Source organism: Cygnus atratus, chromosome 25 (genome assembly GCF_013377495.2).
Source record: "Cygnus atratus isolate AKBS03 ecotype Queensland, Australia chromosome 25, CAtr_DNAZoo_HiC_assembly, whole genome shotgun sequence".
In the NCBI taxonomy this organism is placed as follows: domain Eukaryota; kingdom Metazoa; phylum Chordata; class Aves; order Anseriformes; family Anatidae; genus Cygnus; species Cygnus atratus.
The window spans coordinates 847,513-1,113,391 of record NC_066386.1 but is presented as its reverse complement, the minus strand read 5'-3'; the positions used below and the strand labels follow the sequence as shown (position 1 = coordinate 1,113,391).

Sequence of the window (265,879 nt, the reverse complement as noted above, 5' to 3'; positions counted from 1 at the left end):
CCTGTTCTGGAGCTGAGGCTCCGCCCCCATACGCCGCAGGCTCCGCCCACCACCTCATTGGGGCCTGAAGCTCCTCCCACGTGTGCCGCAGGCTCCGCCCACCACCTCTTTCGGCCCGTAGTCTCCTCCCCCAGCCACTATAGGCTCCACCCACCTCCCCGTTGGCACCCATAGGCTCCGCCCCAGGTGCCACAGGCTCCACCGGCCACCGTATTGGGGTCAGAAGCCCCACCCCCAGGTTTGCCAGGCCCCACCCACTGCCTTATTGGGGCCTGAGGCTCCACCCCCATGTGCCACAGGCCCCACCCACCACCTTATTGGGGGCTGAAGCTCCACCCCCAGACACCACAGGCTCCACCCCCAAGGCCAGATGCTCCTCCCACCCCTCCTCCTGTCCCCGCCCCCTCCCCACAGGCCATGCCCTGTCCCACAAGCTCTGCCCCCTCCCACAAGCTCCACCCCCTCCCCACAGGCCATGCCCACCCCTCCCACAGCCCCGCCCCCTCCCACAAGCCCCGCCCCCTCCCACAAGCCCCGCCCCCTCCCACAAGCCCCGCCCCTCCCACAAGCCCCGCCCCCTCCCCACAGGCCATGCCCCCTCCCACAAAGCCCCTCCCCACAAGCCCCGCCCCCTCCCACACGCCCCACCCCCCCCTCCCACAAGCCCCTCCCACCCCCTCTCTCCCCCCGCCCCCCCTCCCCAGGAGATGTTCGACATCGTGCTGGACGAGAACCAGCTGGAGGAGGCGTGCGAGCACCTGGCCGAGTACCTGGAGGCCTACTGGAAGGCCACGCACCCCCCCAGCAGCAACCCCCCCAACCCGCTGCTCAGCCGCACCATGGCCACGGCGGCGCTGGCCGCCAGCCCCGCGCCCGTCTCCAACCTGCAGGTACAGGTGCTCACCTCCCTGCGCAGGAACCTGGCCTTCTGGGGGCGGGGGGCCGCCGAGCCCACCCCCCCCGCGCCCCTGGAGGAGCACGCGCTGTGAGACGGCAGCGGGGAGTGTGTCCCCCCACCCCCCCCGCCAAGTCCTGCGCTGGGGACCCCCCCCCACCCTCAATGTCATGGCCACGCCGGGGGAGCAGGGACACCCCCGGGTTCAGGGCTGCCACGGGGGACCCCACAGTTGTGGGTCGCCCCCCCCCCCCCCCCATCCAGGGATGCCCTCCCTGCTCTGGGGTTGCTGCCCCCCACCCCCCCCCCCAGGTTTGACCCCCTCCCCACCCTAGGTTTGGGGCCAGCCGCCTGCGTTCTGCTCCCCCCATGGCCAAGGTCACCCTTGGGACCTGCTCTCTGCCACCCTCCAGGATCGGGTCTCTGTGGGGATCTGTGCCCCCCCCCCCCAGGGATCTGCCCCCTACGAGGCTCCCTGGGAATGTGGGGTCCCTCCGCGCCCCCCCCCCCCCCCAGGGGCTGCAGACCCCACTCCCGCACCGCTCCGGAGCTCTCCGGGTGGCAGCGAGGGCTTACGGGGGCACCCTGGTGCTGGGGTGCAGAGCCCCCTCCCACCACGGGCCGAGCCCTGGGACGCCCCTCAGCCCCCCCAGGGCTGGTGGGGAGCGGCCGTGCTCAGTCCGGGGGGGGGGGTCCACAACACCTCCGGGACAGGAGGCAGAGGAGGGACGTCTGTCCTGTGTTGTCTGTCGCCGTTTCCCCCACCAAGCAGGACGCTGCTGGGTGCCAGCCCCCACCCCACTGCACCTCCTGCTCTGCTATTTACCCCCCCGTGTCCCCCCCCAGCCCTGTCCTGGTGCCCCCCCACCCCCCAGTACCGGATTGCACAGAGACCTGCGGTGTCACATCCAGGGTGCCTGGCACGGGCAGGCCAGGCTGGGCAGGAGCTGCATGCGCCCCCCCCCCCCCCGCACCCCCCAGCCCCACGGCGCGCGGCTAACCTGCCCCCCCCAACTAACACTCCCCCCCCCCCCCCATCTGTCCCCGCACGGTGTGGTCGCTTCTCCTCCTAACCAGGGCCCGTACCTCGTGCACGGGGAGCCGCCGGGCCGGGGGGAGCGCGGCAGCCCCCCCGGGGGGCCCGTCCCGCCGCCCACCCGCGCGGCGCCCCGCGGCCTGGCCCGCCAGGACACCTTCGACTCGGAGACCCCGGGCAGCCGGGATTCGGCCTGCACCGAGCCCGGAGACTCCTGCATGGACGTCGAGACCGACCCCGGCGAGGAGGAGGAGGAGGAGGACGACGAAGAGCCGCGGGGGGGCCCCCCCCACCCAGGCTCCGGCCACGGCCACCGGCACCCCGTCGCGTTACGGGGCCGGGCGTTACGGGGCCGAGCCAAGGGCCAGGACCGCTACGGCCCCGAGCCCCCGGAGCCCCTCGGCCTGGACCAGAGCGACGTGGAGGGCTGGGGCCACGACGTTTACATCCGCTAGGATGAGGGGGGGGCCAGGCCGGGCATAGGGGCCCCCCCCCCCCCCCCAGCAGCGCCGGCTTTGGGGCGAGGAGAGCCCCGCTGGTTGCCTTTGGGGGCTGCGTGCCCCAAGCCCCCTGCCCTGGGGGCTCCCCCTGCCCTGGGGGCATCCCCCTGCCCTGCTCCTCGGCGCGTGTGGGGGGGGCGTCTCCCTCCCCCTGCAGCCCCCCCCCCAGCATCTCACGGTGCCTCGGGGCGCTCCCTGCCCTACAGGGAGAGAAAGTGACCAAAGGGGACCCTGGGGGGGGGGGGGCTCAGCCCGCAGTCGGCACGTCCCCATCCCCTGTGGCACGGGGTATGGGGGGGCCATGTCCCCCCCCCTCAAACTCCCCCCCCCCAGCCCTTGCCCGCTGGCTGCCCGCACCCCCCGCGGGTGCTCCCGCTGCTCCATGGTGCTGTTTGCCACCCCGCTGCAGGGTGGTGGTGGGGGGGGGGCCCTGCCAGCTGCCCCCCCCCCAGCCGGTGCCTGCCCCAGCAGCGGGAGGGGTGCATGCGTGTGCGGGGTTTTGGGGTGTTTCGGGTGGGGGGGGGGTCCCCAACACCCCAGGCAGTTGCCCCCCCCCCCCGGGTGCTGCCTGCCTGTGGCGGGGGGGGGGGGGGGACGGGACGTGGAGCGTTTGCATGTGTTTGCAGTGGAGGGGCTCAGAATGGGGCTGGGGGGGGGCAAATCTGAGCCAGTTTGGGGGGGGTCTAACCCGTGCTAACAGCTGCCCCAGCCCTGGCCTGCCGCAGCCCTGGCAGCACCCAGCAGGTCCCTCTGCCCTGGGGGGGGGGAGGGGGGGGTCCTACACCGCCCCCCCCCCCCCTTCCCCCGGGACCACGGGGTGTGCCCCCCTCCTCCCCACAACCCCCCCCTCTGTGCCACCCCCCCCCCACCGTGCCTGTCTGCTCTCGCCCCGTCCAGCCGTGTCCGTCCGTCCGTCTGTGAGCCTGTCCGTCCGTCCGTCCCCCCCTGCCTGCAGGGCTGCCTCCCACCCCCACCCCCCCCCCAGCACCCCGGGGTGCTGCCTCCTCCCGTGCCCGCACTGGGGTGCCCCCCGTCCCCCTGCCTCCGGGGGGGGGGGGGGGGGCCAAATCCAGCCCTCACCATGGGGCTGGGCTCACCCCATTTTTGGGGCAGCCCCCCCCCACCCTCCCCACCTCGGGGCGATGCTGGGGGGGGGGGGGGGGGGGCCGGGGTCGCTGCCTTACCCAGACCACCAGCCTTGCCACCGGGAGGGGTCGGGGGGGGGGGCTCCGGGGCGCCCAGCTCTGCCGCTGCCAAGCCGCCTCCACCCGTCGCGTGCCTCAGTTTCCCCCCCCCCTTTTTTTTTTTTCACGGGGGGGGGGGGGACTCGGTGTCACTGCCTGCCAAGTGCTTTGAGACCCGCTTGCCCCCACGGGGGCCGGGCAGCTGGCCCCCCCCCCTCCCCCCCCCCAGCCCTCCGGCGGGCAGAGGGCCGTCCCGTATTTATGTCGCCCCACAAACTTATTTAAAGCCCCGACGAAGTGTATTTTATTTATTTATTCTCCTTCGTGTGTCGGGGGGGGGGGACGGGGGACGGGGGGGGACGACGACGACACCCTCGGCCCGCTCGCTTGGTTCTTTGTAATAAACATTTCGGTGACATCTCCCCGCGGCCGCGCCTGCTGGGGGGGGGGGGGGGGGGCGTGGGGCTGGGGGGGGGGCAAAGCTGGGACCGAGCACGGCTCAGCCCCGCGGTGACCCCAACCTCTGCCATGGGGGGGGGGGGGCGGGGGGGGCTCGGGGGTGGCCGGGACCTGCCCGGCTCCCTGGGAGGGGGGGGGACGGAGGCACGGAGCAGCGCCCCGTGTCCGCGGGGGGGGGGGCTGTACAGGCTATTTACAGGGAATAAATCCGGCGCTGCCGGCTCAGGGCTGCCGGCACCTCCACTCGCTCTTCTCCGGCCAGTACTCGAACGCCTTCCTGCGGGGGGGGGGACACGGGGATGTCAGGGGCATGGGGGGGGGGCATTGGGAGCACGGGGGGACATCGGGGTGCATGGGGACATCGGGGGCATGGGGGACATCGGGGGCGTGGGGGGAAATTGGGGGCACGGGGGGGGGTCATCGGGGTCACATCGGGGGTATGGGGGGACATCAGCGTGGGTGGGGACATCAGGGCGCGTGGGGACATTGGGGCACGGGGGGGACATTGGGGGTAAGGGGGGGACATCAGGGGGGCAGGGGGGACATCAGGGGCACGGGGTGGACATCGGGGCGCAGGGGGGACATTGGGGCATGGGGGGGAAATCGGGGCGCGTGGGGACATCGGGGTCACACCGCTCCCTACCCCAAGCCCACACAGGGCTTGCAGCCAGAGTGCCCACCCCCCCCCCAATCTCAGGACCCCCGCCCGCGCCCCCCCGTCCCCGTACTCACTCTCGCTGGGGCGTGGAGGCCCGGCACACCAGCCCGGCCTGGCAGGGGCACACCTGGTTGATGCTGAAGGCCAGGCCCCCGGGGGGGACGTGGCAGCCCTGCCCCGGTGCCAGCCGCTGCTGGCACACCCGCTCGCCGTGCCGCCGCGCGCAGCAGCCGCCCGGCCCGCAGTCCTCGTCCCGACGGCACCGGGCTCCTGGGGGGGGGGGGGGAAAGAGGGGGCAGAGAGCGGGGTTAGGGGAGGGGAGACCCCAGCCCCACTTTGGGGTAGGAGGCTGCAATGGGGCTGAGCGTTGGGGTGGGTGCAGGAGGGTGGCACCGACCCCGCCAGCACCGCGTCCCCGCCAGCGCCACGTCCCCCAGCTCCCAGGGTTGGGGCTGGGGGGGCTGCCCCTTGTCCCCCCCCCCCCCATCCCAGTCCCCTGCTCACCCTCCTGCCCGTCGGGCACGGGCTGCTGGCACTTCCCGAACATGCAGAGCAGGCCGTGGGCGCAGTGGGCGTCGTGGCGGCAGTACTGCCCCGCGGGGCGCGCGGGCAGGCACAGCCCGAAGTGCTCGTCGCAGAAGTGCCCGCGGGCGCAGGGGCTGTCAGGGCCGCACGCTGTCACCTGCACGGGGGACAGAGCAAAGGGTCGGGGGGGGGGGCCCGTCCCCATCGCCACGATGGGCCAGGAGGAGCTCGTTAGGGCGGCACAAAAATTGTGCTCGTGTTTTAGGCAGGGAAGGGGCACGGCTGCGGCTGGGTGAGGGCGCGTGGGAGCTGGGACCCCACAGGGGGTGTTTTGGGGGGCAAAGGGGTGCGTGGGCAGGATTGGGGGCTGCAGGGCTTTTAGGGCAGGACCGGGGTCCCTCTGCTTTTAGGACTGGACCGGGATCCCTGGGGCTTTTAGGGCATGACCGAGGTTCCTGGGGCTTTTAGGTGCCGCTGGCGCACAGGGACACATCCCCAGAGGATGCCCGCTGCAGCAGCCGTTTTCCCTCGGGAAAACAAAACCCCGCGGCTTGGGGCAGCAGCACGGGGTGAAGGGGGGGGGGGGGCGGAAGCAGGAGATCCCCACCCCACTCCCGGAGCCCGTAAAAGTCCTGCTCCAGGTGAGGCTCGAACTCACAACCTCGGCATTGCTCCGTGTACTGCCCTATAAGTACCGCGCGCTGACCGATTGCGCCACTGGAGCGCCCGCTGCGGACCGCGCCCCCTCCCGGCTCCCAGCCCTGCGGCCCCCCCCCGACCTCCCCCTGCACCCCCCGCACCCCCCCCCGGCTGCAAACCCTGCGCCCACCCCTGCCGCAAACCCTGCTCCCACCCTGGCTGGGAACTGTGCCCCCCCCCCCCCGCCCCGCTTCCTCTCCGGCTGGACGCAGAGCCTTCATCCACCCCTGCTGCGAAGCCTTCACCCACCCCAGCTCCCAGCCCTGCTGCAGCTGCCTGTCCTCCTGTCCCCCTGTCCCCCCCCCCCCCGCCCTCCCCAGCACCCCCCGGCTGGGGACACCGCTCACCTCCTCCAGGTTGTCCCCAGGCCCCGCTCTCCTGCCCAGCGCGGCCTCGTCCGGGGGGTGCCGGGGCAGGGAGTACATCCAGGCCCAGAGGTGGCCGGAGGCGGCGGGCAGGAGCGTGGCACTGAGGCAGAGGAGGGCCAGGGCCGGCTGCATGCTGCTGGCAGCGGGGCTGGGAAGCTCGGCGCTGGGGTGCTCGGCGCTGGGGTGCCCGGTATTTGTAGCCCGTGGCCTATCTGGGCCCCCGCTGCTAAAACTGTTTGCCCACCTAATGGGGAAGGAGGAGGCAATCAGGGGTTAAGGGATTAACATAATTGCCAGCCTTCCCCTCGCTGGGGGCAACAGCCCCAAAGCAAACGGCCCCCTCGGAGCAGTCTGGCCCCGGCGCCTGCTCGGCTCCAGCCCCGTGCTCTGGGCCCATGGGGGCTGCGCTGCCCCGGAGCCCCCCACGCACTCAGCATCCAGGGGTGACGAGCTTTGCACCTTCCCTAACGGCGCCGCAAACGAGGTGTTTGCTGCCTGCCCCTTATCTCCCCACCGTGCTGAGCAAACCCGCAAATGGCCTCCCCGGAGCGGGTCCCCAGACAGTGCCACCGCCGCGTCCCCAGGCGTGGGGGGGTCTGAGCTGGGGCTCCCCCAGTGCTCCCCCCCCCAGACCCCTCCAATACACTTCGCAGTGGGGAGAGCCCCCCGGGGCTTGTTCCTGGTGGCTGTCCCAACTGGGAGCAGGGGGGGGTTGTCACTGGGGGCCAGAGGGGAGTGGGGTGCACCGGGGGCCTCCCCTCCTACGGTTTCCTCCTCGGGGCCTCCATCCCCAAGCTCCTGCTGCCCCAGGTGACTCCCCCTGCCCCTGTGCCTCAGTTTCCCCACCTGTACAAGAGACCCTGATGGGTGCTGCAGCGACGCGGGGCAGCTCTGGGAGGGGATCCCCCGGAGCAGTGGCTGCAAACCCACAGCAGCTGCTGGCACCGGGGCGACCCCATAAACCTCGCTTTGCCTTGTGCCAGTGCTGCGGGCCAGAACCCCCCCCCGCAGCCGCCCCCACACGCGTTTGCGCAGCGGCTTAGGGAGCAAATATTAAATATTGACCCGGCCTCCCCGGGGACAATCCCGGCCGCTTCCCCATCCGCCTCCCGCTGGGTGCTCGCCCCGGCGCCGTCTCCGCTTAATCCCTGCACCGCGAAGGCTCCGCACGGCCGCTCGGCAGCCCCCAGCCCTGGTGGCTTTGGGGGCGGGGGGGCAGAGGGGAGGCTCGGGGCTCCCCCAGCCCCAGCAGCCCCCAGCAGCTCGCACAGTTCGGCTTTGCCACGACTCGGGGGTTTGGCTCCTTCCCACTCCTGCCTCTGCTGGCTCTGTGTGGCCCCAAAAGCCGCGACCCCAGGTGAGAGTGGGGCATGGACCCCCCCCCCCGCCCCCCCACACCCCTGTGCGGGGGTCCTGCTTGTGTGTGCAGGTGAGACAGTGCGTGTGCAGGTGTGTACACGCGTGTGCACGTGTGTAAATGTGTGCAGTGTGTGCAGCGTGCGCAGTTACACAGAGGTTGCATGGTGCAGGCTGCAGGCACCAGAGCCGCTCCGCAGCTGCCTCCCAGCAGAGGGGGTATAGCTCAGTGGTAGAGCATTTGACTGCAGATCAAGAGGTCCCCGGTTCAAATCCGGGTGCCCCCTTCTTTTGGGGGCATCCCCCCTTTTTGCACCCCCTTTATTTGCTCCGCAGCAGCAGCAGCAGCAGCGAGGGGACGTGGCGCGGTGTTGCCGCCCGCTTCCTGCTGCCTCTGCGGCGCCGTGTCCCCGTTATGGGACACTTCTCTCTCTCGCTGAACGAGGGATCCAGCCCTCTGGGTGCTGAGCACCTTCCCCACCCCATGGGCGCCCAGGTGTGTCCCCCCCTGGGGCCAGGCATCGCCCCCGCTTCCCCTTCCAGGCAGCCGAGCAGCCGCAGGACCCCGCAGCTCCGCTGCATCCCCGGGGCCGGGCGCAGGGCTGGGGGTCGGGGTCACCCCAAGGCCCTCAGCACGGGGAGAGCACCCAGCACCTGCCCCAGCACCCCAGGGTGCTCCTGTCCCACTTTCCCCCCTCTTCTGGGGCTGAGCCAACCACAGGGCACCCAGCGCTGAGCCCCCAGCTGCTGCCCAAGTCATGGCGCAGTCACCACATCCCGCACAGGACCAGCACCTCGGGTGGCTCCGGGGTCCGCAGGGCCGGTGACACCCCTGACCCCGCTCCCCCAGCCCAGTTCCTCCTGGGGAACCCCCAACTCCCCCAGGAATCATTTTTCCTGCAAAGGGGGGAAAACGGGGGCTTGGGAAGCAAACCCAGCCCGGCGCTCCGAGGGCGTGCTCCTGGTACCTTGCACCGTGACCAACGGGGTCAGGTCCCAGCCGGGGGGGAGCAGGGGGCAAGGGCTGGGGGTGGGGGGGAACCTGGGCCCCCCAAAACAGTGGCTGCGATCGCTGTGCTTGTTGTCCTCTTGCTGCTTGTCACTAGATGGCAGCTGGCCACGTGCCGGGCTGTGCGTGCCCCGTGCGCTGCTTTTGGGGGGCTGTGGGACCCCCCTGGGGCTGGGAGAGGCTGGGGAGGGGGCGAGAAGATGAGCAGGGGGGCGCTCAGCCCCAGCACCCCAGCACCAAGCCACTGCCCCTGGGCTGCCTGCAGTGGGGACAGGGTGGTGGCACTCGTGGGCTCGGTGCCACCCGTGCCGCCCTGCAGGGCTGGTGTCCGCCTGCCCCCCCAGGCCCTGGAGAAATGTTTCCCTGCAGAGAAATGCCCCGAGGATGAGCACGGGCACCGAGACGGGCGGCACCTGCTTGGCTGATTTTTTAATTGCGGCAGGGGGAGGCCGTACCCGGTGCCATCCGTCACCCACGTCCGTCTCTGCCACGATGGTGGGGCTGGGGGTCTCTGCTCCGAGACCACCCCAGGATGGTCCTTAAGGGGCAGCCGGTGTCGTGGGGCTGCGGGAGCGGGGCCGCGGAGTGCAGGGAGGACGAGGAAGCCGGGTGCTGGAGGAGGCCACGAGGGGCCTCGAAGTGCTGCGCGTGCAGGAGGCAGCGCTCCCACCCGTGGGCACGCGTGGGTGCAGGTGCCCGCCTGTGTGTGTGTGTGTGTGTGTGCACAGTTTGGGGTGCACGCATGGTTTGGGGTGCGCACACAACTTGGAGTGCTGGTTTGGGGTGCACGAACAGTTTGGGGTGCGCGCATGGTTTGGGGTGCACAGTTTGGGGTGTACACACAGGTTGGGGTGCGTGCTTTGGGGTGTGCGCATGGTTTGGGGTGTGTGCGCGGTTTGGGGTGCACACACACAGTTTGGGGTGCTTGCTCGGGGTGCAGGCTCTGTGCGCCCCGTGTGTGTTTGGGGGGGGGGGGGGCAGCGCCTCTCCCCTCCTGCCCGCGCTGCTCCCCCCGACGGCTGCGGGAGCCCCGGGCCGGGGAGAGGCTCCGGAGCCCCCCGCGGCACCCCCGGCCCTGCCCCGGGGCACCCCCGGCTCCATCCCCCGGGGCCGGGCGCTGCCTCCGGCCCCCTGCCCACCCCCGGCCCCACCCCCGGCTCCACCCCCGGCCCCTGCCCGGGCTCCGGTTCCCGGCTCCGGCTCCGGCGGCGGCGGCGGCTCGGGGGGGTGGCGGCCCATGGCGGGGCGCTGAGCCCCCAGCACAGCCGGGGCCGCGATGCGCTGGGGGGGCCTCATCCTGCTCTGCTTGCTGCCGGGCCCGCGGGGCGCAGGTAGGGGCCGGGAACGTGCCCGGCCGGGGGGAGGACGAGCTCCGGGGGGGGGGGACGGGGACGGGACCGGAGGCGGTGCGGGGCTGAGCTCCGTGCCCGCGGTCCCGCGTGGCCGTGGGCAGCGGGGGGCGCCGCCTCCCGGTGCCGCAGCCCCCTGCCTGCCGCGGGGGTCCACGCGTGTCCGTGTCCCCCCCCCCCCCCGCCCCGTGCCCGTGATGCCCCCACACCGGCGGCACGGCGGAGGCGTGGGGCTCCCCCCCCCGTGGGGAAGGGGCTGGCGAGCGCGTCCCCGACCCCCGGAGCCCCCCTCCCCGCCGGGTCCGCCCCGCGCCCCCCTGCCTCAGTTTCCCCTCCCGAAGGGGCTGGGGACGGGCCCTGCGCGATGGCTCGGGGGAGGGGGGCACCGAGAGCTCGTTTAGGCAGCAGTGAGCCCCTGGCAGCCCCGAGCCCCCCCTCAGGGCAGCAGCTCCTGGCCCCACGGGAGGTTTTGGTCCCCCACGGGTGGTTTTGCTCTCCCACGCGTCCCGGCTCTGTCCCTGCCGTGGGTCCCCGCGCCGTGGGTGAGCGCGTGCCGGCGGCACTGCCCACGCCGTGCGGAGCTGCCAGGAAACCTCGTGAGCCTCCAGAGCTGGTCCCAAGCAGCTTCCTCATCTCCCCCCTGCCGCGTTCTGGCCTTGGCAGCCTCCCCGGGGCAGGGATGCAGCAGGCAGGGCCTTGGGGAAGGGGCTGCTGGGGTGGGCGCCTGGAGCCCCCAGGGCAGGGGGGAGCTGGGGACCCGTGGCCGGGGACGTCGCCGGCGTCGCCCATTCCTGCAGCCCCTCTGTCCCCAAGGCTTGGTGCCCCCTCCTCAAGCACTGGTGTGTGCAGGGTGGGAGCTGGGCAGGGGGCAGCTCTGTTGGTGTTTTGCCTCTTTTTGCCCCCCCCGTCCTTGTCCTCCCCTGCCCGTGGCCCCCTGTCCCTGTGCCCCGTAGCCACCCCTGACCCGAGGTGCCCTTCCCTGCGTCCCCATCACCGTGCTGCTCACTGGGGCCACCGGGCTCGTGCCACCAGGCAGAAGCTGCCCTGCTGGGGGACAGGGCTGGCACCAGCCTGACCCCACGCTGACCCCGCCTTGTGCCCCCCTCCTCTCCCAGGACGGCCCCCCGGGAGCCCCGCGGCGGGCGAAGGGCGGCTCGGAGCTGGGGAGCCCTCGGCGGGGCCGGAGGGGACCCACATCAGCCAGGACCTGGTGGGGCGCAGCCTGGCCATCGACACGCTGCCGGCCAACGAGACGCGGATCGTGGTGAGTCGGGGACCTGACACTGCCCCCTGCACCCCCGGAGGCAGGATCTGGCCCTGCCACTGCCCCGAGCTATTTCCAGGCTGGGCAGGGAGCTGGCGGAGATGCTGGCCCTGATTTAACGCGTGGGGCTGGATCCTGGCAGCATGGGGGGGGGGTAATTACAGCCTGCTGGGGAGGCGGCCGTGCCTGGGGGCTGCTCTGAGCCCTGCCAGGTCCCCGGGAGCACCCAAGGGCCAGCCCTGGGCTGAGCAGCTTGGGGACGCTCCACTCACTGCGGTGCCACGTTGCAGCGGGGATGCTGCTGGGGGCAAGGGGCTGTGCAGGGCCGGGGGGGCTCTTGCACTTTTTTACGGCTGCTGGTGGAATTATCTGGCAGCAGTGTCACCGCTGGGGGGGTGGCACCCAGCTCTCACCCCTCGGCTGTGCCTAACTCGTGCCCCGCAGTCAGCTCCCCGCTGTTTGTGTGGGGGGGATGCGGGGGTCCCCAGGCTGTGATGGGCTCGGAGCGGGACGCTCTCCGTGGGATGAGGACCCTGCTCTGGTGACTTGTGACTTGTTCTGGGGTTTCTGCTGGCAGCCGACTGTGGATTCAGTGGGATTAGTTCACGGAGGAGGTGGTGCAGGAGAGAAACGGTGGTAAAACAGAACTGAGCTGCTGGTAAAGGGACCCCCGGGGAGCTCTGCGGGGGCCCTGAAAACCCCAGGGGGACTGGGGAGAGAGGGAGAGCAGCGGAGGAGGTGGAAGGTGAGCGAGGAATTGTTCTGAGGGGCTGCGAGGATGAGAGAAGCGATGGGAGAGGGGGGCACGGGGCGAGGGGGGCGCAGGGAGCGCGGCTGCAGGGCTGGGGGGCCCTGGGCTGGCTCCGCTCCGCTCCAGCTCCCGCCTGGCCTCGCTCATTGACCAGGGCTGGGGATGGAGAGGGGCCAGAAGCCAGGAACATCCCCGATGTGGAAGTGTTTTTAAATCCCAGCCTGAGCAGCCCAACCACAGCACGGCACCGAAGGGCGCCGGGAAGCCGCAGGGAGGGCGCGGCCGCGCTTGTGGGTCCCGGTGAGGGGAAGGCAGCGATTTCCCAGGGCTTGGCGGTGTCGGGGGGCGAGCAACACCCACCCCAAGAGCAGGGCCATGTTCCAGGCCAGGGACACTGCTCCGCTGCCAGTCCCTGCCTCTCTCCATGCCCCAGCTACTGGAGCCCTTTTGGCGAGCCTCTCGCCCCCAAAATGCTTCGGGTTTGGGGCGCAGGAGCCGTGCGCTCCCGCGGCGCTGCACTGCCCCTTGTTTGTGTGTCCGAACCTCTCCCAGTCCTGTAAGCAAAGCGAGGTGACAGGCTAGGACATCCCAGTGAGTCAGCGATGAGCTCAGGAGCTCGGCAGCCAGCTCCTCCGCGCTCCCATCCTGGCTCCTTCCCCCCCGGTTTATTGGGAACACATTGGGCAGGCGCGGGGGCTGCGGGTGGCGAGGCTCGGTGCGGGGGCACGGGGGTTTTGTGGCTGGACACCCAGCACCGCTCTGTCCTCATGTCCTGGGGCCCCCGGAGTCTTTGCATGGGGCCGTGTGCTGGGATGAGCCGGTACCGGCACAGCTCCTCCGTGCCTCAGTTTCCCATCGGTGCCAAAGGGGCTCCCCGAGCTGCGTCCGTCCCTCCGGGAGAGAAACTGGGTCTGAAATGTCCGACTGCTGTAAGGGACGAGCTGGGGAAGCTTCCCCTGGAACCAGGACCTACGGGAGGGAGAGGAGGGCAGCAGCTCTCCCTGACTTCTGCTGAAGCAGAGAAATTGCACGTTATGGGGCTTCTCTGATAGCACTTCTACTTTATTCCTTATAACCCCCAGAGACCCTGCGGCGGTGCGCTGGGAAATAACAAGGCTGTTTAGGGCCGGGCCTTTTCCTTCTTTTTTTCCCCCTCCAACCCATTAATTCCCGGGCTGACGTCTCCTTCCCTGCCTGCAGTGCCTGGCTTTGTGTCCGAGAAGCTGGGAGCGGGCTGGGGGGGTGCTGGGGGCGAGGGCTGGGGTCGGAAGGGGCTGAGCAGCATGAGGGCAGCACGCGGGGACGAGCGGCGAGCACGGCGGTGTGCCAGCATCTGGCACGGAGCAAAGTTTTCCCAAGGAAAATGAGGATGCTTCCCACCCCCCCCCCCGCACGACCCCACCACCCTGACAAGTGGCGGCTCCCGGCTGTGTCCCCAGGGGGCTGCAGCCCCCCGGAGCTGTGGGGCGACAGGAGGAGCCCAGGGTCCCTCTGGCTGGGCTTGGTGAAGGTGCTCGCCGTCCCTCAGCTGCGTGCACCGAGGTCGATTGTTTCCTCCAGGCCTTAACGTCTTCATCTCTTTGCTTTGCGCCCGGTGGTCGCTTCAGCTGTAACTTCCCGCCAGGTATTTTCTTCTCGGGACGGCCGCATCTGCTCTGCTGAAGGCTCCCGTGAGCCACGGCCCCTCTCCTGCCAGCCAGCGCCTGCTCTCTGCCATGAGCCGGGCTCGTGGCTCCTCTCCGCTCCTTCCCCAGGCGCTCCGCACCCCGGGCCGGCTTCCCGCGGGGAATCGCTGCGCTGCTGTCACCGCTGGGCTGCACCGGGCTCAGGGCTCCGAGCTGTGCCCGTGGGTTTTGTGTCCCCGGGGAGCAGCCGTGCTGACGCCGTCCCCTGTCCCCGCCCCCCCCCCCCGCTGCAGGAGGACAACCACAGCTACTACGTGTCCCGCACCTACGGCCCGGGGGATGCGCGCCTGCGGGGGCTGTGGGTGGACATGGCAGCGGCCAACAGGAGCCACGTGAAGATCCACGGGATCCTCTCCAACACGCACAGGCAGGCCTCGGTGAGCCCCGCGGGACCTGGCGCAGCCTGGGCTGTCCCCGGGTCCCTTCTCCCAGCAGGGATTTCCCTGGGGGGGGGCAGCTCGCCGGGGACGGCAGCAGCTCCTCCACGTCTCCTGGTGGAGACCAAGGCGTGGTAAGCGTTTGGTTTTCCCCAGAGCCAGCCCTGGGGGGCAGAAGGGGACGAGCCGTGGGTGCTGGGTACCTGCTCCCATCTCACTCCCATCCCTCCATGCACTGGCCCTGGGAGCTTGCTCCAAGGCAGGGCAGAGCCGATGCCGATGGGCACGGACCCATCCCAGTGCCCGCACCCTGCGCAGGCATTTTCCACCACCTGACTGCTGTTCTCACCCCCCTTTTCCTCCGCAGCGAATCGTCCTCTCCTTTGACTTCCCCTTCTACGGCCACCTCCTGCGGCAGGTGACGATCGCCACGGGAGGTGAGTTGGGGGCGGCTGGCGCGGCGTCCCCATGGGACGGGGGCTGGACACGGCCCTGGTTCGAGCTACGACCTCGTGGCCCGCTTCACCCTCTTCTGCTCGCTCAGGGTTTATCTTCATGGGGGACGTCATCCACCGCATGCTCACGGCCACGCAGTACGTGGCGCCCCTCATGGCCAACTTCAACCCCAGCTACTCCCGCAACTCCACCGTCCAGTACCTGGACAACGGTGAGCGCTGGTCCCGCCGCCTCCTCGTGAAACTGGGCAAAACTCAGCTCTCGGCCCCCAGTAACGGGGCTGGGGCTGGGTGGGGAAGGGGGATGGAGCAGCGGGGGCTGTTTGGTACCTGGGGACGCCCGGTGGGTTTGGGTAGGGGCGGCTGGGGTGTTCAGCAGGGGCTGTGCTCAGGGCGAGGTGCTGGGGATGGGGATGAGGTGTCGGGGAGCTTCGCAGGGACATGATGGTAAATGGGGCTGCAGGGACATGGGGTGAGGAGAGGCAAGAGGGTGACCTGCTCTGGTCTGCCCCCAGGGACGGTGTTTGTGGTGCAGTGGGACAAGGTGTACCTGCAGGGCAAGGAGGACATGGGCAGCTTCACCTTCCAGGCCGCCCTGCACAGCACCGGGAGGATCGTCTTCGGGTACAAGGAGGTGAGAGGCGGGGAGGGCACGGCGGGGCACGGTGGGACCCGGGGGTCCGGCTGGGCCGGGGGGGGGAGCTGCAGGGCCCCGTGGGGATCCCGCGGGTCTGGGAACCATCGGTGCACCGAGCCTGGGCGTTCCCAGAGCCACCGAGGTGCCGGGGGCTCTGCGGAGCAGCCCCAGCCCGGAGCAGGGCCAGGCTCCATCGCGCCCTCTCCCTGGCCGCAGATCCCGGTGCCCGTCCTGCAGATCAGTGCCACGCAGCACCCCGTGAAAGCCGGCCTCTCTGACGCCTTCATGATCCTCAACCCATCTCCCGAGGTGCCCGGTGAGTCGCTGCGGGGGGGGGGACAGGGGCAGGCGGCTGTTGGGGCCACTCTTGGGGTGCCGGGGGTCCCCGACACCGTGGCTGCGAGGGGACAGGCATTCAGGGAGCGGGGACACCCTCAGCCTCGGGGACCTGCACAGACAAGGAAAGCAGCAGTGCTCGCAGGCATGGTGGGGACGTGAGGAGGTGCGTGGGGCTGCTTGGGGACCCTCGTGTCCACGTCCCCTGTGCGTCTCCCATGGGACGCAGCTCTCTGGGGTCTTTCCCTGCTCATGGCCCCAGCCCACGGACCCTGCGCGCTCCAGGGACGTGCTGCAGGCAGAAGGGCTTCTGGCTTCTTGAGCAGCGTTCAGAATCGCTGCCAGCAGCCGAGCATCGCTTCCTGGTTTCCAGCTGATGAGGGGCAGAGCGGGTGCAAACGAGAATGGAGATGGATGAGTGGGGTGGGGTGCGGGGAGCCACTGGGGGCAGGATCGGAGGAGCCACACTGCTGTGGCTCTGGGGTGTCCTCAGCCTCAGATCACAGTGCTGCAGGCGGGGTTGGGACCTACACCACCACCAGCAGGACACGGGGACCACGTGTGTGGCCACACGCTTGTTCCACGCATGACGTGAGCTCCAGGCACAGGGTGAGCAGGATGCAAAGGCAGCTTCAGCCTCTCAGCTCCCGACCACGCTCCTCCTGCCTCCCCGAGCTGCACCGGTGCGGCTGCTTCTGCTTGTTTTTTATGGTGCCTGCCATCTGGCCCTCGTTTGTTACCCGTTCGCTACTTTGTGAAAAAGCCTCAGCCCAGAGGGTTGGTGCCCCCTCCCCACCAGGCTGCCCCCCCTGCTCCTGCTCCCTGTGCCCGGGGTCTCGCGGACCCCTGCCCGCTCCTCCCGCCTGCAGGGAAATTCAGGGGCTGGATGAGAAAACCTCGCGAGGTGAAGAAAGGAGGCTTGAAGGCAATGGGATGGGGGGAAGAGCACCTTGTCCTGCTCGCCTGCTGGTCCCCAGGAGCAGAGCCGAGGAGCCATGGCTGTGCTGGAGGGGCGCTTCTGCTCAGCCCCCCTGCGGCACGGAGCCAGGGCACCATCGCGGTGTCACAACGGGCATTAGCAGCAGATGCGTGGGGGAACCCTGAGCCCAGGAGAGACCCCTCTGGCTCCCAGGAGAGCAGGGAAAGAGAAGGAAGGGGGCGAGGTGTGAGGGAGAGGGGGAAAGTGGAGGCTGCAGAGCACCGAGGAGCTCCGGGGGAGGCTGGCGGGCCCGTGAGTCACCGCCAAGCAATGTGCTGTGCAGCTCCCTGCTTGTTCGGGGCGATGCAGGGCTGGACCACGTCCACCTCGGCATCTTCTGGTCAGGGAGAGGGGGCCAAGAGCTCCGAGCTCCTCCTTGGGAAGAGGAGATCCGTGCCCTAACCCCAACACCTCCTGCCCCTGCAGCCTGGCAGCCACCGCTGTCCTCTCCTGCATCCCATTTGATTTCAGCTGGGAGCCGGCAGAGCCCCCAGTGCCGGGATTCCTGCGTGGGGCAGCGCCGTGGGGCCGTGCCCAGCCTCACGCGCAGCCGCTGCCTTTCAGAGTCCCGCCGCCGGACCATCTACGAGTACCACCGCGTGGAGCTGGACACCAGCAGGATCACCAGCATGTCGGCCGTGGAGTTCACCCCGCTGCCCAGTAAGTCGGGGGGGCCTTCAGTTCCTTGTTTTCCCATCTCAAGGGCAGCCCGTCCTGCTGGAACCATCCCGGAATCTCCATCCCTTGGTGGGTACGGGGCCCATCCTGCGCTGGTCCTGAGCATGTGCCTGCAGTTGTGCTGTTTGCAGGAGCCAGCAGGGCCGGGGGCTGAGCTGCAAACGCACTTCTTGCAAAAAGAAAGAGCAAAAGAGCAAAAGTAGTGCAGGGAGCACGGGTGGCTCCTTCCACCTGCCCGGCTGCTGAAGTTCCTGCTCTTTGCCCCGCACGCTGCAGGCAGTTCTGCTGAATGCTGCTTCCCCTCAGGCCTGGCCACGAGACAGTTTCCACACCCCCACGGTCAATACTCTGGTGAAATTTGTTGAGCATCCCGCTAACCAGATCCATTTTTAGTGTTCAAAGCCAAGGATCCACGCTCACGAGGGAAAGTCGTCATGCGGTCTGTAAATACAGAGCAGGGAGTAAATCCGTCACGAGGATACCGAGGCTGTGCATTCAGACAGCCTCCCCAGGGTATTTTATGGCAACTTTAACAGCAGGCAGGGCTCCTGCAGAGCAGATCATAAATAAGCATTCTGCAATTTTATTTTTGTTTCCTTAAGGCTTGCTATTTTGTTCCCCCTGGCAGCCAGGGCAGATGAGAGCAACGGCTTCAGAGGAGCCACGGGGTTAGCAGACCTGGTCTCAAGGTTTTCTTCGGGGAGGGGGGGGATGTTAATTTTTTGCCTTATTGAGGTCAGAAGGGAGGCAGGGGCAGGCGTCCCCGTGGGAAAGGGGCACTGCTGCCTTTTGGGACGGGAGCTGCTGGTGTTCTGCCTCCATCACTGGCTCTCCCAAAACAAAGTGCCCTGGGCAGGTGCCGGTGCCTTGCTGGTTCATCTCTCCTCTCTCCTTTGCAGCTTGTCTCCAGCATCAGAGCTGTGAAATGTGCGTGACCTCGGAGCTGACCTTCAACTGCAGCTGGTGCCACGTTCTGCAGAGGTAGCGTGGACGAGTCCCTTCCCACCTCTCCTCTCGCTAACGCTTGTGTAGCTGGGAGAGCAAGTGTCACTCCAGGGCTGACCTCCTGCGATGCCTCTATTGCTGCTGCTGGCTTTTTTTTCTTTTTTTTTTTTTTAAGTGGTTTTCCTTTTTTTCATTAGAGCGCTGCTCTCACTGTCTCACAGCCAGTGATAAAGTGGCGGTCTGATCTCAGGTTGCAAGCAGTTAGGAGGAGACACTTCCTGGGGCTGGCGTTCCTGGTCCCAGCGCTTTGATGCAGAAGCTGAACAAGTTGGGGCGAGAAGTAAGGCCGAGGCTTTTGTCAGGGATATTTTTGATGTGGGAAACCAGCCCTGGCTCGGGCTGGGGCGTGCAAGGAGAGCAGGGGATCACGGACATCGAGGACGGGGACGCTGGTTGTACTGGGAACGCTGGCTGTGCTGGGGATGCCGGCGTGCTGCAGTCCCAGCGCTGCAGCCGGCCCGCGCCCTGCTCTCCTTCAGCTCCAGCAGGAGAGCGTTTAATGAGGTTTTGCAGACCCGGTTATGTAGAGCTGGCGGCAGGGGAGGGGACCCAGTAACACACATCCTCGGCTCGCCCCGCACCGCCCCCTCCTCTCCGCAGCCTCCCCGGGCTGCGCTCGCTGGCGATTCCTGCGAGGCACCGGGCAGGCACAGGGCAGAGGGGACAGGGACAGTCCGCAGGCATCGCAGAGGTTACTCCATCAGTCAGCACAGGCTGGTGCATCCCCGGAGCCAGGGGATGATCGTTTTTCAGTGACAGTTGCCCCACTGGTAGAGGATGTTGTGTCCTCGCCGCTGAAGGATGCATGAAAGCAGAGGTGGCTCTGGTCACGAGCCCAGGCCCGGGATGCAGCGGCTTGGTCTGGGTCTGGTTTGGGCTGAAACCCCAGCATTCGAGCACTTTATCACTCTGCTTGTTTCAAACTGACAGCATTCACAAGCCTGATCTTCTCAAATCCAAGCTGCTGTCGCTTGCGTTTGCTCTCATCACCTACAGCGCGGTGACGCCTCGGTGCTTTGCCCCAAATCCACGCGTGCTGCAGCTGTAACCACACGTAGGCAGCTCGGTCCCCAAGAGCTTAGGTTACAAATGGAAAGCTCAGATGGCAAGGGCTTACATGTGCTGGAAATTGCAAGCTAGAGCAAGTCTACTCCTATCGTGTTGGCTTTCAACCGGGCTGGTTTTGCAGAGCCAACGCAATCTTTCCAGGGAAGCTGGGAGGGTGGCTTCTAGGGTTTGGACTCACACCCCGAGTCCAGCTCAGTGTTTTAACCCCCCAACATCCTTGCAGCTCTCTTCTGGGCAGTACAGTTTGCATTTTGCTTATGCTGAGCCCCCAGTTGTCACAGGAACTCTGCCACAAAAGCACTCAGCGACTCAGCAGGACCTGAAGTTCTTTGTGGCTTCTCCTCTTTTCTTGGTTGGTAGTTGGGAAAATTGCTGCTTGTATGAGCTGAGTCTGTGTTTCGTGTTTTGGTAGTCCCCAGAGGCTTTCCAAAGGTCAGTGTACTGCTTCAGTTCCTCTGTTTCTGTAGCTGGTGTTTTCCCAGTGTCAGTTATAATTTCTTTAATGTGCTTTTCCTGTGCAGATGTTGTTGAGAAAAAAATAAAATAAAATCATGGAGATCTTGACCTTGCCCTGGCACAGAGTTTAGGGAATGGAAACTCAAACTCAGTCTATATATTTTTCCTATTCCTCTGCTTCTCTGTTTTCCTTGGAGAAGAAGCGCTGACCATTTTCCACCTCTGTAAAGAGGAACATTTGGGTCCTTCCAGCACAGCTGTATTGGAAACCCCGTGCCTTTGGAGACCAGCGCGTGTGTCATCTTTCCACTCCTCTGCTGTTTGTCTGTACCTGCAGGCAGTGCCCGTCGGGGTAGCGTTTGGGGTTCCTGGGCAGCTCAGGGGCCGTCAGCACCCTGCATGTTGCTGCCTGCGGGGTCCCTGCCCCGCGTTAACCCCGCTTCTCGCCGCAGGTGTTCCAGCGGGTTCGACCGATACCGCGAGGAGTGGCTGTCCTACGGCTGCGGCCAGCAGGTAAGGCAGGGACCGGCTGCTGCCAGGCGCTGGGAGTGGTGCTGAGCTACAGGCAGCACCGCGGCCACATCGCAGCTCCAGCAATGGGCTCTCAGCTCCACTTGCCCCGTGCTGTTCTGGAACAGATGGGGTATCCCATTAGAGACGTAGATGTTCCTGTTACAGCAGGGTATTAGTAGGGACATCTCCTCCCTACCCATTGGGGTATCGGTAGGGACATCTCCTCCCTGCTCCTCTGGGGCAGCTAAAAGATGGCTCAGCCACACCAGCACCAGTCCTCGCCTTGCTGGTCGGTGCTGGGTGCTCAGAGACCCACCCCCCCCCACCAAGGATAACGCCTGGTGCAGTCAGAGTGCTCCGGGATGGTTTTTCTTCACCTTCTGCAGTGGGACTCTTGCTCACTCTGAAGCATGAAGAAATTAGTCCTTGGGATTTTTTTAATTTTTTTTTCTGTCCTTGTTAGCACAACTGCCTCCACGTTGGATGAACTCGTTTCTTTGTCTCAGCGAGATCAGCTCGAACAAAACATCTGTTTCTGCTTTGGTGCTTTGTTGTTTTGGTTTGCCTTTTTTTCCCCTGCTGAAAACTCATCTTTGTTCCCTGTTTACCGAGAGGGTTGAGCGAGGGAAAGGGAGGTCAGCAGCCCGACACCCATGTTCTGGGATGTGAGGAGGTCAGACCGTGGGACCTTGTCATTGTCATCCCTTAACTCAGTGGTCCCCAAACTCTTCCTCCTGTTCTCCAGCCCCTTCCCCTCCAGTTCTGGCACCCCGTACCACATCCCCTTGCCCCATGCCAGTATCTGAAGCCCAACCAGCCCTCGGGCCGGGAAGCCCAGACCTTACTGCTGGCACCCTGGTGCTCGTGCTGGAGGATTTCTAGGCCACCAGCCGCTCCGTTTCCTTTTCAGTCCGATGAGAAGAGCTGCGAGGATTTGGCAGAGGATGACCACTACTCGGCCCCCCCCAGCAGCTCGCTCTCGCCGCTGGAGGAGAACGTCGCTGCCTCCACCTCCTCGCTCTTCATTGACGGCCTCACTACGGAAGGTAGGGGGCAATGGGGCCAACCCCTGCGGCACGGACACCCCATCCCCAGGGACCTCCGTCCCAGACCTCGTAAAGCCAGGCCATGTCCACCCAAGTCCCCTAAGGAGGCGTCCGTCTGAGCAGGGGGGCAGAGGTGGGTGCTGGTGGCAGTGGGAGAGGGAAGGAGCAGCCCAGGAGGTGAGACCCTGATGGGAAAAAGGACGGGGCATCCCCCGGTGCAGCGTTACAGGTGCATCGCTGCCTTTTTGTGCTTCGTTGGGGTCTGAGGAGGCGACAGACCAAAGCATAAGGCCCTGGTGGTCGGGCTCCCAGCACCATAACGGAGGTTAATGCTGCATACGGGGGCTCACGTTTTTGATGTGGTCGGTTCTTGCTCAGGGCTGGCAGAGCTGTCAGCCTGGCAGTAACACAGCAGACGTGTGTGAGTGCCCTCTGCTCACGAGCGGTGCTCGTCCCAGCATAGGAAGGCTCCAAATAAAGCCCCGTCCTCCCCTCCGGGACACCCCTGTTCTGAAGCTTGATAATCCTATTAACACAGGGCTCGCTCCTCGGGTCCTAGCGGCAGGTATCGCTTCAATTTCGTTGCTTAATAGTCCCTAACGCAAACTGCTAATTAGAATAAATAGAAAGGAACATTAGTAATTGTCCTTCAGCGATGGGAAGGAGCTGGCAGGGGGAACGGAGCGCCTGGCTGACGGAGTTGACTTTGAAAGGAGCAATTAAAGGAAGGGGGAGTGCGACACCACCACGGAGATTATTTCCCAACTCATCGCCAATTCTTGGAAAAAGAACAAGAGGCTTTCTGTGACGTAGTCAAGCATGAAGTTAATTTGTAATCTTGGAAGGAAACAAACAGCCAGCTGCACCAGGCAGCGAACTTTATCTGGAGCAGCGCGGCGAAGGCAGAAGCCAAGTGGGAGGCGTGGGTCCACCCCTCGAGGCCAGCCCAGGCGTGGGTCCTCCCTCGAGGCCAGCCCAGCCGTGTCCCTGCGTGCTGGGGATGCTCGTGGTGGTGCCTTGTGGCTGCTCGTGGCGGAGCCAAGCGTGAGCCTGGTGGCAATGGTTCTGACTCAGGGCTTCGGCTGGACTCTCGAGGGCACAGTGGTGGGGAGCATCAAGACCCAAAGCCTTGTACAAACACATCCTGGTGCTTCCAGAGTGAGATTTAAATTAAAAAAAAAAAAATAAAAAATAAAAATTGGATTTTGGGCCCCCCATGGAAGGCATCCACAGAGCAACGTCCCTGTGATTTATTGGGGCTGTACTGGCAGCACAGCACAGCGAATGCTGTCGTCTGAACATGAAGTCATCCCTGACTATTCTGCCTTGCACACCAAGCATATTTAGGCTACCAAAGACTGTTAAAGACATATAAAGACTGTTTTCCTCAGATGTTTGTGCTCCAGGTGCCACCTTTGTGAAGGAAGATAAACCACAAGGCACGTGCTTACACTTTTGTGTTTTTTTCTCTGGGTTCCTTTCCCTTCCATCATACTCCGAGGCTGAAAACTAAGTAAATGTGTAATTGCTGTGTAAACGCTGTGCCAAGAGGTGTGTGCTGGCAAGCATCCCTGTTACAGAGGGATAAAAGAGGGTGGGAAGCATGGAGAATATTTCAGAAGGCTCTTAACTTCTTTGCTGTTGCTTTCTTTCAGATGACACAAAGCTCAATCAGTATGCAGGGAGCGAAGGTAAGGCCCTGATTTCCTCTTCAGCTGCTCCCACTCTGTTCCAGGTGGGAACAGGTTACACTGACAGCAAATGCAGAGGAGAGTTATGATCAGCCAGCCGGGTGGACAGGCGAAAGTGAGCTTGGAAAGATGTAATCAAGATAAGAATCCCATTGTCCTTACCTTAATACTGTTTCAGGTTGTGAAATGTGAAGGTTGGGGCCTATCTGTTTTGCCCTGATGCTCTTTGTCTGCTTCTCCCACTTCCTCAGTCCTGCCAGGTGAACCACGATGATGAGTTTGCTCTTTCCATGCAACTCCCTTTTTCTGCATTTTTTACATGAACAGAGTCCTTTTTCTTTTGCATTTCTCCAGTTGTGCCAAAGAGTGCTGTAAAACTCAAATACAGAATGTGTCCTTCAAATACAAAACGTGGATTCTTTTTGCAGGTGTGGGAAGCAGCCTCCCGTCCAAGAACGCAGGCGCCCCGGTTCACACCGGTACGATCGTGGGGATCGTCCTGGCCGTGTTGCTCATCGCAGCCATTATCCTCGCTGGGATTTACATCAACAGCCACCCCACCTCGAACGCTGCACTGTTCTTCATTGAGGTGAGCAGAGACCCCTTCCCCGGCCGGTTTTCTCTTTCTCTGCCATCAGCACCAATCCTGCCCTTCCAGAGGCGGGCAGGAGGAGAGGCGAGGAGAGAGGAACTTGGATAGATCTCCCATCCAAGTTTCTTTCTGTGGCCCTGCAGTCCCAGCCAATCTCCCAACTTCCAGCTGATGATGCTTTAAACTTAGGCTCCCTCCCTCCCACACTGTTTTATTTTGCACTCTTTCATACCCTCCCTTTCACACATTGCCTTTTCTCCCCATACAACGTTAGACATTTCCACCTGCCTCCCTCCATAAGCAGTTGTACATGGGGGCCTTGGTTGGAGCCGTGACTTAACGGAGATCGCTGCCTCTTGAATTGCCCAGCTGGATTTTGTTGACTAAAATTGTCAGACTTTGCTGATAGATGTCATGCCATCAGCTACCGTGTGAGCGGTGGCGTGAAGGCTCTAAATGGAAGAATTTAATTCTCGGAAGGATGGGGGGTCCCACAGTCTCCATCTGCTGCTAAAAGCCAGGCGAGCGCTTGGTGCAGGCTCCTGAGGCAGGCAGCAGTGGGCTGAATCCTGGCACAGGAGCTGCTGCAGAGGGAGGGAGCAGCACGTGGCCCTCAGCCTCTCATTGCTCGCTAGCTCTGTCCTCAAGCCCTTCTCTTCCCTCTGGCTGTCCCCTCAGAAGGGCCAGGCTCTGGAGGCTCAGTCTCCATGCCCTTTACCAGCTCAGTACCTGAGCACCTGGCAGTGTTTGGTGCATTTTTCCTCGCAGCACCCGGCTGAGACTGGGCAGTGCTGCTGTCCCCGTGCTGCTGGTGGAGGGGAAGCACGGAGGGAATGTGTTTGTGGTCACACAGCCAGCTCTTGGCATCCCCAGTCCCCTTGTTCTGGGGCTGAAGTGAGCTTTTCCTTCAAGTTTCCCCTTCCACCCACTTCCCATCTCAGCCCTACCAGTGGGTCAACTCAGCGTGACCGCTGCATCATAATGCACTCTTAAAAGCATAAAGCGATTTTTCTTTTGTTAATAAAAAGCTGAGCTTCCACAAAGCCAGCATTATTCCGGGCTGAGCTGCCCCTTTGCAGCAGGCCCGATGCAAATGGCCGCCTCGCAGCTCCTGACTGCTCCTTGTTTCTGCCCGCAGCGGCGGCCGCACCGCTGGCCGGCCATGAAGTTCCGCAACCACAGCAGCCATGCGACGTACGCCGAGGTGGAGGCAGCTGGCCACGAGAAGGAGGGCTTCGTGGAGGCAGAGCAGTGCTGAGCGCTGCTTCCCCCGTGCCTCTGACCGCCCCGTCCCACGCCTTGGGGTCCTCTGTTACTGCAAAGTCTTTCCCCTCCTGGAAAAGAAAGAGCAAAGTAGAGGAAAGCGGCCGAGTGGAGCATGAAAGGAAGGAGCCGGGGTGATGTAAGGATGGGACCTGCTGAGATTCCTCACAGGACAGCAGAACCCGAAGTGGTGGCAGTGGCGGGACGCTGGGCTCTGCCTGAAGCCCGGCTCCGAAGCCCTTCACGTGTCAGTAGAAAAGACTGTGGCCCAATTTTTAGCTTGGCTCTGGTTTTTGTGTCCTGGTTGGGTTTTCCCCGCCTATGTGGGGCTGACCTCTCTGCTCCTCCACCAGGACTCTTGATGTGGGCCACATCTCGGCAGAGCCCCCAGTTTTTCCCCGGGGCCGTGTGCTGCCCCCCGGGTCTGCTGGGACGCGGCGAGGTGAGGCTGGGACGGCAACGGTGGTGGCTGCAGGGCTGTAAAGCTGGCTCGCCAGGGCTCACCTCTGTCCCATCCCCTCTCCCCCAGCTCCGTCCCTTTCTCCTTTGCCTTCTTTTTTTTTGGGGGGTCAGGCAGCGATTAATTTCGTCTTCAGGGCTGAGAAGCCTCCTGGCTTCATCTTCATCCCGCAGTCGGTCTGCACCTCCATGGCTTCCATTCCCTGCCCTCCTCTCCCGTCCCAGTAACAGCTGCTTCCCCCTGCTCCAGCAGAATGGGAAACCCGATGTATTTTAAAAGCAAAAACCCCACTGAGGATTCACCTTCAGGATGTTCATGAGCCAGTGGCTCTGATGCACTTTCTCGCATCCGTTTCCTCAATTACTAACTAAAAACTTTACCCTAAAGGACTCAGAGAGTGAAAAAAATATCTTAGATTTCTTCAAGACATATCTTCATAGCACAGCTGCTAATCCAGCAGGAGTGGGGTAGGTTTTAAAGGCAGAGGATGGGGACAGAGCCCGAGCAAAAGCTGTGTGCTCCCATGGGCTACATCCTGAGGTAAACCCTCCTTCATGGGAGCGTCCCATAAATAAAACACAAAGGCCTTACATGCCTTGATACATAGAAAATCTGGAAAATGCCTTGTTAGCATCATAGTATTCAGAGCCTTGAGTCAGTGGATTTTTTATTTTTATTTCTTATTGTGTCTGTGATAGGCCCTGGTCTGCATTGGTACCGATACTGTGATTCCAGAATCTGACCCTACCTAAGGGCTTCAACACCAGACCTCTCAGGGTTGTTCTGCTCCTTCTGTGCAATCAAATCCCAGACTAATCTGCAGAAATGCTTATCCCACTTCCACAGCCACCAGCCATAGCAGGATTCGTCCCTAAACTGAGGAAAGGTGGTATGAAAAAGACAGAGTCCAAAGTCCAGTGTCAGGTAAAGTTTTATTTCCCCCACCAAAAAAAAAAAGGTGTTGGTTTTATGGACTTTTTTTTTTCCCCTCCCCTCTCGGTCCTCAGTTATTTATTCTGATATCATCTTTGGTGCATATTTTATCCACTGGCTGGTTCAGCTGTCACTGGTGGTGATTACTGCCAAAGGCATGGTCTGTCTAATTAATGTCTTCCTTCTCATCTGCTGAATTTATATAGCCATTAAAGATAAATATGGATGCTTTGTGGCATTTAGACCCCAGATTATACTTTCTCATGTGTAGCCACTAGGGAGACTTTTGCTGCATCTTATTATGGCATAAAGGCACCAAAATGCTCTAACAGGGTAAGTCAGACCGAGCCGTGCCAAGCTGTTATGACCCAGACAGTCTCTCCTTAGATGTATTTTGAAGATAAACCTTATTCCCAAATAAAGCTTTCAGCTGGAAAGTTGGTTTTTTCCCTGTTTCCCTGAAGAACTCAAAGGAATGCTGTCATCTAGTTTTTTGCCCCGGATCTGATCTTTGAAACAGTTATAAGCTGGCAAGGACTTTTCTCTGGATTTTAATCTTTTCAAAAAATGGCCTTGATTTTTTTCTTGATATGCATACACAATAACAGCAAGATTTTTAGGTACTCCTCTTCCTCTACAGCCCCTAGAAATGCTAGGTAACATCCAGCAAGTCTGAAATGCTGCAAATTGAAAAGAAAACAGACTTTAAATAGAGTGCAATTGAGCTGCATAAATCACTGCTGCGTTACTACAGCCAGAATCTTAAAAGAATTCAAAAGAGGATCAGATCCTCAGGTGGAGAAAAACAACATCCAAGTGCCCTAGCACAGAAACGGCTGAGATGCATAAAGTATACCACAGGACAGATGCCAAATTTGGAGTGCCTGGTCAGAAAGGCTTTTTTTTTTTCCTTTTTTTTTTTTTTTTGCCTTTACACAAAGAAACAAAACAAAGCAGGATCCTCTGTATTCTACAGTTGTTCAGTAGACGTTTGTTCTAGCTTCTGAGGAGCATGGTTTGGGGTATTGTCAGGTATGGCGTTAGCAGCTCCCATTGATCCCCAGATGAGGTTAGTGCCCACAGTCATGCCCCAAGCTGAAGGTCTGGATCCCCCAGTCCAGGCTGTGTAACCGGGGAGTGCTCAGCTCCCACTGCCTGCCCTGGAGAAGCAAGGCACTTGTGTCTCAAGGAGGAGGGAAAATAATCATCTCTCCTACCTCTCGTGAGGTCAGCTGGGAACAACCTCTTCTGCATTTTCTGTGCTCATGTCCTTGTAGTTGAAGAGGCGGTCTATTAAATTCCAGAAAACCCAATTGCAGTGTTGCTGAGGCCTAGAAGAAAGAGAAGCAAATGTCCTTACCATCACCAAGAGCTGCTCTCATGTCAAAGGAAACAGGAGAGCGGCACCAAGCCAAGGACATCCAGATCACCACTCCTCACCTACCTGCGCAGCTCCGACTTCAGGATGCGGGTTAATCTTGCTAGTCTCAAGTGCCGAAGCAGGAACGTGATGGTGACAACTACGACATAAAAAGGTTTTGGTTTTGCTTTTACTCACAGGGCTCCTCCAGCTGTATCCCAAGGCGTTCCTCTGGATTCTAAGGCTCCCAGTACTGGAGCTTCAGAGCGGACTGTAACGTACACGTGTATACAGACCTGTCTGTTTTATAGCTCTGTCATGGGCTGGGGCTGTCAGCCATGCTCAGTCCCTCGCTCAGCTGGTTCCAAGGGGTGCCAGACACAACCACCTGCTACCCCCCTCGCTTATCTTCCCAAGCACGGTGCCCTCACAGCCTGTGCAAGGCAACTGCTGTCATCGGGCAGAAAGCGACGTCGCGGGGGGGGCCTCGGCTGCTCAGCAGCTGGGAAAACACAACAGGGGCTTCGGCACAAACCAAGGTCTTGCTTCTGCTCCCACTAGAGCTGGTGCCAGACCCCCATGTTTTTGGCATCAGTGGGAGCAGGACCCAGATCAAAAAATACTCTCCTACTAACTAAAGGCCTACTTTCCACATACTTGAATTTACAGCACAGTTGGACTGTTTGGGGGGACTAAAGGCACTTTAACTGTCTTTTAATGCAATGTATTTACTATGGATAATCTGCATGGAATAGAGTCTTATTATTAAAAATAAATCTTCCTTTTTGGACTGCTTTGTTTTCGAAATAAAACGTGCAAAGGATAATTGGTCATGTTCTGCAAACTTCTAAGCACAGTGGGAATTATTTTCACCTTGTATGCTTTTAACAGCCACTGTAAGAGTGCAAAGATCTTTTTAAAAGACATCCTCTGCTGGCTTAGTAATAACACATCTTATCAGGAGGTCTTCCCAGGACAGATCTAGGATAAAAACTAATGTAATTGAGGCTTGAAGCAAGACCATAATTTTCTTCTAATTTTATCTGTTTGGCTTATTTAGAATTTTAGCAGGCTTGTCAGTTTGAACAATGAAATTTGTTTTTTCCATTTGACTTTCTGACAGCAGCTAAGTCTTTGGCTCTCTGCCCGAGTCCCAAATTATTCCGTGTGCGCACATTCCTGTAAAGTTGTTTGAGGCTGTTGGGCATCACCTCCAGCTGTAGACTCCCTTCACTATGGTACAGTAGAGGTATGAACAGGTCAGCATGACGAAGTACCTGAGAGAAGGTTATGAGTTGTAGGAAAAGGCCCCTCTTGCACTTAGCTATAAATATCAAAAGATTAATTCCAGTGGGGGCTTTGGTAGCACCACTTCCAGCTGTATTGCACCTTGATAAGGGCAGAGCTGGAGCAGGGGCCCACTGGCGACCCTTCCCATACACGTTCCTTGTGAAATGCTGCATCGTGTAGGAACATCCAGGCAGCACAGAAGCGGCAGCGCCTTGATCCTGCTTCCCATCGCCTACCGGAGGTGAGCACAAGCCCCGTTATAGACGTGCAGCCAGATTCAGACTACATGAGTCTCGGCAGTCGTGGCAGCCGCTGGTATCTCAGTGCCTGGTCTCTAATTCGGGCACAGGGTGGCTGTGCTTTGCCTGTGGCTATTTCCATTGTAAACTCCCCAGCCTGGGGCTGTTAGACAGCATATACCTGCACTGCTTCTCACCTCAATAGTACCTGAGGAGCTAAATGCACAATTTCCTAAGCAACTTTGTCCTTCAGATGTGAATGTCACCCCTTTTTGCACCCCCTTCCAATGGCTATGACTATGTCACAATATTGGTAAAGAAGTTATATATTTGCTGCTTCTCTGCTTTCCTTTCACCTTCCCAAGCCCCTCACATCCTGATCATCCCCTCCCATCCTGTTCATCCCCTCGTCTCCCGGAGCCTTTCCCAGGTTTGTGAGAAATGATGCTACCACAATACAGCTCCAGGTCAATTTAAACGTGATAACAGAATTCTACTGTCCCAGTTCTACTTATTTTTCTGAGCAGACAAGTAGGAGATACATAATTAGAATGTATATGATATATATATATATGTAAAGCAAATACTTCATAGTATCTAAATAAGCAGAAATGCAAAAAAGTCAGCTCTCGTGAACAAATAGTTTTCATAATAAGCATCATCCCTGAATCAGGGAAAAAATAGACTTTGTGCAAATAAACAAGGGGCTGTATCCTGGAAATGCAACTGCAACCTCAGGTCCACCAGCACGCTGAACCGTAATTAATAGCTCTGAAAGCAAGCAGGGAGCAGACTGCTACAAAAGGGCCTGTGGGTGGTGGAAGAAAACCTCAAATAGATGCACTGCTCCAAATCTGCATTTTACAAGTGCTGCGGAATTAAGCTTTAGTTACAACTGGGAACAGGGAATTAGGGCTCCCAAAGTCCTTGCCTGGTTGTATGTTAATTGTCTTTATGCCTTGGGTTTCCTCATCTAGAAAGGAGGGGTGGGAGTAATTTCCTTTCTAACACACAAACTGTAAATCTACTAATATTTGTAAAATACTTACAGCTGCTCAGGGGAAAGGCGTTTTCAAGGGGAAAAAATATATACTTGCTTAGGTGACAGCGAGCATCATACCCGTGTCCATCTCAGAAGCTGGTTGGGTTGTCTCTTACCTCTCACTCTGAAGAATGTAGAGATCTTCCCAAATCAGCCTTCAAGCCGACAAGCGGGCGCTGGGGCACTCAGCCTGGCTGGAACACTGAAGGTCGCACGCCCAGGGCTGGGCTGGGGGCAGCAGGATGTGCCCCAGCCCTGGAAGAGGTTTGTGGGGAGCTGCGAGTCTGGTGATCGTGCTGGGCTTTTCATTACCTTTGGGAGACGATTTTATTAGTCTGCACAGAAGACATTTCCCTCTACTGGCTGCAAGAGACAGGTTTTGTTGTGGCTTCAGCGAAGGGGAATGCCTTCCCCCCCTCGCCATGGCACACCGCTGTTTTCCTTAGCAGAGGCTCACCCTTAGCTGACGGGCTGACTCCGAGGAGGCAGAAAACACCTGCATGTTCCCATCCAGCTACCAACAGAGGATCCCGGCAATAACCTTCAGCTTTTCCCACAATTTCCTCATCACAAAGGAGTAAAGAAGAACCTGGGAGCCCAATTTATAGACTGTAAAACATCCAAAGGATGGGCTTTATTTTTTTTTTCTTTTCCTTTTTACACCTCAGATCCTGATTGTTTAACAAGTAGGTCAGAGCAGGCAGCAGACTGTCCTTTTCCTCAGAAAAACTGACCTACATTTTGTTGACGCCCCCCCCCCAATTTGAAGTAAAAGTCACAAAAATGGACAGGTGGTTTTGTTACCTTTATAAAAAACCTGACAATCTTCGCATGTGCTGGCAGAAGGCAAGTTGAGCCCTTTTCCTCTGCACAAAATACATAACTAGTAACATGCCAGGGTTGCTTTGATAAAGAAAAAAGATAGCCTTTTAAATTTGTTTTCTTTTTTTAAGTACTGAAAGTAGCAGGTTTGCTATTCTCTTAAGAATAATGGTGGGCTCCGTGCTCCATGGCAAGCCACGTGCTAGTACCTGCTGGCTGCCTGGCGCCCGCTGCTGAGGGTTGGTTCAGCCTCTCCACTTCTCTGTACAAGGGTTTTTAACACCACCAGCACACAGACCTGTAGAACAATAAGCAAACCCACAGGGAGACTCTCTTACCTCCTTCACCCTTTCCCCTGCTGCTCCCTGACGCAGGCGGGGGTAACTCAGTGCGCCTGAGTGTCCACAAAGAAATGGAGATGTATTGCAGCTCCTGCTGCTGGCAAAGCAAGCCCGGGATGCCTGCAGGTTCCTGGGGGCAGCAGCGGAGCAGCTCAGGGCTGAGCATGGGTCTGCAGGAGCCCCCTGTGCCCCAAGCTGCCTGGCACTGGCACCAGGGACGGCTCACCACGAGGCAATATGGAGTAAGGAAAGCTTAGAGCAATCATCGGGTCAATATGTTTAGCATTTATGCTACCCCTTGTTATTGCACTTTCTTATTTCAGTGCCTCTGCTGCAGGCCAGATTTTTATTCCTCAACAGCCAGGAGAGCCTCCTTGGTTCCGTGGAGCTGCTTTGCAACTCTGAAGAGCATTTGCATCTGATTTTGCATGAACTTGAGTCTGAGGTGAATCGGGAAGCTTTTATCAAACAGATATGAGACCGACAGGATGAGTGGAGGAGGTGTTAAGAAATAATTTCTCTTCCCCTTATTAGGTGTTCCTAACCCAAAAATCTTTTAGGAATTCAGCTTTTCCTAAACCTCTACAAATTAGAAACAAAATGTTAAGCACAAAGATTAACATATTTGCATTTGTAGATTTGGTGTTTAATAAAGTAAATAATAAAATAAGTAAACAAAGTAAATCACAAAAGGGGCTGACTTCTTGTAAACCTACATGCTCATTTCCCCCTCTGCCACAAAAAATACTCCAACAGTGATTATTATATTTCTGTTACATGTTTCACCCAGAAAGATACCAGATTTCTGCCTCAATAATGTTTATAAGGTATCACCCTTCTGCTCAGTGAAACGCATCGGACTCTGACGTGGAGCACAGCAGCACTAATTGCGCACAGAGAGAGGAGACGATAATTTAACATGGCAGCAACAGCAAATCTTAAGTGAAGAGCAGGCCTAGGTGTGCAAAATGTAATTTTCCAGACGGAAGTATAAGGAGGAAACTTTGGGATTCACCATCTGATTCTGGGTTAGCAAAAAAATCTCTGCTTGTTAAGAGTCAATAAATAGGGTCTCAGTTTTGCATTTCCAGGGAAAGGACGAGAGCAAACCAGCCTCCCAGCACCGTGCTACAACGATGAAGTGGAGTGAGCTGTCTGAGACGCCCTCCAGACCCCAGGCCATCACTTTGTAAGGATAAAAGCAAAGACTGCTCCTGGCTGATCGCATCCCCAGTTTCTTACAGAGCTACACGAACAGCTGCTACCACAGAGACGTGATTGGAAAGCTCAGTTATTTATCACGGTCAGATCTCCGTGCTTTGATATAAGGCAAACCCAAATACCCAAGGAAGATCAATTGCTGATTCATAAATCATCAGTGAATTTTTCCCTATGGAAACAAGGTTTTTCTTGGTGTTTCTTCAAAGGAATAATAGGGCCTACCAATATGCTCAGCCTGAGCAAACTGATAAGATCATAAAGCAGAGCGGTATTGGCTGCAATAACTTCCTATCTGTTATGAAGCTTCCCATGGCTCAAACGGATAATTATCTCCATGTTGTGCTGACAGGTTCCCATCTGTTTAGGGCTGAACATTGCATCTTAAAAAGAAACAGAAAGGAATAGCACCAGTTACACTCTGACAGGTTTGCTCAGCTCTTCAGAAAACCCGAGGAACTTGATTTGAGATGCTAATGAATTCTTAGTAATCCACTTCTTTTTTTTTTTTTTGTGCTGGTATCTATTTCCCTGCAAATCTGGAAGATGGAGGAATGCCGAAGACAGGAATAATATAAGGAATATTTCTAGGGAAGGAGCAGACTGGAAAACACAGAGACCAGATCCTCAGCTAGGATTTGGGAACTGCCAAGGGACTACTCTGACGTGAGGGGGACCCTAAATGTCTGGATATGCAGGGCACAGACCCGTACCACCCGTGTGTCCTCTGTTGTCTCAGTTCTACATCTCCTCCTTCAGCTCTGGACTCAGCCTCAGCACTGCCACGTAACTTCCAAGCAGCCTTGAGGCAGTCCCTCAGCTCCCTGCTCCAGCTTGGAGAGGCGAGGAGAAAATGGCAAGTCCTGGCATTAAATCAGTTTCTGCTCCCCTTCCTCACACACCCCAGACTAAGACACTTAGGATCCAGAGAGGAACAGGGACACTGTGAAGCTCTGTGCGGTAGTGAAGACCCTGACGTGATTTTCTGCAGCCCTGAGTTCAGTAGGATGCCACTTTGTTTTGATGTTGAAGTGAGTACATGGATGACACAGCACCACAGAACTGCAGCAAGGATCAGAGCAGCCAGGCCAGGTATTACTCTTAATCACTTAGTACATGGAATGTATTAAGTAATTACTTTGTAATTTCTTACCCTGTTTGCCTATTTTTTGTTGGATTTTCAATTATCTTTTTTTTTTTTTTTCCTTTTAATTCCTCCAGCTGCACCTCATCCATATTGGTGTGTTCTGCAAGCAAAATAACATGAAAATTGGACTTTGCATTATCAAAATTCTGATCATCTTCCGAGCAGATCAAACAATGCCAGGGGTCTGGGACAGGACTCTGGATGTATACATTCCTGCCCCTCTTAGACCTGTGCCATTCATCAGCCTTTCAGCAGCCCTTAAAAAGAACTGCAAACCAAAGAGGACATGGTGATTTTATCAGGAGAATTCATTAAAAGGGATGATACAAAACAGAGCCTTAATTTGCTCCATGTCCTTGCACAACGCATAGTAGAGCTCGCGCTGGATGAGTCAACAACCCCCCCACTAATTGTACACTTTTTTCATTTCATAACGAGCCTTAAACTGCTCTCCTCGACTATAAATGAAATACTGCATCGAAGCTCCTTAATAACATTTCAGAATTTCACTGAAACCTCACATTTGGCAAATGAGGAAAAATTAGATTTAAACAGAGTAAATACTGATGAAATTTTACTGCCTAAGACTGCATATGAAGTGACTTGAAGCTTGGAAGCGCTTTGTCTTCTGTGGCTTATTATTATTATTATTTCCATTTTGTAATGTTTACAGTGCAGTAGATGCTGTTCTTATTAGTGCTGGTCCTAGTGGTGCATTTTTTCCACTACTCTCTTTTGAGTCCCACCACATTTGGCATTTTCTTTTAAAGCCCCAGCTCAATTCAAGAAACCACCAAAAAATGCCATCTTTCTGTCCATTGCTCAATAGCTTTCTAGTTATTTAGTCAGAATCTAGCCCTTGTGGAAGTAGGGAAAATCGGAAGACATGAAGAAAGTATATTCTAAACTAAAAGGCAAGAAGAACACCTTAAATAAGTAATATATAAAGCCAGTTTTGGGAGGCTGAACATAGTGGCTTGGCATTACTGTAACGCGCTTCCTGCCCTCAGCGTCTAAAATGTAAGAAGGCTCGCTTGAACGGGATGGGGGAAGCGAGACAATCCTTCCCATACTCAAAACCCTGGCACCACTGGGGCTGGACAGGGCCCCAGGGGCCTCCCCTTCCCCACCCTGAAGCACAAAATTCTTCCTCGCTTTTCTGTTAAGGTATCCCTAACTAACCGGTCTTATTTCCTATTTGCACCTAGTTATCCATTTAAATATAGCTGATGATCTTATCACAGGGTTCTGCCATGTTTTTTCTTGAAAATCATGCATGTGTAATGAGTGAAAGCCGTGGTGTTTTAATAGCAGTAAAGATTTAGATCCTGCTACACGAGCATTGCTGCGGAATTTAATGCAGTGCTGGAACACAGCTTCGGAGCATTCACATCTACCTCGTAGCTTCCTATGAGTTTTAGATGCCTGACATGCCTGCGCTCCTCGGAAAATCTCACTAGCAGCTGTCTGCCGTCTAAACCCTACATGTTTGAAAAGCTGACTCCATCGAAGTCCTGCTCTTGTCATTTAAATATGCTGCCACCGTTGCTATCATTGGCAGTAGCAGAGCACTCAAGACACAACCGGTATTTTTACCAGACTTACATAACTCTGCTCACACATACAGCGTAGGCAGGGCAAAGATAAATTGGGTACACAAGACAAGGCCACTCATGCATAGAATAAGCAGTTAGCACCCGAGCAGAACCATTACCATAGTGTATAAAACTCAATTGTACTTTTTTGCTTATTAGCTTTCATCCTGTCATCTCAGAACAGTTTACAAACATTGGCTAGGATTACAGAACCTCAAATAAAAAACACAACCGTGAGTCACTCATCCAATTTGAAACAAACATGAGATAATACTTTTACCACACAACACAATTTAATTGCCAAAGTCGGTGTCACTGTTACTATCATTAATTATGCCAATCATTAAGTAGTCGGACATATTTATGTAGGTTAGATCCACCAGTGCATGTTTAAGACGGGAATCTGGATGTACCCCCAACTAAGAAACCCTTAATTCACTGTCAGGCTCCCTAAAATTATTCCAGGGGAAGCATACTCCATATATGCTCCACTTTCCCCAGGCAAAGGTACTTGGTCACTAGGTACCAGTGTTTCCAGCAAATGAACAAGTAGAAAAACGTGAAAGTCTTTACTCAGGCATCCCTAAAATGCATCTCTCTCTAGGGGAACACAGCAAGGCAAAACAGGAACTCATTCAGGAGGAAGACGAGAATGATACTTTACTATGTGTGACAGTAATGCTGAAGGAGCTCATGGATGCAGAATGCAACCGCTATGGAACCACATTATTTTTGCACACTTGTCTAATTCACCTTTTCAAGGTGAATTTTGGAATTATGGTTACATCACCATGGCATTCCCACTCTCACTGTCATTAATTTAAGCAGCAGTTACCAGAGGATGTTGTATTATTATATTTGGGTTTGACTCTTATTTGGTTTCTATTTCAGTTTTGCTAAGGCAATTTTTTCCTTCAATAAACTTACAGAGGAAAAAAAAAAATCTGTGAAGAAAAGCCTACTGGGGAAAAGTCCTTTAAGGCAGCTGCAGCCCTCTGCTGCCATCGTATGGGAAGTGCCTTAGGAGCAGCAAGAAAACCTCTCCCCAGGGGTTCTGTTACTATCCCCCAAAGAAGTAGTTACTTAGAGCTATTTCAGAAGCAACACTGAAAAGAAATAATAGTTCTAAAATCGGTTTTGTAGTGAATATGAACTGTTCACTGCTTCAAGAGACAATGGTAGCTCGCTGTGTTTTTCCCTGATCATCCAGCACCGAGAACGATGCTGTGCCCTCTCTTACAGTGCAGAGTAACAGCATTCAGTGGCCGCACAGCAATTTGTAACCGCCTGTTGCAGCACAGCTTCCACTAGCAGTGTTTGCAGCTGGTATTATGCCATATTTTTGTTTTATAGCACTACAGCTTTGCTCCAAGACACAAGTTATGGCACTGTGCCTTGGTGCTGTGACATCCCTCCTCTGCAGCATTGTTAGTTTGCATGCAGGCTTCATGTCCTGTGTAAGGACAAGCTTCTCCCACAGCCTGCCTCCTTTGCTTGGGGTCATGTTTTTCCCCAGGAGACAGAGGATGGGGCTCGGTGGGCCTGGCCTCTGGTGGGAACAACTTTGCATGGCATCGGGGCTGTGCGGTAACACAAGTGACGGGAAGCTGGGGGTCAGCATCTTCTCACAGGTAACTAGTGATAGGAGTAGAGAGAATGGCCTCAGGTTGCGGCAGGGGAGGTTCAGGTTGGAAATTAGGAGACATTTATTCTCAGATTGAGTAGTCATGCATTAGGACGGGTTGCCCAGGGAGGTGGTGGAGTCACGGTCCCTGGGGGTGTTCAAGGAAAGGTTGGATGAGGTGCTTGGGGACATGGTTAGTGGTGACATTGGTGGTAGGGGACAGTTGGACCAGATGGTCTAGAAGGCCTTTTCCAACCTTAATGATTCTATGATTCTATGACAGCAACATGCACACAACACCCACAGCCGTGTGGGCGCCCTAACATTCACCACCTGCCCATGCCATGACCACAGGCCTCACACCCCACAACAGTTGGTTATTCATGAGGGGGCGTGGTAATATAACAGTCTCATTGAATATTCAAAAGGGGGTGGGGACAAGTAGGTGGGAAAGGCGAGCCCCGAGCCTGCGGCTTCCTGCTGAAAGGGGCAGCAGGGAAAAAGGCGGGAAAATAATTATCGCAAGCCAATTAGCGCAATAATTTGTGCTAATAATTCCCACACCACACAGACAGGAAGGGAGGAATTATTATTAATACTTTTGAAATACGGCTGAAATGAAGTGACGCAGTAATTTGTTCCCTCCAAAACATCTGTTGCTGCTTTTACTGCAGCAGCCATCGCCCCTGATAATCACCGCCCCATTGATAACCACCGCCCCGAAACTGATCATCTTTGCGCTGGGTTTACAAACAGTTCGGCTCCTGACCAAAACACACAGCCATAGGTGTGCCCCTGTGTGTGTGTGCATCTTGCTGCGTGCATAACCCTGCCCAGTCCCACCTTTGAACTCAAGTAAAGGAGGTGGTGATGTTTGACTGAAATAAAATCAGTTATGTTTTAAATAATAAATAAATAAAAAAAAATAATTTCAGTGTTTCCTTTTCCCTCCAGGACACGCACGGTGTTCATCGCAGGCGGCAGGGCCTGCTCACCCGCCGCTGCCTCCGTTCCTTTGCCCGCTCCCCTCAGGCAGCCTGGCGGCGGCCTAACCCCGGAGTGCGTGTGGGGAAGGCATTTCCGTGAGGTAAAACGGAGCTCATAAAGTCCTGTGGGTAGGTACAGACTGCGTGGCCTTCTCTATTAACTGGACATGGGTGCAGAGGTGCAGGTCCCTGTTTTCAGGCAGCTAACCCGCATTTTGGAGGGCTGCATGTGAGAGCGGATCCAGAGAACAGAGAGGAATGCGGCCTAGCGGGGTGCACGGGGCTTGTCATTTGGCCTAAGGATCCCTCACAGCCCCACTAAATCTGACACAAAAGCACAGGTAAAAGGCCAAATATAAACCGTTCCATCCAGCGCTGCCGCCCGAGCAGCACGTGCAGCCCAGTCTTTGCCAAAAGAATCAGACGTTGGCATTTCCCCTCTGAGGAATTCCCAAAGGGATGAGCCCAAACCAGCAATCCCTCACAACACAGAAATCCCCGTCACCATCAGCAGCAGGATTGGGGTTCCCTGAACTATGCTTTCTCATCACAGTTATACACAGATTTAGATGTTTATGGGTCTGGTTTGAACTACCAACCCAATGTTAGAACCTTCAGCACAAATATAAATACGCTTCCTGTAAATTGTCGGTGTAGGCCATGGGGTAACAAGTATTTACAAATATAAATACGCTTCCTGTAAATTGTTGGTGTAGGCACGGGGTAGCAAGTATTTATGTACTCCGTGGCTGTGCTGGGTGCCCTGAGGTTTGTCATTCCTCACTTGAACTTGTACGTTTTTGTGTGTGTTGACAAGGAAAAAGGGAAAATTCCTGTTAATATTTGAAGAGATTCGTTTATGCAATTTGTGATGAGGAAAGGAAACAGAAATGCTCCAAACCAATCTCCAAAGTAAACAACCTTTTGTAATAAATGTTTGCCAAATGGTAACACATACTCAGAAAAATACTGATCAGGACAAAAGTGCATCAATTAGCAGGAATTTAGCGACTGCTTAAGGATAAGAAACATTGTATAGAAGACTGAAAGTTGATGCTTTCTGGCTTGTAAACAAATCAGTTTATAGCAACAAATAAGATGACCCTTCCTGGCTAGTGTTATGGGTTCAGCTAGTTAAATATTTAACGTTTACCTTTCAATTTCCAGTCTTGATTAAGCAGTTCTCTAAACAAGTGGTGTCCCAGAAGCAGATGGAGGTGCACAGTCCCTTGCACTGTTCTGGCGGAACTCCCTAAGAAATAAAAAACACATTAAGTCAGAGAGGAAGCAAATGGGAGCTTTCAGTAAGGTCTCTAAGCTTTGGCCTATGAAACTTCCTGCTTGTACTCATTTTTATTTACATTAACTTTATCTAGCCCTGCTCTAAGTTACAATAATGGTAGTCAATCCAACTTCAGTCAAGTTGAATAGAAACAGACTGGAATTGGCTGATTACTTCTGAAAACTTCCCTTGTGTTGAAGTATTCCCTCCCCCCCGGCCCTATGCAGACCCAAGGCAAGCTTTTCAGAAAACACTTAAAGATGCCATAAATTATTGAAGTATAGTCCTCTTAAAGACAGTAAGGGAAACAGAGGAAGAAAAGAAAGTAACATAGGATTACAACTTTATTTCTAAAGTAAGAATCAGAAATAGGTAGCAGATTTAGCCTATCTTGAACAAAATTTAGTGGCGCCCTGTTTCTAAACAGGACTGGAGCTACTTTGCATATTTTACACAAGACCTGGAATTTAAGTTGTTTTGAATCCACAGTTGTGTGTATAAAACTTCCACTGATTTTCAGACCATGCTTTCTTTTCTTTTAAAAGATAAACATTTTTTCATATAACTGTGTGTTTATCTATGGGTGATTTCTGGAAAGTTCTTAAAGGATTCTTGACGGTTACATCAATTTTCTGTCTCTTGCTTAAGTAGTGTAAGAGCCAAATGAAACACTCATTCTAGGAGCAGTCACATTTGCTCATGAGCATTGGGAAAGTTTAAAGTATAAGCTTCCTTAGCTAGCTAGAATAATAACATACCTAAACTAAAAATGCTTCCGCCAAAGTACAACTTCCTAACATCTCAATGTAAGGAATGCACTCTAAACAGTGCACAAGCACCAGTCAGCCAAACCAGTTTGTAACACGGGTAAGGAAGTGCCCCATATTCTTCCAGTTGTCGGTATAAACAGTGCTTCCATTGTGGATGTGGCAATTTTGCTCAGTGGCATATTAGAGAGGCCTGGCTTGCGTGCTTTAGCAATAAATATGAAGGATGTTTGGAACTTGTTTTCTGTAATTTTTGTAAATTTTTAATATTTGAAACAATGAGGTCTATTCTCTGAGTGTATTTCCCGCTGATAGTAACAGAGATGTTGCAGTGCAGCTTGGACAGATTCCAGTTGTGTTACTACCAGTGCTGCCAGCTCTTGTAATTATACTGCAGCACTCATTCTCTTTGGCATTTTCCCTGAAGCCTCATCTTCTGGAATCAAAAAATAGTGTGAAAAATCTCAGTTAATTTTTTTTAAGATGTAGTGAGTCTCGTTGTTTGACAACATGAAGTGTACCTACTCTAGAGACTAGAAACCAGAAGGTAAATCATAAAAACATATTTATTGTTCTTTTAAAACTCTTTACTTTTCAGACCTTCATTTTGGGAAAACTTGTGTCACTGAATTTTTTGAGATGGCGACGTTATATCATTTGTATATCACACCCGTAGTTGTTATATGAAATTAAGCCATGCTAGATGCTGTAGGAAGAAGTTTCTCTCCCTGTTTTCTCTCCAGAATGAATTGATGAGACTAACAGAACAATGACATCCACTGCAAGGACCAGCTACACCCTGATTCCTAACCAGAAATACAGACGCAGTAACCGTCACTCCAGACAGCACTGCGAAGTCATGGATACAGATCCCCAATCTCTGTCAACACTTGGATATTTTAAAACATTGCCATTAGAGATATTTCAAATGCTATTGAATTATCTCTCAGGTGAGAATATAATAAGTCCATTAGAAATCTTTCAAATGCTATTGAATTATTTCTCAGGTGAGAATCTAATAAGAAAGGTATTACTTCAAATATCTGAAAATTACCACAAAAGTTTTCCATTTAGAAAAATACATTATTATTTAAAACGTTTTACCTTTTAGATAGTAGTCATTTTATGTGACTTATTCTCTGAATTTTAATGTATGAAGAACCACATGACCAAAAATAATTTATAATTGCAGACTATCTGAAGTTCTTTTTGCCTATTATGTGAAAAGTATTCCTTAGATCTATACATTTATAATAATCACTGTCTGCTGGCAAAGGAGATAAACAGTAATACTTTATTATTGTTATTATTTCTTGACCTATTTTTGAAGTAAGATAAAATTATTGACTACTGATCAGCATTTTTCTTGCAGTAAAAATTTACATGCATACTGAATTTTGCTTTTGCAGTGAAGGATATCAGCATGCTGTGCATGGTGTCAAAAACCATCAGCAACCGCCTTATTACTTACATCTCAACCCCATCAGGAAACCGAAGGCTGTTATTGCAAGACTTTCATAACATTGAGCTACCTGGCAAGAGAGACGGATCCTATATATTAGAGCACTACAGATCTCTAGGTGATCCTTTAATGCAAATGGTAACAATTACAGGAGAACCAAACTTGGTTAAAAGGTTTCTTCTGTTATATGCATTGATTGGTAAAATGCTGAGGGTATGGCCCAAAACATTTGTGCAACTCCCTCTAAGATTAAAGTTCCTCCCCATGTCAAACGGCCTACTCAAATACCATTAAATCGGAGGGGAGTGGTATTGCTTGAAATGATTCCAAAACCATTTAGTTTTGGAGAAAATAATGTATGTTCTGCCTCATCCATGTTTATTTTTTATTTTTTCATAGTAAATGGAAAGCAGGGTTTGAGCAGAGGAACTGGATCAGTTCTCAGTAGTAGGTTTTTCCAAATTTAGTTTATTTGGACACCACAACTGGAAACTGCAGCAGAAACCAAGACTCCCAGGCCCCACACTAGCTAAGGAATTTGGCTGTTCAGACTGCCTTCATGTATCACTCTGGACTAGCTTGCATTCCTCAGTCTGGGAAATGTAGCTGCAGTACTTAAACGCAGTCTAGCTCTAAAATGACCAACAAGCATTTCCATCAGAAAGCCTGATAGCCTACTGGAGATGTATTGCAGATCACATTCCGCTTCTTAGAAAAGAAGCATGCTCATCGTGAAAATGTTATCACAGTTGTCACTGATCAGCATTCCCCTTGGCAGCCGTGTATCAGAGTTCAAAGGCTGAAATGAGCATGAAGAACACATTCTCCTCTCACTTATGTGGAAATGCCTGCACTTTGGCTGTCATGGTATAACTCCTTCTGGATGGAAAGATTCAATTGTTCTCTTTTTCAGACCTCTTTTGGCATAACATAATAGAAACCCAGATCACAATAACATAGGGTTGGTGGTAATGAAGAACGCTGTACATCTTCATATTAGAAACTCTTTGCTTTCTAACTTTTTTTTTTTTACTAATTTTTAAAAGACTGATTCTAACTCATTCAGCCCATCACTCAGAAAAGGAACATTCTTATGCATCTAGAAGGCTGAATTTTTTTTCACCCACCAACAATAAGCATTAATCAATCAGAAACAAATTAAATTAAATCTTAATTTGATCCATATCAATTAACTGTTATCTAGCTGATTAAAAAACGTTGAGTTTATTTGACAGGGAAATAAAATGGTGCCATGGTTAGATGCAGAATTATAGGTAGAGGTATGGTTTGAACTTAAGACATTAAATAAAGGTATACACAAAGTAGAGGAATACTGTTGCAGTCATTTAGACTATAAAGACATCTTATTATAAGCAATCCATGTAGGTTTTGGGGTATCTTAAAATAATTTTAGCGTTTGTTTTGTTTTTAAAATTAAACCTGATACTTTGAAACTGTTTAAAAAAAAATCTAAATTGATTTTGGCATTGTAGTAACCACATATGAAATGACAACTTGTTATTTAAATATAGGTGTGAACCCATCACTGTAGTCTAGGCCTAGTAATAAAAAACATGACATATTTAAAATATATAGATCATTGGCAATATCTATCTCATCAGTGGAAGGCTCAAGAAAATGTTTTTCTTAAGAGATCAGTTACAAAATCAATATTTACTTTACAGCAGGAAAGACTGGACTCAATGGGAAAAATTCATTCCTGTTCAGAGAGCCTGCACAGAGTCTATGTAATACATAAATCTCACTTAAACTTAGAGGAGTCTGGCTGCACTCTAGTGCATGGTAAAATCTTCCATTACTTGTAATGGGGTCAAAATTTCAGTCATTGTTTAAAATGGACTTGAGTTATAACTGATTGTGGCACTGACCTTCAGCACAGAGGGGATTTTGCTGTGCAAAACCAGGGGTAAGTACATTTTGCTCAACCCTTTTAACTCAGCATATTTTTTCCCCAAACTGATGGCTGTATTCCTATTTGCAACTGCATTGTCTTAACAGTTTCAACTGTTCTTCAGGGAGTTCTCTCCAAAGTCTAACCTAGTCAACAGAAAATTGACTTTACTGAGCTTTGGACCATGTCCTAGGCTGATAAATAAATTATGTCTGTCATGGAAGAATGTTAACACACTTCTAAGGAAAGAGTCAATTTAGAACCACGGTAAATGTATAAAGTACTTTTTGACATTGGAGAAGTTATGTATTTCTGGAGAGACTGACAGTTCAGGAAGAAAAGTAGCAGATTTTCTATGGATTTGTTTGATTAATTAACAAGCTCGCTCTATATATTATCCTGGTAGAAGTTTTTGAAGAGCAAGCTGTTAACCCATTTTCATAATAGTTTAGAAAAAAAATGCTTCTTAACAAACAGCTGTTCCACACTATAATGAACTCCAGACTTTGACATCCTAAACACATACCATTTCAGCCCTGTATAGGAAAATAATTTTACCTCTTAGCTATGTTTTACATTAACAGAGTTTAGAATATTTGCTTTTTAGAGCATGTGGTTATCTTGAAAAAATTTTGGAAGCTCAGCTTTCCATGATGTAAAGGAAAAGCGGGGTTCCCTGGGGGACTGTTAAAAAAGGTGCAACAAGCAACGTTTATTTCCAATATTTTTAACAGCTGTAATTCTAAAAGCAATATAGTTATTTTAATAGGGATTAGTTGTGACTAATAGAGACTCTAAGACAACATAACAAACAAGCTATGCTGTAGGAAGCTTACATACTTTCTGACAGCATTCCTTTTGTAAAAGGTACCCCTGCTACAAAGCATACATCTCTTCTACAAAGCACAGCTCACTGTTATGTGCCGCTCTTTTTGCCTTAGCATCTTTTTCTCACTGGTGAGAAATGCATCACATGCACGTGATGTGAATGCTTAAGGTAATTCAGAAGTGCACGTGCCGTGTATGCGTACTCATATTTGTGTGTGTGTTCATTTTGTTCACAGGATTGTTGCTTAAAAGATGCACACTTCTATTACCTACAAAAGATAGGCTAAAGTATATACACAAGATACTCTCAGAAGTAAGTTCACATTCCTTTCACTAGTGCTTTGAACTGTCACATTTCTATAAGGTAATTTTTAGTGAATTGTCTTTTACAATCCCTTTGCTGGAGTTTATTACCACAGTATAATGAATTCATTGATTTGAAATCAGTCTCTTCTTACTACTAATAAAAAAAAGCCTAAACCAGCATATTGAACATGAGGCTGTTCTTCTGGGATTTTTTTCTGAGAAGCAATGCTGATTTAAGCAGTTCTTACATCCCCTTCTGCCACCCCAGAACAGATCTCTCCCTCTTCCCCCTTGTCTCAGTTGAGCTAAACAAGTTATTTGTGGTAACTACATGGTGAGTTACATCAGGGAACTGATGGAGGATGAAAATCTGGAATGGAGAGGAGAGTTGGGGGTGATTTGTTACATCAGTCTTAGCCCCAAACCTGCTTTCCCCAAATGCATCAGCTGGGCTAATAAAATATATCACTTCTCCCCCAAAATATTTTCCGCCTCATATTCCAAGGTCAGATGTTAACTTCTCTTCAGTTTGTGGATAACTAGAAATATTGTGGTGGAAGAGCACAGCTCTACATAGAAATTTAAATCTCCCGCAAATAGCATTGCTCTTCTTAGATACCTTTTGGCCACCCAGTCGACCCTGGTTTTGAAATTAAAGCTAAACTATCACATACGTACTGAACGTGTTGCCTTATACAATAAGAAAAGGGACTCCTTCTGAATGCCCATAATCAGTATTAATGTACACAAGGAGTACTGAGTATCTTCAGTCTCAGGAATTTCCTTATGGGCAGTTACAGTAAGTTACTAATGTTCTGTGCTTATAGGTTTCCTGCTTTAAACTTAATGGCTGTCCAAGTCCTTTGCATTGTTTAGGATTACAGTGCTACGGGGTATTTTTACAGGTATAGTATCTCTCTGGAGAGAAGGCAAGTATCACAAATATAAAAGAAAATTAAAGTAGTTTTATAAATTAATCTGTGGTTTTGCAATATATTCAGAAGTTTAAGACTGTTTTAAGGTTTGGGGAGGGGGGAAGAGGTATTTATTCACTCAGTTCTCTGAATTTCCTTTGTGGTTGTTAAAGTTGCTGATTTGACTCTGGAGAATTCCTTGGTCTGGATTTCACTACCAAGCAGTCTGGATTTTGATTAGTGATTTATTATCTAAGAAGACATTGGAGAAGGGGAGCATTTTGTTACACAGCTTCGAATTCACAAACCAAGAGGAGAGATCACTTAGTTTAGAAGCAAAGGATAAGACAATTACTTGTGCCAGGACATTTGTCTTTGTAGCAAACACTATTGTGTACTTTTCCACATAAGGTTCAAAAAATAAGATCTTGGGCCTGAATGTGGAACACTGTTAGAGGCTTTTGATTCTTAAGTACGTCCTCTGGTACAACGTACAGCATTCCTGTAGCAGATAATGGTTTCCCTACACTCATCGGGGAGATGCTGTGCTGGCAGCCACACTTTAGGTATGCCATCTTCCCTTTCTGTTCTTCTGATAAATTGTAGGACAGATTTAATTTATCTAATATGAAAAATTGCATTGTGATCTAAATCTATGGCTCAATCCATCTATTTCGCCCCCTTTCTTTTGTAATCCTCAGATCCTAACAGCAGGCTGGGATGAACTGGAGTGTCACCGGGTTTTTAACTTCCTCTGTGAACTGAGCAATTTACCCCGTAAAGTACAGACAGTTGTCAGCAGCAAACCAGGTAATCATCAAAGCAGACAAAGGTCCTACAAAATCAAACTGCACTGTCATGGAGAAGGCAGAAAATGGATCTTGATTACTGCAAACAAGATGCATCTAGATTTGAGAACGTTGTAGCTCAGCTGAGCCTTTTGGTACTGCTCCTTTCCTGACTCATACGTATGTTGTTAGCTCCAGTATTATGCAGAAAGTGGCCATTTTAAATACTTTGCTTTCATATAGATAAATACATTTTTTTTCCACCAAAAGCAAAGCTAAGTGCTTTTGTCTTTGACACATATCCTATAGTGAAGAAAGTTTTCTTGAGATCGTGTGTTTTGTTTTAAATGTTATTATTCCATTATCAAACCAGTGCATAAGTTATATATGGAGAGAACAGCAACATGGACTGGAATGTCTCCTACTGCACAACACTGCTAGTGAATCAATGGGAAGGCAAAAAAAATATAAATGCAGTAAAAAGTTAGGTTCAATATTTCTGAAATACAACACTGAAGTGGCACGTGCCTCTCAATAAATTCTTAAGTTAGCTAGCACAGAACCAGGCATTTCTGTGGAACACTTTATACATGGCTGTTCACACACTTCCTCCTATTGCCGCTTACTGATGCCATCAAAGAGAAAAGATCAGAGTAACCGAAAAAACACAGCTGAGAGCCCTTGAATGCATACATGAGATGCTACAGAAAGGTACCAGAGGATGCATTGACAGAATCTATGGCCTGAATTACTGCAATGTATTCAAAAGAGCCAAACTCAGGAAGTAACAGCTGAGAATTTAATGAACCCCTCAGATGTTCCTGGGCAGCCTTAAGAAATCCCTTCTCTCTCTTCCTATAAAATGATTATCTGTATTATGCAAGGCTTAATGGAGCTATATCTACATTCTTTTACCCCAGGAAGTGCCCGGAAGCTGGAGCTGCGGATAAGGTTATTCTGTCGTAGTGTTTTGTTGAACCACTGGATTCATCGAAGTGATTCTGCATTTTGGTTGACTCGTATTTTAAAGCCGTGGCCAATGGTTAATCAAGCTCGCCTGTTGTATATCATCTTTGGGCCAGTGTCCTCCCTTGACGGTGAGTAGTTTCAGGGATTAATTTTCAAAGTTTGTTCCCTGGGAATGAGATTTCCCTGTAGGATACAGCATTTCTGAAAAACGGACTTTATGCAAATAAACTGTAATTGTATTGCCTAGAAAAAAAATCCTCCTGCTTAACCAGACCTGACCAATGTGTGTGTGCATATATATATATATAAAATACATATCCTTTCTGTGTGCACATACATATATATACACTCATATACCAAAAAATAAATAAATAAAGTTACAATTCAAGTGAAGAAATGGCACCGCTCTTCCTCTATTCTCCCGCACTTAGGGTAAAGTTAGCTTGAATGCACCTCAAAGAAGCATCTGCTTCTCTGAAGAAAAGCCCCTTTCTCACTTAACTGTTAAACCAGGGTTCCTTTAAAACACTCTGTGATTCATGCTGCAACTACTACTGTCCCTATTAAATAGCAGATGGAAAAAAATCTCACTGTCACAGAGACTGAGTTATGTTACCTGAATTCCCCTCCCCTGACTCTGCTTTAAGGCCCAGTTTAGCACCTTTCCTTGCTTAAAAATATTACTTTGTCACTTAATAGCAGTTGTGATTAATATTGCTCAGGACATGTGGTTTGGCAGAAAATGATAGAAGGACCAACAGATGAGACCAGTCTGAAAGGTCTAGCAGATGCAATTAAACTGCTGTATGATACGGAAGCTAGAGAATGGACAGCAGACGATGTTATCAGTCTTGTGGATGAGCTGTCAGGTGTGTCTTTGCCTTTATCACTAATCCATAGGATTATATGCTCATGTCCTCCAAATCTGGCAATAATTGTGTTTCAGACACACGGGTGCCTTGGGAAACTGACTGCAATATTCCTTACAGTAGCTGAAGTGTAACTGGAAAAGTCATTACACTTGGAAGTCAGGCAGTAACTGAGGAAGAAAGAAACCCAGCACTGGTTATAAATTCAGGCTTTCCCCATTGTGAAGTATTTTAAGAATCTATGAAGAACCTTAAAATTCAAATCTTGTGTAACCATTATTAAGGAAACATTGCCCAGGCTGGATAAGCCAAACAATATTTGCTCTAACCAAAATTCTACAGAACAATGTTCACGTTTACACTGAAAGTTTGTTTTGGGTGAGATCATATCATAGAAGCTATTGTGAAGGGCTCTAACTGTAGTGCTGGTAAGAATTGCTTGTGTAACTTCATCGCTCTGTATTTCAGAGTGTCTCCTCACAAGTTCTGGTTAGCTACCAAAGCCAACAATTTATAAATTCACGTCTTCCAGAATGGTTTTTAATGGCACTCCTTCCTTTTCAAAAAATAATAATTAAAAAGAAAAAAAATCACTAAAATTGTCTTTATTTTATTGCAAAGTTGTTCCCCGGGAGTGGCTCATGGAGAACAATGCTCGGCTTCTTATTCTGAGTGGGAACAACATCTGCTTCACTTTCATGGCCAGCAAAGCTGTGAATGGAAGAGCTTTTGAGTTAGCCAGACTTGTGGTCTTCCTGGCTTTGGTGAGTTCTACTGAGCGGGGCCTTTTGTCTCTCTACACCCCGATTTGCTTTCTTAGACTTGAAAACTGCGTCCCTATCTGCTCCTACAAACCATGACTAGTCCAACAAGAGTCTTCGTTCTCTTTTGCCCTCTGGGCCCTGTCCAACACATCTCTGCAAGGTAGCAAGCCTACTCCTGAGGAGAAGTACCACTAGCAAAAGGCTGAGAAGTTCCTTTGTTAGCGTGCCAACAATAAAAACAACCTGCATGTCCCCATAACAAGCCTTAATTTTCCAGGGCATGCCTGCAACAAATTCAGTCATTCATTAGAATCAATAGTTAATTCTGAGATTAAATCTTGCCTTTTAAATTGTAATACTCATCACAAAGAGTGTGTTCTAATATTTCCTGTGTACGTCAGGTCTGTGAGAAGGATCTGTACTGCATGGACTGGGCAGTAAAAATGATGCAGAAGGTCTGCAAAGTTTTCAGCACTCCAGGGGAGAGAAACAACTTCCTGCAGAGCGTGGAGAACGCCTTTGCTCATATGATCATGGACATGCTACAGGCAGTACTGTCCGGTAAGCCTGCTGGACTTTGATCAGGAGCTAGCACTGACCAAGACATCAATCAACACAGCTGATGTGGCATAACAGCCTGCCCTCCATCCCTACCTGTCCAGGCAGAAGGATACTGGAGTGCTTGAAGTTTTTGACAACATATAGCAATCGATCAATTACTGTAATCAGGAAAGGTGTTTGTTTTATCTGGGCTTGTCACCTGAAGTACAGTTTGCATCTTTTCAAGGGATGTTAAAAGCATCCCCTGGTGCAGTTTCAGGGCAGGCACTATTTGTAGAAATGAACGTGCAAGCAGCCAGTGTGAACACTCGCCCACAAATGCTAGAACAGGTAGATACACTTGGGGTGGGGATGAGTTGCAGAGACTCGGACTAAGAGACTCCTACGGCCACAGATGGTGAAACCAACAGTCCTTTAAAAATACGTCCCACCAGAGCACTGGGCCTGAGCCCGTTTGGGCTGCTCTAAACACAGGCTTTGAGCAGCTGCCAGCCAGCCTGTTCAACTCAACAAGCTGCAGTTGCTCCCTGTCCACAGCTTGTCAGCCCTGATAAGAACTTGAGACCGATTACGCTGGCAATCTGTACAGCTCAGTTAGGACAGATTTTTGTCTTAATGCACAATTGTTCTTGTCCATCTTTGGACAAACTGATGAAGGAATTTTGGAGAGAGTCTCCTGTGTTATTCCACAGCTGGCCTACCATCAGGTGCAGTAGCTGATGCCTCGTAAATCTAAGCAGAAGTTGCTGATTCAGCCTCTGTTGAAAACACTGAATAAGATTTAGCTTCAAAGAAGCCATTTAGTTTCACTGACCATTCTTAACTGTTTTTTTCTGTGCTTGTAGGGGATCGTGATGAAGAGGACATCAGCTTTTTGAATTTGTTTCACCTTGTAAATGCACAAGCTAACTTCCATAAGGAAATCCTGTACCTGACCATGAGAAGCAACAGCAACACTATTTGATGCTCTGAATTGTACAGACTCTTGCTCTACTCCCGCTGGATGTCTTTTCCCTTTATTTATTTTTATTTTATTTTTTTACATTTGCATAGTGGTGCCTGGTTATTTCTCTAATTTCTACCCCAGTAAGAGCTGGAGTGACGGCAGGAGAAGCTAGTGGCATACATGTCATAACAGCTGAATGAGCTCATGGAACGTACTGGGGGACCTCTATGTGTTCAAAGCAGAGTTTTGCACGTCAGGCTCCTCTGAGGCTGTGTTCAGACGCGCTGAGGAAGCGGGCTGGGGGCCTTCGGTTTGGGAACATAAACTGCATTCTTTTCCCACTGTGTATGTTTGCATATGCAATAAAAGTAACATGGTTTTCATATTTGATGCACATACACATAATAAAGAATGTTATCTTAGGTCAGAACCAAAAACATTTTGATCTTTTAATTTTGTTTTCTCTTGGGAATCCAAGGAGAAAAAAAAAAGACAGCCGTAATTAGAGAAGCACAGCTACATTTTTTCCAGTTTGCCTGGGTCTCTCTCTCACTAACTTTTACAGTCTGTGACAGAAGTGCTCTATAGATTGTATGTTCAATTTTGGCAGAAAGAGTTGATTCGTGAAAGCAATTTAACTGTTTTGATTAAGTAGTTTGATTTTTCTTTTCCTTCAAACTCCAGGTGCCTTTTAACCAATAAAGCAGAAGAAACTTCAAATCCCTCTCCCCACCTGCTGTAGTAACTGAACTGTTGAAGTGTATTTGCCTTTCATAGGACTTTGCTAAGTTGAAGACAAGTTAAATAAATACACATAGGCTAAGGTCACCATTTCAGTAACGTATATAAATGTTTGCTACTTACAAAAACCTTTGATTTTCTGCTACATTGCCTTCAAAACAAAAATACGTAATACGTAATAAAAGCCACTTACTTTACTGTGCATTGTTTGCAATATGGCTATTTTCTTCATATTATCAAATACTCTTCTTCTCCACCTGAATGACTTTCCAGATGTTTTAGCGTTCCTTTAGGACTAAACTCTAGCTGTGGATACCTATGTTGAGCTTTTGAAAGCCAGTCTTCAACTGCTGGAAGCAGCTGAAGTGATACCAATTTATCTCAGCTGCCCTCACTTGATTTCATCAGTAATGAGCTGACAACAACCCTGTGATGATTTGCTGGGAAGTTTGCATGTTAAAAATTCCTGCGACATTTTTTGAATATACAATTACAGACAGGATTTGTCTACATTCAGGACTGGATACGGGAAGTAAATCTGCTGAGGATCTTTGTGGTGTGCCGGTAGATGGCAGAGGTGAAACCTTTCCCTGGGAGCAGGCGTGCCTGCTAGCAGTTGCTCCTAACATCCCTTTTTTCTAGCTGTTGGAAGGATATATGGGCGAGCATGCTGCAGTACCACAATTGTGCTGTAGCTACTTACAATTAGTGAAGTGAGCAAAATGCAAGATTCTTTCTCTGAAACCCTCTCAGTGAACTGAATGCCCCCAAACCGATCACTAATGATCTCAAAATACGAGGGAAAACAGACTTGCGGTGCACAGAGCGGCAGGGAAACGTAGCCAAGAAGCAGCTGAGGCGGAATGCTCCAGCCCAGCTCGTTACCATCCCTCCCCTTGCAAGCAGCACTCGCTACCAATAAATAACCTCAGCAGATGAAATTCAAAATAATGGAGCAGAGCCTTCATCCACCACATCTCCTCGGCCCATTGTGTTTCTCGCGTGTGATGCTGCTCTGCCGTGCAGTGACACAAAGAGCCACAGGACGGGTGGAGGTTCCCTGCCAGCGTGTGTCTCTGCTCCCAGGACCGAGTACAGCGGTGATAAATTTCAGCCCATCACAAGGAGTGCCATTATGCGAGCACAGCGATATGGGAAAAGTAAGTTCTTTGATTCACTGGCAGCAGTAGACAAAGATGAAATGTCAGCTCTGCCAGCACTAGCTCGCTCTTGCAGCAGATCCTTCAGGAATGTGAGTTTTATGTAGCTGCCAGATGTGAATTATTGATGGCTTTATTAGTTATTATTAGTCACTGCTCTTTTTCTTACATACACAATAGCTCAGCAAGTGTTTGGCGTTAGTATCGGATTTCTGTAGTGTTCATACAAGCGCCAACACTTCCACCAGACAAGGACTTTCCTTCCCGAAGGATCAAAGCTCGGACCCACCGGAACGGTACTTCCCGAACCAGATTTGTCTGAACTGGAAGACAACACCTGCAGCCATCCCCGCAGCCACGCTTTGCAGTATCACCACCTGGTCACCTCCCGCAATTAAACACCGCTGGGCTAACGGCATCCAGGTGGGGAGCCCCAGGCCACACAGCTGGAGTGGTGACAGTGACACTGGAGAACCTGGTGCTTCTTCCTCCGCCACTGATTTTTAACTGCGGTCATGGGGAGCCAACAACACCCTGCTGGGATGAGAAGCAAAATTCCCCCTGTGCCGGTACTGCCCTGGTCAGACCAGGACCGATCCCGACCGCAGCTGGAGCTGCGGAGGACTGGAGGACTGTACCCGCACTTCTCCGGCTGTCCTGTGTCTGCCATGGCCGTCCGTCTGTCCGCAGGCACCTCTCCAGCCCTGCTCAGCCCTCACACCTTGCAGAGCAGCTGCTGGTCCCAGCACCGAGCTGGTTGATGTGGGGCGATTGTTATGCATAGCTGGCTGGTTCGTAAGGCCCTCCGAGGCGAGCGGAGCGCTCAGAGGAAGAGAAAATTATTGTTCCTGGTTTCACACTCAGCTGAGTTTCCATTCCACGCATTCCTCCTTACTCACTCCTCTCTTAATCACTGCAGATGTTGACATCAGATACCAACTCACGAAGCGGAGCTTATCGAGAACATGACTTATGTTTGAAGAAATTCCTCCCAGAATATTTCAGGCTTCTGGTTTTCGACTATATTTGGTGTGGAGCGAGGAGAAGCTGCTCTAGCATTGCAGGGTGGCTGGGGCTGAGGCCGCGGCGCTGAGACCGCCCTGGGAGCCACAGGCAAAGTCACCAACCTCGCGTTTCTCTGGGAGTTTTTCTAACAGGAAACCAGCCGCGTATGCAGCTGGCAGCACTGACCGCATCCAGCATTCCCGACTCCACAACCCCTCTCCTTTCTTTAGCTCATTCACCCAAAAGTCTCACCTACCAGCTCCAGCGCGCCCGTGGGTGCCTGCGCTGCCCCTGCACCCGCACTGGGCCCTGTCCTCTCCCACCCACCCGTGCTGGTGCCGTGGGTGAGGGGTGAGGCACGAGCAGCTTTCCCCATTGGAGGTGTTTCAGGTGTTTATTGCTTACAAGGAAAAGGTGTTCTGGGAGAGGCCAGGTGTGTGAAAACCTTGTCTTCTAGGAGGCTGACACACGCAGCGGGGCTCGGTGCGGGGCTTCATAAAAGGACAGGAAAAAATCCTGTGGGTGCCCCAATACCTTCCCAGACCTCTCAAAGCTGGGGAAAATGAAGCTCTGAAACGGTCTTTCCATCCCACAGAAATTTCCATCGGATTAAAAACGTTCCTTTTGTGCGTTGAGATGAACGGAGACCTTGGGGGGATGAGGGGCACCCGAGGGAGGCTGAGCCCCGGCGCGGCCGCTTGGGCACCCTCTGGGCTGGGTCAGGGACCCTGACACCTCTGCTGTGGCTGCCCTCGTGCCGGGGCATGCAGAGATCTCGGTGTGGTTTTGCCACCTCCATGTCCTTCCCACGGCCTGCAGGACGCCCGGCACCTCCCCGAGGAACAGGGTTTGCCCTCGGGGGCAGCGGGAGGTGCATTTCAGTATGGCCAACACCACAGGCGCACTAATCTCCTCCTGCATCATTCCTCCTTTTTATTTCATCTCCTTGATCGTTTTCCACAAAAAAAAACCCAAGTGCTTTCCAAAACAGAACCCAGATCCTGGACCTTGGAAGCACTCATCCCAAGGGGCCAACCCACGTTGGGGGGGGTCAGGACCCTTCGCCTCCCTCCCAGGAGCATCCCTCGGTGGGGCAGTGGATGTGCGGCGTCCCCCCGCCACCCCATCTCCCCTCCTTCACCCCCTCAGCCCCCCCAGCAGTGCCGACCCCGTGCTGCTCCCTCCTCCAGCGTGGGAAGCCGCTCGCTTGCGAGGGCTGACACTTTTCCAGAAGGATCCGAGCGAGCGGGGCCGGGTGGCGGCTGTGGGAGAGAAAGGAGATGCTTGTGTGAGCTGCGCCCTGGGATGGGGGGGCAGGCATGGGGATGGGGGGGGGGGGGGGCGACAGCACGAGCACGCACAGGGAGCAGCAGCCTCCCCCCCCCCCCCCCAAAAAACCCACGAGCACAGGGAGCCCCCGCCAGCTGCTTATGGGGGGCACCAAGACCCCCCCCCAGCTCCTCTACAATGATGCAACCCAGATCGCTCCTTGCATCTCCCCAGCTCTGTTCTGTTTCTCCCCCTCGTGGGGACAAAAGCCGCAGGCCCACGTTGCAGGAGGGGAAGGAGCGCGGCGTTTCCGCGCGGGAAGGGGCCGAGGAGCCCCCGCAGGGAGCAAGCAGCGGCCGCGCAATGGCCGGCGCGTTGTGGCCTGCCTCGAAACCCAACGCCGGTGCCCTCCTGCCGGCACCCAGCAGGAAAAGGCTGCACTGGGGCCGTCAGCCCGGCTGCTGCAGCCAGGCAGGGGGAGCAGGAGCCAACGGCAATAATAAACAAATTACAACCCTCCTCCCCTCTCCCCCCAGCCACGTCCCTCCCCAGGAATCAAAGCCTGGCCGGACGAGTCGCAGACGTCTCACCTGCGCCGCGTGCTGCTCGCCAGGCTGATGCTGAGCTGCCTCTCCCCCAGCATCGCTCTAGAGCATGTAAATGATGTAGGAGAGGATCACCAGGCCGACGATGGCAAAGAACATCAGGATGAAAATATCCAGCATGGTGAGCGAGCAGCTGGCGGGGCGGGGGCTGCCGGGGCTTCCTGCTGGGCGCAGCAGCACGGGGATGCTCGGCACAGCCGCGGCTGTTGCTCGCCGTCCCCGGCCCCGCTCGGGATGGAGATGACGCCGAGCTGACTGAGCCGCTCGCCAGAAGCCAGGCGGATGATAAAGGGATGAACGCGCGCGGTCAGATGGGGCTTCAGCCTTGTACGGGTGGAGGAGCGCTCACGCAGCGCGCATCGGGTTCCCTGGAGGCACCAGCTGCCTGCAGCGGGATTGTTTTGCCCCTGCTTGTTTCTGCCCAAACTGCTGCTTCATTTCTGGGGGTGCCAATGGGAATGTGTCCGAAAGGGCCCAGACTTCGGGGGACAGAGCAACAATGAGCCTCCTTCTCCCAAAGCTGATGTCGATCGCCTGGGACCGCTCTGAGTGCTCACCTTTTGGAGCCCAGCTCCCCCGGGCCAGGAGGCTGTAGCATCCTTGTAGCATCCTTTGCTCTGTGTCTGAACACCTGCGTCGGTGCTGTTTTAAGCGATGTGGCTGCCAGTGAGCAGCAACAGCCATGGAGCCTTATTTTTATTTTTTCATCTCGTGCTGTGGATGCGAATAGCAGCCTTCACTCACCTTCAAGGTTTTTTTTCCTCCCATGACTAAACACTGGGGCTGTTGAAAACCCCACCTTGGGAGGCTGCAGCAGCCGAGCTGAGCCATCACCAGCTGCTCCTGTGTATGGAGCCTGGCGGAGCCGGGGGGGACCCAGCACCACGTCCCCAGCCAGGCTCAGCCCTTCCACTCCAGCGGGGGCTTTCCCCTCCGTGGGGAAGGGGCTGGGGACGGCCTGCAGACCGCGTCCTGCAGCTTCCCCAGGAGGGCAGGAGAAGCCGGGACGCGGTGCCAGCACCGTGCTGCCCACAGGGGAGCCGTGTGCCCCCAGGTTGGGTCTCTGGGCTGAACCCAAGGAGATCCTAAACCCACGTTGTAATGGGGCACTTGGCCTCTGATGGCAAGACCCCAAAATGGGCTGGCCAGTGGGGAGGCATTGCTGTACCTCTGCCCCCTGAGGGTTTCTCCACACTCCCCTGACAGCAATAGCAAGGGAATGTTGCCTTTGTGGGTCCCCGTTGTGGCCCTGGGTGCTCTCCGGGTGGCATCTGACTGTCCCTATGCTCAGGGAGCCCCCCCCAAACATCAAGCACACGCCTGGCCTCAAGAAGCTGCGCCCAGTGACAGCGGCGTTCCCACCCCAGCCAGGCAGAGACAAGGACCCCGGCACCCACAGCCTTCCCCTGCCCCAAGGCCCCCCCGTGTCCCAGGGGAGCAAGAGAACGGATGGAAAACGGACAGAAAAGCAACCACAATTAAACTCCAGCACAATCGGCAGGTAAAAATTATACTTTTATTTTTGAGTAAACCAGGAAGGAGAATCAATTGGTATGTTTCATTTGACAGTTTGGTTAAAAAGGCCAAATAATGTTTTATTCATGGATGCTCAACCCGAGGGGAAGGAGTACACAAGGACAAACCCCAATCAAGCAACGGATCTGGAAGAAAACACGTTCTAAGCTCAGCACCGAGATGCAACCGGGGAAGCAAAGATGGATGAGGTCTATTTTACACATGATGAGAAGCAATTTAGCTTTTAATTTTTTTTAATCATTTTATTTATTTATTTATTTTAAATACAGGTTTAGGTGCTTTTCAGCTATGAAAAAGGCAAAAAAGTGCATAAGTTGAGAGAAAAGGCAGAAATCAAGCAGTAAGAGGTTTGTTTCCCATGGCTGGGGAGAAGGGGCAGGGCAGGGGCAGGGAGACTTAGGACAATGGTTTCCAGGTAGCATTAAAAAAAGGTCTGTATACCAAAACGTAATCACCTGTGTTATTTGGTCCATTAAAAAACGGTTTATTCACATTGACACATCCCCCCATTCCCAGACAAGAACGTGATTAAGAACAGGGTGAGCAGGGAGAGACGCGGGCTCCTCCGCCCCCGCCATCCCCTCTCCCCTACCCTCGGGCTCGCTCGTTTTAGCACCGACCGGGATTCCCATCCCGTGAAGCCCACCCCGGCTGCCTCTGGGGTCCCCAAAGGGATGGATGGCAGTGCCAGGAACCCCGGCCACGCTTCTCCTCCCGTTGCAGCCAGCTGGGAAACGAGCCAGGAGCAAGACGTTCGCCTCTCCCCGCTCACACCCTGCTGTGGGTCTCTGGCCCCGCTGTGCCCCAAACCCCGTCTCCGGTCACCCCAACCCTGCAACCCTGTGTGCTTTGAGAAAGGGGACTGCAAGCAGGAGGCACGGGGTCCTCTCCCACTCCGTGAGGCCATCCCCAGGGACGTGGCCCCAGATGGAGCCAAGGAATGTCTGAACTCAGCCATTTTGGTCCCTCGAGTCCCTCGGGGCAGGAGCTCCTCGCTCCTCCCTCCCTGCGCACAGGCTTCCAGTTATACCCGTCCCTGCTCAGCCCCAGGACCTCCGCAGCCCAAAGGAGAAGGGGACAAGGATGTGCTTTGAAATTTTGGTCCGTGATGCGATCCCAAGTCAGTGGTGGCCCCAAAAGCCACCACCGCTGGGGACCAGTGAGAGGTGGGGACGGCGTGGGGGTCTGGGGTGCCAAACCCATCTCTGCCTCTGCCACTCAGGGCTGGGCCGCCGGGGGGGACAGTCCCCAGGATGCTCCCCAGCACGGTGGCAGAGGGGGAAAATCTTTCACGCTCGGCCCAGAAGAGGCACAGGGGATGGGGGCTGATCCTGCTGCCTCCCCAGACCATCTGCCCAGCGTGTGGAGGGCTCAGGAGGGTCCCAAAAGCTCCGCAGCAGCAAAAGAAAAGCAGGAAGGGTCCGGGTGGATCTGCTGACAGAGGAAGAGGCTGCCCCCGGCACGCAGGACCACATAGGGAGCCACAGGGGGGACACGAGGCCCAGGTGGCGCGGTGCTGCCAGCACGGCCCAGCCCCGTGCCAGCCCCCGGAGCCCTGCGGTTCCCCGGCCCCTGCAGCAGCTTGGCCCCTGCTCGGCCCCGTGGGGCCCGGAGGAAGGGGGGAGCTGGGACAAGGCAGCCAGGCCCCGAGGCAGGAGCAGCGCCCAGGGCTGGCCAGAGCAGCCGCTCTGAATCCCAAGAAAGACAGAGCTCATTTACGACTTTAACCACAAACGTTCTTCTGGTTTGCAACGTTGTGAGGACTGAAGAGAGAGAAGGCTGGATGGAAACACCAAACCGGAGCTGGGAGAAGCAACGGGGTGAGCCAGAGCAAGAGCAGCACAGGGTGGAGGCTGCCAGCTCATCCCCCCCCCCCCGTCAGCCCTCAGAACGAGCATCCCTCCCTGCCCTTCTCCCTGCCTGGCCCGTCCTGGTGCAAGGTGGGGGGATTTGGTCCCAGCAGAGGGTCTGCTCCTCCCTCTGCACCAGCTCCCAGCGACTTGGCTGCTTCCCCCAGCCAGTAACTGCCCGAGCACCTGGGAGGGGGGCCCCGGCTGGCATGGGTGCCCCAGCCCCTCCGGAAGGCTAGAGAGGGGGGAGACTGAGGGAGAAGGAAAGCGATGGCCGTTTGGTCTCCTGAGCCCCCAACATCCCTTGCAGACAGTCCCTCAGTCCCGACAGAGCGAGAACAAAGCTAAATTGGCAAGAGAAACCAGAGGCGGCTGCAGAAACACAAAGAAACCGAGATGTCAGCCCGCGGCTCCGGCAGGCAGCGGCAGAGCACGCTGGAGAAGGGGTGCTGGGTGGGAGGGAGGGAGACGCACACACACACACTGGGGCTGGCGCGGGCCGGGGGCTCGGCGGGGGGGCCGCGTGCCCCGTCCCCTCCCGCGGCTCAGATGGCCTCCACGTAGTTGGCGGGGAGCATGCCCGTGTCGCCCGTGCGCTCCACCGTGCCGTACATCCACCCGTCATCGATCTGCTGCACGTTGATGATGGTGTCGCCGTCCTGGAAGGAGACCTCGTCTTCGTCGGCTGCGTTGTAGTCGTAGACAGCGCGGAAACGCTTCTGTGGGAGAGAGAGGTCAGTGGGCACGGGGCTGGCTCCTGGAGGGTCCCAGGGCACGGAGTCCCACCGAGCCCCCGCGGGAGCTATGCCGGACCCAGGAGGTCCTCACTGGGCACCACCAAAGGATGCTGGTGCCAGGAAGAGCCACGGCAAGCAGGAGCCCGGCACCCAGCACGGCACCTACGGGCACCTTCCAAACTGCTCCTCCCCAGCACAGCCTGCGGGCACAGGGAGCAGCTTCCCAGCAGCAAGCCCTGACCCTCAGGGGATGGAAGGCGGTGGCGGGGTGGGCGCTGTGGAGCCTGGGCTGTACTCACCCCGCCTCCAGAAGGAGCGTTGCGCTGTGTAGAGGCTGGTGCCGCGGGCTCCTTGTAGCCGTAGGACTGAGACGACATCTGCTGCTGCTGCTGGTAGACTGGGAAGGAAGGACTGGGGCTGTCAGCCAGAGCTGCGGCTGGGCGCTGGGGTTCAGGGGGCACACAAAGCCCCCTGCAAGGGAGTACAAGGCTCTAGCAGCCGACAGGGCTGGAGCAGAGCAGAGCTGCCAGCCTTTCCTGGAGCCCTGCGCCCTACCTGGGTTGCTGGGCTGGACGTGATGAGACGGCTGCTGCTGCTGCTCTGCGGGTCTCCGGTAATTGGTGCTTTCCTGGGAGTTCCTGCGCTCCATCTCGGCACCCTCGCTGGGGCTGGGGCCCATCCTGCTCCTCTCAAACTCTTCATGGTACTTTATCTGCAGGGGCAGAAGAGAAAGAAGAGGTCAGAGCGCAGCCTGGGCAGCTCTGCAGTGCTGCCCCTGTGCTGGCCTCGGTCCCCCAGGGACGGCAGCAGTTCCTGCAGCCCTTTGGTGCCAGGAGTGTCCTTCAGCTGCTCCCAGCTCACTGCTGTTTGCCTCTGAGGGCAGCATGGCTGCACGAGCACCATGACTGGGTCAGCCTGAGCGCAGCGCTCCTCCTCGCCCCGACCGCAGCAGCAGGCAGAGAATCGCCCAGAGGGGGACGTGCACCAAGGTCTGCGGGGAGGAGCAGGCGGTCTGAGACACCAGGAGAGTCCTCCTCTCTGCCCAGAGAAAGGAGGTTTCAGGATCCCATGGGTGGGATACATCGAGTTTTCAGGCGTGGGTGAGATTCAGGACCAGGCTCCCAAGCCCCCACACCGCAGGAGCGTGGAGCTTTAGGAATTCCGCTCTGCACGCACCGAGTCAGTTGTGCAAATCCGCAACCCACAGCCAGGTGCAGCCTGTGGCGTGGAGGTACCACTCCTAATACCTGCTCCCAGATGTCTCTACCTGAAATACCCCAGGCTTTCCCACTGCAGGCTTTCCCACACCTTTGGGACAGCACCTTCCAGCATCAGAGGCACGGGCTCAGCCTTTGCACAGCCCCATTTCCAGGAGGGTTTCCTGATGTGCAGAGGGTGGTGGGGGGCACCTTGCTGCAGAGACGTTCACGCCGCTGCTGCCCCGCCGCGCAGCCCCTCCGCTGCCCGTGTGAGCCCAGCTGCTCGCTCACCCTTCGGATTAAAACCCTGCCCGCGGAGCCAGGCTTTGTGCAGGGAGTGGGGCTGTTCCCACGCCTGCGCTAAGTGGGTCACTGCCACCCCAGGCTGGCAGCCAGCGGCCCCTGGGGAAGCAGCTCAGAACCGCTCCATGGCCGGGAGGGGGAGAATGGGGCTGAGCAGCCCCTCGGGGTTGCCCGCAGCAGCCGTAACCCCTCGTCCTGCTGGTATTGAACACCCCAAACCCTCCCCAGCGTCCCTCGGAAAGGAGAACACCACAGCCCCACTCCACAGAGGGTGGAAGGGCTGCACGGCCCTGGCTCAGAGCCCACCGAGAAGCGGCCCCCAGGGGAAATCTGCCGGCCAGGTCCTTTTCCCCAGGGGACCCTTCCCAGGCCTGCGCTGTTGTGGGGTTCGAGCGCAGATTACACCCTGCAGCTCCCCAGGGAGCGAGCAGCGCTTGCCAGAGAACTGCACAATGAGATCAAAAGGCGAGGGAATAAACAACCCCCTCCCGGCCCGCCGGGCATTTCTGTGTTTGTGCACGCGTGGAGCTCCTTCGAGCAGCGCTCCCTCGTGGGGCGCAGGCACAAAACCTTCCCCCTGCACACTGCTGCAAGCCCAGACCCTGCTCCCCTGGGGGCAGCCAGCAGCTCCCACCACGGCCTTGTCCCCGAGACAGAGACACTTGGTAAGGATGGAGGAGCTCCCGAGGCTGCACCCCAGAGCCGAGGCACATTGTGTCCGGGGGGCTGCGAGGAAGGAGGAGGTGGGCTGGGTGTCGGGACAGGAGGGGCTGGGGGGAGCTCGGTGCCTGCCCCACTCCCAGGCTCTGTCCCACAGGGTCCTGCTCTGGGCACCGCAGACCCCAAAGGGGGCAGGGAGCTCCCAGCAGCCGTCCGAGGGGAAACCCAAACCCGAGAGTTTTCTCATGCTCAGCTGCATCTCTGGGGGCAGGCTTCACGGTGAGCGAGGAACCAGCCCCCAGCCCTGCCGGCTGCTAGGCCGGGTTTTGCAACAGCTCCCGGCCGTATGATAAGGAACAAACACGACTTTCACTGTCAGCGAAAGGTGAATTAACCCTCTGCATGCTGCTGAAGGCATGTTATCGAGCTCCCGTGCCACAATGCCCGCAGTACAGGGCTGAGCTTGGGAAGGGGAGAAGCTCCCAGCCTGACGCAGCGGCTACGCGAGCGCATCCTCCTCTCCCCATGGCAGCATCCACCCATCCACGCACATCTTATCACCTGCCACGGAACCAGCACCTGGACGTGGATGGAGGGTGCGGGATGCAGCACAACCTGCCACCCACCTCGGACACAGGTCTCCTCCTTTTGGAAGGGAGCCGGCTTCCTCGCAGGCCCAGGAGGAAGGGCACAGCGATACCGGGCACGGAGATCAGAGGCTACTCACGTTGCTGATCTGATCCTGAGTCTTTTTGATTCTCTGCAGCTCCGGGGTGTCAGCCACCACGCTGAAGCCTTTTCCCTTGTTCTTCTCAAACTCCTCCTTGTAGCGAATCTGGGTGGAATTGAGAAAAAAAACAGATTTAGCCATGGGGGAAACCCAGCGCGCACAGCAGCTGTGTTCGACAAGACAAGACCTCACCGTGACCCACGCTCTTCGTGACAAGCAGCAGCTTTCAAACTGGGCCTCTGGCTTGCTCTGGAGACCCCCTCACGTATCCAGTAATAGCAAAATGGGGCATTGCCAAGAGCTGATACACACAAACAGCTTCCTATGCATCTACTGCTCTGGTTTCTCTTTCAGCAGGGGCTGGAGTAACTTGGATTTACACTGAATTTCCCGTGGCCTAGCAGAGCACAAGTCACACAGCACAGATCACCTCATCCATGGCAATCCGCCTGCTTGAGAGTCCCAAGGATTTTGTGAGCTACGCCCATACGAGAGCAGCTCTGTGTCGGGGATGTTTAGCGTCCTCTGGAAAGGAATACACCCAGCAAGGCTAAAACCAAGGCAGGGTGTGGGGACAGAGGCCAGCAGAACACAAGCATCCTCGTTTCTGTCTGCCAGACATTGACGTCAGCATCTCTCCCATCACACCCAGGAGCCGAAAAGTCCCGTTTTTACTTGCTCCCACCCCCACTTTTTTTTTTTTTTCTTTAATTTAAATAGTTCTACACAGCTTTAAGACCCAGGCTTCCAGCTGTCCTGCGGGAGGGAGCCAACACAGCGCCCAGCCCAGACCCGCAGCCTCGGCCCCGGGTGTTGCTGCGCCCTCGCCCCCCTGCTCCGGAAGCAGAAGCACCTTCTGCGGATGCCAAAACCCAACCGCTGACTCGATTGCTCTGAAAGGGAAGGAAACGCCGAGCAGCTGCTTGGCCCGCTCCAACGAGCAGCTTTGCTGACTTTCACCCCCTTAGCAGCCGGGGTTCAGCTCGCCCTGCGCACTGCAGGCAGCCGCGGATTGTCACTAAAACAGAAAGGTCACCTCCGCCTCTGGGGCAGGAGGAATGAACCTCTCGCCACCCATACAACGGGGGCAGAGCAGCCTGGCTGTGTGGGTGCAATGCGGGGCTGTGGTGGGGGAGCAGAGCGGTCGCCTCCCCGATGGAGAGGGCTGCGAGGGACCAGACCCGCTGCTCCCCAGGCAAGAGCCGGGAGGTGCTCGTCCCAGTAGGGCCAGACACCGGCGCGTGTGGCCGGCTTCCTGCAAGCCTTCCCGTCCCGCAGCGGGATGGCCGCCCGCCAGACAGACGGACGGACAGACAGACGGGAAGCCAGGCTGGCCCCATGAAGGAGTGTGTAGGAGCAGAGCTGCGCCTGCAGATCGGCCCCACGGACATGAGATAAGGCTGGGAGGCAGCGCACGGGCAGTGCTGTGGGGGAGGCAGGATAACGCTGATTTCTCCCCAAAACGCTGCCATGGAGGCGCGGCTCCAAGCCTCGCTGGGTCACGTCCCACCGGGCCTGGGAGCACCTTGGAGGAGAAGCTGCCAAGCGTTTTGTCACCGTCTGCAGAAGCCAAGGCACCACAAGGCACCTCTGCTGCCCTCCGGGCTGTCCCGGGGCCCCGGCCGGCTCCAGAGGGGACGTGCAGGGGTCAGACCCCACAGCTTCCACCCCCGTGGGGGGCACGGAGCGGGCCCGCACCCGGGGAGGGTGCAGAACCAGGCAGGAGGCGAGGGGTTGCTGAGGGAAGACGAGACGTCGCTGTCTGCGTTTGGCAGAAGGGCTGGCACAGGGGAGCGGAGAGCTGCGTCCTTCCCACACCCGCTGGCGCTGGAAGGAGGCAGAGGTGGCTCAGGGGCCACGCGGAGGCACAGCAACAGCTTTGTCCTGACTTCAGTGTTTTAACAAGCCTGGCGTAGATAAGGCTTGGTACAGTCCCCTTGGCCAGCACGCGTTGCTGTACGCTTGCTTGCACCCAGGGCTAGCAAACACCTCGCAAGAGGCAGCCCTGGGACACGCGGCTCTCCCTCGTCCTGCCCCAGCCCCTGCTCCGCAGACGGCAGCACCCGATGGCCTCATGCAGGGGGATCGCAGCCCAGGAAGGTGGCTGCAGCTCCGTGCCGGAGCGGTGCCGAGATCCCAGCTGTGCCTGGAGGCGGGTGGGAAGCAGAGGCTCACCACAGCCCCGCAGCTCCGAGGGCTTTCCTGCGGCACGAGGGGAGATCAGGCACCGGCTCTGCAACGGGCAGGAGGAACAGGGGAGAGCTCGCTGCTGGCTGCATGTGTTACCGTGCTGCAAAGACCAGAGGGTGTGAGCAGAGCACCAAACACGTCCTTATCCCACAAGCCAGGAGAAATCAAAGCTTTGGAAGCTCGTCAGAGCCTCTACCCACGCTTCAGAGCCATGGCACGGATGGTATGATCCACGAGTCAGGTTAGATTTCCAGCTCTGAAGTGACATTAGAAGGCAAAGGTTTAATGAACCAGGCTGCAGTGTCTACCCGGGGAGGATATTAATGAAACCAAGATGCCAAAGCACATCAGAGAGGAACACAAGAGACTGATTTCAAGGCAGAAGCCTCTGCTGGCTTGAAGCAGTAAGAAACACAGAAAAACTTTACTGGCTGGGGTGAGGAACCCATCTCGAACATGATGAGGTGGGAAGAAGCAGCCTCACGGCGTTGAGCACCAGGCACAGGGAACCAGAAGTTAATGGAGCTGCTACCAAGCCCACGGGATGCCCAGAGAGGGGGCAGGAGGGGTGAAGTCGCCCTGCCCACTGCTCAGGAAGCGCCAGCCCCAGGGAGCGGGCAGGGGGCCGCATTTGTCCTTTATCCGCTCAGCTTTTCATCCAGGCTCTTTTCCTTTAGATCTCCGCAGCCTGGCTGTGGGATGCTGTCCCTGCCATCGTGCTGGAGATGCCGCTCAGAACAGGATCTGTCCCCCAGCCTTCAGCTCAGCCCCCCCAGGAGGGGTCAGTGGGTGCCAGCGCCGGCTGCAAACGCACAAGCGATGAGCCTTCAGAAAGCCAGGCAAGAGAAAGAAGCTCCAGGCGATAAGCTAATCACAAGGCTAAGCAGTTCCTTTGATAGCTTCCATGTATTTACCCTCCTAGATCTCACCCCCTGCATCCTCCCTGTTTTTCTCCCCCTCTGTAGCATTCGGGATATGGCAACCTGGCCCTAAAAACTGAAGTAGGGGATGCCTGACTGCAGGGGGGAGCCCGATGCTGGTCCCTGGGGCCGGTTAACCCAAGACGTGTGCTGGGAACTGGCGCTGGCAGCGGGCTGGGCTCTGTGCCACGAGGTCTGAGCACAGCCCGAGCACTGGGGACAGCACCGGGAGCAGGAGAGGAAGAGCAGGGGTCAGGAGCCCGGCGGTCCGAGAGGAGCCGCGGCCCTTCCTGGCTCTGCTGCAGCACGGCCAGGTCCTGCGGGGCCGCAGCCACGGCCGGAAAGGAGGGAGGAAGTGCTCAGAAACGGCGATTTTCTGCTGCTCCCTGCCCTTATATGGGCAGCGGCGCTGCCTGCGCCGGGCCAGAGCCAGGCACCCGCTGCAGGGCACAGGGACAAGGGGTGCTGGGGGGAAGGGGCAGAGGAACCCCCTCCACAGCCAGGTGCCTGCAAGGGGTGCAAGTCCTCACCTCGCTCCTGTCCACAAGGAGCACGGCCACGTGCCTGGCATCCTGCTCCCCTCAATCCCTCGAAACCTCGAGCCCAGGTGACTCTGGGTGATGGAGGGAGATAAATGCAGGGAGCCATCACCTCTGCCTGCTCCTGCCATCGCTGGCAGCGAGCACTGGGTGTACATCGCTCTGGCTCAGAGCTGCCTTTCATCTAGGCACTGTATTCAAGAGCCAAGTGACATAGACAGGGCCAGGACCGTGAGACTTCCAGACCCATACCCACGCCTGGCCCCATAACAAAATAGGATCCACGCTAACCTCCCCAGAGGAATTATTCCCTTCATGATAGGAGATCGACAACTCGCACATCCCTGCAGGAGCTGGAGGAAGTCCTCTGCACATTGCAGCCCCTCATGGGTCCCAGCTCAAGCAAATTAAACCAGTGCCCACGTCCATGTCGCTGCCAGCAGCTCGCCGAGGTGACAGCCGTGCTGCTGCAGGAAGGAAGCGCTGGGGACAGGACAGGACAGGAGAGCTACCTGCCTCCCACACCCCCAGAGCCTCCACCCTCGGGCAGGAAAGGCTGCCTCCGGAGATACCAATTTTAAGAGTTTCAGAGGAGCCACAGAACGGGAACCCTGCAATTTTCTTGCCACACGTGGGCTGCAAGAGGAGGCTGCAGGCGTAAAAGCTGTCACTTTGGGGACTTATTTAGCTGCATGAGGTATTATTATCCAGTGTCTGCCAGTGACCGGAACAGAAGACGCCCTCTCGGCACACAAACAGAGGGCATCAGGACATGCACGAAGCCGCTCCAGCTCCACAAAGCTGTCCTGACACCACCCTGTTCATGCAGTGGCTCCGGTGCACAGACGGCTCCTCCAGCCACACTGAGGTGGGACAGGAGCATTTTCGGTGGATCTACCTCCTCAGGGATACCCAAAGAACAGCAGCTCTGCAGGAGCCCTGCTCCAGAGGGAAGGGCAAAGCTGCTGGGGAGCAGGGAACAATGCTCCCGCAGTCAGAACCCCTGTGGAGGACACAGCCCCACCAATTTTCCTTAGAGCCTTTCCTTTCCTTAGGAGCCTAAAGCAGCTCCCAGCCACGGCACCTCTGCAGGGATGTGATGAGGGAAGCCTCACCCCGAGGTCCACAAGCTGAGTTTGGCTGGCAAATGCTGGCATGAAGGCAAGGTGTGGCTGTTCATATAACCCTGACCTTGCTCCACGAGGGATTTTACCACTAGACCTGCGTGCAGAGCCCTGCCTGCCCCAGCAGCGTTAGCCAGGATGCACTTTGGAGGTGGCATTTGAACCTTGGAGGTGGCATTTGAACTGGCAACCCGCAGCACAAAGCCTCCCTGCTAGACTGCCATCACTGCAGAGCCAGCAAGTTCTTCGCAAGCCTCTCCCCGTGTCAGCTAACAGCTCCAGTTTGCAGGGCTGAGCCCTGCTGCCTGCTCCGGAGGGGCTGGAGGTGACCTTTGCTGGTCCTGGAGGGTTTGCTCAGCTCCTGCAGTTACCACGAAGAGGCTGTCAATGAAACAGAGCGGCTGCATTTTAGCTAGAGTGCTTCAAGAAACACTAACATTTACCTCTTGGAAAATAGGAGACTCCCTTTGTAGGCAGAACAAAGGCAGAGAGGAATTAAGATCTTATCTGAAGTGATTCAGGATCTATCCTCCCTGGAGGGCTGCGGCAGTTTCCATCTGATTTGGCTGCACCATCTCCCACTGTCACCTCCATCCCCATCCCCGTCCCCTCCTCCTGGGCTGCCTGTGCCCACAGCACCCCGGCAGCCTCCTCTCCCTCCCGCTCACATGAGTTGTATTTTCAGCACAACCCGGTGTGAGACCAGCACCGAAAAGGTGCAGTGCTGGTGTCCGAGGGGCTGCAAGACCCTGCCTGCATCCCAGCCCCTCTTCTGTTCACATGCAGCCAGGTGCAGAAGGCTCCTGCGCCCCTGCTCCTGCCCGTGTTTTTGCCAGGCAGGTCAAGGGGAGCAGGGACAGCAGCTGGCACCTCCTGCAGCTGTGTTTCAGCCCCTTGGTCCTGCCCTGACACCAGCCCTGTGGCACTGTCCCCAGGGAGCCCGTGCAGAGGGCTGTCCCCGTCACAGCGCCCTTACCCAGCCCCAGGGGTGCCAAGAGCCGTGCTCAGAGCTCTGCTGCACCTCCCACAAGGAACAGCAGTTGCCAAGCATTTGGGAACTTTAAGATGGTATAAAATGTCTGTTCCAGCTCCCTCCTTTAAAAGGGGCCACGCACACATGCACTGAAAGCTGCCGTGCTGTTCGTCTGCCTTTTGGTGCTGCGTAGGAACGGGATGCTGCTCCGCCACGGCTCTCCCCCTGCTCAGCTGCTTGTGGCACTGTCCCTGTAACCCCCTCTGCTCCCAGGCAGCTGCTCCAGTCGGGCACAGATGTCTGGGTCTCTGCACAGCTCCCCAGACACTTGGTTAACAGGGAAATGGGGTGAGTAAGACCCCGCAACAACCTCACGGAGAGGAGAGAAACCTAGTTTTTCTTCCAGCATGGCACACACCGCAAGGAGCTGAAAGTCCCAGCAAGCTACAGAAAAGCCCCGGCAGTGCAGAGCACGTTCCCTCCCTCCCTAGGGTCTCCTTTAATAAGCAAGAACTAATGAAGAGCCTGAGTTCATTGTAAAAACAGCACTGGATACTCCAGAGCATTTGGTACAGTGTTATCTTGATTGTTACCATGGAAAAGCAGCCGTGTCCCCTTAGCAGCTCTGTGAAGCACAACGCAAGCCCCGGGTTGAGCTCTAGCTCCCTGCTCGAGCCAAGCTGCGTTTGTGCAAGCCAGGAGCTGTTGGGCAACCCGCTCCGAGGAACAGACCTTGCCAAAGCAGAGGTTTCAAAACTCAGTGCTGGCTGTGTGGGCACCACCAGCTCTGTCTGCTAACAGGTGAGGTCCCAATTTCCCCCTCCTCCAGCAGGAAGCACGCCTGAGCAGTCTGCTTTTCAGCTCCTGGCACTCCCAGGCTAATGGGGAAGAAAGGAAGGTCACTGTGTCCTTCAGAGCACAGCTGGGAGAGGAACGCGCTGATCCCAGAAGATGTCTGCTCACCCTGAGCCCACCAGCAGGACAAATCCTGTGCCGTCCACCCTCTGTCCAGACCTTCTGTGGATCAACACTGTTGGAATACTGAGCTGAGCCAACACGCCTTGCTGACAGCTCTCTGGGCAGTCTTTTTGCCCCTTCCCATTGAAGGAAAAATAATTAAATAGATTCCCAGAACAGTTGCCACATCCTGTGTTCTCCTCAGAGACTGTGACTCAAGCCAAAATTGCCCCTGGATGCGTTTTCTTCCACTGCAGCGTACTCCGAGCACACATCTGCAGCTGTACAACAAAGCTCACAACCACAGCTCAGGACCATGTCTTGGATGCTTTCGTCTGAGCCGTGCCCCACGAATGCCAATTCTTGGTGCAGTGAAGTCTCACAGAGAGGCAATCTACCAAGGCTGCCTGTCCTGTGCTAATCTTGCCCTTCCAAGGGACAAAGCTTCTTCGCAGTAGTGTCACTCACAGTTCCCTCTCATATTCTCAGTGCCCTGGAGTAGGAAGGAAAGCAGATTGCTCCTGCGCCCACCCAAGAGCCGAACAGTTCCCCCTGCACCACCAGAAGTTATCAGGGCGAGCACCCAGCCCAGAGCCGTGCGTCAGGGCTGGGGACTTTTGCTGACCCAGGGACACCTCGAGGGTACAGAACAGGACGCGCCTGGACAACACCCTTCTCAAACAAGCTCCTCTTCCCTCTGGAGAAAGAGATCTTGGTCTGTGCCAGTCGTTATCCCTTCTATCTGTTTATTTCTGCTTGCCAGAGCTTCCCAGCCCTACAACACCTGGGTTTACCTGAAATACTCGCCTACAGAGTCTGTCCAGATGAGGCCATTTGCCATTTCACCTGATTGTGTTGCTGGGTGCCAGCAGGGAAAAAAAGACAAAACAGTGCAAGACATGGATGTGACTGGGAGAGGCAGACCGTGGGCTGGACCCTTCCCACCACCAGGGACAAACAGAACAGCAAAAGCTCAGATGTGTGAAACACGAGAAGAGGAGCCCAGCCCCAAGCTCGCTGCACGAGGGCGTTGGGGAAGCACCAGCACGCAGAAGGCAGCAGCGCGATGGGGCGAAGCGCGCCCGCCCGGGGCGAGGAGGGGGCCGCACACTCACCTGGCTCTGCAGCTCGCTCTGCTGCTTCAGACGCAGGTTCTCAGGAGTGTCTGCCACCATGGTGAAGGACTGCTTCGGGTAGTGTCTGGGGACGGAAAGCAGATCGTTAACCTATGGTGCTCCTGCAGGCCACCTCCATCCCACTGACCCCACGAGAGCTCCAACACAGGGCCACGGCCATGGGACAGTGGCGATGGCCACTGGGTGTGCTCACCTGCACCTCCAGAGCAGGCACATTTCTCACATTAACTGCAGCTAAAGTCCATCAGCAGTTTTATCAGGAAAAGGGGAAGGGGAGGATTTCCTCCCCCTCAGGGGGCAATGGCTTTCCAGGGCTGTACCTGTCTGGTTTCTGGACAGACCTTAGCACATCTTCATCGAGACCTTCAATTTTTCATTAAATAGTCCTCAGGGTAATATCAGGCCAAGTAAATGCTACGAATGCCCTGGTTTTACAAGACTTTGCTTCTGCTTCACCGTTTCTGTTGGGAAGGGTCAGAGGGAGGAAGGTGACTCCACTTGCTGATTTTACCAAAGTCTCAGCCACTAAGACCTCACATCACGGCCTGCTGACTGCAGAGCATCACAGCCCCAGCATAAACGATGTCAGCACAACCGTGCCTGTCCTGGGGGCACAGGCTGTGCTTCTTATCTACTCCAGTTCTGCGTGTTTGGTGAACGCTCAGGGCATGCCTGAAATGGGAGCATGAGGCAGGAGACCTCCGCCGCGGCCTGGCTACGAGCCCAGCAGCTATTATTCTGAAGTGCCATGGAGCAGTTTCTGAAAAGCACACACAGCCCTTGCTGTGGACATAAATTAGCAGTTGGAAGAACTCAAGCACTGGCAGAAAGTAAATATCTGATCCCAACGCTGGAGGTTGCTACGAGGCCCCTCCAGGCAGACTGGGAACCTTCACGTGGCCACCTCCAGACCCCCAGGAGGTGTGGAAAAAGCAGGAGGCAAAGCAGTGCTGTAAGAGGGGGTGCTTGGCAGGTGAAATCCCTCGCTGGGCTTGGCCAGAGCCTGGCAGCAGCTATCACTGGACTCTCATACCTCTGAGAGGTAGCAGTCTGACAGCAGGATGCTTTGGCACTCGGGTCCCGGTATGGGTCAGGCATGCTCAGCACTGCGGGATGCCCTCACCATCCTGCCCCATCCACAGCCCACGAGCAGCACAGAGGAAGCTCTGCACCAGAGGAGCACTTGCAGGATGCTCAGTGCTGGCTGCCCCCGTGTCAAGCTCCATGCTCCAAGCCCCCTGGGAAGTGCCCACGGAGGAAACCTGACACTGAACGGATGGAAACCGCTCTCACGGGATGGAAAGGAAACTGAAGACGTCCCATGACAGCACTTAGGGTTTGTAACTCAAGTAGCAGAGAGCAAGAAGGGAAAAACGGCCTTCACAAAGGGCTGGAGGTTTCCCTTTTGCACAATTTAAAGCAGGACTCCCAGCACGGTGGCACAAAAAGGATTTTAGGAAGCTAGTTCCTAGCACAGTGCCGTGGCTGGGAGGCACAGGCCGTACTGGCCCTGGTTCGTGTTTACCACATAGCCACGCTCACTGCCTCCTGGCATGCGCTGCACAGCACTGCTTCAGCCTGGTTTCACTTTCAAACACAAGAACTGGGTTAGAACCTCCTGAAAAGGGCAACCGAGCCATCGCCCACCAGAGAGGCTCCTCAAGGTGACAGAGGCCTGTAGCTCCTCGCAGCGGGGCACGGTGCCCGGCTCCCCTTGGGGGTTTGAGGGCTTTTAGTGTGGCGCTGACCCCAATCTCAGGGCTGTAACCCAGCCTGGGCAGCCTCCAAGTCCCACACCTCCACCAACACAGCCCAACCGGTGGCTGAACCAAGCTCTCGAGGGTTACGCAAGCTCCAGGCCAGCCACGGCTCCTGCCCCTTCCCAGGCCATGAGACACTTTGTGGGTCTCAGGCCCCCAGGCTGCGCTCCAGGAGCTTGTGTGCTGCAGCGTTAGTAATCATCTATTTACAGAATCAGCATTAGCACCTCTGTCCGAGGCTAACCGAAATGCGACCAACTGAGGGTAAGTTAGCAGAAAGCCAGCTGCATGGGGAGGAATCTGTCCGAAAGCTGCTGGCCTCCAAGCAGGGCAGCAGCAGACACAGCCACAGACCTGCAAGAGCAGCACACACCTCATAAAGCAGCAATGCAGGAAGCTCGAGAATAAAAATAGACTCCTCCTGAGCCTCGCTGAAAAAATAAAGAACCCTCCATGTACACACAGAAACCAAGCAGATGCAGATGTGGTTTGCAGAAAGGGGAAAAGACAACTCAGCAAGCAGCAGCTCGCTGCCTGCTCCCCTCTCCCCAGCCCTGCAGCGTCCGGGATAGCAGGGGACAGACCTGGGCAGCCTCCAAAAAACACACCACCACAGCAGCCCGGCTGTCCTGCTGGCCTCGGTGAGATCGCAGCCTGCCCCCACTGAGCGCCGTGCAGCCGGACCTGTGCCAAGTGAGCCCAAAGCAACCCTACACAGCCCCCCGCAAATGTCTGGCGACAGGAGAGACCGAAAAGCACAAGAATCAGTTTTAGACAACAGATCACCGACTGCTTCGAGGATATACTTTAATCTCTGTTTAGATTAATCTGATTAGAGGGGATATAATACCGTGTGCTAGGGCTCCGTTCCCCACTACCGCTAGGAACTGTCATGGAAAGGTTTCACACCGGGGTATGGTGTCAGGGCATACACCTCTCCACGCTGCTTCCCGCAGCTTGCTGTGGGGATTTTGGCATTGAGACTCCAGTAACAATAAAATCTGATCCTCTATGAGGGCCCAGTGCTCACCAGGAGCAACGGACACCACAGAACTGGGTGTGTTTTTGCCATTTACTTAAGTGCTCACGTGGAAACAGAGCTCTTGCTGTTCTGGCCACCATTTCTGCTCTCCCAGCGGCTAAAGCAAGCAGCACAAACATCAGGGTGGGTGCTGCCCAGACCCACCCAAAGGCCGTGCTACAGCCACTGCTCGGAGCTGCACCCGTGGGCGACATTTTAGAAGCAACAAATCAGCCTCAGATGCGTTGGGACCAAATCCACGCCAGCTGCTGTCTGCTGCTAAGGGATGAGCAGCCTGTGGGGCTGACAAAGGAGGGGGGGTGTGCCTGTGTACATGACACCAGCCTGCGGTTAGCAAGCTCCTTCGCATAAAGGCTGCTGCAGTTGCACCAGTCACTGGGTGTAATGCTCGCAATACCTTGAATAGAGAGCATCAGGGGGAATGGGCCTTAGACAAGGGCACAGAGACACCAGAAATGTGTCTTTGTAACCCAGTGGTGCCTGCTGTGTGTGGTGGGGGAGGTTGTGCTCACCTTGCTGCTGTGGGAAGGAGGAGAGGTAACAAGCAGCAATCGTGCATGTCTGTGCAGTGCCCGGTGCCATCAGGCAGCTGCTAAGGGAGCCGGGGCTTAGTTACCAGCAGTGCCAACCCAGTAAGTGCACTGCCTGGGCTCACAGGGCACTGCAGGACAGGGAGAGACTCAGCTGTTGTTTCACCCAAGTTACTCACGTCCTGCAGCCCTCGCTTGGGTTTCTTGGAAGTCACCGCCTGACTCACACCAAGGTCAAAGAGAACAAAGCCACTTCTTAAGCACAAATGCAGTTAAACCATAACACCCTCCCTGTTTGCTAATTCTCCATTTGGCAAATGAGGTCTCAAAGGCTTCGGATCAGCCCCAGACCCACCGTGGGATAGAGCCACGGGCCATCAGCGCTGCCAGACAGCGGCACAGAGCCACACGGCTCCCATGAAGGGCAAACATGGTTCCAGTTGTATGCACCAGCGAGCCCGAGCTGCATTTACGGCTCAGCCACGGCCCGCGAGCTCCGTGCTGTCTGCTGGTGCTGTGAGCCTAAATCATCCCATTCCCATGGCAACCGCATCCGATGCTCTGGGCATGCCAATATCGCTCCGAAGGCGAGTCCAAGCAGCAGCCTCCAGGGCAGGAGGAGGGAAGCCCCAGTGGCTGCAAGGGCTGGGGACCAAGTGACACAAATCCATCCCCGTGGAGCTCAGAGAAACCAAAAAGCCACAGCTATAGGGCAAAAAAAAAAAAAAAAAATCTTCTGCAAGACAGCCAACAGTGCTGCTTCTTGCATTTCCAGAAGCGCTGTGCCCACAGCAGTCTGTGCCCTGCTGCAGAGCCTGGGGAGGGAAAGGAAGAGATAGGCACAGCCTGCACTGACTACGCCGGAATTAGGTTTCCGCCTCTGTCAGTGAGATTTTGAGGAACCCTCCCCAGGCTCAGGGCAGCCTTCCTCTGCGCCTTGAGCCCCTACAGACTGCTGTGGGGAGGCAGCAGCAACCTGTCCACGTGAGGCACAGGAAGAAACGCACAAGTTGAACCATTTCCCTTAATATTAGGCATCGGTTTTCTCCAGAGCATGGCTCATGAGATCCGCCTGGTAAAGGAAAGGCATTTGAGTCCTTTGGGAATTTAAGGCCAGGAGCTGCTGATTCAGGAGCGGTGACAGCCCCCCCGCCAAAGCCAGCGCTTCCCACTGCTCAGCCAGCACAAACACAGCCGCCCATATCCCCGCAACATGCCAGAGAGGGGAAAGCCATCTCATATGCATGAGAATCAGCCCCAGAAATAGTCAGCAGTAAATTAAATCTTAATGAGAAAGCACCAAGCGAGTTGCCTTGGGTTCGGGGAGAGCGCGGGAGGCAGCGGGCGCGTGGGAACCGGGCGCCTGCTCCCCTGGGATCCGCGGAACTGGTGCTGAGGATGGGACAGGACCGGTCCTGCCCTCCCCATGGGGGTGGTCTTGTGCAGTCTCACTTCTCCCCCTCCCCATCACCAGGCCCAAGGAAGGAGCAGAGCAGGGGGGTCCTTGCTGCCCTCCCCCAGCTGCCTCCAAAACATCCTGGGGAGGGAAACAGGAGGGGGCTCAGCACTCAGCCTGCCTCCAGAGGTGCGCGAAAGGCACCCGTGTGATCACCATGCACCATCCTCACAAGCAGGGACCAGTGCTGAAGGCACAAGATGGCTTTCAAAAAACAGGAACCAGGGGGAGTTTCAGCAGCCCCGACACCACCGGGCTCGACGCCACACAGAGGTTGCAAAGTCCTTGACGGAGGCGGCTTTCTGCCAGCCGCTGCAGGGTGCAGGGTGCAGGAGCTCGCCCAGCTGCTGCCAGCAGCTCCACGCCAGCACCACGTTCACGTCCTCCTCTAACACATGCACGCTCACCCCGACGCCCTTTGCTCCTCGGCTCTTCCCCAGAAGCTCATTTCCGAAGTTAATCCAACAGGTAGAAAAGCACGTGAGGAGCAAAAGTCACTTGAATTGACAATGCAGCCAAGGCGACTGAGCCCTGAAGGGCCAGCAGAAAAACCCTCCGGGCTCCAGGGCCTCTGAACATGATAACCACGATGACAAACAGGGGACTCTGCTCCAAACAATCCTTCTGACAAACTGAGGGGAACTAATTAGTCCCACGCACCCTTCAATGACATTTGGGCGAAGTCTGCTGCTCAGTAATAGCTGCCCAGACAAAACCAGTAACCTTTCCAGAACAAATCGGGGCCAGGAAGAAACCACCATGGGAGCTAACGCAGAGGTACCCCAGTTCTTTCCTCTGGCTGGCACAACCACAGCACTGGAGCTCTTTGCTCCCAGGCTGGCAGAAGCACAGGGCTGCCCTCCCTGCTGAAGGCTACAGGTGCAGGGCGGGGAAGAAGCATCCAAGCCCTCAGCAAGCCCTCCCAGCGAGGCTGCTCCAGCTCCGCTACGGCCGCCAGAGACGAGGCATTTCGTGTTGTGTTGTTAAATCAGGTCAATGGAGTCTTTGCCAGCCAGACCGAGCCTGTCTGGCTCCTGCATTAGGAGCTGCTTGGGTGCGTTAACTCCAAGGCACCTGGAAGCTCACCCCGCTGTTCACAGCAGCTGTAGGATTACCATGGGATAAGGGTCTGTCTGCTTAGCAGCCCTCCCCCAGCTGGCTTTGCCATCTCCCCCCTGCCACTACAGGGCCCTTGTGCAGCCAGAGGAGGCAAAGCTCCCCTGGTTCTTCCAAAGAACCCCCACAAAGAGCTGCACAAGCAAAGGCAGGGCTGAGACAGGAAGCTCCTGGTGCAGGGACACCGGGCGGCGGGTGCAGACTTTCCCACGCACTGACCAGCATCAGCCCTGTGCCAGCCCCAGCTTCCCGTGACCCCGAGGCAGACAACCCCGTCAGCGGTTCCACCGTCCTGCACCCAGCACAGCGATGGGTGTGCCAGCGACCTCAGCTCTGGACCAACACAAAATTCAGCCTGCTCACATCCCAGCGCCCAGGAGGCTGCCCCCAAGAGCTGCCCTCCCAGACTCTCCACTCTGCTCCCTCCCAAGCAGCAGTGCTCGAGCCTGGGGAGCTTTGCATGAGCTGGGAAGCAGAGTTAAACTTCTCCAATAAAGACACCAGCAGGACACGGCTGCAGGACCTCGTAAGCAGTGCTCTGGTCGTGCACGCTGCTTGACCGAGAGGCCCCCCTGGTCTGAGAGCTCTGGGACACAGATACGCCACCTTCAGCAAGCAGGAGATGGCTGAGTGTCTACAAGAGCCTCCCTAGCTCCAAGAGTTGCTTGTATTCAAGCACAGGCGCTAAGCAAGTGCCTTGGCAGATCTGCCTGGCGAGCAGCGGTGCTGCCCTGGGTGAGGACGTGCAGCCCCTTCCCCACCCACAGACCTGCCCCCCTGGGGGCGACAGCCGCCTTCGTGCAGCTGTATCGAGGTTTTGGGAAAGAAGAGTTAAACAAAGGAAGTAATAGACTCTGCCTTGCCAGAACGCTTTAAGTTCACATCCTGCCTTTCAAAGACTTGCTGATTCCTGGGGACAAGCTTAACAAAATAAACTTTTTCTTTTTTTTAAATAAAAGCAGCACCATGCCACTTTGCAGAAGGCTTGCAAACATCCCACCATAAAAGAGCAGGCAGCGCAGAGAGATTTCAGTTCCTCCCAGCACTTTCAGGGAGAGGCTGCCAAAATGGCTGGTCCAGCTCTCCACGTGTGCAGCTGCCGCCTCTCCCCAGCATCTGCTCGCAGCCTGACTGAGAGTCGGGTGTGTGAGCTCAGCACCACTCCACGGGACACTGCTGCTCCGATTCCCACCGTCCACCCCACGTACCGGTGCCAGGCTGGGGGAGGCAGAAGCCCCCAGCTCCCTTCGGCTGTCTGGGTGCTGAGCAGGGCACAGCATTGGGCGCAGCGCTCTGCTCAGCAGCTCCGCGCCTCTCCCCCTTCCCCAGGGGCTCTGCCAGCAGATAGCAGAGGGTGTTGTAGAGCAGAATGCTGCCGGGTGGAAAACAGCCTGCTTCGGGAACCTGCTTCAATCCACAATGGAAAGATTTCAAGTGAAAGCAGCACAAGGGGTGCCAAGCTGTGAAGCCAGCAGTCACTTCTGGAATTGGCTCTGCTCACCACGCTGCCCCCGTCCCATCCCTCAGCCCCCAAAACAGAGCAGTGCCTGTCCAACCCCCCCACTACAGACAGGGCTCAGAGGAGCTACAGAGCTGTTTATGGGAACAGGGCAGGCGTCACAACGGTGCTGTTTTTTTCCACAAGGCTTTTGGCCCCAGGCGTGGATAAATAAGTTCAGATAAATAAGTTCAGGAAAGTCAACAGCCATCCACAGCCACCCCCACCCCACGCAGCGAGGTCTGTGCCAGGCAGACCTTGCTGCAGCCTCAGCCAAAACCCCCCGAGGCTCTGTGGGTGCTGCCCCCTGCCCAGGGCAGGGCAAGGGGCTCTGCCCAAGCCCCCTGTGTGGGGTGAGCTGCGTTGCTGCTGTTGGGGGCATGGGGAAGCCGCCTGGGTTCTGCTGCCCTGCACGGGGAGACGGTGCCTGCTGCACGAGCAGGAGGACCCCGGCCCACAGATGCCCTGACTACATGGGATCATGTTCCTTGGAGAACAAGCTCACCTGCCATCTGCTTTGTCCTGAACAATAAGGCAGTGTCCTATTGACACAGCTCCTACCTGAACTGGAGCACATCTCCCCTCCTCCAGGCTCCAGGGACAGCCAGGGGATGAGGCAGGGAGCCCACGTTCACCAGGTGGGCAGGTGGAGAGAATGCCCTGGGCTATGGTGAGAAGCAATCTGGCAACGCAGGGTGAGCCGGGAGGGAGCAGTGAGCTGCAGAGAGGCACCGCGAGGTCTGCCCCGGCTCCCGCTTCTGCAGAGGCTCCACCTGCAAACACTTGGGGTTGCGCGCACAGGGGCATCACTGGTTTGACGCGAACACAGCAGGCACCAGCCATGGAGGAGGCAGCAGCAGAGCATGGGGTGGGGGGAGCTAGCAGAGCCCTGGAGAGGGATTTTGGGTTTCCATGAACTGACCAGGAAGCCTGGAGCAATAATGTCAGCTACCAGAGGTCCCTGCATCAATCCCAAGTACATGGAGAGCACCTGGAGTAAGCTGCCCTTCCTAAATACCCCGGAAAGCAGACATCGTGCACCAAAGCGGACAGACATTGCACCCCAAAGAGGATTCACTAATGTTTGCAGCATCCCAACCATTACGTGACAGCATCACACAGGGCGGCTTTCCCATATACCACACCCCCATCCTACAAAAGAGGGGCCTGGGGCCCTTCCCCAAACTCCCCAACGGTGACAGCAGTATCCTGCGCTCCCCAGCCTCTCCTTAGAGCCACATGCTGGGGGTCGTCCCCCAACCCCCCCCCCCCCCCTCAGCACCCACCACGTGCTGGGGGCCAGCTCCCATTTACGGCAGGACAAAGGGTGGTGTCTGCTCGGAGCTCCACGGCGCACAAAGTGTGTGCACCGAGACAGAAAGCCAGTTATTCTCATCCAGAAACTCGGCACAAATAAAGCATCGGGATAAACACCTGGACCGCGTCCCAGCAACACAGTTGTTCCTCTTTCCCTTCCTGCCCCCCCCAAACTCGGAGGATCACTTATTAGTGTAGTAGGCTGCTACCAGATGGAGCAGCGAGGAGTGCCAAGAACAGATCCCTGGCTCGTTGGGGAACTTGGAGCAGCTCTGCCCACCGCTCGCTAACTTTTTCCAAGCAAGAAGCGAGCCCCAGAGGTATCAGGGAGCTCGCTCCAAATGGAAAGGCGAGGATCAAGTTACCAGGGAGAAGTCTGCCGGGGAGGCTCCTCAGGTCGCCACCAGAAACGGGAGGTTTGTGGCTCGTGCCCAAGCGATGCTCCTCGCTAGGTGAGCCGGGGGCTGCTAGCAAGCTGGGGCTGGCAACAAGGCACATCAGCCCCATGGCCCCGATCCCCCGTTGGCCCCACAGCCCCAATCCCCCCAGACACACTTGGCACAAAGAGGACAGCCACCACCGGGTGTGGTTTATTGCAGGGAAAGGCATCTCCTTGAAGAGACACTGAAGTCACGCAAACACAGCAGATGGAGGGAACGGGGACCCTGCTGACACACCTACGTAAGATATTTTTGGCAGTCTCGCATAGCCTTTAGCCCCTTTGGGGGGGGGGGGGGGGCGTGGAAATCAGTTTTCCCTTTCCCCTGCCAACGAGGGGGCTGAGGGGAGCAGCACAGCACCTACCTGCAGGGCTCTGCCCCGGACAGTGAGCAGCAGGGTCCGGCCAGCAGCACATCAGAGGCAAGCAGGGTCTGGCCAGCAGCACACGGCCACGCGAGCCCCAACAGAGGATGCCGGAGCTGCACCAGGCTCCCGGGGGGCAGGGGAAGGCCACTCACTCCCTACCTGCCCAAAATTCACACACAGCACCGCAGGGCAGGGGCAGCCCCTCCAGCCAGCCCTGCTTCAGCAGCAGGAAGCCAGCACGGAGACGCATTCAGAGCGATTGCTTTTACTCCAGCAGGAATTTGTGTGAGCCCATAGCTCTAAGATGAAGTCCAGCCCTGTCTAGATGTCCTCTCGAGGGAGATGAGCAGAACAACCTCATAACCAGGACACAGCAGAGGAACCTCTCCTGCCTCCACAGGAGAGGAGCCTGGTGCCCGCAGCTGCCTGGGATGCTTCCACCCCAGCTCCCACACCCAGTGACATCTCTGAAGATGCCAAAGTCCCTAGACCAAACACACTGCTTTGAACTCTCAGGCAGGATTCTCAAGACACTAATTTGTGCTGGATGATGAGCGACTGCCGAGGCAAGGCATAGAGCTGCCAGCCCCCGGGGTTTTCCAGGAGAGGACCAGAGCAGCGCTGCCGCAGGCACCACCTCCAGTTAGGACTCGGCAGCCAAGAAACTGGCCCAACTCTGCCAGCTGCAGCACAGCTCCGTTATCCCTGTAGCAGAAAGTAAATCCTGTATATAATGTGTATTTGGGAGCAGCTGTTGCCTTGGACTCCCACGCAGTCTCACCTGTCCTTCGCAGCTCAGCTCTCCTCCACCCTCAGAGGCCTCACACTATCTGCATACAACCCTACCTTGAACCAGAAAGAGGTGGAAGCAGAGGAACTCACATAAAAAGATAAGCCCAGTCACAAATGCTGCTTCCAGTGAGCAGCCAGTCACCCCAGTACCCAGCTGAAGCCACAAGAGGAACGCTGAGGACCTGGTCACATCTACCACCGAGCTCCCCCTGGGCACGGGGAGCTGAGCACTTGGGGCAGCTACCAGCCACCTTCCTGAAAGGCAGCACACAGATTTATTGCTGGGGCAGCGTCACACGGGGAGGAAGCCCAGCCCTCTTCCTCCTGCTCTCTTGAAGAAAGGAACTTTGGAATTTGGCAGACGGCCACAGCTCAAACAGAGGAGACCCTGTGCTAGGGCATGTTCAGAAAAGCAGCCTCCTCCCTGCCAGCACAAACGTTGCTTTTCCCCCACTTCTGCTCAGGGACAGAAGATGTCGCCCCTCAGCCCCAACACCGTGGGACCCTCGGGGGCAGCTCTGGGCTCACCCACCTCGCCCAGCCCTTTCTTCCTTTATTCCTCCAGGATATTCCGGGGGCACCAGGGGTCCCAGCTGCAGGGGCAGAAGCTGGGAGGGAACAAGCCCTGTGCCTGCAGCTCCCTGAGCCCCACGATGGGCACTGACCCCGTGCACCCCCCAGCCCGGGGGGCGAGGGCCATGCCAGCAGCCCCCAGCTGCTCTCGGTTCCCCCCACAGCCAGGTACGGCCACGCCAAGCAGGAAGAACAGAACCAAACGCAGGTTTCTGTGCGCCATTTGAGCGCCCTGGGGTAGAGGCGAGCCATGCAGCTGCCTCTGGAGAGAGGCTGCTGAAGGGTTAAAGCAGCGAGCAGCATCAAAGGGAGCTCTAAGCAGAGGGGGGTGAGAAGCTGAGATGGGTCGGGGTTGCGCAGACTCCTTGGAATCTCAGGAATTTCCCATTATTATCCCACTTCCCTTGCAGCAGCGTGGAGGGAGAGCACTGAAGGGACCCCAGGGCCATGCCTGTGGCCAGGCTCAGAGCTGCCAGCACTGGCATCGGGGCGCAGGTGAGGACAACGAGGTTCAGGACAATGAGGAGAGCTCGGGGGGGATCAGCTCCTGCAGAGACCTTGCTGCAAACCAAGGCCCCAAGCTCTCGGATCCCAGACCGGCTGCTCCACCACCACAGCAGATGTGGGGACCCCACAGCCAAGGAACGAGTGCTGGGGAGCCCCAGCAGCTCAGTCCCCTCAGGCCGCATGCTCCCCCCACACCATGCCATTACTCCAGGGGTTTTTCTTTCACCTTTAAAGCAGGAGTTCTGAGCTAGTGCCAGGGGCCCCCACTACAAGATAACGAGGGCTATTTGCTGCTTTTCACACCATCTCCACCCTGCACTTGAGGTAAGGTCCAAGGACACAGCATTACCAGCAGACTTGGACACCGCACGCCTCACCCTGTCCAGCAGAAGTTTGCCCACCACAGACAAGTCTCAGCCATCATCGCCAGCACGCGGTGCCAGCAGTAACTGAGCTGAAGGGGAAGTTTTTTGCCAGAGCACCATTGACTGGTGAACTTATTGCTTCTTCTTTCCATTCTTAGACATTAAGATGATTAATACCCATCTTACAAGGATGTTGTCAGGATTACAGTTTTTAAAGTACTCTGTGAATGGAACCTGCTGTACAAGAGCTTAGTGTTACATTATCTAATTTTCCTTCTAAGGCCTGTTAGTATATAAGAAGCTGCTACAAAAATCTTACCGCAAAGCTGCTTTATACACATTAACACGCACAGCAAGCACACTTTTACTTACCTACGAACTGAGTAGGGACTAGCTTCCATGACCCAACCCCGGAACCCAGACAGCTATCACTGTTAGACTTCAACAAACGAGCAAGCTGGGTTACCATTTAAGGCTCCTAACTCCAGTGATCATCAACTGCAGAGGAACTGACTAAGGAGAACTTTAAAAATCCAGCACAAAGACAGCATTGATGTTTTTATGCAAAGCTTCCTGCCTAAACAAACCACGCACTGCACATCACATTTAAGACCTCCTAGAGTAAAAAACCCAGCTTCAGAACGGAGTGCTGGCTTGGAGTCACCCCTTATTGCTCAGAAAGTCTGTTTGTCAGAGCTCTCCCACTGTCATGCACAATCAAGGGTCTTCTCTTGAGAAGAAAAAACAATCGTGGGGGCAAGCAAGCGCCAAACAGAAGCAGGGAAGTAAGCTGAGGAGCGGTGCAGCCAGACACTTGTGCTGCACCTGCCCCACACGCTGCTCCGCAGGGCACGTGCCAGCAGGCGAGGGTGAAGACACTTGGCTGTCACCTCCCATCCTAGCAGGGCACAAGCTGCAGTGACACCCCCGTGTCCCATTTCTCTGTCCCCAGGCACCTGTATTCAACTGGGGGAACAAGCACCTTCTCGTTTCCCCTCCTCTCCACAGGGATGCAGGTTAAGAGCAGCTCCATCTAAATGCCTGCCTGTATTTGAATTTTATCCACCCTTTGTCTGCCCAGGCTGGAACTCAGAGCAGAGGCCATCGGCTGGCATTTATGGTGGCAAAGGCTGTTTAATGGGGCTTTAACCAGCCTGTGTCACCCCGTCAAACTGGCCTGCATCCCCCCTCCAGCTGGGGCTTCACATGCGCCCCCAAGGAAATGCTGCAGAACAGTGGGGAAAGACCCCTCCTGCTGAGCGAGGTTGGGGCTCCCTGTGCCCCACATTTCAGGACATGAGGACCAGCGTCTGAGAGGGAGAAGGGTCCAGCAACCCCCTCAGCACCACGCAGACCCAGCACCGGCACAGCCCCAACAGGCAGCAGATACTCACGCGTTGCAATACGGCTTCTTCTCGTAGCCCTTGTAGTTTTTCATGTTTAGGGTCATCTTGCAGGTCTCGCAGTGGAAACATGCTTTATGCCAGAACTGGAAACAGATGAGAGAAGCATTAGCACGAGTGACTTTGCTGTTCCGATGGGACGTGGCCCTGCTTTGCATAATTCTAACTCGGACTCCTTCAGCTGAGAGACAGTGCTGACATCCCCGACCTCAGCAAAACCCAGGGACGGACAATTCTCTTACCAGTTTAGGACAAAGCAAATCCCCCTCTGCCAATGTGCCTCATCTCAGCAGGGCAGCAACATTTATGGCTTAGCATTATAGCAGCATGCTGCCTTATCTCCAGATCGGGAATTCACTGGGCTAGGCCAAATACAAGAAGGGAGACTGTCAGCAGAGTTAACAGCTGTGGTTTGCAGGCTTCAAAGTTACCACTTTAGGTTTTTCTGCTGATGTTAGCCAAGAGATAGCCAGAAGAGCAGGTCAGGTGAGGCTGCACAGAGATGCTGAGCCAAGGAAATGAAGATAGCGAAGGAAAGGTTCTCATGAGAAGCAGACGGACCAACACAGGTGTCCCAGAGGTCCTCACCACCCTCCTGTGGGCTCAGTGGCTCACCCTAGCCCTCGCAGAGCCCTACAGCCCCACAAGATGCTGGGTGACCCCAAATACATGTCAGCCCCCCTCTCCCTGCTACTGTAGGGCACTCCTTGGTGCTGGTGGAACAGTGCCTGAATTCTTCCCCCGTCCCTGCTCCAGCAGCCTCAGGCTCACCCCACCTGAGGTCCGGACACAGTTTTCCAGCAGCACGGCTCTCCTTTGGGCCAGGAGGCACACTCAGACTCCAGGGTAAAGACAAACCCAGATCACAACATTATCAGCTGCAGTACCAAACGAGCTCTAAAGCAGCATTTTAAGTGTTCAGAGCTCATCTGACTCAAGGGCTTTCTGGGTTGGAAGGAGCCCAGTGAGACCTGCTCAGAGCTGCTTCCGTCAGCAAGCCCGGTGAGACACCCAGGGCTCTGAGTCAGGCTACGCTCAGTGTGCACTGAGCAGACACAGGGAGAACAGCTGGCAGCAGCTGCTGCTATTTCCACCTTCAGCTTTTTCCACCCTTAAGCTTCTAAAAAGTTGTTTCCACCGCTGGCACCGCCGGCTGGGCGCTCTGTGCAGAGCCCAGCTGAAGCCCTTGTGCCACCTACCCCAGGTACCACACCCCGAGCACAAACACCCCGCGCTCGCGGGCGATGACTCAGCCGAGCAGGACAATTTGCTGCCTCGTTTCAGTTGCTCAGAGCAACATATTTGTTCTTTTCCTCCAGTTACACGAGTTCCTCCAGAGCCTGCTGCTAGCAGCGGCTGAGCAAGAGCGGCTCTCGCTGCATCGGTCTATGCAAACTCCTTGTGCCTCACCGTGCTAATGCCCTAGCTCAGATCCAGCCCACAGGGATTTTTTTTCCTTCCTCTCTAGGCTTTCAGGCTGGACAGACAAATCAACAGCTGAGTCTTCACCATCCTGAGAGTTACAGCCTTTCAGCTGAGTTATTGCCACCCCAGAGGCAGTTCAGGGCCCTTCAAGGGCTGGGCAGGCAGCTGGGGTGCCTGGAGAGCCGCCCCTACCTCTGAGCCTTGCTGCCCCTGAATTGTTATCTCGCCCCTAACAGCATTACCACCAGGTCCAGGAACCTCCGCCAGCCCCGAAGAGGAGGGCTGAAGGGCTGCCGCAGCCAGCACAGGAAGAGCAGCCACAGAGGCTTCCCCTGCCGCCACCGCTCACCCTCCAGCAGCGCTGCAGAGAAGGGGGACAAGCTTCAGAGAGCTTTCTGCAGGAGCATCGACCCCTGTGCTTCCAATTCCAAGCTTAAAGTGCTCTGAGCACCTGGAGCAGGCCCTAGGTACAGCCACACAGCACACCGTGCCCACAGGCTGGGCTCCACTGGCAGCAACCCGCTGCGATCCAGGCCAGCCGCTCTCCGGACACACAGCGCTTTCAGCGCCGCCACTTGTGGCAGACAAGGGACAGGGCTCACAGCCAGGGCACGTCCTGCACCCATTTCACAGCTCGTGCTGCAGCTGCAAAGCATCCACCCAGCAGGCAAACCACGGCTGCACACCCGGGAGCAAGCTCAGGAGCCAGCACCACCTGAGAGGTGGAGGATTAAGATGACATCAGGAGAGACTAACAGGGCTGGGGACACTCATAATGAGGTCTAACACAGTAAGGGCAAATTCTGGCTTCTGCTTGTTTTAAAGTCACCCAGCATCAGCCTCACAAGGGCTTGGAGCTCGGCAGCCCCAGCCACTCCCAGCTCGGAAGTTGGCTGTGGCACAGCACCCTGGTGGTGGGGCGGGGGGGTAAGGACAGGCACTGCCCGGTGCCTTCGCCTCTCATGGGGTGTCAGCATCAGAAGGGGAGAGGCAGAGCTTCGCCCCACGCAGCGCTTCGGGCAGGCAGCCTCACTTCGGCCGCTGTGCTGCATTTCTAAAGCCCAGCACAGAAGCAACTTTTCCGCATTTGCTGTGACTCTCAGAGGAGAAGCTGGTAGCTGCCCTTCCTGATTTCACTACCAGGACGCTGGGGAGAAAACCAAACAACATCTGCCTGTCGCACGCCAGCAGAGACACGGAAAGCTTCCATGCAGCCTCACACACCTCTCCTCCCAGGAGCCCTTCGCAGCTGCTGCCTTTGGTCCAACTCCAGCCTTGTGCAAACAGCCCCAGAGCTGCCCTTTAGACTTTGCTCGGGGCAGAGCGAAGCAGGGGGACATCCACGCTGATAAAACTGCTTATCCTGTGCCCTTACGGGAGGTGGCCGGGCTCCTCCAGCCCTGCCTCAGCAGCCAGGGGCCCCAGGAAGGATTAACAGGGAGCTTGCTGGGGGAGCTGCTTTGTTAGGGGGTGCTGTATGTCACCAGGTGACTTGGAGCACAGACACCCAGCAAGGCCCCAGAAGCACAGGGTGACCGCTGCAGCTGACGGCTTGCTCCCAAAGAGCTAGAATACGTGGTGCGAGGACGCACATTACTCATGCCTTCATGGCAGCACACAATTGCCAGCTCAGAAGTAGCACAGAAGCCAGAGGCTGCCTGCACAGGAAGAAGCGACGCGCCAGCCCCCTTCCCTTCCAATTATCCCCAATTCAGAGCCCCCGGAGCGACGGGAGGCCAGCAGACAGCGGCACTTCGCTGCTCCGCACAAACGGGAGACTCCCCGGGACACTGGGCTGAGAGTTGAGCACAAAGCCATTCCCAGCTCAAGGAGGAAACATCATCTGTTAAAAATGCGAGCAATAGGGTCCGCCGGAGCTCAGGAATGTCGCTGCTGAGATCTTTGCATTCTTGGAGTTACTTTTTTTAGTCCCCGCACGGATGGTCCCAGAAGCCTGGGGCAGGAGGAGGAGGAGGAGAGCAGCTCCGCTCGCCGGGAGGGGTCGGCTCTGGGGGGTCCCGGGGGGGGGCACGGAGCCCCAGCAGCAGCCGGAGGACAGCGAGGGATCGAGGCACAACCACCTCGTCCTCCTCCTCCTCCTCCAGGCCTAAGGCCAGACCCCAACAGCACCCGAGAGGCTGCCCCGGGGTTTATTTCGGTTAAAGCACCCCACAGAGAACCGGGAGCACCGCGCTCCGCCGGGCAGCTCCCAAGGCGAGAACCCGGAGCTGGGAGGCAGCGGGCGGAACCGGAGACTTAAAAAAAAAAAATTAAAACAAAAAGATAAAATAAAATCAACAAAACCCGGGGTAACGCGAACCAGATGCGGCTCCCAGGGGCAGCGCTCGCCGCCGCTCCCCTTCCCGCCGGGACCGGGGCTGCGCCCCCGGCCCCCGGTCCCGGTCCCGGTCCCCCCCCCGGCCCCGCAGCACCCGCCGGTGCGGGCGGCGGCGGCACCGGGAGCCCCGGGGGCGTCCAGCGCGGAGCGTGGCTGGGCAGGTGCCCCCCCCCCGCACCCACCTTGTCGAGGCAGTTGACCTTCTCGGTGGGGTACACGATCTTCCCGCAGCGGGCGCAGTTGGGGTTCATGGCCGGGCTCCGCTGCCGCCCGCCGCTGCCGCCGCCGCCTCTGGGCCGCCGCCCGCGCCCCGCGCCGCTAAATAAGGGGGGGGGAACGGGGGAGGGGGCAGGGGAGGGGTTTCGCGGGGGGGGGGGCGGAGCCGTGGCGCGCGCCCACCCACGCGCGCCCCCCCTCTCTCCGCGCGCGCGCACGCACACACACGTGCCCTTGCACGCGCGCCCGCCCCCCACCCGTGAGCAAATCGCGGTGTGGGCGGGGGCGGGCACACGCGGCACCCCCCCCCCACACACACACCCCCCCCCCCCCCACCCGAGGGGGGCTCCCGCCCGCGCGCGCGTGCTCGGGGCGGCCCTCCCCGCGTGCACGCGCGCGGTGCACGGCCGCCCACGCGTGCACGCGCGGCCCCTTTGCACGGCCGCCCACGCGCGGCCCCTTACCCCTGCCCCGCAGCCCCCCCGGGACCCCAGCGGGGCCCCCCCGGTCCCGCCCCGCCCACGCGTGGGGCCGCGGCGCGCACTTAGAGCGCGCGGGGCGAGCGCAGCGGCAGCCGGGGGTATAGCTCAGTGGTAGAGCATTTGACTGCAGATCAAGAGGTCCCTGGTTCAAATCCGGGTGCCCCCTCGAAGACGGATTTTATTTTCATTTTTCCGCTCCCACGCGTGTTTTCCCCCTCGCTGTTTCGAGGCGCAGCGGGAACGCGCAGCCAGCAGGGCACAGACACGCGGCCCCGGCTCCCGTGGGTGCCTCCTGCGTGTGCAGGGCGGCCGCTTCGCAGCGCTGTGCTCAGGGTCAGGCCGGCAGCGCTGGATCCTGACCCCACAACGCAAAGGCCGCGGGCAGGACGCTGTCACTGCTCCTGTCGCTGCTCCCGCCCGGGGGCAGCTGCGCCCCAGGTCCCCCAGCGTTATCCCATCCCAGAGCCTGTCGCAAAAGAAGGAGCCTCACAAAGGCAGGAGTACTTAATAACGCACGCCCACGCCAAACGAGGCTGCGCTCGGCTCTCTTCCCCCTTCTTCGTTTCAGGATGCGGCTTCAAATTGGTTTCCTTCGTTTAAAAGCAGCTTATCTGATCCTCTCGCAGGGCGCCCACTCCTTCCCTTCCTGATACCTCACCCGGCACTTCCCACCCCCACCAGCCTGCCTCCCACCCTTTCCTGGGCCATTTTGCCTTAAAATAAGGCACGCTTTTCTGTGCACCCAGCTCTCTGGGATGTCCTCGTGGGTGGTTTTTGCTCTCTTGGCTCAGGAGATGCTGCTGGGTGACAGAGCCTGTTCGTCACCCAAGGGTTTCGGGCGGGCACGCTCCCCGTACGCCACAATTCAGCCTCGCCCCTACACGCGGCGAAGCTGCTGCTTCCCCGGGGCAGCCGAGGACACGGCTCTGCCGGGTGCTGTCCCACCTACGGCTTGCTCTATTTTTTTTCCGGAGCTGCATCTTGCGTCTGGCACACTCGGCCTGGCCCCACGCGTCAGCGTGCCCTGCGGTTTGGCCCGCGCTCCTCTCCTGATGGGTCTGGTGATGGGTGAGAGCCGATGGCCTTTCGGGACCCCACTCGCGGAAGATGTCCTGGAAAACAGAGCAGCGCAGGACGTTTGTGCTGTTACTCCAGGCAATGCTTTTGTACTTCTCTCATCAGCTACAAACCGGGCGTTTACCGTCAGCAGTTCAATTCACGGCTGTTAAACCCCGTACCTCTGCGCTTACTGCCGTTATTTCCCGTCATTTGCCTTCAAGCCATCAGGCTGCATCCCCAGCCCCGCGCAGCGTTTGGGGGCGATGGAACATCGCGAGCAGTGCCGCTTGCGCCTCCCTGAAAATAAACCTGGAAACCCCCTGAGTAAATCCACTGTACGTCGCCTGCAGGCAAAAGGCTCTTTCAGGCTGTGGGCGAACGACGCCGGGTTTTGTAAAGCTGCCAGGGCTGGAAAAGTCCTGCGGAGGTAAAATCCAGAAGAGGCCGATTCCAGAGAAGCCCCGGCCTGCCCCTGCCCCCCCCCCCCCCCCCCCCCCCCCCCCCCGCCACGGGTAAAGGGGTGCGGAGGGGGTTGGGTCTGGGCAGGGGGTATAGCTCAGTGGCAGAGCATTTGACTGCAGATCAAGAGGTCCCCGGTTCAAATCCGGGTGCCCCCTCTTTTACGTTTCCTTTCTTTATTTGTTTGTTTTCGGCCCCTCTCCTCCTATCGTTTAACCGCTCTCCCCTTTTCGGGAACAAAACCCCAAAACCGTGGATTTTCACCCCAAATTGAACCGTCAGGGCCCGGCCGGAAGCCTTTCCCGGTGTCCACGGCGCACCCCAGGGCAGGGGGGGCCCGCCCGCGGCACGCGTGGGGAGCCCGAAGGGGGCCGCGCCCCCCCTACCCCTCCTGCCCCCCCGCTCCCCCCCCCTCCCGCCCGGTGCTCCCGGTACCGGCGCTGCGCCCCCGCCCGCCGCCTGCAGGGGGCGCCACGTGCCACTCCCTGCACGTGATATCCCCTCGCCGCGTGACACCCCCGCCACGTGACACCGGCCGCGCCGGAGGGGAGGGGGGCGGTGCTGCCCCATATCCCGGCGTGCCCCGCGCGCCTCCCCCTCTTCCGGCGCCAAGATGTCGAAGCGAGGTGAGGCGGGCGCCGGGCCTGGGCCCCATCCGCCGCCATCCGGCCCCGGTCGCCGCCCCCGGGGCTGGTGCCGGGCCGGGGGGAGCCCGGAGCGCCTCGGAGCGCCTCTGAGCCCGGGGATCCGGCCGGGAGCTCGGGGCCCGGAGGCCGCAGCCGGTGCCTGAGCCCCGGCGGCCCCGCGCAGGCCGCGGCGGCCTCACGCCTGTTCTCTGCCCGCAGGACGCGGCGGTTCCTCCGGAGCCAAGTTCCGCATCTCCCTCGGCCTGCCCGTGGGCGCCGTCATCAACTGCGCGGACAACACGGGTGAGCCGGGCCCCGGGTCCGCCGCTGGGGCGGGGGGGCGGGAGGCGGGGAGCGGCTGCGTGGGCCCGGAACGCGGCTCTCCGCCCGGATCGGCGGGTCTGTGCCTTACTGAGCCCCTGTGGGAGGGCACGGCGATAGCACCGCTTTGGGGTGAAGCAGCAGCTGGTGCCGTGAGCTTCAGCGGGTTTTTTGATAGGATCCTGCAGGGGAGGCGTGTCGCGGTGCAGCCTGGTTAATGCTGAGCCTTTCTCTCCGCAGGCGCCAAGAACCTGTACATCATCTCCGTGAAGGGCATCAAGGGGCGCCTGAACAGGCTGCCGGCGGCCGGCGTGGGTGACATGGTCATGGCAACCGTCAAAAAGGGCAAGCCAGAGCTGAGAAAGAAAGGTGAGCGTGGAGAGGGGCGGCTGCGCCTGCGGGGCGCTTCTCAACCTCAGCTGCAGCACAGCTGCTCCTCTGAGAGGTGTCCCTGTGAGCAGGGGGCTGCAGGCCTTCCCCTCAAGGGCACCAAGAGTCCTGCCTTACACCACTGCAGGAGGCAGGCGCCTGCTGTCCGGAGCGCTCGCTCCACCCTTCTAAAAAGCACTTGTTGGGTCTGCGTCCAGTGGCTCAGTGAGTTGTCGTGGAAGGGCAGAGAAAAGCATCGCTTTTGGGTGAAGTGGCAGCTCGTGCTGTTCATTTCAATCAGTGGTGTGACAAGGTCTGGGAGATTGCTGCTGTTCTGGAGGGGAAGGAAGGGGTTCTTGCTGAGCTGTGTCTGTAAATTGACAGATTTAGAAATAAACAGTGACTTTTGTGGGTAGAAGTCTAGTTGTCAGCTTTAAGTGTACTCTTGTTTTCAAGATAGTTTCCCTTAGAGCCAAGGAAAGCACCACGTGCTATAGAATGTGAGACACGATGGCAGCTGACACTTCCTCCTCTTGTAACTGAGGTATGAATAAGACCCTTATATTTACACCCGTGTCTCTAGATGAACTTGAAGCTTCATTCCAGTATAGCCAATGAGTTGACAGAGTTCTCCGTTATTAAAGATGTGAAGTTCATATCAGATTTTTCAAATTCTGTAAATGTGCAACCGTTGCAGTTGATCAGAACTGGTAGGAGTGGAAAAAACGCTACCTCTTATAAGGGTGGTTAAAAAAAAATTGCTGTCAGGGTAAACTTTTGATTCACTCCGTGAGCATCAGTCCTGCTCTGCCAGCGTGATGCCAGGGGTGTTGGCTACGATCCCAGGAGTTGCTGAAGAAACTTAATACGTTGTGTGATGTGAGTGCTGAAAGGTTGAGAGTAGGGTGACTTACCTGTCAGCCCTGCTGAACGCGTAGCCTGTGTTGGAACTGCGGCCCCAACGCGCAATTCAGCTCCCTAGCAAAGTAGCGTAGATAAGAGATGCGTTGGGTTAAATGCTGCAGCAGAGTTGCTCCTCTGGGGTGTCTGCTGCTGAGCAGGATGCTCAGGATACTGAGTTGCTCGTTTCCCTTTGCAGTGCACCCAGCAGTGGTAATTCGGCAGCGGAAATCATACAGGAGAAAAGATGGAGTATTCCTGTACTTCGAGGACAACGCAGGAGTGATAGTAAACAATAAAGGGGAAATGAAAGGTACGGACGGGAGCCTTCCTGCACCGGGCAGAGGCGGAGCGGGATGGCGGGCAGTACCTGGTAGAGAGCTCGGCCAGCCTGGGCGGAAGGTTCCGGATTCTCCTCAGACTTGAGCGTGCAGCCAGGCTGACCTGCTGTTTGTGCAAGATGTCGCTGTGTACCGTCACACCTGCACGGCTCTCTAACGCGCTGTCTTGTTTTTCTCTTCGCCAGGTTCTGCAATCACAGGCCCTGTGGCTAAGGAGTGTGCAGATCTGTGGCCCAGGATAGCCTCCAATGCAGGAAGCATTGCATAAACGTGCTCATCTTTGCAGAGATGAAATAAAAGTACTTGTACCAAATAAAGAGTGTCTTCCTTGCCATTGTTAAGCTTGAACTACCGTCCTCTGCTAGGCGTGACGGTGTTAAATTATTTCAGGTCTGGGAAACGTTTTCCAGAACTTTGTATGCAGGCAGGTCCAACAGCGGGAGAGGGGGCCTGGTGGTTAAGATCCAGTGATCAGCCTCTTTGAGGCGAGTTCTTGCGTACTGGGACTCCTGCGTCTGGAGGGTGCTTGCCCTGGAATGACAGATCTTCCCAGCACTGGCTGAATTCATCCAACATGGATAAAAACAGGTCCTTTTGAAAACTTCCACGAAAACCGTTTGTACAGGGGCTCTCAAGCGTTAGAAATTTTCTTCCAGAATGGGCAATTTAACTGAAGTCTGATTCTGCGTGGGGGAAATTCTTGCCTGAGGTGCATCAGATTAAACTCGCAGAGTTTGTTCTGTACAGCCGGCTAAAAAATGCTTTCTCAGACCTTGCTGGAGACAGTGCAAGGATACATCGAGCCCACTGCTGTCAGCTGAGGGAGTGGCTGCAGTTTGTGCCTCAAAACCTCGACCAGTGGTGAAACAGGCAGGGGGTCACCGGCTGCTAACTGCGAGTACAGGGGGTGCCTGAACGTTCAAATCACCTGAGAGGGGTCATGATCAGCTGCAGGGTGTTGCCTACCCCAGATGCTGTAAAAGCTCCCTAAGCGATGTGAAATTGCTTGTGACCTTCTCTAGCTGAAGGAGAGCCATGAACGCATTTCTGGAGCTAAATGCTTTGCTTGAGAAACAGAAAAAAGGAGCCTGGATGTCTCCAAGCAGCTGCCTGCAGTTCTGTGGTGTTTGGGCCGACATCTTGTGGCCTAGAAGTCGTTTTTTAGACTTTCCTGCTGGATTCAGCACGAGCTGTGCACCAGCAGCGGCTGGGGAGGGGAAACTGGGAAAGGGACGTGGGTGGACCGAGGGCGACTGTCTCTTCTCCAGGCTGTTCTACGGAGCGGGTGAGCAGTTGTGGCTTCCTAGCAGACCCCAAACCCTGGAAGGTCCAGCAGCTGCTGGGGGAATTGCTGCAACACCCCTTGGGAGGTGACCACCTTCCAAAACATCAGTGGTGATGGAGCTGTTTGTGAGGCCATGGGGAGAGGAGCAGGCACCTGCTTATGAGTAAGAAACGAGCACTAGAATAAAAGTGTTCTCTCTCGATCTGTCTTTCAACAGCTCATGGTACGTCTTTGATTTATGAAGACTTTTTCCTAGGTAGGACACGGCACGGCTGGAAGTTGGAGGAAAGCGTCTGGGTGTTGGCGTTTCCCTTTCCTGCAGCCTCCGGCCCGTCGGCAGGGGAAGGCAGCGAGGCCGCGGGCAGCGCAGGAGCTGCTCCCTGCGAGGTTCGCGTGCTCCGCTGGCAGGGCAGGCCGTGAGCAAACAGAGGCACGGCCGAGCGTTCTGAGGTGGGTGTTTCCGAGCGTTCTGTTTTCCCACTCCATCACGGGGTGCTGTAAGAGAAAGCAAAGTGGGAAGCGGTTGTCGTGTCCCCCAGGAGCCCGTGAGCAGGCGTGGTGCGAGGCCTGGGGCCGGCGAGGCCGGGAGGAGGCCACGGAGAGGGAAGTCGTGGGGGAGCCCAAGGAGAGGGAAGTCCTGCGGGAGCCGTGCTGCAGGTGCTGTGAGCACAGGCTCTGGAATGCGGCAGAGCTGCCCCAGCAGCGGCCACAAGGAGCTCCCCGGGCAGGTGCTGCCCAGGTGGGGGTATAGCTCAGGGGCAGAGCATTTGACTGCAGATCAAGAGGTCCCCGGTTCAAATCCGGGTGCCCCCTCCCCTTTTCCGCTTTTTGTCCCCAAAAGGTCCATTTGGGGCTTCTCAGTTGACTGCTTTCCCCTGAACTCCCTGCAGGGAACGTCCTCTGGCAGATGCGGAGGTAGCCAGGCACCAACAAGATTGCTGAGAAGAGGAGTGGCACCACGGAGGTTGTGAGTAGAGAGAGGAGCATATCCTCGAGCGGTGCTTTTTGTGCTGGGAGTACCTTGCCAAGGTGTGCTGGAGTTGTTCGGAATGACCAGAAAAATCCCATCCAGGAGGGGGCTGGCCCAGGGGGGTATAGCTCAGTGGCAGAGCATTTGACTGCAGATCAAGAGGTCCCCGGTTCAACTCCGGGTGCCCCCTGGGGAGTGTCCCCTCCCTCAGAGTTTTTAAGGGGTCACGAGAACTGTAACAAGTAAAGGTTTGCAGTTTCATCTTCTCAGAATGTTGGAAAATGCCTCAATTTAGGAGACATTTCTGGAATCGTCTTTCCAGTATGGATTTTTCTGGTCTTTGGAGGGCCCCGTCTAACACGAGGTCTTCCTCCCTGGCCTTGGAGAGGCGCTCAGCTTCCTCTCCTCTTTCTTGTTTTTCACAGTATCAGAAGACTTAGAAATGGTGGGCAAATTGAAAAAACCATGAGGCAGTGCTTCTCTCCACTGAGTTACAGAGTAGTAAACCAAAACAGAGCAAAATTAGAAGAGGAAGCAGGTGTCACTGGAGAGGGATTGGGAAGGTTGCCTGGTAGGGAATGAAGAGAACCAGAGAGCGTGTCCTCCGAGGGAGTCTGGGGTCTCGGTATCTTGGCCCCTGTGATGTTTTAAGCTTGGAATAAAATTTTCCACAGCAGGATTTGCTGCACTAGGTTCCTACTGAGGGCAGGTAGAAAAACAGGGGAAGAACTTGTTTTAAACTGCTGTTTTATTTGTGTGTGCACTCCCTCAGAAGGAGGGGGTATAGCTCAGTGGCAGAGCATTTGACTGCAGATCAAGAGGTCCCTGGTTCAACTCCAGGTGCCCCCTTTTTTTTCAAGAAAAAAAAAACATATTTTCTTCACCTTTAAATTCCTTGTGCTTTGCCCAAAGGGCTGGTCTCTGAACTTGCATATTCAAGACACTCAGCATTCACCTAAAGATGTGTGGCCCAAATCCCTCTCCTTGGTGGTGACTAAGCAAAGGCTGGTAGCCGCTGAACCCTGGGAGCCGTCATTTTGATCAACGAGGAAACTGCGGTGGCTCTGGGCTGTGTAAGTAAGTACGCCGTGCGCTCGTCTGTGATTCTGACTGAACTCGCTTTATCAGGTATGTTAAGATGCAAAGGAGCCTGACGTAAAAAAGCATAACCAGTAGAGAGAGAAACTATACAGGGCTCTGTATTTGTGTTTTTTTCTGCTCCTTGTCCAGTTGCTGAGCCAAGGGGGTATAGCTCAGTGGCAGAGCATTTGACTGCAGATCAAGAGGTCCCTGGTTCAACTCCAGGTGCCCCCTTAAGATTGTGTTTGTTTCTTTTTTTTTAAAGGCAAAAATGAGATGAATAGAACACACTTTTAGAACCTGTGTGTTTCTGCATTGCCCAGAGGACTGGTCTCTGAACTTCCATATTTAAGACACTGAGCAACTACCAGAAAATATATGGCCAAAATCAATACCCTTGTCTGTGAGAAAGCGAAGGTGTACTCGTAGTCCCTGTGCCACGGAATCAGCTCCTTTTTTTCTGCTCCTCGTAAGGGTATTAACCCAAGGGGGTATAGCTCAGTGGCAGAGCATTTGACTGCAGATCAAGAGGTCCCTGGTTCAACTCCAGGTGCCCCCTCTTTACCTCCTTTTCCAACCTTTCTTCTTTAAATACAGAATAGGGGGAGACCTTCTTATGCTTCTCATTTTAGAAATCACTAGATTTTCTTTTGCCAGGAAGAAAACTGTGACTTTCTTCCCCTTGTTTTTTCTGAACAACGCATGTAAGAGCTAACAACGTGGTTCTGCAGACGTGGGATGCAATTCTAGTTTTTCCTGTCCGAGTAACTGTCATTAAGGATGGAGTAAACACTCGGGGAGTAAACGCTAACCACAATGTCGTTCTAGAAAATTGGACCTCGACTGAGGTGTTACGTGCAGGCAGCTGGGGCAGGTGCTGCAGGAGTCAGCCCGGGGCTGATCTCACAAGGCTGCAGCCGCAGCCAGGCGCTGACTCCCGCCCCCTGGGGGGCTCGAACCCCGCACCTCCGGCCCCGCGGGCAGCCGCGCTCCCCCTGCGCCACGCCCCAGCGGCCGGGGCCGCGCGTTTCGGGGCCGCGCGTGGCTCCGGGGCAGGGCGCCGGGCTGGGAGCCCGCAGGTGCCCGGTTCGAAGCCCCCCGCGGGCGGACCCAGCCCCAGGGCCTCCGGGGCTCGGTGACGGGAACGGGCTGCGGCTGCGGGCAGGCCCCGTACGCCCGGCTCGGCTCGCTGGGGCGCGCTCCTTTACCTGCGGCCCTTCGCGGTGCTGCTCTAAGAGATTTTGGGTTTCCTCCCGGGGGAACGGGAGCCGCGGAGGGGGGGCGCCGGGCCGGGCCGGGCCGGACCTTGCTCCGCCGCCTCCTTCCGCCATCTTGGCGGCTGCCCTCAGCGGCGCGGCGGAAGTGACGTCACGGAGCGGCGGCGCGGCCCGGTGACGAGCGGCGGCGGAGCGCCTGAATTTGTGTAAGTTTGGGATTTTCTGTGGTGACTCCCTGCAGAAATTACGTCCGTTGCCCTGTCCAGGCTGCTGTCAGGGTGATGAATCTGAACCCGCGGTCGGACGCTGGGCTCTGTGTATAACTGCTTTTAAAACCACCTTGTGCAGGCCTTGCTGCAGGGGGTATAGCTCAGTGGCAGAGCATTTGACTGCAGATCAAGAGGTCCCCGGTTCAAATCCGGGTGCCCCCTCCCCTTTTCCTCTTCTTGTCCCCAAAAGGTCCATTTGGGGCTTCTCAGTTGACTGCTTTCCCCTGAACTGTTTGTCTGCAGGGAACGTCCTCTGGCAGACGTGGTGGTAGCCTGGCATCAAGAAGAAGATTGACAGGAGAAGAGGACCGGCACCGTGGAGGTTGTGAGCAGAGAGATTTCCGTCAGTGTTTTTTTTGCCGGGAGTAATTTATTGGTGTGCTGGAGTTGTTCGGAATGACCAGAAAATTTCCAGCCATGGAGGAGGCTGACATGGGGGGTATAGCTCAGTGGCAGAGCATTTGACTGCAGATCAAGAGGTCCCTGGTTCAACTCCAGGTGCCCCCTCTTTTAAATGTCTTTTTCAGCCGGCCTTTTGCCCAGGAAAGCTCAGGGCTTCTGCTCTGAGTTGCTCTGCGCTGTTTTTGTGTAAGTTTGGGATTTTCTGTAGTGACTCCCTGCAGAAATTACATCCGTTGCCCTGTCCAGGCTGCTGTCAGGGTGATGAATCTGAACCCGCGGTCAGACACTGGGCGTGTGTAACTGCTTTTAAAACCACCTTGCGGAGGGCTTGCTGCAGGGGGTATAGCTCAGTGGCAGAGCATTTGACTGCAGATCAAGAGGTCCCCGGTTCAACTCCGGGTGCCCCCTTGCAATTGTGCTTTTTTCAGGAAAAAGTACGAGGCGTGTGCCTCACTTTTAGATCCTGCATGCTGCTGCATGGCCAAAGGGCTGCTCTCTGAACCGAACCCAAGACAGAGCGTTAACCTAAAAATGCACGGCCAAATTTGCGTGCATGTCAGTGACGAGGCAAAGGCACGATGCCAGTTCCTGGGCTGTAGGAGTCGTCGTTTTGATCAGGCAAGAGACTGCAGTGGTTCTACGCTTTGTCTCCTGTATTGATTCTCTGAATACACTTTGGCGTGTACATTTTAATGCAAAGGAGTCTGTCAAATAAAAAACCAATCCACCCAGTGGACATAAAATCTGAGCTGTCTGTATTTTTTTTTCCTGCACCTTTCTGGTTGCTGAGCCAAGGGGGTATAGCTCAGTGGCAGAGCATTTGACTGCAGATCAAGAGGTCCCTGGTTCAACTCCAGGTGCCCCCTCTGTGGTGTCTTTTTTTCAGCCTGCTTTTTGTCTAGGAAAGTTTGGGACTTCTGCTCTGAGTAGCTCTGTGCTGTCCATGGGCTTTTGTGTCTTTGTAACTGTCTGTATCTCTTTGCAGAAATTAACACCATTGCCATGTCCAGAAATGAAGTCCATTGCCTAGGGTTAGGGTTAGGGTCGTTAGGGGAAGGGTTAAGGATAGGGTTAGGGTTAGCTCCACAGGGGGGACTCCATTTGTTTTAAGGTTAGAGTTACGCTTAGGATTAGGCTCATTAGGGTTAGCATTAGGTTTGGGGTTAGGGTTAGGACTGGGGTTAGGGTTAGGGTCAGGGTTAGGGTTAGGGTCAGGGTCAGGGTTAGGGTTAGGGTTACAGTTAGGGTTAGGGTTAGGGTTTTGTTTAAGCTTAGCTTAGGGTTAAGTTTAAGTTTAAATTTTGGGTTAGGTGTAGTATCATTAGGGTTAGGGTTAGGGTTTAGGGTTAGGGTTAGCGTTAGGGTTAGGGTGAGGGTTAGGGTTAGGGTTACGTTTAGGTGTAGGGTCATTAGGGTTAGGGTTAGTGTTAGGGTTCTGGATAAGATTAGGTTTGGGGTTAAGTTTACGTTTCTGTTTGGGTGTAGGGTCATTGGGGTTGAGGTTAGGGTTACGGTTAGGGTTACGGTTAGGGTTAGGGTTAGGATGAGGTGTACAGTCATTAGGGTCAGGGTTGGGTGCAGGGTCATTAGGGTTAGGTTTATGTGTAGGGTCATGAGGATTATGGTTAGGTTTAGGGTTAGGGTTAGGGTCAGGGTTACGGTCAGGGTTAGGGTTACGGGTAGGGTTACGGTTAGGGTTAGGTTTAGGATTAGGTGTACAGTCATTAGGGTTAGGGTTAGGTGTAGGGCCATGAGGGTTAGGGTTATGTGTAGGGCCATGAGGGTTAGGGTTAGGGTTCGGGTTCGGGTTCGGGTTCGGGTTAGGGTTCGGGTTTTGTTTAGTGTTAGCTTAGGTTAAGGTTACGTTTAAGTTTAGGGTCTGGTGTAATATCATTAGGGTTGGGGTTGGAGGTAGGGTTAGGGTCAGGGTTAGGGTTAGGGTTACGGTTAGGGTTACGGTTAGGGTTAGGATGAGGTGTAGAGTCATTAGGGTAAGGGTAGGTGCTGGGTCATTAGGGTTAGGTTTATTGTAGGGTCACGAGGGTTAGGGCTAGGGTTACGGTTTCAGTTAGGGTTAGTGTTAGGGTTAGGCCTAGGGTTAGGGTTAGGCCTAGGGTTAGGGTTTGGGCTAGGGTTAGGGTTAGGGTTAGCTCCGCCATTATGGTTAGGTTTAGGGTTAGGATTAGGGTTAGTATTAGGGTTAGGGTTAGGTGTACCGTCATTAATGTTAGGGTTAGGGTTACTGTTATCTTACGGTTAGGGTTAAGTTTAGGTTTAGTGTTAGGGTTAGGGTTCAGGGTTAGAGTAGGGATTAGTGTCAGGGTCAGGTTTAGGGTTCGTGTTACAGTTATGGATACAGTTCAATTTGTTTGGAAAGAGAGAAGCGCAGAGTCCTGTTGCGTGTGAGGTTTCGTAAAGGCTGCCCAGGGCAGTTGAGGTGTACCCAAAGTCTCCCGTTGGGAGCACATTTTAACGGCAGAAGGAGGCCCTCTCCGTGTTGCCTGGGGTCCCGCTTAGGGCTCGGCTTGGTGGCTGTCCTCAGCGGCGCGGCGGAAGCGACGTCGTCAAACGGCGCCAGGCCCAGGCCTCAGCGAGGAGCGGTGGCGGAGGCTGCGCCGGTGGCGGGGCTGGGGGCGATGCGCGCCACGGGCACCCGCGGGCCTGGAGGGACCCCTGCCCAGGGCCCCGTTACCAGCAGCCGCCGCCCACCTGCCCCAGGAGCCACGGTCGGTTAGGGTCTGGCCGGCACCGGGGTCTGGTGCGGGGCTGGCGGGGCCCGGCCCGTAACGGGCAGCGGTGTGAGGTGGGCTGGGCACCGGGCTGCGTCCCCTGCATAAGCAGGCTGGGGTGGGAGACGCTTATAGCTCGTTATCCACACCTATAGCTCGTTATCCCCACTTATAATTCATTATCCCTTTGCTTCATTACATTAATTACACACCCCGGTGCTCCCTAGCTGCGGCTCGCTACTTCTGGCAAGGATTTTTTTTACCTGAAGCTGAAGCCTTTGATGTCTGTCTGATGCTAAAACGTTTGCTCTCATCCTCACAGGGCACGGCACGGCTGGAAGTTGGAGGAAAGCCTCTGGATGTTGGCGTTTCCCTTTCCTGCAGCCTCCGGCCCGTCGGCAGGGGAAGGCAGCGAGGCCGCGGGCAGCGCAGGAGCTGCTCCCTGCGAGGTTCGCGTGCTCCGCTGGCAGGGCAGGCCGTGAGCAAACAGAGGCACGGCCGAGCGTTCTGAGGTGGGTGTTTCCGAGCGTTCTGTTTTCCCACTCCAGCACGGGGTGCTGTAAGAGAAAGCAAAGTGGGAAGCGGTTGTCGTGTCCCCCAGGAGCCCGTGAGCAGGCGTGGTGCGAGGCCTGGGGCCGGCGAGGCCGGGAGGAGGCCACGGAGAGGGAAGTCGTGGGGGAGCCCAAGGAGAGGGAAGTCCTGCGGGAGCCGTGCTGCAGGTGCTGTGAGCACAGGCTCTGGAATGCGGCAGAGCTGCCCCAGCAGCGGCCACAAGGAGCTCCCCGGGCAGGTGCTGCCCAGGTGGGGGTATAGCTCAGGGGCAGAGCATTTGACTGCAGATCAAGAGGTCCCCGGTTCAAATCCGGGTGCCCCCTCCCCTTTTCCTCTTTTTGTCCCCAAAAGGTCCATTTGGGGCTTCTCAGTTGACTGCTTTCCCCTGAACTGTTTGTCTGCAGGGAACGTCCTCTGGCAGACGTGGTGGTAGCCTGGCATCAAGAAGAAGATTGACAGGAGAAGAGGACCGGCACCGTGGAGGTTGTGAGCAGAGAGATTTCCGTCAGTGTTTTTTTTGCCGGGAGTAATTTATTGGTGTGCTGGAGTTGTTCGGAATGACCAGAAAATTTCCAGCCATGGAGGAGGCTGACATGGGGGGTATAGCTCAGTGGCAGAGCATTTGACTGCAGATCAAGAGGTCCCTGGTTCAACTCCAGGTGCCCCCTCTTTTAAATGTCTTTTTCAGCCGGCCTTTTGCCCAGGAAAGCTCAGGGCTTCTGCTCTGAGTTGCTCTGCGCTGTTTTTGTGTAAGTTTGGGATTTTCTGTAGTGACTCCCTGCAGAAATTACATCCGTTGCCCTGTCCAGGCTGCTGTCAGGGTGATGAATCTGAACCCGCGGTCAGACACTGGGCGTGTGTAACTGCTTTTAAAACCACCTTGCGGAGGGCTTGCTGCAGGGGGTATAGCTCAGTGGCAGAGCATTTGACTGCAGATCAAGAGGTCCCCGGTTCAACTCCGGGTGCCCCCTTGCAATTGTGCTTTTTTCAGGAAAAAGTACGAGGCGTGTGCCTCACTTTTAGATCCTGCATGCTGCTGCATGGCCAAAGGGCTGCTCTCTGAACCGAACCCAAGACAGAGCGTTAACCTAAAAATGCACGGCCAAATTTGCGTGCATGTCAGTGACGAGGCAAAGGCACGATGCCAGTTCCTGGGCTGTAGGAGTCGTCGTTTTGATCAGGCAAGAGACTGCAGTGGTTCTACACTTTGTCTCCTGTATTGATTCTCTGAATACACTTTGGCGTGTACATTTTAATGCAAAGGAGTCTGTCAAATAAAAAACCAATCCACCCAGTGGACATAAAATCTGAGCTGTCTGTATTTTTTTTTCCTGCACCTTTCTGGTTGCTGAGCCAAGGGGGTATAGCTCAGTGGCAGAGCATTTGACTGCAGATCAAGAGGTCCCTGGTTCAACTCCAGGTGCCCCCTCTTTACCTCCTTTTCCAACCTTTCTTCTTTACAGACAGAATAGGGAGAGACCTTCTTATTATAAAACCCAGAGGTTTTAGAAGTCACTTCAAGTTCTTTTGCCAAACTGTCATGGTTTCCGCTGGGAGAGAACTAATTTTCTTGGTTAAGGCTTGTATGATGCTGTGTTTTGGATTTTTGGTTAAAATAGTGTTGATAATACACTGATGTTTTAGTTGCTGCAACGCAGAGCTTACACAGGACCAAGGACTTTTCTTCTCATGCCACCTTGCTGGGAGAAGGTTGGGAATGCGCAAGCCAGGAGGGAGACACAGACCAAGACTGCTGACCCACACTGGCCAAAGAAATACTCCGTGCCATATGATGCCGTGCAATAAAAGCTGGGGTAAAGAAGGAGGCGGCTGACAACATTTGGAGTTTCTTGGGCAGACAAATGCCTTCATGTATGATGAGCCGTGCTTTACTGGAAGTGGCTGAACGCCTGCCAGGTGATGGGAAATGGTGAATTCATTCCTTGTTTTGCTTTGTTTGTGGGCGCAGCTTGTGCTTTACCTAGTAAACTGCCTTTATTACGGCCCATGAGTTCTTGTATTTTTCCCTTTCGGGTTCTCTCCCCCATCCCACCTGGAGAGAGTGAGCTGGAAGCAGCCGTGTGGTACCCAGCCTCCTGCCGGCTTTACACCACAACACCAGGTCTGACGTTCCTATTTCTCCTGTGTTTTTGCTGAACAACGCACGTACACACAAGCACCAGAGGCGATGCAGATCTAGTTTTTCCTGCCTGAGTAGTAATTGAAATAAACAGCGAGCACCACGGCTTTATGGAAGCTGTGGTTAACGCAGCCAGGCGCTGACTCCCGCCCCCCGGGGGGCTCGAACCCGGCACCTCCGACCCCGCGGGCAGCCGCGCTCCCCCTGCGCCACGCCCCAGCGGCCGGGGCCGCGCGTTTCGGGGCCGCGCGTGGCTCCGGGGCAGGGCGCCGGGCTGGGAGCCCGGAGGTCCCCGGTTCGAAGCCCCCCGCGGGCGGACCCAGCCCCAGGGCCTCCGGGGCTCGGTGACGGGAACGGGCTGCGGCTGCGGGGAGGCCGGGCCCTGCTCCCCCGCCTCCTTCCACCATCTTGGCGGCTGCCCTCAGCGGCGCGGCGGAAGTGACGTCGACAAACGGCGTCACGGCCCGGTGACGAGCGGCGGCCGGGGCCCGGCGGGGAGGGGAGCGCGGAGCGAGCGGCGCCATGGGGGGGGGCGACCTGGTGAGGGGGGGGCGGGCTTGGGGGGGAGGCTTCGGGGACCGGCACCGGGCCTCGGGGTGTGGGCCTCGGGGTGTGGGCCCCGGGGTGTGGGCCCCGGGTCCTCGAGGGATCGGGACAGGGCCTCAGGGGGGCTGGGAAAGGGCCCTTGGTGTGCGGGCTCCGGGCCCGTGGGCTCCTGGAGGCGGCCCCGGGCCTCCGGGTACCGGCACCGGGCCTCGGGGGGTCGGGAGAGGGCCTCGGGGTGCGGGCTTAGGGCTCCGTCGCGCTAGGGAGGGTCCCGAGGCCGTTCCCCGGCCCCTTGCTGGGGCGCTGAGTAAGGGCCCTTCTGTGGTGTCGCTCCCTGCAGAACCTGAAGAAGAGCTGGCACCCGCAGACCCTGCGCAATGTGGAGAAGGTGTGGAAGGCCGAGCAGAAGCATGAGGCCGAGCGCAAGAAGATCGAGGAGCTGCAGCGGGAGCTGCAGGAGGAGCGGGCCCGCGAGGAGATGCAGCGCTACGCCGAGGACATGGGCACCGTCAGGTGAGGAGCGGCCGCTGGCACCAGTGCTGCCTGGTGAGGTGCTCCGTGCCCTGCTGGTGCCCCTGAGGGATGTATTTTCAGCACTGTTTTTAACGTGTACGATGCAGAAAGTTTTCTGCTCACCTTCGTGAGCCAGCGCTTTAAGTTTTACCTCTTAGTTTTACCTTTAGAAGGTAAAAGTTTTACCTTTAGGGTTCTGTAATAGAAAATAAGACGCTCTTGTTTGCAACAGGAAAAGAGAAGAGAAGTTGGAGTGGATGTACCAGGGTCCTGGGGGCATGGTCAACAGAGAGGAATACCTGATGGGTCGCCCCGTGGACAAATACGTCTTTGAGAAGACAGAAGACAAGGATGCGGGCTGTTCCAACGAGACAGGACTTCTCCCAGGCTCCATTTTTGCCAAGTCTGGTGCCAATTCTGTTCTAGACATGGCAAACAAAATCCGTGAGGATCCACTCTTCATGATAAGGTACCAAATGTGGGGGCGAAAGCAGCAGTAGATCAGGCAAAGCATTCATGATAGTAGCTTGATAAGAACTATCTTAGTTGTTTACATAAAGATTGCTGTTAAGTTCTTTCCTCAGAGTTTCTTCTGTTTGTTTGTGAGCTTTAGGTTGTAGGTGGCAGTCCTGGCTGCAGAGAGTTCATCAGCTGCTTACATGACTAACAGGTTTTTGGTTGTTTTCTAGACACAGCAACATGTCAAATAACGTGAGTCAGTTTGCTGCTTTTCAATAGTTGTGCTAACTTGAATTGAACAAAGATTGTCATTCTTCTTTGATTCATCTCTGCAAACTTAGGTCACCCACTTATGTGCGTGTAAATATATCTGGTCTGCTCTGAGAGTTGAGCCGTTTAACAGCGTTGTAGCCCAATGGATGTTAACAGAACAATTTTTGTTTACCCTATTAGCTGTGCTCTCATGGAGAAGAAAAGGACAGACTTCAGCTTAGTTGGACCTGTTTTGCTGATATACCAAACTTGCCTGTTTTTCTGCTTTATATGTTTTTAGAGGTTGCGCTTGGGGTCTCATGAAAATATGCTTTGAGTTGCTTGCAAATACTAGTTTAATTTTCTTTTACCCTGTTCTAGAAAGAGAGAGGAGGAGAAGAAGAGAGAAGTTTTGAATAATCCTGTAAAAATGAAGAAAATCAAAGAACTGGTAGGTGTTTCTCAGTACTCCTTCACAGACTCAAAGCACTGAACGCACTGAGGACAGGTTCATAGGTCAAGTTAATATTTAGGAGGAGGAGCTGAGTTCTGTTTACTGACTTTCATAGGAAAACAGAATAAATTCAGCTTTGTATAATCCCTGTATAATAGGACAAAGTTCCCTATCAGTCTGTCGGCAACAACTAATTTCTCATCCTTTTGGATACAGGGGTATTTTTCTCTTCCTGCTCCTAAGCTGTGCTTTTTCAGCTAGCGATTAATTGTTGACTTAGTACCACAGAGTGATAGCAGATGCAGGATTTTGCATGAATTGGTACCATGCTGACACTCCGTTGAGCTCTCTAGTTTTGAGAGAGGACCTTGCTAAAAGCTTTATCTTTTGTCCCAAGAGCTTCTCCACAGAGAACTCTGTTACTTTGCCCTTTCCTTGTGATGCTGACTGCACGGGTGTAGGGACAGTAATTATTGCTAATGAGATAGTGTTTTGCTTTATAGCTGCAAAACAGTTTGGATAAAAAAGAGAAAAAGAAGAAGAAAGAGAAGAAGAAGAAGCACAAGAAACATCGACATCGCAGTTCTAGCAGTGAAAGTGCCAGCAGTGATGAGGAGCGAAGCAAAGCTAGGTATGTTTCAAGGTTTTGTAATAAAAATATCGTGTCCTGTTTCAGTTGGCTGTTTTTCTTGCCTTTCTAGTCCTCTGCAAGTCTTACCTTTCTAATTCATGCTCTTAATTTGCCTGTTTCTGTATTGTTACTTCATTGGTTTTGTATCATTAAATTATTTTTATGACATCTTAATGTAAAAAGTATTATATTATTGAGTTTATCTGCATCAAAACTACTGCTCTGTTTTCTCATTAGGTCTCAGAAGAGGATGAACAGTTCTTCTTGGAAACCTGCTCCTACCAAAGTCCCAGGATACGGCTTACAGGTAAGTACCTGTGTTTCGCACAGCTTTCAGCAGCAAATTCATGGGTTAGGGAGGAGCAAGAATTTACGCAGCTTGATGCAAGAGGCTGCTCCACCAAGTAGAAGAGGATTATGATTTAAGAAAGTTGAATGTGGAGCCATCCAAGTCTTGAAACCAAAGCTGTTCAGATGCTGGTAGGACTTTTATTCTCTCTGAACTCAAGTTAGGATTTATTTACTTTCTCTTACCAGGGTCACACGTCTGTTTAAATACTGTGCTTAATTGTCATGACAATTTCTTGTATGATGCACCGTAAGTTAAACTGTCTTCTTAGGGACAGGCTTTAATAAGAACCTAGGAAGTGAGATAACACAAACATGAACACAAAAATGTTCACTGGCTCCTGCCCTTAGTCTAACCTGGGGTCTCCTCTGTAGCCTCCCAGCGCTGTGATGCTCTCACGGGACATCTCTCCTGAAGGTCACTTTTGTATTCCAGGTTAGAGACTCTGACCTGAGCCACAAGTCTCGGAGTTCCCCAGCTTCCGGCCAAGAGAGGGCCCCCCACAAGCACCGGGATCGCTCCAGGTCCAGGAGCCAGTCCCGCTCGCCACAGAGACGTGCGAGCAAGAAGAGCACAGAACAGTCTGGGTGCAGGGGATCGAGCTCTCCGCCTAGACACAGCAAACAGTGAGTGTGGCTGACACGGGTAACGTAAACCAAGGGCTGCTGGCGGGGGTGGTTCCTGAGAAACAAAAGCCCTGTTACTCAGTCTCCTTCTGCCACAGTGTTCAGTTCTGGGTGTAAAGGCAGGAGCCGCGCAGTTGTGCGTGAGTGCAGAAACACGAGTTAGCAGCTGGAGGGGGCCTGTTTTCACAATGTGCTGTTCATTTGCGACACCCTCCTTCTGGGTGCACACGTTAGGTATTGCTTATGACTGTACTTAATTTGGGCTACTAATTTCCTTTAGAAGGTACTTGCAATTGCTGAATTACCCCTACTAAACGCTGATAAAATCAGATACCAAGTACTCATTGCTTGCTAATGAAATAATTAAAACAGATTAAAAATATATGACTCAATACACTATTAGCTTCCATTAAAATTTGTTTACAAAGTGGCCAGGTAACGGTCCTTTACTTCCAGGAGGGATTTTAGTTTCAGAATGTGTACAAAAAATCCAGGTAACATTTAGAGGTGTAATAATGTATGTTCTGTTCATCTGTACTAAAAAGAGGTATTTTTGTGTTGCAAACACAGCAATCGAGAGGAGAAAGGAAGAGCTAGAAGCCCTTCCCCTAAAAAGAGCTATCGACGACAGCATGTTCCAGGGTACACAAGGTAAGCAAAATCTTGTCCCTGTGCTTTTGGGGGGAAGTTGCCCCAAAGACGGTGAAACAGTTGGGTGTAATCTGTGAATCGAATTTTACTCTGTCTAAAATAGATTGTATCAGATGTCGAGAAGGTCAAGACAGAGAGCGGTGAAGTGCTCAGCTCAGTGCTCTGGAGCTTGGTTGTTAGTTAACTCCTTGGACAGCTTCCCAAACTGATTCACGTGGCTGCTGGTTCGCCATGTGTCTCGCATCACTTCGCAAGGCAGTAATGTGAAGAAAGCCTTTGTCCTACGGACTGTTAATTAGAAGCATTCTGTTTTACTGTCATCAGGAAAACGTGACCTTGGCAGCATCACCTTACCTGTCAATTAAAAATGAGAAGGCTGAAAAGAGGAGAAAAACAGGCTTTCCTAGGGGCATGGTAGAGCAGAACATTTAGACTTGAACTTGCAAGCTTTGCTGATGGGGTACCAAAGGAAAAGCCATGTTAAACAGCTCTAATTTTGAGGGTCATAACTCATAAAGAACGGAAAGGAAGAGAGGGTTGTGGCCTAGCGTACTTTTTATTTATAGTGGTGTTTTCTACACATATAGAAAGATCTCTCCGGAGGAACTGGAGCGTAAACGCCAGGAAATGATGGAAAATGCCAAGTGGCGGGAAGAAGAGAGAGCAAACAACCTCAGGAAACACCGAAAAGAGGAGGAGCTGGAACGAGAGCTGGAGAAGCTGGACTCCCGAGATGGAAAGTTCTTGCAGTGAGTGTCTTTATTATCTGCTTTTTCATTCAGGGGAAATACAGGCCACATCTTCTCAGGAGTGAGTGGGTGGTGGAATCAGCCTTTGAGATGCTCAGATTATGGTGTAGATCTGTCTGTACTTTGTTGTGCAGTAGAACTAGTGACATCTAGTTTTTCCAAATTCTGTTCTTAATCCCAAAAATATCGTAAACTTTTGTGTTAGTCTCAGTACTCAGACCAGGAGACTGGCGGTTAGTTATTTTTCTCCATCCTGTAGAAATGCCTAGTGTTTCACAAGCAGATGTTAAAAAAAAATCTATTTTTAGGAGCTTGCAACAGCTTTAGTCCTGCAAATCCATTGGGAGTTTGTGTGCCAGGGGCTTGTGGGACTGAAACCTGTGTGCAACAACAACGTGGACCGTTTTAGTGGCACGCCACCCTTGGTTCAGGAACACGTTGCTTTTCCCTCGTTTGCTTCCCAGAAAGCAATCAACTCCCCTGTGACAGATGCTTTTATAACTAATAGTTATATCTGGAAGATGGAGGAGACCTGAAAACTACTGAAAAAATATGTTTCTGAGCACAGATAAATAAAGCATTGAATTTGTTACAAGCCAAAGTACAAGCTAGTCAGTTCTTTCAGAGCAGACTTTAATGTGAAACAATTTCCTGCTTTCTATTTTAGATTCATTTGGGTGGATGACTTGGGGATAACGAAGCCTGCTAGAAATGGTGTTATGTTTGGAAAGAGAGTCTAATTTTTTGATTCGTTATTTTTTCTGCAGTCGCTTAAAACTAGAGAGTGCGTCTACTTCCACTCTAGAAGACCGAGTAAAACGCAATATCCACTCCCTTCAGAGAACTCCTGCGGCCTTGGAAAAAAACTTTATGCAGAGATGAAACTTGTTCTTCCTCTGCTCCTGTGCAGGAGCTAAGCGGACACATATCCCCAGAGGTGAGACCTCCAGCACAGGTCCATTGCTCTCTCCAGGGACAGCTCCCGTCTCCCAAAGAGGTGCTGGATTTCTGTGCTGCGGCGCACCGGGCGCTCTGGACTTCTGGCCCTGCCACTCCCTTCGTGATGACCACGACCTCGCCAACAAGCCGTAGCTGGAGGAGCCGCGCGCCCTCGTGTTCCGTAGCCTAGTGCCAGATCTCTTCCTGTTCTCTCCACCTTGCGTGGTACCGTTCTGTAGGTCCTTAGTGCCAGGCTCTGCGGGGCGGTGGCTGCTCTGTGTCCGGCAGGGTGTGCAGGCTCCTTCGCTGAGCAAAGCCCCGCTTCTGTCAGCCCTCGCAGCCCGCAGCCCACCCAGTCCCCGCGCGAGCTCAATGCCCGGGGTAACGCTGCAGCACCGAGGGCAGCACGCCGCTCCGCTCCCTCCCGGCGCGGGTTAGGAGCCCGCTGCGGGCCCGGTGCGTGAAACAGCCCCGGCCGGGGGGGGGGAGCGCTCCCGGGGGGGAGCTCCGGAGGGGACGGCGAGGAGCGGAGCTGGGGCCGCGCAGGGGGCTCGGGGTGGGTGCGGGTGAGGTGTCGGTGCGCGGCAGCAAAGGACTGCGTGTGAAATAGAAACGTTCCTGCCGAGCCCTTCCTGCCGGAGCCGTTCCAGCCGTGCCCCTTCTCGTGCCGTTGGGGGGGGGGGGGCCGGGGCCGTACGGCGGCGCGGGGCAACACCGGGGGCGCCTTTTCGCAGCGCCCCGTGACGTCGGCAGCGGCCCATTCATAATTCCAGGCGCCTCGCCGCTCATTGGTCCGTCCCCGCGGGGGGAGCGTGGCCCGGGCGGGGACGTCACACCAGTTGGGCGAGACCACCTCGGGGCGGGAGGGGGGCGGCATTTGTCTACGCGTCCCCTCTCCTCCAGCCACTCCTCGCCGGGACGCCCGCCACAGCCCAGTCCCGCTCCGCTCCGGTCCGCTGCGGTCTCCTCCGCTCGGCCCGGGGCTAACCGGTGACCGGCTCCGCGCCGTCGCCCCTTAAGCACCCCCTTTATCCCCCCCCGGCTCCTCAGCTATGGCACCGCCCGGTCCCGCCCCCTCCCCTCCGCCATCTTGGCTCCCCCTCAGCGCGGCGCCGCACGGGCTCAGCCGGGCGCGGCGGAACGAACCACTGCGGGGGCAGCCGGAGGGGGGGGGGGGGGGGGACGGGACGGGGAGGCGGGGACGGAACCACCGCGACGGGGAGGCGGGGGGGGGAGCCGAGGGGCCAGGCCGGCGCCGGGGCTTGACAGGGGCGGGCGGTACCACTGCGGGCGGGGGGCGGGGGGGGGAGGTGCCGCGCCGGGCGGGACCATGCGGAGGCGCTGGTAGGGGGGGGGGCGCGGCCGGGGGCTCGGGGGCTCCGCCATGGCCTCGAACTGCGCGGGGGGCTCGGCGGCGGCGGCGGGGGGGGGCGGCGGCGGCGGCGGCTCGGCGCTGGGCTCGGCGCTGAGCGCCAGCAAGACCAAGACGAAGAAGAAGCACTTCGTGTGCCAGAAGGTGAAGCTGTTCCGGGCCTCCGAGCCGCTGCTCAGCGTCCTCATGTGGGGGGCCAACCACACGGTGAGCGCCCCCGGACACCCCCCCCCCCCCCCCCCGGTTCCCCCTCCCCGAGGGGCTCCCCCCGGCCCCTGGGCGCCCACCCCGTGAGGGGGGCTCGGTGGGGCCGGCCCCGGCCCCTGCCCGCCCCCGGGGGCTCCCTCAGCCCCCCCCGGTCCCTTCGGGCCCCCCCCGGCACCCTCCTGTCCCCCCGCATCCCCCTCCCCAGCGCCTCCCCTCCGTGCCCAGCCCGGTGCCGTCCCCTCCCGCAGGGTGCCGGTGTCCTGCCGGGTCCCCCAGCGCCCCCAGGGCGCTCCCCCAGCGCCCCCAGCTCCGCACCCCCTGGCCAGCCCCCAGCCTGCTCGCTCAGGGCAGCCCCCGTGGCCCTGCCGTGGGGAGGGGGCTCCGCTGTGTCGCCAGGATCCCGCCGCTGGCTGTACGGGAGCGTGACGTGTCTCAGCTCCATCCTAAAACGCTCGGGCGCCGTTTGTCCGGCCTCACGTCCCTCTGACTCCAGGCTTTCAGCTGCCAGAACCGAGGCCGTGTGCTCCCGGGGCTCGGCCTCAGTTTCCCCGGGAGCTGTTGGTACCGGTCCAGTGGCTCCCTTGGAAATGCCTGCGAAGGCTCCGCTCTCGGGCCCACCTCCGCCGCTCGTCCCTGAGACCATCCTTACGTTCTCCTCTGGAAACCTCTCCCCTCTCTGTGAGGGCAGGCACAAACCTCGCACGGGAAGGGCAGCTTGCCTCTGCGCAGTCTGGGATGCGGGCGATGGATGCTGCTCTGGGAGGTGGTTCAGGTGGCCAAAGGATTCAGAAACCTCATCCCTTGAGTGGACGCACCCTCAGGTTCAGACACCTATTTCCCTATTGCATTAACGGAGGTTTCCTAGAGGATGAAAGGGGTCAGGGCTTATTCTTTGCAGAAACAAGTAACGCTCTCAGAAAAACAGAATTTTATTTCTAGCTTGCGTGACAATGGAATGAAAGCTTCCAAGTGCGGTTCAGCACGGCATTGTCTTCCTCAAAGGATGTTCCAAGTGCTTGCTGCTCAGAGCCTTACCCGAGAAGCAGGGTAATGGAATTAATCAGGCTTTGATCAGTGATGCTATTAGGAGCCGTGAAGAAACAGGGAGATTGGTGAGATTCTCCCCGGTTTCGTTTGTGGGCTCCTAGGGACAGTTGTTGCTTGGTGGCAGCGAGCCGTCTCTTTTGTAGCTGCCTGGTACTGGGAGTCCTGGCATCTTTTTTAGGCTCGGGATCAGGGCGCTGTAACTTTTGGAGCACTTGGCCGTGAAATGCTTGGGCACGGGGAAGAAGGCAAGCTGATAGCTGTGTCTGGACGCTGAAGTAACGAGATATATCAGATGGTCGTTATGAAGAAACTGCTGCCAGAAATGAGGTCCGTACCCCGAGGGGCTGGGAAAGGGTTTAGCAAACTTCAGCTGTGACCTCCTCACCCTTGGACAGGCACCCGGCATTTCCCAACAGATTCTTCCTGGTTCGTGTTCCCCCAGCTCTCTGCCGCTGCTCTCGGCTTGCGTTGGGGTGAGCCTTGGGGTGCCTGGAAGGGCTGGGAGCTGGCGTGGCCGTGCCGCGGAGCCGGCTGCGCGCCAGAGCGTTTGTGTTTGCTCAACACGCGAGCAGCTGCACCTCCCGAGCGCGGAGCAGGATGAGATGTTGGTGTCCCGCTTATCCAGGGAGCGGAATTGCTGATGTTCTTCCAGCAGATGGGTCTGGGCGGCTCTTGAGTATTTTCAGGAGTGCCTTTGAACGTCGTTAGAAATCTTACGGGGGCTTGTTTGATGTTTGGCTTCTGCACCCCAGTTTTTCAAGGCGGGGTGGATCCCGGGGCTGTGGGACCTGCCTCGGGGTCCCTGCAGCAGAAAGCGCCGCTGTCGGCACGGCCGGGAAGATGCTGTCAGAAATGTTGCAGTTGGGACGAACTTTTTCATGGACGAATCAAACAAACAAGCAAGCGTTTTATGCAATCCACCGTCTCTGCTGAGTGAGGAAATTCTCTTGGGTCCATTAACCGAGTCTGGCAGCAGTTCGGCCCTGCCTTGTGTTTGAACAGGCTGACCAGCAGCTGGTGCGAGTACAGCGATGGGTCTGGAGAGCATCTGGAGCAGCGATGTTAGCGCCCGGAGAACAGGAGCTGGGTTCTGGAACACCAGCTCCGAGCAGTTCTGTTCAAATATTGAGCCGGGTCTTGGCCGTCCCGGTGGTCCCCAGCCAACACTTAGAGCAATTGGAGCCGGGGTGGGGCCGAGGCTGGTGTAAACAGGGCCAAACGTGGGTGGTGTCAGCCCGGCAGCCAAATTTCGAACCAGAAAACCACGGAGGGGAGAGGACTCTGCGCGGACTCTTGCAGATAAGAGGAGGGAGCGGAGTCCCGGAGGCTCGCCCTCGATTTCTGAATCTTCTGTAAGCTGCTAGCCAGCGGTGTAAAATCCAGCAGACGTGGAGATGGCTCCTTGGGAGCTCTGCTCGTGCCTGCTGTTGTCATGGCACTGGGAGAGGCGACGCAGCTCCTCGGCGCCGTGCTCCGCGCGCCTCCTCTGTGCCCTGGCTGGATGCGTGCACGTGGGAGCTCGCCGGCAGCGAGGGGAAAGCCGCGGTGGCTGGAAGGGAGAAGCCATCTCGCACCGAACGAACGGCAAGATGAACGCGGCAGCGTGGTGTGATGCTCCGGAAACCATAGAAACGGGTGTAAGGTGCTGATCGTGCAAGGCACTGCCATCCCGGCGAGCTCGGGGGCTGCTGGGGGGGTGACTTGTGTTTCTGCTCCTTGAACGAGCAGGCGAGTTCCTGCGGGGCGCGACGATGCTTCTCCAGGAGCCAGGTCGTCAACTGGGAGCCATCCCTGGAGCACTGGGGATGCTGGCAGGCATTAAAAATTCCCGTTTCTGTTGAAAAGGGGTAGGTCTCTGCTGCTGGCACTGCGGATCTCGCCCGAGGCAGCCTCCTGCGCTCCAGAGGCTCGGATTCCTGGCCGAGGCAGCGGCCGATCTCCTCGGCCCCGTAGGAGCGGTGCCAGGCAGCACAAAGCGCAGCTAGTTAGCATTCGAGTGCCATAGCAAAACTGGGATTTGCAGCACGCTTCTCCCTGCTCTGCAGCGTTGTTTCTGGTGTTGCCGTGCTCGTTCCAGCCAGGGCAGCATCTGCCACGTACCAAACGGTGAAGCCCTATAAATTGGGACTGGCACGGGGCAGGCGGCGGGCGCTCGTCCTCTGCAGCACTTGCTGCCTGCCGCGGCTCTAATTGACCTCTGGAGAGCGCGGCGTACGGCGGGGGCGATGGTAGCCGGCGTTAGTGATTTGGTGGTTGTGAGCCTTCGCATCCCGGGGCCTTCTGTTAAAACAGGGACGCCGGGAGCTTCTTCCCTTGGGGGAAACACAGAGGAAAGCAGGTGTTCCCGGGCAGCTCAGCGAGCAACGCGGGGCTCAGGTGCCGGCTGAGCTGCAGGCTGTGGGTACGTGGCTGAACCTTTGTGCTCCTCGGCCCCGTTTTCCCCCCGGGGGCACGGTGCTGCCTGCCCTGCCCGTGCTGCGGCCCCGTCAGGACGTGGGACTGCTTGCCAGCAGGCCTCCGAGTACTTCGCTCCCAAAGAGGAGGCTCCGCCGTCGCCGGGGGCTGCTTTCCTCTCTTAAGGCACGCCGGCGTCCCCAGGGCGCTGATAGAAATTATTGACTCCAAGAATCATTCTTCCACAGCGTTGCATGGGGGTTTGTTAGCCTGGATGCTGATTAATCATGCTCTAATTCATGGAAAACGGTGGGGTTTTTTTCCCCTCTAACCGTTGCCTGGTTGTTCTGTGCTGAGAAGCTGCAAAGTTTTGCTGCAGATGTGGGTTTGTCTCCGTGCTGGTTGAAGTGATTTTGGCTGCACGTCTCTTACCTGCTTCCTCGGGGTGCTGTGAGGTTTAACTGGCGTTCGGGAGGTACTTGGTGCTGCCGGGCTGACAGGCATCGAGAGGAACAAACTATTTGTATTTTCCTGCACAAATTCCTGTTGTAAAGAATCCTAGAGAGTAGACTCTCACACTCCATCATCTGGATCTTGTTAGTAAACAAATTGCATTTTCCCATCAATTTACTAATGGTAATTGCCACTTTGAGGCTCCAGTCAGGTTTTGAAACAAAATTATGCCTGGCCCGTTCGTTCTGACAGCTGTCCCTGAATGACACGGAATATTGATGCGTATTTTATTGAAAAAGGAATTGGCTTTGGTGGCAGAGACAAATGATCAGCCGCAGGTAAACCCAGGATCCTGCTGACTGCTGTTCCTCTGCTGCCGGGCAAAGGGGCAAGGAGGGAGAACTGAGGCTCAGGAGAGAAGGGGGGGGGTCTCCTCTTCCCTCCCTCGCCTGCTGCTTTGCCCCAGGCCGTGGTCCCCGCTCTGGTGGCACCTGGTCGCCCTTCCCCGCAGAAAGGCAGCGGCTGGGACTGGCTGTCCTGACACCGGGCCACCCGCTGCCTTGTTCCTCCGTGCTGGGACAACCTCCGGGCACGGGGCTGTCCTTTGGTCTCAGAGCATGGTGAAACCAGCCGAGAATTGTGAAGCGTCCCTCCTGCGGCACCCGTGCTGTTGCCTGCTGAGGAGGCCAGCCGGTTTGTCTGAAATGAGGCTTGGTTTTAAATCCCCTGGGACCCTGCGAGCCTGGTGCGTGCGTGAGTTTTCTGCAAGGCCGTCGGGCTTGTGCCCTGCGTGCTGTGACCAGGGGCAGGATCAGTTTTGTGGGAGCTGCTCCAAAGTGCAGGTGGCAGCGGCAAAATGCTCTTCTCGGTGGTGCTGTCAGCTCGGGGCTGGGTCCCCGTCAGGTCGTCTGTGCTTTCTGCCCAGCGGGGAAATGGAAAACTCCTGCGCTCCTGTTCCTGTGCCTCTCAAGACAATCTGAGCCTATGTTGAGGGACTGACGGGTGCTGTCTGCCGCTGCCCCTCTGCTCCCAGCAGCTGCCTCTTCCAGAGCCAAGAACCCAGCCCAAGATCCCTCTGCCCACCTTGTGGCCAGCGCCAGCCCCGGGGGAGACCTCCAGAGCTCCAGGTACAGACAGACTTGGTACGGATGGGATACACCTGGGGGAGACAGCGGGGTCGGGCCGTGGGAGTGCTGGGCACCTCACTGCTGGGCACCTTGCTGTGACCTTGCCTCCTGTAGCATAAATACCCGGAGACACACTCTGCTATATATAATCTGCTGCACGCCTCTCCCTGGGGAGAAGGCGAGAGAGCAAACATGTGCCAGGCGTTCGTCACGTTGCTCCCGGAGGCTGCTCAGATTCCACCGCGATAAGCACAGGAGAGGAGCCCTACGGAGCAGTGCTGGCCACTGCCGTTCTCTGCTTTGGTTTGGGCAAGAGCTGGTGTTTCGCTCAGTGCTGCTGCGGGGCCAGGCCCTGCCACCCTTGGGATTGCCCTGCGAGAAGGCAGGGTTGAGATCTCCCCAGTCCACGGCACGGTGTGGGGCTTTTCCTTCCTCTTCCCTTGGGATCCTGAGAAAAGCATCAAGCATTGGAGTTGTGGGAGCACGCAGGGCGCATCCCTCTTGCTAAAAAATAAATCGATCAATCCCAAAGCCATGCTTTAGCTCAGGCTGGTGTCAGGAACCAGGACCCCGCAGCCATCTGACGGCGGTGGAGGAGCTGCTGCGAGTGCTGGGACCACAGGCGGCCAGTTCAGCTCCTTGGCAGCTCCGCGAGGCGGCGATTCGCGGCACAAATCCCTTCCTTTCCCCTGTCCTGCAGAGCCAGAATCCCGAAGCATCCAGAAAGCTCTGCTGCACGCAGCTGGAAGCGGGGAGAGGCTTCCGTGGGGATATTTTTTTGGCTGTTGTATCCTGGAGGAGTGCGGACCGCTTTTAAGCGAGGCGAGGTAGCTTGGCGCACCGTTTCTGCCAGTCAGGAGACGTGCAACAGGTACAACGTTTGCTTTGAGGTTTCTGCTTTGGCAGAAACGAGGACACCCGGAGACGTCTTGACATCTCACTTTGCTAACGCTCGTGTCTGCATTTCTGGCAGGGAGGAGAAAATCTCGAAATTGCTGTTCCCTCTCAGCCGTCAGCACCCTTCCTCCACTCTGGAACAGGCTGCTAATGGCTTGTTTGTGCCTCAGCACCGCCGGGAAGAGGGCTGAGAACAGGCGTGTCTCAGTGCTGTCGGGCTTCCCCTCCGTTAGACAGCAATAATTAGCGGCTGGAGGCAGCGCCTCTTGCTCGGCTCGGAATTAGCTGTTTTCTCCTCCCCTTTCTGCCAGTGGGGACATCGCAGCATGGGGCTCGCCGAGGCGCTGCCTGCAGTGGCTGGGACCTGGACCCCGGGGTTTGGAAGCCTCCCCGGTCCTGTTGCCTCTCCTCTCCTCTCCTCTCCTGTCCTCTCCTCTCGCTGTAGCCCAAGGGGCCGCTCAGTGCAGGACGTGGCTGAAGCCGGGGGGTTTTGGCCTCCTGCTCCGCTGTGATCACAGCCGACGGAGGCGTGTGACATGATTTATTCATTCCCCAGCGCGGCATTCCCCATACGTCCCGAAGCACTTCATGGGAGTGCTTAATGCTCCTCGGTGCTGCTGTAAAGTAAATACTGGGCAGGGCTTTAGAGAGCACCGGCGTGGCTCTTGGCAGAGCGGTGGCCGCTTTCCTTTCCGCTTATCTGTTGTGTGGGATGGCAGCCTCTGAAAATAGGCGTCGTTTCTCTTCGCAGCGCGCGTGTGTCTTTCCAGTCTGACGTTTGTTCAATCTGGTCTGGTTTTTTCATCGGTAACGACGGGGAGAGGATGTGAAGAATGCCCGCCTCGTCAGGGCGTGCTCGTGCGCTGGACAGCTCGCGGCACAGCTCCGCAGCCGGCGCCTCCGTGCCCCTCGCGGAGCCGAACTGTGCCCCGGATCCCGCTGCAGGATGCTCTCCTCCTGCCTCCTTTCATCTCCAGCTCCTCGGTGGAGACGTGGCAGCATCTCTGGGCTGTTTGTGCGTCCTGGTGTGTGCAGGGAGCCCCAGCACCGGGCTCTGTGTCCCTAGGCTGGCGGCCTGGACCCCCAGTCCCCGGGTGGCAGGAAGATGCCGCGTGCTGTCCGGGCGTGCTGGGGGTCGCTCGGCCTGCTGGGCTTTGGGCGCTGGGAGCAGAACCCAGAGCTGGCAGCTGCCAGGGCTGCCTGCTGCCCTCCAGCACTGCCTGCTCTCGAGCGCTGGCACCTCCTTGTCAGGGCGCTGCCTGGGGCAGGGCAGCCCAGCACCGTCCTCAGTGGTGGCTGCGGGGTGCTGCAGCGTGAGCCCGCCCGTACAATCGTAGCTGAGCATTCATTCTGCTGCTCCCCTCCATCCCTGTGGCTGCCGCACATGCCTGAGGAGCAAAAACCATCGAGGGGAGTGACTCATCCCTCCGGAGAAGGTGGGATAAGAGCAACGAGAGGCAGCAAACAGAGAAACAGCACCCGCAGGGGAGCTGCGCGGCGCTGCGCCGGAGCTGCCCGCTCGTTGTTCCGGCTGGTCGCGCTGGAGGTTCTGGCCATCCGTGGTTTGTAACACCGAGAACTAGTCCAGAAGTGGGCTGATGCAAAGCTTCCTAAATAAAGGCGAAGGCGATTTATTTAAAACATGAAATCTGCTGTTTCTCGGTCTGTAGGTTTGTCTGGATTCTAAGCTGGATCCTGGGCGATCAGATGAAAGAGCCGAGGCTGGCTGGGGGAGCACTCGCCCCGTGATCGATTGAATGAGATGTTTCTGTGGCTTGTAACCAGTGTTCTCCAGGCTGCTTCAGCACAGCAAGCTGCTCTGAAAGCCTGATGGGTTATATCCCTTCAAAACCAGCTCCTGGGGTAGCTGGCGTCCCGTGAATCCGTGGATGGTAACTGCAGGGTGGTGGAATTTGGGTTTTGACTCTGCTTTTCCTTTCTCTTTTAGATCAATGAACTCAGCAATGTTCCCGTCCCTGTCATGTTAATGCCCGACGACTTCAAAGCCTACAGTAAGATTAAGGTGGACAATCATCTATTTAACAAGTAAGTGTGAGCTCCACAACTTATTTGTAACTAAAGCTCTTTGCTGTAGGGGCAGCTGGTGCGGTGGAGGCCTTTTGGTTTGTTCCCTGCTCTAATGCCAAGAGGATCTGGCCTGGCTGTGTCCTGCCAAGACCACGCAGCGGGACATGGGGACGTGGGAGGGGGGAATCTGCCACCGAGGTGCTGCCTTGTGGCTTCGTGTCTGCGCTTTGAGGACAGGGCAGGAGTTGCTCCCCATGACCCGCCAGGATCCCTGTCTCTTTGAGGCTGTTCACAGGTGACAGCTGTGATGCTGCGTTGTGCCCCTGGCCCCCTGGGGTTTGTATGGAGTCAGCCCCTTCTCCTTTTCCCAAGAGATCAGCTTTTGGAAACCGTTTTAAAACCATGGCTGTGACTGGTGCCGAGAGCCGTGTTCACCCTGGCTCTGTGTACAGGTCTGCAGTGCTTCCTGACTGATGTTTCCTTTTCACCAAATTTCACGTGGATCAGCTTTAGAGAGCGGGAGAGTGGTTCAAAAGTTTGTCTCCGGCACCAACAATCTGCAGTAGCTGCTCTTCCCCTCTTTACCTAGATTTTATTTTCCCAAGTGTTGGCCCAAAGGATTCTCGTGGAGAAGGAGCAGACAAAACCTCCCGCTGTGCCCAGGCGGGACCGTCCTCTGCTTACACGGGGCAGAGGAAGAGCCGTGGGAGGGAGCCCTGGTGATGTCCCCCAGCTCCGGGGAGCAGCACACGTTGCCCTCGGTGCTGTGCTGGGCAGCGAGGGATAGGGATAGTGCTGGGCTGGTCGGAGTGCTCTGGAGCGTGCCAGGCTGCAGCCGAGTCAACCTCTCCCCTGTGTTCTGAGCGAGGTTTGGCTCACGCCGACCTTTCTTTTGACGCACCGGTGATCTGATCCCGTCTGAAATCAGAGCCCCCCCGCCCCGTTCCTCCAGCTTTTCATCTTAAACAGCAGCAGCGTGTTGCAGGGGGCAGCTGTGTTACCGAACGGAGCAAAGCGACAAAGGAGGAGGAAAGAGAAATTATTCTGTCAGACCTGCGCTTGTGACAGGAGGGATTGTTCTGTAAGGCAGACGTCCTCATCCACAGAGCCTCTAAGTCAAGGATCCTGCAAGCATTCCTGTACCAGATGACTTCTGTAGGCATCCAAAAAAACAAGCTGCCCTGACAGGGGCAAACATCTGCAGAACGGGGCCCTCGTGGGCAGGAGGGGGCTTGGATATCCGGGGTGGGTGATGTAGTGGGAGGCGAATTGAGCCTGATTTCACCTGATCATTTCACAAGGCTATCTGTTCTGCTTTGCCCTAGGGAAAACTTGCCAAGTCGCTTTAAATTTAAGGAGTACTGCCCGCTGGTGTTCCGAAACCTCCGGGAAAGATTTGGGATTGATGATCAAGACTACCAGGTACCTTCTCTTCTCTCCCTGCCCTCCTGAATCCTTTCTCCTGGACAGAATAACAAAGCTGGGGGAGAAAACACAACACCAACGTTCTTTGTGGTCAGTTTTTATGGCCTTATAATCATGGTTTGAATGGTTTTACCACTGGCCCCCAGCAGTGGATGAGACCTTTCTGTGCCAAGCAGTGGGCAATCGCAGAACGAAAAGATGATCCCTGCTCCGGAGAGCTCACGGTGTGGGCATACAACAGGAGGCAGCAGCTTGCTGCAGACAGGCAGGAGCTGGGGGATAACAACGATCCAGATCTGCAGGGAACGTGAGCCTGTCATGTTTTGGTAGATTTGGGTGCTGCTTTAACTAAGTGTGTGCTGCTGAATTGGGTTTATCCAGATGGCTGCTGCTTGGGGACACGTCCGCCAAGGCCGGGGGCTCCGGCTTGGCTTGCCTTGGAGAGGAGACATTTCCTTGTTTTGGTACAGCTGGGCTTAAATCCAGTGAAAGATGTTGAAGCTCTTACAGCAGGGCCACCCTTTGGCACGCAGCTCGTGGTCTCACGCACGCGGGAGGCTGTGTAGCAGCCCGCTGGTTAGAGGCCACTTAAATGAGGGAAAAGCCAGCGGGGCAGAAGAGGGCGGCTTTGATAGCTGCGTGGCCTTTAGCCGGCCGAGTGCTGGGTAATTAAACCCGTTATCTTTGGCACTCCGCTGCCGTTGATAAAGGCGGGCATTGCGCCAGCACTGACTGGTCGAGGGCTTCAACCAAAATGCTCAGTGGGATCTGCCAGCGCAGAGCAGCAGATAGCAGGGGGTGAGGGCTGCAAGCTTCGTGCTCCTTCTCTCGTGCTCCTTTACTTCTCGTACGAGCCCGGCCGCGCTGCCTGCTGCCTGCGCTGTGGGAGAGAGGAGATGGGAGCAGGGTTACCCCTGCAAATCTCACCGAGCTGCTTCTTTCTGGTAGTAGGTGAGCCCATGTGCGTGTGCGCACCTTCCCCACGACTGTCAGAATTCCCCCCATGTCTAGGTTATTGCCTGATCAGCTCCTCTTCTGAGCTTAATGGAACGAAGAGATGGGTTCGCTTAGCCCAGCAGCGTGGCTTCTTGTGCTAGTGAGGAACGGGATGTCCCCAATCTGGTTTCTGGTCTCATGGCACGAGGAGCAGATGCGTAGCACCTGCATCTCTTCTTCTGCCCTGTTCCCAGACCCAGGGGAGAGCTCTCGGGTCCCTCTGTGAGAAGGGACAGCCTCCGAGGACACTGGCATCGGTGCCTGGGGCTTTTTGGTTCTTTTTCTGTGTCTCAGAGTTGCCTCTCTGCTGGCTGCTGGGGACCATCCTCCTCTGCTGCCTGCCCCGTCGTGCTGGAGCTGGGCGCACTGAGGGTGTTTGCTCAGCAGGACGCCTTTTTGGTGCAGAACTGATGGTTTGCTTCGTTTTTCTTCCGCAAGGGGCTGGCCATCCCCAGGAGGAGCAGTAAATGCTGGCTGCTGCCCGTGGCAGCCCTGCTCTGGGTGCCGGCCCGCCTGCCTCTAGGATTATTCATTCTCCTTTCCCCCTCGTCCCGCCAGGCCCGTTCTCTGGGCAGTGGTGGTGTTTCGCCAGGAGAAGCGGTGCCGTTGCCTCCCCGTGTGTTGGCAGGAGTCAACGCCAGGCTGTGGGGCTCTTGGGGAGGCCGCGGGGCCAGCAGCACCCTGCCCCTGGGGCTGGCTGGGCCAGGGCATTGCTTCGTGCTGCCTTCCTCCGTACCCTTTAATGAACTTCTTGCGTGCAATGAAGTGATCAGCTCCTAATTATTTTTTCTTCCGGTCCATCTGCTATGGTATATTTTAGACATTTTTTTATTTTGTGTTTTAAGAAATGGTCAAAACCGTAGGAAGTAATGTCCGTAGGAGCACCCCCAGTCCTCTTGGTTCCTATTGCCTGGCCTGTCCTTTACACCTCACTTGTTGCTCTGAAGGATTGCTTCTTCCATCTCAGGTAGAGCCGTTCAGCTGTTTAAAAGTGTCTAGTTAGAACAGAAAGCAGAAAACATTTATTGAGCTAAATTCAGGTGGGTAAAATGCAGTGGGAATTGAGCCAGGATGCTAAATATAACACTCCGGCTCTGGAGGAGGTGGAAATGACAGGAAGGGAATGAAGTAAACCTAAGGGCTGGGAGTTTGGTAATGTCCATATGTGGTCACAATTTCTGCTTCCCATCTCCTCTACCAGAAACGCTCTGTGGTTTTGAGGTGAGGGGTGATTAAACTGTGTAGCACAGACTCATTTGCAAATGTCAGCAAGAAGTGAGGGTTTTTTGTTTGCCTTTATTTTCCTGACAGCTTCTAAAGCCATTGGCAGGAGTAGAGTTTTTCCCCTGCTTCATTAAAGTTTTAAAAGCTTTAAATGCTTCATTCTGAAAGGAAACCTCTCGGCTCGCTTGCAGCGTGACATGGTAAATCCCTCGGTCGCAGCAGGCTCTGCTCGCCTGCGTGTCTGCGTCTGCAGAAGAGCAGGCTCCCTCTGCTGTCTGCTCCTCAGACAGCTAAAGGGAGGCGAGAACAGTGTAACTGGTAGCTAAAAAATACATCACGAACTGCACCGCCAGCCCTGAGATCCCAAAAGACATCACCTCGAGCTAAAGACCGTGATTGAGATGTCAGTGCTGCTGTGTCTCAGAGCACAGCTGTCCCCAGCTGCACCAGTGGCAAGGAAATACCAGTTTGAGCCTGTACTGGGGGTTGACAAAATGGCTTCTGAACACACACGGGTAACTGGGGTGGTGCAGCTGGAAGGCAGTTTTTGAGAAGTGGCAGAGGAGCCCGGCGACCTGCTCAGGTTAGCCTGGAAGGTGCGAAGTGCTCTAACAGAAGGATGAGGCTCGCAGAAAGTCCTCCCACCTGGGCAGAGGGATGGGGGTGGGATGAGAACAAAGAGTCGTGTTGTGGCTCGGGGAAGGAAGCAGACAGCTGCTCTGCAGTTTGCTTGGGAGTTTCCAATTGTGCTGCAAGTACCAAAAGAAGCTGCGATGTTTCATTGCTAAGGGTGGAGACAGGGATATAAAGACAGATGCTGCTGGTTGTTGGAAGAACAGCCAGGCTATTTATACTCACAATCCTTTCCATCCGATTGTAAGAATAACTGGCTTTTGGTTTCAGAAGGACCTGTGAAGAGTTCCTGAACAACGAGACTTTTGCCAGCTTAGGTGCTGCTTTTGGGTGGGAAGGAAGACAGGCCATGTTCATTCATTTTGTTCTGGTTTTACTTAAACCTTAGAAATATTCTGACAGTTCTTAGTTTTCCAGGAGGAAATCCTAAGAAGTTTTGATACTGCCTTCTTAAAAACCAATTTGTTAAAAAATAATAATAATAATCTTCAGAAGTGCATGCCAGGTGTTGGAGTAAAACACGTTAACAAACTGAAGGCCTAGGTGAAAGCTCTAAACTCCGCGTTCGGACTTCTAAATAAGTCAAGTGGGCTTTAACCTCAGCAGTGCTGAGCACTCGAAGATGCTTCCTTATTAACAGTCACAGCTGGTTTGCAAGCGTGCTCGGGAGCTTGGCTGGGACACTGCCATGGCTACGAAGGTGGAGCATCGAGTCCCCGGGCTGGCTGTTCTTCCAGAGCCGGGCTGCGGAGCTGGTCCTGGTCACCCGTGTCTCACCTGCTTTCTGAGACTGCTCTTCTTTCTTCTCCAGGGGGGTGGCAGCTCCTGCCTCTCCTCCTCATGTTTTTGTTCTGGTTCCCTCAGAACTCGGTGACGCGAAGCGCCCCGGTGAACAGCGACAGCCAGGGCCGCTGCGGGGCCCGGTTCCTCACCACCTACGACAGGAGGTTTGTCATTAAGGCGGTGTCAAGCGAGGACGTAGCAGAGATGCACAACATCTTAAAGAAGTACCATCAGGTATGGTGAGTCTGGAACCCTGGGAGGGGAGGTGGCAAACGGCTCGGGGAGCGGCTTGGGATTTGCTGGAGAACTGGAGCTCGGATGCGCAGTGAGCAACCTGGCAGAGCTTGCAAACAGCTTTTGCAGAAGAAAGCGGTGTTCCTTAGCACCTGAGAGCCAACTAGGGCATGGCCGCCTGCTGCTTCACAGCTCTGAGTCCTTCACAGCTCACCCTGTCCCTTACATCCGTGAATGACGGGCTCCTGTTACCTGAGGCCTGTAAACATGCTCCGAACTCAGTGCTTTGAATTAGCCTTTCTGAAGGGACTGGGGAGGAGACAGTTTCTTGCAGCAGGGAAGAGGAGGCAAGTGGCACAACTGGAAACATTCTACCCTGGCCCACATTATCTGCCGGTCCATCTGCTCCTTACTTTCAGATACATTTGCATAACCCCAAGAAGTGATATTAGCCATTGCCAACAACAGACCTGCCGTGCTGTGAGCAGGTTACCGAAATACACACAGAGCTTGTTACAGCAGGCTGGACATGCACGCAGCGAGATGCTCTGTCTCAGTTCAGGGCTGGAAGCATCTTACAATGCCCTAACTTGCCTTTTTTGAGGTGCTAGGAGCCGTTTGCAAGCCTCCTTTCCTTTCACATCAGTGTCAGGTGGCTGGAACCAGAGGCTTCCCTGTCCCCTTCTTGCTGAGCTCATGTCCTGTCAGGGATGGGCTCTGTCTGACAGTGCTGTCCTTCTCTGCCCTCCCCTTCCCCGCACCCCTCCAGTTCATAGTGGAGTGCCATGGGAACACCCTCCTGCCCCAATTCCTTGGCATGTACCGGCTCACCGTGGATGGAGTGGAAACCTACATGGTGGTTACCAGAAACGTGTTTAGTCACAGGCTGACTGTGCATCGGAAATACGACCTGAAGGTGAGCGTTTGGATGGCAGTCACGGAAAGGAGTGCTCCTTTTCTGGGAGGGCGAGAGCTGGTCTTTGTAACACCTGCTAGAGAAGGTCCAGGGCTTTGCTTTTTGTTCAGGTTTTGGGGTCTCTGGCTAGGGCTTCACTTAAGACTCAAATATCATTCAATTCCCCCATTCCAAGCAGCCTGTGCTACACCAGGGAGGTCTGCAAGTCCGTCTCAGGCATGAAAAGGGATTTGGTACTGGTTTTTAAATATTGTTGAGGGGGTGTGTTTTTTGTTCGGTTGGTGGTTTGGTTTTTTTGTGTGTTTTGTTGTTTTTTTTTAACCTGCACAAAGGACTTAAATGGTGTCAATAAATTCCTCAGGAATATAAACACAGTGCAACAATGACCTCTTTATTCTTTTGCTAGGGCTCAACAGTATCCAGGGAAGCGAGCGATAAGGAGAAGGTATGGACTGTCCCCGACCAGCCTTTCCTTCCTCCTGGTCTTTGGAAGCAGGTGGGATCCCACTGACTTCCCTCTTCCCAAGGGGCGCTGAGCAGGGGAGGTTAAATGGGCCCTGAGCGATACCCTGTTTGTGTCCCACCTTCCAGGCTGTACCCAGTAACTGCTTAGGCAGAGATGGTGCAGACCTGGTGCTGCCCTGCTCCGTTACGTTGACACTACCAGGGGTGGGAGGGGAGCTTGTTGTGAGACAACCCCCCAAGTACCAAAACCCACATAAGTGCAGTGGTGTCTGTATGGAAGGAGTTCTTCATAACACTCTCGAGTGTATCAAACTGAGCCAGGTCAGCAGTTAGCTTTTCCAGCAGCTGCTTTTATAAACCAGAGCAGCTCTTCTCAGATTCTTGGCATATCTCACCATGTTTGTAAAACTGGTTTCTGGTGCCGTTAAGGGGAACCTACAGCTAAGAATCCTGCCCCTGGAAACTTTGGCTCTGACACTGACATGAAAGGTCCTGGTACTACTTTTTTGTATGATTTGCACATGCACATGGGCTTTGCAGGCTGGAGACCATAGAGTAAGCCCGTTTCAGCTTGCCCCAAAATTAGTCACTGTCATAAGCAAAGGAAGTCCCTCTTATGCCAAAAGCTCTGGCATCAAGGCACAGCTGCATGGTGCCCAAGTATCCCTGGTTCACTGGCTGTTTAGTCTCTGGCTTTTTCTGCTTATGCAGTTTGTCTCAGACTATTCATATTAGATCTATATAAAGCCACCGCACACTCATATATCATTCTAAGAACAAAATAATTTAATTCCCAGTTGCACAAGGGGTTGTGTGTTCTATATCCTTGAGAACTCCCTGGGGCCTGTTGCAAACAAATTCCTCAAAACATGGTGGTTTTAATTTTTTCCTCAAGTCTTTAGGGAAAGAAGCATTTTTTTTTCATCCCCCCGTCAGAAAACAACAAAATGCATTTGTTTTCTATTCTGGGAGCTGGTTGGATCGTCTCTGGCTAGAGCCCAGCTGTCAAGCTTTCAGCCTGCAGCACATCTTCCTGGCAGTCTTTAAAGTTGAGTTGCTCTCTGTCTGCCTTCACCTCCCCTGAGGTACAGCTCAGCACGTGGATTCATTGACAAATGCTGTGCTCTGCCTCTTGCATTTTTCATATTTAGTGGACAGGATGAGGCCTTACAAATAGGCAAGAGATATTCTGGTGCCACCCTACGCTCGATCCCTGAGCAACATCAGCACATTGCTGAAGGATCAGTGTAGCTGCCTTCCTCCGAGGAGTGAGGGTGTGGAGAATTTGACACGGGCTTTTTGTTGCAGGCCAAGGATCTGCCAACGTTCAAGGACAACGACTTCTTGAATGAGGGTCAGAAGCTGCACGTTGGAGAGGAGAGTAAAAAGAACTTCCTTGAAAAGCTGAAGCGGGATGTGGAGGTAGAGTTTCCTGGGGACAGCTTTTACTCCGAGTGTGCCTCCCATACATGGGTCCTCGCTGTGGCCTCTGGCCCAAGTGGTCCAGCAGTGGCTGAGAGGCAGGTTGCTCCTGCACCAGTCAGACAAATGCAGTCAGGATTGTGCTGGTGGCAGAGGGCACATGAGTGCCTGTGTAGATTCCGTGGAGTCTAATAAGGGTTTAGCTTTCACTACCGCACTTTCTTAGGGAGATATTGGGAGGGTCGGACTGAGGATTTCTGATCCCACATGGATACTCTTTTTTTTCTTTTCCCCACTCATCTATTTCTCCCAGTTTTTAGCTCAGCTGAAGATTATGGACTACAGCCTGCTGGTCGGGATCCACGATGTTGACCGAGCAGAGCAGGAAGAGATGGAAGTGGAGGATCGGGCAGAGGATGAGGAGTGCGAGAACGATGGTCTTGGAGGCAACCCCATTTCCTCCTACGGCACACCCCCTGACAGTCCTGGCAATCTCCTCAACTACCCTCGCTTCTTTGGGCCTGGAGAGTTTGATCCTTCTGTGGATGTCTATGCCATGAAAAGTCACGAAAGTGAGTATCGTGGAATATTGCCCCGAAGCGGGTCTGGAGGGCAGAGGAGGTGTCCTCTGGTCTGGCTGAGCTAAATGGAGTGAAGGGCTGTCCGCAGAGAGACAGGGAGCCTGCCAAGTGTTGGAGTGTTGCAGATGGTGTGAGTTTGAAAGGTTGGAAGTGATGCTTGGAGAGCAATTAAGTGTTCAGAGAGTGTGGGGGTCTCTGGTGTGCCGTTTCCAGTCATTCTTTGCCCTTCTACAGCCTCCAGCTGCCTTGCTTTCTCTGCTGGTTGCATTGACACAGACCTGCCATGTATTTCTTAAGGAGGGGGGTGCAGCCGGGCTTTGCTCACAGCTCAGGGTGTGCTAGCAACTCTCTTGCCTCGCTAGGTGCCCCCAAGAAGGAAGTGTACTTCATGGCCATTATAGACATTCTTACGCCATACGATGCGAAGAAGAAAGCTGCACACGCTGCCAAAACGGTGAAACATGGGGTAAGCAGCCTGCCACCTGCAGGGAGGATGGGCTTTGGGGCTTCTGCTTTGCCTGCATGCCTGTGTGTGTGAGTGATGCCTTTTGACACTGATTTTCTACCAGTATGGAAATCCTCTGGTGATCCCGTGTCCAAGAACGAGTCCTTCACTGTCTCCTCAGACTGTCTTGGAAGGCTCTCCCTCTGGTTGGTGGATAGCAAGACCTGAGGTTCCCTGTTCCTTCCTGGAGCAGAACAAATAATTATCATGCGGTCACTGGTGTGCCTCACTGCATTCTCTGATCTGCTCCTGGTGGTCTTAATGATCCCTTTCTGCCAGCCCTTCACCTGGGTAATGCAATGCCTGGGAGATGACCTGGTCTGGGAGGTGCTCAAGTTCCCTGGTGTGGACCCAATGCCTCACAGAGCAGGGGTGGACTGGCTGCAGGGAGACGCAGTGCCCTGCCCCTTCCTGGGGCCAGTCCTGTTCCCTGGCATCAACTTTGAACTTCCCAAAGGGGCTCAAAAATCCCAGTTTAGTGGGACGTGGAGTTTTTCATGCTCTTCCTCTTCTAAACCATAAAAGAACAACTCCAGTGCTTTGACTCAGTGGGCTGCAGAAGATCCAGACGGAGCTAAAATCAGGTTCCTTGGGGATCTCTCTAGACCTGTTTTTTCCTAGAACTTGCAGGTTCTTTTGTGGGTCTTTCCCAGCAGAGCCAGGCCATGTTGACGTGATCACTCCTGCTGTCCTCCGTCCCCCACCATTTGCAGTGCGGCAGGGTTTGCCTCCCGAGGAGGGTGTTCTGACTTGTCTCCTCTCTGCCTTGCAGGCTGGGGCAGAGATCTCCACCGTGAACCCCGAGCAGTACTCTAAACGCTTCAACGAATTTATGTCCAATATCCTGACATAGTCATCTTCAGCCTTCAGCGAAAAATGAAGAGAAGAGGGGCTACTTCCAACCAGAGAACGCAGCCTGTGACACTAAAACAGACACTGTAGCAGCTTGTGGGGTGTGTGTGTGTGTGTGTGTTTGTGCGTGTGTGAGCAAGAGTGAGTGTGTAGCACTGTGTGACTTAAGAGAAAACTAATTCTAGGTGCACCCTCCAACAGTCCACTTGACCCAGGTGGAAAAGTGGGTTTTTGTTACAGAAGTGCCCAGACGTAGATTCGAGGGCTTTTTAAAACAAGAAAAGTGCATTGTTTCAGCACTGCTCTTTCTAATGACGTTTTCTCCTCTCTGATCAAGAGACTCCCGTAGGGATATGACATGTGGCACTGTATGAAAGGGTCGCTCTAGATCACATCCAGTGAGAGTGAAGCAGTGCCTGATTCCACAACTACTACTTTTTTTTTTTAATTATTATTATTATTGGACTGTCTTTAACAGAAAGATGTACGAGCCCTTTTATTTCCCTCTTGGTAGGAATTGGAAGGAAAATAGCTCACCATTTCGAGGACGGAAAATATTACTCTGATAAGGAGGAGTCGCTGAACTTTAGGTAAATTCAGACTGGGACACTTTATATTTTTTGGTTAATTTAAGTAACAAAACCTTTTTTTTTTTTTGTAACTGCACTTGATTTACAAGAAAGATGAGGGAAATGAACATCTACCAAAGATGATCGCTTAAAAAGGTGTAAGTCCTAGAACTTAAAATAACAATGTGAGAAGTAGTAGAGACATTGCACAACCTCAGATGATAATGTGCTCAGAGCCATCGTGCTTTAAATTGGCCAGCTATGAAGAGTTTGTGAAAGAAGAAGAAAAATGTGTTTTGTACCTGTAGGTTTGGGATAGTATTTGACTATCTGGAACATTTCCCTCTTGCACCTCAGTCAGGAATTGCCATGTCTCTTAGATATAGCTTCACATTGCAGTTCTGCCAGTGTTAATCTAGCTAATGTTCAGTCTTCCTTACTCACCCGATCTGCAACAGGTACTTGAATTTGTTTCCTGACAGAGGTTCTTTGCCTGGTTGGTTTATTTTTGAAATGGCAATGTGACTTGCACACGAAGGAATTGGACTCGCTACCCGTGGGGAGTGCTGGGAGCTGTGACTGGAGCAAGTTCCGCTGCTCAAGAGGACTCAGGACTTGAGCTGTAATCGTTTTTACTCTTTGCTCCATGCCCCTCTCTAGAGCGACAGTCAAGGAGTGGAAATATTCGAACACTTGCGCCAGATTCTCCCCCCCATCCTTTCCCCCCCCAGACTGGGACTGATCTGCGTGAATAACGTCCTGTTTTGTCTCCAGAACGCTTGTAATATTTTTCACAGCCAAGCTTGTCCGACTTGCTTTGGGTTTTGTTAGCTCTGCTGCACAACAGTTACAGATCTTTTGGTTCTTTTTTTAATCTTCTTTTTCTTTTTAAGCAGGATTTAGTGTTTTGAACCAAACTCTTGCAGTTGAAACATGTTGCTTATCTGCCTTGAAACTGTTTTCACATATGCCTTTGTTTCGGGAATAAGCTCTTTTGAATGTCTGTCCTGTGCTGTAACGCGTGCTACAGTTTGCTGTGTGGAACTTGGTCCTTTTGAGAGATAACTGGTGCTCATCACATCCTGGTAATTTCCCTAGACTAATGCTAGCTCTGGTCTGGATTCTGAATGTGAGCCTGGGTTTTTGTGTCCATACCCACGTTCGCGATGTGAATGCCGCAGGTCTCAGCTTTGAGGGGGACAAAAGGGGGCTAAAGTGTCAGCCCATGAGAGTGCACTGTAAATAGGGTGTTAAGGAAGTCAAACATGAATATTGGGAGTCATAATGGGATATAAATCTTTATTCAGTCATGGGTCATTCCCTTTGATGTGGGACAAATTTCTTCTGCCTCTGTAGTCCAGTCCCTGTTTGGGGTAACGTGGGGGGCTAACGCACCGTTGTCCGAGAGGCCGGTGAGTCTCGTGTCTTAAGGTGCCTAGCTGCAAAAGCCACAAAACAAGTGCAGGTATGAGAACACCTTAAAAAGGGAGGACTTAGAGGGTATTGTCAGCTTAGTTTTGTGGGCATTATATTGGTTGCTTTTCTCTTAAAAATAAGCACTTACATTTACTATCAATTGGAAATTAAATACCAATCACTTTTTATTCTTGACAGTTTTAAAAATCTGCATTGAATCTGCAACTTTGGCCTGGTAAGTTTGCTGTTCTCCTTTTGGGAAACTAGCTTGTACTTTTTAAACTGTTTATCCTTAAATCATGTATTAAAAAGGAAGAAGAAAGGGAGGGAGGAGAGAGGGGGAAATCAGTGAACTGCAGACATCCTACGATGAGACACTAAAAAACCAAGCAACCCAAAGACAGTAGAAGAATGGAGCTTGTGTAGCTAGGAGCAACAATTTCATTCACTCAAGTTCGTAAACAGGAATGAAATTAAGATGCAATTAATTCCTGCAGCAGTCTTTACAGAGCTCATGATCCCAAGGGCTTAAGAGCAGCTAACTGCTCTTCTTACTCCACTCTGAACAAACTCCTAGAATTTAATTGGATGTCTCTGGCTCAAGTGATACAAAAAAGCCCCATGAACTCTATTCACTTTAGCACTTCCCCAGTTCTGCCACTTCTGTCAAGTTGCCATACTGTGTGTATTAAAGTAATTAAATGCAATTTTCTCACTTAATGATGTATTACCCAGGTATGTAACTTTGTTTAACATAAGCATTTTGTATATTGTTTACATTTTGAGAGGTAGCATTATGTTAAAAATGCTAATTTTTGTTTCTAGACAGTATTTTTATTACCAGATTAAGAGGTGAAGCTGCAAATATTTGATTTGTTTTTAAAAGGGACTTTTTCTTTTCTTTTTTGTTGTTGTCGTTTTGTTTTTTAATCTTGTTTTAGGTCACTTTTTTAACTCAAGTATTTAAAAAGAAAACCCAGCCCTTTCAATTCTGGTTTTACAACTGCTTGTGCTAGTTTGTTGTCTGTTTCAGGTGTGAATTTAGTTCTAGTTTGCTGAATGTAGATATTTCTGTCTGTAGCATGTACCCTGCCGAACACTTTACACTGAAGTGCATTTGACTGAAAACCACCCTCGGCTGAAAGAGTTGCAGTAGGTAGGCAGATCGCTCTGATCCCAGGCGTAGTGCAGGATTTCTCAAGAAATTGCGGTGCAATTCTTTGGTCAGCTGGAGGTTCAAAAAGGAAGAAAACCTTAGTGGGCAGAGCGACTCCAGTGCCTGACGGCAGGGTGAGTTTGTGTCAGAAGTGAGCTGCTCGATCCATCGTCCTGCCTGTACTGGGGGTCTCTCTCTTTGCGAACATGGGCCAAAAATGTCAAAATTTAAGAACTACAAACTGCTTTGAATCCAGAGCTTGCCTCTTCCCCACTGAGATAGCTCCTAGGGCATAAAGAAGAGTGGGAGAGGAAGAAGGCAGAGTGCAGTCACAGTTTGAGTGCTGTTCTGCCCCTTTAGTGCAATAAAAACCACTCGAGAACACTGATGGGTCACCCTTTAATAGGAAGACCACGTTCTGGAGATAGCAGGCAGCACCCATCCTTTGTGTCAGTGCCAGGGAGAGGGCCTGGCATTTGCAATATGTAACGAGTGTCAGCGGAGTTCACTTCTCATCACAAGGAGCAGGGGAACCCTTCCCTCTTGGCTCATAGACAGTCTCTGATTGATCAGGTTTTAATTGTAATAGCCATGATCATGAAATTCCTCACAAGGAAAACTTCTGGGGCGGTAGGTGACTCCGATTTCCTGTGTAAATGAGGCTGTTCTCCCACATCTGAGCACCCTAGTTTTAAATTGCTTTATCGTAACCAGCAAGAACGCTACGCCACTTGAGACGTTATTTCCTCGTCTGGGAGAAAAGCCCTGCTTTCCCCTCCAGAGCACTGCCCCAGCTACTTCCAGTGGGAACTTTGATGGGGGTCTCTCCTTTTAGCCCAGTTAAAGGCACAAAGTGAGGCTGTATAGTAGTTACGGGCCATGTTTGGTGTAGGGGTTGTGTCTCACTCTAAACAGCTGCCTCCCAATCCTGTGACTACTATGCAGTCTTTCTAGACGCCTCCCTTCAAGCTGCACAAAGGTCAAAGTGTTCAACCCTGAAGTGGTACAAACCTTTCAGAAATCAGTGTGTGTACTAAAACTTGGTTTGCAACGCTGCGTAACCAAGCTGAGACAGATCATTGTAATACTAAGCTCCAAAAACAAAACGGCTATCTTCTCCCCAGCCGTGTCTTAATGCCCCATTTCAGGTTTGCCTGTCACCTTCCCCTACTTCTGCAGAGCCATTCTCCAGTATCCATATTAGCCACTACTGATTTTTCCTTGCTCTTTGAAATGAATTCTTGTGTAATAGTAATGGCAAAGTGTGGGGAACCAACTTCTGGTCATCCATCATTTTTAGTGGTTTCAGTTTTCACCACTCAGAACTTGTGCTGATCTTTGTTTAGCTGCACAATGCTAAATGCAGCTGGATGGAGTTGTGTCAAGCGAGTGTATTACACACAGGTTACAAGGGTGGGCAGGGCTAATCAGTGCAACTGAAAAAAATGTGAATAAATTAAGTTTAAAACTAAAAAAAAAAATGCATTCTAGGTTTTTTTCACTGCTGTTTTTTAAATAGGAATTTTAAGTCCTCTGTGCTTGTCTGTTTGCTAGGAGCAGTTTGAGACACTGTTACTGTTTTGAAATGCATGCATGTTACAAGATGAGTCTCCAACCAGAGAAAAATAAAATTAAAACTTTGTGTACATCTGTTCCTCATTGCTGTCCTGTTTAAGAGTGTTCTAATGATCAGCTGTTACTCCATGAGGTATGTGCTCGTTTTAAGTCCTGTATTAACCACAGCTGGAAAAGTGTGTTTATACATGCCTGTAAACCGGGGCTCCTAAGTAAAAACTAATTTTACCAAGTACTGGATATGAGAACAAATTAGAGCTAACAGGAAAAGCTCACACTGCCTTGAAGGAGATGCTGCTGACTCCCTAGGGTGCAGCTGAAGCTCAGCCACATGTAGGTGTACCTGGAAGGATCAGTATAGGTGGCTTAGAGAGAAAGATAAACTCTACTATGTGAAACCCAAGCTCCTTCAGATAGCTTTAGAGATTAGAACTTAATCTTACTGTTCAGATTCAAGAAAAGGAAAGTTCACTACAATAAAGAATTTTATTAAAAAAAAAAATCCAAGCAGACTGGGATGTGAAACGCGCACACAGTTGTGCTGGGCTAGTCCATGCGAGCTTTCAGGGTCCGGGTAGTGATCTTGTCTTTTTCACTAGAGAGGGAGAGAGAGAAAACGACCAGTAAATTCCTGTTAAATACTTCCTTAAAGATCATCGCTTCCTTAGCAAGATGCAATGTGCATATGTAGTTTGTTTGCTAGTGCAGGCGGGATCATCTAAACCTGAAGGTGGCTGTTAAAATTCGGAAAATCCCATCCTCCTGCCCCTTCTCCCCAAGGGAGCTCAGTAGGTGCAATAAGCAGTAATGCCTGGGATACTGCGTATTGTACGCAGTAGTAAGCAACACCACGAGCAAAATAAGCAGCTTCCTGACTGCATTTGGACTTCTGAAGCAAACCATGCGTTCAGCTTTGGCAAAGAGCAAGCTCTTGGCCAGTGTTACCCACATGTGAGGAATCGCACTACTAAATACCGATGGAAATGCAGCTAGGGAAGCCCTACGTAGTGAGAGTTGAACTCTAGAGTTAACTTCCCCTGGCTGCTGTAGCAACAGCCGTAAACTGCAGCAGAGAGCAGCCATGAGAAATCAAACAGCACTTAGAACGGACACAGCATTACTAAGAATGCTACTGAAAGGAAGTGAGATCCCTCACCTGACTTTAACATACAGCTTGTTAAATTCTACTGCTGTTCTGTAAGGGAAGAGAGCAGCACTTACATTATGTGTACTACTACGCCCATTCCAGATACGGCATCTCTGTCCACTGCATTCAACATGGCCTGCGAGATCGTTTCAAAGAGGTGATCGGGTTCCTGAAGAACAGAAGCTATTTTAGTTGGTGTAAAAACCAGGTGTTGAGTCATCAGATTTTGTTCAAACCTCAAGATATCATCCAAGACGCTGCAAGATTTTTCCTGCAGGCTGCTGTAAGCTACAGCCTCTTTCTTCTGAACTTCTCCAGGAAGTATCAAAGGACAGAGCTTTTCATCCAGCCTGTTTAGCTCAGGTTCTCCAGTTAACAGCAGGAGGCTGAATCCAAGAAGCAGAGCTGAACTTGGCCACCTCACTCACCATATCAGGCTCCCAGAGGGACTCGCACATGCCGTACATCTGCTCTGAGCAGGTGCCGCTGACCACGAAATCGTCAGTTATCATGGGGCAGCCGATCAGGTCTAGAGAGCAGATGAAAGGTTCGTGTGTTATGGGGTCCAGTCCAGCAATGACTGGTTCTGTGTAGTAAGGTCCAAACCTGTGAAGAAAAGCACAGCATAGTTTTTTTCTCAGTTTTTCTCCAGTTCAACCACCTGGAAGCAGCCACACATTAACATGTACGGATCCGTACAAGGAAAAAATTACACAGATCCTTTTGCTGGGGGATCTTTCAGGTCAATCTAGAAGCATCCTGCCATGGTTTTAGCATGGCAAAGTAAATGAACTTGTACTGTTACAGGAGCATTTTAACAAAACTCAGTGTTGTTTTGCAAGAAAATTGAAGATAACGTCGTCTCTAGACGGAAATCTCCTTTTCCCATATCAAAAAAAAGTCTTTACAAGGAGCCCTCCTCATCCTCCCGACTCTCTGGAATGGGATCGGTTCCAACAACCACAGCCTTTACTAACGCACAAAGTGACTTGGGTGTTTGACAGTTACCGTCTCTCATAGAGCAGATTGGAAACCATGCTCATAAAAGTCTGAGGCTTGATCTGCCTGCCTTCTTTCAGCTCGTAGAGATTCAGCCTGAACTTCAGTCTTTGGGCACTGCAAGAAGAGAGGAGAAACAACATTAAAGCCAGAGAAGGCTCCTTTCGCTTTCATCTTCACCCAGGCCTGAACTGTTCTGTTGTGTGCTGAGAGGTAGCAAATCTGATGCGTGCCTGCGATAGGCAAGTACTCCAGATGCAGCTCCTTTTATACATGAAATGATTCAGGTGTCTTAGCAGTGACGAGACCTTAAGTCACACGCACTTTTATTTTTAGAAAAGAATCTGCTCTTGTATTGCAAACATAAGTAGAAGCTTCATAAACCCAAGAAACAAAAGACTAGGGAAATCGCACAATCCGTACATGCTGTGAGATCAAAGATGAGCACAGCATTGACCTGAGTCAGAGCCTTCTGGCTTGTCTGCAGACAGCCCAAGAGAGCCCCAGTGAGCGGAGACCAAGAAAAGGAGCGCTGGTACCAGCTTTGCGCCCTCCCCAAACGAGCAAACCCGGTGACGCTCAGCCGTTAGTCCCCACGTAAAGGTGCCTCTTCCAGGCTCTGTGAACCCACGGGCCGGAGCAGCACTTACACCGTCTGCACGTCGGTGGCCAGCCCCGCCAGCCCGATGTACAGCCTCTCCCCCATGGGGAAAATCTTCTGGAAGTCCGTGGTCACCATCTGCGCCTGGATCCCGAACCGCCGGTCCGCGGCGATGGCCACGCAGCTCTTCCCCTTCATGGCCATTACGGCCCCGCCGTTGTATGACATGATCGACTGCGAGACGGGGCCGGATGAGGGGGGGCGGCGGGGCCACACCGGGACCCCCGGAACCCCCCCGGGACTCCCCCAGACCCTCCCCCGGGCCCCACCGGGACCCTCCCGGGATCCCTTGGAACCCTCCGGGACTCCCCGGGAACCCCCCGGGGTCCCCCCTGCCCTCCTCCCGGGAACCTCCGGGAACCTCCGGGACCCCCCGAGCCCTCCCGGGACCCCCCCGGCACCCCCGGGGCCCTCCCCCAGGCCCCACCGGGAGCCTTTAGGACCCCCCGGGACTCCCGTGGGACCCCCCGGAGTCCCCCCAGCCCTCCCCCCGGGACCCTCCGGCCCCCCCCAAGCCCTCCCGGTACCCCCCGGTACCCCCAGCCCGTCCCGGCGCTCACCATGGTGCCGGCCGCTCTTCCCCCGCCAGCCCCGGCCCTGCTGCTTCTGCCGCCTCCGCCGCCGCCGCTCCGGCTCCTTCGTCCCGCCTCCCTCCTCCTCCCATTGGCCGCCGCTCGCCGCTCGCCGCTCGCCATTGGCGGCTGGGCCCGCCGAGGGGCGGGGCTGGAGGGCGTGGGCAGGGGGAGAAAAGTGAAGAGTCACGGGGAGCGGGGCATGCCGGGACGGCGGCGGACCGAGGGGCGGGGGCGCAGCGAGCGCAGCTGGGCGCAGGGGGCAGAGGCGGGTGGGCACGGGGGACGTGCGGGGGCACTGCGCAGCTGGATGCGCGTGCAAGGAGCCGGCACAAGAGCTGGGTGTCTGAGCAGGGACGTTGCACAGCTGGGTGGTTGCACAGCGGGGCGTCCGTGCAGGGGCAGCGCCCAGCTGGCAGGCGCAGTCCTGGTGGTTCTGGAGCTGTCCCTGTGCTGCAGCCTCGTGCTTGTCCCCTGCACACACGCACGTTCCTGTCACAGCCATGATCAGCGGGGGGGGGACGGGTTGGGACCGGCCGAACTCAGCCCAGTGTGGCCCCGGCATCTCCTGTTTGGTGCTGGGAAAAGTTGCCCAAACTCGTCTGAACTGAACTAAAAACCCCAGGAAACCCGTCCTGCTTCACTGGGCACGGCCCTGTGCGGGTCAGGCTTCGTGCATCCTCCACCTGTCCTTGTCCTGCTGGGAGCCAGGGGCAAAAGCCCGGACGTGCCCTGTTTTGGAAAGGGCGGCACGACGAAGTCGCTCTGTAGAGCAGTGAGTCGTGGCCCATCCCGGGGAGGGGAAAGGGCCTGGCAAGTGGTTGCGAGGGTATTTTTTTATTCAGAAAGCAAATGAAAGGGGGATTTGCGCTCTGCAGAGTATTGGATTTCCTTCCCCATCCCCGCTCGCCAGCTCTCCCCTCTCCTGGAGGAGACAGGATTAAACGTTTAATTTAGGGGAGTGATGTTGTGCCAAAGGGAAGGAGATCCATGTGTTTGGAAACGCTCTCAAATGCACACCAGATCAGCCCACCTGGTTTCAATGAAAACCTCCGGCCCGTGCAGGGCCTGCTCACCCGCCCAGGGACCGAGCCCCGGAGGCTCAGCCTGTCCCATGGCTGTTGTATTTTTAAAGAGTTTTCCATTGTAAAATGTTTCTTGCGGGAATGAAGTCAGAGGCCACACTTTGTCTGGCAGGAACATGCCACACGCTGGGGAGAGAAGGAGCACCAAAGCCAGACGGAAATCAAAGGCAGATTTCAGCAGAGCCTCGTTCCTTTGCGGCCCCGGCGGGCTCAGGTGGTACCGGGGAGGTGATGCCCGCTGGGCACCTCTCTGTCCTTCGTGCTCTCAGACGTGGACGGCAGCAGAAATCCTCATCCCCAGCCCCAGCCCCGCCGGGCTCGGGCGTGGGAGCGTTGTTTGTGGCTCTGGGCTGGAAACACCGGGGATCCACCTGGCACTGCCTCGCGCCCTGCATCGAAACATTAACTGCGTTATTTCGGGTATGAAAATAAAATCAGGGCAGGCGGGGAACACAAATAGATTTTACAAGACTTTGTAGGAGAGGAGAACTTTAGCAATGCAGAGTTTGGACCCCCTTCAGCTTTTTTTGAAACAAAATACAGACTCTCGGTGGAAACGCTTCCAAGTCTCTGTTCGGGGCAGGGGGCAGGGGCTGAGCAGAAACGTTCGTGCTCAGGCTCTGACCCGGGGCAAGCTTCCCCCCAGAGCGAGCTGTGAGCCCTCGGTGGGCACAGGGCCGCCGCCTGCCCCTTTGCAGCCTCTCCCGGTCCATCTCGGCCCGGTCCGAGGACAAGGAGCCACCGGACACCGGCTGCCCCCCTCCCTCCTTCTGCAGGGGAGCCAGGAAAGCCCCCCCGCAGGCTTTGCAAAATGAACCCCCCTGCCCGGCGCTGGCCTCCTCTGCCTGTCGCCCCCGGCCGCTCCGTCGGGTTGGACTTGGGCGGGGAGGCAGGAAAAAATAAAAAATAATAAACCCAGCCAAGTAGGAAAATGGTGCGCCCCGTCCCTGGGTGGGCTCGAACCACCAACCTTTCGGTTAACAGCCGAACGCGCTAACCGATTGCGCCACAGAGACCGCGCTGGGGAAGGAGCCCTGCGGCCGCCGCCCTGAGCCCGAACGCCCCGGGAGCGCCGCGGGGCTGCGCCCGCCCCGGCAGCACCCACCGGGAGCACCCACCCCGGGAATAGACACTCCGGGAGCACCCACCCTGGGAGCATCCACTCCAGGAGCACCCAGCTCCGGGAACACCCACCCGGCAGCACCCACCCCGGGATGGGGACACGCGTGGGACATGGGGGCCGGCCGGAGCCTTCCCCCGCGCCCATTCCCTCTTTTTCCTCTAATTTATTTCCCGGGGTTTTTCTTTTCTTTTTTTTTTTTTTTTCCTTTCTTTCCCTGCCTTTTTTTCCCCCGCTTTCCTTTTTCCCCGTTTCTATTTTCCTCCTTTTCCTTTCCTTTCTTCCCTTCCCTCCTTTTCCATTTTCCCTCTCCTCCCCCTTTTATTCCCCCCTTCCCATTTTTCTCTTCTCTTCCCATCCTCTCCTCTCTGGCCCTGCCAGCCCCGCCGAGCCCCGACCGGCGGTCCCGGTCCCGGGAAGGTCCCACGGGTCCCGGGGCCGCCCGGCCGAGCAGTGCCGGGGGGGACACGGGGGAGTCCCGGGGCTCTCCCCGAGCGTGCCGCCGGGATGGGGGGCGCGGGGACCGCTCGGTGCTGCGGGGCTGGGCAGCGCCGCCCCGGCCCGGCTTTGGGGCCCATTCCGGCCCATTTGGGGCAATTTTCTTTTCACCCCGAGCACATCGGGGGGGTCGCACAGAGGGGGGGAGTCACAGCGAGGGGGGTGGCAGCAGGGGAGTCCTTCGTAGGCACGGAGGCACCGCTGCGCCCCGACCCCGCGGGGCGGCCGGGTCCCCTGGGGGTTGCAGGGGGGCCCTGTCCCGGTGCCCCGCCTCGGAGGGCGGCCCGGGGGGGGCCCCCGCTCTCGGCCCCTCGCTGCCCCCCCCCGCAACACCCCAAAGGAATGAGGTCACGTGAGGCGGGGCGGGGCCTGGCGGCGGCTGGAGGAGGGAAAAAAATAAAAAAAAAAAGAGGAAAAAAAATAAAAAAAAAAAAGGAGGAGGAAGGGAGGGAAAGAGGGAAAAAAAAAAAAAAAAGAGCGAGAGAAAAAAAAGGGCCCCGGCCGCAGCGCCGAGCCGAGCCGAGCCGCGCCGCGCCGAGCCCAGCCCGGGGGAGCGGAGGGGCGGCCGCGGTGCCGCCGCCGCCACCAGGTAGGGACGGGGCCCCGGGCCCCCCCCGCCGGGCCCCGCCGCCCCCCCCGCGCCGCCGCCCCCCCCCCCCGCGCCCTTTTCTCTCCGCGTTCAAGATGGCCGATGGCCGCCTCCCCCCGCTTTGTGCCGCCGCCGAACCGGGGGCCGATCACCCCCCCCCCGATGCACCCTCCCCCCCCCCCTCCGGGCACCGGCGGGGGGCGGCGGAGCCCTGACAGTCCCCGGCCCGCGGCGGAGCGGGGCCCCCCCGGGCGGGCTGTCAGCCGGCCCCGAGCACAAAGGGCTGCGGGGCACCGGGGACTCCCCGCGGCCGCCCCCTCCCCGGTCCCCAAACGGCCCCCCCCCGGGCCCCGAGCACCGGTGCCGGGGCTGCCCGGGGGACTGCAGCCTGGGGGCGGCGGGGAGCGCGTGTCCGTGCCCGCGCGTGCCCGTGCCCGGGGGTGTCCCGGCCGCGGTCCGGGGGCTGTGCCCGTGCGCGCCCCCGCGTGCCCGTGCCCCTCCCGCCCGGCTCGGCCGCGCTGTTCCGCCCCGCGGTGGCGGCGGGGGCTGCCCCGTGCCGGTGTCACCCCCCCCCGCGGCCGGGCCGGGACACCGGGAGGGGCGGGGGGCCCGTCGGGGGGCCGCGGGGGCGCGCTCCGGTGCTCGGGGCTCCGCTGCCGCCGTGCGAGCGAGGGCAGCGCCGGGAGGGCCGGGCGGCGCCTGGGGGAGCCCGCGGGCAGGGGGCGGCCGGGCGGCTCCAAGTTACCGGTGACTTTGAAACGCCCTTCCCCACGCGTGTCCGGCCCGCGGGGATTTTGGGGAGGGGGGCGCCGTGCCCGGCCACCGCCCACGGAGACAAAAGACCCCCGAGAGCCGGGACCGGGGGGGGACCGGGGGGGCGCGATCCTGGGGCAGGCGGCGGGACTCGCTCCGACAGCTCCCGACCGGGGCGGCACCGGGCAGGGGGCCGGGGGGGGCCGGGGCTTTGTTCGCCCCCGCGGCAGGAAATCGCGGTTGTTATCACCCGGGTTTATTAGAACCGGTTTGCGCCGGTGGCTCAGGCCCCCCCCCCCCCCCCTCCCGGGGAGACCCGGGCCGCCATTGGCGGCTGCAAGTACCAAAAGCATCGAAACCCACCCAAAACGCAGCCCTGGGCAGCTGCGCTCCCCCCGGCCCCCTGGCGTTCCCCTGGCTGGGGGGAGCAGGGCGCTGGCGGCGGCCCCCCCTCACCTGGGGCTGCAGGGGTCGAGGGCACCTGCCCGGGGGCAGCTGGGGGCAGGGCACTCGCGTGTCCCCTGGGGGTGGCACCCGGGTGTCCCCTGGGGGTGCCCAGCTCCGACCCCCGGGGCTGGGGCTGCCCAACGGCCCCGATGCCCCCAGCCCCTTCCCTGCCAGCACCCCCTGGGGCTCCGCTTGGCCCCGTGCTGGGGCAGCTGCAGTGTCCTTGTGGTCCCCGTCACTGCAGCGTCCCCGTCACTGCAGCGTCCCCATCCCTGTCCCCACGGTGTCCCCGTGCACCTGCCTCCGGGGACCCTGTGCAGAAACCCAGCCTGGAGTGCGAGGAGAGGGCGGCACGCGAGGCGGCTTCCCCGGGACACGCGCCTGACACGGTCCCGGCCTTGCACGCACAGCCCCGAGCACCCCCTGCACACGCAGCCCCCTCCGTGCCCCATTTTCTCCCTGGGCATGGGGTTTGCCCCTAAACCCCGTCCCCGCGCAGCAGCGGTTGTGGGGCTGGCGGGTTGTCCCGGCGGTTTTCGGGGTGTCGGGGTTGGGGTGCTTGCGAGGGGCCTGGCTCGCTGTCGGGCGGCACCGCTGCAAGCCCAGCCCTGCACGGGGGGGGGCACAGGTGTGTGTGCGTGTGCCTCCACCTGCGTGCACGTGGGGCTGCGCGTGGCCCCGCGGTGCGTGCGCTCGGCCCCGTGTGCGTACCCGGGGGGCTGCGCGCCGCGCTGCCGGCACACCCTCGCGCTGCCACCGCTCTGCCCACGCTCATTGACACAAACCCGGGGCTTGTTCTCCCCTCTCCCCGGCTCGGCTGGTTGTAATAACGTTCTGGCTCCTCTCCAAGTATTGGGGTTGCCGTAGAAACAGGAAAACTGCAGCGATTTCGGGGCCCGGCTCCGCCGTCTCCCATCGTAGGGTCCGGAGCAGGCAGGGGAGCGGGCAGGCAGCGACTCCCCGCGCCCCCCATGCTGGTGGGGGGACAATGCCTGCACCCCGCGGCCCCGTGTGCACACTCGGCCTTGCACACTTGGCTTTACACACCTGGCCTTGCACACTTGGCCTTGCACACCCAGCCCTGCCCAGGTGCCCGCGTGCACTCCTGGCCGCGGGCAAGTGGCCAGCCCCAGCCCCTGGAGTTTCTATAGAAACCACGAGGCGGTGGCTGGAAATGCCTTCTCCATCGAACGCAACAAAAATATACTCGTGCGTGCGAGTGTGTGCGTGTGCACGTGTGTGTCTATGTGTGCACAGCCCGGGGAGCTACAGTCAGGGCTGGCTGCCCCGGGGGATTTGTCCCCACTCGTTGGCGCGGTGGGGGCCCGCTCGGGGACCGGGAGATGGGAACTCACAGCCGAGGGAGCTGGGTGGGGGCTGCGTGGGGCTGTGCGTGGGTGCTGCTCCTGGACCCCAGGGCTGCGGGGTGCGGGACTGGGGCAGCCCCAGCGCCCCCGGGCTGGATTTGCCCCTCAGAGGCAGAAGCGGGTCCTGTTGGTCCTGGCCTGGCACCAAGCAGCTGTTTTGGGTATTTCCCTCCAGGGAGGATCCGCCGCGGCGCTGCTCCAAGATGCACAGGACCACCAGGATAAAGATCACCGAGCTCAACCCCCACCTGATGTGCGCCTTGTGCGGCGGCTACTTCATAGACGCCACCACCATCGTGGAGTGCCTGCACTCCTGTGAGTGTCCCAGCACCTGGCCCCGCCGCACCCATGGGTGCCCCGGCCTGGCCGTGCCCAAGCCGCAGCGGGGCTGTGACAGGGGGCAGCAGGGTCCTGCCCCGGGTCAGTGCGGGGCGTGGGGCTGGTGGAAGGGTTTCCCCCCCCCCCCATTTGCTCAGGTCACCTCTCTCCCTGCAGTCTGCAAAACCTGCATCGTCCGCTACCTGGAGACCAACAAGTACTGCCCCATGTGTGATGTCCAGGTGCACAAAACCAGGCCCCTCCTCAGCATCAGGTGAGCAGGGGGGCTCCGAGCCTGGCATGGAGGGGACGTGACCGGGGGTGTCCCCCCCCCGGAGGGGCTGGCCGGGTGCCTGCAGGGGTTGCCCCGCACCATCCCCGTGCATCGCAGACCGCAGCCGTCCAACCTGCAGCCCTGCTGTGACCTGCGGCCACCCATGTGTTGCAGCTCCCGGTGCTGTGCTCCGTGGGGATGGTGCCGTGGCCCTGGGGGGTGCCGGGGGGGGGCTGGCGGCGGCGCAGGTGAAGCCGTGCCCATGGCACAGGGGCTTCGCGCCAGCCCGCGCCTGGCTGGGGACGCAGACACGTCCCATCGGGGCGGAATTGGCTCTGCAGGTGGTTGGCATAGAAACCGTGAAAGGCTGCAATACATCACTGGGCGCTTTTTTTTTTCTCCCTCCTCCTCCTTTTTTTTTTAGCCTCTTCCATGTAAATCCGTTTCTGTAGTAACACTTTTTCCGCTTTATGGGTTTTTTTGTTTTGTTTTTTTTTCCTGGTTCACTATGAAATATTTACACTCCAGCTCCCACGGCTCCCTCGCTGAAGCCTCCCAGCCTGTGTGCAGAGGGGAACACGGCACAGCGGCCGCGGCAGCCCCGAGCCCGGCCATCTAGGGTCCCCTTTGTACTCCACTTGCCCCCTACCACGCTTGCTTGGGCGATTTGGGGCCGAAGGGCGAATCACAGCACTGATGGGTGCTGGGCGCGATGCTGCGCGTGCCTGGGGTGCTGCCCGCCTGTGCCCCCAGGTGCGGCCACGCCAGGCTGGATGGGGTTGACTCATGCAGCAGCAGCGGCCGGCTGGAAATTAAGCTGCCTATCAAGTGGCAGAGGTTGCTTTTTCATTAGCTTGCTGTAAATTACAAACCAAATTCTCTGGGTATGTATTATAAATAAAATCACAGCGGGGCCTCGTGAACCAGAGTGACATCACCAAGGAATTAGGGATGAAAGACGTGGTTAGGCTAAAAATAATATATGAATAGCTGCTATGGTCATTTGTTTTCCTTTAAAAATAAAGGCCTTATTATTAAAGTGGAAATAATTGCAGATATAATTTACTTTTCACCATTCCCACTGCTCTTGCTTTGTTTTTGAGATTTTTTTTTCAGCTTTTCAAGTCTGCCAAACGCCCTGCCTGCAGCGAGAGCCCAAGGCCTTGAGCAAAGCCCCGGCCCTGGGTCTGTGCTGAGGACGGGACCTGAGCTCCCCCTGCTCGAGTGCTTTTGGAGATCTTACCCGGAGGTGCTCAGATTTTAGTGAATAAACTTCACTTTGGTTTACACCAGCTCGCATTTGGCTCTGTCCTGCAATCTGTACGGCAGGGGGAATGCAAAGCCTTGGCCGTGAGCTGCATCTGAGCCCAACGATAAAACGAGATGCAAATTAAAACTTGCAGAAACATTCGCTGATCTTAGATTTTTTTTTTGCAAGCTCTTGGTGTGTTTTTGTAATAGTTTTGACTACTGAAACGGATCCTGGCCCCAAAATCATGCTGTCATCATCCTCGGCAATTACAAGGATTTTTGAGATGGTTTTCTTTCTTTTTCCAGGGTTAACCCTTTGTGGGGGTGCAGGGGGAGCTACGCTTGCCTAGCTCCAGGCCCACAGCTGCTCCTGCAAGGCAGGGTTGAGCCGTCGCTGTAGGACGGGCTCCGGACTTTGTTTGGGGGTTTTCATGGAGGGAGAGGGGAGAGATGTCCCAACCCAGCTGATTTTTCTCTCTTTTTTCCTTTTCTTTTTCCCCCCAGGTCAGACAAAACCCTCCAGGATATCGTGTACAAACTGGTCCCGGGGCTTTTCAAAGGTACAGGCATGGATGATTATAACTGAGAGAGAAAGAACGGGTTTAGGGTTGTTTTTAAATCCCTCCCACCCCTCGGGGAGCCTGGTCCCCCGGGCTGCACGCCGCCTGCGCGCACCGTTCCCCAGTGACAGTGACAGCAGGGGAAGGAGCGGTGGGTCCGGGGGTCTGCGCCCCCCCCGCTCCTCTCCCTCTGCCTCTCTCTGCCCCGTGGTGGGTTTTCCCCCACCTTCCTCCTCCCTTCTCTTGCAGACGAGATGAAGAGGCGGCGTGACTTCTACGCAGCCTACCCCATGGCCGAGGGTGAGTGGCAGCCCGGGGGGCGCCCCCGGCCCCGCTCAGCCCCCAGCCGCGGCTCAGCCTCCCCCTCCTCCTGCCCCCCAGTTCCCAATGGCTCCAACGAGGATCGCGGGGAAGTCTCCGAGCAGGACAAGGGGAACCTGGCGGACGACGAGATCGTCAGCCTGTCCATAGAGTTTTACGAAGGAACGAGGTACCGCTCCCAGCTGCTGCTGGGCTTCTGCCTGGGCTGGGGCTTGTCTTTGGGACAGGGGGGCAGCCAGCACCCCCTGCCCCACACCCTGTCCCACAGCACCCATGGGTGCTGCAGCCGTGGGCTCTCCACCCACTGGGCAGGCAGGGAGGGCACCCACAAGGTTCGTCCCAGGCAGCGGAGCCCGAGGCTGCGGCATCCCCGGCACCAGGGGCGGCCTCCAAGGATGTCGTGGTGATGGGAGCGGTGGTTCCGAGGGAGGGGGGAGCACGGTGGCCTGGGCAGTGACACTGATGTGGTTTTGGGGCGCTGCATAGGAAACGCAGCAGCGTGTGCGTGGGCATGGCCGGGGGGGCAAAGCCAAGAGCCTGGCTGCAGCTCCCAAGGTGTTTCCCCTTGTAGCCCCACCACGGACCGCTCTTCTGGGGGGTTGTGTTTTTTCCTCTCCTCTGCCTTTTTCTTTCTCCTGCAACTTTGTCCTGTGTTTGTTTTCGTGCCCCCCCAGGGAGGAGAAGAAAGGGACCATCGAGAACGGGGACCTGGAGAAGGAAAAGGTGAGTGCGTGGGGCCAAGGCATGGGGAGCTCCATGCGCGGCCACGTCGGGATGGTGGGGGGGCAGAGGGGCACCCCCAGGCCGTCTGCTGACAGGGCTGGGAGCTGCCCCCTGCCCACGGTGGGCTCTCAGCGACACCTCTCCCCCTGGTCCCCCCCTTGCTGCGTCCCCAGAAGAACGGGGTGCGATTCCTGCGCTGTCCCGCCGCGATGACGGTCATGCACCTGGCCAAGTTCCTCCGCAACAAGATGGATGTTCCCAGCAAGTACAAGGTGAGCGCGAGCCCCCCACGGGGTGTGCGGGTTTGGGGGGGGGGGGGGGGGCATCCCGTGTTGCATCTCCTGCTGGCAGCGTGCCCAGCTTCGCCTGTTCCCAAATACCACGGCTCTGCTTCAGGAAGCCCAGGGTTTGCATTGCTGGCAGGTGAGTGCTGGGGCAGGATCCGTCCCTTCTGGCCCATTTTCATGCAGCCTGAGGGGCCAGCGCTTTGCACATAAACTGGGAGTTTGCTCTGGCTGCTGGCAAGGACGGTGCTGGGAGCCCCAGGAGCCCCCAGTCAGCAAAACCCCAATGTCCCCTTAGTGGCTCTGATGCTGTCCTCTGTGCCAGGTGGAAGTCCTCTACGAAGATGAACCCCTGAGGGAATATTACACCCTGATGGACATCGCCTACATCTACCCCTGGAGGAGGGTAAGCGGAACCGCCTCCGTCCCTGCTGCAGGCTGCAGCTGCCAGGGCTTCTCTTGGAGAAGAGCTTGGAAAAGAGCTCCTTTAGGTGAAGGCAAACGGCATTGGAAAACTTAAAAAATGGAAAACCTAACAATTGGAAAACCTAATAACTGGAAAACCTAGCAACTGGAAAACTTCAAAATGGAAAACTTAAAAAATTGAGCATCTACAGAAATTAACTCCCCAGCTGCCTCCCTGCCTTAGGGAGCTGTTTGCTTCAGGGCTGGTTTTCTGGAGGCCAGCTCCCACCTGCAGTGGTGGGGCTGCTGGGGGGGGCCGTGGGTGCTTTCCTGCCCCTCTCCCCAGGGCAGTGCAGGAGGGCGTGGGGTGCTGTGGGTGCGGGATGCCATCCGTCTGCCCCTCTCCCTCCTGCAGAACGGGCCCCTGCCGCTGAAATACCGCGTCCAGCCCGCCTGCAAGCGGCTCAAGCTGTCCCAGCCGGCCACCTCCGAGTGCACCAACACCAGCGGCGCCTCCGAGTGCGAGTCGGTCAGCGACAAAGCCCACAGCCCCGCCACGCTGCCCGCCACCTCGTCCTCCCTGCCCAGCCCCGGCACGCCGTCCCACGGCTCGCCCAGCTCCAACGCCACCGCCGGCAGCGGCCCCGGCCCCGCGCTCAACGGCACCTCGAACTGCCACCCGCTGCCCCCGGCCGCCAGCCGGTGCCGCAAAACGACTGTCAATGGCAGCACGGCCTCCGCCTTGACCTAAAAAGCGAAAAAAAAAACAACAAAAAAAAAAACAGGGACTCCTGGCTGGGTTTTATATATCTATATATATTATATATATACATATATAAATATATATGTGTACATAGGGAGAAAAAAATTATACATACTTATTTTCTATTGATTGACCAGATTAATTTAAAATGCAAATAAGACACATAAATGTGGTTGAATATTTTAATTTTTTTTTTTTTTTAATTTTAACTTATGGAAGCTGCATGCCGGAGCTGGGAGCCACGCAGGCGCTGCCGCCTGCCCTGCTCATTCTCTCTAACGCTTTTCCCTCTCCTCCCCACCCCTCTCCCCTTGTGCCCGCTCAGAGAGAGACAGGGCGGTGAGCAGGGCCTGCCGGACGCACAGGTAAGGGCTAAGCACAGGTAAGGGCCAAGCACAGAAGCCAAAAACTTCCCCCGCTGCCTCAGCCCCGCTCTCGGGCACGGCGTGGGCTTTGCCGGTGCGATGCGGTGTGGCTCCGCTGGGCTCTGGCAGCGGAGGGGGAGCTGCTCCGCGTCCGCGTGCCCCCAGCCCCACTGTGTCCTTTTTTTTTGCTTTTCAGTGGGTTTTCTTTTTGCACCAGGCTCGATAACGTGGTGCCCACAGCCAGCTGGTACCGATGTCTGTTTGCTGGCACCAAGCATCCCTTGCTGGTGTTGCCCACCCTGCTTTGCCTTGCCATGCACGTTTCTGTTTCTTTTGTGCTTTCCCTGTGTGGTCTCTGGACGTGTTTTCAGGCTCTGATCTAGCAAAGCCTTACACAGACGCCTCCCTTTCTGCACAGTAAGTAGTTTCTTTTTTTATTCCTAGCTAAAAAAACTACACTTGTGCCCTGATGGTGAAGGGCCAGCCATACCGGGGAGGGGTAGGAGCACAAGCCCCAGTGAATATTGGATTTTTCCTTGCCAAGGGAGTTGCCACCTTCCTGGGTGCGCCTGTGGCCGGGCAGCTGCGTGGTGGGGGCAGCACCCAGCCAGGGGGACGCGGGGCCAGGAGCCACCCGCACCCACGGGACCCCCATGCCACTGGCCCCCTGGCAAACGTCCACAGCTTCGCCACATTTCAGAGCTTTTTCCCCCTCTGTCCTTCCCACCCTTTCCTCCTGTCCCCACATTGGATTTTAAAATAAAAAATAAAAAATTACTACAGTGCCTTTAGCCAGGAGGCTTCGGTGAGGGGAAGCGTGGGAAGGCGCTGCTGTTTCGGGCAGGAGCAGCACCGGCACCGCCGGCTGCCCACGCGCTCTGGGGAGGGGACCAACTTCACAGTCACAAAAAAAAGCACAGGAGCCCCGGGGAGCGCAGACCCTGGGGGTTTATCTCCTCCCCTCGCTGGGGAGGGGGGAATGAGTGACAAAAACCAAGCAAGTGCCTGCAGCGCCCGGACAGCAGCCGGCAGCGGCACGGTGAGAACCAAAGGAAAGCGGCACGGGAATTGTATGGACAGCCCGACTCCAAAGGTCAGGACACGTGGGATGTTACTGTTGTGTTCTGTTTTTTTTTTTAAGTACCGCACCCCCATCACGGACTTGAAGGCACCTTTGCTATAGCACAGCCCCGGGCTCCCCGCCTGTGGGTGCTGGGGATGGGCCCCGGTTGTTTCTTGTCTCTTCCCCATCCCCGGCTGGGGCTCAAAGCGTGTTGGGGGCTCCGTTTGTCTCGGTTTTGACACCCCTTTTCTCCTTGTAAATAGGCTAAAATGGACTGAGGGAGGCCGCAGCAGTGCCTCGGTCTGGGGTTTGTGTGGGGCTCTGGGGGGGGTTGTTTTGTTTCGTTTTTTCCTATATGGTACAAACCAAACTGCTCTGTATGTTTGCATCCTGTACGGCGTTTTAATGTCCTGTAACATATTCTGATATCCATATATCGTTATTGGTTAAACATTTGTATAACGACAGCTTTGTACATGGAATAAATGCTGCAGATTGCCATTCACCCGGCTGTGCCTGAGGTGCCCAGCTCCCGGGGGGGGGCCCAGCTCCCTCGGGGGCACCCCCATCCTGCACCCACTCCGCCGGTCCCGGTCCCGGGGGGCTTTCGTTTCCCAGCCTCCGTGGCCCCGGCGGGGCCGAGCTTCTGCGGCGGGGCCGTGCTCAGGGCCGGGGGCCGGGGGGGGCCGCCTGCTCCCGGTGGCTGCCGTCGCAGTAGGGGGGGCTGCGGGTGCGTTTGCAGACGCACAGCGGGGCCGCCCCGTCCGCCTCGGCCGTGAAGCGCAGCGGGGAGACGCCGGGGGCCGCCGTCCGGTGCGAGCCGTCGCAGAAGGGCTGCGGGGGACAAGGGGGGGGCGCGGTGGCGGCGGGGTTGGGGGCGGGGGTGGGGGACCCGCTGCTGCCCCCGCCCCGAGCGGCCCCGAGGGACCCCCCGGCCCCCCCCCAGCCCCACTGCCGCGTCCCCGCGCTGTGTATGGGGGGGTTGGGGGGGGTCAGGGGGGGATCGAGGGGAATTGGGGGGGATCGGGGGGGTGGCGGGGGCTCCCTCCCCCAGCGCCGGGCCCGACCTGCGTCTTGCTGTGCCCGCAGGAGCACCACGCGTATTTCTTCCCCGCCTTCAGCTCCACCACCAACGGCTGCGGGGGGGCGGAGGAGGAGGCGGAGGGGGCAGAGGAGAGCGCGGGGCCGCGCAGAGCCCCCGGAGGGGCCCGATCCCGGCCCGCCCGCAGCGCGGCCGCCCCCAACCGCAGCATGGCCCCAGCGCCACCCCCCCGGCACCCCCCGGCCGGCTCCGCCTCGCCCCGCCCCGCCGGAAGAGACCGGGGGGGGCAGGGGGAGGGACACTGGGGGGGGGTGGCCCTCACCGCCCTGAGTTCCCCCCCCCTTTCCTTTCTTTTTTTTTTTTTTTTTTTTTTTTTTAACGTTTAACTACTGGGAAACGCAGCTCTGCTGACAGCCGCCGTGATTGAGCCCCCGCAGATGGCCGCTCGCCGCGGGGGGGGGGGGCGCGATCACGATCAGGCCCGCGGGCTGCTGCTGCCCCCCCCCCCCCCGGGGCACCCACCACCTTCACTTCGGGGCTGCGGGCTTGCAGGAGGGAGCTGCAAGGGGGGGGAGCCTGTGCGGGCAGGGAGGGGATAAATGGGGGCAAGGGGCTTCAGCTGTGCCTGGTCCAAGCCCTGAGCACAGCACCGGAGGTCTCGCCAGCAAAGAGCCCTTTCCTTGCAGCAGCTGCAGCTCCACAGCAATGCCCCGGCTCTGGTGCAGGCAGCGGTGGGCTGGGAGGGGATTTTCTGTACCGAGGGTTCTCACGTAAAACCCCCGGAGCTAAAGCAAAGGCTCCGCCTGCCCTCACTGCCCCTGCACAGCTGCAGGTACCCTGACGGGTGCGGGGAGCCACAGCTGGAGCTGGGCTTCGTCCATTAGGCGCTGTTAGAAGGACCAGAAGGGCAGCAGCTGTGCTAGCACGCTTACGAGCCCTTTGGCTGCCTCTGCTCCCCCGTCCGAAGAAGCTTCCCTGCAGGGCTGAAGCCATGCGGACACCCAGGAGCCTGCGCTTGGCCCCGTGGGTCCGGCAGAGCCAGCGTCCCTTTTCCAGGCAGATCAAAGCGTGGGAGAGCTGGCTCCTGAGCAAATTCCTCCTCTCTGTGCCACTGCTTCTCCACCTGGAAAATGGGTGAGGAGGGGACACCTCTGAGCTGCGGTTTCAGACCTGCTGCTGCAAGTTACCTTTGAGATTGTTGCTACCTCCCCCCTGGCCGTGAAGGTGACATCCGCAGGCTTCACAACTCCACGAGCACAGGAGAGGCACCAGGGACACATTCAGCTCCCTGCCTCAAGGCTTTTTTGATCACAGGCACTTGATTATTTTTACTTATGTGGGTTTAAGGAAACCGCACAGCACAGCATATACCAAGGGCAACAGTAAATAAGAGAGCGGCGTGAGCTGCCAGCTCTGAAACGTGCTGGACTGGCTGGGCTGGGAGAGAGCCCTTGAACAAACTGCTTGGAGCACAGCGGTGCCTGCTCAGCCCCATCGGGCCGGAATTGGACAGACGATGCAGGTGTCCTTAAGTGCAAACATAAAACAGAGCAATGCCCTTATCAGCATCTGGATGGGCGACGTGCACTGGAGAGAGGAGTGCAAACAAACCCGGCTTTAACTTGAAAGGCTTTAGGAGCAGCCGGCACTGCTGCTCTGTGCAGCTGGCCCCTGACGCAGCCGTGGCTGCGCTCCCCTTTGGAGAGGAGAGGGAGGTTTAGGCCAACTGATGGACTTGTGCTGAGCAGAGAAGCCTCCCAGCACAAGTCCCTTTCTCCAGGCCTCTGCAGCAGGAGAGCAGCTGCATCCCGAGCCAATCCTCCGGTCACGCGAAACAACTGCAGCCTGTTCTGAGCTCCCGAGGGACCCACTCCACCACTGCAGCGGATCGCATCCCCGCTTGCTTCAGGCATGTCGGTCACCTCTCACCCTGCCAACTGGCCTGAACATTTCACCCCAAAGAGTATGATATCAGCTGCTTGGTATGTCCCCCCCGGAGTCCTGTAGTGAGCACACGAGAAGACCTCGTCTATGTCTATGTTGTCTTTGGTAGGGAGCCAAGGGGCTCAAGCCATCTGCATCCATACGCTCTGCAGGGACAGAGCCGGAGTCTGAACCAGCCCCAGCCAGCCAGGGCAGCCGGCTTGTGGCTACAGCACGCCTGCCAGTGTGGAAGCAGAGAGAAAAATGAGGCTCCGTGGTGTCCAGGACCAAAACAGCCCCCGTGTGTACACGAGCTACGTCTCGTGACACTGGTGAGTGGCTGGGAGAGACCAGCGGCGGAGCCTGTAGGAGCTAAGAGCTGTAGAAGAGAGGGGCTCTGCATGGGATTGCTTGGACAGATACATTTCATGCACCTGCTGTAGCTATATTTCTCTCATTATCCTGGTCCAAGAAGATGCCAAGACCTGCTTGTCTGTCGCAAAACCAGGGAACAAAGCTCAGTGCCATCCTTTCTTACCTCTCCAGCCCCCTCCTTGCAAAACAGGAACAGAAATGCTACCGAGAGCGAAGCAGTGGAAAGAGAAGAACCATGCCAGGAATAAACCAACCCAATTCTGCAGAAATAGTCAGCTTCTTTGTGTTCCAGGGCTCCAAGAAACACAGCAGAACTGGATCCGGGCCCCTGGTGCTCCACGAACAGCCCCCGCGCCTCCCTCCAGCCTGTGCCCTGGCACCGAGCGCCCACACGCAGCCTGCCAGCTCCGCAGCGGGTTTCCTCCCACGCTGGGCTCCTCTCCCACCACTTCCACACCAAAGGACTGAAGCAGAAGCACCGCGTTTCCTTCCAGCCTGAGAAACCAGAGGACAAGTTCCTGAGCTGGCACAAGCTGCTCAACGCCCTCAGCAACCGCTTACATCAGTGGGGACCTGCTCCAGGCCCAGCGATTCTGGGCACCAAGAGGAGGCTTTGCAGCTACCGGCCACAGCAGAGAGCAACCGAGTCCTCAGATGCGGGCACCAAACCTCCTTTTCCCTCCAAGTAACTAAACATTTCCTACAGCTGAACGTTTCCTACAACAACCCTGAGCCTTCGATGATCCAACTCCGCAAGCCCAGGCTTTGTGTGGCAAACTCTGCCTCCCCTGGACAACCCCTTGAACGAGTAAAACCACCCTTAAGTGAAAAAGTCAATGCCAGTGTCTCTGGTTGCCCCCACATCCCCTGGGCAGGGACACAAACAGGTTGCGGAGGCGAGGCCCGAGGAGCCAGCTGGAGAGCTTTCAAGGTCAGCGGGGTTTGTTCGGGGGCTGCTCTGCCGATTAGCACAGGCTGCGGCCGCTCCGCCGGGGAGACCGGGCACTGCTCAGCCTCTCCCTCCTCTCCTGGCAGGGTCAAGGTTACGACAACAGCGCCAGGGCTCGGCTGCCTCCTCTGTGCTAACAGGAAAAATTACAGGCGCTCTCCCCTCTCCCTGGTCTCCTTCACTCACGAGGTGCAAAGCCAGCAGAGAGGCTGAAATCCTGCCCATGCACCTCAGCCCCACGGACAGCACAGCACCCAGGTGGGGGGGTCCATCACCCAGACCTTATTCTCTTTTCGATGCCGAAACCCTAACTGCATTAAAAAGTCTTTGATGTTAATATTAATATTATTTATTATAATAAAGAACAGTCAAGCAGCGTGAAAAAAATATATCTTAGCTACATTACCTTAAATTGCCAAAAATATACACATTTTTCTCTTTTATTTAATAAAAAACAAATCAAAACAAAGAAGACACATGCAACATACTAAATGAGACATTAGCATCAAAACGGGTAAAGAAACGTACCCCAGTGCAACTGAAACACATAATCTTTAGCTTTTATTTCTCTTTCCCCCGCTCCTCCTTTCCAGATGCGGGTGCTCAGCGGCGGCCCTCCGGCGGCGACCCTCCTGCTCCCCTCAGGCTGCCAAAGGCACCTTTGGCTCTGGGGCAGGTTGAGGCGATTTGACGAGGAGGAGCACGCTTCAAAGGGACCGGGCGCCTTTGGAAGAGGTCGGAGAAATGTGTAAGTGCTATCTGAACGCCTCTTCCCCCGCTCGTCAGCTCCAGCCTCGTCCCCGCCTGTCCCGGAGAGCGGCTTCGTGCTCCAACCAGCGCCACAAGCGAACGCGGGGACGTGCCCAGCAGGAGCAGGGAACCAGGACCGCAGCATAGCTCAGCCCACCCTGCTTTTAGCAGAGATCCTGTCTACGAACGCAGTCCTCGAATTCAGTCCTCGATTTCCAACCTCTTCCGCCGGGTGGGCTCCCCGGGTGTCTTCCCAGCAGCAGCGTAGGGCCCGTACGGCGCGTTTCAGCCCCGACTGCACGCTCACCTTCATCATGTACCTCTCGCCGACCCCCTGCCACCTTTCCGCTGTCGCCCAGGGATTTGGGCACCATCCCACTGATCTGAACAAGGTTTTCGTTTGTCCCAGGAGTCAACTTGCTCTGGGGACAGCCGTTAACCAGCCTCCCCTCCTCCATCCCCTCTGCTCCCGCTCCCAGCTCGTTAATTCCAGGGCGTGAAATGTGGTTAAATTTTGGAACAGTTTGACCAGGTCTGGACAGGACGTCAGGTCCGGGTGGTTACCGAGCAGTCTGAAGGCTGTGCTGCTGGTAAGCATGACAGCACAACAGGTGGCAACTCAAACTTGGGATCTTACAGAAAAAAAAAAAAGGAAAAAAAAAAGAAAAAAAAGAAAAAAAAGAAATAGAACAACTCCAACCCAGACAAACCCAGCTGGGCAAGCAGCTGGCTGGCAGCCATCACATCTGCAGATTTAACAGCCACTGCTGTACCCCTACCCTCCTGTCCGTCATCCCGCTGACCCAGACCCGCACTCATCAGTGGGCCCAGCTGCTCCTGAGTCCCACGGACCTGATGCACAGAGGTTGGCAGGTCCGGCCCTCACCTGCGTGCAGCCGTCACACACAAACGGGGCACGTCAGGGCTGAATTTAGCACGGCAGCCTCGGAAATGGCTGTGGCACCGATGCTCACAGAGGAGCGGGGGCACAGCACGGCTGTTTGGGGGGGGGGGGGGGGGGGGGGGGAACAAAAAAAAGTGCAAGCACACGACTGTGCCAGAGGAAGTTTCAGGGACGGGGAGCCAAGATTAGAGTCAAACCATTTGAAACTGAAAGATCTCGTTCACATTTTGTAAGGACCGGGTTGACGGACGGGGCCAGGGCTCAGCACGCGACGGCTGGGGACAGGGGGTGTCAGCAGGAGCCACCCTTCGGCTGCTCCTCGCTAGGCTGCAGAGACCAGGAGGGAGGGAAGGAGACTTTTTTTCCTGTATTTTCACTTTTAGCTGCCATCTGCATCTTTCCAATAGCTTCTTAACCTTGTTAAAACATTAGCTTTTCTGTATTAAAAAAAAATTATATATATATATATATAATATATATATTTCTGAGCAGACAGCAGTGTTCTACCCAGTTCACAGAACTAGAGGCTGAGATCAAAAAGGTTCTTCCTTTTGTTTTAGCCTTATCCAACCACTGTGGTGATAATCCTCCAAACAAAAATAACGAAACAGAAAAAGGATGAAAGATTTAGCAGATGAGTTTTGCCTGTCACAAGCTTTCCTAGTACTATCAGCACAGCCCCACTGCTGACAAATTTGAATAGTGCAAACCAGTTAGGGGCAGTGGGAATGTGCTGAAAAATATTTGTTAAGGTCTGACAGTTATTATTATTATTATTTTTTTTTTTTAAGACCCTCAGAGTTTCTATTTGCTGGAGTCTTCACGCCTGCCCCCCACCCACCAGAGCTCTGCATTTAGCCAGGGGATGAGGCAAAGGGGCACGCGTACGTTTGACGTAGATGTTCCCCTTCCCTCAGGGCTGCCCCACCTGTCCTTCACTCAATCCATCGCATCCCAGCTCAGAGGAAGCCGCTGCCTTTGCTGGGGTTCCAGGCTGCAAGACGGAGTTAAGGTCAAGAGGTGGAAAACAACGAAGGGTCCGATGTCCTAGCTTGGGAGGTTGTCCCATTGCTTGGAGATCCCTTTTCTCAAGTGCCCAAGACCAGTGGAAGAACGTTGGTAGGTTTTTGTTGTGTTTTTTTTTTTGTTTTGGTTTGTTTTTTTTTGCCAGACTGGAATGATTTGTGGTGGGTAAGAACGAACAGGTACCAGATCTGGGACTGTCTTTTCCACACACACACCTTTCTATCGCCCAGCTTAGCCTAGGAAACAAGTGCCAGGTTCAAACCGCACCTTCTGAAGTTGGCTACGATATGGGTAATACTGGCTACGGCCCCTTTTTGCAAGCTGAAATTTTAGGCTTTGGAAATCTTGGAAGTAGAGTGAAAGACGGCATGAGGAGCAGGAGTGTGCTTTTCACGTGAAACGTACAGCACCGACCCAACAGCAGCTTGTGAGCAGACGTGGCAATGTCCTTTAAAGAAGCTGGTGGCTTTCACCTCCCCAAGCACCAATCCTTCCCCATCGCTCCACCGCTCGTGTCTTTTCAGGCTGGGTATGGATCCAGCTGGCGTGCAGGGGCATCGTATGATGGCTACAGAGACAACGGCCTCCTAAGAGCCCAGCAGATGAGAAGCAGTTGAGAAACCTCAGCTGCGGGGCTTCTTCTCAGCCTCCCCATCTGGGAGGAGCAGACCACACAGGCGCTGCCACCACGTCCCACTTCCCCAGCCGTGGCACATCCAGTGCTGCCTCCGAGGGCACTGCCAGATTCCTCTGCACTGTGCAGAAAAGAGTCCTCAGCAGAGGGGCCTCCCTCCACCAAGGTCTTGGCCAAGGATGCTCGACGGTCTCTAGTGCCTCGGCCTGGGGGCTACACACACGTAAACACACGCTTGCGCTCCCGGCAGGGAGGAGACCGGCAGGCATCTGGTGTTAGCTCTCCTCCACTCTGCGTGGAAACACAGCTTCACTTTGAGCATGTGTGGCACAGACCAGCGCGGCAGGCTGCCCCCCGCCTTCGCTCCTCCCGATGCCAGGGCTTGGTCAGAGACGTACTGTCTTCCAAAGCACCTCTTGGCATTGCCCAGCGGCAGGAAATGCTTCTTGGAAGCCTTGTGCTCATTGCTCTAACAGTATCAAAGTTGCTGACTGTGGAAAGCCACATTCCCCTGGCTGAGAGGAGTTGGCTGCTGGTTTGTTCGGGGTGAGGGGGGAGCTTAGCCCTTGTCCTGGGTAAGAGGAGCTCCCTTTTCATTCATGCTCTTTAAAAAACAAACAGAAAAAGAGACGCAGAGGAGACAGGTATCAGTACTGGACAGGCAGCGACACGAGGGGGCAGAAGCAGATAGCTCTGCTGTGCTGCTGACCTGGCCCTGCTCACCGCGACCTCTCAGGCTCCACCGAGATCATCGGAGACACGGGAGCCCCAGGCTTCCCCTCTGCCCGGTTCAGGCTGAACAGGCCCCTCGACCCTGGCCTTTGGCTCCTAAGTGTCTCCAACCAGGACTGGACCTTCTGGGTACAGGCACAGGCCAGGGGAGGAGGATGGAGGACAGGCAAAAGTACCACACCATCAGTCCCTAGACGCTGGTGTTCCAGGACAAGGGTGCTTTACAGAGAGGCTGTAGACCTCTCCACACCTCCACAACCTCTCCTCTCAGGTGCAAGATTCCTTCTAAACCCTGGGTTTCAACATGCAGTCACCTTTACATCTCATCACGAGGCCCTAATAGGGCCAGCACTGCAAGGGGCACACTGCCCGTCCAAGTCTTAGGGTCAACGGAGACAAATCTATGGCCTGCCTCTGCCTCGCTTCTGCAGCAGGTCTGGCGTGTGTCTGTGCCCGTGTGCACACAAGGAAGGGCACCCCGGGAGCTCTGTGCCTACCTGACCCTGCCTGGGCCTTACAGAAGTCCATGGAGGTCGGATCAGGACGTGACACGGGCTAGTCGGGGATGGAGCAAAGCCAGTGGAGGATCCTGGCTCTGTTGCCTAAGCGGTGCCCTCGTTCCCCCGTTAACTGCAGCGCAGACTGCCTCTCCCTGGGTCTGCACAGCGCCTAGCACCACGAGCTCACTGGGGTTAGGGTAGTGCTAGCAGCATACGCACCGTTCCTTTTGGGGTGTTGCCATCAGCCTGCAGGTTGAGAAACGGGTTAGTCTGTGCTGTAAGGACAGGTGGGATGCCTGTCCCCGAAGCCATGAGGCTGTTCCCAGGAGCGCTGAGTGGCGGGGTGGCCTGCGGAGCCAGGAGGGCATTGCTAGGGTTGAGCTGTTGGGGGGAGAGGGAGGCCATGAGAGAGCTGCTGCTGGGGGGCGCCTGGGGGGCCGAGGTCATCAGGGCGCTGGTGCTGGAGTGCAGGAGGGGGGCAGAGGTGGCCGCCAGGAGGCTGCTCATGGACAGCTGGGACGAGCTCGTCATCTGCAGCCGCTGCAGCTCCCTCTTCTGCTGGATTTGCTGCATCATCTGGAACACCAGGGCCTGCTGCTCCTGCAGGGAAGGGCGAGAAGAGCCGTCAAGGGAGGGACAAAGGGCTCAGGAAAAGGTGACACCTAAGCCAGAGGAGCCAGAGCAGCACGCTCCGCCCCAGGCACTGCAACTGGCAGTGCACAGAAAGTCCCCTTCCTCATCTACCTATAGGTAGAGAGAGGAACAGGCTGTGAAGTTCATTAACAGCCTGTGCTTCTGCCCTGCCCAGCCCCACTGTTTCCTGAAGCGTGGGATTAGCTGACCCTCACTAAGACACCTGCAGGCACACCGATCTACTCAGCCCTTTCCAAGCAACTGATCCATGGATTTTAAATCTGGGGTATACACTGACCTGGATTTCTGTGCTGGCTGCTATTTTTTTTTCCCCAGCCTGTACTGCAGGTGAGCAGGACTCGGGGGATGAGGGCCACGGCTCACCTGCGCCCAGAGGGACGCCCTCAAATCCCACCAAACTGCAGAAATCGCTATAGCAACCATCGACCAATGCTGCAGGCCGAGGGCTGACATTGTTTCCATACCCATAGGGATGCAGCTGATGACACGGTGACATCAGCCGCTGAAAAGAGAAGCCTTTTGAAATTTGCTTTTCCTTGGTTATAAATAGCCTGACCCAGAAACCTATCCAAAACACTGGGCCACGTCCAAGGGAGATATAAATGTGTACAGCTTCATTGACGGTGTTAGCACTGCCATGCAGCTCCACCGCAGGGGAGGGACAGCGCAGAGGTTTCTGCAGGGTGAGTGAATGCGGCTCTTAGGGGCTTGTTTACCATCCGTCTGTGCAGCCTTTCCCACAGCAGCCTGGGACGGGGCTGCCTGATCCTTTTTCTGACCCCAAAGTCCTCAGCCACCTCCACGAGTCCCCCTGCCACCTCTCGTTCTCTTTGCCAATGTGCCCAGGCACACTCACCTGCCTCAGGGCTAAGTAATTTGGTGCTTATCTCGTTCTAAACTCGAGCAGTGTCCTCAAGCAAGTTCCTTCTCTCCTGTGAGCCTCAGCACATCTGCAAGCCCAGAGCTCAGTGCTCTCGTGGCAGCAGGAGCAGACATGATTTGCATTCAGAGATGTCTGGAGGAGGTAACAGCACTCCTGATTTTACGGAGGCTTAGCGTTACCATGTTCTCACACCCTCAGGATGTGGGAAACCCAGATTAAATTTTTTCCTTTGTACAAAAAATTTCAAATCCCCATCTCCCCCCTCCAGGAGGTGCCGCACCTTCCTGCCTAAAGCTTTTCTCCTCGCTGCACCCACTGCAGCCCCGAGACAGGGGAAGAGCACGTGACTCTGCAGCCCTGTGGGCAAGGGGGTCGTGTGCAGGAGGGAGCCGTACTTTCTGCTCCCTGCTCCGAGGCTTTCTCATTAAACAGTTCATCAGATAAAAGGTGCCAGCAGGCACACTTACCGGATTAAGCGGTTGAGAAGTCAGGAGCTGCTGAAGCTGCTGGAGCTGCTGTTCGTGTTGGTGCAAGACGTGCCGCTGCTGCTCTGTCAGGGGACTCAGGCTGGGCACGCTGCAAGGGGAGCAGGGCAGGGAACGTCAGCACAGCCCGCCTTGGTCCCATACACACACAGGGCCTTCCCTCCCTCCCTCCCTCCCTCCCTCCCTCCCGGTGCTAAGCTTCTGATGGAGAGGGCAGGGCCGTCCCCGCGAGCTCCCCGTCCTCACCTGCTCAGGCTGGTGGAGAGCTGCAAGGTCGGAGGCCCGCTCGCCTGCGTCAGCGCGCTCGGAGGCTGGGCGGCCTGAGCTCCGTTCAGATTCCCCAGGATCCCGTTGATGGGCATCTGCTGGCCTCCTGCCAGGGTCCCCATCAGGCCGTCCACCATGGGCACCGTGGAGAGGCTGTGGCTGGCAGCGGTGCCTCCCCCCAGCCCGCTGCCTGCCACCCTGGCCAGGCCATTCACCTGCTGCGCCCCGGGCAGGGGTAGCGAGGCAGGACTCTGCTGCAGCATGGGCAGGGGTGGAGGAGTGCTGTGGAAGGACAGGGAAGAGCTGCTCCTGCTGGGGCAACCTGAATGAGGGTCCTGGGGGAGAAACGGACATAAGAGCATCGGACTGGGGCAGCTTGTGAAAGGTCAGCTCAGCTCCAGGGGGGCTCTGGACAGGAGCTGGAGGTGGGAAGGGGGGCTGTGAGTGCAAGTGCAGGTGTATGCTCAGAGAGGTCCCAGAACTCAGATGTACTTTGCTGGATGTCTGCAAGCGCAGCCAGAATAACCTAGAAGCATTCTCGCCTCTCGCTCTCAGGCTCAGCTACCCTCAGCACTGAGATAAACCGAAGAGCGGCCACTCCAGAGAAAGAAACCTGATTTCTGGGCCTTGACTACTCGGATTTATGAGCTGGACATCAAGTCAGAGCACCGGGACTGCACTGCTCTGGTCCCGCCCCAGGTCCCTTTCCCAGCTGGCTGGGGGAGGCGGTGGCCCCTGTACCTCAGAGGAAGTGGAGAGCGAGTTCTCGATCCCAAAGCTGTTCTTGCATGGCGGGCTCTTGCTGATGCTCAGGGAATCGTTGTTGCAGACTGTAAGGAGGAAAGAAGAGAGAACGGAGTCAGGGGTGGAGCCTGACGTTGCCACAGCAATGGCAAGGGAGAGCGCTTCCCATCAGCGGCTGCAGCGAGATAAATGGGTCAGATCCTCCCTGCCGTGACCCCCCTGCCCACCCCGGAGCACCGCTAGGAATGGCACGGGGTGACGCTTCCCACTGCCCCTCACCGTTGGGAGGCAGGATGTACTGGGCCTGGCTGCCTGGGCCGTTGCTGCTGGTGACCACCGGGAAAGGGACGGAGAGCTGGACGTTGAGGAGCTGCAGACGCTCCTTCTTGGCTGTCAGCGTCATGATCTGCTCCTGAAGCCGCTGGTTCTCCTTCTGCAGCGAGTGCAGGGCTTTGAGCATTTCTACAACTGCAGGGAACAGAAGAAGGGAAAGGGGGCAGGGTCGGGGGAGAGAATGGGGGACAGAGGGAAGAGGAGAAGGGGGACCACAGAGGGGTACCGCAATTAGAGCACGCCGGGGGATGAGACTGACCTGCAGATCACAGTCCTGCTGCCAGCTACTCCCCCATGGCACAGGCTAGCGCTTTGTCCCCAGCCTGGCTCCTTTGCCGTGGGCAAAATCCCAGCTGGCTCTGACAAAACCATGAACAAGGACCCCTCCTCCCGCAGCCCGTACCCCCAGCGACTCACTGTTTACGCCGGCTTCCCCATTGCCCTGCTTCTCCAGAAGCTGCTCGATGTTTGGGGTGGCCTGGGGAACATTCTCCAGCTGCCCGCTGCTGCTGCAGGACACCGTCTGGTCAAAGAGGGTCGGCAGGCTGCTGATGGGGGACCTGGGGAGGCGGGGGGGGGGGGGGGGGGGAGTGTCAGCAATGCTTCCCTTAGTCTGCACCCGCACTCTGCTCCCTTCTCCCGCACCTCCACCGCCTGGGAGCGGCTGCGTCCCTCCCAGCCTCCATCTCCTCGGCTCCGCTCCAGGAGAGCCCTCCATCCATCCCCGTTCACCCCGACATCGGCCGAGCATCCTGCCTCCTTCCCCCCGCCGCTGCCCCTCGCCGCCCCTCGCCTTGCCCCAGGAGGAGGCGAGATGCTCCGTCCCCCCCCCCCACCCTGCTTTCCGCGGTCCCCGGGGTGCGGCGGAGGACTCCTGAAGGACACTCACATGGAAGAGAGACTCTCCTGGGGCGACGTCCCTCGGCAGCCAAAACCGCAGTCCTCCAGGTCGGGCTCTGGGTGGGGAGAGGGACAGAAGGGGCTCAGCGGCGGCCGCTGGTGCCGGCAGGTGCCCGGCAGCCGGGGTGGGCGCCCGCTAGGGGGGAGCACGGAGCAGCCCGGCCGCCCGCATGCGCCCCCGCCGCCCGGGGGAGGCGACGGAGGAGGGGCCGCGTGTCCCCGCGTGTCCCCGCGGTCCTCCCCCCCCCCCCCGGCCTCTGCGGGCCTGCGGCTGGGCTGACGGCCCCCCCCAGATCCACCCCCCCCCGGCAGAAGGAGCCTTTCCCTTTAGCCGCAAGGCAGGGGGCTGCTCGATGGCTGAGCCGCAGGACGAGCGGAGCCTGCGCGCCCTGGGCTCTCCGAGGTGCCACCGCAGCCCCGTGCCTTCAGCATCCTTCCCCTAAATCCAGCTGCGGTCCTCCCAGCATTTCCAAGTGCTCAGCTCCTTTCTGAACTGCTTAAGTGAGTGTCCAGGAGCTACCCCCATGCCCACCCCTCTGTCCCACAGAGCACCGCAGCGCCAGGGACGGAGCCACTGGGTGTGCGCCCATGTGGGACATCTCCTATTCAAACACTAAGCAAGGAGCGAGGAGGATTCAGCTGCCATTTGCTCTCCATCCCCTGAGCCTGCCAGCCCGTGAACACACGTTCCCCTCGCTCCAGGCCGTGTCAGATGTTGTGGCTACAGCCTGCACCAGCTGGCTGACTCGCCCCTCCTCTTCTTCACACAATAAGAGATGTTTCTGATGTGCAAGAATCCAGGAAGTCTCCTGCAGGGAACACTGCAAGGCACTGTGATTTATGATTTACAGTGTGGTGCCCTGAGCAGGGCAAGAAGTTACTGCCGGTATTTTCTGCTGCTGAGAACAAGCAAGTGCAGCTGCTGTTGGGCAGCTCTTAGGTATGAGGCTGATCCTCACCCCTTCATCCATGTGGGAATATCTTCCTGACCATCAGCTAGAACTGGTTCACCTTTCTGGGCAGAATCCACCACTTTCTAGCAGTTTCCAGCCAGCAGTTCCCAGCCAGCAGCAGCCTCTCGGTGCAAGGCACCACGTGGAGACAAGGTTAACAAAGTCCTTGAGATGCTGGAAGACACGAAGCCTTCCTATTTTCTCCACTGATGATCAGCTACCAGAAGGCTGGGAAGGGTCAGGCAGTGCTTCTCTGTACCGTTTTCATCCAAAGACCACCTAAACTTTTTGAAAAAACATCCCCAGCCCATCACATGCAGCTTTGCCACAATAGTTTAAACTTGCAATCAAATAAACATTCGGCTAAGCTCTGACTGTCTGCGTGTTACTGTCTTGTTTGGTCGCAGACCAGGCAGGCTGTGTGCATCTATACAGCGCCAGTTTGCTGAAACCAGGCTCCATACTCAACTATCTGCTGGCCAACGCCACCCTGTTGTCTGGGGGACCGGGAGATGACTGAGTTATCACACAGAGACAGCACTTTGCAGGGCAGCAAGTAGGAAAAAGAGGCTTGGAGGCAACTGCAGAAGATAAATACGTTTGGCCTGTCATCATAACGAGGCAGGATCCAGGACAAGCCGTGGGAGGATGAACTAGACAGTAGCTAAGCAAGTGGGAAGATAAGAATCAGACTTTTTACACTGCCAAAGGCACCCGGTATCAACCTGCATCAGTGATAACAGTTTCTCAGTTCCCCCATCTGTAAGACAGGATAACACCATTTCCCTACATCACATTAAAATCATGAAGAGCTCAAATATTACTGCAGCAAAATCTATGCCTGCAGGGGATCTGTCTACACAGACACTCTCAGGAAAGGTAATCTGTTTTAAAGACAAGGCAGGAATACTTAAAACTTCACAACCACTCTGTTAATGACTTGGGATTAAAGCAGTCGTCACACTTTAAAATGAAAATGGCCACACAGGAGGTTTAATGCATGTTAATTAACCCCCCTGGAAAAAAAGAGAATTTGGCTTAACACCCTCTGGGTCACTAGCTCCAGCAAGAGGAGACGGTGATGGAGAAAACTTAAAAGGTGACAACAGGAGCTGTTCTGAAGGCTGCCTGGGACTGGAAGAAACATGTCCTGAAACTCCGAAGATCCCAGACAAACAAAAGAGCAATCTTGGAAATGGAAACTAAGGATCAAGCTTTTTCGAGCACTTCGGATGCTGGGCTTTGCCCACATGATTCATTCATTATTAGCCTCGGGGCTGGAACAGACTGCTGAGCGCTGTATTGTGCCTGAACCACAAGGCTATTCCTGCAAGTTGACTTGCTTCCTTCTCCTGTCAGCACTTTGCCAAAATAACAGCAAAGGGGAAGTGGCAGCGGGTCATCTCCTCTCTCCTGTCGGTTGCCGCAAGGGAAGAATAACTCTTGGAATCATCCCATTCTTCCTTAATTCCAGGTGACCGAATCACGCCTGGCTCAGAGCTCCCATGCGGTGCCCTTACTCCCACTGGTGCCAGCTGTGCGGTTACCTTCCCGTGGCACTCGAGCAGACACAAGCTGCCAGCAGGGGCATGCAGACAAAGTGCTGCCAGTGATAGAGAGACAGACAGGGAACTTCCATGGGCTTGCAAAGGTCATAAGCAAGCATACATGTTCATTCATGCTGTACATGCAGGCATGCACGCTGGTTAAGGCGAACAAGGGCACACCGGTGTCAGATTCTCCAGAGAACTCAGCTCTAAGGAGGACTGTGCCTTTTACAGTCCTTGCCTGTGATGCTGGGCAGAGTTTTACCTCCCAAGTTCAGCAGCCAGCATGCCGAGCTGCCAACATTTCTGGGCTAGGGGAGCAGGAGACAGTCGCGCCACTAGCTGCAACATCTGAAAATCAGGAGGGTGCTTTTGTTTAACTACTGGTGCAAACCAAAAATCAGGCCCATTCTGCTCAGAAAAAAAGAAGAAGTCTTATGATGCTTCAAGTTTCCTGCTTATTAACCAGGCAACTTTCCAAGAAAAATGAATTTGCCTTGGTGGGAAAAAATGAGCAGTTGTAAGCAATTCGGTGTTGGCACGTTCATGTTTGGAAGTTGAAAACAGTGAATTTCGCATTTCATGACAAAGCCAAAGCGGAAGAGCAGAAACTAACTCAAAACAGAGGTGGACGATGAACATTAAGAGTGCAAGATCTCTCTCATTAAACAACAACAAAACACCCTTCAGCTTATTTTGAAGAAGCAAAAGCTCGCAATAGTTTTCACTAGGTTTGCACAGCTTTAGTAGGCAAAAAGGCGAGAGATTTCTGTAGGGAAGGATTTCCATTCTTGCACCTCCTCAGCACGTGTCCAGGGACACGCATGAGCCATTGGACACAGCAGCAGATGTGCTTTTACAGGACCGAAGGCCAAAACTTCATTAGGGCAATGCAAGCACCTCCTGCCTGGGGAAAAAGGCACTGTCCCTCTCTCCTAGCCCCTGGCTGTCACACGCATGGAATGGGAGCAAGCAGGGAGGGCAGCTGGAGAACTACGAATGCGGTTGTCTTGACTCCTCCAGGGAGACCCCTTCGGGAGCCCAAACTCACATACCTTCTGGTTCACGTACCTGCCCGGCTGCTTTCCGACTGATTTAGGAGCGGGTTGATTGACAGCCCAGATGTGAGGGGGCTTCCAAAAATATGTGAGGAGGGGAGGCTGAATGTTGAACCTGCCAGTGAGAACACCTACATGGCAAAACGGGGGGGAGGGAGAGGGGGAAGAGAGAGAGAGAGAGAAATTACTTCTCAAAAATGCAAGAGGAAAATAACTTTTCATTATTTCTTCTCTTCCTGACTCTTGAACCCAGCTTGGTCTTGAGAGAGTGTTAAAAATATCTTCTTGGAAGTCTCGCTAGACAGCTGAAATCTTCCCAGCCCCATCTCAGAGCCAAGAGGCCTGAATGAGCTGCGTAACACTGGAGCTGTAAAACTAACTCTCTCATCCCTGTAAAACACCTCTCGCTGTGAGCTCCTGACAAAGGACCAGGCTCTGTCTCCTGGCACACACGCAGCCCACCCAGCTGGGAGGTGCGAGCCCTCCCACCGAGCTATCTGTGCTGCAGAGCGAAGGTAGGGCTGGCACCAGCGCCAGCAGCCAGCAAGCAGCAGGGCACGAGCAGCACGGGACACAGCACACGCACCGACAGCCAGGCCTCTGCCACCCGGCCGTCCTGTCCACGCTCCTTTTACAGTCAGTGCAGAGTACCGTGCCCTTTTAGGCTGCAGTTCCTCTCTGCCCCCAAACGGGCTGTGATGCCAAATTGCCTGCATCTTTCTAGCGTCTCTAAGGGAAGCCACAGTTGGCAGCTCCCCTGCAATCATGAAGGAAGAAAAACAGCGTTCCCAAATGGAAAAAGCAGCTCCTCTGTGCCCACAAGCTAGTCCTGCTCTGCCAGTCACAGCTCTGTCTGACCAACAGGCCCTCTCCTGCCCTGGTCCTGATGTTCTTACCTGCGTGGTGGAGACCGAGGAGGAAGAGGAGGCTGGGATGGTGCTAGCAAAGGGAGACCGGTTGAGCTGTGGGAGAGACGACGTACCCTGGTGTGCCAGCAGGCTGGAAGAGAGGGGTGTACTGCACACAGCTCGGAGCACTCCGCCCCCGTGGGAAATAGGGTCCTTGTTACTGGTGTAGATCCCTGCGAGGGGAGGAGATGCGTTAAGGATGGCCTGGAGGCAGCTGGCATTGTGCAGGGCTTCATCTCAGAAAGGGAGGGTGACGCCAAAGCACAGGACCAAGTTTAACAAGCACTTCAGCATCTCGTGGCCCAGCGCACGGCGACGGTGGTGACAGCCCATAATCCTTCTGTCGAAGGTGTCACAAAGTTTTCCAGCCTTCCCCCCCTCCCATTTGCTCGCCACAGCCGATACAATCGGGCAGAGAAACCACAGCACACCGTGACTCACCAAAGCCACAAGTCAAGAGCCCGCGCTCCTGCTGAGCTATCCCCTCCCCTGCCACGGTGCCCACGGACGAAGGTGGGACGCGGCCAGAGAAATGAGGAAGGAAGGTGAGGAGGGAGCTGCTGCGGAGGCAGGGGACCTGTCCGACTTCCCATCTGCTCAGGCACGCGGCAGAGCCCTGGGTCGGGTCCCGCAGCGCTCTGCCAACATCTCTCCGAGCAGGGGGAGAGCGAGGCCTGGCAGCCTCCTCCTCTCTGAAACATCGTTTTGTTGTTCGGGGGGAGGCAGGGAGAAAAATTGGCCTAAGATTCTGATAATGGAGGTCACAACAACTCCTGCAGCTCCTCTCCGCTCTCAGGCAGCGCAGACAAATGGGCCGCAGCTCCCAGACGCACACAACAAAATTGTATCCCCCCTCGCAATCTGACCTAAATCGGAGCATCTGCAAACAACCCACAATAGACCGATGACAAGTTCTGCTGCCAGAACAGTGTCAAACCTCAGCCCCGAGCTGCAGGCCCCTCCTCTGCCTGCTGCCTTAACCCCTTCCTGCCACGCATCCCTGCTGCCCTCAGCCCTGCCAGGTCAGGGGACTCCGGCCGGGAACTGCTGGCAGCCTCTCGGCAGAGTTAACGGTGTCCCTCCGAGCCTCCGTGGATGTGGTCAGACCAGGATGAACGGTTTTGCTTCGAAAAGAGGGGTTAAACTTGAACCACTCATGAGAATCCCTCATTTGGGGTCGGATTGCGGTTGTGCTGGTTTGGCCTGCGAACACCCCTGTCTGTATCGCTTCAGAAATTCAGCTCTGGCTTGCTGAGCTTTTCCAGCACTTGAGAGGGAAGGGCTTGAAATGCTCCCAGCTCCAAGGAGAAGAGAAGCTGACCCAGAGGAGACTGTGAGATGAACACTAAGATGGAAATGGGAGACCAGACCCGGATTTTTATAGCTTCTGGGAATGAAAGCGAGGGACCGGACCCTGGGCAGCTGCAGGTTCAGACACCAGCCAAACACGATGCTGAAGAGAGCAGGGCTGGGAGCAACCGTGCACACCTGGAGCCCTAAGGGGAAACATACCTGAACTCAGCAGTGGGGATTCCATGCTGAGGCTGGGCAGGTTCCCCGTGTGGCTGAAGGGCCGCGAAGAGTTGCTGATGCTGGAGCTAACAAGGGAGCCCCCGGAGAAGGGCGACGAAGACGTAGACGTGGACCCAGCCAGCTGGGCACCCAAAATCTCTTTGCTTTTGCCCCCTTTCGGCCTGCCAGGCCCGTGCTTATTTTTCTTGCTGCCCTTGTGCTTCTTTTCTTTCAGCACCTCTCCCTCTTCCATGCTGAGGGACGGCATGCGCTTGTGGCTGCTGCTGCTGCTGCTGCCGCCGCCGCCGCCAGTGGCCCCGCTGCTCCCCACCGAAGGGCCGCTGACAGGGTTCGAGGCCTTGTAGTCCACAGGGGAGGCATCACGGCCTCGCTGCTGGCTCACGGCAGAGGTGGAGAAGCGCATGATGGACCCAAAGCCTGAGAAGATCACCTTCTGCTCAAAGATATCCCCCTTCTGGCCTTCATACAGAGGGGAGCAGTGCGAAGAAGAAGAGGAAGAGACAGGCTTCCGGTACTTCTCGTCGTCCTGCTCGAGCTTGGGGAATGTCACGAAATCCTGGGAGCACTGCAAGGAGCTGCAGGAGGTGCCTGGGGGAAGCAGAGGGGAAGCAGATGTAGGAAGGCTCGCAGTGGCAATAACTCAGCCCGCAAAGCAACGAGAGCACGGTCACAACGCAGGTCCTCTGGCACAGGCCAGAGACTGAGCTGAAGGACACTTCTGTCACCTCCCAGCCCTGGTCCACACCCCCAGCTGCTCTCATGCTCTCTGGTGAGCACGAGCGGTGCACGCCAGCCGCTTCATCCACCCAAACATGCGTGTGTCTGCTCCCCGAGGCCCTGCACCACCACCCTCCCTCCCTCCCGCCCTGATGAGGGTCCCGGGAGATGAAGCACGCGAGCGGTTCTGACAACAGCTCGAAAAAGGACCGAGAAACATCAGAGCAGATGGGAGCCCTGCAAGGTTCTGACTCAAAGCTCAGGGGAGCCCGGGTATCAGGTTTTGGCTCAGGTCTCTCCCCCGGCACTCCTTAAAGCACTCCTGCAGACAGTACCACCTACGGAGGAGAGGGCAGGTGCTGCCCATATTGCCTGCACGCAGTATCCCCTTCCCTCCTCCCTCCACTCAGACATCTGGATCTGTTTTGCCTTGCAGTGCAGCAGGCCTACGCAGGAGGCGAGCTGTAACACTCACCCGACCCAGTTATTCCCTCTGTGCACGGAGCAAGTAGCAAGGAGACTTTTCCCTTTCTCTTCAAGGAGTTAAAGAGCAATCAGCAAAGCTTCAAGGCACTTACTGGTGAAGCGAAGCATCACCCCCATCCCCTGTTCTCTGGCTTCTCCTCCGCCCCTTACCTGCAGGCTGGAAGGTCCCGCTGGAGGAAGCTGAGCTGAAGCCAGCCGAGCTTTTCCCACTTCCCGTCTTTTTCCCCTTGTGGCTGCTGCCATGGCTTGAGGACTTCTTGCCTTTCACCTCCGATCTCCCGACCTCTGAGGTCTCTTTGCTCCCCTCATGGTGGCTGGTGGAGCCCTGGCGAGCAGCAAACACAGAGGTCACTCATTTGGGCCAGATGTGGCCACAGCAGGGGCTCTTTTTAGCAATTTCCCCTTAAGAGAAGTAATTGCTCCCCCTGCCCACGAAGTGATGGCCAGCTGACATTACTCACAGGGGAAAAGCAGCATTCCCCTCTACTGCTCCTTGGTGGCATCAGTCTTTATACTCCTAGGGATTACACTCATCCCACCTCACTGCAGGGAATTAAACAGGGCGCTGACAATCCGAGCACAGACACCAGAGATTCCCAGCACTGTGGCCGAGAGGAGCACCCACCCTCAGAGGGCTCCTCAGCCCAAAGAAAATCTGAAAACTGCTGCGATTCAAATACGTATTTCAGCTGCATCTCTCGGGTGTGCTGCTCTCCGCAAGGTCATCCCACCTAGGAGAACCTGCCTGCCCTTCTGCTGTGATGGGAGATTCCCAGCGCATCCACCGAAACACCTCCGCTGCCAGTCCAGGGCTTTCCGAATCTACCACAGCAAATATTCTGCGCAGTGACATTGTTAAGCAGCATCTGACCATACGACAACAGATGCTACCCAAACCCCATATAAGCCGCCGGGAGACAGGGAAGCAAGGGGGATGAAGAGGCCGGGCAGATGCTAGGAAATGCAGGAGCTTGGGCTGAGAGAGAGAAGTGTGGGAGTTCAGCAGGGTGGGATGAACTGAAAACCGGATTCCTCGGGGCACCCACGCTAGGATGTGGAACCTTCACCTTCAAGTCACTTCAAAGCCAAACACGCAGCGTTCAAAGATCGCTTCCTGCAAGGTATTACTGCAACCAAATCAATATCATAGACGTGGTTCCAATGTGATGGCCACAGCCCAAAACACAACACCTGTATGTTAACGCCAACATCTTTTACTTCTCACTGAGAGCAGATACAAGGGAGACACAGAGAAGCACGAAACCTTTCTTAAATTCCACTACCCCTGACTCCAGATGACCTCTTCTTAGGGAGAGCTAAAGAAAAAAGGGCTTGTAATGCAGACTCATGAATGCCCAGATAAAAATCTTCCCCCATTCCTCCCACATGGTTTAATCACTCCGCACAATGCAACAGCTGGCAGCCTAACGCACACCAGATGTGCCGGGAATATGAAAGACAGGAGGAAGGGAGTGGTGGAAATTAGGGGGGGGAGAAGGGGGAATCTGTATTTTCTCATCACAGACTCCTGGATGTAGGAGATTAAGCTTTCTTGATTTATGAGCTCAGAGGGAGCGTGAAAATCTTTCCGACTTTCCACATCTGCCTGGAGGGGGAAAGGAGAGCGGTGCCTGGGGGCTACGGGAAGTCCTGAGACTGTTCACAAAGTCACAGGAACGAGATGGCTCATGTCCCGGCAGATATGCAAAGCCCCAGATTTTCCCTCCATAAATTTCTCTCTTTGGAGCTCCCCACAAGGTGCATGAGGCCACGGGAGGGCAGGGGGAAACCACGTGAGGAGACATGTTCTAAATCTGGAGTGTCAGGGAGGGAGTGCAGGGCAAGTAATGTATTAGTGCAGGGTGGAAGGGGGAAATCTGAGCTGGGAAATAAATCTTAATTGCAAAATTAAAGGCAAAAAAAAAAAAAAGAGGGGGGAGAGAGGCTGAGCTGGTGGTGGATGGCCGGACACTCACCTGCAGGGCTGATCTGACCTCACGGACCTCCCCGCCAACCTCCCAGAGATTTGGGGGCAGGATTTTACTACCTACTGCCAAATGCCATCTTAGATAATGTTTGCCAAAGAGGTCACAGCAGACGGAACCGTACGGAGCTACCGTGAGCCCTCTGCACCGCGGAGAGCCCTTCTCCAGCAGCCGTCCCAGGGAGCCTGCACGTGGGGCGAGGGCCCAGGCACTGCAGCTGGGGAGCAAAGGGAGGGAAACCGAAACCGCCCTAAATCACTTCCCCTCCCTGTGCCTCTGTTTCTTCCCCCCTTTGCTCCGTGGAGCCTGCAAGCTCTGTGTGGCACTGCAGCCTTCCAGGAGACACATGAGAACGGCCAAGCACAACACGGCCGTGATTTGAAGGGGAGGGGCCTGCTACCTTAATGCCAATATTAATAATAGTAACGAGGGCTGCAATCCCGTCACCTCCCTAAGGAAGCAGATTCTCCAGCTCAGGGCTGCTGCCTAGAGGAGGCAGGGCTGGAGAAACCTGCATGCTGGCTGCTTACGTTGGACATACACAGAGCTCTGAAGCTCTAGACCTTTGGCTTTTCTCCAGCCCGGAAAACTGTACGTACGTGTGCATGTGCAGAAACGCCGACGTTCTGTGTGTTTTGCAAACAGGTGTGCATGGCGGAGTGCGGGCTGCAGAGAAAAAAACAGGGAAGCACTGAGGAAGCGAGAGCTCCCTTTCAAAATGAGGCAGCAGTTGCATTTTGAAGCTCTGTTTTAAGCAACCGAGTAAAAAACGTCATCGGAATGAGCCTGCTGCCCCAGCTGGAGGTGACAGGCTGGCAGGGAAACTCCTGCCTTCACCCCTGAGCCGGGCGAAGTGAGCCAAAGTCGCGCGGGCACCCGAGCACAGGCATGCACGCACCTCCTCCCCCCGGCACTCGCTGTCCCCCGAGGGGCCGTACCTGTTTCCTGGCCTCTCTGTGACACTGTGCAGCACCCAAGCTCTTCATTCATTAATTTATTTATGGGAAATCAGAAGAGCATCTCTTTGCCTCCTGATTGGCGGGGCGAGCTCCTAGAGGGAACCACTGACGAAATGCAGAAGGGGTGGGGGAGGCCGGTGCAGCCTCGAAAACACAGAGCTGCTTTGCCCTGGATTAAACTACTGGCGAGGGGAAGCAGGGAGGACGCGAACAAGGAACAATGCGACGAGAGCAGGAGCTCCTCCAGCCCACACGGCACAGAGCGATGTGCTGAAGCAGCCACCCAGGCAGACCAGACCGTAAGCATCAGCTGCCTTCCCCGGCTGGATCGCTCAGTAGAGGTCAAATGAGTCTGCAAGGATCTTTGGGCAAAGCGCTCGTACGAGCTACGGCATCTGTATCCAAGCCACTGGCAAGCCTGACCATGTCAGCAGCGAGATCGGGCAGCGCTGTGCTGCTGGTCTTTATAGGTAGGGACCGGAGACACAGATGGGCTGGAGACTGCATCTTTAACTCCCTGATGTCCCTGGTAAATTCACACTCATGTCAGGACAAGGGATGCTAGAAGGCTCAGGGATGCTTGCTGCGAACATCCATGCTGAGACACGCTTTGATAGCAGGGGGAAGCGGCAGCCTCCCCCCCCAAGCCCCTACCCCATCACCGCTACTGGATTTGCCCGAGCAAAGCGCGGCGCAGAGGTTCCCGGGATCTGTCAGCCCCAGGCCTGCCGGTAGACGCCGAGAGCTCAAATAACAGTGGGAAACCTGGAAAGCCTCCCCGCCTCCGGTGGCGGCTGCAGCCGCAGCCCTTGGCCCCGCTGCGCTCCCTCTCCCAGCACCTGATGGGGGGTGGGCGCGGGGAGCCCTTGGCATCCGCGGCTTCAATTACAAAACCCAGAGCGAGCCAGATGTTGCGGCCCAAAACACGTAGCATGTGCGAGTGTGTGTCAACAAGTGATCGTGATGTCTACAGCTGGCAGAAGGAGGCAGCTGGGGTGGCTTGCGATCCCGCAGATTTACTGCGAGTGCAACAGAGAGCGGCAGGACGGCTTCGCAGGGGGGAGAGGGGAGGCTTGGTGCGTGCCGCTCGGTGTGCTCGCTAACATGGACGGCCAGCGGCAAGCTCCAGCTCCGAGCACAGACCCCGAGCACAGACCCCAAGCACAGGAACCGCCTGCTGAACGCGCCTGGCAGCGTGCGACTGCAGAACCGGGGCAGCCCTGGCTGCCAAGGCTTGCTGGTGAGCCTCATTGCTCTTCCCCTGGCAAGAACCCTGCTCTGCCCCGGGCCTTCCCCATGAATGCCATCTTTCCAAGAGGCTTTTCAAAAGCATTACCAGTTGGCAGCACTTTGGGGTTTTTGGACGGACCACATGAAATAGCTAGGAGCTATTACAGCCAGACACCATTACACAGAGGGGATGCCTTCTGCTTCCCTCCCACTCCCCGAAAAGTCTGCAGGAGCTGCAGGTAGCCAGCATGACAGCAAATGAGAGTCTACGTCCAGCACAAACCCACTCCCTGCAAACCCCCCCAATCCGTCCAAAAGCCCTAGCCCAGGAGCACCTCTGGGGGATTTCAGTCCATCTGCTCTCTTGCAGGGATGCTCCTGTGCCCCACGAGCAAGATCTGCTCCTCTTTGAGAGCAATGGCAATGGCGTTGCCTGAGGACACTTTTCAGAGGCAGGAGGAGAGCTCAAAAGAGGTCTTATGAAAAGTCATTTATGTGCTGTGAATTCACACCCTAGTTTCACTTTCCGGTGTAGATGAGAGCTGAGGCCACCGCTGTGTTTTCAGTGTTCATCCCCAAAACCAGAGTGAGGCAGTGAGAGCTCGTTAGTGCACGGATGGGGCACGGAAGTCTGGTCAGGTCCAAGTGTCAGATATTAATGGCATTTAGGTTCCTAGAAGACGCAGGGAAGCGCTTCAGTGAGACACTCAAAACTCTGGCAGAAGTCAGAAGTCTAGCACAACTGATTTCAAGAGGAAACCACATCAAAGGATCTTCCTCATGACTAAATGGTTCAAGAGGGGAGCACAGGGTGGACGCCACAGTAGGTGAAAATTGGAATTGAAAAATAAATCTGGATTGCAAAGTTAAAGAAAAATGGGAACCCAGAGGCGGGGTTGCCTGAGGGAGTGAGGAAGTGGGATACGATGGCACAAGAGGGACTAGCAGTGTTGTTCGGCACAGTCACACCCCCAGTGTCAGCTTTGCTGTTGCTGCGTGCACCCTACCCGCCGCCCAGCACACTCTGCTGGGACGAGCAGCACTAAGCTACAACCCAGAAAGGACAAAGATGGCTTGGGCTTCAAAGAGGAAACTGTTTGGACATACTACATTAATACACTGATGTGTTCTCAGAGCTTTACGTTAGTCTAACCACTGTAATGCTGCGCTGGTGCAAGTATCCAGAAAGCCTCACACAACCACCCCGAGGGGTTTGTGCAGGGTGCTTTTTGGTAACAGAGAGCTCGAACAATGCTTTGAGAAACTATGCACAAAAATGCAAGGGAAATACATTCTTTGTTATGAGGATTAATAATAATTCCCTAGGGAAACACTAAAACCCTGTCACTCAAGCACAGCTACAGTAATTAGGATCTCCTGAATTTTAGCTTACAAAGAGTTGAAAGCTGCCTGTAAAACTGAATTGCACCCTTCCCTCCTCATTTATAAAGGTCTGGCAGGGCTTTGGAGGAGACAGTGGGTAAGTGTCTAACAACCACTCTAGCTGGCCAAGAGTCAGGGTTTGGATTTCAGTTTAGTTTGAAAATAATCTTCGTAGGCCCTCAGCTCCTGACAGCTCTGTTCACTGGGTCAATCTGCTGTTCCCAAAAGCCAGAGCTGAGCTGCCTCGACACAGGTACAGGTAAGTCAGAAGTGGTTGCAGCTCGAAGCTAGTCCTCCATTCTGTCCCGCTGCAGCTTTCTGCTCCTCCCAGCCTAGGGCCACCTTCGCCATTTCAGCTCTAACCTGCATCTCCTCCCTGCTTCCACACTTGGCCTCACACAGAAGGTAGAAAAACCTCTTCAGTCCTAACCCAGAACAACCCCATGCGGATCAGCAGGAGCTTTCCTTCTTCCAGACTGTCCTTGCAGCACTTCTCACACTTGCAGACACTGCTAGCCTGTGAATTTTCAGTTTCACAAGGCAGCCCTGCCATGTATCGGGCACACGAGCCTTTCCAAGTAGCATTTCTGTGCCCAAAAGAACATTCCAGGGACATGTTATCTATTTGTTCTAGCAGGAGCTCGGCCCTAATCATAGTCTCACTTACACCAGAACAGCCCTGCTGAGGAGCTGCATTAACTTCTTTTCCCACTACAGCGAGGAGGGCACAACTCCAAAGGTCCACGCGCTGGAGTAACCTCGCTTGTTCCCTGACACTGAAAAACTGCAATCTTGGCCTTCGCCTTGTTGCATGCAAGCTTGAGGCAAGTTCCGCTGTGTCTATTCTGCTTTACTGGAGTTTGGATCTGGCACGAATTACAGAAAGCTCAGGGCTGTCCTGATTTACAGCCAGGTGCAAGAGCCGACGTCGGCAGCACAGCTCCAGCAGTGAAGAGCAGAAACCCACTGACATCCTGACTGCCCCACGAGCCCTGGGCACTGAGCAGACTCTGGGCAGACAAACCTTCCTTCTTCTTACCTCAGGAGCAAAACAGGCCACCACACTGTGCCTGCCTGCCTTAATTTTCCTGAAATGGAGGAACTAAACGGGACCCAGCCTCCCGTTGTCTCACAGAGTAAAGCAACCTCTACTATGCACTTTGAAGATCTTACGTGCATGTAAGATCGTCTGGTTTTCCCCCTAGCTCTATCAGTTTGTCTAAGGAAGGATAACACCTCCTCCCACAAGCTTGCCTTGCTTATCTACCTGCCTGAGCTGTTTACAATGTGGCAGTAGAAAAGGCCAAAGCACGGATATTTATCTATTCTGCGAGAGCTTTAAATCTGAACATCTGCTGCAGAACAGGCTGGCACTTACAGCTCAGTCACTTGGGAGTTCAGCTCCATGATTGTGTCGTCAGTGCTGACAGAAATCAAGACAGCTGCCGCGTTAAATTCCCAAGGCGGGCGTTGAGGTGGGGAGTCAGGCAGAGAGAGTGAGAATGTGACGAATCGGGAATCGAAATAAGTGGACAAAAGCTCTTTCTCTCCTCTTCTGCACCATCCTTCCCACTTCCTCGGAAAGCCAGCGCTGGTGGCTTCCTCCTACCCTCTCTCCCCACCCCGCGTTCACACGCTCGCATCCTGCGGGTTTGGTACCTTTTCTGCAGCGACGGGCACTGGGGCTGGCGTAAGGCTGGTGGGAGATTCTGGACGTTTTTTGTGCTTCTGTTTAGGTCTTTCCTTGTCCTTACGACTCTGCAAAAGAAATCAGAGAATACTGGAAGGCTCTTTTCCTCTGCTGAGAATAGCAGTTGTAAGGGAAAAGAAAGGAGGGTGTGTAGGGGTGGATTTACAACCATACATTCATATTCCTCTTCCCTTCTCCACCCATCCACAAGAGCCCAGTATCCCTTCCCCCACGCCCCAGCTTCTGGCTGGGAGCGTCCCACTATCTCTGCCCCAGCTGCAGCCAACATCTGGAGTGCAGAATATCAACAGAAGCCCCTGAATCAGTTTATGGTAAGATGATAGGGAAGGATTTAACAAGCTCTGGCTGATTTCAAGAAACCCGAGCTTTCCTCTTGCTATTTCCCCAAAGGGGCTCTGTGCCCCCTTTTCCTCGCTCTCCCCCTTCTTCAAAGGTTTCTCAGATACACCCTGTACAGCCAACGGAAGGATCTTGACTTCAGCACGTGTTGCACATGCACAGGTAGAGAGATCAGTCAGTGGAGATCTCAGAAACTACGCTTGAATCTAACCCAGAGATCCTCCCCACCTCCTCTCCCAGCAGAGAACAGCTGGGCTGGGTCCATCTCTGCTAACTGGAGCCAGACTAGTTAGATTGATTTCTTCATCCTGTTTTTGCTCTCACTAAAACCCCCGAAAGATGGGATTCTTCAAATTGCAAACCAAGGAAAAATTGTGGCCTGAGAAACACGGAGTGCTGCCCACCCTGCTGTTACAGTCTCCCGGGGAATGGACTGTAACCGAAGTGGCTATTCTTGTGTCCCGCTATCTGGATGTTTATGCTAAAACCGAGATGTTTTCAGGGAACGGACTGAAAACGTACGCCTGTGACAGGCCATGGCTCCCACTGAAGTCAGTGGGGGCTGTGGATGCCCAAGCCAGCTGGCAGACAGGACGGTAGGACAGGACAGCGTGCTCCATCACGCGCTCCTGCTTCCTCACGGTCTTCTTCAGCCGCATGCTCCTGTAGGGACAAACCTGGCCGACACCAGGAGCTTTTCTGTGCTACCGCTGTCAGCTAAAGGCATGGCCTGCTTGGCTGAAGCTGCGGAAACTTTTGTGCTCAGTTCCAGCCTTGCCAGCGTGGTCACTGGTCTGTGGATCAAGAGATCTGCTGTCAGGCAAACACCTGGGTGGGACGTACGGCTTAGAAAAATCCATCTTGTTTTTTTTGGGGGAAAAGAATGCCTGCTCTGGTGCTACTCCCTCACGTGGATGTTTTAACCTAGAAGCTGAAGCCCTCACTGTCCACCAAAGGTGTGTTCAGAGCAGGGCAGTCACACGGGAGTTCATCGACTCTCCAGGAGGATGCTGACTGCTTCCTCGTGCAGGCAAAGCCCCGAGGCTACGGCTGCCAGCACACGCCAGAGATGGGACGCTGTCGGAGGGAAGATGCAACTGCAGTAATGGATGAGCTCCACTGTGCGTTTTTTTGTTTTCGTTTTTGTTCTGTTTTGTTTTGTTTTTGAGAGAAACTAGTGGAATAATTAGCTTACAAACAATAAGCTAAATGAAAGAAAAAAAAAAGACCAGGAGAAAAAAAAAAGGAACAGGAGAAAAAGGCTAGAGCAGGCGGGCGTGAAGTCATGCAGAGGTGAAGCAAAAGCGCTCCAGAAAGCGGCACCTTCCAGCGTGGGTTTGGCCGAGTTCTCAGTGCCCTTGAACAGGAGGCCCACCTGCAGCCACCAGTGACCCTGCCGGCGTAAATCCGCCACGAGGCCACAGCAGCTTTCTCTGGGATCAGCTGGTGGAAGAGGGAGGCAAATCCAGCTAAAGCCTCGCTGCTCTTGCTGAGTGCCCGACCGAGTACTAGCAACGCTGCCGATATCCATCATTTTATCACCGGACTCCTGGCGTTCATCGTATCTGTTAAAGCCTCAGTTCCCAGAGCTACAGCACTATACAAGGATCTCCGTTCTCTTTTTTCCCCTTTCTTCAGCGCACATTTACAGCTTTGGCAGTGAATAAGAAAAGCTTGAGAATGTGATTTCTACAAGCTAAGTGCCAAAACACAAATTTAAATGAAATCTTGACTAAATCTCACGATGTTTTAAATACTCGGGGGCTTCTCATGCTATAAATACTTCCCAAGTCTCATGGGCTCTCTAGGACAGGAAGATGGGGAAGCTGTGGCGCAGAGTTACGCCTGTTGCAGACTACGTGCCTCTCAGTGGCAGGGCTGGGACCGGTTGTTCGTTATCCACCAGCAGGAACAATTTGCACTCACTTGGTAGCACGCAGCAGAGAATTTCGACGAGCTCAGGAGAGCTTCTTCATATCCGCATCTCGTTTCACAAAAGGAGAAAGCAGGGCACATGGGATGAGAGAACTTGCAACGATTTCACCGAGCCTCATCCAAAAATTCAGGCAGAGAAGGCAGGCACCCCGCCCCATGGGACACACGGTCGCCCACTTGCACGTGCTGCCAGAGCCATGCACAGAAGAGAGAAATGGAAGCAGGAGCCAGATCCTCACTGCAATACGTTTTGCCAAATAACTGCACAAACTCGGGTCCTTCAGCTCCCTGAATACCACAGAGCTTATTCTCGTCTTCTGAGCCCCGATGCATTTCGATCACAAAGGTGCAACAGGCGGGACTAAAACATGATGCTGCAAACGCTAACGGGACAGCCCTGGAATCGTTTAACTTCACGTATCAAAGTCAAGAGGAGACAAAAGAGAGCCGAGCCACTCTGGCTAATGACGAGGAACCTCCACACCTACACACACACGTGTGGGGAAAGGCAGGAACGTCCTGGCTGCCACCACCGCGAACCATAAAACCTCCCCCAGCTTCATTGTGATGGCAGCAACCGAACTCACATCCTCCAGCTTCAAAATCCTGGCTGTCTGCTGTCTGAAAAAGCTCTCCTCGCTGTCGGCAGTGCAGAGTCTACACCCGCTAACTGAGCAGTCCCCCGGCTGTATGTAGGAGTGCGGACATATGTACGTATTCAGCAAGAAGCCAGCCTGCACAATAGGGACCAGATTTCTGGAACCCTCCGCTCCCATTCAGATGCTCGGATAAACGATCAGGTTTTCCAAAACGCTGGGTACTGAGCTCTTTTGAAGATCTTGCCCTGGCTCCATGTGCTGAGCAACTGCACTTTGAACTATGTAGGAAATCTGTCCCACAGAGCCCGGCTTTCGTGCTCTGCTCAAAGGGCTGCGCTGCTCCCAGAACCGCCGCAGCCTGTCGAGGAGCCGACCTGTGCCCCTGCTCCGCGCCGCCGCACGCAGCCCCCGGCCGTGCCCGCCGCACACCTTGCTCCTCTGCCGTGCCTACCCAGCACCTCTCCTCGTCCCACAGCACCTCCTCGTCCGGGCCCCGTGCAGCTCCTGCAGAAACCCACAGGGCCTGGAGCCCGGGAGCTCGCAGTCTGCAGCCGGCAGCCCCCAGGCTTTGCAGAGGCCAGGTGCTCGCTGCCTCTGCGCACCCAGCAGGACCCCTCTGCCACCTCCAGTTACTCTCTAACACTTCTGGGTCCTCGGGCAACAGAATTTGACATCTTCTTCAGTATCACTGGAGAAACGCAGTGCCCTGGGCCACAGGGGCAGGACAATTAATGCCCTGGGCCAAGCGGGCAGGACAATTAGTGCTTTACCCGGTGGAGGTTCTGCACAGGGGCCGGGCTGCCCCCAGACCAAGGTGCTGGTGGGAAGGTGATGCCAGTTGCCTGCAGGGACCGAGGCCCTGGGTCGGTCCTGGGGCTCAGTCCCTCCTGGCTCTCCTGCCCGTGTTGACACGCACTAAGACAACCCGGGGCGTTCCCCGGCTCGCACCAGCGGCTTTTTAAACGTGTGGGTTCTCTCCAGGAACCGGAAGGCTTCAAATGCTTCCTGCACGAGCCGCAGGGTGCAAACGGAGAGGGTAGGGCGGGAGGAGAGGAGGGAAGCAGCACCGGCCCCTGCATCTCAAGTGACCCTCCCCACCTGGCTTTTCTGGGCCCAGGACTTTGCCTGGCTGTGCCACGAAGCAGGACTCAGGGGAGGAGGAGGAAGCAGGGAGGATGCACTGGGCACAGGAAACCTTTCGCCGCCCCCGTCCCATCTTTGCAGGCAAAAGCCGAGCCCTACCTTGCAGCCGCTCGGCGCTCCCTGCAGCAGGCGGGCTGGCTGGGCGAGCTGCGGTCTGCAGGGAACATGAACCTGCCCCCAGCAACAAACTTGATGGAAAACAAACTCTCTCCATGCAGGGCAGAGCAGCTGGGGCTTGGCATGTGGGCACGGAGCAGGCCAGGCCTGCGGCAGGGGGAGCGCGGCCGCATCGGGGGCGTGCCAGCGCCACAATCTCCATTCCAGCTCCCCAGCGCAGGAGGAATGAAACAGGATCTCTGGCTGCCAAAAAGGGTTGTGCACAGCTCCTCTTGCTCCCCCCACCGCCGACTCCCCTTCCCTGAGCCCCCTCTTCTAATCTGCTGGACACCAGCAGTTGGATCATTAAAAGTAGATTGGGCAGGGGAAGGAGGGAGGGCAGAGCCAGGAGCTGGGAAGAGCCAAGCAGGCTCTGCTGCTCCCTCCCTCTTTCCCAGGCTCTCTGCACTCCCTGCCCGGAGGAGGAGGAGGAGGAGGAGGCGGTGGCGGCCTGGCTCTGGGCTGCAGCCATGGCAGCCGCAGCGAGGAGGGAAGGCAGCACCAGGCAGAGGGGCAACAAACCCCTGCCTGCAGCCTCGCTTGCACTCAGGATTTTGCAGGTTTGCTTTGAGCCGCCCCGAGGGGATGAGTTTTTACACAAGGACGTGTGGCCAGCCCTCGCTGGGCTTTGCGCTGTGATCTCAAATTATCACTGCACCCCTGCTAACTGAAGGACTGGCTGGGGGTGGCTGAGCACCTGCACAACAAGAGGCCCCAGCAAGCCAGGCAAGGATGCTACAAAACAAGGCTACTGTGGCTAGATTAGACCGGTTAGAGCAGATCTAGGTTCAGTACTCCCTCCCCAAAACACTGTGTTGGTCTCGCAAGCAGCCATCTGTATCCTGATCGGAAAAAACGTCCGCTTGGCTCCTCGGTGCCTGCATGGAAACAAAGCTCCGAGAGGCAGACCTGCACCACCAACTCAGAGGCAAGCACAAAGCCCCTCACAGAACCCAGCGGGTTTAGGTTTCAGCCCAGTACAACTTCTCCAGTGTGCTGAATTTCAGTGTGGCTCATTTCCTCTGCTGGCATCTGGGCTAGTCAGACAGGCAGGCAGGCAGTGGGGAAGGAGGCTCTGCCGTGCATCTGCTCAGCCACCAAGGGACTGGGGGCTGCAGGGAGAAGGGGGCAGGACAGCCACAGGCCTGGTGTCCCCATAAAGTCCCCCCTGCAGCTAGGGAGGCAGTTCAGGAGCTCAGGGTGTGTTCCGGGACAGGGACCGCTCCTCCCATAAGGACGTCCCCTATCCAAATTAAAAAGTCCCCTGATTTTGCTCATGGGTTCCACGTGCTCTCTAAGAACAACGCTGGATGAGGGCTCTCCTCGTGGGGTTTGTGCCTCAGGATGTCGCAGTGCTTCGGAGTCTGTGCTCGCCCGCTCCTGGTGGGACAGACTTCATTCCACAGAGCATGGTGATTTTTTTCTGTGCATTTCCAGCAGACAATATAGGTGACAGAACATCTGTACTTCATTCAACCCCTGTGCGTCACCCCGCGTTTTCTTGGTATTTAGCTATTGTTTTCTTTCTTTCTTTCTTCTTTCTTTTTTTAAACAAACCCTGCGAAGGCTCCCACAGAGTAAAGCACACACATCGCAATACCAAGCCCAAAGAAATAAATGGGTTTGGTTTCTCTAAGGCCTGGTATGTTCCGAGGAAAACCCAAAGCCTGGAGCTTTCCCATTTTCAGGACAGCACAGAAGGAAATGCTTGGGCTGGTATCATTTGTGCCTGCGAGGGGCGGGGGATCCTGATGCTGGTTGCAGTCCCACATCACAATTGTCCCTTGTCCCGCAGAGAACAAGACTCCTCACAAATGCCAAGCTGCTTTACAGAAGGGCTTAGGAGTCCAAATCCTGAGTCTTTGCTGTCTTCCTACTCCGTTGAAGCCAGCGGGCTAAATCCGGAGCCCCTCACTTGGTCAGGTTTCTTCCGTCAAGCCTAAGAAAACAGCCAGAGCCCTGTGCTGGAAGGGAGCTGCCGGGCGCTGAGCTCCTCGTGCAGGGGGAGCCGGGAGCACCTGCAGCCCGGGGACTCGCACGCGCTTTGCTCTGCCGGTGAGTGCTCAGCTCCCCAGCACCGCCTGCAGCTCTGCAGGATGGGACCGGCCGGCCGTGCAGCTGGACGGGCTCAAGACAAAACCGCTCCACTTCTGGTCAGCGCTGCGGTGCGCCCAGTTCCCCTGAAACACGTGCAAGTAGATCATGCACTGCCGGTCACGTACTGCGAAACCCTCTGGGAAGTCCGACCCCTTCTCGGGTACCCCTTTAAAGTCTGCGTGCTCACACGGCCTCGCACACGTCCTTCCTGCACCCCAGCACCCCCCCCCCCGACCTGCAAACAGCCCAGCACCTCCGGCAGCCTTCCTCACCCTGCCCATGCAGCTGCTTTGCACACCTCGTGCCCCTCTCCAGGCCGACTCCCCCTCTGTAAGAGGAAGGAGAAGATCTTGCACTCGGCTGTGGCTGTGCCAAGCGACCCCAGCCCTGACAGGGCCCCCGCCGGACCCGCTGCTCAAAGCACAACGAGCAGCCAGGAGGGGAGAGCAGCGAGGCAGCAGCGAGATGGAGTCTCTGCACATTTGTGAGGAACCCAGAGGGTAACAATAGTGGCAAGCGCCACTGAGAAGCCTATAAATAAACCCGCAGTCCTCCTGTTTTCGCTCTCCCCCTGGCGCTGACCTGCTTTCCTGCCAGAGCCGGGAAGCGGCGCTCCCCTGCCCTACCTGCCGGCCACGAGACCGCGCTCCCACCCCGCCACCAGGAGCTGTGCAAATATAGAAACCCGCTTCCAGCCCCTAGCCTTGGACCTGCACCGTCTGCCCGTTATAATTACAGCTGAGCTCTCAAATCCGCCGCCAATCACCCCGATCCTGCCCTCTCGCCGCCCCCTCCGCCTGCTAAAAATAACGCGTTCCAGCGCAGCGCCAACCTTGTGCCAAGCGCTGCTCCCGGCCCGCGGCACAGATGCTCTTTCTCCCTCCTCCTCGCCTCGCAGCAGCTGAACACACAAGGGGAGTAAATACTCCAAATACGTTTTTCAGCCTCGTCGGCAGTTGGAAATTTACTGCCTTGGTGTCACAGCGGGGTAGGCACGGCTTTGGACGTGCAGCCTGGGAAGGGGAGGGTTGCCTGTTTGCCACCTACCGGGTAGGGTTTGGGCAGGCTCCCCAGACACCAAGTGGGCAAGGTGGGCAGCGTTCCAACCCGGGTATTGCGGGATAACCTCTGTAAATAAAGAGGGAGATGGCTTTCCTGCCCACACGGTTTATGGGCTCTCAGCTGGGCCTGCCAGAAGGGTGCCAGCAGGTATTAACTGATGGCCACGCTGCTTTTGAAAGCCTGGATGCCCTTGTCCCTGGGAAACTGGGCTGGGATCCATCAGCCTTCAGCCACAAAACCCACCAGCACGTCACTGAGCTGTTTCTGGATGTGGGTCACTATTATTACTATTCGTAATGATGTATTGATTGTGAGGACGTCTACTGCAACAAGACAGAAACAAACAAACAAACAAGAAGTAGACGGCCAGACACCTAAAGCAAGACTTAAAAAATTCACACCACGATTTGCATGGGAAGCACCAACTGGGTCATGCAACAGGGTAAATTTGGCTTTTGACCACAGTGGATTAAACCTAGAGGTTTCTTGGTGGAGTAATTCTGGATTTCTCCTAGCAAAAAACAGGATCTGGCCCATGAAGTATTAAAAACTATCTGACCATCCTGAAAGTATTCCTGCGTAAGTTATTTGTGCTCCAGAGCCTACAGCACTGTTTTGGATAGATGGGGTGCAAAGGAGGATGGCGGTACTGCATTGAGGATTCTTGGTATAAAAGCTGTACCCATCAACGGATGGGGAAGATTTCTTAGTTTGCTGCCACTTGCATTAGAACCTAAATACTCCAAAAAGCATGTGTCCCACCTATCAGAGCTATTTATTTTTTAAAATAATAAACAGTTCACAAGCCTCTGGTCTCCTCATTTATTTCGGTATAGACCCTTCCACACCAGAACCTGCACCCCTGTCAGAACCCCGAAGTCTGCTGGGATTCTGCCTTACACATTCACTGCTGTTTTTCCTTGAAATATGAGCCTTCATCACGTGAGTCAGTTGGTTAATTATGAACCTTGGTGTGCTGTTAACATGTCCTGTAACACTGCAGCAGTTGTGATGAGTATGCCTTAACCTGCACAGTTAAACAAATAACTGTTGTACCTGTCAGATCTGGCATTCAGTGCTCTTCTAAATACTTGTTCAGCAAAAATAAATTGTTTTCACAAGTAGATTTGAAGCAGGTGGCCAACCTGACTAACAATGTACTACCTAAGCTATACTAGCTACTGTTGTTGCCTACAAGTAACCTGCTGGCCACAATGCAGACTGCTAATCAGTCCTCTAAAGCTTGGACTCTGGGATCTGAGGACAATGACCTCGCGTTTATGTTCCTGAGCTGCTGCATTTAAAACCACAGCCCAAAGTACTTCCACACAGATCAACTCAGTAGCTGGAAACCATAGCACAATGTCATCCTCAAAGCGGACATGCCAGAAATGTGAAAGTCGCACATTTCCTAAGTGTGTTCTGCCAAGACCCCTCTGGCATAATCTGAACACAAAAATTTGGCTCCACATTCCCCGTGGCTGTGCTGCTCTATTTACATACACATTTCTAGAGTTGTGTTTAGAAACACAGCCACTATTCACACCTCTGACTGTGAAACTCTTTGCAGAGTCTGGGCTCACCTGAGAAGCAAGCCATCAGTGCTCTCTGCACACTCTTCCCCTTCTCACCTCCATCCCACATGACTCTGCCTCTGAAGTGACAACTCTGTGCAGATCTTACCTTCTTTGGCCTTTCGTGGTGGGATACATGCTTCTCTTGAGCAGGGGACGTGGATCGACTCCGTCTTCCAGCAATGAAGGAGCTCCCTCCGGAGTGACGTGAGGTCTTCTGAGGTAAGTGGGGAAGGGAAGAGATGGACGACAGGGATGGGAGACAGGGAGAGAGAGAAGAAACTGTTATAGAGTCCGGCCTTCACTGTTACAGTGAGCAATGTTGTGGTAAATGGCTTGTCTACAACATGCAGGACCAAATTATAAAACTCCTAAAAATCCTGGGGTTTTGGTGACCCATGCACACTGACGCTTCCAAGAAGAAAGGCACAGCTGCTAAGAGACCGTTCTGTAAACAACAAGACAAGTGGCAGCAGCAATATTGTGTAGACAAGTCAGTCCTCCTGAGCAGCAGCGTCTGTGTTTTGGTCTTGCATGGGGTGTGGGTGTGTATGTGCATGGAAGGATGCTCTGTTCTCAGACTCCAGGCACTAGCAGAAATCCTGCTATCTATCTCAACATCAGTAAATCTGATACAGAGCTACACTTGTATCAGATACTGAGGGTACCTGAAGGGCAGGGAAGGTGTCCTCCAGTTTGACTTTGAGGGGAAGCTCAAGACATCAGTCACTGCATGTGACAGCACTGATAAGAAGAAAGGAAAGTGGGAAAAGCCAGCAACAAAGGAGCCGCTGACAGATAAACCTGTACTGAGAGGATCAAGTTTCCTTTTTGCTGCAGGGGGGAGAGCAGGTGTCTACTAATTATGCAGAACAGGGAAAGGGTTCCTCTCAGTCCTGTAAATAATAGGGGGAAATCCTTTGCCCCAAACATCCCTCAAACCATCTGTGAATGACTCCGGTCTCTTCTGGACCGCCCCTGTCCTCAGGCAGAAGTTTGGGCTGTTCTGTGTTACACCCTCCTGCCCAGGGGGCCTGATGTACACTAACTCCCTGGATGCTCTATTTTCCTGTCTCAAGCTGCCTCTTACACTAGGGGCAGTGCTTTAGCATCTTTCTTCTAAGAAAAAACATTCATTTGACTTCTTGGGACTTCTTTTTCAAACATACAAACCGGGTCAGGGAAAGCAAATGGAAGAATTAAGCCTGCGGTTTTGAAAATGAGTCTAAAGATGCTATAAAAATGCAATAAATAAATTTATTTTTATTCCTAAGTGACTCTGTCTGAATGGCTGAAAAGAGAACCATCCTGCAGACCTTGTTTACGTATTCCTGGCATTTCTTACTGCTCAGAGCACAGATACAATCTAGGATGAAGACAATGCCTTAAAATAAAATCCATTGAAGGGATGAAGAAACTCACCATTTTATTGAAGTGGTACTTGCAGTAGCCACAATATTTGACATTGTCGACTTCTAGGACTTCCTCTTCACATAAGAGGCCAGCCATCTGGGCACTGAAATACATGAAATCAAGAGGAGGATAATGCAAACTGTACAGACAGAAAACATATCCCATCAACAAGCAAAACACAGTTCAAGATATCCAGGCAAGGTCTTGAAGTCTCCTGTCCTGCTTGGCAAATAGCTTTCAAAGACCACGAAAAGAGTTCAGACTATTTATAATTCATATTAAGATCTTTAAAATTGTCAGTACTTTCCTGCCAAATTGTTTTGCAATTTTTGTCTTTCTTAAGGCCTGGGCGATCAGTAACAATTCCAACAAAACGCGTATCATGAACAAGGAATCAACATAAAGCCGGGAATCCCCACGTTCTACTGACAGGCAATGTTGTTTTCAGGCTGCAGGGTACACGAGGATATCAGCCCTTAAAATCACATCATCTAGATGATACTTTTGTATGTGCTGCGCTGAAAAGGAACATTCCTGGATTGTGACTCATCTCTTCTCTTCTCTTCTCGAATTCCACACAGTCCTAGGGAAATCCCCAGACTTCATTCTCACCAAGGAAGGCTTGCTGGTGAAACCTCAGCCTTCCTGGGGAAGTTCCCCTCACAAATTGAGCAAGGATGAGATACCCCTTGCCTAAAATAAAAGCAGCATGGTTTGCCCAAAACCCCATGCCACCTGTTTGGTGCAGCCTCAAAACCGTAGCAGCAAGACCAATAGCTGGGGCCGTTCCTGGAGTGATACTGTGGGCAACTCACCAGGTGACATGGAAAGCTTGCCGGCAGCCATGCCGATTACAGGCCATGCATGCTCCAGAGGCTGCTTTGCTCTCCCTGCCCTGCTCTTCACAGATGTAGCAGGTCTGCAAAAAAGGAAAAATGGTCACTCAAAGAGGTAGACTACTTTACTCTCACTCTTCTCCAGGAGGCAAAGCCTTCGAGAACTTATAACTTGTGTCTAGTCATCTCCCTCCTATGACAGCTGTTCTGGGTTATTTCTCGGTCACATGCACAAAACTTATGCATCTTCTTTTTCTCCCCAGATAACAACTGGGTCTGATCAAAATATTGATTAACCAACATGCAGCTCCAAGGAGTGGTGGGGTTGCTGAGGTTGCCAAGTTAAGGGAGAGGAAAACAGAACATCAAAAGTTATTTCCAAGAAAATTTACATTTACATTGTTAGTTATTTTTAAAGGGATCTAAGTACCTGGAAATTAAAATAAATTGGACAGGAGACATGGAGGACTAAGACGACCTCAGAAAAGCAAGGCAGGGCAAGTACATTTGGGGCAGCAGGAGAAGGAGAAGGCCTTACCTTGTTGAAGCGGTCGTGGGGTACATACTGCAGGACAATTGGCTCCATGGTGAGCACATTGGCAAACTGCACCTCTGGGATGTACAGAGCACAGACAACGTGGGCCCACCCTGGAGAAGCAAACAAGACAGCAGAGATTCACATGAGGCAACCCAGCGGAGTCTTATACTCAGACAAGGCTGCAGACAAGCATGGGAGGGAAAGGAAGAGGAGGATATAGAAAGGAAGCCAACTTAAGTTAGATGCTAGATTTGAAATACTGCTTGTTGTAACTTGGTTAGGAATCAAATCCTTTGTGGAAGAAAGACAGACAGATACCACCTCCAGATGAAATAAGAAAGCAGAGATTTCTTTGGGAAAAGAAACGTACAGCACTCATTGCCCTTAACAACATTCCCTCAGCACTTAAGACCCAGAGCTGAAGACCTAACCAAACCCAGAAAAGCATCCAAACAGTAAATAACGCTGATGGGACAAGTTTGACATGTAGCCCCATGCCAGTGGAAACAAAGCTCCCTTTATTGGCTGTTATCAATGGTTAAAGAAAGCTCTTTTTCAGCAAGCCAAGTTAGATTAAAATCTAAATCCACCAAGACACTTCCCAAATCAAATGTGTAAATCGAAATACCATCTGATCAGGACAGAACTGAGAAAGCTTGAAGGTCAGGAGCCTTTGGGGGACGATCTATACTGGTATGCCTACTGCACTGGAAAGATTTACCTAGAATTAGGATGGATTCAGTTGGGCAGGCAGAACCAAGCTCCACGAATATGGAATCATACAGTGCTGTAAGTACTCAGTCTATATAATTCTGTATAGTGGCATGGTTATAACACTTCTTGTGCCTGTCTACAGGGACCTGACCAAACCACATAATAACATGTTTGGAAGAAGATGCTATGTAGTTATAAAACAATCCCCCAACATGGTACTTTTACTACCGCACTAAGGCTCTCAGTATTTATGACCAGTCCTAATGGACACTTTTACGAAATATCCTGGACTTAGGGCTTCTTCTCTAAATATGGGATCTATTATAATAAAGACCTCCTTGTCTAATTTAGCTCTTAGTGTATTAAGATAAGTGGCAGGTAGGTAGAGAGGCCTTTCTGAAAAATACGAAGATTTTGAGGAAAAACAAGTTTGATCCATACAGCCAGCAGCATCAATAGCTGCTAGCTCTGACAACTGAAATCAGACTCCACGGTACTTCACAGTACCAGAGGCTGACAAGCAGCAATGATGAGCAAGTAAGTCCCACAGAGAGAAACACCTTTGCTGTGTCCTGGTCCCCTACTCTTGGACAGGGACTCAAGGCTGAGGCTCCATTAACATGAAGATCACATCACTGAGGCAAATAACTCAGCAACTTCCACCTTTCCATAAACAATGACATATCATGCACTAATTCCTGCAGGGTTAACCTCAAGAAACAGCACATTTCAGGGGCTCTGCTTCGATGCCAGCCAGAGGTCAGTCAGATACCCCCCCAGGGAAAGGTCTTCTCGCCATGGTGATTTCAGAAGGTGAAGTTTTGTAAGAAAAGGCAGAGTGTTTTCATTCCTCTGGAGCCTCCAGCTTTCCCTTTCTGGTGACATAGGCTCGGAAAAAAAATTGCACCTGGGACAGCTGCTGGGAGGCACTGCAAGACATACCGGCTCCACGCAGAAGTACTTACCTCCGTTGTCGGTCCGTTTCAGGGCTCCATCTTTGTGGGGACACAGTTCACATCTCTTGAAATTAAGCAGAAACAACAAGTTTAATCTAACTCCCAGGGGCATGGGGCCAGAAAAGAGATGATTAATTTAAAACACGCTTATAAAAGATGGGGCTGCTTTCAAAGAGAGGAAGTGGAAGAAGGGCTGAAAGCGGTTTGGGTACAAAAAGATACTGTGACACAGCTCGATATCGTCCTGTGTGACGAGGATGTATTTAAAGCCTCAGCCCAAGAGTCACAGGGCTGCAGGCGAACCTTGACTTTCACAGGGCTTTTAAAAAAGAAGTTTTAGTCCTTGCGGTTGTGAAGTAAAACTGAAAACTGTGACTCAGAGAGCAAAAGGCAAATAAAGAAAAGCCATTATCTATCTTTGCCCCTTTCCTTCCTTCTCTCTTTCTCTTGCGATATTTTTTCCAGCCAGTCTCATGAATGCTGAGTGAGGCTGTTGTGACATTTTCACCAGCGGGGTGCAGGGGCCATGATAAGCCCGGTCCCAATGCCTGGGGCTGGCGGGTGGACACCCAGCTTCCCCAGCCCCAGGCCAGGGGGCCTGAGTTGGAATACGGAGAGAGTGAGGGGAGCATTGGTGCTGGAGGGTCCCTGACACGTGGGAGGGTGCAGGGAGCTCCATCAGCCCTGACATGGTGGGTACGAGGGCACAGGCCCAGCACCATGACAGGCTGTGAGGGATAGCAATGGCTCAACGCCTCACTCCATGCCTGGTCACTAACGGCTGCTTTTGGGGACAGCTATGAGGGGAAACCACCGATTCTTCCACCCAGGGCCAGCAGCCACGGGGTGGCTGGAGGTGAGGGGAGATGCCCCCTCATGCTATGTCTGCAGGACACCGAGGCCTCCAAGGTCAGCAGTGGCCCAAACCCACTGAAGGGCTCTCCTCAGGGCTATGGCAGAAGGGCCTCACCCCACCCCACGCACACCCGACAAGGGAGAGATGAGAGGACAGAGACACGCCGGCAGGGCATGATGGCAAGAGCCAGATAAGCCCAGTGCCGCGGCCCTCAGTGCCATTCCTACCTCAGAGCAGGTGGCGACGCCTGCGCTCCATTTCCCCCCTCACTACTGCGGTCCTGCCTGCCCGTCATCGCCTCCATGTCGGGCCATCGCCATGTGCAGCTTTCCCTGGGCCATAAAGCCCTTTTGAAGCCCTGAGGTGGTTTCAGGGCACATTGCCACACACGAGGGACGCTCTCGCAGCCCCAAGGGCTCCTCCCAGGAAATGGTCATTGTTTTCTCGTGACATCAGTCAGGGAAAATTTCTATGCTTTTATTGTTTTGTTTGACTTCTCTGCGCCTGCTTAGAAAGCCTGAAAACCTGTGACATACAGCCCTTTTCCTTCCCTAGCGGAAATGTCTGATTTGTGAAAAAAAAAAAAAAAAAAAAAAAAGAAGAAAAACACCAACAAAAAAGCTGTTTTTTCTGTGAAAAATGTGCTTCATCAGAAAGTTTTGAAATGAGCTGCCTGGTATCGAAGCGAGACGGCAGCTGTACCGGTATGAGTGTGTGGGGCATGCTTGCTGCCGCTGCTCCACTACATCCACCCAGCTCTGGCAAGCCCCAAGTGTGACGGGGCAGGTGCTCTGTGCCACAACAAGCACCCATGTACTGAGCAGTAACTGGCCTCCAGCAAAAACATCTGCTGCTGAGTTGTCCCCGAGGACCTTCCACAAAGGTGGTCGTCGTCAAGGAAACTCAATGTTTCCTCTGCTGTCATTTTACCTCTTGACACAATAAATACGATCACAATGCTTTGGGCAGCAGGGAGGCTCAGTCCAGTTCTCAGACATTTTTGTGGAGTCAAGGGTGTGGGGATGCCAAATAGGTACCTCTGGCAAACATGAAATTCCTGTGATAATGTATAAACAAGAGGTGAGAGGACGAAGACCAATGCCATTGGCAGCCCATCACACTTTCCCCGCAACTTTGCTTGAAATATGAGTCTGGCCACAGGAGGTGATTCACTTTGCTCCTGGTTGGGTCCAGACAGGCAGGGCACTGGAGAGCAGCTCTCACAATTACCACAGAAAGCCCGGCAAAGCCAAGACAGAGAAAGAACTGGGTTAACTGAGACACTGTAATAAGAAATTTGCACTTGAAAAGGCCCCTCTGCTCTCTCCTCCACCCCTCAGATCAAAGCAGCTCTCCCACCATGCGATTAGCAAAGCTCTGATTGTAACAAGAGGGGTTAACAGCTCCATCGGCCCCACACAAGACTTTTAATAGCCCTGCCTCTAAATGACAGCTAAAGCCTTCACATGATCCCTCACATGAGTGCCCTCTGGCCATTGCAGCTCACCGGGCTTCCTAGACAATTTGATTACAAAGTGGATGGGCTTTCAGTTGCTTACTGTAAGCACAATAGTGTCCACAGCATCCTTTAGGGACCTGCGCATCTAAGGAGAGGTTATGAGCAAGGATTAGTGGTACCTCTTCCTTTCACTCAACCTGCATAGGCCAAGGAAGTCTCCAGCGTTTTTATTTCAACTCTGGGAAAAGAACAGAGCTGGTTGATTAAAACCAGGTTGTGATGGCGAAGGTTAGAGTTTCTGACCCCCTAGGGCTTCTAACTCAGGGACAGAGCACCAAGCCATTAGACCTGACAACCCAAGTCAGGGCTCCTGAGCTCTCCTTCCAAAACTGAAGAGACGGAGTCTCTCTAAAAGAGAGACACAGAAACTGGGATGTTTTAAAGTACTCTCTAAGGAGAGCAACAATCTTTGTGCCTTCATATCTCATTTTCAAAGTAAAAGTATCAATATTTAGCCAATAAATACGCTTGTTATGGACTAAGCTTGTAAACTGCTTTAAGATTCTTCTATGAAGGCAGATGTGGGAAGACAAACACTGCTGTTTTGCAAAGGAGTTTGCCACACAGTCATTGTGAAAGAAATATGAATATCAATTCATCCTGCTGTTGACAGTGTATTTTGCACTCACATAGCAGTATCTCTCATTCAAGACCCTCAAGGCAGTGTCTGCAGGCTGATAACGCTGCTTTTACAGCTGGAGAAAGCCAGGCACAGAGAGGTGCAATGAAACCCCTGGGCAGTGAAGAGTCACACCTTCCAGCCTCGCTGGACCATGGAGCACAGATTCAAACAGCGTGTTAGCAGCACAGCCATGCACAGATCTCATAAGACCTGACTCATTTCCCTTACTCTGATCATGCTGTTCCCTACATCAAAGAAGTAGATTCTTTTTATGTATTTACCCATTTGCGTGTCTGTTGCTATGACTGCTGGCGTTTAACTGAAAAGGTGAGGGATTTATATAGGAAATCATCCCCAGCTCTGCTTAGGAAGGAAGATTATCACTGTTCAGTTGTTATACTAGCAGGGCTGAATGCCACTGAATGGCATGACTGAAGCCCACCACGCATTGTCTAACAGATTTCACTGAGGGCAAGTTAAATAAGGAGCCACCTGCAGGGGTATTGTTTTCTTGATACCTTGGAGGCAGTTTGAAGTGTCTAAAGTGCAAGAGAAAAGTTAGAATCCTTGCGATGAGCACAGGTGAGGAGGACTTGTGTGTACATACACTACTACAGCTTACACTGAGTTGTAGCTAACACCGAAGAGCTTCTCTTTGCCTGCACGGCTGGGAGACGGGGGGAAGGAGGCTCATGAAATCCAAATTCCTTTCTTTACTATGAAACTATCTGCAGGATGTAAAAGCACTCAAAGACACATTTGATCTTCTTTACTGCAGTGTGCATAAAAGCAGCATCTTACAAAGGCAAAAGAGCTCAGGTCTGAAAGTCTGGTCTTGTTTACACTCCCACTTCCAATGAGGAATGAGTTAATGCAATGTATAAAGCATGGCACAGATACCTAATTCCCCCATTCACTCATCTTTGCCAAGTTCTTCGCCCATCTGTGAAACAGATTAAACTTTTGTACTGCAGCAAGCAGAAAGCCCAGCTGAGATGGAGCACGCTATTTGCTCCATTCTGCACAGATCCGCATATTCAGAGGTCACCTACATCAACTTCACTACGTACTTTCACTAGGTGTACTTTAGAAAAAAATGGCTAAACCAGTTCAGAAGGCAGTGCAGATATTAATAAGCGTTGTTTGTGCTGGTCCATATTTGAAAAAGCCAAAGTTTAATCTACATTGATTTTTTTAAGGAAGTGAAGGGGGGAAACTGTCTCAAATTTACTGCATGGCAAAAGCAGCATCTCTGGCATAACTAACACGGTAAAGATCTATACCCTGGCCCCTCAGCAGCTGGTTGGTGTAGCTGTATCTGATAAGGGTTCACATGGGAAGTTGCAGAGTAGCTGGTGTGCTATAAACTCACAGTCTAGTTTACTGCACAAATAACTTTGCCACATAGACGGGCCTAAGAGGCAGTCCTGGCCTGATTGTTTCCACTTTCCTGCCTCACCGGGAAATGCCAGAATTAATTAAGAACATTCGCAAAGTGTTCCATACTGCTAAATTGCTACTTAGACAGAAACTAAAACCTGATCCAGCTTCCTGTCATTTTCTCTGCTATTTAACAAACACAGAAGACTTTATGCAGGAGACTGTTGCTGCAAACGAGATATGAATGCCAACTCATCCTGTTTGTCAGTACGACAACATACACTGTACAGCAGCATCTCAGGTGGTAACAAATTTCCTCCACTCCAAAACTTTCTGAGGAGTTGTATAGAAAAAACTGCAGGGAAGCCACCTTCTAGAGAACGTCATTATTTTTTAGAAGATCGAGGTCCCTAGATGCAAAAATTTCATCACTGATAACTTGCTTAAAAGTACTTTTGGCAGCGTTTTCATCAAAATGGCTAAGAATGCTTTATAAAGCTGTTTGACATAATTATTTCTATTGTATAAACAAGAAACGAGGGGAAAGATTTTAGAAGAGAATTAGTTTCTCAGATAGGTGAGGGGCGAACGCCTTGTCCAAAGTTATATTGCAGGCTATAGGCAGAGCTGGGATTGCAACCACAGCAGTGCCGAATGCCAGGCTCCGTCACTTTTGTCAGTGGACCACGCTGCTTCCAGCAGAGGCGTGAAGGGCTCTGAACCAACTCGTTCCGTGTAAGTACAAGCGTGCTCTGTACTCACCACCCTGGCGGCTCTCTCTTGAGATTCACATTTCCGACAGAACCACGGTCCGGTAGGAACCTGGACAATTCCATAACAAGCTGGAAGAAAAGCAGAGAGAGTTCATTTGATTGTCTTTAAATTGGCTGTTAATTTCTCAGCTGTATATAAAAGTTTGCCAAAGCTGTTATTAGTCAGAGATCGGTAACAAAAACAAAAATTACATCTAGGCAGCATTTTATTCCCCTTTCCAGTTTCCACACCCTGCAACAGCGGACAGCCCTTTGCAAGAGGTCCAGCGTGATACATTTATTCAAGCTTATAAATAAGCTCACACCCAGTATAAAATATCCTTATAAAAATCTGTGCTAAGTGGGAATGCAACACTTCATAAACCAGGTCCAGCTCTGGCCTAGTGAACACAAACAGGGTAATTTCTTAACCCTTAACTTTTAAAATGTCACTAGTGATTTAATATAAAACTATGAAATAAACGGCTATTAAGCATTTTAACCATAATTACGACTAAGATAAAATCTCAGTATCATAAAGGAAGTAATCTCAGTGTGAGTTCACACAGATATCAAGAAAAAAAAAAGCATTTACCCTGCACACTCTCAGGCTTGTAAGTCACATCCAGCAGCAGCCTTTTGCAGCTTCCAACAGCACTGAATTCAAGTTTTTTAGGACTAGCCCCCAAAACAGGTTCTGCATTGATACGAGACTCCAGCTGATAACCCAAAACTGTTGTTCTTATCCACCTACACCAGGCATCCCTCTAGCTTTCTATATCCCTACTGATTGTCTCAGGGTCTCCCTAGGCGAGCTGCAGCTCCATTCCTTTGAAATTCATTCCCTTCTCTGATGGGACAATGTTTCCTGAAGACCATTCACCTTCTTTGGTGACCTTCTCCCTCTCACCATTCAGGGATGGTCTTTGTTGAGTCCTTGAGGAAGCTTTTCTGACCCTGAAAGGGCTCTTGGCCACCACACATGTAGGTTTAAAGCAAGAGGCTGGCAAAGATAGGGGTATGAAATAAGGCTATTTCTGGCCAGGTGAGGGTATAGAAGTCTCCTAGGAAAGAAGAAACTATATTTTCCTTATTCCACCTTCAAATGCGAGCTGACGGTTGGAATGGAATCCCAATCACTCGAGACATCTGAAACTAGGTTGGACAAAGCATCTGAAAATATCCTGCTGGATGCAATCCTGTGATGTCCCCTGGGGAAAGGACCAGACACGATGCGCAATAGGTTTTCTCCATCTCTCTAACGTCTTTTACGCTGTTTTAGCCAGGAAAATGAACATGATTGTGGAGTTAAACTGAAAGAAGTGACTGCAAGATGAGCCAAGGCAGATACACAAGAAAATAGAAACTACATGAAAGCAATGACAGAGGAGCCTGCCTTGGGTCCATCTTTAGCAATGGGCTTAGGGCCAAAAGCAAGCACTCAGCTGGAGCCAGTGCAAGCTTCTGTGCCCACTGCTTCAAAAAGAAAGACAACAGGGAAGAAAACAAGGAAAAATGCAGAACATAAATAGGGTAGAGTTGAAAATATTATTTCTAAATGTTCTTCACTACCTTATTAGAGTCTTCATTTTCAATCAGATGTTTTTGTTAACATTTTGATTTTTTTACTGGAAAGATTTCTAACTATTGTCACAGAAATGGTACTATTTTCTTTTTTAAATCAGCTTTAATGTGTAGCTATAACATAAGCTTAAAATAAACAGGGGGTTATTTACTGGGCTGTACAATCATTTCAAAAGACAACTTTGGTTTTGCAGATATTCAAGCAGTACAAAGAGATACCAAACCTAGCGTGTGGTTGTAGGGAATGAGACTAGAAGGCCCAGCTGAACCTCTACAGTGGTTTGCTTCTGTTTAGTGACTAAAAGCCCACCAAAACACCACACGACTACTAGGTTTGTGAGCAGGCTTTAAAAAGAGGGCTGAAGGTATTCTGAACATCCACTACACACTGCTACCCTCCTTAAGAATTACTGTATCCTGACTGACTCCTACAAGCCCTAACCATACAGTTGTGCTTTCCGAACACCCCAACGATGCCCTCCCAGAGGCTCTTCTAACGCCTCCCAACCCTACCAACGCTGCCCACCCGCTTGGCTGCCTCGCAGCGAGCGCATCCATCTCCGTAACCGTGCGGGCCCACAAGCAGGCACCCTACAAGAACAAACGGACTGCAGATTTGAGACCGTTCTAGCCGGCAAACGGAAGTGTTGATGTTACTCTTGGAAGTGAGCACAAGGATGCCAGTGCCCTTAATCTCCCTCCAAAAAAACAGCTATGCAGAAACACGTTCTCTAGCGGGTGGTTTGACAAGTCTTGGGAAGAACGGAAGAGTTACAGCACCAAAACTAAAACAAGCAAGCATCCTTGCAGAGAGACCCTACACGCTGCCGGTCACACAGAAGCAACCTGGAGGGGCTGTTTTATGGCAGGAGACACCCAGGCACTGACTGCACGGAGAGAAATCCCCCGCCAGCTTCGCTTCCTCTTTTCACCTCCCCTTCAGTCACCTGGTTGCAAGCGAGCTCTCGCAGAAGATGTGAGCACAGACACATCAAACATAGGAAAAGCAGAAGAAAGCTCAACCTACGGACCCAGAGACCTGGCCTGACAGGCGGGGAGAGGCAGCGCAGGACAGGTTCCCGGCCCGAGACAGGAGCGTGCAGCAAGACACCGAGGGAGAGCCTGCACAGGAAGAGGCTGGAGATACGCTGGGAGATGGATGGGATAATAATAGATGGGAAAACAGACATGCCAGATGAGCCCAGAAACCTTCGTGTTACTCAAAACAAACCAACCAGCAGCATCACCCTTCCTCGCTGCTGGGTTTAAACGGCAGCAAACACGCACCCGTACAGGCGTTGGTGCCGAGGACAAACTTTCCGGCCCGGTAGCGTGTGCGAGGGGCGTGCTCCGAGTCATTTAAAATGCAAATGGCCCTTATCTCGGGGAGGGGAAGGGCCGGCTCCCTCCCTGCCCTTGGGGGCGGCAGCTCCCGGGCCGCGGCCGCCCCCGGGGGGTTACCCGGGGCTACGGGCGGCCGCGGGCCGAGCCCGGGCACGGGGCGGCGGCGGCGGGGGGGGGTCGAGGCGCTGCCCCCTGCTCTCCCCGGGGCCCGGCACCGGCCCCGGGCACCGGGCAACGGCCCCCCCCCCGGCTCCCCCCCCCACGGAAGGAAGCGGCCGCCGGTCGCTGCCGGCGCCCCCGGTAAGGGGCAGCGCCCCGAGCCCCGGCCCGTGGGTGCCCCCCCGGGAGCAGCTGACGGCCACCTCCGCTCCCCCCGTCCCCCCCCCCCCCCCCGGCTCCTCCGCGGCGGCAGGCCAGCGGCGACACCGTTATTTGGAACAATGGGGATAAAACAAAGCCCCCCCCCCCACCGCTCCCCCGGCCTCCCCGCCGCTCCCGGGGCGCACGGCGGCGGGAAGGCGGCGGCGGCCCCGGCCCCGGCCCCGCTCTGCTCCGCGGCCCGGGGCTGGCGGCGGGGCCGGGCCGAGCCGAGCCGTGCCGGGCCGTGCTGTGCCGTGCCGGGCCGAGCCGTGCCGTGCCGGGCGCTTACCTTGGTGCACCGCCACATTGCAGCCGTGTCCATCGCAGTACACCAGCGGGTTCTCCGCCCAGCCCCGCTCATCAGAACAGACACAGCAGCCTCCCACCATCTCCTTCATACTTCCATGAGGGTTTCCTTCCCCCCCTCCTCCCGCTACGCACACACTCCTCCCTCCCTCCCTCCTCCTCCTCCTCCTCCTCCTCTCTCCCCCCTCCCCGCTCGCAGCCTGCCTTTCACACGGCCGCCCCCCGAGGGGCTCGGGGTGCCCGGCCCCCCGGTGGCGGCGGCGCGGAGCCGGGAGGCGCTCGGGGGCCGGGGGGGGGGGACCCGGGGGCGGCGCGCCCCCGCCCCGCGCCCCGCACGCTCGCCCCGCGCCCGGGCACCCGCCCCCGCGCGCCCCCGCCCCGCCGCCCCCCCGGCCATGATGGCCGCGCCCCGAGCGGGGCCCCCCCGGCGCCTCGCCCTGCGGCGGGGGGCTGCTGGGGGGGGCTGCTGGGGGGGGTCGTGCTTTGCTTTGGGGTTGGGTTCTTGTGGTGGTTGTTGTTGTTGTTGTTGGAACCTCCCCCCCCGCCCCCTCCGGCCGCTTTATGCTGCTTTCTTTATGCTTTTGTTGTGTGTGTGCCCCCCTCCCCCCCCCCCCCCCCCCAGCCTTCCCGAGCGGACCGGGCAGGGCTCCGAGCGCGCACCCGGGTGTGCAGAGCGCTGGGTGCGTGCCCGAGCAGCCCCCACGGGTCGCTCCCGAGCGATGAGTTGCGACCGTTCCCCAAATCCTATTATCTCCGCAATTCCTCTTTGACAGATTGGGGTTCCGCGAGCGCCACCGCCTGTCCCGCTCTCGGAGGCTCCTTCTGGTGGAGTTTTTAACCCGTTGGCACCTGTTTTGTGGCGATGTCTTTCCAAGGAAGGGGAAAAATGTCCCCTTGGGGGGTTATGTCCAGCAGGAGAAACGTCAGAAATCCCATACAAACCAGTTAAAAGAAATAATCCTAGAGCATAGGGAGTACAGCTCTGTGGGACTGCAGCTGCAGGTCTCCACACGGTATCATGGCACACCGTGAGGAACAGCCCTGGCTTTGGACGCGCCACTCAGTTAAGACAAGGAGAAACGAGGAAAACCCGAGCACAGAGCACATAAATAAGTAACTCTTAGAGAATAGGTCTAGGAGGAACCCAAGGAATTCGTGTAACTTGTCCGTGCAGCTCCAGCAGGGCCGGCTGCACCTGGAATCACTTGCCAGAGGACACAGAGCAGCGGAGAGGGAACAGAGCCCAGGTCTCACCGTCTCTCACATAGGTCCATCCCCAGCAGACCATGCTGTCCTAAAGAAAAAAAAAGATAGGAAAAGCAGCAGCGAATAACTTTTCACCTGCATTGTGATAAAAAAAAAGCCATCCTCTTGTTGCTGCACTGCACGGCTCCGTTACAGCGGTGCTTTTGTCACAGGTCAGGCTGCTGGAGGAATGGTACACAGGAACCCCGGTACAAAGGTGCACTTAAACATGCCAATTTGCACTTCTACTTTTTAGTTCTGTTCCTGCAAATCCTTGCTGTTTTAAACAGAAGTGTTATGAATTAGATGCAAAGAAGAGAGCAGTATATCTTACTTAGGAAATGCATGGGATTCGTGGAAACATTCAACTACACAAAATCTTTTTTTCCTTGTTTTTTGCTGGGTTGTGAGCACTGAAGAGAGATGGTTGTGGTAGTGGGGAAAAAAAAAAAAAAGGGAAAAAAAAAAATCAAAAGCCATTCCTGCTGTGTCCAGGAGCAGGCACTTAAAAGTGTTTTCAGATGCTGGCACATGTGGGAGTGGCTGGGAGGTCCTATCTCCGCTCAGAAGTCTTCAAAACGCTCAATGTTCCTGCAGGAATCTGCCCTACCTGGAACACAACATCAGCAGTTCCACTCGCCGTCCTACAAGCACATCGCTGCAGCGGCTCCACAAGAACTGTTCCTGATTTACAGTAACTTAAACAAGAGCAGAAACAGCGTCAATATCTCCTAGACTGGTGACCTTCCTCTTCTCACTCCAAGTTTTTCCCTTGCGATGGGTAGGCTTTGAAAGGTCAGCATATCCTGTCATAGAGTTTCTTTATAAAAAAAAATCTTCTCATCAGAGAGCAGAGAGGAAACCCATTCCAACAGCCCTAATAATGACCAGTTTAGCATCCTTTATATTGCACCTGTTCAAGCGTTACATCAAGGGGCTGGAAGGCAGACGGCTCCCTGAGAAGCTGCCTGCTGGGTTGCTGTCTTCCTTTTATTACATTCCTTTGAGAGTCACAGGGGCAGACAATACGTTCACCACATTGCTGGAAATTCACTGAGCCTTAGCTCACTTTTCTGGGAGGGTTTCCCCTCCTCTCCCCCTCTTTTTTTCTTTTATCTATTGTGTTATGAACTTGTTTAAAAGAAAGGGGGGAAAATCTGGCTGGTTGCCTTTGTAACCTGGAGGAGATCCTTGTGGTTTAAGGTTGTCTTAGACTACAGGACAAAACGCTAAACATCCGCCAGCCCCTGACGGTCTTGGTTCCAGTTGGCCATGCTCACAGACACTTGGACTTGAACTGCAAATTTGCCTTTAGGGGATTAAGTTCCAATTTACATAACTAATCCCTGCGGTGAGGAAAGGCGAGGCCAGAGAGGAAAGGGCACGACTGTTCCTTGAGAAAAAATTGGGGAAAAGTTACGGCTGTGAAAACCGAGACATGGGGATACTTAAGTTACATTGTTCGTTTGTTATTTTATCAGTCTAAAATGTGCTCATACGTATGAAGCGGGCCAAATAAAGTGATATATACTGACTCATGGAAACCACTGTCCTCGTGTATCTCAGTCATAACTGTGGACCGAAGTTACAGGAGTTATTTCTAAACTTAGTAGTTTACTGCTATATACAGAGAATTTTTGATAAGGGAGCTGGCTTTTCCACAGGCTCATACATCATGGCCAGCGCTGTCAGCCTTATTTCTGGCTGCAGAGTCTTTGTTACAGATGATCTTTCATCGGAGGGAGGTCCTTTGCATTTACTGGAGTAGTATTTAAAAATAGCATAAACTTAGTTATCATCTAAGTCACTGACAGGGAAATCCTTGAGATAGAATAAATAAAATATTCTTACTGGGGTGTAGGGCCTTATCAGTGCATTTTTTTCACTCATACTTCAGCTATTTTGTCTATAAAATACATAAATCTCGTGCTAAAGAAAAGAACAACAAAATAAATGCAAGAAAATTTATCTTCCTTATGATAACTCCACATGCTCCTGGGAAATGTAAGGACTGATCGGTGCTAGAGAAGCGCTTACGGCCTAGCTTGCACAAAGCGTCGATGCAGGAAAGTACCGGGATGTGCATGCTTAATGGCTCGCAGTGATAGATTGCCTCTCTGCGCAGGATCCTGGTCTTTTCCAACAGCTTCTCCTGGGAATGAGACTCCTCCTTGCCTTCGTTTATGGGGAAACTGTCACTTGAGATTATCGTGAGAAGGACGGTAATTTATCTGGTTCCGTGTAGGGCTAACACTTGCCTATTTGTGGACAGGCAAATCTGAGCCCCAATCTGAGCCCATGGGTTAACGAACCCATTTGTTCTACCAGATTTTATCTTATTCCTATGGGCAGGTGGAAGGAGGAGGGAATTGTGCAGATAAGAGTAGTAATCCTCACTAGGCAGCCAAATTCCTTGAGTCACTAGCAAAAACCACCACTTTAAAGTATAAATCTCTCAGTTTGAACTGAGGGATCAGTGCAACAGATAGCAGCAGCAAACTCTTATCCTCTATTAAGAACAGCCACTAGGGAGAACGGGACACAATCGGAGAACTCTCTGAACCATATCTCTGTTTAAAAGTTGTTTTTTTTTTTCCATTTTAGACCAAACTTTTCAACCTTCTCACAAAGATATGTGCACGCTGAGCTCCTTCGTCTTTTTGTAACTGCTTACTAGCACAGCAAGTGGGCTGCACACATTTTATTACCAACAAAAATGAGAATGATGGTAACAATAGTGATGCTAAGTAATCAAATGTGACTCAGTGAATTACACAAAACTTTACCCAGCTTTATTTTTTACCTCTCCTGCATGTAATGCTGCTAACAGGACAGTTCCGGGCTCTTGTTTCCTTTGTGGTGGGCTTTTAAAGCACACAAACTTTTTCCTTTGCCCTCCACCAAGACCTGATCGTATTACCTAGCAACAAATGGTCCACGTTTAAAGGTCAGCATGGACAAGGTGTCAAAATCTTGGTATTTCTCTGCGCCGTAGGTAGGGGAGGTGTGATTGCTGACTTCGGATGCAATGAAGCCCCATTGCAACCAGCACAGTGGTGTGCGTTTTTCCAAGTATACGGTGCTCCTTAACTCTCTTTTCCCATTGCAGGACAAGAATTCCCACTGAGGCCTGCAAAGGCTCCTCGTACCCCCCAGCACTGAAGCTGGGAGCTCGGTCTGCAGCCTGCAAAGGCAAAGTCTCTGTTTAACCAGGAGCTTCAGCCGCCTCTGCAGCGTGCTGCCTGGAGGGAGAGAGCGGGACCTTTGCCCCTGCTGTTCATTAACCACACCTACCAAAAACCCCACACTTTTTGTCACTTTCCTGCCCTGCTCATATCCTAGCAAAAATACATGGTTGAGGTATCTTTTCCCAAGAAACTGCTCTGTTTAGTGCGGACATTTATGAAAGAAAAAAGAACAATCAGCTTTCAGAATGGACTGTTGAAACAGTGCTTGTATTTTACTAGCTGGGTTATTTTCTGCTTGCTCTATTATGGGCTAAATGCTGCGTTTTTAATATATGAGCATACCCAGAAAGATTCAGAGTACAGAAAGCCGAGTGCCAACCACATGCACTCTGAGCTCTGCTTTGTCAGTGACTTTCTGGCCTTGGACAAGTCACTTCCTCCCTTTGTGCCTCATTTTCCCTCTTTGTATGCCCTATTCCCTACTGCAGAGCCCTTTTGGGTTGTTTGTCTGAAAAGCACTGTATAAGTGCAAGTTATTATTCATTAAACAATGTCATTAAGTACTTTGAAAGGAAACAACGATGTCATTAACAATTTCAAAAGGAAATAGTACCATTAATGGCTTACAAAGGAAAAAAGTAGCAATTGAAATATCTTCTGTGCCGGCCTCTTTTTCCTCCAGCAGCTTAAATCAAATGAGATGCTATGTCATATTCATCTTCATGGTTTTGATGCATTTAAAACAGTAAAATTGATTAATATAGTAGGTCATTGGACAGGAAGGCAATAAATTTGCTTTCGGTATTAAATTACTCTTTTATGAGTGGAAATATTTTGAAGAGATTGTTAGAATCCCTCTCTCTCTTCATCCCTAAAGCTGAAACTCCCACGCTTTTGTGGCACACAGGTATTTGTGGCCATGTTCCAGCCCGCTTATCTTACTGTCCTCTCCCACCGGCGAAACGAGGATTCCTGTGGGCCGTGCATTTAAAGTGGGTTAGCTGTTTATTCACTTCTTCCTGCAGAAAAGAGCATGTGCTGCAGACCATGCAGATGAGGAACATCTCTAGAACAAGTCCAGTTTAACAAATCTAACAGGATAATCATGAAATCACATAAACATTGCTTTGGAAGGAACTTGAAGAGACCAATTAGTCTAACTCCCTACGGGGAGGCAGAACCAAGGACTTGTTAGTGTCATATTATTTTTATTATTACTGTTTACATTAGGCAGTGAAAGTACACAATTAACAGAGGAATAAGTGATGTGGTCTCTGTCCAGAAACCAAGATTATTTTTTTAGGAGCCTGTAGTTTGGCTTTTACATTTATTCTTAGGGACCTAAATAGATGCCGGGTTTTAAAACCAAAGCTTTCTACATGATGTCTTGCACAAGCTTTGAGCTGCTCCCATTTCTTGGTGTGCCCAAACCTCTGCTAATGGGGAGCAGGACCAAGGCTTTTGAGAGCATTTAACCTCTCCTGGAGCACCTTGGCACAGCAGAGGGTCTGCTGGTTCCCTGATGCAGGACATGAGGCTGCAGCCTGGGTCCCAATGTGAAAGAGAGGATTTATAATCACAAACAGATTTTTTTAATGGGACTTAGGCACCTGTTTCCCTTTGTGCCTTGGGACTTTTTCCTCACATTCCTATGTTTTTAGCGCCTTTAAAAAAATCCTTGGCAGTAATTGAAGCTTTGCCTATGCCCACCAGTTGCACTCATTTAATTGGTTTACCAACCAGTTTAATTAAACCCTCTGTTTTGATATCCTTGTATTGGTTTAGAGCACTGCATCAGCTTAGCTTACAATCGTACGCTCAGTTCTTGGCTGCGCTGTCGGAAACTGCCTTTAAGACAGGAAGCCTGAGGTGAAAGCCCAAAGGTAGCAGCGCCCGCACAAAGCCAAGCCGTTGTTCCAGGCTGAAGCCATCTTCCCAGGGCTGAAAACGTCCCGGGCCGGGCAGGCCCCGTGGCCTGGCACGGTGTGGGCAGGACGGGGCAGCCTGTGGGTGACGGCTGCCCTGTGCCCCCCACCACCAAGCCACCAATGATCCTGGGTGCTGAACCTGCAGGGGGTCAGTCTTTCTCCTCCCTTCCTCCCAAGTCACCTATATATGTATATTTATATACGTGTATGTGTATAATGACTTCTCAAGCTGTTTTCCACTATGCAAAATAACCCCTTACGCAGCTCTGCAGGAAAAATCACGCACGGAGCTACACAGAGCTCTGCTGCTCTGCGGCCGCTCAGTGTGCGGTGCCCTGGGCTGGGGAGGGGGCTCGGCTGTGCCCAAGGTCCCTCCTGCTCCCGGTGAGCCCAGCACAAAAATCCCTGCCAGCAGCCCAGCGAGCGGAGGGCGAGTGGGGTCTGCAGGGTGGGGTGGTGCAGGGACCCCCAGGGTGGGTGCTGGGACTGTGGAGCTGCCCGGTGCCTGGAGCAAGCTTGGGGCCTGGGAGCTGCTGGGGGTGAAAAAGCCCCGTGAATATTGACAGGAAATGATCGGCGGCTTTTCTGGTTGCGAGCTGCAGCGCTGAGGTTCAGGCAACGACATCCTGTCCCCGCGCAGCGCCGGAGCCGTGGGCGCGCAGCCTGCGGGGGCCAGGCAGGAAGCAGGGGCACGGGGTGGGGAGAGCAGCCCGGGGACTGGGACCAGGTGTCCCCAAGCGTGGGTGTCCCCGTGCTGCCCCTCGCCCATCCTCTGCAATAGTGGAGGTGGTGGCCTCCCTGGAGCACGTCTGTCACTCCTCCATCCCGCTGTCCTCCATCCTCCATCCTCCATCCCTCCATCCTCCATCCTCCTTGCCTCCCTCCACATCTGCCCATCACCTCTCCGCTCAAAACCAGAAAAGCTGCAGCGCCCTTTGGGCCAGCCCCTGAAAACCCCACAGGGCCGCCTGGGACAGGGGCGGTTGGTGCCCGATGTGGGGCTGGGCAGCTGCAGGCAGCACTTCACACGTCTGTACAACAGTGAGAAGCTCTGGTTTTTAGTAAGAGTTGCAAGGACGGGAAAGAAAACATAACCAAGCCTTTAGACCTTCGTCACTGGTCTTGGGAGATTTGCATGGACTGTTCTGAGATGCCTGTTTACTATAAATGTCCTAATTATTTGTCAGAGGAAGCAACCGTTTCCTTTACTGGTAATTTTGGTAATTTATCATGGACTGTGCCAATCTGGGCTGCTGTTAATATCATCCTTTTAGTCATGTGTCTATGTAGTGACTGTTACAGATCGGGTCAGATCTTACACACCCTGTTACTCATCAGAAATTTTGAGGCTGTAACATGTTACTTAGTCACTGGTGAGTCACTGCTTGTTCCCTGGAAAATAAAAGCCGGCCAAATTCTGACATCTGACATCTGAGGCTTACCACCAAAATACTGTGTAAAGTCACCCGCGCTACCTCTGGGTGATGCTCCGCAACGAGAGCTAAGGGATCAAAATTAGGCTGCAGTTTGATGAGTAATCAGACTAATTCATGAGTAATATTTGGAACAAATCTGTTTAGTCCTGATTGAGATCTGTCGATCTCGATGCTCGACTGTTCTTCCATCCAGTTTGGTAGGATCGCACGGCGTATTTTCTGCAAGTGCCAAACATCTGGGCCGAAATCCGAGGGCAAGGCCACCCGAGGGTGCTTCGGCACAAGGCTGTAGGTGGCTGGGCTTGGGGCTGTGCCGCGGAATCTCACCGGTGCCACCCCCGCTCTAATTCAGCCCGGCTCTAATTCAGCCTGCCGCTCGTTTCCCTCAGCCTGTGTGCCGGATTTAACCCCTGCCGGTACCCGCAGTGCCCGGGGGGCGGCAGCGCCCCAGAGCGGTCCCGCACGGACCGGCCGCGCCCCCCCCGTCCCGCTCCCCCGTCCCGCGGGGCCGCCAGCACCGGGCGGGCCGGGGCCGGGCTCGTGGGAAGGCGGCCGGGGACCTCTGCTGGGCGAGCCTAAAAAGGCCCTTTTTTCCCCCAAACGCGTGCCCCGCGGCCAGCCCGCGGCGGGAGGCCTCCGGGGGGCGCCAGCAGCTCGCGTTTCTCCCCCGGCCCGGCAGCAGCGGGGGGGCGGTGGCCAGGGCCGGGGGCTCCGCTTCCTCCCCGGGGGGCTCCATTTCCACCCCCCCCGAGGGCTCCATTCCAGCCCCCTGGGGGCTCCGTTCCCTCCTCGGGGCGGCGGGGCCGGGTGGGCAGAGCCCCCTCGCAGCACGCCCGGGCTGCGGCAGCCCCCCCGGCCTCGGCCCCGGCCCCGGCCCCCCCCGAGGCTCAGCCCCTCGACCACCGCCGCCCCCCCCCCGGGACCGGCGCCCGCTCGCTCGGGGAGCGGGGCTCAGCGAGGGGCGCCGGGCAGCGGCGGAGCCTTCGCCTTCTTCCCGGCTCTGCTGGGGGCCAGCAGCCCCCCCCCCCCCGGCGCCCCCCAGGAGGTGAGGACGGGAAGGGGCCCCCCCGCCTGGCGGTGCGCAGAGAGCGGGGCTCGGAGGTGGCCGCTCGGGGGAAAGGCGAGGGGCTCGCGGGCTGCTGCTGCCAGCTCGGTGCCTTCCCAAAACCCGGAGCCATTTGGCAGCTGGAGGTAGAGTGGTGTTAAAAAATAGCCATAAAATGAAATAAGGACAAACAGAACCGCCCCCCCCCCCCCCCCCCCCGCACACACCGAGCACACGAGCAATTTGCAGAACGCGCCTGAGAACAACTCGCAGCCTTTCAATAACTTTTTCCACCACAAATCCCAGGGTTTGACCCAGCTCGGTAGCAGGTCTATCAGCTCCTCCCCAGGTCGTGCTGGGCATGGAGCGGACTGAGGACATTTCAGTAACGCCTGAGGGGGCTGGGGGCACCTGGGGGTCAGCATTTCACCCCACACCTCTGTCCACGTCCGTGTGTCCGTGCCAGCACAGACCCGAGCGCAGCCCTGCAGCCGGGACGTGTGAGAGAACACATGGTTGGAAGTGACTCCATCCTCCTGTGTGCCAGCTTTGTGCCAACCTCTCCATAGCCCCAGATCTGCATCTAAATTCATCTAAATATTTCAACACATGCACCCTGCCTATCCCCCGTATCTCCTATTACCTTCTTTACGTGATTAGAAATTGGTAGAACTTTTATCTCTGGAGATGTAGGGCTCTGGTGTGCTTATCCCCCGCACCCATCACTTTGCAGCATTTGGGATGTGCACACACACACGTACAGCAGAACAAACATCTCGACCGGGTCGAGCCGAAACCCTGGGGATCTGCCCATACGGCGAGAGATTTTATTATTATTGTTGCTGTTGCCAGAAACCAGCAAACTTTACAATCCAGATGTTTTGAGAGTGTCAGAACAACTTGCTGCTGCTGCTGTTGTTTTTATGGTGAAATCAAAAGCAATCGCAGTGGTTTATAATCCGAGAGCATCCAGCCCCGCAAAGAATGCAGGTTGCTCTTTGCTTTATACCTATCTAACCCAGATGCTCCGGGTATCTCCCACTGTTGACAGCCGTTTTCTTCAAAGGCTTGTCTTCAGTGATCCATCAATTAGGATAAAAAATGAGCTCTCATTCTCCTGCATTTGTTTTGGGAAGAGGGAAATTATTTAAACAACTGTATCTCCATTAAATGAAGGAGCGAGGGAGGAGAGCAGATCCCCCTGCTTTCTGAAACGGAGCGAAATGCTGTTTCACAAAACATATGCTCCCTGGGCTGCATACCACCTCTCACAAATGATTATTAACTCACACACAAAAACGTGTACAGTAACGAGCCAGAGAAGCTGTTTTTCAAGGGTAGGAGGAGATGCCTTTCCCCTTCATTTCCTCATGTAGTGCGTGAAAAGACAAAGGGTGAATATTAATGCTGATGTCCACTCTAACCTTTTTTATTTCATTCATCCCCACTGATTACATTTTAAAGGCCTCGCTTCCTCTCCTTGTACGATGACCAGACCTCAGCACAAAACGAGGCTACAGCTTCCCAGTTCAGCCGTACACAGACACCCGCACACACGGATGCATGGAGAGAGAGAAGGGGAAAGAACTGGGGTGCAACTGGGCATTTTCACTGATTTTCTGTTTGCGTCCTTAAAGGAGGTTGTGATTTCAAACCTGAGCAAACTCGGTAACTTTCTGAAACCGAACAACACTTACCGAGTATCACCCAGGCAGTGAGGAAACTGAGCAGGGCGAGTGTCAGCCGTTCCCCTTTTATTGTCGCCAATTAGGCACATGTTGGTGCAAAGAGGGCTCCGGCACTTCCAGCATTTCCCGTACAGAAGATAGCTGCAATCCTCCAGGACATGTTCCTTTAAACACCCCTTTGCCTTTTTATTTACAATAAACACATTTTTGTTAATGAAACCCTCGCCCACTTGCAATCACGCCTCCCCTCCCCAAGCCCCATAAAGCTCCAACTTTGCATATCTGAGCCCTGTTCTGTTGGGCTGGGTCCTTCGGGGGTCCCAGGGTCACGCTGGGGGCAGCAGGGTCATTGTATAGCCATCATGGGTCAATAAGCAACTGGTCAGGCTCTCAATCCACATCAGGCCTTGAAGAGGACTGGGAAATGGGAGAATCCATTCATAATAATAATAAACTTGTCAATCAATAACAGGCAGGAGAAATACTTTGTAAAAGGTAAAAAAAAGTTTTTCCTTTTAAAGTTTGACAACATGAAACTTTAGACAGTTTAAAAATGCTCCAAGACTATTTGTCTTTCACGGAGGAATCTTAAATCATAATTGCTTTAATATATAACATTTAAAGGCTTAGGAAGAAGTGTTGTAGGTATGAGTTTGCTGTGCAATTTAAATAAGAATTGATAAATGTTTTTTTTTCAAAGAATATAAAATGCTCTTTGAGAGAAAAGGCAATATCTAAGACCATTCTCTGTTTTATAAAAGCACTGAAAGATCGTGGCTTTTTTGCCTTGCATTGCCTCTAATTTCTACTGATACCAGCACGTATTGAATGGTGAGGAATAGTTTTGGTTTAAGCTTATCTTAGCAACAAAAATATTTTCCAGCATTCTTTTAATTCTAAACTGAACTAGTGAACACAATCATGCGTTAGTAGTAAATCAGTAGGTTAGACATACTGAGACTTTTCCTGGTTTATCCAGGTTAGATTTAAAGGGAACAAACAAACACAATTAAAGCAAGAATGAAGATTTCTCTGCTTGAAATTTGTTACAGAGAAAATGTTCTGGGTTTATTATTTAATAATCTGCATTTTTTTATTAATAATTGTTCCATGTAAAATGAGTAAGAGACTGTATTAAACAACAAGGGCAGAAACAACTAAATCACAATGTAATATGGGAAACATCAAAAGGCGACGGAAGAATAATGCAAATTCTCTGCTAGCTTTAAGATAGAGGCATGAAATCTTTAATCTACAAACTCACTGTCCCTCCTTCTTAGAAGTCTGCTTGGTTTTTGGTTTTGTTTGTTGTTGCTCTTGCCTTGTTTTGTCTTCGCAAGGCGCACACTCAGCTGTCACAAAAATCATCTTTGAAATCGTCGGGAAAAAATAGCTTGTGAGAGGCAGCAGGAAAATGGAGGTTGTCCCCCTCCAGCCTCCCAGCGCACCCCCGGCAGCTGCCGAGCTCACCAGCACCCTCCTGCACGCCTCTCGGCAGGGATTTCTCCAGGAGAAGGAAACCTCTTGGAACTGCTCAGTTGTATTTGCTTAGGAAAACAAACAAACATTTTTTTTTTTCAAGCGGCAGTGTTTATTACTGTATAATTTCCTTCAGCTGCTCTCGAGAAAATGTGGTTTCTTTGTTAGAGGATGCTGAAAGACAGTTTATTAAGAAAGATAGAAGTAAAGCACAAAGTATGAAAGAGTGCCCTTGGGATGGTGAAAGTAAGGGGAAAGATGGGTGCATTTTTAATTCCCTGAGCTGGGACCCTCCTCCCACACCAGTAAAACCCTGCAGAGCAGGGCGAAAACACAGTTCGGCCGATAAAAAGCCACCGACTCCGTTCCTTCTCCCCTCCAGCCCCGACTCCGCTGCGGCCCCACATCCTCTGCGGGCATGGGGCGGCTTCCTGGGACCTGCCCTCTTTGCACGTAAATCTGTGGGTTTTACTCCAAGCAATTCTCTAAATGTTTTAAATGTCGTTGGAGTGGCACCATTTGGTCTGACGCAATTTATTTCTCTCCCTAGGCCCCTCCGGTGGTTTAAATCCCCCAGTTTTCATGAGTTTGTACTTTTTCTTTTTTTTTTTTTTTTATTTTTTTTTTCCTTCTAAAAACATGTTGTTTAGAGGAAAAGGGAACAACAGCAGCACACAGCCCTAGCCTGCAACAGAGCTAGCTGAGCCTACTTTCAAAATAAGCACACTTTTCTGTCTTTGTATGTTGAAACAAAAGAGAGCGAAGCGGGATTTGCATCTTTATAAATTGTCACTAAATACTGCTTTTGTTTGCATGGGGGTAGCACCTAAAGGAAAAATCCCCGAAGAACCAAACATCTACTAATAATGCTCCGTGCACCATAGCACAAATTCGCTGCAAATTATACAAACCCGTTGCATACAAATACAGAGCGCTGCAAAGGTTTATGCTCTGCCCTTCTCTCCAGCCACTGGTTTTCCCGAAGCCTATTATAAACATGAAAACAAATAAATGGCTAAATTCACATATTCTTTTATTAACAGCAGGATTTATTAAAATACTAGTAAATAACGATGCAATGAGCTTGAGGTTTAGATGAAGAATGGAGAAACATTTTTTGGTGGTTGGGTTCAATATGAATCACAAACTGCCCATGGAGAGGAAACTTTCTAAGGAGAGAAATCCTGAAAAATAACTCTGTCCCATGGGAAGGCGAGGGAATATCTATACCCTTGAGTGCATCTGAGAGCGTTTTAGCAATCCCTGGCTGCTGGCAGCACGGAGGTGGGTTCTGGAGAAGGGAGGCAGTCGCAGAGCCACCACAGCCCCAAGCAAAGGCAGCGTTTTCACTCGGGCCTGGCTGGCTGGCTGTCCGTCCATCTGTCCTGCAGGCCGGGCCGGGCTGGTGGCGTTTGGATCTGCTTCTCTGGCTCCCTCCTGTAGCCTGTAAAATGTTACAGAGACGTTTAAAAAGCCAGTGCACCAAGTGATTTGTAGAAATATTTTCATCCCGGACAGTTTAAGTGCCTGTCAGGAGTAACTGCCTCTGATCAAAATATTACGGGTCTTAGGCAGTGCCTGGTGCTGAGGCTGCTTTCAGCTCCCTGCAGACGTGGTGGGCTGCCTCTGGGTCTTCTAAAACCATTTGAAATTAAATTAATAATAATATTTTCCTTGCAAAAACCCTTCATACCCAAGCCAAAGGGCTTCTCCATGATCCCCCCAGAGGTGTGGAGTGTCCCACTGGGAGCACAAGGCCCTTCCTGCCCCTCTGGCAGGGAGATGCAGCCTCGCCATGTGGGTTTCAGGATGGGACCAGCCGTGTGGGTGCTTTCTGAGGGGTGCCTGTTCTGCACAGGGGCACGCTCAGGCTGTCCCTTGCTGTGAGGCCCTCTGCGTGGAGCGATCTTGGCACTGTTTTTGCCACCTGATTTTCTGGGATTTGTTTCCCACCAGAAAAAGAAAGATAATAAAATGATTTTGTGCAATTGACATAATTAAATGGGACCAATACTAGTTTCTAATCACCGTTTCTGTGGAAAATTGGACATAGCTCCTCTCTAAGTGCCTCCTGCTCTGTGAAGCTCTCTGTGCTTTCCCCTGCCCTCCCCCCAGCTCCCCCCAGCACTGTCCTGTTCTGTTTGCACCTGCCTTTCACACACGTCTCCCCCCTTGCTTGCTCGGTGGGCTCTCCACAAAGGCTGGTGAACTTGGGAAACCCGCGAGTGAGCTCTGAGCCGTGTGAGCAGACCCAAATGGGCCATTTGCTGCCACAGCCTGACCTGTGCTGAGAGACCTGACGTACCGGGAGCCCAGCCCCAAAATGCTTCCTCCTTGGGTCAGCACAAGCCTATCTGGAGTTTTCTGGAGGTTTTTGCTTTTTTTTTTTTGCTTTTTTTTTTCCTGCCCCAGCCTTTGATTCCCACCGGCACCCTTGCACCAGGTCAAAGAGCAAGCGAGGTGCTGAGGAAGCCCCAGCTGCTTGCCCCAGCTGAGGGAGGCGTTTGCAGGCTCCTTGCTTCCTACAGCCCGAGAGCCTCAGCAGTGCTGGGGAGGTGCAGAACCTCCACGGAGCCGTGCAGGATGGATCCATCCCACCTGGAGCCCGCAGAGCCAGTGCTGGTGCCCGCTGCCTGGTTCCCAGTGCTTGGTGCCCATCGGGGAGGGCCAGGTACACGTGTGCCGGTCTCCTCCTCACCAGCAGCCACCCACACCCTGTCCTCACGTGTGAACTTTGGTGCCAGGCAAAACTGTACCTCATCCACAGCTAGACCCACTCAGGACATTGCGTTGGGGTCTGCTTTCCAAGCAAGCTGGCTCCCCAGCAGTAAGGTAGCCGGAGAGGCTCCCCTCCTCTTATTTCGCTCTGAACTGCCCGCGTACCCCGGCTCCAACACCCCTCTGCTGAGGGGAAGGGAAAACGGTGGGAGATGGGGGGGTGCTGCTGTGCACCCTGTACCGCCAGGATCCTGGGAAACGGGAATATCCCAACAACCTGGTAACTCGTCCTGCTTCCTGCGGAAACTGCCAGCCAACTGACAGGCGTAAGGCAGAAACATGCCAGGGCCCATGGGTGGCATTACCGCAGTGACCCCCGGGTGATTGTCCTCTGCCTCGGGGGGGCGGATTGGCACCCCTGGCCCCTAGAGCAGGAGCTGGGCTGGATGCAAATGTGCACAGTGCCAGCTCGCCAGCAGTGCCAATTCCCAGGATGGGCTCGGTCAGCGGCCGCGGCTCAGCAGCTGCACTGCAGGGCTGGGGTCGAGCCCCCCCTGCCCACCCCAAGACCTACAGCTCATCCTGTGGCCACTTCCACAGCAGGCCTGCCCCGACTGTAGCGATGCACATATGTATGTGTAAAAGCTGTCACACACCTAACAGCTCCAGCTCGTCTACAAAATCATAAAGCAGCATCGAAGGTGGTAAGGCGAGGGACAAGGGGCTCATTATGCATACAGTAAGTGACCCAGGGCCGGGGCAGCAAGGTACACTTACGGGGAAACACGGAGCCGTTACGGTGCTACTGAAACCCCTGCGCCTCTGAACCACGGCCCTGCTGCGAGCACCCAGCCCACCACCATGGATGGGTGGGTTCGCAGGGTCTGCATGCCCCACGTCGAGCTGTCTGTGTCTGTACAGAGACATCAGTGCGTGCACACGCACACATATTCCATACCGAACTTTATTCATAGCCAAAATATTGTCTATCTGGGTTTCTATTGACAGAGATTTAATGGGAAATGACGTATCTATACATTTGCCTGTGCGCGGCTTGTGAGCCCTGTTTCCTCCTGGCTTGCGATCAGGGGTCTCTGTGTCCTCTCTAAAGCCCTACGAGCGGTCAGAAGCAGTTTATTGCACTGCTCGAACTTGTATTTTCTTTACAAGAGCCCCTCATAAACCCCGCGGCTGCATCAGCTGCATCGGACAGGGATATTACATGCCAGCTCCTTCCCTCCACCCCACGCTCCCCTCCTCCAGTCTGGCACGGAGCAATGCTCAGCCTATAGGTAAAATGGCTCTGGCTTTCTGTGGAAACAAAAATACGCCGGATCTCCCTTCTTATTTGCAAAGGGAAACTCCAGTCTGGCTGCGAGCAGGACTTCTCGTGGTCCCTCGCGGCGAGCTGTGCCGACAGCAGCCCCTCTGCAGCAGCCAGCTGCAGGATCCCCGGACTGGCCACGTTCCGTCCAGCGCGATGCAAACTCTCCCCCCTCCCCTCTGCCCAAACAAAGAGGAATTTCGTGTTTGTGTTGGACGGCAGACCTTTACTCACAGGAAACTCTCTGCCTGTGGAAAACGAGGGTGAAATGTGCTGGTTTAATGCAGCCAGATCTGGAGAATGTGGCATTTTCTTTTCTCAGCAAGGCCACGAGTTTGCGGGGTGTGCGCGCACATGTGTGCTAGGAAGGGGAAAAATCCTGCCATTGATTTCTTCTGCAGCAGGATCGATACGGCATCGGCTCGCCTGTGCGTGAGGCTTGCCTCTCGTCTATCGGCGAGAAGGTAAATGCAAATCAGGTGATCTCCGCTCCCAAATTAAAGGCGATGTTGGAGTTATTTTAATTTTTTTTTACACACATAGTCAGGAATGTGCTTCCTCCTCCTCCTCCTATGGGATTGTTTCTAAATCGGGATCATTTGTGGTTGATTGTACATATAGTTTAACAAATTATTATTATCAAATTACTCAGATTTTGCCATTTGAACCACAAAAAAGGAGAGGAAGACTAAAAGCAACTTTTCATGTGGGAGACAGACGAAGCTTAAAAGGGAACAGCATGCGCTGCAGAGCTGCAGCCTCCCTTCCCCCAAAAAGGTTTCCGAGGTAACTGTTTCCCCAAAATTAGCCTCCTGAGCAGAGAGTTAAAATCACTCGGTCCAGCCTCCGCGGCTGCACGCCCTTCGCTCAAGTAGCTCCAGGTTTATAAAGAAATAGAAGGGACGGGACAATGGAGCTCCGGGCTGGGTGAGGGTGGGTTTTTTACCCTCCCTTAGAGACAGAAATCTGCAATCCTCCTTTTGGGAAAACGGCATCTGGTTTGTAAGGCAGGAGCGAGCTACCAAATGCCGAAGAAGTCTTGGGACTGAAAGTTTGAAATAAAGTTAAGCAGCGCACAAAGGCATGCAAATGAATTTCCTTTTCTTTTTATTCCTCTCTTTTTTTTTCTTTTTCGTTTTCTTTCTTTTTTCTTTCATTTCATTTTTTTTTTAAAGACAGAGTTTGGAAGAAAAAGGTGAAAAGTGAATAAGGCAAGCGTGTGAGTAAAAAGGAATATGAGTATCTTTGCATTGCTTTTATTTGCACTGTTGCCGATGTTATTGTTGATTCTAAGCTCCAGTCCGTGCTCATTCCAGATCATAAATACAGTAATTGGCAATTAATAAGCATTCCACTCCGGGTTGCACGATGAATTGTTGCAGAGTCAATCGTTTTGAACAACTCGCTTAGAGTAAAACCTTGCACGGTTTATTAACTATATACGTGCACGCACACACACCCATCCCAGAGGAATTCGGAGAGATTTTTGGAAAGCGCAGCAACCTCCCCGCAGCTGAGCCGGAATGCCCCAGCCCGAACAAAGCAGAGGCGCCGGGCGAGCTGAGCCTGAAACTACCTCGAAAACGCAGCGTTTTGTGGTTTTTTTTTTTGGTTTGTTTGTTTGTTTTTGCTTTTTTTTTTCCCCATTTTAATTTATTTTTTTTCTTAAAGAAAAAAAAACGGTGGCTATTGTGTGGGACTGCCCTGGCCGGGGGGCCGGGCGGGCGCGGTGCGGGGCTGCGCGGTGCGGTGCTGCGCGGGGCTGCGCGGCGCGGTGCGGGGCTACGGGGCCGCGTGGCTGCGGGGCTGCGCGGTGCGGGGCTCTGGGGCTGCGCGGGGCCGCGCGGTGCGGTGCGGGGCCGCGGGGCCGCGCGGGGCTTGCGCGGGGCTCGCGCTGCGCGGGGGTGTGCGTGTGAAATGTTGGGGGGCCGTGACGTCACGGCGCGCCGCTGCCCAATCAGCGCGCGGGCCGCGGGCCCGGCTCCGCGGGGTGTTCCCAGGATGAAGCGGCCGCGGCGGCGGGGCCGCGGGAGCGGAGCCCGGCCAAGGTGGGAGCGCCACGGAGCCCCGGGGCTCCCCCGCCTCGCCGCGGCCCCGCCGCTGCCGCTTCTGCCGCCCCCCCCGCGCCGGTAGCTTTGTTTGCTCAAGCATCTCAGGGGCTTCGCGCAGCGGAGGGGGGGCTGCGCTTGTTGCTACCCCCCCTCCTCCTCCCCCCCCCCCCGCGGGTTATTTTCGGAGGGGAAGGTGGGGTGCGCGGCCGCGGGGTGGGACCTGGCTGGGGGGAGCCCGGAGGATGCGAGATGTTTGACTTTTTTTTTTTTTTTTTTTTTTTTTTTTTTTGCCGGGGAGGGGGAAGACGAGGAGTCGAGCCCCAGCCCGGGAGGAGCTGGGTGTTTGGAAGATGTTGCGAGCCATTGACCGGAGCGTTTGAAGGGGCGATCGGCTGCTTTGGATTTTTTTCTTTTTTTTTTTCTTTTTTTTTTTTCCCCTCCCCCCTCCCCCACCTCTGCGGAGGGGTAGGGATGTGTGATCAGGGAGTGGAAACAAATATGTCCTTATTTTCAATGCCCCCTTTGAAAGAGACAAAGTAAACGCTCCTTGCAAAATGTTCCTGACCTGCGAAGGGACCTTCGGAATTGTTCCAGCTACCATGGATTACAATGGGGAAGCCAGGCCGGGGGATTTTCATGCCGGCTATCAAGAAATCGAAGGGATAAACTTGGGATACTTACAGATCAATGGCACCCAGATGTTTGCCTTGGCCCAGGTCCTCAGCGACCTGTTTAAGGATATCCCCAGGACCACCATCAGCAAGAAGATGGAAACCTTAAAGATCAAGAGCCGACGCTGCGATCTCAAGGAGCTCCGGACCCTCAAAGCCATCCACTCGGTGCCCACCCGCGCGGTGAAATGCTCGCTCATATCCAAGGCGGACCTGGAGGCTCTCTGCACCTCCTGCAAGAGCCTCAGCCCCAGGAGGAGGAAGAGGAAAAGGAAGAGCAAGCGGAGGGAGCAGCTGCTGCTGCCGGACCCCGGGGAGCTCTTCGCCTGCCCCCGGCCCCAGCTGCTGCCGCCCTGCCGAGCCGGCGCCTGCTGCGCGCCCGCGGCCCCCGGGCGCCCCAAGCTGCCCCCGGCCTTGGCCAAGGCGCGCTCGGCGCCGGCGGCGCTGCTGCCGCAGCCGTTCCACCACCGGCCCTTCCCCGGCCTCGAGAGGGCCCCGCGGGGCCGCCGGGGCTGCGGGCTGGCGGAGCGCGGCGGGCTCTTCGGCGGCGTGCTGGGCGCCTACCCCCGCGACCTGGCGCTGCTGCACCCCGCGGCCGCGCACCCCGCCGCGCACCCCGCGGCGCTCGCCGAGCCGGGCCGGCGCAAGCGGGGCCCCTGCTGCGCCAAGGGGCTCTTCCCGGCCGAGAAGGGCCCCGGGGGGGCCCGGAAAGGCCGCTCGTCCGCCTTCCCCGGCTCCAAGCGGCAGGGCACCTCCGCCGGCTACTCCAGCGACTCGGACTCCAGCCTGGACTTCGGCGGGTCCAGCCCCGCCACCTCCAGCGACTCGTCGGAGGAGGAGGAGGAGGAAGAGGAGGAGGAGGAAGAGGAGGAGGAAGGGGACACGTCGTGCAGCAGCGAGGAGGGCAGCTCCTCGGAGTCGGAGAGCAGCTCTCTGTGCAGCGGGGACTCGGTGCAGAGCACCCGGTACAGGCAGGCGGCTCTGCCCCGCTTCCAGCCGCAGCCCCCCCGGGAGCCCCTCGGAGACGAGCGCCCCGTGGAGCCCCCACCGGGCGCGGGCAAGGCGCTGCGCCCCGACCCCGACCTCCTCTTCCTCTCGCAGCAGCTCTGGGCCAGGACTTTGCGAGCATCAACTTCGGAAAGTTTGAGCCCGGCTCCAGCCCTGGGCTCGGGGGCCCAGCCGCAGCCGGAGCTGTACGCAAAGCAGGAGGCCTCCCCTTCCTCCTCCTCCTCCTCTTCCTCCTCCTCCTCCTCTTCCTCCTCCTCCTCCTCCTCCTCTTCCTCCTCCTCCTCTCCCCCTCCCTCCCCGAGCAGCACCCCTGTGGGGGACCCTCAACAAAAGGAGGGCGGCTTTGGGGACGCAGAGCCCTGCGCCAAAGGGAAGGATTTGCACAAAGATGCCTCGAACAATAGAGCCTCGTTAGGCCCCAGTGACCAAGCAGAGAGGCAGAGCGAAGCTTTAGCCGGCCGAGCGGCTTCCCAAGAGCCGGCCCCGGGCTCGGCCCCGCAGCCCCCGGCCCCGGAGCTGGCGGGGAGCCTCGGCCCGGCGCCCCCCGGGGAGGCGGGGGAGCCCCGGCGGGAGCACTTTGACAGGCTCATCCGGCAGTCCAAGCTGTGGTGTTACGCCAAGGGGTTCAACGTGGACGGGAAAAGTTTGCGCCACGGAGGGAGGACGGAGCCCTGCAAAGCTGCAGAGCTCAAATCCCCCGGCTCCAAAAGAGCAGAGAGCCCCAGCACCTTGTCAAACAAAGCTTTGAAAGGCAATGGCTCGGAAAGGAATGCCAAGCGCAGACGCCTTGCCAGAGGCGCTGAGGCAGAAAGGCAACAGAGCTCCTCTAAAGGGAGGCCACAAAAGACTCAAAGGAGGAATGCCAAAAAGGGAAACACTCATTGCAAACGCCTCGGCAGCGCCGGGCCAACCCCGCCTCGGAATTCCTTCAGCCTCATGGGCAACTTCCCCTGTATTCCCTCCCTGGTTGTGGGGGAAGATGGGGACCTGTGTCCTGCCTCCTCCCTGGGGGTCAAAAACTCCTGGGCCCTCTCCAAAACTCACCCGCTGTGGAGCTGGCACCTGGGGGGCAACGCCATCCCGGTGCCCCCCAGCCTCAAATTCCGGGGCTATAGCTTGGAGGATCTCTAAGGACCGCGGACGGCCCGGAGGAAAGGTTTACACGCAACAGATGCGAGCCGCAGGGCGGGCGGGGGCCGGGGCCGGGGCCGGGGCCGGGCGGGGGGCGCGGGGCCGGGCGGGGGGCGCGGGGCCGCCCCGAGATGCCGAGCCCCGGGAGCGGCCGGGCCGGGCTCTGCCGGCGAGGGGGGCCCGGGCCGGGTGCGGGGCCCTGAGCGGGTGCGGGGGCCGGGCGGGGGCTCCCCGCTCGGGCCGGGGCTGAGGTTTCGGTCCCCCCCGTGCGCCGGGGCCCGGGGCCGGTTCCGCGATGCTGGAAGGAGCGCTCGGACCGGGGGGGCGCCGACCCCTCGCCCCCGGGCTCTCCGCTTTTTTCCCAGCGCCGGGCTTGGGGCGGGGGCGCGGCGCCAGGTGGGGGCGCGGGGGGGTCCCCCCGGGCCGAGCTCGCCCCGGCCGGCAGCGTCGCCCCTTCCCCGCCCCGGCCGCGCTCCGCTCCCCACCCCCGGAAGCCAAAAACCGCTGAAACGAGGAAAGAATAGAGCCGATTTCTCCCCTTGCCTCCATAAATGCAGTGGATTAAAGTAATAATAATCACACGCAGAGAGAAATAATGATGTCATGCAGCATAAACACTCCTTTTCGGCCCGAGTCAATCCCGGCGAAATTGGGAGCAGCTAGTCCAAATAACTATATTAATAGCAATGTAATGTTTTCTGTCTACTTAAGAGACAGGAAGAAAACACAAACTTTAAAAAGACCAGGAAATTCTGTTTGCTAAAAGAAAACAGGAGGCTTTGAGAGGAAGTTATCTGAAACTGCTGCATGTATATTAAAAAAAAAAAAAGTGAGTTGTTTGCTGGATAATAACCCTAACTGTGCTAGCCTAAAGGTAGCAGGCCTGTAAAAGCTTTACGGGCACAAGAAATAGGATCCAGGAGCATTAGCAATAGAGTACAGATGGACAATTTGATCTCTCCCGAGCTCCGAAGTGGAATGCGGGGAAGAATGTGGGGGGAATGTCTCTCCTCTCTGCAGAGGAAATCATATCCCAGTTTAACTTTTCTTGCAAACCACTGTCTTTGTAACTGGCTCTTTTGACTATTTCTGATGTGATTTCCACCCCGCTTTGGCATCAAAGCCCGACGGGCCCTCTGAAGCCTGCTCGTTCCGGAGACGTTAGGCAAACCAAAGCTGCTGCGGCTTGGGGGAGCGGGGGTGGGTTTTCCCCCTTCTTTTCAACAGAAAATGTTCGCAGCCCGCGGCCGGGCGGGCGCGGCCGGGATCCCGCAGCGCGTTTCGGCCCGGCCCGGGGCCGCCGTTCCCCCCCCGCTGCCCCCCTCCCGCTGGGAGCAATCCCCCGGCCCTCCGCAGCGGCCTCCTCGTCCCGCGGAAAGGGAAGGGAGAGGGAAGGGGAAGGGGAATCATCGCAGGATTCAAAGAAAATATTCCCATCTGCCACGGCTGATTTTGATTTTTTTGGTTTAATTCCACCAGCGGGTAAAAAAATGGCATTTTAAGGTCAAACGTATTTTGTATCTATTAAGCGATGTTTTTCTTGGAGCTGGTGAATTGTTGCTAAAAGCGGTGTTTGTTTGACTTGGGTTTGCAGCGGGTTTTTGGTTAACTGCGGTTTTTGTTGACTTCAGCCCGCCGCCCGGAGCAGCGGCGGGACCAAAATCGCCGTGTCCCGGGGCCGGGCGGGCTTCGGCCGCAGCCGCGGGGGGGTCCCCGGTGTCCCCGCGAGCCTTTGGGGCGCGTCGGGCCCGAGCCGAGCCGGCCCGAGCCGAGCCGAGCCCGTTGCCCACCCGCCCGGCCCGCACTAGCACCGCGTGTGCCGGGAGAAACGAAAGGAACGCGGGGCCGGGGCGGCGGTGCGGGGCCGTGCGGGGCCGTGCCCGCGGGAGGAGCCGCACAAAGGCGGCGCGGGGCCGCGGGCTGCAAAGCCCCGGCCCCAGCTCTCCGCGCCACTGGCGAGCGCGCAGGAATTACCGAGCGAAAAGCGAAGAGCAAAAAGCAAAAAAAAAAATAAATAAAATTCAAAAACCGAAAAGCAAAAAACAAAAAGCAAAAAACGAAAAGCAAGAAAAAAAAAATAAATTCCAAAACCAAATGCAAAAGGCGAAAAGCGAAAAGCAAAAAGCAAAATGCAGCTGCAACCGGAATCCGCAGCTCCGGCTGCCGCGGGCAGGGGCGCGCAAAGAACTCAGGAATTTCTCTGCGGGATGAAATCACCTCAAGCCGCGCGGGGCAGCGGCAGCAGCCACCACCCCCGCGTGCAGGCCCACGGACATTTCTCTCTGTGGATGTGTGCATTTGTACGCGGGGGCGCGTGGGAGCCCGGCTAGTAACACACGGCCTGTGCGTGCACATGCACTCGTGCTGTGCACGTACACATTTCTCTGCTCGCACACATAAGTACGAGCGTGTGTAGCTGTGTACATCTGTATATAATGCAAGGGGGTTGTAGCAGGGCTGTGAATACAATACAAAGATACCTCAAAACTTTCCACACAAACACACCTTGAATGGCTCCTCAAGCAGCAGAAACATCCAGTTCACAGCAGAAATTAACAATAACAATAATTCCCCCATTTGTTTCTAAATGTTTCAAAGAAATTGAGCGATCCAGAAAAATAATCTTGCCAGCAATAACCCGGTAAGAGGCTGGAGAGGGGAGTGGCAATGCATCGAAAGTAAACTGAAAAAAAAAAAAAGGAAAGAAAAAAAAAAAAGAAAACCCAAATTGTTACCTGAAATAGCCTGGTTTGGACTTCAAAAATGAGCAAGCCCGAGCGGTAGTTTGTTGGAAGAAGCAATACCTCTGTACGAAACAATGAGCCAGGAGAAGAGGACGCTTTGAGTGTAACAAACTAGTTCTGGTTTTGAGCAAAAATTCAACTTGCATTGCCAGGACAGCATAAAGGGTATAAAGGCACCTTTATAGTGACGTTAGTGAGATTGCTTTATTTCCAAACGGGTGCAAGAGAAACAAAACCTGTTTTTTTTTTTTTTTTCTTTTTGTTTCATAAAAAATGTTTGTCTAGGTAGGAGAAAACAGAAAGTATCTTCTTGTAAAAAATAAAGAAAACTTTTATAAAGGGTGCTGCTTTTAAAAATGCAGCAAGCTTTAGACTCAGGAAAATCTCAGCTTGGATACGGTGTGGTGCTTTGTAATCACGGTTTGTAAGGGTTTTTTTTAGGGGCTGGGGGTTTCAGGGACCTTTGCTCTTGCTTTGCATTGCTGGATTAAAAACTCACATCCCTCCGTCCCCGTCCAGTGGGTTTAAAAGTGTCACGTCGTGGGTGCTTCTCCGCTGGGCCCCGGCTCCAGGGCTGATTTGTTCATGGGGTTGCTGCAAGGGGGGTGCAGAGCTGGTCCCCTTCCACGGGTCCTCGCTGGCATCGGGCCCCAGCGGGCTGCGAGCCCCCGGCCCAGGCTGGGCGCATCCAGCTGCCGCCGCCGCCTTTCCCCGCTCCCCGGCCTGGAACACGTGTTCGAAACGTCCGCCGCGGGGAGGAGAGAGCTGTCGCCTTTTCCAGCCTTGTCTTGGGTTTTCTGTTTAGATTTCCTGTACCTTTATTTATTTGAAGTTGTTGTAAGTATATGACGATGAAAGTGTTAATTCCTGCGTGCAATATGGAATCTAGGCTGAGAAATAAATACGTTTTTTACAGAACTGCCTGCTATTCGGCCCTGTTTGTGTGTGCATGCATGGGGTGGGTGGCTGATGTGTGCCCACGTGTGCGGGAGCTGGGGGGTGAGATCTTGCTCCGGGGGGAGCGTGTGCTTGCACACCCGGGGTGCACATGTGTATGTGTGTGTGTGTGCATGTGCACGTGTGTGCACCCATGGAGGTTGTGCGCCTTGCGGAGGGCGCGTGTGCCACTGCTCTATTTATAGCCGCGGCCGTGTCGCCGTGCACATCTGGCTGTGTGTGTTTATTTACGCGCCCTGCCGAAGCGCACGCCTCCGCACGCCCGCGTGCATGGACCGGCCCCCGGCCTCACACCCGCGTGGGCTCAGTGCCGTGGGGCTGCAACCGCGGGGCTGCGTGTGGTGACGTGCGTGTGTCCGTCCTACGTGCGAGCACGTGGGTGGTTGCACGCGCGTGTGCTCGGTGCCGCAGCACGGGCCTAGGTGTTCCTCTGGAGAAATTTTTCCCCCACGAAACGTTTTTCCTAAACATTTAATCGGAAATCAATAGTGACTTCTGTCTAATTTGTAGGCCAGACGCAAGGACGCAGGGACCGTCCCCCATCCATGTGTTTCTATTTTGAGGGCCTCAGGAGCTCGTGCCCCTCACGCAAGGAGCACTTCAGATATATTTTTAATTCTTCAGCAAAGACAAACGGCTGCAAACTGAAAGGGCTCATCAGAGCAGCGGTGGTAGGTTTAGACCCAAACACAAGAACCAGAACAAGGAGGAGCAGCACAAGGGACTTGTACCTGTGCAGAGGGTAGGGAAGGGCCTCGGGGACATGACCGGGAGGGCAGAGATGGTGGCCCGGGGAGCAGCGATCTGGCTCACTCCTGGGCAGAAATCTCCCAGATTATCTTTCCAAACCAAGAGAAATGGAAAGAGAAACGAATGGCACCCCCAGTCAGGACCTCATTAGTTATGATTAATAACTGTGCATTATTCGATTGCTGCAAAACCGTCTCATGCCCTCGCTTCTGCAGGAGGCCAGGTAAAAACCCTCCCTGCCCTTAAAAATCTCGGAAATCCAGATTACACAAGAAAATGGATAAGCAAATCACACACTCAGGCATTTGAAACCGATTTGCAGCCTTTTTTCGACCCCCTCCTGGCATGGAGGAAAGGAGGCGAAGTCAAAATGACTCCCATTTAAAAACGTAAAATTTCCAAAGGCAAAGTCGAGAGCTCCCAGCCCCGGCAGAAAGCGGGAGCAACGCGGGGCAGGACGCAGCTACCCGGGCTGCAGAGGGGAGACTGCGGTGGCCTAATCACAGCCAATGACCCTGCTATTATTATTATTATCTTTTAAAGAAGGTGATTTAACAATGACGTTAATTATCTGCTGGGACCAGCACAGGCCTTGTCGGGGAGCGGGTTCTGAGGGGGGCTGAGCCCCCAGGTTTGGGGCTCTTCCATGCCCAAAACCTGCAGGAGAAAACCCGCGGGCACAGAGCAAGGTGCTGGGGGGCACCGGGGGGCCGCGGCATTTATTTAGTTTAGTGTCAGGGTGTTAATGATGAATTAGATAGCAGAGGAGGGGCTCGGTAAAGCAGCAAGCTGTGAGAAAAAAAGCAGCGCCCCCCCTCCCCGGGCGGGCCGGGGGCAGGGGGGAGCTGGGGGGGGGGTGAGGGATTAAGTGTCACCGAAGGCCTTTCATTTACCGTGTTTACATGGAGTCAATAGAAGGGAATGGACAAGGGTTTATTGTGAGTTATGAGGCTCTTTCTAACTCCCGTGTTATCAATATCTCCCTCTTAAAAAAAAAAAAGGGCAAAAAATGAGCTTGCTTTTTGAAAAAAACACCACCAACACGAAATTCTCTGCAAACCTTTCTGGAAGGTGGGAGCCTCCCTGCCCAGCCCACAAAGCGCTTTGCGGGATCCTTCAGCTGTTCCATATAAATCTACGGGCTCAATAGGTGGAGTTTATGCTTTTAGCAATTGAAAGAAATTGCCCTAAATGAGGCCATATGGGAAACTGTGCTCATCCTCCCCCTTCCCCAAAACCGGGGGAGGATTCCTCCTGCCCTTTGTCAGAAAGGGAGCTTCTAGGGCCGGATCTGGCTGCTCGGGGCTGCAGTGCGCTCCCCCAGGTGGGGGGCGAAGAGTGGCCGAGGGGGACGAGGAGCTCTGGGCTCCCTGCTCCAGGCCCTGGGGGTTTGAGCGGGCTGGGGGCGTGGGGGGCCCCACAGGGCTGCAGGGCCAGGCAGTGTGGGCACCCTGCACCCCGACAGCCCCTCGGCATCGTGCCCGGCTCCGCTCCCCACGAGGCTCCGGCTCCTCCACGCGCGGGGCCTCGTGTGCCGGGCTGGTTCCTTCCTTCCCAGCTTTTCCTACAGTTTGCAGGCTGGGATCACACAGACTTCTCATCAGCTGGAAATGCCAGCAACCGCCTGGGCGACTGCTTGTAATTAACCATTCGTTACAGTGGTTAACCCCCCCTCCCCAATAACTGAAGGAGTCGTGTAGGAAACTTGGGATCCCGCACGAGAGCGGCGTGCCATAAAAAGGGAGCGACCCGTCGGGATATGCTCTGAAATCGATCCTCCCCGAGCAGAGTGCGGGGCCCGAGGCGGCGGGGGCCACGTTTCGCTCGGCGGCTGCAACGTGACGAGGAGCCCCCCTCGGCTTGTGGTAAAGGTCTGAGTCGAGGATTCGTTTCAAACTGTTCCTTAATTTCTCATCAGCGGTGGCTTGGGGGGGTAGGGGGTCGGGGAAATAACAAAAATGCTGCTGTTAGATTTGTAATTTTATACCCTCAGCTCAGACTGATTCTGTATGTTCCTAGCATCTCGCTCACAGGCTTTGGTGTCATTTCGCCCCATGCTGCACAAGCAGAAACGGCGGTAAGGAGGAAGGAAGGCGAGCCCAGCGGCTGCATTTTGGGAGCAGGAAGCTCCGAGGACGCACGTGGGAGCAGCTCGTGTCCCTGGGGGCCGGTGAGAGCGTAGGGGGGTCGGGTGCGGGGGTGTGGGGTGCTGCCATCCCCCCACCCCACTGAGCATCCTCCTGCATCCCCTGTGGGGGTGCTTTGGAGCAGAGGTGCTTCCCTCCCGTCCACCTTCCAAATAACCCCCATTCTTTACTTGCATATTTTTTCCTGCTAATTCACATTTTTCCCAATGCTTACCCAGGTGGGACTCCCTGTCCTGGAAGGTGCCCCAAGGGAGAGGGCTGCACATGCCAGAACGCTGCCTGCACCCCAAGACCTGCTCGGGGACACCCGTGTCACTGCGGGGTGGCTGGTGGCCGTCCTGGGTGCTGTCGGGGGGCTGTGGGGCCAGAGGGTGGGGGAGAGGAGCAACGCAGTGCCCAGCAGCATCCCGGGGGGGCCCTGGGCTGGCTGGGGGCTGTCACCTGGCTGCCCCCGGCCCCCTCTGCGGGGCCGTAAGGCAGCGCCGGGGTTTGGGGACCGGCTGCTCACCCTGGCTGCGGGGGCTCCCCCGGGTGTCAGCTTTCCCCTATCTCTCCCGAAAATCTCGGCGGTGTGAACTCTGTGAACCCTGGGCCGGGACCAGCTGTGCTCCCCCCAGCTGTGGCTGGTCCAGCTGTGCTGCCCGGGGGGGGCGGGGGAGAAGCCCCTTTCAGTTGGTAATGGGCTGCCCAACGGTGTCCCCCCCCCCCAAGTCCCACCTGCGGGGTGCAGGTCAGGGTGTGGGACTCTGGGGTACAGGTCGGGACCCCGAATGGGGTGATTTGGGGATATTTCCCCAACTTGCAATATTTTATATTTGTTTTTTAATCATGCAGTTATAGTGGAGATTCTCGTCTGTTTTATGCTCCAATTTCCTTTATTTTCATTATTAATTCCTACTGCTCCTACAATTATAACGATCATTTCAGCACTTATTCTTTCAGGAACAACTCCGGTACTCAATCTTTGCAAAACACTTCCGTGGAGGAGAAAAAAAAAATCCATTAATAGCAGTTTGTGACAGAAAATCGTTTGGGCTATGCTTTCATCATACCTACTAATACCTGAATAATTAATGTCCTACTTCTTTCCCCCCTCTTCAAATATTAAAATGTTTGAATCCTTGTCAAAATTGAACACCCCTCCTTGAAATTAATTGCCAGTGAAGATAAGAAGAGGTACACGGTTTACAAAATAGATTTTTTTTTTTTTTTTAATGGGAGAAAAATCCAGGCAGAAGGAAAGCTCCCTGGCAGCTGCTGCGTTTGCTGCGTTTCCAACTTTTTGCATGCAGCGATGGGCGCAGCAGCGCTCGCACGCTTGATGGGTGCTCGTGTGCGTGTGCGCAGCCACTCGCATGGAGCACACGTGTGCAAAGTGCTGCTGTGGGGATCCGTGATCTCTTTTTTCTTGGGGGGGGGGGGGGGCACTGGGATCAGGAGGAGGAGGGGGCAGCTCCTGGGGCAGGGCCCCCCCACTGCTTGCTCCAAGCAGGGGGGCTGCAAACCCCTGCTGCTGCCCCGGGGTTGCGGCTGCCGGTTGACCCTGCTGGTGGCTGGGCTCCTTTAGGAGCCTTCTGGAATATCTGAACGGCGAGGGGAGCGGAGGAAAGGCTTTGGGGGGGCTCTTGGGGGAAAACCCTCCGCAACCAGAGGCCAGCTCCTGCTCCGGTGGGCTGCGGGAGCGCGGGGTCGCCCCATCCGGAGCTGCCGAGCAGGGCAGTGGAGCGGGGCCACCCCTGCTGTCCCCCAGGACCTGTATTTCTAACGTCCCAAGGGTGCGGCGCTGTCTCTCTTGGTTTAAAACAAAACCAGACAGAGTCTTGAGGGTCAAAAGGGAGGTGGGGGAGGGCTTTTCCCTACCTACCCCCAGACAAAGATCCCTTTGAATCTAATCAAGCAGAAAAGAAACCCCTTTCCTGTGTGTTTTTGTACAAGGGGAGAGGGGTTAGGGCTGCCCTGGAAGGTAAAAGGAAAGGAGATCCCATTTTGCCTTTCAACAATGAGATCTTTATAAATGTTCTCAAAAACCCCTGGCCGTGGAAGGGGAAGGACGCTGCGGCGTTTTCCCAGTGGACAGGGGGAAGGTGGGGGCCACGGGAGGGGGGCAGGCAGCGGAGGGCTCTGGGGTGCTCGCAGGGCCACGTTTCGTGCTGCGTTTTCCACGGGAAGGGGACGTTTCCTGCCCCCATCCTGCCCCACTGCCCTGGTGCATGTCCAGGCGCAGCTCCGCTGGTCTGGGCGCTTTGAGGAGACCGTTCCTGCGGAGGGGCTGATCCTGCCTCCATCTGGATCAGCTGGGGAGCTTTGCCAAGGCCCTCGTTCCTGCTTTCTGCCTGCTGAAGCCCAGCCAAGGGGCCCGAAGGCCCTGCTCCTGCTGGAGGACTTTTCCTGCAGCGTAACGCCCTGGGTGGAGGGACGGCCATCGGTCCTGGGGTGGCTGCGGTGCTGGGCTTGCACCTCTGCTTTGTGGAGTTTTTCCGCATTACCTTGGGCAGCCCCGGCAGGGCTCGGTGGGGATAAGGTGCAGGCAAGGCGCTGTGGGGAGATGCTGTGACGGGGGCTGTGAAAGCACCCACGCAAACCCCAGCACCCGGTGCTGTGCGCTCAGTCCCAGCTTTTGGGTCCAGTGCAGGTGACCCCGGAGCTGCAGGATGGGGCCCGGCTGGCTGTGGGACTGGGTGCTGCCCCCCCATGGGATGGGACCACGCAGCCGCCCCCTCCCCAGTCCCTGTGTCCCCGTGCTGAGCCCAGCAGGGTGCCGGTGGCAGCGCTGCTCACTGCGTGCTCTCTCCACCGTCAGAGCAGACCCATCCCTATCCCCGCTGCTAAAAGCCCCCGTTGGTGGTGGGGTGGGCACCTACCCCACAGGGCTCTGCAGCCGTAGCTGTGTCAGCAGTCCCGGCCCCTGCCTCCCTCCACCAGCTCTGCTCTGCATAGCGGACAGCCTCAGATGCTGCTTTTTACATCCTTTTAACTAATACCACATGACAGTGATTTAAGCTAATCAGCACAACCTCCCGTGTCAATGCAGGAATACTCATAACCTCCGTGTTTACATTAAGTACAGCAGTGTTTCAGCTATAAAAGCACTTTCAAACTGACATTAACTGCAGTGTAACGATGTTAGATTGACTGGAGTTGGGTCAAATGCCTACCAAAAGGCTGCTAGGAAGAAGCTGCTGTTGTATTTACTGCCAAAGCGTTAGCGCGGCGTTGTCCTCACGAGGCTGGCCCTCCCCAGGGCCCACGTAAGCTGTTTTGCCTCTATGTGCCAATGCTTTGTGTCGCTCTCCCCCGCCAATTCCCACAGCGCTTTGCTGGGACGGTGCCCTGGGTGCAGAGCATCTTGTCTGGGCCATGACGTGGGGGGGTCTCAGCACACCTCTGCCTTGCAGCACCCTTTGGTTTTGGTTGCAAACCCGGTCACCCATGCAGTGACAGGAATGGTTTGCAGGATCGCTGCCCCACAGCCCTGGGCCTCCTTGCCCACATCTCACTGCCCCACAGCCAGGTTGTGTATGGGGGGGCAAAGGGGGACACAACGGCCCCAGGCAGCTGGGGCATGGCCTGAACCGAGCACCTTGGGGTGTCCGTGGGTGCCACCCCACGTCCCTCAGCCTCTCCAACGCACAGCCCTGACCTCCAGGTGCTGTTGGGTGGCCTGGGAAAGAGGGGATGCTTTTTCTGGTTAATCCCAGATGTTCCTGGGCTGCAGATGGTGTCAGGGCACATCCTGCTCCCCTTTTACAAGGCTCCAAACACCTGAATTTATGAAGCATTTCATAACCCTCGCTCACCCTGCGCACATCCTCGCTGCAGATGTCCCACGCGGACGGTGCCTGCCCGTGGGCAGAGCCAGTACCTCTCCTCCTGCCCTGCACTGGGAGCAGGGTTTCTGGGGCTGGTTCTGCAGCACCCCCTCGCTGGCTCTGGGATCTTTCCAGTTCCCCAGACCACTGGCAGGGGCAGGGCTCCTGGTGCCACCTCTGGCCTGGTGGGGGGAGCCCCAAGCCCACCCAGCACTCTTGCTCCAGCACTTTTCCTCCCCTGCATTTGCTGCTTCTCGGGGGTGGCTGGCACCCCACTCCCTCCCCACTCAGGTCAGCACTGGTGTGTTTAAAAATAAAACGTATTTTCAAATAAACAATAAAAGCATTTAATAAACAATAAAAACTTTTAAGTGAAAAGGCTATAAAAACAAATAAACAAGCTCTTATTTCCTGGAGCCCCCGTCCTGCAGGCACATCCCCACGTGTTTTCTGGAGACCAGGAGGGCAGAGGGGCGATGCTGGGGCCCGAGGTCCCTTCCCAGCCCCACCACGAGCCTCTTGCACCTGGGGGCTTTGGCGGGGGCGATGCAACCAAGCTCACACACGTGTACGCACAGGTTTATCTGCATCTGCCTCCTCCAACTCTGCCTAACCCGTCTGCCCACGCAGCAGCAGCTTTTTATTTGACCCCAACTTATTTTTTTCCATGGGTTTTGTGGCCAGGAGGGACTGGGGCTGTCATTTCCCCGGAGGCCCTCGCTGAGCATCCAACACCGACCTCCTCGCAGCCATCCCCGCAGCCCCGAGCCCAGGAGGAACCTGGCGAGGGCCAGGCTGAGCCCTCGGGGCTGGGGCTGGGGCTGGGGCCGGTGCTGGCGAGCCCTGCCCACACGGTGGCAATATCTGCCCGGCAAGCCCAGGCTGTGCTCGAATGCCGGGACTCCACTCGCACAGGTGTGGGCTTTGCTGCCCAGAAATGCGTGGTGGGTTTTTATTTTATTTTTATTTTATTTTATTTTTATTTTATTTTATTTTATTTTATTTTATTTTATTATTCTTTTTGGTTTGTTTTGCGTTGGTTCGTTTGGTTTTCCTCTTGTCTTTCTCCAGTGCGTTGTGCCTGAGAGCTGCAAGGTGCTGGGCAGGGGGCTGGGAGCTGGGGGCCCCCCTTTGCCCTGGGCAAGCAGCTGCTGGTAGCAGGTCTGGGGGCTGCTGCAGGGCTTGGGGTGGGGGCTGCAGGAGCTCCCACCTCCCCCAGGCATGGCTGCCCTGGTGGCAGAAGCTGCTGCCAGTGATTTTCTGTGAGAACAGAGGCTTCCATGCATGTTTCCCATCTTGGGCAGGGTAAAAACTCAACTTTTTTTCTCCGGAGCTGGGGGAAAGTTTACAGAGCTACCTGGCTGCTGCAGCATCTCTGGTGCTAGCACTTCAAAATATTGACTTGATGTTCTAATGTTCCTTCCCTATAAGTTAAATTGTGCAATAAGATGTACTGTAGTTTAAAGGAAGTCATATTCCACCGTGTTTTTCTTCAGTCCTTTTCCTTTAACTGGAAAACTTACCCGGACCAATTATTTCAGGCAAATGAATTCATTCTCAACGAGTTGGAATTTTCTGTGAAAAATGTTTAATCAAAACATTCCCAAACAGCCCTACTGTCAGCAACCAACAGATGTGTTCCCGCTCATTAGCCCGAGCGCTCGCAGCGAGCCGAGCAGCAGCCTCGGGCCGAGCTCCCGTCCCTGCTCCTCATGGCCGTGGCTCGGTGCGCAGGGATTTGGGCAGGTCCTGATCCTGCGGGTGATCCCGGGGAAGGGGAGCTGTAAGGTGTGCCTGTAGGGTGGGCTGTGTGTGGTATAGGCAAAGGGGTGCTTCGTGCAGTCATCACTGCAGTTTGAGCTCGTTCTGCGCTGGCTCTGTGTCCCCCGGCCTCTTCCCCGCATGGATTCTGGCTGTGTCGGGGGGAGGAAGGGGTTTGGTGCAGGGGGGCTCAGGGCTGCACCCCTGGGTTCATTCGTTGCACGCAGGGTATTGGTGCTGGGCCCACTGCCTTGTGCCCTGCCCTGCCGGGTGGGAGCAGGGTCCCTGGGGGTGGTCGCTCGTATTTGTGGGTGCTGGGGGCGAGCACCCCGAATGCACAGCCAGAGATGGGTCTGCCCTGCATGGGTGGGTGGGGTGGGCGTAAGGAGGGTGGTGGGACTGAGCTGACCCAGGGGGAGCTGAGGTAGCTTCTGGGGTGCTATCAAAGCCAGAGAGGGAAGGGCTGGGACCTCCCACCCATCACCTCCAAGCGATGAGACCACCCCGCGGTTCATGGCCACAGCCCGGGACCCCCAGTGTGCCCAGCAAAGCTGCTGTCAGGGGTCTGAGCTGGGGGCGAGGGGGTCCAGGCCCCCTTCCCCTCTGCAGCCCCTCCAGATCGGCTGATATTCTCCCTTCTCTCCCCCACGGGGCTCCTGAGACAAAGGCCATATCAACCGCTTTTATTTCAAAACACGAAATAAAATTAACTGGGGGGGAAGCGGGGGGAGCACACTCCTCTAAAGAGCACCAAATTGTGTTGCCATGGGAACGGGAGGAGAAGCCCAGTAGCTGATGCTCTCCTGGGGCTTGGGGGCCGGCTGTACCAGCTGAGATGTTTTCTCATCTATGAGTCTTTCTTTTTTTTTTTTTTTTTTTTTTTTTTCCTGTGTTCCCCCCAGCCACCACCCTTTTGATATTTTCTCAGTGACTGAGCACCAGCCAGCAGCCCCGGCTGCCAGCTCGGGGACTGTGCCCTCTGCTCGCCCGCAGAGCTGCACGTGCTGCCCTCTGCCAGTGCCCATCTCCTCCCTTCCTGGTGGTCTCGGGGGCTGCTCGGTCTCCAGAGGTGAACCTGAGGAACACGGGAGCTTGGGGAAGCATCTCCCACCCCACTTCTCCAGGTTCTGCCTCCTTGCACTAGCTCCGCTCTCTAGCCCTGTTGCAGCTTTTGAGATCAAGATGTGCTTTAAAAAAATACCCAAAGCCCCTCTCTACTTGGAGCTTTGGGCTTTCTGCAGACTTGGGTGTGTGTTGCACATGTTTAGCCAGGGGAGCTACTGCTCCACTGGAGCTCCCATCTTTTTTGGCCAGGCTGGGTGCCTGTAGGTGTAACCGCAGGACTGTGATGGCACTTGGCTGTCTGCAAGCACATGCATGTCTAGTGTCTTTGGCAAACCCTACTTTCAGCACCTTTGGGTATCTCAGAGTCCTCGGAGATGCAGCCTTCCTGCTCTCCGCTTCCATTTTCTTATTTGCAAAGGGCTTTGAAGCACTGCAGGCTTTCGAGCCCCCATGAGCCTGCTGCTCCCAGCAGCTCGCTGCTCCTGTGCTGGGATCTCTGGTTTTGGGAGGTGCCAGCAGTGTTTGGTGCCTTGCTGGGTGTGAGGGCAGCAGTGCTCTCATCGGGCTTTATGGTTTTCTCTGATTTCCCAAGTCTTGTCATCCTTGACAGGGGGTTGGTGTGAAGGGGAACTGCTGATGCTGTTGTGGGGGGAGTCCCCTGAGGTCTCCTCGTGTCGCTGCCTGGTGTGTGCTTGCTGAGACCCCAGAACTGGGTCAGAAAGACTCTGGGGCAAGGACAAAGCCACCGCTGGACGTGTGGCTGGTGGCAGGGTTAAAGACACAGGTGTTGCTGCCTTGCTACAGCAGGGCCCTGCATTGCCACCTGCTGATCTGCACAGGTGAGGATGCACCACGCTTCCTGGGCTTGCGTAATTCACACCCTTAGAAGCACTTGGGTCAAAGCTGCAAGTGCTTGACTTCAGGGAAGCATTGATTGAAATCCCTGCAAGGCCAACTCACCCGCTGATTGCTCCCAAATCAAATTGTTTCAGCCCATGTTGGAACCTGTAAAGGTGCATGGCTGGGGAGCTGCTGGTATCTGGGGTACCCCCGTGCCCCCCGTGCTGTGGCTGCTGCCACCTGCCCCTGGCAGCTGCATTGAATTGAGTCTGGAAGTAGTTGGTGAAGTATTTAGGGGAGGGGAAAAGTGCTACGGAAAGTAATATTTAATTAGTCCCAAGAGGACCATTAATTGGCAGCCCTAATTTGAAGTCTTGCCAGGGTCTGTTGTATTCCTACCCACTTAGCATAAACTGGGTCTAGAGGCTAATTTGTAGGTCACACTGATTGGGTTGCCTGTGTAGGGCTGCCGAGGGGAGGGGGCTGTGGGCTGGGAGGCAGGTACCATATGCCTCCTACCCCACGAGCTTCCCTTCCCCCTGAAAATGGTGACAATGCCAGCACCCTGCTCCCGGCTTTGCTTCTGAGGGCTCGTGAAATGCCCCGAGGTTCCTGGGTGAGCGTGGGCTGTGTTCCTTCCCTCCAGCTTGCTGAACCGCTCGGCCTGGCTGGATGTCCTGTGTCCTCCCGTCTGTGTCCTAGGCTCTAACTGGGGAGAAAAGCTGGGGCTGGCAGGCTGTGGGCTCCTCTAACTGCCCAAAGCTGTGCAATGCTCGTTTGAGGTGATGCTACCACCCATATGGGTGAGACCCATAAAGGTCCTGGGTAGTTGGTTTTTGTTTTTTTTTTTTTTTTTTTTCCCTGGACCCCTGGATCTCACCCAGTCTGGGGCATCAGCAGCTCTTTGTGGAGGCTGGAGTCTTTCGGACAAAGCACAGACAGGGACACACAGGAGTCCTGTGCTCAATGCTGGCTTTTGTCACCCAGGTCAGTCCCAGCAGGGGGCTGCTGTCAGCCTGCAGTGAGGGAGGCAGTTAATGGTCTTGTGCCAGCTCTCCCAGGGACTTGCTCCTGGACTGCAGGTAAGCCGCCAGCCCCCTGCCCTCCCCGGCTCCCTGGGCATTCCCCAGGGCCCAGACCCACTAAGCGGGGCTCCCAGGGAGCTGTGCCCAACCTCTCCCGTGTCTGGCTCTGTCTGCAGAGACCGCTGCAGATTTATTGCATGACGGCATCGGGGCGGCATGGAGACGTCAGCTGGGCGAGAGGGGCCGGCTGCAGCCCCGCTGTCTGCAAGTGGCCGTAAACCACTCTGAAACCCCGAAACAAATGGCGGACCTGCACCCTGTGCTGAGCATCCCCTGCTGCCCCGTCCGCAGCCCCCTGCGAGCAAAGCAGCTGATGAGCGGCTCAGTGGGGAGCGGAGGTTATGGGGGCTTGGGTCTAACTCGCCTCGGCTTGTGCTAAATGGTTGGCATGAGGAAAGTTCGTCTTTGGAAAGGCAAGGGAAATCCTGACACTGTCAGCATCATTTGGTGCTCTGAACTGCATATCGGTCCTGCTTGTTTCCAGGGGGCTTCTTCCCACACGTGGGTGCCTCTCCCCGTGCAGACAGAGCTTGTCTGCGGCTCTTTGATGTTCCTGGTACGCCGTGGCAGAGCTCAGAAATGGTGTCACTGGAGCCAGTGAGAGCCAGTTGTGTCCTAAATATGCTAATGGTCATGTAAAAATTAAAAAAAAAAAAAAATCTTGCCTTAGTGTTTTTCCCCACCCAAAATCCTCTGCTAACCCAACAGTCCTTCCGTCCAGGAGCTTGCTTTCGCCATGGGTTTCTCCTGCCAGATGCCTTCACGGGGAGCTGGTGCCCCACCTCGAGGGGTGACTGGTCCCCTGTTGAGCCCATCAATCCCGCGCCTCTGGGCCTGGGTTCGTGGGTCTTCACCTCTGCACATTGCTCTCGTTAGCTTTGCTAATGACAGCACTTTTCTGGTGATAGATGTGCTTGTTTTCTTAGGGAGATGGCTCTTCCTTAAAGACATACAGCCTTTGGTGACACCGCTACCATGGAACCGCAGGAAAGGAGAGCTGGAGGGGACTTTAAAAGGTAATTTAATTTATCCCTTGCCCCAAGGCAGGATCAAGCATTCCTATGTAATTTCTGACAGATATTTGTCTGCCTTGTTCTTAAAAGCCTCCAGTGATGGAGATCCCACTGCGTCTCTGGGCTGTCTATTGCAGGGCTCTAATAGTCCTTATTATTAGAAAGTTTCTCTTACCATCCAGACAAAATCTCCCTTGCTGCAGCTTAAGCCCATTATTTCTTGTCCTTTCCGCAGCAGACATGAAGAACAGATTATTCGTTCCCTCTGCTGTTGCCCTTTCTGTGTTTGAGGACTTTCATTACGTCTTCCCTCGGTCTCCTCGGGGTCAGACCAAAGGCTCCTGGTACCGGCAGCCAGTGCTGCGGGACAGGCTCGGCACCGGCTGTGCCTGCAGGCACGGCTGGGGTGAGCTTTTCATGGTGCTGGTCCCTGTGGGGGTGTCCCATGGGGAACCTGGGAGGCTTGGCGAGGTGGCGGTGCCTTCGTGCAGTAGGTGTGGGGAGTGCTGGCTGCAGAGCTGCTGGTTGTGGGGCTGGGCTCCGCTGCAAAATGTGTTGCATCCGTCTGTGCCCAGGCTCAGGAGCTGCTGGCGTGGAGACCTGTCCTGTGCGGGGGTGTCCTTGTGGGACCATGCTGGGTGCGCTCCGAGGTGGCTCCAGGCAGAGGACAACCCGGCACGGAGAGCAGAGGACAACCGGGTGACTCTGCAGCTCTCTGGCTGCCACCACCCTCATCCCTTGCAGCCCCTGGAACCTGCCAGCCCAGGCGATCCTTTCCTCAGCACTTGGCTAAGCCTGAGGTCAGCCTCTGAGAGCAGGAGAGGCTTGTTCTCTGCCTGCTTTCTCTGGGATTTCTCTGTTCCCCACTTCACTGGTCCGTCTTCCCTTCTGGCCCAGTTTCTGAGCTCCTCTCCGCTCGCTTCGCCTGCCCCCTCTCTGCCCCTTGCATCTCTCCTGCTTGTGGCTGTCCAGAGACGCCCAGCTCCTGCCCTCGGTCCGGGTGCTGGTGCCTGGCTCTGCCCTTCGTTAGGCTGCAGCTCCCATTTGCATGTTTAATATTTAATCGCAAACCCGTCTGACAGATCTCTTCCCTCCCGTTAGCAGTCGGTAGTGTAATGATTGTTTTGTTTCTGACTGTCAGCTTCGCAGGAGGCAGTTTGCTGATAATTTGGGAGAAGAAATTTGGAGTTTTTCCACACCCACCCCTCTATTCTTCTAGGCCTCTTAAGTATATGTATAAAGTGTGTATTTTTCAGTCATGGTAATTATTGATATTTAAGGGGGTTGGCATCCCCGCCCCTTCTCCCTGCACCCCTGTGGTGATGAGCTTGGTTTACTGGGATTTGGGATCTTTATACCCCGTATTTCATGTGTTTTTTATCAAAGCATCAGGTGGAGGGATGAAAATGCTTGGTTCTCTTGCAGCTTCCACCATTAATAGGAAAAATTGCCTGAAGTGCCATGGTTTAGGGGATGCCAAGCATCCTAGCACCAGCAGAGAGGAGTGCCAGCCCCTGCAGATGCGCTGCATGGCTCCCTGGCTCCGAGTGCAGGTGGGGAAGGTCCCGCTTTGCATCCCTCTGACCGTAACAGCAGCTCCTACCAGCTCTTCTTTGGCTTGTGTGATCCACCACAATTTTGTGGTCCAGCATTATGGTTCACCAAGATTTTCATTAGGGAAATCAATGAGCCATATCATCCTGGTGCTGTCTTGGTCATTGGAAAAACATAAATAACGCTGCGGCCCGTTGTGTCTCCAGGGCAACGGGAGCAGCCATCAAACAGGTCGGTTTCTGTGCAGAATATCCGAAATCTGCCATTCCAGCGGGTTCTGGGCTCAACAAACACCCTCCCTCCAGCTCCCTGCAGCCTTGCTCGCCCGGCCACAAGCACCAGCTCGGCACAGGGGCTGGGGATGGCGCTGATCCAGGCTCGCCCCATGCTCTGTGAGCACGTTCATGGCTTTGGGCTTCGCCAGCTGAAGGTTTAGGGGGTAACTTCCACCACATTTAGCTGCCCTTTGTAGTGAATGGGATTTTTTTTTTCCTACCATCGAGCCTGGCAATGCACCTGGTGCGCTCCTTGGCTGTAATGAGGTCTGTGATCACCTCTGGACCTGGACTCGCTTCTCATCAGCTGTGCACCCACCTGGGTTTGGTGGGGGACCTTGAGCCATGGGTGAGGGTCCGAGCCCTGACCCCCTCGTGCCTGCAGGCACTGTCGTGGGGCTCCTTGCCCGACCCTGGCCCCGCTCCTCCGCTCCCACCGTGCTGCCGGGCTCTCTTTTTTCAGGATTCACACAAATTGCTTTTCTGTTGCAAAATTGCCAGCAATTCCACTCAGCGTGAACCCGGCAGCGAGGCATCCTGGGATTCCTCCCCTGCCTCCTCCCTCCGCTCCTGCCGGCTCCAGCTGCCCGCGCTCCCCCCGGGAGCTGTTTCCGTCCCGCTTCCCCCTTGATCCCGGTGCTGGTGGAAGGGAAGGCACCTGCGTGTGGAGCACGGGCGGCTCCAGCTCCTTCCCTTGGCTGATGGCACCCGTCACCCTGGGGTGCTGGGTGAGAGAGAGACCCCTGGGCACGCTGCCCCTGTGGGTACAGGTGGGGCCCTTGCCCACCTGCCCTGCCCCAAACCTGCCCACGGGTGGGCAAAGGGGTGTGCGGGGTGCAAAGGGACAGGCCTTCCCTGCTGCGTCCTCCGTGCCAGGGGTGAGCCCCCCTGCACTGATGTTGGTGAGCTCTGACTTCAGGCCTGTCCGCCCCAGGAATGAGATTTATTTGCTGCATCTTTTGTGCTCAAGTCGCGTGGAGTGGGCTTAGCGGGGAGTTAGTTTCTAGACAGGTTGGATTCAGGGTGGGAGAATGTAAGCACGTTTCCTCGTTATGCCCTTGCTTTTCCCCTGCTTGACTCTGAGCTCTCTGGGAAGAACGAGCCAGGTTCTGGTCACGTCGCTGCATGGAGCCAGACAAAACCCTCGCAGCTGTGAGGGTCTGTTGGGTGCTGGCTTCTCCCCTCCCTGCCCCAGCCTGTACAGATCCCACAGCACCAGGATGCCCGTGATCCCCTCAGCCCTTGTTCCCTGTGGCTGCTGCTCCCAGGCAGACCCTGCTGCCAACCACCAGAGCACCCAGACCCTGCGGAGCAGCCGTGCCTCGAGACGAGGCTATCCCATTTTCCCCTTTACCCTGCGAATTGGTACCCATCTTCCCGAAGAACGCTAAAAAAGCCCCGTGAAGCACAACAGCTTGTGGTAGCCTCCCCGCCACCCACTTTCCCTCAGAGGCAGGCAAGTATGAATTGCCCAAAAATAGAGATGAAGAGTCCCAGAGGAAGCATATGGCAGATGGGACTAGATCCCTGGCTATCGGGTTTTCCGTCAGCGCTTTAGCTGCGTGATCATCTCGTCTTAGCTGCAAAGCATCGCGCTCCCCATGCCAAGGGGATCGGCTCTGGCTGTTGGGTTAATGCCTGGGAGGCGTCCCAGGATGCCTGCTTTGTAGGACTATGAGGATTTAGCAACCTGGAAGGTAGATTAGGGAGGTTTCCCCAACATTTTAAAGCTGTGATGCCTTTTGAAGTCTGCTGAAAGCAGCAACCACATGAGGAGCAGGTGAAATTAGCTGGAGGAAACCAGGAGAGAAGGAAATGTGTTGCTGCACCGGAGCCTCCCTGGATTTCAAACAGCGCTTTGATAAATTCCTGTCCTGCGGTAAAGATCTCCTAGCACAGGGTGTGCTGCAGCAGCCTGGGCGACTTCTCCTGCTGCTGATGGGCCCTGGGACGTGGGTTTGGGAGATGGTCCCCGTGGGGCAGGAACACGGCGCTTTGGTGCCCCCCATTTCCTCTTCCCATTTCTTTCTTCTGTTTTCCTTGTTCCTCCCCTGCTGAAGGCAAGGGGGTAAGGGGTGGAAACTGCCTTTGCTGGCTGCCTTCTGCCAGTCCATGCTGCTGGAAGTCAAAGTAAAGTTTCCTCTGCAGGTCTGCCCCATGTGTCCGGCTGGTCAAGCACAGCCTGTGGGTGTCCTCCAGGTAACCCAGAGCTGCGTGCTGCAGCCTCCTGAGAGAGCCGGTGCTTTTGGGGTCCCAGTCACTTCTGTGATCCCTGTGCTGCACACAACAGTGACAAAATGCAAAGCTCTGGCACTCCCCTGGGCTTTTACCAAGGGACCTGGTGGCTGCTGATAGCACCGAGCAACCTCGCAACCCCAGGCAGCGCTCAGCGCAGAGGGAAGGCAGCACCTCCGGAACCGCGGCAGCTGCTGCCTGCAGCCTCTCGACCGCGTTATCGGCCTCCTGCAAGCACCGGGGGGGTTTCAGCCCGGGCAGACCCGAGGAAGGGGGCTCTGGTGCTGGACCTGTGCACGCAGCCGTGAGCAGGTAGGAGCAGCGTGAGCTGGCTGTGGCAGATGTTCTTGCCAGATAGAAGAAAGCACAGGCTGCCTCCATCCTTGGCTCTGCTACTGCAGGAAACAAACTTTCACTTAAGCAGTGACTGCATCCAGGATTTAATTAGCTCCGGCTGGCAAGCCCAGCCCTGATAAGATCAGAGTGAAAGGAGATTGGCATTTCTTTCCTAAACAGCACCACGTTGGGAAGGCCTTTGTGGCTTAGATGTATGCAGGGAGCCAGCAGGGTCAGGAGCATGAGTGCCCATCCTCCCACCCTGCTGGCATTTCCACACTTATCTGGGGTGGTTTTAAGCCTGTTTTTTTTTTTTTTAGCTCTTACCCTTTTCAGCTGATGCTCCCCAGTGCTGAGCTGTGGCAGCAGGGAGGAGCGTGCCCTGCCCTCCGTGCAGCCTGCGCCTCCTTGGGCTGAGCCAAGCCCCAGCCTTGGTGCTGGTGCTGGACGCTGAGCTCGCCGCCCCCCTGCACGGTGCCTGGCTCCTGTTCTGCCTCCCCTGCCGCGGGGCTGAGCAGCGCCTTTGCAGCCCCTCAGGTACCTGTGGCCAGGCAGGCTCCGGGCTCTGCTCTGAGCCTATTTGCCCGTTCCCAGGGACTGCAGGGGCTCCTGTCCCTGCCGGGGTACGGGTGTGCCCTTTCCAGCTGCTGGCCTGGGGACCAGCCCGGCTCTGATCTAAAGGCACAGCCTGGCAGCCCCTGCTGCTGCATTTCCAGAAAGCAGGGGAGGCAAAGGTGTGTTGGAGCTGCTTTCCTCAGGGCTCATCAGCTCCCTGCAAATCCCTCTCAGAGAAGCAGTCCTGCATCCAGTTGGCCTTGCCTGCCCGTCCTCTTACAAACCGGAGGGAGTTCATCTTGAGCTGAAGGAGGGAGGCCAGGGCAAGGAAGCTGGGAAGGGTGGTGGGGAGGTATTTTTATGCTGTAAAACAAAGAGAGAATGAACCATAAGCACAGGAAAATGCTGCCACCCTCGTACCCTCGTAGGGAAGAGGAGCGATACACTCATCTATCTTCAGCTTTTCAGGAAAAGATTTTTTTTTTTTTCTGTCCTTGTGCATTTTTTGACTTTTCAAAAGTTTTCCTCATTTGTACTGGGATGAACCCAAGTTTTCTGGGAATCTTTGCCAAGAACCTTCTTTTGTATGGCAGGAGAGATAATCAACAGCGCTTGAATTGCCAAGTCCAGATCAGAGAGTCAGTGGGAAGCGAGCAGAAAGCCTCATGCGATGCTCCTGTTCCCTACCGATTGCCACGGAGCTCGTCAGCCCCAGCTGCTGCTGCTTGGCCCTCCTGGGGCACACACCACACGGGGAATGTGGCCTTTGGGTGCTCCTGGTACCGGCCGATGGCCCCGGGTGCAGCCGCCGCAGCTCTGCTGACCCAGGTGTGGAGGGCAGGTCCCTGTAATCTTCATGGCTCTCCTCCATGAGGCTGCTTAGCCGCACCAGGGTGGTGCTGGAGGTGGTGCAGGGTCCTCAGCCCTGGCTGGGGAGGTCCCTGGGGCTCTGCAGTGGGGCACAGCTGAGCCGCTGGCCGTGGGCACCTCAGCCCCACTCCTCCATTTGGAGCAGTGCAGCTTGCTCATCCCGCATGCCGCTGACGTCTCCCCTATCCCTTCTGACCCAGATTTCTGGTTCCTTCTGCAACAGAAATAGCCTTCAAACTCGCTCCTTTTAGGCATTTCCACCCCCTGAGCCTTCCCTGCGTGGCTGCCCCGTGCTTTGCGTGATTCACGGGCTCTCCCCGCTTCCTCCCACTGAGGGCGACCCCTCCTCGCGGGCTGGCTGCTTTGGTGGGAGCCCTGGGCAGCTGAACAAATCCCCCCGAGCAGACAGACCTCTGCCTTGGGAGTGCGAGGGCCTGGAGAAATTGCCACCATCCTTCCTCCACCTCGTGCTGTTCCTTCGGGGTGCTGGGAGGAGCAGCGAGGGTCTCAGCTCTGGCTGCTTCTCTGCTAATGACTCAGGGTTGCCTCTGTGCTGTCTCCTGGTGGCTGTCTAGCCACCAGCTCAAGCACAGCCATGCTAAATAATATTAATCCCTGCCTCCGAGTCCTCTACCCTACTTTTCTCCTTTCTTTCTTGGTTGCTGCAGACAACCCTGCTCTGCTGCTCTGAGCTGAGCTGTGGCATTTACCCATGAGCAAGGTGTTAGCCGTGACTCAGCCTGCTCCTTGCATTTTCCCATCCACTGTGTCTTAATCTTAACAGCCACCCCCCCTTTTTTTTCTTTGCTCACAGTATGCCAGAACTCTGCTTTTTCCTGTCCCTTGAGAGCCCAGCTCTGGGATCTCCTCAACTTCTGCCTCCAGCAGCACAGTGCTTGACCTTGGCACTGCTTTGCCCCAAGCACGCCCGTGCTGGGCGCTGCTGTGGAGATGGCTCTTTTGGCCTGACGATTTTGCTGCATTGCCCTTCCCTTTGTGCCTCTTTGCCGCCTTTCTTCCTCCTAGCACGAAAAAAAAAAAAAAGAAAATCAGCGGCTGCTTTTCACTCTCGTGGCTTTTCGTGACCTCTCCCTGCTCACCCCAGCACATCTCCTTCCCTTTCAACTGTCAGCTTCTGCCTCTGATCATCCCGTGATAACACATCTCTGTTGTCCGACTGCTGAACTTCCTTGGCATGCTCCTTGGCTTTCTCCTGAGCTGCCGGGGCTTTGGAGAGCCCCCAGCACAGCGGGAGGGAGCTGAGGGTCCCCCACTGCTCACAGCCCTCCCAGATGCTGATGGCCAGTGAGGTGCTGGGGAGCTGAAGTCACTTCCATCGGCCGTATGAACGTGTTCTTGTGCCATCCCTGGCGGGCAAAGCTGGTACGTGGTGGCAGCATGGGCAGTGGAGCCTGGGGACCCCTCATCCCTCCTCCCCCAGGGCTGCCAGGGCTGGGGCTGGTGCAGGGTTTCCTGCCTGGCCATTGGAAATATCGGTCATCTCTGCAATCACCAAAGCTGCTGCTTCTAACAAGAAAATCCTCTTACAGCTGCAGGAAGAAATCAAGCCTGGCCGAGCATCTGGCTTCGCTCCCCTGTGCGGGATGGCTGCAGGAAGGGGCAGGCAAGGAGCAGTGCCGGTGGGGCTCTGTCCCCATCTAATGGCCAGACCTTGGGGACAGCCCTCGCCTGGGCCCACGGAGCAGCACCGAGGAGGGCAGGGAGTTTTAGGGAGTAAAGGATCCACAGATGGCAGGGAAAGATGCAGGACCTGGGGTGAAGAGGGAGGAGACCCGACCATCGCAACCTCTTTTTCTTCCCTTTCCTTTGCTCTGTTGTTCTCTTCCCTCCTTCCTCCTCCTGCTCCGATGGCCATACATTATGCATCAACAATTCTTTGTCCACGCTGAGCTTGCGGAGGGAAACCTGGCTCCTGGCGGGTGGGAGATGGAGCCCCTCCAGCGCTGGGGGTGCAGCGGCCGCAGCCTGCAACGCGTGGGCTCAGCTCCCCCCAGCCGCCTCTCGAGCCCGGCACCCACCCGGGGCTGGGCTGGGGATGAGGGAATGGGGTCCGGCCCCAGCTCTCCTGCGGGGCCTTGCCCAAGTTTTCTGATGCAAAATTTGGGCAGCTCGAGGTCACCACCCCTCCTCGCTCCGCACGGTCGGCACGGTCCGCAGCCGTTTGCGGTGTGTCTGGGACGCGGTGCATGGCTCAGCCCCAAATGTGCTCGGCGGCGTCACGGTCACGGCTGTCCTCAGTTGCCATGGAGACTTTTCCTCCTCCCGATGCCCAGAGGAAGGCAGCGCAGGGGCAGCGATGGGAGCTGCTGCCCCGGCCCCGTGCCCAGCCCTGTAACCATGGCTGGTTCAGTGCGGGGCTGTGCCTGGCGCAGTTTTTGGGTTCTGTCTGCGCGACCCGTGGGGGTGGCTGCAAATTGCACCCGTGTGCTGCTGCGGGCGAGCCTCAAGCTCAGTGCGGCCATGGGGGGATGAGGATCTGGCTCAGGCCTTGGGTTTGGGTTTCTGTGCTGGGGCAGAAGAGGTTTTGCTTCCCTAAGGAACATGCTGCGGGGCCCAGAGCCCTGATGGAGGCACCCCTTCTCTTCGGGGCTTTGCACTCCTGCAGCCCGGCCCCTTCCTGCTGGGGTGGCTGTTGATTGTCACACCTTTCTCCCCCCATCTCCGTGCAGGACGGGGTGGCCATCCCCTCCCTGCACTTCGGTTTGCTCTGCCTGCAGGGCGGCGGTGGCTCGCTCCTGCAGCCCACCGAGCACGCTGCAGCTTTGCAGAGCAGCTCCCAGCAGAAATCAGGCACCGCCGGGCTCCAAGCGGGACTGCCGGCTTCCCCACACGCTCCAGATGGGAAGGGACGTGGAGGCAGCACGGCGTCCCTTTCTGAGACAACAAAATCTATTTGCTGGTGCTGGTTTTGCTCACACATCTGCCAGTGCGTGTATTACTTAGCTGTTATTAAGCCCTCACCAGTCACTGTGAAAATGGGCAGCTCCTCCCGTTTGCATTCCTGCATGGAGCAGGCTGGGGAATTTCCTCAGCCCCTGCAATATTTCCCCTCCTTGAGCTATCTTTCTGCCTCCCCGATTCATTCCTGGAGCTCCGGCCTTTTCCCTGTGCTCCTGGAGGCAGAAAGGGGCTGGGCGGTGGCAGTAAAATGATGCTGGAAGGGAACCTGAGGACTTTGTTAGGCTTTTCAGGTGGATTTTTGGAAGAGGGTGGGAATAGGGGGCAGTGCAAAACGCACATCCCCAAGCCTGTGTGTGGCAGGACGACCATGGGGGGGCTTGTGCGTGACTGGGTGCATTATAAATGGAAACGTGTGGCTGTACGGCCAGCGTGGGCGGCGGGGCTGGGCACACGGGTGAATGTGAGCATGTGCAGAGGGGGGACAGATGTGTGTGGGATGGCTCCGTGTGAAGCTATGTTAAAAATATGAGCAAGGCAGACACTGGTGCTTCAGATGCTCAGACTTTGCTTCAAAATCTCCCAGGCGAGGCAACGAGGGCGCTGGGCTGGGGGCGGCAGCAAGGGCTTGCGGTGCCCAGGTGATGCTCATCTCAGCGCTCCCACTTCCAGCCACTCGTTTCCTCCTTGGTGGTTTTAAAATGGGGCACAGGCTATTTATTTATTTATTCTGGGGGGAGAGGGCTTGGTATTGCCTTCTCTGAAGCTCCCTGCTAACTGGGGATGTGGCTCCCCAGCAAAATGGGACTGGTAAGAAAACAATTTTGGTGTCCACATGGGTTGGGAGCTTGCTGCTGGGGGAGTTTGCTGTGACCAACAGGAGGGATTTGGGATTTTGCAGGGCTAATAAGAATGCCCTACTGGCATCAAGCTATTAAACCCCCAGGTGTGGGCTGGCCCCGCTGGGTGTGGGGGAGCTGTGGCACTGACCCCCACCAGCTGAGGGGTCAGGCACCAGGGACTCCTGCTCCCCAAAACCTTTCCGATGTGCTGGAGCCAGAGGCATGAGCTGCCTCAGGCTGCGTGGCAGAGGAGGGAGGATGAGGATGGTGTGCTTCAAGGGGAGGGCTAATTAAAGGCAAGGAGCACCCAAATCTCACCCGGGGCCTCGTTCCTGGCCCTGCAGAAGGGGATCGAGGTCTCTTTCCTTCTGGGCTGGATGGGAGGAACACGAAAGCAGAGCCTTGGCTCTCAATTATTTATGATCCACTTCTTTTTTTGTCTGACTTGTCCTAAAAAGTCCTTTGAAGCCCCCGCACGCCCTGGTCCCTCTCCAGCCCCAGTGTGTCTCCCAGTCCTCTCTCTGCCTTCTCCACTGCCGGGGCCTTTCTCCTGTGCCATTTCTGCCCTTTCCCTGGGGGGCAGCTGGTGCAGAACGTGCCCCCGTGCCCAGCTTTGGCCCTCCAAAATGTGCAGGTGCTGCATGCGGTGGTGGCTGCTCCTGTGGTCGTGCTGCTGCAAGGGCAGGGAGAGGGCTTAGGAGCATCTCTGCTTCCCTCTCCTCTCTCCTTTGGGAGGAACCCAGCTGCGATTCCCTGCAGGGGTTTAATGCTGAGAGCATTTTGGGGTGTGCGTGGGGGAAAGAGCCATCCATGGCAGGATCCTGTCCCTGCAGCTCTCAGCCAAGTCGCAGATGTTGGCTCGCTCGGTGACACACCAGCTCCTGCAGCCGTGCAGTTACGCGCCGTATCTGCTCTCCTCTTTAAATTAAATTCCTGTCTCTTGTGGCTGCAGGACTTTCCCTCTCCCTCTGCAAAGCCTCAGAAAACAGAAATAAATAAACTTGTTCTCTTGCAGGCTTTCTTCCAAGAAGCAGGGGATGTGTTCAGGCCATTCCCGTGGTCTTGGGTGGGGATGGTGGCTCCTGCCCCTGCCTGCTGCTGGTGGTGGCAGCGGGGGCTGCGTCCGCCCCGTCCTGTCCTGCCCAGCCCCAGGGCTCGTGGCTGTGGTGCCCCCCCAGGCTCACCCCTGCCCTACCCTGCACATGCTTTAATGGGCTTCTGGAAAGAGATCGCCTCGTGGTATCTGGTGTGCAAGGTTATTGGAAGGAGACCAGCAAAGGTCCATAACCTCTCTGCTGATGAGGATGAAGTGCTTGTTTAATACATTTTAGCTTTCAAATATTTCTCCTTAATGTGTTTTTGAAATGACTGGAGCTCTGAAGGGAATATGTAACTTGTTAGAAAATAGATGTGCCGATTAGACCGCATTTCAGCTCATTTAGAGACATTTCACCACCTCACTTGGATCTGCTGTGATCAAAACTCCTGCCTCCCTGTGAGCTGCGAAGTTGGGGAGCTGTCAGCGGCGGCACCCCGTGGCGCGGTCCTGTGCTGGGGCTGCTCCATGGGTGCTTGTGGGAGGCTTTGGTGGTGGCGTGGGGAAGCTTTCATCATTGCTGGGTCTGTGTCGGGTTTTCTTGTGTGTTCCCTGTTTGTGGTCAGGGTGAGTCATGCCAGGAGGGAGCAGTTTCCACCTTGCTGCTTGAATTTCCCCCTGACACTCTGTAAAAGTTAAATCTACCCCTGGGTTCCTGCCAGGCAGTGGCTTGGGGTCTGGCATGGGAAACCCTGGGGCTGATGGGGAGGGCAGGATCTGTCCCACGCTGGGTCTCCTGCATGGCTTGGGAGGTGCCCGTGCGTAGATGGCCCTGTAGAGCCGTGTTCCCTCCAACACAGGGAGCTTTGGGCTTTCCTGGTGGCATCTCTGAGAGCGGCAGATTGGGACTGGGTATCAGATGAGATACTTTAATGCTGGGGGAACATCAGCTCCTCTAGTCTGGCTGCCAATGTGACACAGACCGGACAATTTCACTTTGCATTATAAACGCTTCGCCTCTTATTACATCTCTGAGGCATTCCCGAATCTAACAGCAGTTCCAGGTCTCTTTCCATCCCATTTTTCATTCATCCTTTCTCTTCCCCCTTCCCTCCCTCTTTCCTGTCCCCCGCTGCATGCAGAGCTCCTGGTCTCCCCCTCTCCCGGCACAGCAGGATGCAGTGGCAAGGTGTAAGGAGGAATCAGAGGTGATGGGAGCGTGGGCTCATTACCAGGCAGGGACAAGTGATACGCTGCAGCAGGACACAGCCCCCCTGGCCCACGCATGGCAGGGCGTCCTGCTGCCAGGAGCACGTCAGCCCCATCAAGATGCGCTTCGCTGGCTCTGGAAAAGGCTTTTGCCCCACGGACTTTCTCCTAATGGAGCCAGCGCTTCCACGCTCCCCTGTGCCGCTGGGCAGCAGCTCTCCTGATAATGCAGTGCTGCAGGGAGCTTGGGGGCTGCTGGGGGGAGCTGGGGTCTCCTTGACCCTCCCTCCTCCTGGCTGGGGAGGTGCTGGTCGCTGTCACAGCCCCTGTCCCATGGTGGGGGGGGGGAAGTAGAGAAAGTCTGTGAGCCGTCCTCGCCCGTCCGCAAAACAAAACAGCTGCTTGCTGATTCTTTCTCCTGCCCTTCTTCTGATCTTATGCTCCGGACTTCAGGTTCGTTTTTCTTGGCCAGGAGGTGCCAAATGGGGTAAGGCACCAGCAAGGCACCTTTGTGCACCCAGCACACGGTGACCCTGTGGGGGATGCTCTCCCCTGGACAGTGGCACTGCCGGATGGGGACTCTGTGTAGGTACCCGGCGTGATGGCGCTCTGCTACAGAGTGCTGTGCTGGCTGCTCACCTGGGGAATCTGCAACTGCCAAGAGACGGGCAGGTCGTGTTGGATGCGGAGCTGGGAGCTGCTGGTCCCATGGGGTCAAATACAGGACCCGGGGCTCTGCTGGTGACACTTCCACCACCTTTTGTGCTTGTTTTCCCCTGACCTACCTTTAGAGCATCCGTGCTGCTGCCCACACAGGGCCACGGCAGCGCGGCAGATGCTACCCACCCCGCCCCTCTCCCAAGGGCGCACAAGCGTGGCTCTGCCGGCCCCTCCAGAGCAGGGTGTCCCGTGGGTGCTGCTCCCGTGTGTCACCCGTGGGTCCCGGTGCCGGCGGCGCGCGGGGGCAGCCGCTCCCCGCCCTGCTCCCCGGGGTGCCCCTGGGTGGGCACCTGCCGCCCGATGCGAGGCGGGGGCCTTTAAGAGGGAGCGGAGAGGGGGAGCCGTCTCCCCGCACATTAATCTCTCATGAGCTAATGTGTTTTTCCCATTTGTCCCTTTGTACACCGCCGAGCTGCGCGCTCCCCCGCGCACACACCCGGGCGCGCCCCCGCTCGCTCGCGCTCTGCCGGGGCCTCGCTGGCGGAGGGACGGGAGCGGGAAGGACGGGAGCGAGCGGCGCAGCGATGGGGAATACACCCTCTCAAGGCATGTCACTCTCACTATGTGCACCCATTCTTAAGTAGCAGGTATTTTTTTTTTATTCGTGTGGTTTTTTTTTTTTTTTTTTTTTTTTTTTCCTCCTCCCTCCGCGCCGCCGGTGCCGTGCCGCTGCTGCCCGGGGGCTCCGCCGCTCCCGGTGCCGGTGGTGGCCACCCGCGGGGGGCTCCGGTGTTCGGGGAGGGGGGGGGGGGGCGGTCGGGAGCGGGGCTCGGCCGCCGGAGTCGGGGCTGCGGTGCCCCCCCCCCCACCCCGCCTCGGCGGCTCCCCCCCGGGCCGGGGGCGCGGCGCTGCCGCTGCTGCTCGGGGCCGGTCGCTGCCGGGGCCGCCGCGCTCCGAAGGGGCGCAGCCGCCGGTCGCGGTCCCGGGGAGGCGGCGGCGGGGACCGGAGCGGTGGCGGCCGGGGGCGAGGGGGGGGCTCGCCGGGCTGCTGGGGGCGGTTGTGCCCGGAGCTGCCGCGGCGCCGTGCGCGGAACCGGGCGTTGTGCTGCCCGAGCCGGGCGGCGGCTGCGGGCTCGGGGGTTCCTTCGGGGGGCGCAGGGGGGCGAGGAGGGGGGCTGCGGGCTGTGCCCCCTCCCGGCTCTCACGCCCCCGTCCTTCCCCCGCCCGCTGCTGGGGCGCGCAGGGTGGGCGAGCCGCGGGGGCGCCCCTTTTGGGGCGTTCGCAGCATCCCTGGGGAGGAGGAGGAGGAGGAGGAGGAAGAGCCTGGCACGTCCCAGGCTGCGCCCGGCCGTGGGGGGGTGGAGGCGGGCAGGGAAACTTAAAATAACTCCGGAGGCCCCCCCGCCACCGGGGCTGAAGGAGCCGCCGGGGGGCTGCTCCCCCCGCCGGCTGGGCAGGCGGGGCCGGTGGGTGGGGGGGGTGCGCCCGGGGGTGCGCTGCGGCCCTCGCCGTGCCCTGCCCCACGCTGGGGCCGTGGCGTGGGGCTGCGCTGCCCGCGGGTGGGGGCCCCTTTGTCTGCCCTGGCGGCGGGCAGCGCCCAGCCTGCGCCCCGCAGCCTCTCCCCTTCTTTGTTCTCCGCATCCTCGCCCTGGCTGCGGGAGGCGGGCGGGGAGCGGCGATGCTCGGGTCCCCGCACCTGCTGGTGCCGGGTGGGTGCTGGCGCCCAACTCCCGGGGAAGTTGGGTTTGGCTGCGCTCGGCCCCGGGATCGCGCCCGGCCCCGGGGGAGCGTGGGGGGGTCGCATCCATCCAGCTCCCTTCTCGGGCTGGGGGTGGGAGGGGGCCCTCCTCTTGGCCGGTCCCTGCGGGGCGTGGATGTTCCCCACCCTGGCACCAGGAGGGGAATTCGGCTGGGTCAGTCCCAGGGACCCCAGACTTGCTCAAGGTCTCCCGGCCTGGCTGCCAGCACCCGGACCCTGGGGGCACCGATGCTTTTCAGTCCCTCTGGTCACTCCTTGTGGCTTTTGTGCCCCACTGTGCTGCTGGTGTGGGGGCTGTGCAGGATCCGAGCTGCCCAGAGCCACCTGATCGCTCCCACCCCAGCGGTGGCTCTTTCTTCATTTTAATGAGGAATACATTTTCAATGTGCTAATTATTTCCCACCAGACTGCCCCCGAAGACTCCTACATTCACACAATTGTGGAAATGGCTCCGTGCTCCTCCTGACGGTACTCGGTGCCCCTGGGAGCTGCTGGTGGGCTGCAAAGCCTTCAGGGGGCTAGGGGGGAGCCTCAGGGCTGCCAAAGGCTGCCTTTGTGCAAAGGGGTCTTAATTCTTTGCCAGGAGCCATCCCTCACTGCCCAGCAGGATGGGCGGGGGAACACTCAGCCTGTTTTCTCCTGAGCACCCAGCTCATGGCCAGGGAAATGCCCGTGGGGATGGGCTGGAGCAGTCGGTGGGCAGCCTGGGTGTCGCTGGCATGGGGGCAGTGCTGAGAAGTGGTGCGGCGATTGCACTCGTCTGGGTGCTGGTGGTGTTCGTGGTGGGGTTGGCACTGGCTCCCCACGCGACCTTGGGCAAGCTGCTTGGCTCCCCCACGATGTTTTTTTCTCTTTCTGGAAATGTGGATAAAGGCTCCTCTCCGCCACACGCTGCTGTGGATTTGGGCTGCTCCCCCAAATCCTCCTCCTTCCCTCTGCCGTATGAGCATCAACTCGCAGCAAAGGCCCAGCTGGTGGGAAACACCCACCCGTGCCTGCCTTTGCTTTATTTTCCCCCAAGAAATTCTCCATGCCAATTCCTTTACCATGGGAGCAGGAGTGCCCCGGGTGCCCTTTGCTGCTGCAGGGACCCAGGTGGGAGCTGCCTTGGCACCAGCCAGGAGCGGTGGTCCCCATGGGACCCTGCCACGGGGCTGGAACAGCCCTCTGCCACGTCTGCCACGGGGAGCGGGGAGGGAGGGAGGACGCAGCCCAGTGGTGCAGGGTTTAATTATAGAAATTGATTCTCCTCTTTGCCACACATCGATCCCAGCCAGGGTGCACAGCGTCTCCCCGTGCCCCGGGGACGCTGCTTGGCACGCACAGACACGTGTGCGTGATGCCCACAGCGTGGGGCAGGGCTGGGGCTGGGGGGAGCAGCCCCGTGCACCAGGGAGGGGCTGGGGTCAGGTGGCTGGGGTCTGTTTTGGGGTCAGGAGAGGAGGTGAACATGTGCAGGTGTCCGCAAGGTGCTGTGTGCATGGAGGAGCCCACTGAGGCTCCCGCTGTTGATATTTTATTTCCAGCCATGCTGGGGAGGAAGCGGAGGGAGGCTGCAAGCTGGCAGCGTGTTTTGGAGAGGCTCAGGGTGCAGCAGAGTGGGGTTTGAGTTGGGAGGGTGCAATGTGAGAATGGGGGGAGGAAGGGTGCTGTGCTCCCTCCCTGCTCCTGGGGGGGCCCTTGGCTCTGCCCCCATGTTGTGCCAGGCCTGCTCCTGGCCGAGCACAAGGTGCTGATGGCCCCAGCCCTGCAGATTTTGGCTTGGAGATGCTGGACCTTCGGCAAAGCAGTGTGACGGGGGCTGCCCTGGGGGCTGTGCTTGGGAAGGGGAAGCGTGAGCGTGGGGCCGGACATGGGGAGCTGGTGGGGAGGTATCAGAAGGGCAGAGGCTCCCTTTTGTGCCAGCCCTGTGGCTGCGAAGTTCTCGCATCCCCAGCGGTTTGCTCAGCTGGCTCTTTCCCAGCGGCTGTGGTCAGGTTCCGTGACAGTTATCGTTATTAAAACGCCCCTGGGTGGGGGCAATGAGTGATGCCTGGTGTGAGAGCCACAGGGCGGAGAGCAGAGGCTGCTCGGGCCAGCTTTGCAGAATTATTGGCATAAAAAAGCAGCGGGCAGTCCTGTTAGCATCACTTGGGGAGGTCTGGGACCTGCGATGGGTTCACACAAGTGGGTCTTACCCACCGGACGGGCTCCTGCAGCCGCATCTTCGCCTGTGGTGCTGGGAGGTCCCAGCTCGTCACCGCCAGCATCTTCAGCTCCGGAGGGGCGAGCGTGTGCTGCCCCCCATCAGCTGCGCCTGCTCCCCACCAAAGGTCCTCATCAACCCCCCCTCTTGGCTGCGCCAGGCTGCAGGTGCACCAAGGCTCAAAGAGGCACTCAGCAAAGGAGCTTAAATGCTTGTTAAAAAATTACTGATTTGCTCCTCGCCACCCAATGGGGATAATAAAACTTTGCTGTCAGCTGTTTTTATTTTTTTTTTCCCTCCCCCTGCATGGTTTCCACTTTCAGAATAAATGCAAATGAAGATTTAAAAAAAAACAACACACATCACATCTCAAACAGAAGGACTGATGGAAAGGGCTGGGTGGGGGCAGGAGGAAGTGTAAGGAGGGGGGGAAAAACACTTATGGTTTGTTTGTGTTTTTTTTTTCCCTGTGCTGAAATGTTCTGATTGCAAAGGGAGGAGGGCAAAGGAAGATGATGCATTTGCGTTTGTAGCACAGCTAATAGTGCTAGGTTGGGAAATCGAGCATCTGTACTCTCCTCAAACTGGGAAGCAGTGTCACAGCCAAACTGGGAAAGGGGACTTGGAGAGAAGCTGCTTTTTCTCCCAGTCCATCCCCGCAGCTCCTGGCTGAGGTCTCTCCCTGCTGCCTCCTCCAGCCCTCAGGAATGGATGTCCGGAGGAGGTGGTGAGCAGGGCGATGCTCCTCGGCTGCGACGGAGCCTGCGATCGGCCGCTCTGGCTGGCGTTGTCAGATCTCCTCCAGCCCTAGTTTATACATTTCAATTACAGCCCATTAAAAGCCTCCGTGTTTCAGGAGCTGCCCAGATTTACGGCTCCTGTCCTGCGGCCAGCTCAGGACTCCATGGAGGTGCCTGGTGGTGCAGCTCCTGCCTAGGGGCTGCAGCAGAGTGGGGCAGTGCTGGCGGATTTGCAGGCTTACAACCATGATGGTGGGAGCCAGCATTCAGCTTGAGACCTGCCACCATTTCCCCCACCTCCCCTCTCCCCAAGTGCATTTTCCTTGTGAGCACCCTGGGGTTAGAGGCACCAAAATCTGATGGTCGGTGGCTCTCGTTAATTGGCCTCATTACCTCGGTGGCAGGGATGCCCGATGTGGGGAGGGGAGGCTGTAAGCCCTGACCCAGACTCTTGACTCCTAGAGATGGTTTTGAATGGTGGATGTGGCATCTGGTTTGTTCTTTGTAGTTTGCTTTCACTTGGGATGTTTTGAGCTGAAATGGGACCAGATGCAGAATGGCAGCAGCTCAGACCCTGGACCTGGCTGAGCCAGAATGGACCCGGCAGCTCGGTGTGGGGGCAATGGGATGGGATTTCAGGGTGATGCTTTCCCCGGTGTAGGATTTCCCCTTGGTCCTTTACAAGCTCCTGGTTCATTGCAGGTCCCTGATGCAAGCAGGGGAGGAGGGAGAACTGAAAGGATGAAAAGGGAGAGGGAAATCCAAGGATGAGCAGTGAGAAAAGGGCCATGGTGGGACCTGGGCTGTGGCACGGGGCAGGGTGCAGCAGGGCAGCGGTGGCCTGGCCTCATCTCTTGCTCTGCACAAATTCCCTGCTGGATACCGTGTGCATCGCTGTGGGCAGTGAACGTTTCTAAAATGTTGGCGTGTTTCAGAGGCCAAATTCCTTAAGAATTTGCATATGCAAACATCTTGTGAACCTGACATCGGCCTTGTGGCACATCCTTGCCCATCTCCTGCCCTGTCTGGAAGCTCCTCGGTGCCTGCATGCAGCAGGGCCCCGACGGTTCTGGGTGACCCCACCAAAGCCCCCCGGTGCCTGCTGGAGCCGAGTGGCACGGGGCAAGTGTGCGAAAGAACCACCTGTCGGGCTGCTGTCCTTCCTTCCGTCCTTCTTTCCTTCCTTCTGCGGCTGCCGTCGCGCTTGGCAAGGGCAGAGCAGGAGAGGAACAAACTCTCCCCTCCCGTGTTATTTGGAGGGATGCTGTCACGGCGCTCAGGGTTTTTATTTGGCTCGGTGGTTTTATGTTAATGAACTCGCTCTCTCGCACGCTGAAAAGAGAAGGGAAAAAGTGTCACTTTGGATCTTCATGCATGGAAAAATACAGCACCTCCCTCCTGCAATTAGAGTTGGATCTCGGGGAAGGCGCGCGGAGGCAGGGAGGGCTGCAGGCATGGGTGTCCGCCTCGCAGAGGCAGCCGCCGGCTGAGCCCCCCGGGGCCAGCTCCTGTCCCTCTGTGCCGTCCTGTGCCGGCTCCTGGCTTCACTGTCTGGCTCTCAGCAGCCTGCTGGTCCCACCTGGGGAGAGGCCCAGAGCCCACGTTTGCTCCTCTTCACCCATTGCTCACGTCTGCGCCCATGCGTGCACGCTGCATCCCAGCACCATGGCACGGGGTCCTGCCAGCCCTGCACCAGGTCCCTCATAGGAACTGGGGATGGGGCTTTTGGGGTCACAGCTAAACGGTCCCGATGCCACCAGCGAGCAGCAGAGCAGAGGCAGCGCCTGCCTGCTCGGCCATGCAACAGGCAGCCCCAGCCTTGCCTGAGGACTGCAGAATCTGTCTCATTTCAGGAGGATTAATGATTCCAGCATAATTTGAAAAACATTATATGGCTCATTAAAAACACATTGCCCAGACCAAACAGAGCGGGTGCGTGTTCCCAGGCCTGCCAGCCGCCTCCCCGTGCCAGCCTGTGGCGTCGCCCTCTGCCCGCTGGGCCACGGGGGATGATGGTGAAGCCGAAGGCTGCGCTCCAACCATGCCCAGTCGCGTGCGTGGGGCGGCCGTCGCCCTCCTCCCTCCTGCGCCCGCTTCTGGGAGCGGCCGGGGGCAGCCAGGTGGGACACCGCGTCCCCTGGGGGATTTTGGTGATGCCAAGGTGTGGATGCGCTTTGGGGAAAAGACACGGGTGCGTGGATGTTGGGAGCATCCTCTGCCCTCGCCTGCTCTCCACAGGGCGCCCGCACAGAGCCGCCAAGCTCCAGCTGAGCGCAGGAGGCTCCTGGGGGGCCCTCGGCCCCCCAAAGGGGTCCCTGTTCTCCCAGGGCCCAGCGGGGAGAAGGGGAGCAGCGCGCCTCCTTCCCCCCGCACCCACTCCCTTTCTCCCTGCTCCCTTCCCGCACTTCCCGCACGCCTCCTCCTTTCTCTCGCCTTCGCTGCTTCCTTTCAACTCTGTCTGTGGTGGGGGGAATCAAAGAGGAGAGCAGTTTGGGATTTTCAGTCCTTCCTCATCCGCTGCACTGCGTGAAAAGCAAAGCCTCTGAAGGACACTCAAGGACGCTGCGATGGCGCGTTCCCGCTCTGCTCCCTGCCCTCCTCCTCCTCCTCCTCCTCCTCTTCCTCCTCCTCCTGCCCTGCCGAAAGCAGCACCTGGGCAGTGGCTGCTGGCGGGGCCGGGGCTCACAGTGCTGCCTGGGACAGGCGGTGTGATGCGACACCTTGTCCCTGTGCCAGGTCCCTCGGGGCGGTGACGGAGGTCTTGGACAGGTGACAGGGAGCCCTGCTCCTCCCTCGGGGCTCGCACTGGGGTGCAGAGCAAATCGTCGCCCTGCTCCTGCTGCCCGCTGCCGGATTGGGGCAGGGCGGCTGCGGTCTGGGCACTGCCTGGGTCTCCGTCCCTGGGATGGGGGGACCAGGAGGGAATTGCTCAGCACCCCCCAGTTCAGCACCTCAGGTGCTCCACAGATGATGATGGTTAGCTGTCCTCAGCTGCCATTCCCGGCTCCCCATGAAACAAGTCTGTTATCTCCCTGCCACGCTGGGGAGCCGAGGGGCTTGGAGGGCAAGTTCTCGGCCCAAGGTTGCTCAGGGCAAAGTGGAGACTGAAACCAGGAGCAGGAGCCGTGATGGGGGTCTTGGCCTGGGGGGTCTGTAGCAGGGGCAGCACCCAGAGCTTTTTCCTCCCCCCTACACCATGAAAATCACAAGGATGAGATCAGAGAGTTCATGGAAGAATGAGCCGTGGAAAATCTTGTGTAAGAGGAGCCACGTTTGTCCTCCTCCTTTTTCTATTTCCACCAGAAAAGCCGCGCTTTGTCACTCGGGTCTCATTGCTACTGGGGCAGAGGAAGGACGTTTTGCGGGCACGATCCAGCTGTGGGAGGGGGCCTCGCCCCTTGCACCCCACTGGGCCAGCACCTCCAACCCCCGGGCTCTGCTGCCCCTCTGGGTGCCCTGGCCCCAGCCCCCTGCCCTCCTGCCGGGTCCCACGGCCACAAACAGCCACAAATTCACTCCAGAGCATTTCCTGGCACTTCACAAAACATGGCATCGATAATTAAACCTGAACTGCAATTATCAAAACAAATGAATAAGGCCCGATTAGGAAGGATTTTCCACTTTTGTTTCGTGCTTCTTGTTCCTCTCCCATTATGCCTTCAAGATTATTTACTCGCTCTGTGCGTGAAATCCATTCGCACACCACGAGACTTGGAATTTGTACCCTGTGCCACAGGAGCATGCGGCCCCAGCCAGTCCTGGTGGTGGGAGAGAGGGGTAAACATCACAACCGACCCCCCACCTTGGTCTGAGGTTGAAGACCCCCCCCAAAAGCCAGGGTTGCCAAAGCCATCTGCAGCTGTCAGCTTCGCTCACTGGGGCTGCAGCCATGGAAACAGTGTTCATCACCCTCCTCCTCCTCCTTCATATCCTCCTCCTCCTCCTCCTCCTTGCTGGGAGGGGGGCCCCGCAGAGCCCCTGCGCTGCCCAGCCTCACCCAGGGCTGCACCCCAAGGGCAGCGATGGGAGCGAGGGGACGGGGAGAGGAGCCAGGCTGGGGACGAGGGGACAGACGTCCCATGGCGTGGGCGTGATGGATGAGCTGGGTGCAATGAATGAGGTCCTTGTGTGTGCCAAGATCTGGTCCCCTGCCCTCCCCGCTGTCCCCTGCCCGCCCCTGCCCCTGTCATCCCACTCCTCCCACACACAGGCTGGCAGCACAGTGAGGCAGGGGAAGAAATCCACCCTGGCCCTAAAGACAAAGGCTCCAAGCAGCCCTTTGCGAATGCCCAGCACTGCCCGGGCTCTGTCCTGCTGCAGGCAGGAGGCTGGGGGCATTCAGAGCCAGGGACAGCCATGTGGGGGGCCCTGTGTAGCTGCTACCCCTCCCTGTGCCCACCCAGCTCCGCTCTCAGCGTCGTGTTTGCCCACGGGGAGCAGTCAGTGCGAGCAGGCGCTTTTCGGTGCTGTCGTTTTGGAGCCGATGTTTGCCCCCGCGGGGAGCTGGCGATCCCGGGACAGGCTGTGCTTGGGTTTGGGGGCGCAGCGAGGGCGCAGCTTTGGGAAAGGTCCCGACCTGTGTTTGCCAGAACAGGGCCACAGCAAGTCCATCCCGTCTGAGTGCCCCTCGCCCTTGCGTGTGCTTGGCCCCTGCTCCCAGGCTGCAGCTGGCGCTGGGGCCGAGCTGGGCAGGGTCCCCATGGGGACAGCCCAGGAGAAGCGGGGCGGTTTAGGGGCGAGCCTTTATGCTGGGGGTGCGGGTGCAGGGGCTGCTACTCGTGTGCCCCCATGGCGGGGTGATGCCAGGGGTATCCAGCCGTGGGGCGCAGCCCGGCTCCCCATCACGCACCTCACTGTGTTTCATTCTCAGATGCTTTCTGCTGCTGCTCTTTTGTTTCAGATTTATTGTGTGTTTGCTTGCTCTGATTTATTTGTTTATTCCCCTCCATCCCCGGCGAACTTTTCCACCTGGATCGCGTTCATTCATGAATCTCCTCCTTTCCTGTCCCTAACCAGGGCTCGATCGAATTGCAGGAGGGAAGAAGCCAGGACTCTGTTCCCTTTGTTTAAAGTCACCAGGTTAGTACCGGGGCTGGGGGCCAGCAGTGTGCTCCTCCCCACCCTGCGTGTTTCGTGTCCATGTTCGCTCCCTCCCCGACCCCCTCCTGGGTGCAGGGGGCGGTGGGAAGGCAGCACCTGCGGTCCTGCCCGGGCTGGTGCCTGCAGCTGGAGGTGTTGCTGCTGCTCCCCGGGGGACCGGCTCTCCCCCAGCAAGCCCCGCAGCCTGCAAGGTTTGGGGCTTTTCCCTGCTGGGGATGGGGTGGGAGGTGTTTGGAGGGGGGGGAGCTGTGCCGGCTCTCTGGGGTTAGGTGAGGAGGCAGGTGCCTTCGCTGGGAGCCGGCTGTTGGACGCATGGCTGGTTTAGAGAAACTGTAAGAGGGAAATGTGGTGGAATCTGTTCAGTAGCAACCCCTGCTGGGTCTGTCATAATAATAGATTTTATTTCTGTGGCATCTGTCGGCCTCTAATGGGCTGGGTGTTCACATTGCCAGAGATGGTTCCAGCGTCTCGGCAAAGATTTCAGTGCTTCTTTTTGGGGAGGGTGAGATGTGCACCAGAGCCCTGTCAATCAGGGCAGCAGCTCCGAGCTAAAATTATCCTGGGAGCAGCGGCACCCGTCAGTCCTGGCCCAGGCGATGGGGAGACCGCCCGCATAGAGCCTCCCTTCCTCCAGCAGCTCCCTGGCTCTCCGAGGGCCTCTTCCTCACGGGGCTGAGCCCCAGGCACCATCCCACCCGTGCCTTCTGCTTTAGGTTTGGTTATCCGGGCCTTTGGTGACCTCCTGCCGTGGAGCAGGAGGGTTTTCTGTGCCTGAAGGTAACGGGAGCTGCACCGAGGGGCCGTCTGAGGGCTGCGCATCGCTGACGTGCAGCTGAGTCCCAGCAGAGCAGGGCTGTGCCGGGGAGGATGGCCTGAGGTGGAGGAAATCAAGCTTGTAATGTGCGGGGTGTGCCAGGCCCGCTCACACGAGAGCCGTCGTGGTGGAAAAGCAAGGTGCTGGAACGGCGCGCTGTAATTTAATTGCATTTCCTGCACACGCCTTGTTGAGTTGTAATGAACACGTTACCCCGAAAGGGGAGTGGGGAAGCAGGATGAAGACAGCAGCCCACGGCCGGGCCACGCATCCATATGGGGACCTGCCCGAGGCACTGAGCGCTGCTCTAGCTCGTTTGCTGTCCCAGAATTACACATGCAATTAACTTCCTGGCTCCGAAAGGCGAGCACACTTGCCCCTCAGCTGGAGAGCAGATTGCGCGGCTGCTTCCTCGGGACCCTGCAAGAAGGAGGTCTCGGAGCCTGTGCTCATGGTGCTGTCGGTGGGGTTTGCGTGTTGGCTCCGTGCACGGCGTCGCAGCCCTGCCGGTTCCACCGCCGCTGTTCGTGGTCTCCCACCCGTGGAGGGCTGCGGGTCCTGCTGGCGCTGAGCCTCAGCACACGGGGGAGATGCAGCGTTGAGGTGATGCTTCGCTGGGATTCACATTCTTGAACCATCCGGGCAGCGCCTGGGGGTGTTGAGATGAGCACAGCAAGGGGAAGGGTGCAGGGAAGGGATGGGATCTGTGCATCTGTAGAGTTTGTGGGCTCTTTTCAGGACCTCAAAAGACCTTTCTGATAACCCGGTTTGATCCCACCCACGTAACGTGGGCCATGCAGTCTTGGCAGTGACTTCCACCAAGACCATCGCTTCTGGCTGAGCCGGAGTTTGTCTTTCAGTAGAACACCCTGCCTTGATTTAACGGTGGGAAGTGATGGAGAAACCACCCCTTGGTGCAGGCTGTTCCCGGGCCCCGTTAAGCACATCTGCCTTCTCTTGTCTGTGTTCCTGATGCTTCAGCTTCCAGCTATCAGATCTTGTTCTGCCTTTGTCTGAACAAGATTAAAGAGCCCCTGCTCTCAGAAGCTGCATCCTTGTGGAGGTGAACACAGAGACAGTTATAAGGTCATCCTGCAGACACGTAATGATGCCGGTTAATGAGCATGTCTCCTGTGCAAAGAGGCAGGTTCGACCCCTTCCCAAAGGCTGCAAGCCCTGGCTGGGCTGGCGGAGCTGCTGCTCGGCAGCCGCTTGAGAAGCAGCGGAAACGGGAACGGCTCCTTTGTCCGTGTTGGGTGCGTGGTGTGGGGTCACCCTTGGGCAGGGCTGCTCCTGCCCACGGTTCCCAGAGACAGCCAAGGGAGGCTTTCCAGGCATCCCAGTGCCATGCAGGTTTGGCTTTTTTTTCCCCAAAGAGATGTTGGACATCCCGCTGGGCATCGACAGGGTGCAACAGCGACTTGGCTCCTGGCCCCGAGCCCCAGGGCCAGGTGGGGGGCAGCAGGGACCCTCTGTGTGTGTGTCCCCACTGCCAGGCAGAGGTGCAGTGTCTGGGTCGCACAGATCAGAGGGGCCTGGGCTGCCCCCACCCTATGCCTGGCAGCTCCCGCTCCCCTCTTGCCTTGCCAGCGCTCCCCGAGTCAGGGTGCCAAAGCAGCCTGCGCTGTCTGAGTGCTTATTCGCAATCAAGCAACCCAAGGAGGAATAATTCACCGAGTCAACGGCTTTTTAATATCTCTGTGCTTTAAGTCAATTTTCAGTGCACTCATTTGCCTTTTAATTAAAATTATTGCTTCTCCCTCACATGCATCTCCCCCTTGCTTCTAAAACCAGCAAGCCAGCAGCCTCCCCCCTTCCCTGGCGTTGTCAGAGCCGCCCAGCCGCTGGCTCCTCCTGGGTAGGAGCCGTACCCGGGCTTCCTCGCTGCTGCTGGCAGCTGGGGATGGTCTCGCCTCTGTTTTTTGGACTGTTGTAGTAACACGGGTGGCTGCCCCAGGCAGCCTGGCCAGGCTGAGCATGGATCCGGCCCGCTCCCAGCTGCTGTTTTGGGCACCAGCCCTCCCCAGAGGCTGCAGAGGGAGTGCTGTGGGAGGCTGGGGCAGGAGCTGGTGCCCCTTCCCCACCCAGTGACAGCCGGGTGCCAAGCCCCGTGGGTACTGGAGCAGCCTCTGAGCACGGCTGTGGGGTGCTGACCCCTGGGTGATGGGGGACTGGGGGGCCTGATGGGGTGGGGGTGCCCAGGGCAGCCCGGAGCTGTCCCTGGAGCAGCGCTGGGATGGGTGGGAGCAGCCTGAGCCCCTCTCCCTGCTCTGCTCCCCACGCGGCGTCTGCGGCGCTGCACTGACAGGTGCCGGGCTGACGAGCTGCAGACTTGTCAGCGCCGGTGATGCACCTATAATTACTGTCTGATGTGCCAGAATTAGACTGGGAGCCGAGGAGTTTGATGCAGACGTGAGTGTCCTTGGTTGCCAGCGAACACTTTAACAAGTGCGGGGCTGCGGGCAGAGCCGAACCCCCATGGCTGCGGCTGCTGGGGGGCCGCTTCCCGGCCCCCTGGGGTCACCTCCTGGGGAGGAGCACAAGGAGTGGGTACGTGGCTGGGGCACGAGACCCGACCCTGTGTCATGTCAAGTGGTGGTCCTCGGCTGATCCCCACTGTCGGGCAGAGCAACAATGCCTCTTCCCAGCCCCGCACACGGGGTTGAACCTCCCCATCCCGCAGCCGAGCTCCTTCCCCAGCATTTTGTCGGTGTCAGGCCCAGCTCACAGCTGTGGGCAGCTCCCGGGATGGCTGCATGTCCTTCAGTGTCTCGGCTCGAGTCAGATTTATCGACCACCTTCAGCCCCTGCCTTCCCTTCCCATTTCTCACCGCGGTTTCTGGTTTCTCAACCCCACTTCCATCTGAGGCTCTGGCTCGCTGTCACTGGCCCCGCTCGATGTGAGCGAAGGGCACCCCCAGCCTGCGCCAAGGTGTTAGCGCCTTTATCATGGTCCAAGGCCTGTAATTCACATTGCAAGAACCAATAAATGGGAATGATTCAGAATCATTTAGCAGCTTCTGCTCAGGAAGAGAGAGACCAGGACCTCAATTAAGCCATTTGTAAATTGTTAATTTAAGCTTTTCACTCAGATGCCTTAAATTGTTCCCTCCTGCAGTTTACAAATGGGTAAAGAGCACAGAAATATAAATGGAGCGGTGGGGAAATGCCATTTAGTTACCGTTTTCGGCAGTGGTAATAGTACTGTAGCTAACAGCGCTCCGACTTAAATCAGAGCAAACCAGGGCACTCCTTTACCGACAGCACACGGGGACCGCTGGTGCCCAGGTGCTGGAGGACCTGGAGTGGAGGCGTCGAGGCCGTGCTGCCGCCCCGGGATATGGGGCTGGGGCTGCCAAAAGCCCTGTGCAGCCCCGGGACTGCGCAGCCCCTGGTGCGAAGCCACTGCTGTCCTTTGCTTCTCTGTCACAGCCCTGTTGTGTCTGTCCCTGCGCCCACCGCTCCCTCCTCTGGGCCCCATCTTTCACGGGCAAGGACGAACGTGCTCCTGCTGCGAGGATAAGGTCGTGCCTTGCCGCACTGATAAAGGCGCATCACATCCGTTGTCACCCCCACCAGCCCCCCCGGCCACCGGTGATTGCAGCATGGGAGTTTCCAGGTTATCAGTTCTGGGGCTTAAGCAGCACGATGCTGGTTACCGAGCAGCCCCGGCCGTGTAACGGAGCTGGGGTTGGGGGGACGGCAGCACAGCGTGGCTTGTGACAAGTGTCCCTGTCCCCACGAGTGGGGATGAGCTCACCTGGGTGCCCTGTTTGGCAGGGGTTTTGCTTGGGAGAGGCTGATAAAGCCGAGGAAGGTGGAGGCTGTTTAACGCAGCAAAGGACACATCTCCTACTCCCCCTACCATGGGACGGGGCTCAGCCCAGGGTCGCTCCACGTCTCACGGAGCAGGATTTGCAGCGTCTGCGTTCAGCAAGTGAGCAAAGGGAGATGGGCACCGAGGAGCTGCGAGGGCTTGGTCCCGCGCCACCGCGCCGGCTGGGAGCAGCGCGCCGCCGGAGGTGTCGCTTCGGCAGCTCAGGGCCGGGCTGTGCTGCCAGGCATCACCGGGACGGGGCTGCTCGGGGGACGAGCTCTCACTTGACGCTTCCCCAGGTGGCTTTGGCTGCCTCACCAGCTGGGGAGCAGAGCCCCAGCCCCGCGGGCTCGCCGAGCGGGAACAGCTTGGGCTGCGAGCAGAGAGGAGCCGCGGCGCATGGAGGCACCGGTGCCCGTGGGTGGCTGGCGGGGACGGGGCGCGCGGCGGGGCCCTCGCGGTGCCAAGTCCTTCCCGCAGCTCCACCTGCCAGCACTTGGCAGGTCCCGGTGCCGATCTGCGGCACCCATGACAGCCCTGCCAGCGCTGCCGCGCGATGCCAGCCTCGGCAGATGTTGCCGGCAGCCTTGGCAGGCGGAGCAGCCACGTGGCCCTGGTGTCTCACAGGGGTCTGTTCCCCTGCTCCTCCAGAGAGGCTGAGCCATCTTCAGGGCTGCCGTGATGCCTCCAGGTTCTCGCTGGGGTTTAAGGAGTATTTATTACTCAAGAACTTATCAGTCATCAGTTGGCTGAGTTTAATAAGAAATTACGTTCCCCAGCCCTTCAACTGTGAAAATGCGTTTAGCCATGTGATGTCAAAGGTCTCCAATGGATTTTTTTTTTTTTTTTCCTAATCTGGCTTCCTCCCATTTCTGATAGTAGCAGCCATGATCTGTCTGCTGGTGTGGTGCAACCATTGGCCTCTGAAATGGAAAAGGCCTTTTGGTCCCTGTCCCAAGCCTGGTGCTGCACTGTGCCTGTGCCTGAACCTCTTCCCTGCGTGCAGACACCCCAAGGACCGGGATAAAGCCTGGTCCGAGCAGCCTGCCTGTGGTCACACAGCTGGGGGACATCCTGCCCCTCTGGTCGGGGCCAGAGCTCATCCTTGTGGGGGCTTTCCTGGGCACTGCTGCTCGTTAGCTTGCGATATCTGGGCATTTGAACAGCGCACAATAGCTCCACTGTGCGCGGCGTGTTAGGGCACCGCGTGCATGAACACTGCTGTATAGACTGCGTGCGGAGCGCGGCGGGGCCGGAGCTGTGCTGTGTGCGAGCAGACACAATGCTGGGCTGTCTTGCAGTGCTCAGCACTGGGTGAAAGGGGTCCTGCGATGACTGCGCCGCTGTTCGCACTGCAGCCAGCAGCGCCGAGGCAGAGCGTGGCTGCATTGTGCTGGGGCTGTGCGCGGGCATTGTGAGAAGTAATCGTGCTTCTGAGGAGCTTGCAGATGACAGGAGCCAGGAGGGGCAGCACAGGAAAGCCAGTGCCTGGAGCCTGCTCCTCCCCGCCCCAGGGACTGGCGCTGTGCAGAGCTGGTCCTGACACCCTGCACCCGGCTGAGTGCTGAGGCTCCTGGAGGCAGCTCCTCGGAGAGCCCCTGAGAGCAAAATCGTGTCTGGCGTCGCAGGTGCAAATGCAGGCGTCTCGCCCTGATGTGTTAGCTGCTTTTACCAGCCTCTCCCTGGGAGTTCACTTGCTGGCACGCAGCTGCTCTGCCGCGCTGATTGCAGCCTCAGAGGGGGCGAAGCGGCACCTGGCCGCGGGCTTTCTGTGGGCACCAGTGGCTCTTGGTTCAACCTCAGCTCACGTTTGCACTGCAGAGAAGTCGTAGCCTTGGAAAGTCCCAAAGTGGGAACATCTACCTTTGGATTTAAGAACAGGCATTCTCCTTGCTGCTGAGCACCGGCAGCGTGGGGCCCATCGGTGCAGGGTGTGCTGGGCAGCGGGCAGGCCCTTCTGAGCAGCTCTCCAACTGCAGTGATGCTTATTTGCTCCTCATCAGCAGAGCAATCAGAATTAAAAGGTCACCCCATCCTCTGGCCCTCCCTGCAGCAGGACTGTGGGTGTGAGCCAGGTTTCAGGGATCAGCAGGAAGAACAATTAATCCTTGCTGCCAGCAGTAACTGTTTGCTTTTCCAGCATAGCATCCTCCCACCGCTGCACCCCCTCGTGCCCCCAGACCTCCAGCTTCAGCTCCGTGTCCCTGTGCTGTCCCCAGGAGAGAGGAGAGCACATCTTCCCTGTTGCTGTGGGCCCTGGACATGCGCGAGGGCTGGGCGACCTTCCAGCCCTGCCGCCTGCCCTGGGTCATGTCTCCTCACCTCCCATCTGCACCTCTATGGACTCAAAGCTCTTCAGCCAAACCTTCCTATTCCCATGGCCTTGGCCCAGACGATGCAAATAGCACCCAGGTGAGAGGTAACGTAGGCACCGCATAAATGCAGAGCAAGAGGTGCCCTTGGCCCCAGTCTAAGGGAGGGAGGGGAGGAAGCTCACCCTGTGCGTGCGTGGTGCCCGGAGCCAGCCCAGCCTCCTCGCTCAGCTCTGCAGAAGAGCTCAACAAAGAGGAGCATGATTTTGGGGGTCGTCATGGCACAGCGTGCGATGAATCCCGCCTGCCTGTGCCAGCCGTGACTCACGGCTCTGACTCTTCAGGAGCCTGGACGGGCTCCAGCCCGGGGCCCGGCGCTGCCGAGCTGCTCCCTTCTGGCCCTACTGCCTCTGGGCTCCGAGCTGGAGGCACGGACGAGCCCTGGCTGGCACGGGGGGGGTCCCTTTCTGGGGTGAGCCTGGGATGCCCAGCAGGAGGGGGGTGTCCAGTGGGACTGTGGGTCCCAGCCATGACTGCAGGTGACGTGTGGCATCTTCTCCTAAAGCCCAGGGCTCCTGCACTTGGTTCTGCTAAGGCCCTGGCAGGTCTGGGCAAAGTTGTACCCTCCATCCGTGCCTCAGTTTCCCCACGGGCAACAAGGGGATAAAGACCTCCATGGGTCCTGGGTGAAGGGTTTCCTGGGCTCTGCAGCCCAAGGCTTTCCCAGTCGGGTTGTTTGGGCTGGGGTTTTTAGGCTTGAGTGGTTGTAAGTTCGTGAGAGCGCCTTCGGGATGCCAAAATGCGCTGGTGGCAGGGCATGGTCACGGGGGAGAAACACTGGGAACGGGGGAACGAGGAAAAAGGGGTGAGTTTGGGAAGCCTCTTCCCAGCCCGAGATGAGAGGGGAGAGACTTGGGACGGGAAGGAGGGAAGGGCTGAGGCAGGGGGGATCTGCTGCCCAGCCCCAGCCTCATGCTGATCGCGTGCCGTTGGCAGCCTGCGAGCTGCTGCTCCCCTGCCGCGGCTGTCGGGAGAAATTCCCCTTGCGGATGCGCCGCGCAGCCGGCTCTGCCCGGGGGCTGCACAAAACGTGGCACGGCAGGCAGGGTGCGGGCAGAAGGGAGCTGCCTCACGAGCAGGTGAGCTGCTTCTCTCCAGCCACGGCAGTTTAATTGGCTTCCATCTAGCTGATCAACAAAGTGCCCTTGGGCAGGTTTTAAATCTGCACAAATTGGGTTTCTCGTAGCAGCGCTGAGGCCGCGGTGTTTTCAGCTGGATATTTCATATTTCTGGCAGGTGGAAAATGCCGCTCTTGGCTCTTTCGTAGCTGGGCCTGGGGTGTAAGTGTCCCCGTAAGCACATGAGCGCGTGATTTCGGAGCACTGCTGGCATTGCTGCTGCCCCGGGGGGCTGCTTGGGTTTGCTTTTAATTGCATTTAATTAGTGTTTGTGTGCTGCTTGGGGGCAGCTCGGCTGAAATGTGTCCATGCAGGACAAGTCGAGGCTCTGCTGGTGTCCCTGTGGTGCCGGGGGTGCAGACCTGTGGGACCTGGCACTGGGGTGCCCCCAGTTGGCTCAGGACCGTCCCCGGGTGAGCCCTGGGCCGTGTCTGCTCGGGCAGGGCAGGGAGGGGCACTGCAGGCGCTGACGGCATGGGCACGGCTGTGCTCTG

At 55.7% G+C, this 265,879-nt stretch overlaps 12 protein-coding genes, 2 long non-coding RNA genes and 19 other non-coding genes across 40 annotated transcripts; 26 read left to right on the top strand and 7 right to left on the bottom strand.

The window, feature by feature from the left end:
• Positions 1-4,802: 4,802 nt before the first annotated feature.
• On the bottom strand, positions 4,803-6,456 carry LOC126913568 (dickkopf-related protein 3-like). Its single transcript, XM_050715424.1, has 3 exons — positions 6,304-6,456; positions 5,237-5,414; positions 4,803-5,002 (listed from the first exon to the last, which is right to left on the bottom strand). Exons 1-3 carry the CDS (start codon positions 6,454-6,456, stop codon positions 4,803-4,805), a joined length of 531 nt encoding a protein of 176 aa, XP_050571381.1.
• On the bottom strand, positions 5,891-5,981 carry TRNAI-UAU (transfer RNA isoleucine (anticodon UAU)). Its single transcript is given in 2 exon segments — positions 5,891-5,926; positions 5,944-5,981. It is a non-coding gene; the product is annotated as a tRNA-Ile (tRNA).
• A 1,439-nt stretch (positions 6,457-7,895) lies between the features above and the next one.
• On the top strand, positions 7,896-7,967 carry TRNAC-GCA (transfer RNA cysteine (anticodon GCA)). Its single transcript has one exon. It is a non-coding gene; the product is annotated as a tRNA-Cys (tRNA).
• A 1,885-nt stretch (positions 7,968-9,852) lies between these two features.
• Positions 9,853-26,469, top strand: PLXDC1 (plexin domain containing 1). Of its 2 annotated transcripts, XM_035569860.2 has the most exons (14): positions 9,857-10,020; positions 11,154-11,302; positions 13,972-14,115; positions 14,483-14,552; positions 14,660-14,782; positions 15,086-15,204; positions 15,424-15,523; positions 17,087-17,182; positions 18,100-18,181; positions 20,182-20,242; positions 21,153-21,288; positions 22,944-22,979; positions 23,408-23,568; positions 24,710-26,469. In XM_035569860.2, the coding sequence occupies exons 1-14, from the start codon at positions 9,966-9,968 to the stop codon at positions 24,827-24,829; spliced, it is 1,452 nt and encodes a 483-aa protein (XP_035425753.1). In that variant the 5' UTR covers positions 9,857-9,965; the 3' UTR covers positions 24,830-26,469. The 2 variants fall into 2 exon arrangements, with proteins under 2 accessions (XP_035425755.1, XP_035425753.1); XM_035569862.2 differs by lacking the exons at positions 22,944-22,979; positions 23,408-23,568; positions 24,710-26,469 and adding an exon at positions 21,942-22,451 and having other exon boundaries at positions 9,853-10,020.
• Positions 26,470-40,709: 14,240 nt separating this feature from the next.
• On the top strand, positions 40,710-53,953 carry FBXO47 (F-box protein 47). The gene is made up of 10 exons (XM_050715561.1): positions 40,710-40,890; positions 41,350-41,520; positions 44,379-44,455; positions 45,276-45,353; positions 46,064-46,172; positions 47,071-47,247; positions 47,842-47,988; positions 48,610-48,752; positions 49,154-49,313; positions 50,159-53,953. The coding sequence occupies exons 1-10, from the start codon at positions 40,710-40,712 to the stop codon at positions 50,275-50,277; spliced, it is 1,362 nt and encodes a 453-aa protein (XP_050571518.1). The 3' UTR covers positions 50,278-53,953.
• A 2,582-nt stretch (positions 53,954-56,535) lies between these two features.
• LASP1 (LIM and SH3 protein 1) lies at positions 56,536-87,136 on the bottom strand. 3 transcript variants are annotated; one of them, XM_035569865.2, is made up of 7 exons: positions 87,005-87,136; positions 83,051-83,145; positions 69,873-69,957; positions 62,052-62,159; positions 59,718-59,874; positions 59,462-59,559; positions 56,536-59,144 (listed from the first exon to the last, which is right to left on the bottom strand). In XM_035569865.2, exons 1-7 carry the CDS (start codon positions 87,071-87,073, stop codon positions 58,971-58,973), a joined length of 786 nt encoding a protein of 261 aa, XP_035425758.1. In that variant the 5' UTR covers positions 87,074-87,136; the 3' UTR covers positions 56,536-58,970. The 3 variants fall into 3 exon arrangements, with proteins under 3 accessions (XP_035425758.1, XP_035425757.1, XP_035425759.1); XM_035569864.2 differs by having other exon boundaries at positions 59,462-59,874; positions 87,005-87,118; XM_035569866.2 differs by lacking the exons at positions 69,873-69,957; positions 87,005-87,136 and having other exon boundaries at positions 83,051-83,131.
• A 478-nt stretch (positions 87,137-87,614) lies between these two features.
• Positions 87,615-87,686, top strand: TRNAC-GCA (transfer RNA cysteine (anticodon GCA)). The gene has a single exon. It is a non-coding gene; the product is annotated as a tRNA-Cys (tRNA).
• Positions 87,687-89,124: 1,438 nt separating this feature from the next.
• TRNAC-GCA (transfer RNA cysteine (anticodon GCA)) lies at positions 89,125-89,196 on the top strand. The gene has a single exon. It is a non-coding gene; the product is annotated as a tRNA-Cys (tRNA).
• Positions 89,197-89,531: 335 nt separating this feature from the next.
• On the top strand, positions 89,532-91,912 carry RPL23 (ribosomal protein L23). The gene is made up of 5 exons (XM_035569867.2): positions 89,532-89,664; positions 89,884-89,967; positions 90,226-90,354; positions 91,454-91,567; positions 91,781-91,912. Exons 1-5 carry the CDS (start codon positions 89,652-89,654, stop codon positions 91,861-91,863), a joined length of 423 nt encoding a protein of 140 aa, XP_035425760.1. The 5' UTR covers positions 89,532-89,651; the 3' UTR covers positions 91,864-91,912.
• On the top strand, positions 90,537-90,668 carry LOC118259996 (small nucleolar RNA SNORA21). The gene has a single exon (XR_004782147.1). It is a non-coding gene; the product is annotated as a small nucleolar RNA SNORA21 (small nucleolar RNA).
• Positions 91,913-93,105: 1,193 nt separating the features above from the next.
• Positions 93,106-97,566, top strand: LOC118259969 (uncharacterized). The gene is made up of 2 exons (XR_004782141.2): positions 93,106-93,330; positions 96,660-97,566. It is a non-coding gene; the product is annotated as an uncharacterized LOC118259969 (long non-coding RNA).
• Positions 93,622-93,693, top strand: TRNAC-GCA (transfer RNA cysteine (anticodon GCA)). The gene has a single exon. It is a non-coding gene; the product is annotated as a tRNA-Cys (tRNA).
• TRNAC-GCA (transfer RNA cysteine (anticodon GCA)) lies at positions 93,969-94,040 on the top strand. Its single transcript has one exon. It is a non-coding gene; the product is annotated as a tRNA-Cys (tRNA).
• Positions 94,628-94,699, top strand: TRNAC-GCA (transfer RNA cysteine (anticodon GCA)). The gene has a single exon. It is a non-coding gene; the product is annotated as a tRNA-Cys (tRNA).
• On the top strand, positions 95,093-95,164 carry TRNAC-GCA (transfer RNA cysteine (anticodon GCA)). Its single transcript has one exon. It is a non-coding gene; the product is annotated as a tRNA-Cys (tRNA).
• TRNAC-GCA (transfer RNA cysteine (anticodon GCA)) lies at positions 95,418-95,489 on the top strand. The gene has a single exon. It is a non-coding gene; the product is annotated as a tRNA-Cys (tRNA).
• TRNAC-GCA (transfer RNA cysteine (anticodon GCA)) lies at positions 96,507-96,578 on the top strand. The gene has a single exon. It is a non-coding gene; the product is annotated as a tRNA-Cys (tRNA).
• TRNAC-GCA (transfer RNA cysteine (anticodon GCA)) lies at positions 96,852-96,923 on the top strand. Its single transcript has one exon. It is a non-coding gene; the product is annotated as a tRNA-Cys (tRNA).
• Positions 97,155-97,226, top strand: TRNAC-GCA (transfer RNA cysteine (anticodon GCA)). Its single transcript has one exon. It is a non-coding gene; the product is annotated as a tRNA-Cys (tRNA).
• A 46-nt stretch (positions 97,567-97,612) lies between the features above and the next one.
• TRNAC-GCA (transfer RNA cysteine (anticodon GCA)) lies at positions 97,613-97,684 on the top strand. Its single transcript has one exon. It is a non-coding gene; the product is annotated as a tRNA-Cys (tRNA).
• Positions 97,685-99,382: 1,698 nt separating this feature from the next.
• LOC118259968 (uncharacterized) lies at positions 99,383-101,737 on the top strand. 2 transcript variants are annotated; one of them, XR_004782139.2, is made up of 3 exons: positions 99,383-99,544; positions 99,870-100,059; positions 100,504-101,737. It is a non-coding gene; the product is annotated as an uncharacterized LOC118259968 (long non-coding RNA). The 2 variants fall into 2 exon arrangements; XR_004782140.2 differs by having other exon boundaries at positions 99,383-99,621.
• Positions 100,351-100,422, top strand: TRNAC-GCA (transfer RNA cysteine (anticodon GCA)). The gene has a single exon. It is a non-coding gene; the product is annotated as a tRNA-Cys (tRNA).
• Positions 100,696-100,767, top strand: TRNAC-GCA (transfer RNA cysteine (anticodon GCA)). The gene has a single exon. It is a non-coding gene; the product is annotated as a tRNA-Cys (tRNA).
• TRNAC-GCA (transfer RNA cysteine (anticodon GCA)) lies at positions 100,999-101,070 on the top strand. The gene has a single exon. It is a non-coding gene; the product is annotated as a tRNA-Cys (tRNA).
• TRNAC-GCA (transfer RNA cysteine (anticodon GCA)) lies at positions 101,457-101,528 on the top strand. The gene has a single exon. It is a non-coding gene; the product is annotated as a tRNA-Cys (tRNA).
• A 940-nt stretch (positions 101,738-102,677) lies between the features above and the next one.
• CWC25 (CWC25 spliceosome associated protein homolog) lies at positions 102,678-108,958 on the top strand. The gene is made up of 10 exons (XM_035569868.2): positions 102,678-102,779; positions 103,126-103,298; positions 103,531-103,767; positions 104,391-104,460; positions 104,967-105,094; positions 105,332-105,401; positions 105,879-106,069; positions 106,640-106,720; positions 107,308-107,469; positions 108,237-108,958. Exons 1-10 carry the CDS (start codon positions 102,762-102,764, stop codon positions 108,349-108,351), a joined length of 1,245 nt encoding a protein of 414 aa, XP_035425761.1. The 5' UTR covers positions 102,678-102,761; the 3' UTR covers positions 108,352-108,958.
• Positions 108,959-109,792: 834 nt separating this feature from the next.
• PIP4K2B (phosphatidylinositol-5-phosphate 4-kinase type 2 beta) lies at positions 109,793-132,763 on the top strand. Its single transcript, XM_035569869.2, has 10 exons — positions 109,793-109,987; positions 117,854-117,951; positions 119,259-119,355; positions 123,076-123,228; positions 123,998-124,144; positions 124,551-124,589; positions 125,918-126,031; positions 126,345-126,603; positions 126,975-127,078; positions 127,890-132,763. The coding sequence occupies exons 1-10, from the start codon at positions 109,793-109,795 to the stop codon at positions 127,968-127,970; spliced, it is 1,287 nt and encodes a 428-aa protein (XP_035425762.2). The 3' UTR covers positions 127,971-132,763.
• A 389-nt stretch (positions 132,764-133,152) lies between these two features.
• Positions 133,153-137,195, bottom strand: PSMB3 (proteasome 20S subunit beta 3). The gene is made up of 7 exons (XM_035569871.2): positions 137,098-137,195; positions 136,053-136,215; positions 135,482-135,666; positions 134,841-134,948; positions 134,261-134,438; positions 133,907-134,001; positions 133,153-133,280 (listed from the first exon to the last, which is right to left on the bottom strand). Exons 1-7 carry the CDS (start codon positions 137,178-137,180, stop codon positions 133,232-133,234), a joined length of 861 nt encoding a protein of 286 aa, XP_035425764.2. The 5' UTR covers positions 137,181-137,195; the 3' UTR covers positions 133,153-133,231.
• Positions 137,196-138,091: 896 nt separating this feature from the next.
• On the bottom strand, positions 138,092-138,165 carry TRNAN-GUU (transfer RNA asparagine (anticodon GUU)). Its single transcript has one exon. It is a non-coding gene; the product is annotated as a tRNA-Asn (tRNA).
• A 1,077-nt stretch (positions 138,166-139,242) lies between these two features.
• On the top strand, positions 139,243-154,236 carry PCGF2 (polycomb group ring finger 2). Of its 3 annotated transcripts, XR_007709145.1 has the most exons (11): positions 139,247-139,356; positions 142,099-142,238; positions 142,419-142,515; positions 144,271-144,326; positions 144,576-144,626; positions 144,708-144,816; positions 145,322-145,370; positions 145,544-145,642; positions 145,980-146,060; positions 146,475-148,280; positions 153,133-154,236. XR_007709145.1 is itself a non-coding variant. In XM_035569873.2 (10 exons), the coding sequence occupies exons 2-10, from the start codon at positions 142,127-142,129 to the stop codon at positions 146,808-146,810; spliced, it is 987 nt and encodes a 328-aa protein (XP_035425766.1). In that variant the 5' UTR covers positions 139,243-139,356; positions 142,099-142,126; the 3' UTR covers positions 146,811-148,485. The 3 variants fall into 3 exon arrangements, 2 of the variants coding, with proteins under 2 accessions (XP_035425766.1, XP_035425765.1); XM_035569873.2 differs by lacking the exon at positions 153,133-154,236 and having other exon boundaries at positions 139,243-139,356; positions 145,547-145,642; positions 146,475-148,485; XM_035569872.2 differs by lacking the exon at positions 153,133-154,236 and having other exon boundaries at positions 146,475-148,485.
• CISD3 (CDGSH iron sulfur domain 3) lies at positions 148,633-149,527 on the bottom strand. Its single transcript, XM_035569854.2, has 2 exons — positions 149,318-149,527; positions 148,633-149,084 (listed from the first exon to the last, which is right to left on the bottom strand). Exons 1-2 carry the CDS (start codon positions 149,501-149,503, stop codon positions 148,914-148,916), a joined length of 357 nt encoding a protein of 118 aa, XP_035425747.1. The 5' UTR covers positions 149,504-149,527; the 3' UTR covers positions 148,633-148,913.
• Positions 154,237-154,606: 370 nt separating the features above from the next.
• On the bottom strand, positions 154,607-198,037 carry MLLT6 (MLLT6, PHD finger containing). 2 transcript variants are annotated; one of them, XM_035569874.2, is made up of 20 exons: positions 197,890-198,037; positions 194,323-194,402; positions 189,193-189,247; positions 187,514-187,623; positions 186,955-187,058; positions 186,149-186,242; positions 184,836-184,943; positions 175,770-175,868; positions 168,704-168,878; positions 167,330-167,938; positions 165,806-165,990; positions 164,923-165,040; positions 161,341-161,407; positions 160,869-161,011; positions 160,398-160,586; positions 160,116-160,204; positions 159,354-159,709; positions 159,090-159,198; positions 157,305-157,685; positions 154,607-156,457 (listed from the first exon to the last, which is right to left on the bottom strand). In XM_035569874.2, the coding sequence occupies exons 1-20, from the start codon at positions 197,996-197,998 to the stop codon at positions 156,413-156,415; spliced, it is 3,225 nt and encodes a 1,074-aa protein (XP_035425767.1). In that variant the 5' UTR covers positions 197,999-198,037; the 3' UTR covers positions 154,607-156,412. The 2 variants fall into 2 exon arrangements, with proteins under 2 accessions (XP_035425767.1, XP_035425768.1); XM_035569875.2 differs by having other exon boundaries at positions 184,836-184,940; positions 197,890-198,025.
• Positions 198,038-216,419: 18,382 nt separating this feature from the next.
• On the top strand, positions 216,420-218,818 carry EPOP (elongin BC and polycomb repressive complex 2 associated protein). Its single transcript, XM_035569877.2, has one exon. It carries the CDS (start codon positions 216,563-216,565, stop codon positions 218,816-218,818), a length of 2,256 nt encoding a protein of 751 aa, XP_035425770.1. The 5' UTR covers positions 216,420-216,562.
• Positions 218,819-265,879: the final 47,061 nt, after the last annotated feature.

Excerpts from the sequence above, each read along its gene's own strand:
- LOC126913568 (XM_050715424.1), bottom strand. The coding sequence starts at position 6,456 with ATGCAGCCGGCCCTGGCCCTCCTCTGCCTCAGTGCCACGCTCCTGCCC. Across the intron at positions 5,415-6,303 it reads CTGGGGACAACCTGGAGGAG|GTGACAGCGTGCGGCCCTGA; the intron begins GTGAGCGGTGTC and ends TCCCCCGTGCAG. Across the intron at positions 5,003-5,236 it reads CGTGCCCGACGGGCAGGAGG|GAGCCCGGTGCCGTCGGGAC; the intron begins GTGAGCAGGGGA and ends CCCCCCCCCCAG.
- PLXDC1 (XM_035569860.2), top strand. The coding sequence starts at position 9,966 with ATGCGCTGGGGGGGCCTCATCCTGCTCTGCTTGCTGCCGGGCCCGCGG. Across the intron at positions 11,303-13,971 it reads CCAACGAGACGCGGATCGTG|GAGGACAACCACAGCTACTA; the intron begins GTGAGTCGGGGA and ends CCCCCGCTGCAG. Across the intron at positions 17,183-18,099 it reads GGAGTTCACCCCGCTGCCCA|CTTGTCTCCAGCATCAGAGC; the intron begins GTAAGTCGGGGG and ends TCTCCTTTGCAG.
- FBXO47 (XM_050715561.1), top strand. The coding sequence starts at position 40,710 with ATGACATCCACTGCAAGGACCAGCTACACCCTGATTCCTAACCAGAAA. Across the intron at positions 41,521-44,378 it reads AGAGCACTACAGATCTCTAG|GATTGTTGCTTAAAAGATGC; the intron begins GTGATCCTTTAA and ends TTTTGTTCACAG. Across the intron at positions 48,753-49,153 it reads TTGTGGTCTTCCTGGCTTTG|GTCTGTGAGAAGGATCTGTA; the intron begins GTGAGTTCTACT and ends TGTGTACGTCAG.
- LASP1 (XM_035569864.2), bottom strand. The coding sequence starts at position 87,073 with ATGAACCCCAACTGCGCCCGCTGCGGGAAGATCGTGTACCCCACCGAG. Across the intron at positions 83,146-87,004 it reads AGGTCAACTGCCTCGACAAG|TTCTGGCATAAAGCATGTTT; the intron begins GTGGGTGCGGGG and ends ATCTGTTTCCAG. Across the intron at positions 69,958-83,050 it reads AAGAAGCCGTATTGCAACGC|ACACTACCCGAAGCAGTCCT; the intron begins GTGAGTATCTGC and ends TTCCGTCCCCAG.
- RPL23 (XM_035569867.2), top strand. Across the intron at positions 89,968-90,225 it reads CAACTGCGCGGACAACACGG|GCGCCAAGAACCTGTACATC; the intron begins GTGAGCCGGGCC and ends TTCTCTCCGCAG. Across the intron at positions 90,355-91,453 it reads GCCAGAGCTGAGAAAGAAAG|TGCACCCAGCAGTGGTAATT; the intron begins GTGAGCGTGGAG and ends TTCCCTTTGCAG.
- CWC25 (XM_035569868.2), top strand. Across the intron at positions 105,095-105,331 it reads GAGGAGCGAAGCAAAGCTAG|GTCTCAGAAGAGGATGAACA; the intron begins GTATGTTTCAAG and ends TTTTCTCATTAG. Across the intron at positions 107,470-108,236 it reads CGAGATGGAAAGTTCTTGCA|TCGCTTAAAACTAGAGAGTG; the intron begins GTGAGTGTCTTT and ends TTTTTTCTGCAG.
- PIP4K2B (XM_035569869.2), top strand. The coding sequence starts at position 109,793 with ATGGCCTCGAACTGCGCGGGGGGCTCGGCGGCGGCGGCGGGGGGGGGC. Across the intron at positions 124,145-124,550 it reads ATCGGAAATACGACCTGAAG|GGCTCAACAGTATCCAGGGA; the intron begins GTGAGCGTTTGG and ends TTCTTTTGCTAG. Across the intron at positions 127,079-127,889 it reads CCAAAACGGTGAAACATGGG|GCTGGGGCAGAGATCTCCAC; the intron begins GTAAGCAGCCTG and ends TCTGCCTTGCAG.
- PSMB3 (XM_035569871.2), bottom strand. The coding sequence starts at position 137,180 with ATGGGACAGGCTGAGCCTCCGGGGCTCGGTCCCTGGGCGGGTGAGCAG. Across the intron at positions 136,216-137,097 it reads GAGGTTTTCATTGAAACCAG|CCCCGCCCCTCGGCGGGCCC; the intron begins GTGGGCTGATCT and ends CACGCCCTCCAG. Across the intron at positions 134,949-135,481 it reads GCCACCGACGTGCAGACGGT|TGCCCAAAGACTGAAGTTCA; the intron begins GTAAGTGCTGCT and ends CTCTTCTTGCAG.
- PCGF2 (XM_035569872.2), top strand. The coding sequence starts at position 142,127 with ATGCACAGGACCACCAGGATAAAGATCACCGAGCTCAACCCCCACCTG. Across the intron at positions 142,239-142,418 it reads CGTGGAGTGCCTGCACTCCT|TCTGCAAAACCTGCATCGTC; the intron begins GTGAGTGTCCCA and ends CTCTCCCTGCAG. Across the intron at positions 142,516-144,270 it reads AGGCCCCTCCTCAGCATCAG|GTCAGACAAAACCCTCCAGG; the intron begins GTGAGCAGGGGG and ends TTTTCCCCCCAG.
- CISD3 (XM_035569854.2), bottom strand. The coding sequence starts at position 149,503 with ATGCTGCGGTTGGGGGCGGCCGCGCTGCGGGCGGGCCGGGATCGGGCC. Across the intron at positions 149,085-149,317 it reads GCGGGCACAGCAAGACGCAG|CCCTTCTGCGACGGCTCGCA; the intron begins GTCGGGCCCGGC and ends TGTCCCCCGCAG.
- MLLT6 (XM_035569874.2), bottom strand. The coding sequence starts at position 197,998 with ATGAAGGAGATGGTGGGAGGCTGCTGTGTCTGTTCTGATGAGCGGGGC. Across the intron at positions 167,939-168,703 it reads CGGGACCTTCCAGCCTGCAG|GCACCTCCTGCAGCTCCTTG; the intron begins GTAAGGGGCGGA and ends TGCTTCCCCCAG. Across the intron at positions 159,710-160,115 it reads CGCTCTCCACTTCCTCTGAG|GACCCTCATTCAGGTTGCCC; the intron begins GTACAGGGGCCA and ends TTTCTCCCCCAG.
- EPOP (XM_035569877.2), top strand. The coding sequence starts at position 216,563 with ATGTTCCTGACCTGCGAAGGGACCTTCGGAATTGTTCCAGCTACCATG.